Source organism: Argopecten irradians, chromosome 2, assembly GCF_041381155.1.
Source record: "Argopecten irradians isolate NY chromosome 2, Ai_NY, whole genome shotgun sequence".
Lineage (NCBI taxonomy): Eukaryota > Metazoa > Mollusca > Bivalvia > Pectinida > Pectinidae > Argopecten > Argopecten irradians.
In genome coordinates this window covers 12,452,626-12,684,773 of record NC_091135.1, presented here as the reverse complement: position 1 = coordinate 12,684,773, position 232,148 = coordinate 12,452,626, and the positions used below count along the sequence as shown (strand labels likewise).

Below are 232,148 nucleotides of genomic sequence, written 5' to 3'. Positions count from 1 at the left end.
TTAATTCTAAGGCTAATAATAAATGAAGTTATCAATTCGGAGATGATTTGGGTCCGAATCAATGTGCTACCCTCCCATCATAGTACTGATGTCCTGACCGAATTATATCCACGGCCGTACAATGTAATTAACTAAAATATTGTCAAGCTTTCCAAAATAACATCCAAACCACCGCGTTCGGCGTCTTATGTGAAGGTGGTGCGAATAAACCTTGCCACATTTTCGGCATCTATGTTTATGTATTTCAGAAACTGAAGGCTAAAAATACGTTGATGAAGAGAGCATTTATTTACATACATCATTGCATAGCAAATTCTAATGCAGAAACTCGTAGATCTACACAAGAAAAATCTTTATAACTCTAAAGTGGACTTAGATGAAACCATCTAAAGACTACATGTAGACGTGAATGTAATATCACTGAATGAGGCAGGTGATCCCTTTCTCTGTTGATTTAGGGAATACATCTCTTATAAGTTCATACTAATCTAACAGCCTGGAAAGTCGTGATTGGGTTTTGGCTTTCAAACATTAAAATGATCAAGATAAACTTCTAAATTTGGCAAATCATTACAAGCCTGAACTGCTGTACGCTTTGCATATTTTGGCAAATGCACGGCGTTTGAACTGATTCATCAAATACGAATTGATAAAAATGATAGTCATTTTGGCATTTATCGACTACATGTACATTATACTCAACTCACTGCGGAAGTGATTTATCTCTAGTATCACATAGTCGATAAATTTGTAAGCGGTAAGTGCGATATATATATATATGTATGACATATATATTTATAAAACATTTTACAGTTCCTGCTCTATGCATTGAATCCCTTCACCCCTGAAATTTCATAATAAACTGTCCTAGACTTAGAACTGGAAGATTTCAAATGTCTTCATAGGTAAACGAAGTAAAGACATTTTCACCAATATTCATGAATGAATTTCAAATATCTTATATTGCATATAAAACCAAATTTTTCATAAATATTTTAATCTTTGAAAAAGTCCGAGCCAAAATGTGTATGACAATGAACAATATGAACGATTTATAGCGAGTGCTGTACTTTCATGTCAGTTTTGATATTTGGACGCTCTAATTGGGACAAAAGGACGGTCACTGAGATACTTTATAATTACCTTATTGCTTTTTGTATTGCCATCATAAATATTGACACAGCAACATTGATGAGAAAAATACATTGTCCACGAAAAACATGGCGCTATATATGCAAAAATGTCTTACTCGTTCTGAACAATTTACTTTCAACTTTTACATTAAAAATCTATTTTGGTTATACGCCAAATAGTAGAGAAGTAAAGGATGCAGAATATATGCATATAAATCACGTGATTACAAAGTGGAATGTGGGGCGTTTCCATGGAAACTAAATGAAGGTAAGAATAAATTCAACAGTAACCATGGCAACCATATACATTTAATCAAAGAAAAGGTCACCATCTGTAAGTAATACTTATCGGTCAAACTGTTAAAGCAATATGCACAAAATGTAAACCATTTTGTTTTATGCAAAAAAAAAACTAAAATCGGAAAACAAATTTATTCTGAGATTCTTACACGTCACTGAAATCCTGAAATAAAAAGTTTATTCTTAAATTGTAAAATAACCACAACCACAGCTTTCGTTGTTATGTTTAAGAATAAAAAACGCTACTTAACCCAAGAGATCGCGTTTGATCAATCGAATCAGCTGAGCATATCACCGTAGTGATTATTATCTAATCATTCTATAGAACCTTTTACATTTAAGACTATTCATATTGATATTTCCAATACAAATGAGATGATCTGCCACAAATTATACATTATTTGTATGGCTGTAGAGTTAGATAATAACCTATGACATATACTTATAATTGAATAATTACACTTCTCTATACCTGTACTTTAATATTAATAAGTCGGTATTGTGTTTATGAAAATGAGGTCGATGTCATATTTCTAACAGATCTATACATTTTCGATTTTAAGGAATTCTGAAACACTGTATGATTGAAAGTCTTCAGTAATAAACATATATACGTTGTGTAGAAAAAAAATCATTTTAAGATCAATCCTAACATAATTTGAAATGAAATCACAAGCGTAATTTGTGTTTCCATGAACATATATGGTAAGAAGATATTTCACATTGTCTCACATTCTCGTTAATATCTACATTAGCTAAGATAACATATATCGAAAGTTTACTCTGCAGTGACTGTACCGTGCAAGTGTGTCGTTCTATGTAGAAAGGATTGAAATTATACAGCTTAAACTACGGATTGAAGTCCTGGCGATATCCCATATGAAAATAGTGTTGGACTTGAACGTGAAATTAACACTGGAATATATAACATGTAATAATATCACTTATTATCTAACGGCCATCTACCAGCTAACCAATCAGCAGAGACGTTATAGATGAGCTGTAGTAACAGAGCTGGTGAATGGCCGGAAGGCTAACATTCATCATCACATAACAATTTAGGCCGGTTGTTTAAACACAATATATCAATGTATGTACAGAGTTTCACTTACTTCATATGAAAACAATCAACGCAAGATATACTACAAACAAATTACTTTGTATTTCTCTCCACTTTTGATTTTCAAAATTTAAAATCTATTTTCTTTTAAACGTTATCATGATTCCCATTATGTTTTTGGAACCGCAATGTTTTCCAATCAACTACGGTATATCTTTATATATCCACGTTTGTAGAAACATCATGCAGATTTCGTAACGATCATTCTGGATAGATAACATATAATAGTCAAAAATCACTTGTACTGGCTTAAATAATACTGCAATCTTTCTCCCAGACATAATGTCATTTCAACATCCCTCCCTAGGCACCTGGTCCCAATTTCTCGAAACACACTTATGGCAATCGTTTTGAGAAATCGTGGCCAAGAACCACTGAAAATGCAACACTTTGCATAACGTTTCCTGAGATACACTACAACACAGCTGTGAGCCAGACTCTACACACGAGACAACCTAGACCCAGGTCATCACCAGACCCTACACACGAGACAACCTAGACCCAGGTCATCACCAGACCCTATACACGAGACAACCTAGACCCAGGTCATCACCAGACCCTACACACGAGACAACCTAGAGTCAGGTCATCACCAGACCCTACACACGAGACAACCTAGAGTCAGGTCATCACCAGACCCTACACACGAGACAACCTAGAGTCAGGTCATCACCAGATCCTACACACGAGACAACCTAGAGTCCGGTCATCTCCAAACTTTACACACGAGACAACCTAGAGTCCAGTCATCTCCAAACTTTACACACGAGACAACCTAGAGTCAGGTCACCACCAGACTCTACACACGAGACAACCTAGAGTCAGGTCATCACCAGACCCTACACACAAGACAACCTAGAGTCAGGTCATCACCAGACCCTACACACGAGACAACCTAGACCCAGGTCATCACCAGACCCTACACACGAGACAACCTAGACCCAGGTCATCACCAGACCCTACACACGAGACAACCTAGACCCAGGTCATCACCAGACCCTACACACGAGACAACCTAGACCCAGGTCATCGCCAGACCCTACACACGAGACAACCTAGAGTCAGGTCATCACCAGATCCTACACACACAGAGACAACCTAGAGTCAGGTCATCTCCAAACTTTACACACGAGACAACCTAGAGTACGGTCATCTCCAAACTTTACACACACGAGACAACCTAGAGTCAGGTCATCACCAGACCCTACACACGAGACAACCTAGAGTCAGGTCATCACCAGACCCTACACACGAGACAACCTAGAGTCAGGTCATCACCAGACCCTACACACGAGACAACCTAGAGTCAGGTCATCACCAGACCCTACACACGAGACAACCTAGACCCAGGTCATCACCAGACCCTACACACGAGACAACCTAGAGTCAGGTCATCTCCAGACCCTACACACGAGACAACCTAGAGTCAGGTCATCACCAGACTCTTCACACGAGACAACCTAGACCCAGGTCATCACCAGACCCTACACACGAGACAACCTAGACCCAGGTCATCACCAGACTCTACACACGAGACAACCTAGACCCAGGTCATCACCAGACCCTACACACGAGACAACCTAGACCCAGGTCATCACCAGACTCTACACACGAGACAACCTAGACCCAGGTCATCACCAGACCCTACACACGAGACAACCTAGACCCAGTCCATCACCAGACCCTACACACGAGACAACCTAGAGTCCGGTCATCACCAGATCCTACACACAAGACAACCTAGAGTCAGGTCATCTCCAAACTTTACACACGAGACAACCTAGAGTCCGGTCATCTCCAAACTTTACACACGAGACAACCTAGAGTCCAGTCATCTCCAAACTTTACACACAAGACAACCTAGAGTCAGGTCATCACCAGACTCTACAACACGAGACAACCTAGAGTCAGGTCATCACCAGACCCTACACACGAGACAACCTAGAGTCAGGTCATCACCAGACCCTACACACGAGACAACCTAGAGTCAGGTCATCACCAGACTCTACACACAAGACAACCTAGAGTCAGGTCATCACCAGACCCTACACACGAGACAACCTAGAGTCAGGTCATCACCAGACCCTACACACGAGACAACCTAGAGTCCGGTCATCACCAGACCCTACACACGAGACAACCTAGAGTCCGGTCATCACCAGACCCTACACACGAGACAACCTAGAGTCAGGTCATCACCAGACCCTACACACAAGACAACCTAGAGTCAGGTCATCACCAGACCCTACACACGAGACAACCTAGAGTCAGGTCATCACCAGATCCTACACACGAGACAACCTAGAGTCAGGTCATCACCAGGGCCTATAAACAATACAACCTAGAGTCAGGTCATCTCCAAACTTTACACACGAGACAACCTAGAGTCAGGTCATCACCAGACCCTACACACGAGACAACCTAGAGTCAGGTCATCACCAGACCCTACACACGAGACAACCTAGAGTCAGGTCATCACCAGACCCTACACACGAGACAACCTAGAGTCAGGTCATCACCAGACCCTACACACGAGACAACCTAGAGTCAGGTCATCACCAGACCCTACACATGAGACAACCTAGACCCAGGCCATCACCAGACCCTACACATGAGACAACCTAGACCCAGGCCATCACCAGACCCTACACACAAGACAACCTAAAGGCAAGTCATCTTGTTTCTGTTATTCATATTTCGGATGATTTTAGGGTTTTAATTTAGGTTTTTTTTCAAACGTTCATATTTTCTGCATAGAGATTTGTCGATGGAAACTGTTAATATTTAAAGTATATAATGGAATAAAAGGTATTTCAAAAGGTTCTCGATTCCATTTAGGAAATTGTTTCTTTTGCTTCATTAAAATCGGATTTTTCAACAACCACGGAATATCTTAATCAAGGTGCTGAAGAAAGCAGGGCATTTTCAAGAGGCGGAAAGAGTCTGGCTCACAACTATATATAATAACAAATAACCAAATTTAATGTGAAGCACAACACTGTGAACTTTGAACTGTAAATCATTGAACACAACAATATAACAAGATGGCAATGACAACAAAGTTATTCTTATCCAAATAGTCATCGTTATCGCTAGCATCCCTCGCTCATAGTGGCCTTAAGTAAGTTTGAGTACGCAACCATTTTCTGTTCTAAGCACTTTTCTGTGAAAACCAAACCAAGTTCCTACAAATACCCAATAATTGTTCGCTAAGTGGTTTTTAATATCAAATTTCCCCCAATTTTGTGGCAAGCATCTGTTTCCAGAGCAAACATCTCCGGCAAATTGAAGACAAACCAGAATTACTGGAAAACATCAACATACATATTTTAATAGAAAATTCTAAAACACAAAAATCGTCATTATTTTTGCCAAGGACCTGAAAAGAATACTTTTATTCTTCGATATTTGCTCTATAGTACAAAACACTGCGTTAGACTAACAGGGTAACACTGGAATATGATTACAATCTCTGATCAACTACCGGCTACCTGTTTGTACAAATATCACACCGTCAAGGACGTACAGACTATCTAAGTGAAGACAACAAACATCCACTCGCCACTACTGTTGCATTGTATTTGCTATAAAATCTGGAATAGAGATTTCTTTAACAACTGTGAATACTTCTCTTTAATTTTCAGAGGATAATAATGCTAAATTGCATTGTTTTATCTACCATTTCATTGTATTATACATCATAACAATCTCTCCTTATACCGTTTATGTGTACCTAGACAATTTTAGACGATTTTAGACATTTTCACACTAAAGAATTGACGCTGTAAACATTTTGAGTTTTGAAATTTGAACATCCCTAAATTCAAGATGAGTACTCACTTCAGTATTCATTTCGAGTCATTTTGGCTGACGTCTGGATAAGAACAATCGTAAAGATGTTGGAGTGCCATTTAATAAATATTAAACTAAAAATAACAACAACATAACTAAACAATAGTATTTCTCATGTCTACTCCATCTGGTATACCGAGACGACGACGTGTCGTCGGAGACAGAGTGGACGATTGTGATTGGCTGAATTGAGATTGAGCTGGATCTTCTGATTGGCTGATTGGAGAAACTGCCTCAGACAGAGGAGACACAGTCTGTGATTGGCTGAATGAAGATGAATGTGTACTGTCTGTTGGATCACAAGAAATGGAATTGTCACTAGTGGGAATAGTTGATAAGGGGGAAACAATATCACAATCAGTTCTGGGTTTCCATGGCCCATCCTCACTCTCATCGGTATCGCTGACCTGTAAAACAACGGAAGGTGCCTATAAAACAACGTGACAGAAAACGAACATAGGTTATGTTTTCATAGTTAGATAATAAAATACTACTGTAATCTCGAGAAGAATATGAAAATTACTCGCAAAATATTGACAAATACAGATTTTGACACCCCTGACAAATACAAATAAAATAGGAAGAATCTGAGAATAAGTTTTACCGTCTTGTTTTACATATGAAACCGGTCATATTAAAGCGAAGTCGAGCCCCTTCACACTTCAGATCATTCGGGCATATCAAGAGCATTATATACTTTGACTTCAAATCACAGATGGAAACAAACGATCCTTATGACAAAAGCACACTCGCCCTTTATCATCTGGAGGAGGAAAATATTGATAAGAAAAAAGACAAATGTCACCATCTGATGACCGCTTATATATCATCACAATAGAAATCAAAGGAAGACGACTTATCCCAACAGATACTCAATACAGTTCAAGTTTGTAAACAAAGTATTGAACAGTAGATAAAATGATTTTTCCTTTCCACACAATGGAAACAAACATACCATTTTGGATTGTTTTGCAGAATCCTGTGACTTCCCTGATTTGTCAGCCGTGTCCTGATATCCAAAGGTGTCATCGTCCTCCTGGATCTGGTTGTAGTCTGGGGGAGGAGGGAGGTTACCATCAGGCGGTGTCACTCGCGGGTCAGAGGAGATCTGTGTCGTGTGCGATGCCTCAACAGTCTGGGAGCGTAGGATGTTCAAGATCATGGCAATATCACAACCCATTTTCCTTTCCAGTCGTGTCAGCTGCCTGAAGAACATTGTATTGGCAACTGTGTCAAGAGTTTTATGTACCAGATACAACGTAGCTTGAATGTCAAATATGACATCTTTCATCAATAACATCAATATATCATATAATCCCTGAAAAGAATATAACATCACGAAGAAATTTAATTAACAAAAGCAGCTAGCTAGAGCAGTTTGTTTGATAGTAGTTACAACAGTGTTAATCCCGTCGTTTTCTGTAATAATCACCTTGCTAATTCATCAAGCCGTTTCTCTACATCCTGGGGACTAGAATGGCCATCATTTTGCTCCTCTTGGCAAGTCGGAATGAACGTTGTCTGGCCCTGAGCCTCCTCAAACTGCGACTGGGTAGATGGACTGGACACAGGGAGTGTCATGGACGAGGTGGACTTGGGCATACTGGAACTGGACATCCCTTTGGGCTAGAACGCCAACAAAAAGAACAATTAAATTGATCTGTCCTCTTAACTTCTAAGAAATGGGCGAGAATATTAATGTTAGTTGACATTTGGCTCGAGAAGCCAATCTGAATTTACGATAAAATATCTTATTAATTTTCTCTCCTCAAATGCCCATTCGGATTGAATAACAACAGTAGTAATAATCAAATGGGTCCTTTATGAAAAATGCCTATTGAGTTAAAATAAGCACAACAGCATAGCCCAATTACATCCTTTATAAATTATGAAGAATAGATTGGAACAGCCATCGACTGAAAACCAATGTTTATTCTCAATATTAATGCTGGACACAGATTCCATCATTTCTTGTGGCCTGATGTCCCTTGCTTTAGAACACACTGTCGTACCTGTGTGTCAGAACTATGGCTGTGGTCCTGTAGAAGTGGTGCTGTGTCTTGGTCCATTTTCTTGCCCTGGTGATCGTAGCGTCCAGTCACAGCATTCACCAGGTTGTTGACGTTAGCTAGGGCACCGGCTAGGAGAAATACACAGCATTCACCAGGTTGTTGACGTTAGCTAGGGCACCGGCTAGGAGAAATACAGCTTACATTTTACTCCAAATCTAACCGACTAGGAGAAATATAGCATACATTTTACTCAAAATCTTACCTGCTAGGAGAAATATAGCATAGCACTTCAAATCTCACCGGTTTGGGAAAATATACCATACCATTTAATCTATTAGTCCCATCGTTGTTGCAACCATTATTACAAAAATGCAACATCCTAAAAGAATCTAAACCGTTTGTGTCAACTACCCTAAGACCTATACTATTTTTTTCTGTACATTTGGTCTTTAATCCAAATACGCTGGTAGTCATTTGTCATGGAAATTAACTTATTAACCACTAAAGACAGCCTACATATAGAATCGTTTTAGCACTTTATCTTTCAATTTCAAGTGACCAAGAAGGTCTTAAAATATCAAATCACCTTGACAAAGAATTGGAGTATACGGCCCTTTAAATGCAACCAAATTCTCTTTTCATTTCCTTTTAATGCAGAAAAATAATTATTTTCGAAAAAAAGTCTTTCTAACAAGTAAATTGAAGACTACAAAAATATCTCATTGGTATCACTTGGCACTAGTGTGATTATTGACGAACAAGGTGAAGGTCACATAAATATGTTACCTGCGATTGAAGAGAAGCCTGGCCTCTTTTTGTCATCCTTGGAGTCGAACTCAAAGTTGGCTGGAGTGATATCCTGGCCGGCCTTATTTGGAGAAAACTCGAGGATTCCTGCTCCACTTTCCTGGATTTCATCCTCACTCGAGTCAAACGACGTAGACATCATCTGGCCTTCAGATTGATTCACCTGCCGTCGTAAACGGCGAGCTCGTGATGGGCGGAACTTGTATTCTTTATTTCCTTCATCTGAAAAAACCTCATGATTTTTATTGGTGGTTATAAAGGAATATCTATACAACTATGGAAGATTGTGGTGCAGAACGTAACTTAATGTTTAACAAAACATATAAAACAATCTTCTAAAAATATGCAATGAGGCAGCAGGTATAACTCTAGCGATTTGTAAATCTAGAGGATGTCTAAATTTTACTAGTTTTGTCAAAATGACACATGTTTGTTGACCAGTTGATTACTACATGTTTTATCTGTTCCTAGGGAAAATGGTCTAGGTACCCTTCTAACATAAGGAGACATTAATTTCTGTTCAATAGTATTCGTCCATCGTGAGGTAGACTCGAGTATTTTGCAGACCTGCCAGGAGACGCTAACTTCCATCCTGTTGATCTTACCTGGGGAGGCTGATCCAGAGGAGTGGTCAGACTTGACTGACCGTCTCTTCCTCAACATCTGTCTAGCACCAAAGCTATTGTTCTCATTGTCCGCCCGCTTGATCACCAGGTCCTCCTGTAAATAGCGTGGATGCTGGTTGATGGCATTTCTAGTGCTTAAGTGATTTACTCTGTTCATGAATTCATTTTTATCTTCTACAATTGACAGTACATATTGAAACACAATAACAAACCCACTTCCTCCCTTTCATGCTATGGTTATTTTATTCAATATAATTTTTACTTTTATAAATAAGAACTGTGGACTACCGCTTAAGAGTCAACCACATTCAAACTTAAATTTTCTTTTGATATCAATTTCGTTTAACATCTAAAGGAGATTAATTTTAGTTTTTGAAGGTTTGCTATAAAAGATGTGACTTCTTTTAAACTACCCGTAATACATCACTTGTACACTTACGTCTCTAAGGTCAAATGTCACCTCCAGGTTCCTGGTAAAGTGTTCAGAAAACTCTGGATACATATCCAGTATTTCCAAGAGATCCTCCCGGTGAATCTTGTGCAGATCACAGTATGTCAGAGCTCGTACATTGCAACTTGACTTTCCTATAGTTTCATGCTTACATATATTTTCTCCAAACACATCGTCTTTACCTAAGGGAGATACAACAGACCATGTGACATCTGACCAATGATAATAGCAGTATGACCTTTTACTTCAAAGTTAAAATGATACTAAAAGGATTAAAAGACCATGCAAAGCCATCAATATCACATTTCAACCCTGAAGGATGTAGAAGATTTAGAGAAGCTCTATCATTTGCATGGTCACGTAAATGATTTGATAAGAAAACTCACATACCCAGAATTGCCACAACGATGTCTTCCTTCAGTATTTCTATAGAACCACGTGAGATGAAGTACAGCCCTGTTAGGACGTCCCCACGGTGTTGTAGAGTGTCCCCGGGTGGGACATGTGTGGTCTTAAACTTCATAGAGAACGCTCTCAGACAACCCGGACTGGCTCCTATAACAAATATGTTAGCAGGGTTTATCAGAAATCAGGAAGAACACACAATACAATCAAAACATAAACTTTATATAACAGTTATATCATTATCTCCCTTCAGATGTAATTTACTTGAATAGCTTGTGCTCAATTTCATGTGCAATTTATCATTACGTACTTTTACAGTAAACAATTGGAACTTCTGAAGATATAATTCCTACTGAACTCCTTAAGCTGCAAACAAATACTTTGGGACCACTTCATTCAAAACAACCACTTGAAAACCCTGGTAAAATCAAGCTAAGCAACACTCTCTTATTCGGGAATAAACACACGCACAGAATTCCAATCAAATAGAATACAGGAGTTCATCAATTGATTAACCTTTTCAGAATAATGTGTAAAAATTCCTGAATTTCTATTCTATGCTACAATTGCCGAACGGTCCTGGTACTGTCTGTCTACCATCTGGTGTTTAAAGGTCCAAGGATGACATGGGGGAATGTTTAAACTCAACAGTCACTTTGTGACGTTTATGGACATATCATAAACAAAACTTGGCACATTCTTCAATGACCATAATCTCCTGATAAAATGTAAAACGTGTCACAAGCCTGAGCTTAGCTGTTGTTAAAGCAGCAACTGGAGCCATTCAGTAGCCATTAAATTGAATCTATATGGTTTTGGAGCCATTCAGTGGACATTGAATTAGATCTATACAGTTTTTGAGCAATTTGGTGGACATTGAATTAGATCAATATGGTTTTGGAGTCATTTAGTGGACATTGAATGAGATCTATATGGTTTTGAAGCCATTCAGTAGCTTCTAAATTAGATCTATATGGTTTCAAAGCCATTCGACTGTTATCAAACTGAACCTATTTGGTTTCAAAGCCATTCGGCTGTCATCAAACTGAATCTATATGATTTTGGAGCCATTCAGCCTCAGCTAAGCATGCAATCTTCAGTATCCTACAATACACTAGAGGATCTATGTAGTTCTGCAGTATACCTATACAAACTTCCTATGGATCACACAAACCTTCTTAAATTATCCGGGCTGAAGGCTAAAGTATACCCTTTATTTAGTGAGGATTTGTGACTACAAAGGTTAAGTCTATATCCAATGCTCTCACTACCATGACGATCCAACATGTCACACTATTTCAAATAATCTAACTACTTAAATTCTTATTTTAAGTTTTCAGTTCCGTGCAGCTGGCTGTACAAATGGGTGAGCCACAATATTAACCTCCTCTAGTGAAATTTGTTGAGAGGTATGTCTATCTGGTGTCAAGACTCGACTAATAGTGAAACATCTGTGAGTTATCTAAATATTTTCTATCTACATGTGTAGTCAAGTTATTTTCTTCAGTGTAAACATTATAAAAGGGAGGTACAGGGATTGTCTTCTCTCGTTATCTTGTGAGTGTGTTGTCTAGTCCTGATGTGTAGGTGATCAGGTCCTGACTACAGTCAGTCACAATCATGTGTAGTCGCTGTCATTAACATGCCTATCCTGGGGTGATGTTGGAAAGGTATCAGGCATCTTAAATCTAGCTTCAAGCGTACAACCACACCAGTTACCTCCCCTTATACATAACCTGTTAGAAACTGAACATAATAACTTTTACCTCCCCTTTAAATACAAGAATATGTTGCAATTTCAGAAACTACATCACATTAGTAACCTCCCCTTACGTGTTTATAAACTTGTTGTGACTACCGAAAATTTAACATCAAATTGGTTACCCTTCTCCCCTCTTACATAACCTGTTCTAATTACTGAAAATTTAACATCACAGCTGTTACCTCCCATTAGATACAACCAACTAAAACAAAAGAAACTGAATGACAACAGTCACCTGCCCTTAGATAGAACATGTTTAAACTATAGAAACTAAATGACAATCGCAGTTACCCCATTACATTAAATTGCTTCAAATATAAAAAAAGCAACAAGTTACCTCATCATTGATTCATTCTTACACTACCTTAGTTGTAGAACATTATATAAGAAGCAAAAAACAATAGCAGTTACCTCCCACTAATTAGTTTCCCTTCCCTTCAGTCCTTATTACTATGAGTGGCTGTAGCTGGAGAGCTATATTTAAGTCATGCTTGAGAAGTTTAGGGTAATGTTACGATGTCTTCCAGCATGCATGTCCCAAGTTATACAGTTACCTGACTCCGGAGAAAACAGCACTTTGAAAGTCAAAAGTAATTTCTAGAATGTTTCTATAACTATATATATCTCAAATTGAAAAGTCTATTGCTTTGTTGCTGTGACACACACAAAAAGATCATGTAGTCAATGAAATACATATGGGTTTTTTTTTGTTTTTTTGTTTCCAAAGCTTATCTACATGTCTATTATAAAAATAGATTTAAATAGACCTTTCATATTATAGGAAGATGATAAGATAAATATTTCCATATGTTTATTTTTGATAAAAATTATAAAATAAATAATTGAAAAACAAATAATAAATACTGCATATTAATTTGAGCACATTTTCAAGATCATTTAAAACAATAACTGTATGAAATGATAAATATACCCACCTAGAAATGAATTATATGATGAGGTTTTATATATTATATAAGACAGTGGGTGATGGACAGATAAGGGGGGAAAAATGGAAAGGAAACGGTGGTTCAAATTAAATCAAATTCTTTTTATTACTTTTGGCTTTTCAGCCAATCACTTTTAGTTTATTAGACAACTTTATTTCTATTTGACAATTAAAACAAAAGAACAATCTTTCTTTCCAATAAAACCAAAAACAAAACAAATCTAAAACATGAAAAAAGATACACTGAAAAAAATTAGATTTTCCTTGAAACATTGAAAATTGTAACTAACAACAAAATGTATTTTACTGATATTCCTTTGGATAAATTTAAACTTTCCTTAATCTAAGCGTGGAAGGGTTCATTATGGGAGTTTCAGGGGTGATTTCAGAGTGTCAATCTTAAAGAGTTGATTTGCTAACTGTTATTCTGGACAATGAGTGCAAGGTAATGCTTGCATTACTAAACCATACATACCTTTAAAAGCCTGGCAGTTGTTGATGAGCGTTTTATTCAAATGCAGACATATATCAGCTTGCAAACATTCTGGAAAACTTTTCAGGACCTGCAGAAAAAAAATTTGTGTTAAAAATATTAATTAAAATTTAAAAATAATAACATTTTTTTTTTTTTCTTCATCACTCATCCTGTAGCAGTTTCTACAGACGTTTATAGACACATATTATGTACACAATCATGTACAGAGTACACATTATATATAACGACTGAAAAATGCTCAATACAATATAAGAAATCATCTTTTGATAGTTTTAAAAATAACCTAGAATCTCACCAATTTTTAGCAGTATTATAAAGTTGATAAACCCACCATATTCATGTCAATGCCGTTTGTATATGACCACGCATGCTGGAAGTATTCCTCTAGTCTCTGTCGTAGTGGGTTCGGGATTTGATGGAATCGAATGAATTCTTTTATTCGTAACATCTGGGTATGGTATCGAGCTGTGCCACTATATAATCTTTGAATAATTGCTGATACATTACCAAAGATACTGGCGTACATCAACGCTGTAAGATAAAAATTCTCAGATCAGGTCAAATTATCATGGTGAAGTCTAACATGAAATTTTAAATAATAATTAATAGATAGATAATTCAGATATTGTTGCTTACATTTTAACTCAAACATACTTTGCTGCATACTGGTGTTCTTATCAATTGTTTTCCTCCTTAGAGTTAGATCCATTTTACCAAACCAAAATTACACAAATTATTTCCCTTTACAAAAGTTATCTCCCCTTACACTAAATTAAAGTTATCTCCCCTGATAATATTATTCCTTGCAGTTAACCTCCTTAAAATAACCTAATAAAAATCAGGTATTCTGCAAAAGAGTATACACATTGAGAATTATGATAATCAGATATTCCATGAATCAAAGTTATCTCCCTTCATCAAAACGATATTTATAAGTTATCAGATTACCTCCTTTTACCATTTCAACAGTTAGAGAGGCAATACTTACATCCAATCAGCATAATGAGTATGGAGAATATCTTCTCTGAGTTGGTGTTTGGGGACACGTTACCAAAGCCCACGGAGGTCAGACTGCTGAAGGTGAAATAGAGGGCCGTCACATATTTTGATTTAATCGTGGGTCCACCTGTACCGTTTACATATTGCTGGTGAGTTTGTTCCGCTAGCTGGTCCAGCCAACCGATCTTTGGCGGAGGAAGATGAGGTCTCTCAACGTTACCTATAGCGTACCATATACAGGCCAGCCAATGGGCTATCAGTGCAAAAGTTGCCATTAGCAACAACAGAACAGCTGCACCGTATTCAGAATATCTGTCCAATTTTCTAACTACTCTAACCAATCGGAGAAGACGAGCTGTTTTTAATAATCCAATCAGCGTGGCTGTCTGAAAGTACAAATATTGATAAACAGGTTATATAATGTTTGTGAAATAGTAATTAATTAAACTTAATTAATAAACCAATGGTATAAAGTGACATCATCGTTTATCTTCATGTATATGTACAATCATAAATTTTCTCCTACAACAACACTTGCATAATGTGTTAATTTTTACTCTTTCACATTTCTCTGGCATTTTTACATGACATCCATAATGTAAGTCTTGTGTTCAAAGAGTATGTCAACAGATGATTTTGATTTTTGATTTTCACTACTCTATATCTAAATATTTGTTAGGAAAACTTTATCAATTTGTCAACGAACATTACATTAAACATCACTAAATATGTTTGCAAACTTTTAACTCCAGAGAGTCTACTTAGTAACCCCCTATGAAGAAATTAAAGATTGATTTCTTCATATTTTGACCTGTTCTTTCTGATAGTAAAGACAGATTTTTGAAATTTTGAATATTAAAGAATTCGGACTTGATAAAATGGCCTAAAATGGGGGCTCAAAATCAGGAGTCTCCTTCCAAAATAGGGAGATTGGCAAGTATGTTTTTGATATGCCATTCTTTTCTGTGAATTATATTTAAATGACGTTTGGTTGTTAAAGTTTTACATTCTAATGTCTTCAATATTAATAAGCTTGTTTGATTTGATAGTATGTTCCTTTCAAAGATGGCAACCTTTTAATTAATATTTCTTTTGAACCTTTTAATTAATATTTCTTTTGATGATAAGAACACACAAAATCATGGGCCTTGCATTAAATACAATAAGGTGATCCTAAGGAGATAAGAATCATCGGTATTATCATACACCTAGGTCAGACATATAGAAATATGTTTATAAAACCCTTCCTCCTTAATTAATAATCACCATACAACCAACACACTACAGGCACTAACACCCAGATAACCAGATACAGCTGTGCTTCATACTCACCCTCAACTTTCTATAACCTAAAGTCACTTGTAAAAAAAGTCTATTTGGCCTGATTTCATAAAATATCATTTCATTGCTGATATATTGATACGTATAAAAAAAAGTATCAAATTTAAAGCTAATGTAGTAGTATAATTTTACGTTCAGGAATGTTTCTTTTTTATAAACTAGTTTCTGAAAAATAGCAATTTAATTGGCAGGAAAAAAAACTTAATGTAATATAATCGTTATTTTTTTACAAACACAAAAAAACAATAAATCCACAAGTAACACTGCACACAAGTGAGAGATTTTTACCCAGGGCTGAATAAACAATAAGAAATAGAAGTTCAAAGCTAAAATTAGTCACTAATTCAAAAACACAATTTCCAAACCACTTAGATAGAAATATAAGCACATGTAGATAGTCCACAATTATTCCTCACACACAGAATTGTTGAAATTTTTTTCCCCTCAATGATATCAATTCACATCCTTAAAATATCAGTGATATTTATACTACAGATATTGATGTATATAGATACTAGATATAATGCTATAATGAATAGCAGATATTGTCATACAGATATCACTGATGTTACTGCTAGCACCATTGATGTTGATGCTATAGTCCTGAATGTTACTGCTGGAATTGATGATATAAGAACTTAAGTCAGTAATGTTACTGCTTGCAGTCTTTGACGTTGATACCATAGTCATGAATGTTACTGCTGGAATTGATGATATAAGAACTAAAGTCACTGATGTTACAGCTAGCAGTCATTGACAAAGATACTGTAGTCTTGAATGTTACTACTGGAATTGATGATATAAGAACTAAAGTCACTGATGTTACAGCTAGCAGTCATTGACAAAGATACTGTAGTCTTGAATGTTACTACTGGAATTGATGATATAAGAACTAAAGTCACTGATGTTACAGCTAGCAGTATTGACAAAGATACTGTAGTCTTGAATGTTACTACTGGAATTGATGATATAAGAACTAAAGTCACTGATGTTACAGCTAGCAGTCATTGACAAAGATACTGTAGTCTTGAATGTTACTACTGGAATTGATGATATAAGAACTAAAGTCACTGATGTTACAGCTAGCAGTCATTGACAAAGATACTGTAGTCTTGAATGTTACTACTGGAATTGATGATATAAGAACTAAAGTCACTGATGTTACAGCTAGCAGTCATTGACAAAGATACTGTAGTCTTGAATGTACTACTGGAATTGATGATATAAGAACTAAAGTCACTGATGTTACAGCTAGCAGTCATTGACGTAAATACCATAGTCATGAATGTTACTACTGGAATTGATGATATAAGAACTAAAGTCACTGATGTTACAGCTAGCAGTCATTGACGTAAATACTGTAGTCTTGAATGTTACTACTGGAATTGATGATATAAGAACTAAAGTCACTGATGTTACAGCTAGCAGTCATTGAGTCTATGTATACTGGAATAGTCTAGAATGTGTTACTACTGGAATTACTAGTGAATGTTACTACTAATTGAACTAAAATAAAGTCACTGATGTTACAGCTAGCAGTCATTGACAATGATACTGTAGTCTTGAATGTTACTACTGGAATTGATGATATAAGAACTAAAGTCACTGATGTTACAGCTAGCAGTCATTGACAATGATACATGTATCCATAATGTGTGTCTTGTGTTCAAAGATTAACTGTCAACAGATGATTTTGATTTTTGATTTTCACTTGTACTCTATATCTAAATATTTGTTAGGAAAACTTTATCAATTTGTCAACGAACATTACATTAAACATCACTAAATATGTTTGCAAACTTTTAACTCCAGAGAGTCTACTTAGTAACCCCCTATGAAGAAATTAAAGATTGATTTTTGCACATTTTGACCTGTTCTTTCTGATAGTGAAGACAGATTTCTGACATTTTGAATATTAAAGAATTTGGACTTGCTAAAATGGCCTAAAATGGGGGCTCAAAATTTGGAGTCTCCCTCCAAAATAGGGAGGTTGGCAAGTATGTGTTTGATATGCCATTCTGTGAACTATATATAAATGATGTTTGGTTGTTAAAGTATTATACATTCTTATGCCATCAATATCAATAAGCTTGTTTGATTTGATAGTATATTCTTCTCAAAGATGGCAACCTTTTAATTAATATTTCTTTTGATGATAAGAACACACAAAATCATGGGCCTTGCATTAAATACAATAAGGTGATCCTAAGGAGATAAGAATCATCGGTATTATCATACACCTAGGTCAGACATAGAAATATGTTTATAAAACCATTCCTCCTTAATTAATGATCACCATACAACCAACACACTACAGACACTAACACCCAGATAACCAGATACAGCTGTGCTACATACTCACCCTCAACTTTCTATAACCTAAAGTCACTGGTAAAAAAAGTCTATTTGGCCTGATTTCATAAAATATCATTTCATTGCTGATATATTGATACATATAAAAAAAAAAGTATCAAATTTAAAGCTAATGTAGTAGTATTATTTTACGTTCAGGAATGTTTCTTTTTTAGAAACTAGTTTCTGAAAAATAGCAATTTAATTGGCAGGAAAAAAAACTTACGTAATATGAATCTTTATTTTTTTACAAACACAAAAAAAACAAGAAATCCACAAGTAACACTGCACACAAGTGAGAGATTTTTACCCAGGGCTGAATAAACAATAAGAAATAGAAGTTCAAAGCTAAAAATTAGTCACTAATTCAAAAACACAATTTCCAAACCACTTAGATAGAAATATAAGCACATGTAGATAGTCCACAATTATTCCTCACACACAGAATTGTTGAAACATTTTTTTTCCTCAATGATATCAATTCACATCCTTAAAATATCAGTGATATCTATACTACAGATATTGATGTATATAGATACTAGATATAGTGCTATAATGAATAGCAGATATTGTCATACAGATATCACTGATGTTACTACTAGCACCATTGATGTTGATTCTATGGTCATGAATGTTACTGCTGGAATTGATGATATAAGAACTAAAGTCAATGATGTAACAGCTAGCAGTCATTGACGAAGATACTGTAGTCTTGAATGTTACTGCTGGAATTGATGATAAAGAACTAAAGTCACTGATGTTACAGCTAGATACTATAGTAACGAATGCTACTGTATGTTACTGTTGCTCTGGTGCAGAGTGAGTAGTTTACTGTTGATTAATGTACGTGCCTAAGAAAAACTGTTTTTTTAAAAGGATTGATCAATAAGTGTGGTCACATATAGAGGGACTACTGTACTGGAGTTAATATTTCTACAATTGCTCGTAGATAGTGAGATATCACATACTACTCAAATCCTACCTGTAATGTAATGCCCCCTGGCACTCTCAACTAAACAATATAAATTTACACTTCCTTGTTATTATAAGTTACTTAATCAAAAATTCAATTTGTATTTTCTAATTATCCCGTAAAATTCTGATATTTGTAGATTATGTCCCTTGAACTGAGGTGCGTTAATTGGCCTGCACCCAGTTTAAACTTTATATTTGTTCATGTTATTTGTTTCTGTTCTATTGTTTATATATTGCCGTTGAATTACAAATGTAATAATATGTAATTGTAAAAAAGCAATAAAGAATTGAATTGAATTTAATTGAATTGTAACATTTTGAGACAGATTCTTAACGTTCTATGACATCTATACAGAAAACATTAATGGCATTCACATTTTACTTATTATGAAAATCTGTGCCATATTTTTTGATTTTTTTTTTTTAATTTTTTTTTTAAATAATGAGAAAAAGTTTTCGATAAGATACCAACCTCATCTGTCTCTGATCCAAACAGAAGAAGATCAAATGGAATAGCAGCCACAACATCTATAAGGAACCATCCTTTGAAATAATGCACAGCAATTTTGCCTGGGTGACTAACCACTTCATCGTTTTTATTTACATATGTTGTTCTAAAGTTTATCAAGATGTCAATAATGAACATGATATCAACAATCAAGTCAATGATAGTCATAGGATTCTGGTAACGCACTTCAATACTTTTGTTTCCATCGCGATTCCGGCTATTTTCTTCGCTCAATAAGAACGCCGCCGCGTAGGGTGTAAATATAGCGGTATATATAACAAGGAGAAGTATGATCCAGTCCCACACCGCTTTAAACGGAGAGTAGTGAAGTATGGTGAGGCGATGTATACGGGGAGATTGTAACTTATACTCCGGCAGCACATCCGCACCCAAAGACAGTACCTGGAAAATAATAAAACAATTTTAAAAATAACGCACATTGTTAAATGTTTCCCAAACAGAATGACTTTTTCTAAATCTTTATTAAAGGTAAACAATTTTTGGAATAATTATTTATATTTTATCTAAAGTGAAATGAAAATTGGTAATTAGAAAAAGTCATTTTCAACAATGATTAATGACAAAAAATCCTTGATATTTTGATTAATGTATTTTCAAATTTTCAATTGATTTCTTTTTTATTTTCACAATTTAGCAAGAGCTTTATGCGTTAGATAACAGGGAAAACATACTTGATATTTTATCAATTAATTGAATTATTGGTAAAAAATAACTTGCATTAAAATTCATCATCTTAAGAGAAGAGTTAAAATAAAAAAATTACGAAATATTTCAAAAAGATATTTTAAAAGTAAACAGGATACTACATATTTCAAACATCAAAAATACTGATACACTGATATAGCTGTGATATTTATTTCAATTATAATTTATATCATGTATCGAAATATATACAGAAATGGTTTTTATCAAACTTTATAATTTTTTTCTTCTTTGTTTTTTTGCTTCTCTTTTTTTGAATATTCACTCTTTTAGATTTCGTTTATGTTTTAAGGGTCAACAAAAAATGATTGATTTACACGTATACTATATACTTGTACCCACACACTGCACATACAAAGACAACACAAAATACAGCTTCACTTCACCACAGCACAAACAGATGGCAATATAGCTAAGCAGCAGGGGCAATAACTCTGGAAAAGGGAGATAATTCATCTTTGGGGAAAGGTAGAAGAGCAAGGGGTATAACTTATGGTCTTTCAAATGAAGATAATTTCACAAACTTCTTTAAATGAGAATCACAAACAACTTTCAACAATATATAGAAGGGAATGGATAAATAGTAAGGGTAAGGGAAATAACTCTATACAATTGACAAGGGAAGATAACTTCAAACAAAACACAAGGAACAGCTCCATTGAATTTATAGGAAAGATGATTAACTTTACACTTAAAAAGCTGCAAAAACAGAAATAACAAGTAGTACCTGAATTGTCAATGACGTTTCACATCATATTCTAATTGTTCATTAGATAATAAAAAAGAATGGACATCAACATGTAGAAAAAGATCACAGAATATCTAAGTAAAATAGATACTTCAGTGCAGGACTATTATTCACAGGATCACTGTAGCAATAGTTTTATGTAAACAACCACACTGATTATAGACATCTGCTTACAATTCATCATTAGTGTGTGCAGGAAAACAGTCTACATATCTATATATGTGTGCGTTATTTTTTTCTCAAACATAAATAACATAAAGACGCACAAACTATTGGTTTGACAAACTAACACCTGTTCAAAAATCCTGTAGGACAAACAAATTATGAGACATACAGAATATTATATCTTTATTTTTAAATCTGAAATCCCCCCTTCCGCCCCCCCGCCCCCAAAAAAAAAAAAAAAAACATAGTCCACATTGTAATGTGTATTGACCATTTGTTGTTGATTAAGGTAGATCCGTACCATGGGGAAACAAAATTTGTATTTCAAGGGAGCATAAAAACCAACCACTGACAAATCAGATGCAGGCACCATGCAGCCATGACGTTCCTGTGACACATATTTTATAAATAGCATCAGCATCCATAGTTCACAGTCCACAGTTACAACCACAGAAACACTGCAGATTTACATGACTGCATGCATGCATGGTTTGTAGCCCTTTTTTTCCTCAGATTTTTCAACAAGACCATTGATAATAGTATTTCTAAATATAAGTATATCATAGCTTAAAAAATATAAGAATAAAATACAGTTAAAACTGAAAATTTCTGAAATTCTGCTATGAAAAGTGCATTTATTCTTTTGAAATGGTTCAAAGATGTCAGAATGAAGCTAAAGTGAAAATACTCTGTAAATTGTGAAATTGTATAATATTCACACCAATAGACGTACTACATTGATATATTTAGGTTAACAGGATGTTTTTGAGTATCAAGTCCTAAATAGTTATAAACTCAACTAAGGTATCATTAATTACTGTAAAAAAACCATGATAGTGACAATACCCCAGTATCCGTAATAATTTGTTAAAGATTCTATAACCGTATTCGCCATAATTATAGCACCCCTCCTGCCTATAAGTGCCCCTCCCTTTTTCTGGAAAAGAATTGAAGTTATATAAATGCCCACATCCAATGGAAATAACCCTGTTTTACAACATGTGACGTCTCTAACATCAGCATTGTATCCCATATTACATGAACTTGTGAATCTTTTACATGTGAATCATGACGTAATAATGTGTCTTAAACGATAAAAGGCATATGCATGTTTACTGTAACAGATTAATATACCATGAGGACAGAAAGATTTAAAATATAGCTGACTTTTTTCGTCCACAACCTACATTAAGGTTCATCAACAAGCGTCCCCCTTTGTTCCAATTATTTAAGCGCCCTGGGTGCTACTTACGGCAAATACGGTACTGATAGGTATTACAATTTCTGTAATAATATTTATAGAATATATTATACATGATTAGAATTTCTTGATCTTCACATCAAAGACCATGCCCCTTTCAGAAATGCAATTAGTATTTTTTGCCTTAACCTAGATATCTCAAACTTAACTTTTATGACTTTCTCTAAATTGTAAATACGAAAAATCTTTGAACTATCCATCTATGAAATTGGTTGCATTTAGAATGCTAGCTGCTAGTGAAGCGGAGCTATTCTAATTAAGTCATGAGGAAACAATCTTACACGCATGGGTGATTTGTCATAAATTATCAGCAACCAATGGAGCATGAAATCTGACAGTAATGCATCTTTTACAAAAATAGTTTCCAAGTTCTTCTAATCTTAAACCTGAATTGGATAAACTACAAAGTGTATTAATTGGTATACCATGAAACCAGTGAGTGTAATTACTAACTTTAACATTTATTTCAACCAGTTCTCAAACAGAAGATTATAGCTAGCAATCAGAACATTGCTCCATAATTGCTGACTTGACCTGTATTATACTGATCGTTACATCCCCACATGAGTGGCTTAATTAAAGGTATATTATAGTAATACATGTGATCAGTAAGTTTGATAGATTCCTAATATAATATGTGCTATTTACATATTGTTGGTGCAAAGTCAATATAACTACCTTTTATTGACCATTTTTTGTTTTAATTTCATAAATTGCATATAATATTAAGATATCGCACAATACAATACCGCCGGCTATAATATATACTACTTTACTAATCACCGAGTGTCGTACCAGCATAATAAGACATATTATAGACTGCGACTCTAAAGCTTGTGATGATAATATATATATATATATAGTTAAGTGGTATGCTGTGCTGTGGCATTTTTACCTCTGCAGCTGAAGAGCTCCTGAATCCATCATGACAAGATCCCTGTAATGTTGCATATTTTACAAAACGCCATATGACATCAAGTCACAACTTTCCTCAGTGTTTGGACAGTAATACAATCAACTCATAGCCTTAAAGGTCAACATTATATATACAGGAAAAAAAAGTAATATCTGAAGGGACTACTTTTTATGTAATTACCAGGTATGCATTTGAAGCACAGATGTAATTTTCATGGTATTTTGCTTTTTGAGTCCTGGAACCTTATTAATTTCTTCCACAAATTGTGCAGTCTCTACACACTTAAAGAGATGTAAGTATATTCAATGGACATTAATAGCCTGGTGCTGAGTCCCCTATAAAGATGTAGACACTAAAGAATTGATTATTTTTCATCTTTAGTTTCAGAGGAGATAACTCCAATATTTTGTCCACTATATAGTCTATACTTGGTCTTAAATCACAAGAGATCCAATAGGCCTGTAGTCTTCATTTGCTTGTATTGAACCTTTTTGTTTAATTGTCTTTAGTACAATATAAATCATGGATGATTTTTTGTAACTTCATTGATGGAACATTAAAGTTATACATTTGTGTGTGTGTGTGTGTGTGTGTGGGGGGGGGGGGGGGGGGGGGGGGGGGAGGAATGAACAAACTTGGACACATTCCTCTGTATGTTACATTGATCAACATTAGGTTTCTGCATGGCCGGTAACCTTGGAGAGAAAAGTTGATGGAAGATTTTGTTATGACACCTTTGATCCTATACTATGTAAATCAGGTATTACCATATTCGACCCAATATTAGCGCCCAGGGCGTTTAAAAAATGGAAAATATGAAAAGGTGCTTAATAAGACAAAATTATTTCAAACCTGTAGTTTTGATAATTTTGGTATTAATGCCAGGGCTTTGAAATAAGGCATCAAAATGGGGAGCATCACTTGTCAGGACATGGGGGCTTATTGGGTCGAATACGGTAAGTAGTATCCATGTGTGTACAACCTAATAAATACACACCTATTACTTTTTATTATATACATTATATTTATAAGGAAACATATTGAGAAGTCAGTACTTCATTCTTCATCAAATCAGAACACATTTGATCTGTAATCAGTATAGAGGCACATCTCTATACTACTACATGTGTACTCAATTTACCAATATTTTCAGACAGGAATCTCCTGTATAATTCTGCTTTTCTAAGAACACAAAATTAAATCATAGGCTACATGTCCTAAACATCTAGGGTTACATAGTACTGACAGTCCTTGAAAAGGTTGGAGAGTACCGAGATCGGCACCAATTCTAATTGACAACTATGCTGAATGGATGTTTAGACAGTGTAGAATCTCTACATGTTTCATTCTCGATTCATTTGCATTATTATTTGACACATGAAACAACAATTTTAAACAAAATTATTCATATCAGTCCTGATACTAAGTTGGCAAAAGTCAATCATTTGTTTCAAGCTTGTATTATGGTCTTATACATATAAATGCTTCTCCAAGACATTAACACATGAAATGTTCGTTTTTAAGTTGTTGCGTATAAAACTATCAGCAATGTGTGGTTCCCACACGTATAAATTCAAACCATAAATAAAACAGAATAAACAAAAGAACTCACCACTAAGGTAAGGACAGCAAACATCTTAGTGTATTTACCAGGCTGAACGAGGACCTCAATCTTAGGTTTTTACTACATCACTGAGTGTAAACAAACTCCAAATAGGCGGTGACAAATCAACAAAATAGACACTTTACATTTTTGAAAAAGCAGAATTCAAAAGAATGCACCTGTGTAGTTTTTAAAAATTCACAAGTACCAGTAATTCTTTTCTATTTTGTATTTTTTTCCACAAAATTTTTATCTCAATTTTGCCTCCAGCAGCCATTTCTGATCATTATCAAGTATGAGAGGTAAACACAATCCAGATGGCAATGTTTTTACTTTTGGAACGTTTCCAGATTTATAACAAAATGTGTAAACTTTTAAAGCCCCCCTCCCCCCCCACCCCCAAACATGTAGTGACGGGTAGTGAACTTTACGAGCTAATTTGATAGGTCTTACTATCTACCTTTGATTAGGGAATGCTTTTATGAGCGGAGAAAAGTTGAAATTTGTTCCAGATGTATATGACATGGTTGGAGGTGTTGATGTAACCATTGTGAGTATTTGGAGGTGAGAATGGTTATAAGGTGTATGGCATCTGATGTTATATTTAGTCATCAACTCAACAAATACAACAGCTGTTTAAACAAATATTACTGTGCTATCGTTTTCAGAACTACTTGATATAACACAAAGATCAGTCGATCAAGATAAAAAGAGATCTATAATTACCATATTTGACCCAATAAGGGCCCCTCTCCCTTTTGAGGCCTCAAATTCAATTGCCTGGACATAAGACCAAGAATATCATTAACTGTTTAGGTTTGTAAAATTTTGTCTTATTCAGTACCTTTTCATTTTTCAATTTTTTATGCCCTGTGTACTATTGGTAGGAACCGCTAGGGTAAATCCAATGATTTGGAGCTGGAGACTTGATCAAGTCTTACAGTTTATTTGGACTCAGTCCTTAATATTACCATTTTTTTTATTTATTTATTTTTATTTATTTCTTTATTTATTTATTTATTTACTATTTATTTATTTATTTAACATATTTGACATTTTATAGGAGTGGAGACGGTGTGGAGGTTGTGGTATTCATATTTTATTTTTAAGGGGTATAGGGGGGATGGGTGTGGTAATCAGAGTTATCTGCCCTTCAGGAACAAATCAATCTAGAACCAGATTATTACCTAATGATATTGTTATATGATCTTAACTGAAATTAAAGTGCTTATTCTTTGTAAGTTTTAATATAACTCTCTTAGTAGTCTTTATCATCAGGCGTTTTGTGAATTGAGTTATGTCAGGTGATATGTACGTTTCCAAATTACCTGGTTCATTGTTTGAAAGGTATTGTCATCTCATAGATTCTGTGAAGGAATTATTGGTTCACAAAATGTAGCTAAGTGACATATGATGGGTATGGGGTTTTGTTTAGGTACATATCCCACTAGACAGGCCACTAGTCTGCAGATTGATAAATCACTTAAATTTGCCTCTACGACATTTGAAGTTTTAAATAAAAGGGAGATAATCTAGTATAGGAATTCAGCAGAAATTATGTATCAACAAAAAGGATCTGGTGGGCAGTCTGTAACTCTCGCTCCCTGTTAAAATTTGGCTGTATGTTCCATAGAACCCTCGGTGTTGTGCAACCTAAATGATTTGTGATAAGAAGTACCTTACCAATATTTCCCTGGCACAGATAGACAGGAATACCTGTCTGCAGCTGCCGGGTATTAAACATGTTTTATCAGACACCTAAAACCTGCAAATTGGTCTGCATGAGCTTAGACACTACACCAGCTCCAACTTCTGTCACAGAAAGCAGCCAGGATACACTTATAGACATACATTCTCACCTGACAGAGATAAAAGTACATTTATGAGATTCTCGTTAAGTCAACACCTGAAGTATTTCAATACATTACTAGTCTTCCTTGATCTCCTCAAACTCTGTTACACCATCCATCAACCCAACCTCTTCCCCTACATACCCTATTCCATCTAATATGCTCAATCAACCCCTTCTCCAACATATTCCATTCCGTTCAATATGCTCGCTTCTCCCTCAAATTCTATTTCTTATTAAATTAAAGTTAAATTTCCGTACACCAAAATATGTAGATGCACTTGTTAGTTTTCAAAATAATACCTGAAATATACTAGGTGATACAGGAGATTAATGGATATCTTCCAAATTTCAATAATATTTTGTTCAAAATATTGAATATAAGACATTTGCATCCCAGATGTGTTAGAATTGCAGAGATAACTAACCTGCAAATCAGAATATAAAGCACAGTCTTAGCTTCTTTCTTAGTGTATCAAGTCTAATTTTTCCAGTAATGCAACATGTTATATATATACGTATCAATGTATAATATATGGATGACTGTGGGCGTTATTTTCAGAAATACAAATTAGGATGAATATGTTTGATCATGAGATCAGACGGAAATCACAAAGAAAAAACAAAATCATGAATAATGTCTGGTAACCATCAATTGTAGAGTCATGCCTCACTTTCATCTGTAACCATGGTAACTAGATGATCATGGTAAATATATGTCTGTTCCACATTTCATCTCTCTGTGTACATCAAAATAAACTATACTTAAGCACAAACATACTTTGTAATATGTTGATTTTATATGCATGTAATGTTTTGACAGGGCGCTCACACGCAGCAACTATGAAATAATATTTATATAGCATTGGAGTACAGATACGATTAGTTAATAATATGTTTATACCAGTCTTCTGTTTCTCAAGACATGCTTTAATCCAGAAACGATTTCTACTATACTTACTATTAGAATCTAAATGTTTGATTTAAAAACTTTAAATTAATCTAGGTAAGCCACTAAAACTTCTTACATGCATCTGAATTGTAGGTGAAAGTTTTCAGAAATTAAGACATCAGACAGACAATAGCTTCGTTAGATACAATGATCGTTACCTGTAAGTGATCCTCTTGTAGATAAGCTTGTTCATTATTTACGGCAGAAGACATCAGCGCTGCATTTTTTGCATTCATTTTTTTTGTGATAAAATTTAAGTTCAACTAAGTCTTAGGACATGAAGTTGAAATTCATCCAAAAGCGAAATTTCAAAAAGTTGTTGCTCTGATGTATAGAAAGATGAACCATCCATATTTAACAGCTCCAATTTGTTTGAAAACACAATCTTTGCTCCACATCTTCCTTGTTTTGTATCAGTTCAAGGCACACAGTCTATGCACACCATGTTTGATAGCAATCTGGAGATACATTTCACTGACAAAAACCGTTAGTAATTGCATTGAAGATACAAATCCCATAATGTGTATATATATATCCCTTCATTCTGCTAGCATACAATCCACATTGAAGTTTATAGACATAAAATTGTATGAACTTTATAGTACATGAGGTGACCGTTCTCACATGCAGAATCCATTAGAAAGTTCAGAGTGTGTGGTCCTGATATGTCCTATTCTGCTATCATATCTTCACAACATTTCGGCAGTTCATGCTTCCATGAATGCACAAAGTTGATCATTTGGGCCTGTCAGTGTAGAGTATGTAATTCTGTGGGGGAGACTTGGCAGATACTGGGATCCAATTGCTTCAGATTCTCTGAACAAACACTTATACCGCCCAATTACATTGAATCCCATCAAGGCAGTGATGAAATTGTCTGTATTTATCAAACACGTAATATTCTGTAACAGTTCAAAGACAAACAGTGCAATAATGGTGCCGTTGTTGGTTGGTGCGCTACCTTGGAATCAATCCTACCTGTTGTTTTATACACTGTAGTGGTTGTATATTAACTGTTATTTACATCTTGTCTAAAAATCAATCTTAAAGTGGGTGTGTTCGGGATATTTTTATACCGAAAAGTAAAATAGACATTGTCAAAAAACGAAGAAATCAAATTTCTGATTTTCAGACTCCTTAATTGGTTGTCCCAATTAAGTCAAAAAGACACATTATCAATGAACCTGAGATTAAGCTGCGTTACAGACCCTGCATGTAACCCTACATAACAACATGCAGACTTTTATTTCTCATATCTGACCAGTAAGCAGGGGATTTCTTTTAATGTTAGCAAGAATTTTATAGAACAACTGTTTTTTATGCATGGTCAGTGATGTAATACAAAAACGTTAATAGAGAAAAGGGTATGATAAATCAACTTAGTGTTCAATAACAGTGTTTATCTGTCCATTCCGATAAAACAAACATGGATTGTATAGTCTAATCAATGACTGCTGACACAATATTTACCCTTGGTGTTCCTACCAGGAACAGGTTATTATCTGTTTATTACTTTAGAGAACATCCAGGGCTACGACTGAAGAGCTTTATTTGTCAGATAATTGAGACAAAATATGATGGCACATTGCTAAATACACATTAAAAAATTTACGTCTAATTATTCAAAGCGTACCAGCTAAGTTACCGGTATGTCCAATTATTCAAAGTGTACCAGTTTTACTACAAGATATTTACATAGAAACACAGAACTAGATCATATAAAATCTTCATTATCTAAAGAAAACTTTTGGTTTATGCTATCCCTTGTAGCCAAATCTTAACCAATGGGAGAGGATATTGTATTAAAAATCTCTTTCTATGGGAAGTCACTCCCAAATGATGAGTGCCGGCAACTGGCATGCCCACTATAACTGTCCAGAAACAGTTTGGAGGATAGATGAATATTACACACAACTATCAGGTAATTTATTCTTCTGTAGATCTTACTTTCTGTGCCGTCTTCTGGACCAGCTTCAGTCATATGTTATATATCTTCATTAAGTAGCACATGAATGAGATTTGTTTTGTGAATATCTTAAAAGGATTGGAACAAGAACATCACCTTGGAGTATACCTTTGAAAGCTTAAAACATATCTGATCACCAACCTTTCAATCAAGGTAGAATTATTATAAGTTGACAGTAATGTAACCATCTACAGTTAATTCTGATACACTCCCATTTTTTTATTTGCACAGAAAGAACATTTTAATTCTACTTTATCTTACCTTTGAGATCTAGGTTAAGTTAAGATAAATCAGACATAAGACTCTTCCTTATATGGATATGAATGATATCGGAATATTCTACCTGAGGGTCACAAAATTTTGCAAAACATGAGGCTTGCTTAAGATTTACAAATTTTTGTGATCTCAAGGGTAAAATATTGTTTTCCTTCAAGAGTCTTATATTATTTATTTATCGCAATACCACTCTTAGGTGACAATTCACAGAAAACACTTTATATAGGGCATCCAACAACAACTATTGGTCATGATATTAACAAAAATTCTATTGGAGTTAAAATTTCTAACTCAATGGACTGTAACTACCACAGCAGCACAGTCAAGTCCATTTCTCTAAGCTTAGGAGAAAAGATAGTAGACTTTATCAGCAATAGGCACTGCTTAAATGTCTAGGGTAACCTGAGAACAAAGTTTTGTGCTAAGTTACAAAAATAACAGATAAAAATGTGCTTTCTACAAAAACCACACCTATGAATTTGTCTAACACGTACACTTCACTTGTTGGTTGTCCTTAATACTATGTAATACTAAGTATGCAGTACATCTCAACATTTATTCTGGGACCATGGTAATCGTTGATATGAGTAAAGCAGAAGAATTAAAAATTAAAAAAAAAAAAAAAAAAAAAAAAAAAAATCTTTCAATTGAAAGTGATTAAAAAAACTCTATTAATGAACTACCATATAAAGTGAGAATGGAACACAAGCTCCTCTACAGGATAAAAACGTCCAAACAGACAACTAAATCTACAGATTGTCACGTACGAGTCCACTCTTCACCATTGAGGAGCGCACAGCTGTCTGTCGCTGTTTGAAGAATGACAATGCTGCTTCCATGGTTTTTTTGGCACCCTCCTGTTCATTTCAAATAAATGACATGCAAAATCAAATCATATTTCAAAATAAACAAAATGTTACAATGAAATCAATTAAAAATGAAAAGAAATTAACAATTAAATCAATTATGTTAAAAAAAAAAAGAAGAAAAAAAGATAAATCAAATGGATTTAATCAAAATAGTTATGACAGTAAAATCAGTTTTATATGACATTTAAACTTAATAAATGAAAATTTGATAAAACTTTTATTTAGAAAAAAAATAAATAATTAAAATGACTGTTTGGAATCTTGAAAAAAATTATGAATAAACTATAAAAAAAATGTAAACATATATCCACAAATGAACAATAAGAAATTAAATACAAAACAAATAAAGCAGAAAAGTAAAAGATACACATTATGCCTAAAACAATACATCAAAACAAAACAATCTCTCTCACATAGAAACATGTAAAAGGATAGAGCAGTTCTAACAATTCAAACGTTGGACTGATCTTGATCCATATTTTTCAGTTTTTGAAGTTTTTATCCCCCACATATTTGATAAACTAGCTGTAAACTAGCTGGTACGTCCTATATAGGGTAAACTTGATTGACCCATATTTCCTACAACAATATCTGACCAAGGTTATTATCCACAGGCCATCTATAAATAAACCAACCTCATGTTTGTACCTAGGTATCTAATGGTCAGATCTAGTGGTCAGCAGCCACAGAAATCCTCCAGAGGATATTTCCAGTATGAGATTTCTATCAAGCCTGATGTTCACATCCAACTCACTTAGCTGTATTGTCATACATATAACAAATAATAACAAAGGAAACTTGTCTGATATCATATAGCATTGTACTCTCATTAGAGGCTTCCACTTTTATCATCATCATCATCATCATCACCCTTTCTTTCCAATCCTCATATTCACACTCATCATCATTGTTGTTGTATTCGTTATATTCATCATCTCTCATCATCATCATCATCATCATTCTTCTCATCATATCATCATCATCATCTCATCTCTTCATTACTCATCATCATCATTCATCATCATCATCATCATCATCACCCCCCATCTCCTCCTCCCTCCTTTTCCCGTCCACATATTACCATCATTATCATTGTTGTTGTAGTCGACATCATCATCATCATCATCATCATCATCATCATCATCATCATCATCATCACATCATCATCACCCTTTCTTTCCCGTCCTCATATTACCACTCATCATCATCATCATTTGTTGTATTCCATCATCATCATCATCATCATCATCATCATCTCCTCCTCGCCCTCCTTTTTTTAACACTCATCAACACCAACATAATCCGGAATTTTTTGTATCTTTTTTATTTTTCAAAAAGTTCATATAATAATGTCATCATCATCATCATTGGATTTAATCTTTTCAAGGAACTTAGGATTGAAGAGGAAGAGCATTAAAAAGTAAGAGTGTGAGTTATAGATACCCAGTACATGTACTGTAGATGGATACAGTCCAGGTACAATGGATACACAGAGATCGTAATACAAAACAATATTAATGAGACAACCTTGACCTAGGATTGAAGACATAATGGTAAGATTCAGTGACCAGACTGCTAATGAAATGCCACAGTAAGGCAGAAGGAATGAGTTCCTCTATCCATCTATCAACCAAGTCTTCAGAAGCTTTCAAAGATAACTTTAAATGTCAAAAGTCAGAAATCTGTTGTAGATAGAAAGATGACACTTTGATGGGGCTGTCCATTAAGGTACTTCCTGGTGGCAGTGTTAGGTTCCAGTCTAATGAGACCATTTCAAGTATTTCAACAATCACAACTCAGTCCCTTGGTAAAAAAACAGTAATAAAAACATAATGTAATTTTTAAACTTTCTACATCCTTTATGAAGAGATGTCATGCATTCAGAAGAAAGTGTTTTATCCTAAAAAATAATTTTTATGAACTTGAGAATCTATTTGATTCTCTGGATCAATGAATGTGTATACCTGTGATAAATTTAACAATAGATGTCCATTTTTCATCCCACTCAGATCTTAAATCAGTAACTGTACATATAACCAGCTTCACCTCCTATCATCTCATAGCTTATTGGTTCACCTCCTATCATCTCACTTGGAACTTAAGCCATTTACTAAACATATACCCAGCTTATTGGTTCGCCTTCTAAGATCACACTCAGACCTAGCCATTTACTGTACATATATATACCCATACAGCTTATTGGTTCACCTCCTATCATCTCATAGCTTATTGGTTCACCTCCTATCATCTCACTCGGATCTTAAGCCAGTTACTAAACATATACCCAGCTTATTGGCTCACCTTCTAAGATCTCACTCAGACCTAGCCATTTACTGTACATATATATACCCATACAGCTTATTGGTTCACCTCTTATCATCTCACTCGGATCTTAAGCCAGTTACTAAACAAATACCCAGCTTATTGGTTCACCTTCTAAGATCTCACTCAGACCTTAAACCAGTAACTAAACACATACTCAGCTTATTGGTTCACCTTCTAAGATCTCACTCAGACCTTAAACCAGTAACTAAACAAATACCCAGCTTATTGGTTCACCTTCTAAGATCTCACTCAGACCTAGCCATTTACTGTACATATATATACCCATACAGCTTATTGGTTCACCTCCTATCATCTCACTCGGATCTTAAGCCAGTTACTAAACAAATACCCAGCTTATTGGTTCACCTTCTAAGATCTCACTCAGACCTAGCCATTTACTGTACATATATATACCCATAAAGCTTATTGGTTCACCTCCTATCATCTCACTCGGATCTTAAGCCAGTTACTAAACAAATACCCAGCTTATTGGTTCACCTTCTAAGATCTCACTCAGACCTAGCCATTTACTGTACATATATATACCCATAAAGCTTATTGGTTCACCTCCTATCATCTCACTCGGATCTTAAGCCAGTTACTAAACAAATACCCAGCTTATTGGTTCACCTTCTAAGATCTCACTCAGACCTAGCCATTTACTGTACATATACCCAGCTTATTGGTTCACCTCCTATCATCTCACTCGGATCTTAAGCCGGTTTCTGTACATACATCCAGCTTATTGGTTCACCATCTAAGATCTACCAGTTACTGTACATATACCCAGCTTATTGCTTCACCTTACCAGCATTTACATCAGTGAATTCCTATCGCTATAAGCAGTGTTCTGTTTACAAAGTCATCAAAAACACATTCTTTCTGTAGTTTCAGAGGAGATCGTAAACTGCCTCACTGATACAGCAGCAACCACAATAATTAATTACCTTCCACACAATCACAATGACACTGCAGGGTCTAAAAGGCCTGTATCTGTTTGGTCTGTAGGACACTTAGTTATTTACTACAAGTTACTTAAAGAGTTTAGCCTATTTGACCCCTGTGACCTTTAATAAAAGCCAAGGTCATTCAATTGAACAAACTTGATGTCCTTTACAACTACAGCCCAATAGAGTACACTTAGCCTTTCAGTTATTGAGATGTTGATTGAATGAACGGTTTACAGACAGCACACAACAGACAAAGCATTAAGGGCTTTGAGTCAGATGACCTATTAGCATATATTTCTGTTACCATAAATTCAGATATTTTGGTGTCGGGATATTTTGGCGTTGTTGAACTAAAATCGGGTGGGTAAATTTTGGTGTGTTTAAATTTGGATTCACACAGTTTGCAAGCAAAATTTCTTGAAATATAAACATCAATGGTTAAATAAATTAAAATTCATTAAAACACAAACAATAATGTAGTCCTGTATTAAATTTTCAATATTTATACACATAATAAAACGAACTCCACCACCTAACTATTTCGTAAGAAAGTGAGATTTCAGCTCTTGATGCAGACAGTGAAATTTTGGGGAAATGATTTTGGCATTTTCATGCCAAACACCAAATAAGCCAAAATATGACCACATCTAAGATATCCCAATTTATAGTATCAAGAAGACTATGATGTATCAATTCTAAAACCTATATTTCATTAATCCTTTTGGTCAAAACTTTCCAGTAACATTTTTTTCTATGACTTTGTGCTTTCGCTGAAGTAAAACTAGGAACTTATCAGATTGACAACATGATTTGACTGTGATGGAGAATTCGAGGAAATGTCAGACTTGAGTAAATCCTGACGATTTTCTCCTGAATGGTCCATCTTAAGAGTACAATAATCATTGGATCATTTGATTGAGATGAAATTGACATTGATATGCTGTTAAGGCTGAAATTGACATTGATACGCTGTTAAGGGCAAACAAGATCCAGGCCATTGGTAAGTAATCAGATAAATTTTCTCACCGGTCACCCGACACACCCTGTGATGGATTGGTCTGTTACCATAGCGACCCAACAACGGATTGATTTTAAATTGCTTTTTAGGTCTATTCCTTTGATTTTCTTTTTTCATGCTTTCTTTTGAATACTGAAACAATTTAAAGGAAAAATATATAGTTCCACTCAGCATTTTAAAATTTGTTTCATGTAACAATTTCTAGCTACCATGAACAAGAGGCTGAGGAATCACATAAACTGTCATCTGAGTTAGGATGTAATCAATTATGGAAACAAAAACTCTATAACTTACTTTTACAATATATATATGAACTTACAAAAAAAATTACTTAGAATAGAAGCAAGCTCTGGAACCAGTGAGGAAAAGTTTTTATGTGACAGTATTGATGAGCGTGAAACTGCAGGACAAATTTTACTACACCACAGGGAGAAGCTCATAACACAACAATTAATTCCTGTCAGTAGGAGATTACCGCCAATCAGCAGCCTTTATTGAATATTTAATCTACAAGTCTGGACAGTCTCATATATACAGCACTAAAATGACAACAGAATTTCCTAGTCACATAGAGCCATGTTTCTTACCAATCTGATGCTTAGTACTAAATCTGTCCGCACAATGACATGAGGCAGACCATATTTTATGATCAATTCAGATGAGAATTGCCTCCGTGAATTTTCTGCCGTTACCATGTTCTATAACTTGCGGAAATGAAAGTTATACACCATTTAGATCTTTTAATGGTGCAAATCTGAGTACCAATAATGCCATTCTCAATTAAAATTAGGCAACCCACTTTCTCTATTTCCAATATGCCAATGTCCTTTTCAAATATGCCAATTTCTCTTTCAACAGTGGCCTTTCTCAGCAATACCTGTCTCTCAAACATCTCTCATTTAAAAGTGTCTTCCTCTTTTCCAACTTGTTAATCTCCCTTTCAGTTGTTCAAATCCCTTTTTTAACAGTTTTAAATCTCTCCTTCAACTGTGATTTCTAAAACAATTTTGAACAAGAGGCCCAGAAGACCTGCATCACTAACCTGGTCACCAATATGCACAACTGACCTAAGACATTTGAACCAATATTAGCAAAAAGTACAGCATCCTCGGCATCAGAGGAATCTTGCACCAAATTTATGCCAATTAATTAATATAGGAAGCACTAAAGACTTTCCTTATGATTATGTTGAGCATGTAAAGACTAAATTTCCACAGGAGTGGAAAGAAGTTTTGGTCAAATTGCTATTGTCTTATACCAACCAAATCACAAAGAGAGAAGAGCAAATGCAACATTATCACCAAAAGCCTAAAATGTATGGTCACCATGACAGCAAATACCATCAAGCTAAGTTGTCACCAATATACCGAAGACTTAAGCTTGTCTATTAGCGAGTGTCCTGTTAAAGCTATATAATGCTATCACTACTGATGCTGTGTCACAAAGCATCACAGGGATCTCACTTAAGTGAACAATTAGGTAAATGTATCGCTGGTCTCCAGAGCCCATTGTCAGCTGATTGCACTAGCACCACCACGTGTTGGCCTAGAAATAGGCAAAGTTGAGAGTATAAATGTCTCCTTCTGGCTTGTAAAGTCAGAGTGTCCAAGTATATTACTATAGACTGTTAAGGTAAACAAAGTTTTTTTTTGAAATCTAAATTCAATGAGAAATACTGCTGTCTATTGAATTCATTCACATATCTGAGAACAGAGAAGTGATTTCCGATCTATCCTTACCCCACCCCTGATAATGTTCTGAGTAGAAGATAACATTAGTCTGGCCTATCTCACCTCAATAGTGTGTGATATGTAAATCCTAATATACAGGAACTATCTGTGTAATTTGTATCTCGATCTGGCCAGTATATGGAGGAGATGAATTCCCAGCTCCCTATCGTACCACCCACTGTACCACCCACGGCTCCCTAAGGATGTACCACCCAATACCATCTGTTTAATGTTCAATACTGTACATCACCAACATACAAACATTAAAAGTATCATAAAAACTTGTGTTACTTGTGCACCAGTGTACTTTGCAAAGGTACTTTGTGGGGGTGAAAATGCTGAAAAAAATCTACTATTGGTATATTTCGCACATCAAATTTTTGTGTGAAAAACTATGTCTAGGGAGCAACAATATTGATGTATACAGATGGTAATTTCAATGCAAAGGAAAAGGATTGAACATTTCTTGATTTCAAAATTGAAAATGAAGAAACCTATAGCTACAGTAACAATGCAGACCATTAGGTTTAAACTTCGATTGGATCTGATGAAAATTTCAGGAATTTTATTCTGCACTTGATCACTTATGAACCTACTGAGTAGATAAAACTATATAGACAATACAGCTATTATTGCTCCAGCTATGTAATCTGGCTTTACCCCATACCATGGTATATATACTATATATCACGGTAGAGCAATGTGCACAGGCTACAATGTCCTCCCACACAATCCTCATATGCATACATGTATGTATATAATACAATGGTAGAATGTAGAAATTCTACAGCAAAATCCATAATACAACCACAATAATAATACTTTGTTAGCAAAAAGTAATTTAACATGTTTCAATTATAATAATTTGCCATAATGTGAAGTTGACATATTTGTAAGCCCGTCACCTTTAGGTTTCGAGTTTGAATCCCATATGGGACAGTGGGTACTCTGGTTCTCCACCACCTAGTAACATATATAGCATGTTCTAAATTACCCTGGCTGTTGATAAGATATGTATCCCACCAATGCTAAACAGTTTACAAATTACAGTACTTTCTGTACCAATTAACAACTATTTAATTATTACTTCACTTTGATCAATAAGCATGACATAAGATCTAGACGGTACTTTGTCTGTAATTAATTAAATTTCCTCCTACATATACCATACAATGCTAAGTCCTGAAGTGGTCTGCCAACACCGTCCAGCTGATCTGTATAGGCGATGTACTCAATGCATTCAGGAAATATTTACATTGCATGCAAACCCTTCTAAGTACTCATTATACTCGATATAAACGATAATGCCATATTTTATTGACATAACAGAATTATAAAGCAATGATAATCACTTTCCGATATATTATATCAATTTCATTACAAAGCAATTATAATGCTGATGAGAGGAATTAAACACATCAATATATGTTTTGTGTGAAATAAGGAACCAAATCTCTTGAGTATGGACGACTGTCTGTACACTAAGGCCCACTTGTGTCGTGGGTCGATTGTGTCAGTCGATGTTTAATTATTGCATAAAACTGGTGAACAACTAAACTTAACTATATACTGCCCTTATAGGAAAATAACATTGATTATATCACCAGATACATGAAGTCATGTCCAAAGTTAACCTAAAGTCACCAACATTAACATCTTCACTCTCCAATTTAGAGACGTAAACTGATCCTTCTTGTTAACAAACATAATGTTTTGCTTCATACATAAAAAATATTCTTTCGGCATACCATCTTTCATCCTCTAAGTTGCACCGAACAATATAATATGAAGAGTCACAGGCAACTCTTCTCACATGAAATACATGTTAATTTCACATGAACCAGCTAGGGTAAAAAATGAATGCAATGTTTGATGTGTATTTAATTGAATAAAGAATAAATAATATATATATATCTAAATCTTCAAAGACAAACTGCATTCGATATTTAAAGGTTGATTCTCCTGAAATTTGGCTTAATTCACACAATAGAAACATTATGCATATTCCAACCTGAATGAATTATCATGAATTTCATATTTCTTCAAGGCAATTAAATATTGTATGAACAGAAATTGGGAGGAATTTGATTCTGTGTCTGTTTTTATGAAACACAGGTGTTTTTACCTTTCATTGAGAGATGATCAACACTATCTACTGCAGAAACACCCCATAAAATTTCCTTTTGATGTTCACACTAATTTATCACACCAATTAATAAATGTAAATGTTGTCCTGACAAGTAGAAAGTACATCTCTGCATAAACAGGATGCTGCAGCTGTGAAGCAATAAACATTTGAAAAATTCATCAAAGTCCACAGTAAACAAAACCATATTTTATAGATGGGTAAACTTTGATGTTTGTGATATAAATATTCTACCATGAAGAAGTAAACATCTGGAAGATATAGAAATAGTCAAGCTAGACAAATTGTAATTGTTCCAAACACAAACAGAGGGAGGTTCTTGGAAGAACAAACAAACTGTTTTGTTTCCTAACACAATACACTTGTTTTACACGAATCCAGAATTATGCTACAGAGCTAAATATTGACATTGCTAATGCAATGTATATCCAAAGCACAAAGTTCTTACTGGTATTGTGCAAAAAATGGCCTATTATTATACTCTATATATAAACTTTCCTAGCATATATCAATTTTTCACCTACAAATACCTTACTATATGTTTTTAGTCGCATTGAAATCCTACTTCTCCTCTTGTATACTATTGATCGTAATCACTTTCAGTGTAATTCAAGCACGAACTTGAAATCTTTCAGCATTTTTATTAATCAGAGCCAAAAGATCTTTTAAGACTCTTCCTGACTTCAAAGTTTTTTACTCTCTGATTTTCTTTTTTCTGTACATGATTTATGTAAGTTTTTGAGTTGCCATTTAACTGTAATGTCTAACATTTTAAGTGGTATATAACATTAATTCTAGTTTCTAAGAGAAAACAGATTTGAGAATTGCACCTGACTATAATGTCCATTAAGACAAGAAGACAGGAGCTAGCAGGAGCCTGATCAATCTACAGACCATCTTTGTTACAGCCATTACATTAGCCAAGTCCATTAATGGCAGGTAATTTGGTGGTCACTGTGGCAAAATAATAACGAAAATTAGATCATCTTCATAATTTCATCATTTTACCACTGAAGTCCAGTGATGAATTATGACATCAAATATTGGATCATCATGTCAGCATCAGACTCGATCGACCTCCAGTACCTGTGGCATATTATCTAAGATGTCAGGACAATGGAAGCAAGTTATGAATCTTCAATAGTACAATTTCCTAAAGGTTTTATTTATATCTGTTCTTCACCTAAATCCTTTTGAGTCCTAACAGACTTTGACAGTGGAAACACGCCATGACCTAGACCATGACAGCTAGTGGTGCTGCTAAATACAGTCCATGTAGAACCCTTATATATACAGTGGTCAAACACCATCCAGGTAGTTTGTCCTTTTTACATTTGTTTGTTTGAGTTTTACGGCCCATCGACAACTAAGGTCATTTAGGGCCAATCCTTTTTACATGGCACTTAACTCTGTAGTGACTTGTCCTTAATGCTATCTTCTTATCTATATCACCCAATAGATCTTAATCTTGATGAATAACATATGATCTTTGTATAACTTCACATCATTTTTTTTAATATATATTTTTTTGTAAATTCTTTGACTATTTTCCATTGAGATTTATTTTTCATACAGACATTTAGCCATGTTAAGCACACTTTCACTGTATTTTGTTGTGTATAATTATAATGCTGAATCCACCAAGTGTTATTTCAGCTTAATTCTCAATGAGATGTATTTCAGCTTCTCGATCACTGAGATTTATTTCAGCTTCTCACTGAGAGTTATTTCGATCAGCTTCTCACTGAGATGTATTTCAGCTTCTCATTGAGATGTATTTCAGCTTCTACCTGAGAGTTATTTCAGCTTCTCACTGAGATGTATTTCAACTTCTCACTGAGATGTATTTCAGCTTCTCACTGAGAGTTATTTCAGCTTCTCACTGAGATGTATTTCAGCTTCTCACTGAGATGTATTTCAGCTTCTCACTGAGATGTATTTCAGCTTCTCACTGAGATGTATTTCAGCTTCTCACTGAGAGTTATTTCAGCTTCTCACAGATGTATTTCAGCTTCTCATTGAGATGTATTTCAACTTCTCACTGAGATGTATTTCAGCTTCTCATTGAGATGTATTTCAGCTTCTCACTGAGATGTATTTCAGCTTCTCACTGAGATGTATTTCAGCTTCTCACTGAGATGTATTTCAGCTTCTCACTGAGATGTATTTCAGCTTCTCACTGAGATGTATTTCAGCTTCTCATTGATATGTATTTCAGCTTCTCATTGAGAGTTATTTCAGCTTCTCACTGAGAGTTATTTCGATCAGCTTCTCACTGAGAGTTATTTCGAGCTTCTCACTGAGAGTTATTTCAGCTTCTCACTGAGATGTATTTCAGCTTCTCACTGAGAGTTATTTCAGCTTCTCACTGAGATGTATTTCCTGCATCCATTTCGTTTTACTTAATACTCTATTAATATAAGAAGCAGATGACTTCGGCTTTGTAACTTTAAATCACATCAAAAAGCAATTAAATGTATCACTTTCACAATCAGTAGATTTTTCCTGCTTTTTTATGAATAAAACTCTGTGATTTCTGTCAGAAATGAATAATCCAATATGGCCGCAGAGAATACTGTTGATTACATTAACATGCTATACTTAAATGCCACTTTCAGGCTTTGCTTTTCAAGTTATGTTCAAAAGGAGTCCATGTTCCAGTTTTTTTTTAATCAAAAACATACCTTTCAAAAAGAGCTCATCCTGTTTGTATGGTCACATTAGAATATTGGAAATGATAAATGTAATTATATCATGTCCACACTAACAAGATCATGAGGAATATCAAAGAAGGTTTATGCAATGGAATTTTAAAAGTATATGACAAATTTAAACGTTAAACTAATTCTGGTTGACAGATGTAGCCTGAGAACTTCATTTGTAATGATGGAGGGTAGGTTTTCAAGGTTACATAAATTCCAAGGTTTTAATGTGTTGTTCGATGAGGTCTAGCCACCAGCTACTACAGCTGACTGCCTCTAGATATACATTAACCATTGGCCATGGTAAACTTTCCATGTGACAGCATTATACATGCAGCAACAGCAAAAGAGTTTAAATTTCATTATTGCAAAGAGGCAGAGTACAAATATACTGCAATCTCCCAAAACATATATGCATTTACACATGCAACCCTGCATACAGGGAAGGCGTCCTTGAAAATAATTTTTTTTCTTTTTCGATTGAAGTTATATAACTTATACAAATCACTTTTGATGGCCCAGATTTAAGTGTGCAAGGGGTCTGAAAGTGGGAGGAAACTGGAATGTCCAGTGGAAACCCATATCACCCTTGGCTTTTTCATATCTGTGGTGGGGATTGAACCAATATATATGGTCGGCTAGATGAAAGGTGAGTGGCTTAACGCCTATAGGCCGTTCTTATATGCTGTTAATAGAATATTAAGCCTAATCAACCAAATTTGTTTGCTTAACCAATCAAAATGAGTTTATTTTGTAATGCTTTAAAACATCAGTTGTGATTGGCAAGGTCAAAACAAAATTTCAGACTGAAGATTGTTTCATGTGTAGCGGGATTGAACTGGGTCGATCATCGGTGACCAGGTAGCTCAGTGGTAGAGCATTAGGCTAGTGTTCGGCGGTCCCGGGTTTGAATCCCAGTCTGGCTGCTACATTTTCTCCTCTCTGATCTACAATAATTCCTATTCTCTGTAAATCAAACACTGGCCATCATGTCTCTGTAACATTGAAATAATATTAACAAAAAAATCTGTTTACCTCCGTGATGGCAGAGCGTCGCCGACTGAATCGTATGTTGTTGACAGCATCATGAGCAAGTTTGTGGTCCTGGTCTTCCTGGATAGTCTCCGTTTGTGGGATCGTAACGAAAGTACTCTTTACCTGAAGGTCCTTCATTGGAGATAATCTCAACGAACTAAAACTTGTTGTTTTTGGACATGATTCAATGAGAGAAACTTCTAAATACATCAGGTTTTCCGACACGGAGAAGGTGAAAGCACAAATGTATCCTCAGAATCAAGAAATCACAAAGAACACATTTTTTTCCTGTCGGTTTACAACCACTTCTTTTGTCAATTCAACAAAATGAAACAAGTTGAAATCCAACATGAAGAAGGCACATGTAGAGTTCTACACATCATGGTTCGATTGTCTGACTAAAACTGATGTTCACAGATCCTACGTTATAAGAAAGGCCATGAAATTGAATCTGAAGAACCCATTAAGGCATGACCGTGTAATAAACGGTGGGATTCTGTTCAAATTATAATCGTATCTTTTTTATAAATAATAAATACAATTGTATTTTTCCAGATCAATAACAATAGACATTGAAGGTTATAAAGTTCACAAAACTATTTATATTACTGTTACTAAATAATGATATCTTTAAGTAAGTATTTACACTACCAGGCTGATTCTGCGTACAACTCCATGCCTCTACTGTGACAACATCAGATCTCCCGAGTGTACACTTGCCCTGCTCTAATGTTAGTATGTCCAATAACTTTCACGTCTACAAACCATCAGTCGTTACGATAAAGATCCTGGGAGATACACATCCAGAAACAGCCAATATAACGTCACACACTATTCTAATAGTGCCACAGGAATCATGCCACCATGAATAGCCACAAAATGTCACTGTGCAAAAACAATGTTGCCCCATGTAGATCTATACATTTCAAATCTACTTTTCTGTGTTTTAATTGCACTTTACGTCATTAGTTTGAGTTTTTTCTGATGAAACACAAAGAAAATATTTAGTGCGAGGAATCTCCTGGCAGTGTTGGCCTTGTCACCTGTTTCACCGACTGTATCATATACCTCAATGTGATCAATAACGAATTACTGAGGATGGGAGGACGGAATCAAGGCAAGCGATTTGCTCTGGTGACTCTCTGCTAGGACTAAAGTCAATGTGCGGTCACATCATTCAGCATCAACTTTACTGTCTCCTTCATATCATACATTATGTTAAGAAAACACTACATTTATAATGTACATTTTCTGGGATAAAATTCTATCTATGACTTGACATGAATTCTATTACAAAATCTCAGCACTATATAGTAACAACGTGAGATTAGCTGCATAGCTATCTCTGTAATTATTAAGTCTGGAAGAAGATACACTTATTCCATTATTAAATGCATGTTCAATAATACATAGTCAAGATACCAATCATTTAGCAAACTAATTACCTGATAAATAAACCAAGGAAACACCAATTAGTTACTGTAATAAAGAGGAGAGGAAAGAATCATACAGTCAATGTAAAGGACAATTATCAACAGGTGTTAGTAACAGGTAATTGATGATCATCACATCCAGATTTGGTAAACGATTTCCAGGTACACAAGGAGACAATAAATGATGCCACAATTGAACTGTTTATACTTAGATAATGGTCTGATGCCACTTTTTTTTAGCCACAGATAATGAGTACTGTAACGACAATCAACTGTTATAGTGCTCAGATGGCCGTGTGATGACCACTGTACACATCTGTGTGGTCAATGCTATAGTAACAACTATCTCAGGCGGCACTTCACATGACTGTATGATGACACCAGAAGTCACAACTGTCCATACTCAGGTGGCGGTCTCTGGTGGCGTCTCTGATGGCACCCTTTGATGACACTCTAGGGTTGCATGCTGATTACTTTTGAAGTCAGAACTCTTATAGCACTCTGATGACACTGAATATTAAAGCTGTATGATGACGGCAGTAATCACAACTGTTACACAGATCCCATACTTGGGTGATAAAGCTGTTGTAGTCTCATTAATAGTTTATATACAGTATGAGTGATGCTAAGAGGTGGCCCACGCACAGTTAAGTAAATAAAACACCTTTACTTGTGGTATCTCCCGAGCAGCTGGAGACACAATGTGCTAGCTCCACTATACTCTACACCAGCTACCGGACAAGCTCACAAGGAAAACATTCACACAGCACATCCAACTCCCATAATGTCACTCCTAGTTACAGACCCAGGGTGGGAAGTGACAGAGGCCGAACCAAACAGCAGAATCATCGGCAGAAAGATGGCAGAACTGAGGAGAGTTGCGCTGCTTATCTTGTAACTAGGGATTCTCTGGTTTAATTCATAACGCAACAGGCTGTCCGGTAAGTCAATTTCATACACAGAGGGGAAAAGAACTTTTAATCTCAAGGAATCAATTTTACCAATACCATAACACATGCTGAAATGCCATCATAATGTATAAATATACTTTTTTCTTAAATTACTTATTATCATACTTATGTATTGGGATTTTCTCCATATTATCTACTGAAATAGATAACATAATTTTCATCAACATGTCAGTAAACCATATGGGATGAATTCTAAATTCCACGACAAATTTTCTTACCATATATGGTCATTTTGATAATGAGAATGTGCAATATTTCAATAATATATTTTTGGGAGATGATTAATATATGATCTTCAGGGATTTATTCATAATGTCAGGCACCAATATTGCCTCTGTACTTTAAAATCTTTATAATGAAAAATCTTCAAACAGTTTTAATAATTAAAAGTCTGTGTATTACTACTTAAGACAGGGAGACAGGATTCCATCAATGATGTATCAAGGTTGTTAACACTATAAGTTTACTGAGAATCAACGGTTAAAGTTACACAGGATTTTAATGGGCAGCTGAATCCCGCATACAGATCTGTTTAAAGCTTATAATGTGTGGTACATATGTAGCAGACAACTTGCCGTCAATATAATTAACAACAGAATGAATTAACGAGATAATAACTAATTAACGAGCTAACAAGCTCCAGTAATTAAATCTGTGAATGATCTACATTGCTGATTTAAGACGGCAGGAAACCAGATTTTCTGGCTCAATGGCCCAATCATATTTTCATTTTCTTGTTTATTAAAATTTAATTACTTTAAAGTGTTTACTGGCTCAATTACCCAATCATATTTTCATTTTCTAGTTTATTTAAAATTTAATTGCTTTAAAGTGTTTACATAATTGGCTTCTAAAAGTAAGCACACAACATATGCAAATAGTTTTTCTAATGCTGTTAGCAACTTAGAATTTGGGTACATCAAAATGTGCACTTGGAACAAAAGAACGCCATGCTGTACTTTAGGTCACGTAGTTTAGTCAGACTCTACTATTCCAAAGTGAGGTAAATAATAGCCAGATTTTAATGGTTTTGTACCATTAACAAAAAATGTTTACACTAACCTCTAATCCACCTGGTAATGACAGTAGGTCCCCTGGAGCAGAACGTGGCCTGTACATGCAGACTTACACATACAAGGCATACCCTTGTTGGTCAGTGGTTTTTCTCCAAACTAGCTTGCACATTCTTAAGACTACATATGTTTATACATAGTATACATCATTTAATTGCAGATTTACATCATTTTCACAATGCAATTGACCAGAGAAATTACAAGACCCCCCCCCCTTCTCTTCTCTCGTGATAGATTGATTACCAGTGATATTTGGAGATCAGGGTGTCAGTCAACAGTTAAGGAAGGTATACTGTGGGACATTTTCAGCAATACAACATCATATATATACAGAAAATGTGTCAATAAGTTGATAAAACAGAAGACGTGGGAGGCAGAACCATATTCATTTCTGGAAAATTTATTGATTGAAAAAGGTCTCTTTATAAAAATCAATAATCTGGTGATATTTAACATTTATTGAATTTTCTGGTTCAGTTGTATATAGCTGATCTGTAAATGTCATATGTTACAGTTGTGAAGAATTATAATGACATTATTTAACACAATATCAGGTGTTCAGTCAGTAACAGCATGTCCAGTGAATAACACGACACAAAGACGGTGTCCAGTGAATCCTACTGACACAAGGACGTCACTGGGGTCTATAAACAGCGCGCATCCATGATGAGTTTGACAGCGATCATATTGCATCATCATATACGTACTTCATAACCATGGTATGGAAGTTGGCAGTGACACACATAGCTTTCAGCTGCCACGATCAGAAAATGGCCAATCACCCGCGTACCCAATTCCAGCTGATCATTCTAATTACATCTGGTCATTGGACACCGTGTATCATCATGTATGTCAGCTTTATGTAATATGTTTTGTTACACAAGCTATGAATGTTAACATTAGAATGACAAAGTACAGGCACACTCTTGATAGCAGTCATCTTGCATAATCTTGTTTTTATAAATATTCCTGAAATAATAGATGTTATGGAAGGTGTTTCTATTAAGTTTTGATAAGTAATACATAACATATACTCTTATAGTTCACCTTCATTATCTTAAATCTAAATTATAGCATAAAGCATGTTCATTTAATTTACCATTTCTAGATAGCGACATTCCTGCACTCTCACATTGTAACATTTGACCTTATTAATAGACCTCAAAGAATGTGTTATCCAAGACTCTTCTTTAAACAAGTTTCCTCTGAATATTCACTAATTATCTATATTTATTTATCATCAATTTATTTATTACTCAATGCTGAAAAATTGATTTGACGAAACAGTTAATGGATCAGATGAAAGCAAGAGTTGTTTGTTGAAGCTATATAGAACTGTGGCCCACTGCAGTCTAAATTCATGTTATCAATTTTGTAAATATCAACCCTATTGTCAAGTTCCTGAATCCACTTGATACAAAGTATTACGGAAATCTACGGCGGAATGATGGGTCAATTACACGGTGGTATCTTCACACAGAGTGAAGGACATTTTATCAAACTGACGGAATCTGATAACACTACAGTCAAACTGTCAAACCATGTTGTCCATGCTTCTCCGTGTTGGCATGATAAGATGTTTCCAATGTCAAAAGGCCAATATATTTCATTTCAAATATTATACCGAAATGATAATCATTGAGATTTCAAAATAAGAAATTAACCATCATATCAAGATGCTACACGCCTAGCTGCATCTAGTTTTTCGTTTCTGATAACAGGATGTTTCCATCTCTAATACATTCTGTGATTGTAGCCACATGTAAGTGCTCTGGTATTGTTAACTCTGAAATGTTCTCTTCAATTAAGTCTTGCAGTGAATTGGCTTTCCATTACAAATCCTGCAGAAAAAAATTGGCACAATTAACAGTTAACACACATGCATCTTTGAACGCATTGCATGGAAACATTTGTATATTATGGACTTGTATTTACTTTTGTTTGTTCTTTCCAATGTATATTGTGAGTGCTGTGAAATATATTGTTTGTATTATTCTGACTAACAGACAAGTAAATTATCCTTCTTTTTGTGATATTTTAAACATATATCTTTATATTGCATTTTATTTGTAAAACATTTACTCTTTCTTAGTGTATTTACTGTCTGATATAATTCATCTCCACTGAAGTGATTTTTTAGAGTACAGTATTACCAATAAATCCTCCTCTCTGTGAAGAAATAGTGATCCTTGCTGAAGATATCCTCAATAAGCCCCCCTCTCCTTGTGAAGAAATAGTGATGTACCTTACTGAAGATATCCTCAAATAAGCCCCCTCTCCATGTGTGAAGAAATAGTGATGTACCTTACTGAAGATATCCTCAAATAAGCCCCGCTCTCCATGTGAAGAAATAGTGATGTACCTTACTGAAGATATCCTCAAATAAGCCCCCTCTCCATGTGAAGAAATAGTGATGTACCTTCTGAAGATATCCTCAAATAAGCCCCCCTCTCCATGTGAAGAAATAGTGATGTACCTTAAAGATATCCTAAATAGCCCCCTCTCCATGTGTGAAGAAATAGTGATGTACCTTACTGAAGATATCCTCAAATAAGCCCCCTCTCCATTGAAGAAACGTGATGTACCTTACTGAAGATATCCTCAAATAAGCCCCCCTCTCCATGTGAAGAAATAGTGATGTACCTTACTGAGATATCCTCAAATAAGCCCCGCTCTCCATGTGTGAAGAAATAGTGATGTACCTTACTGAAGAGATCCTCAAATAAGCCCCGCTCTCATGTGTGAAGAAATAGTGATGTACCTTACTGAAGATATCCTCAAATAAGCCCCGCTCTCCATGTGAAGAAATAGTGATGTACCTTACTGAAGATATCCTCAAATAAGCCCCCCTCTCCATGTGAAGAAATAGTGATGTACCTTACTGAAGATATACTCAAATAAGCCCCACTCTCCTTGTGTGAATAAATAGTGGTGTACCTTACAGAAGATATCCTCAAATAAGCCCCTCTCTCCTTGTGAAGAAATAGTGATGTACCTTACTGAAGATATCCTCAAATAAGCCCCCCTCTCCATGTGAAGAAATAGTGATGTACCTTACTGAAGATATCCTCAATAAGCCCCGCTCTCCATGTGAAGAAATAATGATGTACTACCTTACTGAAGATATCCTCAAATAAGTTCCCCTCTCCTTGTGTGAAGAAATAGTGATGTACCTTACTGAAGATATCCTCAAATAAGCCCTGCTCTCCATGTGAAAAAAATAGTGATGTACCTTACTGAAGATATCCTCAAATAAGCCCCTCTCTCCTTTTGTGAAGAAATAGTGATGTACCTTACTGGAGATATCCTCAAATAAGCCCGCTCTCCATGTGAAAAATAGTGATGTATTGACTGAAAATATCCTCAAATAAGCCCCCCTCTCCATGTGAAGAAATAGTGATGTACCTTACTGGAAATATCCTCAAATAGGCCCCTCGCCTTTTGTGAAGAAATATAGTGATGTACCTTACTGAAGATATCCTCAAATAAGCCCCCTCTCCTCTGTACCTTCACAGGTTAATAAAGAATCATCTAATTTGGTGATTGTTGACAGCATCAATAACAGCATCAAAGCTACTGAATAAGCAAAAACACTCTGAATATAAATCACTAAATGCCAGCAGAAAACGTTTCATTTCCTTGTGCTAATAAATCAAGTACTGATGCCTATCTACATATCACATATTCCACCATTAGTCCAATGTTTGTAGGAACATTTTATACAGAAGCTTGGCTTCAACAACAAGAATCATGGCAAATATAATGGCATTCTCATAAAAAGCTGTTGTGTACCAATTATCTGGCTAATGGACAGTAAAGCTATCTAGTTTGTAAGGAGAACAGGAGACAGTGGCCTGCCAAGTATGATGTAAACATGTCCGCAACCACGCTTCTTATCTCCGTTCTCAAAAAACCAAGCGATACAAGTCATTGAATGTACAACACTGAAATATTGAATAGGGAAGTCCTAATTATCTTGATATCCACAGAGTGCATGGCTAAAACACATGTGAACATGGATCCATTTCTATCTCCTCTATGTATCTCCCGATCATTCGCTTGTAGACCTACATACAGTTTAATGGTTCACTCAAAACTCTTACCTACAGGTGCTGTATTGGATGTTGATATACCCTACTAAGGGTTTACTGTTTCCTGAAGGTATAACAGCCAGGGATAATTGTGGTCAAGGCCGGTAGTAGCTGGTAGCTACCTCATTAACCACCATATACAGATACATAGTAATGGTTGATGATGTATTAGAACTAAATTCTTGCACATGGATACAACATAGAAATGGTTGATGATGTGTTAGAACTAAATTCTTGCACTTGGATATAACCTACATTTAGATTAATAAAAGTAATGATAGTTCCATTAATATTGTCATTCTTTCCTGTTCAAGTATCAATTAATGACATAAGCTTACAAATTCCATCTATTTGGACCAGATGAGGGAAAGATATAATCAGCAAACACTGGCCAACAGGTCAGACAGTCTGAGATGGTCACCTGTTACAGACGATATCCCGATAAAGTATCTATCAGTAATACAAATCCATTTTACATATCATTATATACATTATTACAATATTGACAATACCCCTGGCTGATCTTTGGTATGCCCTGATTATAACACTGGGAATGGTTTCACACAGACACAGATATTGTACCTCAATTATAAACCATAGATTCATGCATTATACCATAGAACCATACCAAAAACCATTCATTCAAACCATAGAAACACTCACTCAAACCATAGAACCGTTCACTCAAACCATAGAACGTCACTCAAACCATAGAACCATTCACTCAAACCATAGAACCATTCACTCAAACCATAGAACCATTCACTCAAACCATAGAACCATTCACTCAAACCATAGAACCATTCACTCAAACCATAGAACCATTCACTCAAACCATAGAACCATTCACTCAAACCATAGAACCATTCACAAACCATAGAACCATTCACTCAAACCATAGAACCATTCATTCAAACCATAGAACCATTCATTCAAACCATAGAACCATTCACTCAAACCATAGAACCATTCACTCAAACCATAGAACCATTCACTCAAACCATAGAACCATTCACTCAAACCATAGAACCATTCATTCAAACCATACATTCAAACCATAGAACCATTCATTCATACCATAGAACCATTCACTCAAACCATAGAACCATTCACTCAAACCATAGAACCATTCATTCATACCATAGAACCATCCATTCAAACCATAGAACCATTCATTAAAACCATAGAACCATTCACTCAAACCATAATACCAATCACTCAAACAATATATATAACCGTTCAAGTTTCAATTTGTATTAAAACTGACTCTAACCAATGATAAGTTATGACTTATTCTGTAACTGATAAAGTCATTGCATGGTTGACCTTTGACTCTTTTTAAACAAAGCAATGCTGTTAATACTAACCCTTTGACCTCTAACGCCCAACCAATGATGTCAAAACAACAGCATGATTGATCTTTTAACATTTCATCAAAGTCATAGATATCAAACTTGACATGGCAGTTCATAGACATAAAACTTGACATGGCAGTTCATAACCAAACATGCAAATGAGTCATATCACCCTATACCCACTTAATGGTGTTTATGTTGACCTTTTGACCTTTAAACCATATCATCAAACTTACCTGTTTGTTTCTTGGAGAGGACTGTTCATCCAGAATAGGAGAGATATGATCTTCTTCCAAAATATCCCTAACTAAAGAGATAGTCACTGACTTCTTATTGTAAGTCATGTTTTTGTTCTTCTCCAAGGTACAGATTGATTATGAAAAGTCATGTCTTCGATTCCTGGTCATCACACCAATAAATACAGATTTATTATCATTCCAATGTAAATTATCAAGATCTCTTCAGGACACAACACTTTCACAGACTCCTATTGTGGCATACACTTTGGCAACAAACCGACATTTTCCATCACCACCAGTAAACAAATTTCACCAGAAAGTTTTAGCATGTTCGTAAAATATTTTGCTATAATTTTTAACACAATAATTTTCTTCATAAATAATTGCAATATTCAGTTGAATGAAAGACAGCAAACCTTTCATGAATTCAAAAATTTGCAAGCTAAGAAAATATTATCTGTTATTAACCTCTCTTCCGTGACAGTCGATATCAACATAAGGGTCTCTATCAATGCTTGGAAAGGGGCCTATTCCCTGCATTATCTTTAAACAGCTTTGAGGAAGCATCTCAATACAGAGTAAGCAACAAAGAGATTCTAGAATTGAAACATGTAAAGTATTTTCTTTGTTAAACCTCTTATATAAGTTATATATAGGAAATAGTTCATCACTAAAACGTACCAGCCATAATTTCACTTTGATGGATCTAGTTACCATTCCTGATAGCATGTGATACACAAACTAGTGGTTTGGACGGCATAACCATAGCAACACTGTATATTTACAGAGTTTTTTGGGTTTTTTTAATAAGAACAACTTAGGTCTTACAAGGTCAGCCACTTTAAGAAGCCAATATAATTAAATGTTTGTATTAAAAGTCATAGACAAAGAAGAGGTAGTCATCATCATGGCAAAATTTTGCAATATTATTACCATCTAATATTTGGTCTTGAAAGATATAAAGAAACGTAAAGACCAAATAAATCCTTGTTTAATATAAAGGATTTATTAACTACTTAATAGTGGATGGGTCGGAGGTCAGAGGATTTCACTCAAATCATGATCATAAATAAGTTCTTCAAATATTCAAAGATTTTCACAAGTAATTATTCAGCTCATTGCAAACCTAGGTAGATTATAGTACATATAATAAAACTTTTCAAACAAAGACAACTAATATTTTTCTTTTGTAAGGAATATTCTACCAAGACCTAGATAAGCTAGTATGAGAAATTTTCATAAATCCCTTATCATTTTTTTTTCTCCATATAAACTAATTCAATTCTTCTCAAAATGAGATAATATGTCCTGTTCCCATTGAACAATTAGTTCAAAAATACAAAATATTCAAATCTTAAAAAAACATTACAAACAGAATTTCATCATTTTATGAGTTTTCATCAGATAAATGAAATAGTCATGCAATTCATAAAATGTCTCTTGTTCACACGGAACTTGTTCTCAAGTCCAAATCCTTCACAGGGAACACCGACATGTATACTGGAAAAAAAGGTCAGATCCTGTGACACACAATCCAAAAGGACAAATATAGGAATCGTCTGGGGACAACCCAGGAGACCATTATCCAACCAAATTAATTTGGCAAACAAAGAGGAAACTGCACAGTTAGTTAAAACTCGAAATCCACCAACAGCTAGTTAGAAACTAAGTAGAACAAGTCCAAAGAGTTAGTTAGCATGAAACCCTGGAGAGTCAATGCCAGTTAGTGTGGGATGAACCTCTAGGGGGTCACTCAAAGGGTACAATATTAGTACAGTGTTTCGTTATCTCATTCCCTAGCCCAGTTAGAGTGGTAGCGTCTATTGACTTTTTAAAATTACTTTTTTTTTTAAATAACAAAATTTAATGAAATTTTTTTGAAAAGTTCTATTCTTTTACAAAATTTTAAAGATTTTTATTGATTCTGGGAAGGATTAACTAATTAAGCATGTTTTTTTTATATTTATCAAAATGTTCCTTTAATATTTTACATATATGTGAAAACAATATCAATATGTCTTACTAATGGGTAACAATTTTATCAGTTATTCATATTACCTATTTATACTTTTCTATGTAAACAGATTTTAGAAAAGAATCTTGACTTCTAACTATATACAATTTCTTTAAAAACTATTTTTTTTTTTTTTTTTTAAATATCATTAAAAATGTTTTCAAAGAATGAATCAGTATTTTTAACCATGTTTTACAATAAAAATAAAATAGATTATCAGAAGATTACATCACCATTTAGATATCTTATGGCATAAAGCTATATCATAATTTTTCACATAATCACAAAATAATAATATGTATTTTTTATGAATATATGATTAAATCAATTTTAATATATGTTTTTACTGTAATTTATTTATCATAGTATGGTACAAGAATGAAGTCAACAATTATCCATTTGTTCCTCAGAATTCATCTTTGATTATCAGTTGAGAACATGAACAAGTTTCAGTACCATATTTATTCTTGTCCTTTTAGTTTTAACATTGAAGATCAAAATTCGATTACACATCAATAAGAAAAATGGTAATTATTTCACCTTAATTAAATATTAAGATGATTGTACTAATTATTATATCAATATTAGATTTATTATATTTCTGAAATTTCAATGAAAGATCTGTTTATAATTTTTTAGCCTCGTATAGATTTATTTTTCAGAATTAGTGGAATACTGAATCTTCCATCTCTCCTTTTTGTTTCTGCATTATTGCTGTTTTTCTTCAATTTTTTTCCCCATTTATTTTTGCTTAAAATGAAAGCTAGGGTTACATTATTTAGTTTTTAAATATTTTTTTATTTCTTCAATTTATGAAATGAATTCTATATATACATATATTAACATTACATTGATATATTTTTTATTTTCAGTTGATATTTTCAAAGTTAGAAGGGGATCGTATTGAACTGATCTTACCATTTCTTCTATCTGGGCCTTGACTGAACTTGCCTGTAAGGAAATTAATACCGTATAATCTAGAATTAACCCACATGCATATTACCATAGTAACGAGATGAGGGCTGTACCACCACCACGACCTTGTACATGGATTCACTGACCCCGAAGAAGGGTCGGCTTCATTTTCAGTCTTGTAATATTGTGTACATTGCAAATTTTGTTTAATCAAAATTCTTACAAAAATTTGGGAAAAACATTCTTCTAATTTGGAATCAAGTACTGATTCAGGAATAGAATTAATAAATCATTTGTTCAAAAATTGAGTTTTATCTTTCTTTTTTGACAGTAATTTTAATGATAAATCAATTCTAATTTGATATTCTGCCAACAGGGACGTTACAATACTAATTAGAAACATAAAACTTTAGAAACAAATATTTTTTTATAATAATATGAAAGGTTTGATAGGCAATAAATGAAATAAAAATACCTTTTATATTCACTAAAATATAAAATTATTGCTTTAAACAAAGATACTAAAATAAGTTAATTTACTACATTAATGCCTATTATTCAATATTTTTAACTAATTTTTGAACAAATAGTTAATTCATAGAAAATAAGAAAATCCCCAACAAAGTCCTCTTTGCAATACACAATATTTCTTAATTTTCATCCTAATCAAGATCTAGGTGGAAATCTATCTAACAGAATTATATACAGTTAATCTACAAATGCTAAAACTCATCTTAGTCAAATACTACAAACGACCTCGCAAAATGCAAATATTATGATAGTCACATATGTTCAATCGCGTATTAATTAAAATGTCTACAGTAGTTGTTTATCAGTCATAAATATATAAACATTTCTAAAAAACACAGATATAATATAATTATTGAAGAAATATACAAATTTTGTCATTAAAAAAAATCATTAAATCAAATTTTCAGAAGTCATGCATTATCATAAATACAATAAATAAAGTTATGTATCTTGTTTTTCATCCTTAGATATTATGGATACACAGAATAACTGATGTAATAAAATATTGACCATTAATGAACATTTACATCAAATGAATTTTCAAAATCTTTTACATAACATAAAATATTTTACATAGTTTTAATTGTACTGATAATTAAGATACCAACTAATAACTGACAACAAAGAATTAAAGTCCAATTATTAATGACCAATCAAGAACAGCCAATATGTAATGTGCAGTGACTTCTACCATGCTGCATGATCATCAGTGAAAAATGGTTGCCACAGAAAGTGAGAGTTATGTCCCCTTGATCATAGTTACCAACTTTGGTAGATAAGAAACCAAAATTTGCCCATAAATACCAGAACCATACCTCCATCAGTTTAAAAAACTGAAAACTTGATACAAAGGTCAAAAGTGACTCAAGTTCAACTTGAAGCATGCAGACGTGGACCATGTTGTGATTCGTTTGAGACGAAGACCTTCACCAGCAGGATACATAATGTAACAGAATAAAGTGAATTTACGAGTAAAGGATGAAATATGATTGCTCTATCTGATGTAACAGAGCTTGCATAGATTTTTTTTAATAATTTCAGAGGTTTAATTCTCTTCCACATTTGATTCTAAACACAAATAGTTTTAGTGTTTGCTGTGATATCAAAATAATGATTACAAGGAAGTGCTTGGGAAAAAATGTTTCTTAAGTCAAGTAATTGTGATATTTGTGTTTTGCAACAAAACATAGATACCAGACCAGGCTTTTTACTGATTAAGAATATAACAAATTACTATGTAAATATAGTGTTAAAAAGACAAGCTTTAACAAAATTATCTAACAATTTTTTGTTGATTGATGGTAAAATTCATTTATAAAGTTTTACAGAATACTTTTCTGGCATGTCAGAAAACTTGGCCCTGCAATCTTTTTCATTCCAAAATTTCCCTTTATATATTTATTTGAACTTTTGAACATAATTAAAAACAACAACACTATACCAAGATGCTGAACGGCCTTCATATTGTACCTGTTCATTTTCTAGTCACTCCTAAGATATCATCTACAAATATTTCCGCACCTCTGATGCAAGGTTTTCTATGAAGCATCAATTTGATCAGAAATTAAACCTAATAAATCCATCATTCTTATGATATGAACATGTATATAATTGTTTATATATATAGCACAAAGAGAAAGTACAACATACAAGACTTTTACCAGACATTAAGTAGAAGACATTAGGATACATATGACATACAAGTAAGAGAACTCGGTTCATATTTACATAAAAAAACAAACAAAAAGAACTTTGGAGAGAAGAAAAGAGGACGGATACATCAACGAATCTTGATCACTCACATGCTTAACATGCACGGTACTGACTATAAACATGAACAGTGAAGTGACCCTGACTTACCTGAGCCACCTTCTCAGACACGTTATGTTTCATATTCTGAACGTTGGGGAGGAACACTCCTTTACCAGACCCAGGCATGGCTCCGTCCCTGTCGGGCGTCCAGCCCACCTGAAGAGAGTCCGCTAACAGGTTTCCGGAGCTATCTGTTAACTGCTTCGTTCTATGTTTGGCAAGCTCCGAGTCACTGCACGTTTGATTTATACAGTTGGACTTTACATGGTTCCCTGTCCCTAGAATATATTTATTACAATTAGGAAATTATACTGGTGCTCGGCAGTAAAAGTAGAGTTGATTGAAAACAAGTTATACCACTAAAATCAAGTAAACCTGAGTCCAGACACCTGGGGACAGTCAGACAATCAAGTATACCTGAGCCCAGACACCTGGGGACAGTCAGACAATCAAGTATACCTGAGTCCAGACACCTGGGGACTGTCAGACAATCAAGTATACCTGAGTCCAGACACCTGGGGACTGTCAGACAATCAAGTATACCTGAGTCCAGACACCTGGGGACTGTCAGACAATCAAGTATACCTGAGTCCAGACACCTGGGGACTGTCAGACAATCAAGTATACCTGAGTCCAGACACCTGGGGACTGTCAGACAATCAAGTATACCTGAGTCCAGACACCTTGGGACTGTCAGAAAATCAAGTATACCTGAGTCCAGACACCTGGGGACTGTCAGACAATCAAGTATACCTGAGCCCAGACACCAGGGGACTGTCAGACAATCAAGTATACCTGAGCCCAGACACCTGGGGACTGTCAGACAATCAAGTATACCTGAGCCCAGACACCTGGGGACAGTCAGACAATCAAGTATACCTGAGCCCAGACACCTGGGGACAGTCAGACAATCAAGTATACCTGAGCCCAGACACCTGGGGACAGTCAGACAATCAAGTATACCTGAGCCCAGACACCTGGGGACAGTCAGACAATCAAGTATACCTGAGTCCAGACACCTGGGGACAGTCAGACAATCAAGTATACCTGAGCCCAGACACCTGGGGACAGTCAGACAATCAAGTATACCTGAGTCCAGACACCTGGGGACAGTCAGACAATCAAGTATACCTGAGCCCAGACACCTGGGGACAGTCAGACAATCAAGTATACCTGAGCCCAGACACCTGGGAACTGTCAGAAAATCAAGTATACTTGTACAAGTTTATCAATCTACATATATTATCAGTCCTCTTAGTTAGTTTTGAATATTTCTTTTCATTTACATGTCCATTTGTTTCCCTGCACATTCCTATGTGCTGGGTTTGAAAAAGTTACCTCCGTGTATCACTCATGTATTGCTTTAATACAAAATAACTCATACCTGATCCTGAGGGGAGATTATATCTACATTACAAACACAGATAAATGGTAACCGCCATTTCATGTTAATTATTGGAATGGAAATTGACAAAATAATTTATTAAAATTTATCAATTTTCGGTTATATTAAAAGCAGACTGATAGTGCAGAAAAAGTTGTGAATACATATATATGTTAGAAACAGGTCCAAAAAGATCTGAATGTTAAAAAAATTCATAAGCTTTGGTAGTTACATGTAGAAAGTCAAGTTTCAGCAAGCTTTGATATATATGTTTGGACAACTCACAGGTATATGTTAAAGAGTTAATAAGTCACACAATCATTATTTCATATAGTTTATCACAACTTACCTATCAGATATCCATAGCATATCATTTAGTTAGTTCAGATGTTTTCTCTTATTTAAATATATAATCAATGTTGTAATGAAGAAATCATGCACCTTTATAACCATTAATTTATTTTAAGATAATACCAAACCTCAAATTCAAGTGTGAAGGTACAAATGTTACTGATGTAAAATGTTATATAAGACCTATTTGACAGGGTTACTTTCCCTTATAAAAATGTATTGTAAGATGACTTCCCCCTATTATAACTTATTGGATTTTCAGCGTGGCATAATGTTATAACTTATTGTAGAATGCCAGTCACTTCCCCCTATTTGACTTACTGTAGAATGCCAGAGTTACTTCCCCCTATTTGACTTACTGTAGGATGCCAGAGTTACTTCCCCCTATTTGACTTTCTGTAGGATGCCAGAGTTACTTCCCCCTATTTGACTTATTTTAGGATGTCAGAGTTACTTCCCCTTATTTGACTTATTGTAGGATGCCAGAGTTACTTCCCCCTATTTGACTTACTGTAGGATGCCAGAGTTACTTCCCCCTATTTGACTTACTGTAGGATGCCAGAGTTACTTCCCCCTATTTGACTTACTGTAGGATGCCAGAGTTACTTCCCCTTATTTGACTTACTGTAGGATGCCAGAGTTACTTCCCCCTATTTGACTTACTGTAGTTGCAGAGTTACTTCCCCTATTTGACTTACATGTAGATGCCAGAGTTACTTCCCCTATTTGATACTGTAGATGCCAGAGTTACTTCCCCTATTTGACTACTGTAGAATGCCAGAGTTACTTCCTTATTTGATAATCTTCCCCTTATTTGACTTACTGTAGATGCCAGAGTTACTTCCCCCTATTTGACTTACTGTAGGATGCCAGAGTTACTTCCCCCTATTTGACTTACTGTAGGATGCCAGAGTTACTTCCCCCTTATTTTGACTATGTAGAATGCACTTACTTCCCCTATTTGACTTGATGCCAGAGTTACTTCCCCTATTTGACTTATTTTAGTATGTCCAGAGTTTTCCCCTTATTTGACCATTGTACCAGAGTTCCCCCTTATTTGACATACCCATTCCCCTTATTTAGGATGTTACTTCCCTTACCTAGAGTTTACTGTAGGATGCCTGAATTACTTCCCCCTATTTGACTTATTTATGTTAGGATGCCGAGTATTTGACTTACTGTAGATGCCGAGTTACTTCCCCTATTTGACCCAGAGTTACTTCCCCCCTATTTGACTAACTGTATTTTATAGGTGCCAGAGATGTCAGAGTTATTTCCCCCTATTTGACTACTGTAGGATGCCAGAGTTACTTCCCCCTATTTGAACTTTATTTAGACAGAGGGTTACTTCCCCTTATTTGACTTATTGTGGGATGCCAGAGTTGCTTCCCCTATTTGACTTACTGTAGGATGCCAGAGTTACTTCCCCCTATTTGACTTACTGTAGGATGCCAGAGTTACTTCCCCTTATTTGACTTACTGTAGGATGCCAGAGTTATGTCCCCCTATTTGACTTTCTGTAGGATGCCAGAGTTACTTCCCCTATTTGACTTATTTTAGGATGCCAGAGTTACTTCCCCTATTTGACTTATTTTAGGATGTCAGAGTTACTTCCCCCTATTTGACTAACTGTAGGATGCCAGAGTTACTTCCCCCTATTTGACTTATTTTAGGATGTCAGAGTTACTTCCCCCTATTTGACTTATTGTAGGATGCCAGAGTTGCTTCCCCTATTTGACTTACTGTAGGATGCCAGAGTTACTTCCCCCTATTTGACTTACTGTAGGATGCCAGAGTTACTTCCCCTTATTTGACTTACTGTAGGATGCCAGAGATACTGTCCCCTTATTTCTGACCAGACTCTTAGAATGCCAGAGTTACTTCCCCTTATTTGACTAACTGTAGAATGCCAGAGTTACTTCCCCTTATTTGACATACTGTAGAATGCCAGAGTTACTTCCCCCTTATTGACATACTGTAGAATGCCAGAGTTACTTCCCCTTATTTGACATACTGTAGATGCCAGAGTTACTTCCCCTTATTTGACTTACTGTAGAATGCCAGAGTTACTTCCCCTATTTGACTACTGTAGATGCCAGAGTTACTTCCCCTTATTTGACATATGTAGGATGCCAGAGTTATTGACTTCGCCTTACTTGACGTACTGTAGAATGCCAGAGTTACTTCAATATATCATAACTTATTGTAGAGTGCCAGAGTTACTTCCCCTGTTGGACTTATTGTAGGACACCAGAGTTAAGCATCTCTACCATAAAATATTTCAAGATACCACAGTTACTTCCCCTCATATAATAAACAATGAAAATACCTCATTTTGAAAAGTGCTTGATAAATAAAACGTTGGGAGAGAGTTAGAAATGACGAAGAACCCTTGAATAAGAGATAAGCATTCATGCATGTAAACAAAGGTGACTTGATATTAAAGTGATGATTTGTAACTGACTGAGAGTTTTAGTGATGGTAACATTCTCACATGCCTTAAGAGAGAAGACAGTCATACATGAATGGTTCAGGAAAAATTGTGAGTATATAACCTGGAAACACCTTTAACAATCAAATATAAAACAAGGATCCATATCAAGTCATGTTCATGTCTGCAATATCTTACATAATATATAAGTATTAATTGAATTGCCATATACAAATTAATTTCCTTTCCTTCTTCATTTTTTATATATAGATTTCAAATCTTGTGACAAGTGTCAGATATATCTTCAGGGGAATTAAGAATATTTTTGTCCTTTTTAATTTTTTAAATATTCATCTATATTAAGATGGGTTTTTTTTTCTGTTTTTTTTTTCTTTCTTTTTTTTTTTTTTTTGCAGATTGCTTAAGGATATTCCAAGATGACATTCCCCAGGCTGATGCAAACGTGTAAAACGTAGAAAACGGTCGGCCTGAACAATCTATCTACTCACATGACCCTACGGTGTAAGCCCGCGCCCGACCATTGGAAATATGATATATGTCTGCAACAAAGAGTTTGAACATCTGATTGGGAAACAGAGTGACCTCCCTTATGCCCATGCAGAACTTCATATTACCTCCGATTGTTAAGGAAATCAGACTTGCTTCCCTTAGACTAAACATTTAGCTTTCTAAAACATGCACAAATATATATTATGCAGTAAAAATGTCAAGAATGTGAGAGTTGCCTCCCCTTGGACTGCTATTTCATTGTACTATATGAACTATTTGTTTGAATGCAGGAGAGGATATGTTACCTGTAATTATAAATGTATATATATAAATATTGTATTACAGGTGTGCAACACAACATCAACTGATATGTTAATTTATAGGAGGGCATTAAGGTCAAGGTCACTAAACTGAAGGGACAGTGTTGGTAGTGTATAGGCGATATATCATCAACTGTATCAACAGATCCTGTATTCAAATATGTGTGTTAGCTATATAAAAACTGTGCAGGAGTCTGTATGATATCTCCAAGAAGCATTTTGTGATTTTGCTCCATATGCCTTTATTAAAAATAACTTACCTATCAACCGTTTATCCAACAGGGTTTAATTTTTTTTTGTTACCAAATTTTAGTGTCTAGACCACTCCCTGCCCTACTTGTCACTTTATTCTTTTGTCCTAATATAATGTCAACCTATCCCCCATCCCTAAGACCTTGACCTTTATTCAAATTCCCATGACCTCCTTTCTATGAACCTGTTCCTATTGACGCAACACTTTGCTTAAATGACCTTAACCCTGTGATATTGTCTCCATGACCTTGTCCATATGACCTACCACCTATGACCTGCTCTCAGGATTTTTCCATATGATGCTCTGAGTGACCTATGAACCTGCACAGATAGTATATGATGAGATTATGATCACCTGACGTAGGCGTTAGCTGCTCAGCCTCGAGACCTTCCATGGAGGACGCTCGTCGTATATAGGCACCGGTGCGGGAGTTTGGGGCTGGAATGTCTGAACCGGTCTTTTTGTAACGGAAAATTGGCGAGTTTGGCGGAATTTCATTGTCAAGGTATGGAAGGGAATTGAGAGGGACAGCTTCCTCAGGAATGGGTGGATTCTCAGGGTCCGGACTTTTGTCCATACCACAGGATTTAAACCTGTTAAAATCTCGTCGGATCGACGGTAGGCGTAGCTTGAAGCTTCCTATTCGACCTGAGATAAATAAAGATGAAATTCATACACTTCATGGTCTAAATGGTTAATTGCTTAGTAATAACACTTCTTGAGACTTAGCTAAACTAAGTATCTTACAGAATTATCAAACTGGAATATTTCAAATTGTACCTTCATTAAGAAGAGTGCTAACATCAATATGCATCACTAAAAGGAATAGGATTGATAACTCAATAAATATTGATATACCAAATCATATAAGTGCAGTCTGAGCTAGAACAACATTATATAAATCAAGTTTGAATGATGAATGTTCAGCTTCATTGAATGTTTTCCATAACAACATTGTTGTTCTGTTTATTAAACGCTTTGCTAGTCTATTGATTTGATATAATGTTATATAATTTAATGTTTAGAACTGACATACATGTACAACAAAATTTATATTTAAATGAACTCACCAAAGTCACCCTTAAATCTAAACTGAAATAATAAAATGTTTCAATTTTTACCTTTAAGGTGATTATAGTGGGTATAGTAACCCAGTGTTTCAGTCCTCTCACCTGATTTAGTGATTTTGACATTATTTTCGGGCTTGCTGCTGATGGCAGTGGTGGCGTGTTCGGAGATATCCTCATAATTGATAATAAACATGATTACCTCCCCTTGTTCATTTTTCACTGGGGCAGTCAGGACACTACATAAAAATTTGGAGCCTGAAAAACAAAACAAAAAGAAATGAAGTATATTTCAAGTAAGGAGCACAGCTAGGTTTCTGTACATATTTGTTTATTCCATGATGACCAAATTTCATGACTTCTATCTTTTTGTTACTTCCACCATGAACTGATTACATGTACATCAATAATTGTTAATCTTTTATTGCTATGGTCAGGACATACTAGACACATTTTGTTGATGCGAGAAATCACACCAAATTATCTGAGACAAAAAGTACGTTAGCATTTTTACTAATGTTGGACCAATTCTCGATTTTAATTGATAATCGATCAGTAAGGTTTTCGATTATGAATGCTAATATTTGATTATTAAGATGGGAGATAACTCTTGCTTATTTTATACTGTTCTGAACCTTTATTATGTTATATATATATATTGGTGCAAAACCACATTTCAAAATACTTTAAAACATCTTAGATACTAAAAAATTAGAATTATTTTCTGTAGATGGTATCCGATTATAAAATCATTAATTAGTAGATAGTCCTAAACTGATCCTCAATTGTGATTTCAAAACTGGTTCCCAACACAGAAAGGAATACCACTACAACAATTTGTCTTTCAGACAACAAATTTTAAACTAGAATTATCTCCCTTCAACTGTAATGTGATGTTACAAGAACTCTTTAACTATACATGTGTAGCTGTATTGAAATTCAACAGATAACTGCATACAATCTGAATATATTGGAGTATACCGGTAACACTTTTTCAAGAAATATAAAGCAAATATAACTCCTGTCCAACTTGGCAGAAAAATATGTGTGTCTTCCAATCACTGGTGCTGACAGGTCACATTTTCCAGCAAAGAGTTTTCAAATGAATGTTTTGTCTTAAAGCCCAATTTCCAGTGTTCATTCTTTTTCAAATAATAGGAATACATTTCGGCTCCAATTCCAGCTTACCTTACAAGATTTATTGAAAGGGTTCATGCTGTCTTTATAGGATTGCAGTTGGAAATATTTCCCAACTTTAGATGAAATTTGCGAGAGCCAATAGGCTCTGCATTATAAATCTGGCTATGCATGTATTAGAGGGTAAACTAAGTAAAAGGATTTTATCACCCGTACAAACATTATCTTATCATCATGAACCTGTAGAGACATTTTTCTTTTTAAACATTATATTTTCTATTATCAACCCCGTAAGCAAATCAACAATCTATCTTTGAAAGGGTTCTGCAAACACTGCTATTACATGTCTCGAATTATAAAAAGAAAAGAAAAAAAAACTATGAATATACACAGAATCATTCAATCCTTTTTCAGAATTTTTTATCTTTTTTTCTTTGATATGAACCAGTCTTCAGTTTTTCATGAGCTCATTCTGGCATCATGCATTTTCCAATAGATATTTATTTTTACATTATACAAAGACATCAAATTTAATACTATTAGCCAACAGCAGCTCAGACAAGGAAAGACAACTCGGTGTATATTGGATCTATTAATATGTTATATGTGTCTTTATAGCCAGACGGTAGTTAGCTGGAACGGTCAGACAAATGCAGTCTAGCTTGTTTTCCTTTGTACTTTGATATAATCACATTTTTAGCTTATTAGAGACATGAAAATGAATAGGAAAGGCTGGTGATGGAGTGGGTGTGTTAATCAATGGCAGACATCAAGTGGTGAGTCTTCTATCCTCGTTATCACAGAATACACCAGACACCTGTATATACCTTTAATTACAAATACACCAGACACCTGTATATATACCTTTAAATACATATACACCAGACACCTGTATATATACCTTTAAATACATGCACCAGACACCTGTATATACCTTTAATTACAAATACACCAGACACCTGTATATATACCTTTAAATACATATACACCAGACAACTGTATATATACTTTTAATACATATACACCAGACACCTGTATATATTTAATACCTTTAACCGACCCTGACATTTAATACAAATACACCAGACACCTGTATATATACCTTTAATTACAAATACACCAGACACCTGTATATATACCTTTAAATACATATACACCAGACACCTGTATATATACCTTTAATACAACATATACACCAGACACCTGTATATATATACCTTTAATTACAAATACACCAGACACCTGTATACACCTTTAATTACAAATACACCAGACACCTGTATATACCTTTAATTACAAATACACCAGACACCTGTAAATATACCTTTAATTACAAATACACCAGACACCTGTATATACCTTTAATTACAAATACACCAGACACCTGTATATATACCTTTAAATACATATACACCAGACACCTGTATATATACCTTTAAATACATATACACCAGACACCTGTATATATACCTTTAATTACAAATACACCAGACACCTGTATACACCTTTAATTACAAATACACCAGACACCTGTATATATACCTTTAATTACAAATACACCAGACACCTGTATATACCTTTAATTACAAATACACCAGACACCTGTATATATACCTTTAAATACATAATACACCAGACACCTGTATACATTTAATTAAATACACCAGACACCTGTATATATACCTTTAATTACAAATACACCAGACACCTGTATATACCTTTAATTACAAATACACCAGACACCTGTATATACCTTTAATTACAAATACACCAGACACCTGTATATATACCTTTAATTACAAATACACCAGACACCTGTATATACCTTTAATTACAAATACACCAGACACCTGTATATATACCTTTAAATACAAATACACCAGACACCTGTATATATACCTTTAATTACAAATACACCAGACACCTGTGTATATATACCTTTAAATACATATACACCAGACACCTGTATATATACCTTTAATTACAAATACACCAGACACCTGTATATACCTTTAATTACAAATACACCAGACACCTGTATATATACCTTTAATTACAAATACACCAGACACCTGTAAATAACACCTGTATATACCTTTAATTACAAATACACCAGACACCTGTATATACCTTTAATTACAAATACACCAGACACCTGTATATATACCTTTAATTACAAATACACCAGACACCTGTATATACCTTTAATTACAAATACACCAGACACCTGTATATACCTTTAATTACCTTTACAAATACACCAGAGGCGAGATCCAGTTTTAACAAGGGCCTTTAATTACAAATACACCAGACACCTGTATATGAATGTTAAAATGCTTTTCTGGCTAAATAATTCTTATCAAAGTTTGACCCTACAAAGATTGGGCCAAATAATGTTCAAATTATATTTTTTCCTATATAAAACTAAAGAAACTTGGACCCCTCCCCAGGGGGTAACGTGGGACCCCAAGGGGTCATCGAGACAGATATTTGATTTAAAATGCTATATCTTAGGCTAATATTCTATCAAGTTTGACTTATTTTCCTAACAAAGATTGGGCAAATAATTCATGCTAAAAATATTTTTTCCTATATAAAACTATAGTAAACTTGACCCCATCCCCAAGGGGAAACAGGAGACCCCAGGGTCATGTAATTTACAATTTTTTGTAAAGGACCTTAAGACCTTTCTATTTATGAAAAGTATTTGATTCTACCATTTCAAGAATTTCAGAAGAAGATTTTTGAAGTTTTAGCCTATTTGACCCTTTTTTAGCCCCATCCCTCTGCCCCCAGGGGTCGGCCAGGACCAATGTGGAAATGATATTAAAATGCTATCTCAGGCTAATAATTCTAACCAAGTTTGACTCGTTTCCAATGAAAATTGAGCAAAACATTCTCATAAATGTGTTTTCCCTATATAAACTTTAGTAAACTTGACCCCCTCCCCAGGGGGAAACGTGAGACCCCAGGGTCATATAATTCACAATTTTTGTAAAGGACCTTAAGACCTTTCTATTTATGAAAAGTATTTGATTCTACCATTTCCAGAATTTCAAAGAAGATTTTTGAAGTTTTAGCCTATTTGACCATTTTTTAGCCCCACCCCTCTGCCCCCAGGGGGTCGGCCAGGACCAATGTGGATATGATATTAAAATGCTATCTCAGGCTAATAATTCTAACCAAGTTTGACTCGTTTCCAATGAAAATTGAGTAAAACATTCTCATAAATGTATTTTCCCTATATAAACTATAGTAAACTTGACCCCCTCCCCAGGGGGAAACGTGAGACCCCAGGGTCATATAATTCACAATTTTTGTAAAGGACCTTAAGACCTTTCTATTTATGAAAAGTATTTGATTCTACCATTTCCAGAATTTCAGAAGAAGATTTTTGAAAATTTTAGCCTATTTTACCCCTTTTGACCCCGCCCCTAAAGCCCCTGGGGGTCAGTCATAGAAAATTTGTTAATAGGATTAAATGGCCAATCTCATACTGATAATTCTGACAACATTTGACTCATTTCCTATTACAAATGACCAAATAATAAGCAAAAATGTGTTTTCCCAATATAAACTATAGTAAATTTAACCCCCTCCCCCAGGGGGAAACTAGAGACCCCAGGGTCATATAATTCACAATTTTTGTAAAGGACCTTAAAACCTTTCTATTTATGAAAAGTATTTGATTCTACCATTTCCAGAATTTCAGAAGAAGATTTTTGAAGTTTTAGCCTATATATATTTGACCCTTTTTTAGCCCCACCCCTCTGCCCCCAGGGGGTCGGCCAGGACCAATGTGGATATAATATTAAAATGCTATCTCAGGCTAATAATTCTAACCAAGTTTGACTCGTTTCCAATGAAAATTGAGCAAAAAATGCTCATAAATGTGTTTTCCCTATATAAACTATAGTAAACTTGACCCCCTCCCCAGGGGGAAACGTGAGACCCCAGGGTCATATAATTCACAATTTTTGTAAAGGACCTTAAGACCTTTCTATCTATGAAGAGTATTTGATTCTACCACATCTGTGAGTAGAGAAGAAGATTTTTGAAATTTTACTCAATTTTACCCCTTTTGGCCCCTCCCACAGCCCCCTGGGGGGTGGGGACCATATAATTCACAATTTTGATTGGCCTTATGCCTTAGAAGGTTTGTGTGCAAAATTTCATTGAAATTGCTTCAGCAGTTTTGGAGAAGAAGTCAAAAATGTAAATTGTTTACGGACATACGACGGACGACGCACACCGCACGACGCACGACGCACGACGCACGACGCACGACGGACGACGGACGACGACGGACAAAAGGCGATTAGAATAGGTCACTTGAGACTTCGTCTCAGGTGACCTAAAAACTCATCAAACTTTCACCCTTTTACTTTCTCAGGTTCTGTGGGAAACCAAGAACAACGAACCGTTATATCCCCATATGCAGAGAGGGACCACTACAATAAGAACAGAGAAAACACATTATTAAGAGAGAGACAACAATTAATGTATTGAAAACTTGATACGTAAACTCGATTTGAAACACTAGTTTATAGGAGATTTCAGAAAAGATGGCGTGACGTCACAGAAAGTTTACATCCGGGTCCTCAAAGGTACAAACACAATATGGCGACTTATAAAAACAATAACAGATACGTACATCACTGCTACAAAATCGATACTGTGACAAAAGTATACACTTTCATACTTGCAAATTCTGGCATTAAAATAGTTTCTTATTGTTTCAGAGGTTACAGACATTTATATTTTACAATTTCTTATTGCTAAATATATTTGTGTAGATTTATATATAGTGTTGAGGCCAGCTTGCGAAGCGGTGCCGGGCCGTCACATGTACCCGCTTTTTGTTCACACGTAGAAATCCATGTTGTGAAAAAGTTATGAATAAATAATTGATTTCAATGTATCATATTTCTGTAATACACGGAAAATCTGTTCATAACACTATTTAACATAAATATAACGAAATGTGAACCACCTGGTCAGACTACGGCCGCTCGTGCATGGCTTCGCCGGTAGATCACCTCGGTCGACAGCCAATAGTTGGGAAATTAAATAATATTTATACGTAATTACCAACGTATATCTCAACAAGTACTTGTAAAAGATATATATTTCGTTATTTCCTATGTATATCTGGTTTTAAATAAATGGTATAAACCACTGTTACACATAAAAAGAAGATGTATGTGTACGTACACGTACAGTATTGCTGCCGATATCTCGAAAAATAAAAATAGTGAAATCGTTCAATTTCATGAGTTTATTTTTTAATTTTTAGTCACCCTTATTCCATGTGCCGTTATGTGAAATGCCAAATTGAGGTGATATTACTTTTAAGTAATTTGAATGCATGTTAGATAGACTTCATTTAGATTTATGAATTACAACATAGCTAAATCGTAATACTATAAATGCCGACCAGGACACATTGCGCACGGCTTCGAGAATCCTAAAATACTCGAAGTTTTGTTTTAAAATATGATAAAAAGAAACTATAAAATGACTCATTTGAATGTCATAAAACTAAATTCCAAAATTTCTGACGAAAAAGTTAACCAGAATATATAACTTTGTGACTCTTAAAAAATGACGAAATTCGGGATCTCGGCAGTACTGTACGTAATGGCTGCCGTGCGCTTGGGGTAATCTACGAAGGCAAATTTTAATTTGGTCATAATCACACATCGTAAGATGTTTTTACCAAGTTAAACTTAGAAAACAGTAGTCGCTTATTAAAATGTCATTATATTATTTGGGGAAACTTGGAATTTAATATGTAGTTTCTGTTAATTTTGTAACTTCTGTCAATGTTTATACGTATGTCTAATGTCGACCGTGTTTTTACTCGTGGCGGTCGAAAATGGAGTATAAACAGAGTAAAACATATGAATACCAGATGTTTATATCTAAATATTTTTTGTTAAATATATTTATTTACCCTTTTTATAATTAAAATAACGCAATAGTTCTCGGATTGTCGCACTATTTATTACAATAAAATGTAAACAAACATCGCAAGCGGCTGTGTTCCCACTATGTTTATGTGTAGATATACAGAGTTGTACCTTTGAGCGCCCGGATGTACCTTTGTGTGACGTCATCGCCATCTTTTCTGAAATCTCCTATAATGGAAGACTATTTCAGAACTTATTGTGCGGCGCCAAGCCCATGCTAGAACATATACCATACAGTTACTTTTGTTCAAAGATACAAAACGCAGCAGTATCAATTTTGTATGAAATTTAACCAGAAGTTAGGAATTCCAATACCAATAGAATTAAATGGATAGAGGACTCATGAAAATAATCCGAGTTCCAGTGCAAAAGCCAGAGCCTTGGTCTTTACTCAAATAGCTAAGTTAAGTAGCCAGATCAAGCCGCTGTACTTATAAGTAGCACATATGTGACTTAGTAAAATCATTACTATGAAAGTTTCTAAGAAGTAGAAAATAATATGGCATTATGCTTCAGCTATGAATTTTTATATATTATAATGGAATATTGAATGTGACATTTTTATAATTGATAAAGCAGTTTTACATAAAAAGCTTGTTTACTATTATGATAGATTTTGAAAACAAAATAATTTATGTTACGATAAAGCAAGGTATGTGACATCATAATATGTATTGTACAAAAACCGGTGACATCATTGTAATGTGTTGTACAAAAAGTGATTACATCATCACAATAAAAGTTGTACAAAATCTCATAGGAAAGTAAGCATATGGCTTCATCACAGAAGTAATGACATCATCATAGTTTGTGATGTACAAAAAAAATGACATCATCAAAATTTGTGTAGTACTACAAAAAGATATAACATCATCAAAGTTTGAGTAGTACAAAAAGTAATGACATCATCACAGTATGTGTTGTATAAAAAGTTCTGAAATTACAATTACAAATATTGCGTGATTTTATCACAACCTTTTATAGAAACCAAATGAATTTGTCCCTACAACCTCTTACAATGTTTATCAATGTTTATAAATTTCTGACAGTATTTCTGTTTTACACAATACAACCTATTGTTAAGATGCTAAAAGCTGCATGGTAAATTTTTCTGCATTACCAGACATTTCATATTTTGTTAAAAACGACATATTTAATGATAACACTAGGACAATCGGCATTTGTACTTTTTGGCCATTCACAGCTTAAATTTTTAGTTACAAATCAGTGATATCACATCTTAATAAAAAAAAATCTACGATATCTCTGAACACGAACAGAAAATCTTGTTTATTATAAACAAATATTTTTTTAACTATCTTTGATTAGGTCTCAAAATGTTCTTATAATTTCAAACACACTCCCATTTTCATCTCAAATATTTCAATTTAAAATTCTAGTTTAAAGCTGTGTATATTGTCCCTGAAACCTGAATATATGTATCACAGAGAATTCGAAATGTCAAAAAGGATTCTCATCATTAAATAATTGCTCTTAATGAATTACAATTCCCCTAGAGACTAGGTTTCCTTAGTAGCAACATTTAATTACTGCATATTATTCAGAACACTTTGTTGCCTATTTCTCTGATCTTGGTATATTTACCTTTGGTTAATGGATTCTTTGGTTACATAAATCTCAATTAGATTCTTAAAATGCCTGGTACATGTATCAGTTTACTTAAAGATGCTCCACTGCTGACAGAGCATAAATGATATTCATCATTTGAACAATAATTGATGTTTAATGGTGTGTATATATATGTCTAATTAACACAAAAAGTAATTAAAAAATAATTTATTTGCCTTTGGTGCATGCACAATCTGTACATCATTCCATATAGGATATAGTGCCACGGAATTTTTTCGGGATGCAATTAATTATTTTTCATATTTTTAACTTGAAGTAAAATTAGAAGCTCAAACTTTTCAACGATGGTAGTGGTGTAAAGTAAATAACTTTTGTAACTGAAGAAAAATACTGAATCGTCTGCTCCGGTTTTGATAGAGAAAAAATACCATTTGTCAGCGGTGGAGCATCTTTAAATATTCCCGAAGTTACTATGATCTTAAAATTTCACACAAGGATGATTGGAGTTTCTATTGCCCAGGGTTGTCATGGTTATGTGATGTAATAGGTATCTTGGTTACAATGATTTTGATACAGATACAGTTTCTAATGACAATGAGACAACACAAGGTATGAAGACTATTTTCAAGGGTAACTTGCATGTAAAACTGAAGCTAAGGTGAGAAACAAAGGCACCAATGTCATTCCAGGCCATGATTTCACTTGATGGACATCATGAACACAATTTTCTTGAAGGAGATAATAAAGTTCATTTTGGGATCCATGACAATGTTTTCAAGGCACTGATGCTTCTTTCATGGCTTTAATCCATCTGAAATGACAAACAAAATTAGTCTATTTCTCTATATTTACATTTTCACTGCAAACTTACGATGTAACCTTACCAAATATAATGCAGTTGGCATTGTTCACTGCATGGTCTGCCATCTGCTTATTCTGACATCTTTATCATAATGACGTTTCAATTGTGGTGCCAAAATCTTAATCATTGTATTTGTCATTCTTCGAAACGCTTTTATTGCAATTTTCATTGACTAATCAGAAGGCTCTTATATATTTCCATAGTAACAGTTACATTTAAATATGATGTGACAAATAATAGGCATTGACATGCTTCAGCAACTGACAAAGTTTGAACAAAATTGACCCCAGGATTGCGTTAACAACCTTTTGCTGAAACCTACATATAATGATCTGGTTACCATGCCTATCAATATATTGAAATAAAAAAAAAATCCTTGCATATGGTCCATAAAATTCCTGAGTAGTTTCACTAAAATCTGCAGGATATTTGGAATTGTACGGACAAAATTTGCAGATGACAGAAAGGTTAATTCCAATTTAATATCCATATATCTTCATTTTATCAATATCTAAGAGAAAAATAAATTACAACAGCAATGAAATTGTCTCCTTATCGATTAGTTTAAGACACTTGGATGAATACCTCTCCGTGATGGAAGCGTTCTCCCCCTGGAAGACAATCTGTTCCTGGTTCTGGTTTGGTTTCTGGTTCTGATGCCTTAGTTGGAACAGCACTGACTGATGTACACCTTCGTGTATCTAAAATAAACAACAATATCCTTTTAATATACAATTTTTCATTTATAAATATATTGATGTGTGGATCCAGGGCCTGATTTCTGAAAACAAACTAAAATGTAAAATGAACAAAAATCTTTTTAGTTGTGACCTTATGTAATTTTAAAATTCAGTTCTAAATGTCTTACTTAATTCGAAGGAAACATTTGAAGGAACATTTTGAAGGAACATTTGAAGGGACCATTTGATGGAACATTTTGAAGGGACATTTGAAGGAAAAATTTTGAAGGAATATTTTGAAGTGAACATTTCAAGAAATATTTGAAGGATCTGAATGACATTTGAAGCTCACCTCTTTGAACTGTTCCACCTCATAACCAATCACAGGTTTAATCTCCTTTGCACCAACATCCTGCAAAATACAATATGATATTTTCATGCCTATAGAATACCAGAGTTTGCAGATACTGTAAATTTTTTTCGTATGCAAATTTCAAGATACAAGTATTTCTCTGCAAATTATAACATCTTTATCATTGATACTGATAGGATTTCTAAGTCAAATTTTAAAATCACAATTATTAATCTTTGCAAACTTGTTTTAAAATATAAGATTAATCACAAAATTTAGTTGCTGCGAAAGAAAGCTGGTTTACAGTAGTGAGATCACATTGTTAAAATTTGATATGTTCTAGCTGCTTTATTTAATTGAGGGCATTCTCCATTGTCAACATTTTCGTTTGAAGCATTCCTCAGAATGATTTTCCTGCCATTTGCATTAATTCAATAATCACATTATTTCTAAAATGTTTACCCGGCTAGCCCCATAATAGTACAGGACTTTGTCTTTGAGGACGAACCAATATTTCTTCCATTTGCCTTTCTCTAGCACCTTCAGATTGCCACTCATCTGTGATACTTGATCGTTGGCAGGAACCTGAAGAAAGAAATTCTGAATTTATTGCATGAAGTTGAGAAAGAAAATTCTTACTTTACTGCATGAAGCGGAAGAAGGGAATTCTGAATTTTCAGCATGAACATGAGGAGGAAAATTCTTACTTCAGGACATGAATTTGAGGTAGGAAATTCTTAATTTATGGCATGAACTTGAGGAAGAAAATTCTTACTTTAGGGCATGAATTTGAGATAGAAAATTCTTAATTGACGGCATGAATTTGAGGAAGAAAATTCTTTATTCAGGGCATGAATTTGAAGTAGCAAATTCGTAATTTATGGCGTGAATTTGACGAAGGAAATACTTAATTTACAGCATGTACCTGATAGTTTTTCTACAGGAACTCTGGGCTCACCTATCACGACCTTGAATGAGCCTGACTGTTAATAATACCTTGTACTACTCAAATCAGACCAAATTATGAGACTTACTAAACCAATCTGATTATAATACAGATGCTTATTATCATTACATTGATAAGAGGATCTGACAACATCCCATTAGGGGTCATGTCTGGATGACCTTTATACCACCTGTACATCAGATCAAATGCATTTTCTACACCTTGCTACATCAATTGGAAACGCCATTTCGTCCCAGTATATATATATATTATTAGCTTTGTTGTGCTCTTTGGGCGAGATGACTATGTACATGAAAATATTTCCAACAGCTTTTTGAACTGTTTCTGAGTGTTTCAACCCCCGAGAAGATTCTGGCAGTAGCAATCTGATTGGCCATTTCCAAAGGTCACCAGAACGTAACCCCTAATGGGATGTTGTCAGATCCTCTTATCTAACTTAGTGATTATTTGGATCTGTATTTTAATCAGACTGTATCTAAACTTACCTCCAGGAAGCGATGTGGTCGTTTGTGGTTACTTTTTCGTAAGAACGTAGGAAAGAACCATTTTGAATTCTGGGGCTCTGGTGGCTCAATGTCATCTGGATCATCATCTAAAAATGAGATTTTTAAAACCGTTTTAGGTAAGGTGATTCTCTGTCAGATAAACACATAAGGCTTGTAGCTGATCATTAGATGCTGAAAAGCCAATCAGTGACTGATACCGTATGCTGTAGATTTTGTGGGACATTGCTAGGATTGCAAAAAATTTGTTCCGCGAAATATTTAAAAATGGTTAAATGATATCTACCCTTAAATCCATATCATGAAAATTCAAAATCACTTACACATGATTTTTTTTTGTCTTTCGATCAAATCGCGAAAATTTTAGTCCAAGAAAATAACCGACTGTACAGTATACTGTATAGCTGGCTATTTATACAGGGATGATATTTTCCGCGCTTTTGCAGGTCATTGCCAAACAGTTGCAAAATTTTTATTCGCAAATTATTAATATTTCTGAATTTTTTCAATGCCAATTAATAATTTATTGGTACCATCCTTGGTTGTTTTCACCCTAAAAGTTGTTAGATATCCTTCAATAGCTTACTGTATATGCTTTTTTAACTCCAAGGAATATTTATTGAAGATAAGTTTTTCTCTTACCCTGAACAGGGATATCCACAATTTTATCAGTATGAGATTTTTCTATCTCGCCCTAGGGTAAGACAAGCAACACAAGATCGATGCTAGTTCTCAACAATTGAATGACGTCACTACAACAGTATCATCACTTCTCGGTAACAGTATTATAACGTCACGACATCAATGAAATGACATCGCAACGACAACAATTTATTGAGGTTACGTCATCCTGTTTGTTAAGTAATTAGAGACACAAAGAATCCTTTCCCCTCGAGATTTGGGATAAGATTCTTCAGCTGCGAAACCCTCAGCAAAGCCTCAAGTTTGACAACTTAGGAATCTTACCCCTTGGGCTGAGATTCTCCTGTCTCAGCTCAAAGTGGGTGAAAGAGTCTTATAATTCTATTCCATACCTGGCTTCAGTTCACTGTAACAGTCATTACAGACTCTTCTCACTTTGTTGTCTAGATACTTCAGGGGAACTTTATACATGGAACAGTAGTGACACAAAACCTGTCAAAAATAAACGATCATACATGTTTCTAAAATAAGCCACAGAGAGAGAAAGAAAACACTTTACTTCTAATGCTTGAAATCATCGTTGGCTATCTCACCCATTTTGTAATAGGAGAGGAGAAAATGAAGTGGTCAGACCGAGTTTCGAACCCAGGGCCACCAAACATTAGCCGGGTGCTCTACTGATTGAGCCACCTGGTCATTAATAGTGTCAATCAACTCTGTTGTTTCTGCTTCATTATCATTTTTATTTATTATTTATTCCTTTTTGTTTTGTTTCGTTTTTGCTTTTTAATTTTTATGATAAATTGATTACATTCATTTTTTTCATATGTATATGAAAAGTGTGTAAACCACAAGTCTGGTAAAAAAACTTCAGTGAATCTTTTAACAATTTTGCTAAATTGAGAAAAAGGAGTTATCTACCTTGCCACATGCACGACAATGGTGTCGCCGGTGTATCACAGAGAACTCGGATGTACACATCATACACATGGTGACACGTGAGTCGGGGATCCACACCGGAGCCTCCTCACCCTTCTTAAAGACACGCTCTGTTACCTGTAATAAATGTCATCAACAAATAATCCTACACAGGTAAAATATCGCAAAATTGTAAATCTGAAACATATATGTAACATATTCGGTAAAGCAGCTTATTTTTGTACATATACTTAGGAAAAAATCTTCTAAGCCTAGATCTAAATGCCTATTCTACTTGTTATAAGGTTTAGTTATGCTTTGAATGGTTCTATCAGATAAATTTCTGCCCTTTTATCATTTTACCGACCCATTTTTATCGTTTGAGTCCGGCAACATTGCCTACCAAAGAATAGCATGAGTCAAGTCCCTGTGTGACGTGTGTCGCAACAACGTCAGAAAGTCTCTGTTGCAAGCAAATAATGAAGTCGTAGCGATGATAACAAATACTAAATAACAGGCAATGAATGTTGATTTTTCTTTAATCAGTTGTTTAAGTGCTCCATAATCAATAGTGGATGACAAATGGAAATGAGATGGAGCATCAACACCAAGAATTCTGTACAATTTTCATGTTTTCTTTTTGTTTTAATTCTTTTTTTTATTCAAAGAAGTAGTAAGATTTTTAAAACCTTTCAAACCATTATGAACTTCTTTTATGAATATCTTAAATCAAATTAAATTTTCACCTACCTGCACTTTCTCAAATGTGTTCCGCTTCAGTGCATTTTCTTCGACAGCTTGTGTTAGTGCAGTAATCCAGGCATTTCGATCTTCCAATGTCCTGTTAATACAAAAGACAAACTTCTTAAAGACAAATGGATAATCTGTAATCTTAAAATTTATTTTTATCTATTTTAAATTCCTTGCAAAACAAGTTACGTACAACTTATACAAATCCCTTTTGATGGTCCAGATGAAAGCGCGCAAGGGTTCTTAGAGTGAGAGGAAACCAGAGTACCTGGAGAAAATCCACATGATTGGGTAATGAACTAATCATTGATTATCTTAATATATTTACATTTTGCCACTATGACTCCCATTACTCTAATGATAATCGTGATCTGCATTATGAGCCAATAAATGCAGCCTAGACTTGGTGTAGTAATATCTTCATAAATGAATGTGAGTTTTGTTTACTGATTCCATGTTAGTCCGCGTCGGAAAATTGACGTAATAGTTGAATGAACCATTTTGGTTATGAAACTTATGAAAAAATCTTTTAAATGTCTGGATAATTGAAAGCAAACGGAAAAGCTATTGAAAAACATTGAGATTTTGTTATCTTTCCAATGTTTTATAGGGACTGTTTTTTATCACATTGAATTTAGCTGTTGAGGTTAAATGGCTGAAGCGGGAAATTCAAATGTTTACTCGCATCTAAATTAATGTTTTACTTTGGACTAGAAATTAAAATGTAAAAAGGATTGTTAGATTGCATTTATTGGAGATATAAATTCAATCTGGGTGGCAGATAAATATTCATAGCACCCCAACAGGCACAATTATATTTATTTGCCACCCAGATTGCATTTATATCTCCAATAAATGCAATCTAACAACCCTTTAATTGTTAAATGCAGATGTAATTGTATGTATCATGTCAGAGTAAGAATTGGTCTCTTCTCGGCAACTTTTTGTATATATCAGATATTTGTCACGGTCAGGGGAGATAACCAAGAGCATTCTTCACAGAGGTAGGTGCAGAGTCCAAAAGTGAGTTTTTTCCCCATTCTTTTTACAGAATGTGTACTTACTTAGCCTCAACTGTGAAAGACTTGTGGGTACTGATGATATTAAACTCCTTACTGAATTCATCATGCGTTGACATGGATACCTAAAATACAAAACACAAAACTAAATCAATAAAGTCAGTTTTCACCCTAAACTATGTTTTTTTTTTTTTTTTTAATTTAATTTGTCTCTAACATACACTTTCAATTTTGCTAAAACTTACCACTCATAAGATGCTCCACCTTCGACAGAGCATAAACGATACACATTATTTAATCAATAACTGATGTTTAATTGTATATCTATAAATCTAATTAACACAAAAATTCATTTATTTGGTTTTTGGTACTTAATTCCATATAGGGCATAGCACCATGCTTTTTTTTCAGGACACAATTAATTACTTTTAATATCTTTAAATGAAATAAGAAGCTCAAACTTTTTAATGATGGTAATGGTGCAAGTAAGTCACTGAACTGAACTTAAGAAAAATACTAATTTGTCTGCTCCTATTTTTGATAGAGAAAAAATATCATTCATCAGTGGTGGATCGCACATCTTTCATATAAATAGCTTATTTCACTCTGTAGTCATCTTATTGGTATCATCTAGCTTATTTCACTCTGTAGTCATCTTATTGGTATTATCTAGCTTATTTCACTCTGTAGTCATCTTATTGGTATTATCTAGCTTATTTCACTCTGTAGTCATCTTATTGGTATTATCTAGCTATTTCACTCTGTAGTCATCTTATTGGTATCATCTAGCTTATTTCACTCTGTAGTCATCTTATTGGTATCATCTAGCTTATTTCACTCTGTAGTCATCTTATTGGTATCATCTAGCTTATTTCACTCTGTAGTCATCTTATTGGTATTATCTAGCTTATTTCACTCTGTAGTCATCTTATTGGTATTATCTAGCTTATTTCACTCTGTGTCGTCACCTTATTGGAAATATCTAGCTCACTTCACTCTGTAGTCACTCTGTAGTCAGTCTAGCTTATTGTAGTCATTATTGGATTATCTAGCTTATTTCACTCTGTATAGTCATCTTATTGGTATCATCTAGCTTATTTCACTCTGTAGTCATCTTATTGGTATTATCTAGCTTATTTCACTCTGTAGTCACCTTATTGGTATTATCTAGCTTATTTCACTCTGTAGTCGTCTTATTGGTATTATCTAGCTTACTTCACTTAGTCATCTTATTGGTATCATCTAGCTTATTTCACTCTGTAGTCACCTTATTGGTATCATCTACATTTTGTAGCTTATTTCACTCTGTAGTCACCTTATTGGTATCATCTAGCTTATTTCACTCTGTAGTCACCTTATTGGTATCATCTAGCTTATTTCACTCTGTAGTCATCTTATTGGTATCATCTAGCTTATTTCACTCTGTAGTCATCTTATTGGTATTATCTAGCTTATTTCACTCTGTAGTCATCTTATTGGTATTATCTAGCTTATTTCACTCTGTAGTCATCTTATTGGTATTATCTAGCTTATTTCACTCTGTAGTCATCTTATTGGTATTATCTAGCTTATTTCACTCTGTAGTCATCTTATTGGTATCATCTAGCTTATTTCACTCTGTAGTCACCTTATTGGTATCATCTACATTTTGTAGCTTATTTCACTCTGTAGTCACCTTATTGGTATCATCAGAGTCAGACTGAAAATTTTCTCCCTTCTTTATCTGCAATAAATGATGATTCATATTTGTCTACTAGAAAATCACAATCAAAATATTTCTTGTTACGTTTCATACTTTTCTGCCCAATAAAATAAAGACATAGCTGATCATTTAATTTACCTTAAGGCGAGTCAGTGTGAGGACTTGGTTTAGTCTGTAGCCACCCGTTGTTGTTGGAGTTGTGTACAATAAGACATCACTGAACTGTGAACACAAAGTAAATATCAGTTTATCACTGACAAATTATTACTGCCTGGTTTATGTAAGACATCAAATATTTGTTTTTATTTATATTTCATATAAAAAAGCTAAAAACTTTGTGACAGATGCCATTTTTGACCAGGTACTATTGTCATCCTTGATATCTTGACATTTTGGTTTGGGTCCAAAGAATGAAATACACTGCACATTCATTTTAGTTAAACATGCTATGGTTTGTGCAATCATTTAAAATTATTTAGAAATAATTTTATGAATTACCAGTTTTTTTCCTGCTGATGTATTTTGGGCCGAAATTTGGCTCCATTCCCAATTGTATTTCTTGTTATTTTTCCCCAAATCTATGTCTAATTTTCCCCAATCAGTGAGTTGACGCATATTTTGTGTGACGAAACAAAAATTCTGGAAATCCCAAGTCTGAGCGTCGTATTTTAGTATACATTCTTACACTGATTCTTAGAGAAAGACAATTGTTTATTTCTACCTTTTCAAAATTTCCATAAACACTGTTAAATTTTTTCAAAATTTTATCGCACAAAAATTCCCAATTTTCACCAGGTGGCAATTTCCCAAAATACCAAGGAAAAACACTGATTACTTAAAACCTGAATCAAGATTTAATTTTGAAATTGCAATCTGGAGCAAAGGTGCAACGAACCGCCATTTTGTTTACGATCAGAACTTCTGTTTGTTTTATCTTGTTCTCTGCCATTAAAACGATATACATGGTCAAAATAAATATTTATTTAGCATCAAGAAATTTTATTCTGTAATTAAATACTTTTCATACATTGCTGCATTGAAAAGGAGTAGATATGATAGGACCAGTATTTGGCCTTAATTTTTCAGGCCGAAAAAAATTAACTCTGATCCCCATCAATTTCATATCAATAAATACTCTCATACTTGCCATTCATCAAAACATAATTTTTTATAACCATGTACACGATGTGTCCGACCTATGATGTCATCAAATTGATGATTTTCCTCTTCTCGCCAAATTTTGCTAGAAATTCATCATCTTTAGGTTAGAAAATGCTTGAAATGGATTTGGCCGCCACCTTGGAGCAACTTTACATTTTGCATGGATATGCGTAAATACACGATACACAACGTGTGAAAATCTCTTTCTGCTCCACGAAGGCAGCCACATTCATTTTTAGAAAAAAACACTCAAAAAGTATGATTTTTCAAGGATTTTTGTGAAAAATGGCGGGAAACTGCTTGTTGATGACGTCACAGTGAACATAATTGGCACATGCGGGATATTTTCAAGATGTAATGTGTTAGCAAATGTATTCAGCTGTTATATGGCAAAATATGTTGTTCTTTACTGGAGAATTAATTTTGAGGCCATATTCGAGTCTTAACGTACCTTCTCCTTTGAATATAATAGGAGATATATTGTGACGAATAAACATCAATATCCATTATGGTTGACAACTGTAAAATCCTGTCGAACCGATAAGGAGAGAGAGAGAGTTAAATAAGGACAACTTGACTTACTAACCAGAAAGAACATTCTTTCTTGCATCTCCTTCCGAGACAACTTCATTAGAACACCCGCCTTGATAAACAACTGCAGCAAAAAATCAAACGTTATGAAATATCAGGATCTCAAAATTGTATCTTACATTAGATGTTTAACATATTAGAATTCAAACTCAGAGAAAGTTTTGACCTACAGTATACGTCGACTGTATTACATACTTTTCTTGAGCTGAATGTGTTACAGAGAAGTGGTCAGTGTCTTGTCATGTGTAGATGGACAGAGACATTGATGTTGCTTATTGATTTGGACAAAATCATCCCTTGGAATATGAATGGAATTGTATGTTTAAATTTTATTTAATCAAGCCGTCTGGAAAATGAACTATAAGCATTCATGTCACAATTTTTTTAATTTTATCGGTTATTAAGTAAATTTTGTTTTCAAACTTTTGTGTGAAAATGCGCTACATGAATTCACAGTTTGCAAAAAAATGTTTCTTTCATACCAAAATGAGATTAAGAATAGTGACATCAAAGTTTAAGTAAAAAAAAAATTTTTTTCAATTTTTTATGGGAATCCACTTCACGGATTCACACAGTTTGCAAACAAAAATTTCTTTCATAACATGATGAAATTAAATACAGTGACATCAATGCTTAAGAATACAGAAAAAAAAAATTGTTTGCAATTTTTTGTGATAATCCACTCACACAGTTTGCAAATAAAATATCTTTCATACCATGATGAAATTAAAAATAGTGACATAAATGCTTAAGAAAACAAACAAACAAAATTTTGTTTACACACTTTTGTGAGAATCCACTACACGGATTCACACAGTTTGCAAACAAAATTTCTTTCATAAAACAAAATTTCTTTCATACCATGATAAAATTAAAAATAGTGACATGAATGCTTAAACCGAGTAATTAAATAATATCTATCAGATGAATGTCATACAACATATGATTACCCGTCCTGGTTTGATGATCTCGAAGTTCCCGTCCAGTGATTTCTGTGAATCTCTAACATCCTCTGGACTTGATCGCCTTGCTTCATATTGTTGTTACATTGTTCAGCTACTTTACTCACAATCTCAAGAGCACCTAAAAGACAAAGAGAGTTATCTCCCATTTACCACAGAAAACATGATAGGTGAAACACTATTGATGGTACAGAGACACCTACTGTAGACCCAATTAGCGCCCCCGTCCCTATAAGCGCCCCTCCCCTATTTGAGTCTTCAATTTCATTTACATTGACTTAATACAGACTGAAACAAAGAAAACCGTGTAGGCTAATTTCTCTGTCTAATTTATTCTCAAAATTGATATAATTGGTTTATATACTCTTGTGCAATACACATTGGGATCTTATTGGTTTGAATATAGTAACTACAAATAAGAAACCGCTGGATATAAGAAAATATGACACACATAGAACATGTACCGTATTCATCATATATACTGTAAGCATGGGTGTAATCGTGAGTCTTTCATTTTCTGATGTTAGTATTCTTGTCTTATTAATTTTGACTATGATAAATCCTTTGCGTAATTATAGTAAATTTCCTCCTCACATACATTTTCCCATCTGCAGTGGCTTCCAGAGCAACAAAAAAGGGCTGCTTTCAAACATATAGCAAAACTGTTAAGGTTTCTGGTCCCTATTTCTTAAAAAATAATCTTAAATTTTTTTTTCCACTACAGTCACACAATTACAATGAGCTGAATAATATTAAATTCGTTTCAGCGCTAATTCTGTAGAGAAAACTAGGTCAGGCTCCGATTTCTCGAAACAAAAGTCCAGACTTAAGTTAAAACTTAAGTTTTTCTCCTTATGTAAGTTATATGAAACTTTCGACTTAAGTCAGTTTTGGACTTAAGTTTGTTTCGAGAAATCGGGGCCTGGACAATAAGTTAAATCAATAAGTATGTGTTGGAACCAAATGGTGGCAACTTCGCCAGTCAAAGGGAGAGCACTGTATGTAATAAGAAACCCTCAATGTTAGACAGTAACTGCTGTATACATTTCACTTACGTTTGGTGTCTTCATAATCTGGTGAATCTGGAGTAAGATGCTTGAAATAATCTGGAAAATAAGAAACAAAATATGACAGATTTACTGATACCTGTATTTCATATCTGTTTGAGTGATAGCGATTGCTTTTCATGTGTTTGTGAGAGCCACTCAATAAGAAAATAATGGATATCTTATATGCAATATTCGACCCAATAAACTCCCAGGGCGTTTAAAAAAATGAAAAAACGAAAAGATGCTTAATAAGACGAAATTATTCCAAACCTATAGTTTTGTGTAGTCTTGGTCTTTAATTGTGCCCAGGCGACTTAAATTGAGGCCTCAAAAAGGAGGAGGGGTGCTTATAGGGGCAATGGAGCATATTGGGTCAAATACGGTATAATCGTAAATGAAGATTTCTAAATGAAGATTTGTCACAAACTGACCGAGGTATGATATGCTGTCACAGCATACAAAAGGCAAAATGCAGTCACATGCAGTATCCCGGCTGTTTGATTGACCATAAACCAACTTGTCTTAATTCAGGGTTTTTGCTCATAACACCTCTTTAATAATTAAATTTCCGGATTGAGACATTCTTAGTTCTACTTAATCTGTGTTTGAAACATTTTTGTGATTCTTCAGTGCACACGAAATACATGAAATTTTAATGCACACTGGCTTACAATAAATCAAACATATATGTAATTGTATTACTGACCTTGGAGCAGGAGTTTGTACTGGGGTATTCTCTGTATAGGCTTTAACATATGCTGCCTTATGGACAGACAAGCACAGCGTGGACTCATCTATAAAATAAAAATATGAGTTTGGATATTAAGTGAACTTCATATATGAAGGAATTGTTTATTACCAGATACAATATTATGAAATTAATTTTTTTTGGGGTGTTCATTAGATCAATGGTTTATCACATGAAGTTAATGGTAACCCTTTCAGTCTCATATTACAGAATTACGTATTTGATAATATGTATTGTCGAATATGTATATAATGACCGTCCAAGGAACAAAGACAAAATGGTCTTTATAGCCAGGTGGTCTTTATATACAGGATGAATTGTGTTGATATTGATCATTTGGGACCCTAGAAAAGTGGTCTTATTAAGCAGGTGGTCTTTATACACAGGTTGAATTGTGTTGATATTGGTTATTTGGAACCCTAGAAAAGTGGTCTTATTAAGCAGGTGGTCTTTATACAGAGGTGGCTTCACTGTATCTATAAACCAATGAAGATTTCATCTTTACTTATTACACAATTTGTTTGAAATTCAGCAATTTTAAACAAAGAACAATCCTCCGGCGGAACTTTGTCAGGACCAACTGAAGTTAAGATACTGACCTCAAATTCCTTGACAACCGTCTGAAACTGTGGGATTTTCTTGAGGGCCTCATCCAAGATGGCCGTCATGTCACTGAAGTCTGTCATGTACGACGTATACAACTTCAGAAACGGCCCTTTCTGGACAAAGATGTCTGCTATCTTCTGGCATTCATCCCTATTCAACAGAAACATAAAAAGTTATAGATACGTATTAAAAGATGTGCATGATACTGCCAAAAGTTTGAAATACAAACAGTACAAAACAAGATACCAAAATAATGAGGGTAAAGTACAATTTTCTGTTAATTGCAGGTTACATGGTCCAGTGATTATGACATTACACCAGAAGGTAGGACCTCTAAACGGTAAATCATCCATGTCGTTTTTGTATCTCAAAATCGACATTTCAAACCTTGTTAACCCATATATGTAGAGATTTAAGTTTTTGTTTAATGAAATTTTCTACATAACAAACATTTCTTGTTTTTCTTTGCTAGTTTCTTTTTGTTTTACATCCTATGAAAAGCCACAAAACAGGTTTTAATAAGTGAAGGAAAGCAAGAGTAACAGGAGAAAAACCAGCAACCTACAGACAGTACCTGGCAACTGCCCAAGATCAGATTCAATTAGATGTCATACTATTTATCTATATTAGATTTTGTGTTTGCACATATAACATTATCAGATACTCACATTACTTTAAACTCTATTTATCGCTGAGTGTAGAGTAGCATTGTACAATCAACCGTGAGTCGTTGACAACGTAAGTATACACCTACCATTTATCTATCCAAGATTTGATGTTTATGTGTGTACCTACTATTTAGAAGACTCCATGTTCGCACATATACCAACGTTAGAGACTCACAGTACTTTAAAACTCTATTTATCGCACACGTGAAGTGTAGCATAGTGCAATTGACCATGGGTCGTCGACAACACACGTATACCATTTATCTATACCAGATTCCATGTTCATGTGTATCCCTACCATTTATCTATACGAGATTCCATATCCTTGAGAAGGACTTCATTGAAGTTTTGTAGCTGTGGAAGATGGCTGAGAATTTTGTCGATGTACTCCTTCGGAACGATGGTTTTTCCTGCCTCCTCCTCCGCCTTTGAGATGTGAAGTCGGAAATCCTAAAAAAAATTTAAATAAATACACCATGATAAGTACAATTAAATTGAAAATCAGTTTAAATAAAGTTTTCAGTGTTTATAGTAAACCATTTTCCTCTGTCTGAGAGACAAATCCTGACTCCATACTCTATAACTTTTCCCTTATTATTAACTTATACATCCCTGAAGACAAATTTAGACTCTTCTAAATCTAAGCCTGGACCAGTCCATTATGAAATCTCAGGGGTGACTGTGTTAAATATACTCATACATAAACTTGTCCAAGTCAAAATGTTCTTCACTCAATAAGATACAGAGCCAAGACAAATTTTTATGATATAGAGTCACAGTGACCTACTTTTATGAAAATACTTGCTGAACTCAATGCCTAAGCATGAGGCTTGTGATAGAGCCCAAACAACACTATGTGTGAAAAAATTTAGAAAATCAAACTAACTGACAAAAGGACAGGAAACATAAAGGAAAACTTGACACCGTAATCATCGTAATTAGCGCTCCGGACGCCTAAAAAGCAAATCAAGAAGCACTTAATAAAAACAATTTTGGACTTGTCTTTCATAAATATATCCTAAAAAGAAAGCCATAAATCCATTTTCAAAAGAAATCAGTAAGAAAACCAACAAAGTTTTCATATTTTCAGTCTGTATTTATTCTAATTCAAACTAAGTGAAATTGAAGTCTAAAAAGGGGAGGGGGGAGGGGGCTTATAGGGATGGGGACGTTTATTGGGTCAATTACAGTATATATGTTCCCAAGATAAAAAATCAGGTCTATGAAAGACGTTTTAAACACTTACAATGTTCAGAAGCTTAAGTACATCCACAAAAACTCTTTCAGATGAAGCCATTTCACGGGCAATGAAGCGTATCTTCTTTTTCCTCTTCTGTTCTTTCTGTGAAACGCAACAAGACATATTAATCTTTAGTTAAAATGAAAAGTTTTGTATTACTAGAGCAATGTAGCATTACTCATGAGTATTTTTATAAATTACTTTCCCAATTTTTTAAAACCCAATGCTAAATTGATATCACAGATTCAGACCATGCATACAATATTTCTGGAGCATTATTTAATTTGAACACAGAATTTTTACTTGGCGTAAATGACCTTTGAATGACATATCTAGAATTTCGTATAATTTTTGCTTTATGGTTTAATTTTTGCTTTATGGTTTAATTGACATCTTGTATTTACTGATTAATCTTTTTTCCTTCACTTTTCTTTTACTTGATTAGAAAGAGTAAGAAATAACTTTCAAGAGGGAATACAAATCAATTTTTTTTCTCTTACTTCATATATATCTTTTGACTTGTGAACATACTATGCTGTATCAATCTTATTTACACACACATTTTATTCTCAATTAATAAGGGCTGTTAAATATATTTACATTATTCGTAAAACATTTGTATTTGAAATCATTTGTGAATGTATGCAAAAAATTATATTGTATCTCTCGAAAATTAAGAGCTTTACAGAAGAAATGCTTGAAAGACTTTTTACATATTGACACAGCTAGCCAAATAACGTCAGAAAATAAACCCACCTCCAATGAGATTAGAGTAACCTACCCTTGTTTCCTGGTCCACACTTTCATCCTCGGAGGAACTACTGCCCTGGGCCGGACTGCCCTGGCTCATAGATCCGCTGTCGGACTGAATACTGATGATGCTGTTTGGACGATCCGATGGATCTAAAAGTCGCGAAGAAGTAGGAGAAATTCGTTGAGAGTCTTGAGAAACGGCGGACAACCTCCGAGAGGACACTTCATTTCTCGGAGGAAGTTCCGGAGGAGAGTCAATACCTCCAAAACTGTTAGTAGTTTTTAATGAAGTAGAACGAGGCCTACCCACTTTCAAAGTTTCCGGAATTTCAATATAAGCATTCTCCTGATCGTCAATAGGTGGTGCTTTTGTCCCGGGCACAGGTGGTGGAGGTGCAGGACGTTTTGGTCGACCCTTTTTACAACGAGAAGCAGGAAGACTTTTTGATCTGTCTTTTAACTTTTCACGAATAATTGCTTCCTGGTTTGCCGGAACTCTTGTGTCTGGAGTTAGAATACAACTATTCCCGCGGTTCGACGCAAACTGATGGGTGGATTTATCGCGCATTTGTGGAACAGTAGTACGATCACTCGACGTGCTTGTCACAATTGTCTGGTTCATTGTTGTTACACTTTCTTTCATCAGAACCAGCTGACGAATATCCCCGAGGTCGGATTGACTACGGTTACTTTTTCCTGATGCAAGTTTCGTGCGAATCGGTTTTGGCGGACATGGCTTTCTGCCACTAGATGATGCAGAACTAGTTTCTAAGGCATTCAGAGACTGAGTAGAGCCTTTATGATGGTCTCTCTTTAACACACTAAACTCGGAATCACTATTGTACTCCATTGAGTCTGGGTAACAACACTGACGTTTTCTCCTGGGCGGCCGCACCGGAGACGTATCTGATGAAGGTCTTGCGTTTGGTGATACATCAAAGGCTTCAGTTATGATTTTTTCAATGTCCTTCAACAGCGACGATGTATCATCATCAGATTTGTTAAGATCAACATACCTTGATTTTACTTCTTCTGTATTTTGTTTTTCGGGAATAATTGGCGGTGGGGTAGTGATGTCCATAGGGACAATAGTATCTGCATCTGACCGATCTAACTCGGTCTCAATCTGAAGTGCATTGGGGAAATCATGTGATTCATCATTTTTCACTGATGAAGTCATTGATGAAGATATTGATGATGAAGGTATTGATGAAGAAACTGGGGATAAAACTGAGGATGTAGCTGATGATGTCATTGAATTTGTCATTGATGATTCAGCTGATGATGTCATTGATGATTCGACTGATGATGTCATTGATGACATCATTGATGATGTCATTGATGACATCATTGATGATGTCATAACACAGTTAGAATCCCCATCTTCTATTAAATCCACTGCTGGTTTCCTCTCCAGGGATAACCTTTTCCTCGGAACAGGTACTGGTTTATTTCCCGGTGATACCCGAGGGGTAGGTTTAGGCCTCATTGTGACTGCCGATTTAGATCTAAGTAAGTGAGAATTGTCCTCTTTCGTGGGCGTTTCCGCCTCACTTGGTTTCACTTCACTGACATGATCTTTAGTTCTTGCTCGCGTTATCACAGATTTTTTCTCGATAGAATTCACTGTCCAACTTCTAGAAACACTAGTTGGTTGTCCGTTAACCTTCTCAGGAGATTTTTTCTCATTTTTCTGACCTGCCAAGTAATGCACAGAAGTAGATTGCTGAGAAATCTGCTCTGTAAATATGGAAACTTTTGATAAAACAGATGCGGTACTCCTTTTATCCTGAAGAGTATCGTTACATAGTTCGGTCTCCGATTTAGGAGAGATGTCCATTCCACTTTTCTCCCCATAATGTGATGACGGTTTATTCTCCGGCGTAAGAGAAACTTTTCTTGGTTTCGGTTTAACAGATGGTGGCTTTTTGGGCGTTTTTGGTGGCAATTGAGTTTGGCTATCTTTTGTTTCCTGACTAGAAACATTTAAGCTCAGCTGTAGTCTGCCTTCAAGGTCATTAGAGGTCACAAGACACACTCCATTTGTTATGGTACAGTTGGAATCACATTGTATGACAGGATCAACTTCCTGTGATTGCAATTTTTGTAATTACAAATACACTAAACACCTGTATATATACCTTTAATTACAAATACACCAGACACCTGTATACACACCTTTAAATACATATACACCAGACACCTGTATATATACCTTTAAATACATATACACCAGACACCTGTATATACCTTTAATTACAAATACACCAGACACCTGTATATACCTTTAATTACAAATACACCAGACACCTGTATATACCTTTAATTACAAATACACCAGACACCTGTATATACCTTTAATTACAAATACACCAGACACCTGTATATATAACTTCAATTACAAATACACCAGACACCTGTATATATACCTTTAATTACAAATACACCAGACACCTGTATATATACCTTTAATTACAAATACACCAGACACCTGTATATACCTTTAATTACAAATACACCAGACACCTGTATATATACCTTTAATTACAAATACACCAGACACCTGTATACAACCTTTAATTACAAATACACCAGACACCTGTATACACCTTTAATTACAAATACACCAGACACCTGTATATACCTTTAATTACAAATACACCAGACACCTGTATATACCTTTGATTACAAATACACAAGACACCTGTATATATACCTTTAATTACAAATACACCAGACACCTGTATATACATTTAATTACATATACACCAGACACCTGTATATATATATACCTTTAATTACAAATACACCAGACACCTGTATATACCTTTAATTACAAATACACCAGACACCTGTATATACATTTAATTACAAATACACTAAACACCTGTATATATACCTTTAATTACAAATACACCAGACACCTGTATACACCTTCAAATACAAATATACCAGATACCTGTATATATACCTTTAAATACATATACACCAGACACCTGTATATACCTTTAAATACAAATGCACCAGACACCTGTATATACCTTTAAATACAAATATACACCAGACACCTGTATATACCTTTAATTACAAATACACCAGACACCTGTATATACCTTTAATTACAAATACACCAGACACCTGTATATATAACTTCAATTACAAATACACCAGACACCTGTATATATACCTTTAATTACAAATATACCAGACACCTGTATTTATAACTTTAATTACAAATACACCAGACACCTGTATATATACCTTTGATTACAAAAATACCAGACACCTGTATCCATACCTTTAATTACAAATACACCAGACACCTGTATATATACCTTTAAATACAAATACACCAGACACTTGTATATATACTTTTATATACAAATACACCAGACACCTGTATATATACCTCTAATTACAAATACACCAGACACCTGTATATATACCTTTAATTACAAATATACCAGACACCTGTTTATATACCTTTAATTACAAATACACCAGACACCTATATATATACCTTTAATTACAAAAATACCAGACACCTGTATATATACCTTTATATACAAATACACCAGACACCTGTATATATACCTTTAAATACATATACACCAGACACCTGTATATATACCTTTAAATACAAATACACCAGACACCTGTATATATACCTTTAAATACAAATACACCAGACACCTGTATATATACCTTTAAATACAAATACACCAGACACCTGTATATACCTTTAATTACAAATACACCAGACACCTGTATATATACCTTTAAATACATATACACCAGACACCTGTAGATATACCTTTAAATACATATACACCAGACACCCTTTAAATACAAATTCATCAGACACCTGTATATACCCATAATTACAAATATACCAGACAACTCTATATACCTTTAATTACAAATACACCAGACACCTGGCATACCTTAAATTACAGGAGAGTGTACATATGCAACCCAAGTTTTTGAGTTAGTTACGGATGGTTGCATGATGACACCAAAAGGTAACACACTAAAATGGCGTCATAATCTTCATTCTAGTAAAAGTGGAAATAAAGGGAAGGAACTGCCTGACAAATCTACAATACATCTGTTAGTTTACTCAAGTTTCCTCCATTCTGACCTGATGAAAGTTTAGTTCAAACAAACCAAATCCATTAACACAAAAAAGTTTCTGTGATGAGAAATTGAAGTATTTATCAGAATGACTGTGTAAGCTATAGTGTTGATATGTAACAGTTCTATGATCTCTGGTTTTACCAGCTACATCAACCAGTCATGGCATGTTACCTACATGTTGTCGACATGGCCACATTAATAGCCTCACCTGATCAAACGCGCTAATTATCGTTTTATAATTCTATACCTAAACGCCTTGATGAACTCACCTTTAGCTTTTAAAGTCTCCATTGTTACTTTGAACTTCCAGAATATGATAGCCTTTCAGACATGGTCTATATGGGTTACAGGGCACATTAGCCAATTTGTATTTTAATGTCTGAGAAATATCACGAAACATGCATGATGATTACAAAACACGCTTAATGACATTGATTATTATGTAAACATCAGGACTTTGATGTCTGTTGACGGCATGAAAATGATTGAATGCAAAGTCAATAATCGTTTGATATCATCGCATGAATCAAATCATACACGCTGAATATATAACGGTACTGCTTCAGAATGTCACAAAGGACCACACACCCCCCCACCCCCCATAAAACAAGAGGCCCAGAGGGCCTGTATTGCTCACCTGGTTTGTAATGTCAAGTCATGTCAGAGCCAAAATTTATACAAGTTCTGTTCCCCTTCCCCCAAGGATGTTTGTGGCCAAATTTGGTTACAATCCATGTAGAACTCTAGGACAACTAGCGATTTATAGGATTTACCTCTATTACCCCTATTGGGCCCCGCCCCTCCTGCCCCCGGGGGGGTCAGAGCCAAAATTTATACAAGTTCTAGGATTTACCTCTATTCCCCTATTGGGCCCCGCCCCTCCTGCCCGGGGGGTCAGAGCCAAAGTTATACAAGTTCTGTTCCCCTTCCCCCAAGATGTTTGTGGCCAAATTTGTTACAATCCATGCAGAACTCTAGGACAAGTAGCGATTTATAGGATTTACCTCTTTTCCCCATTGGCCCCCCCTGCCCCGGGTCAGAGCCAAAATTTATACAAGTTCTGTTCCCCTTCCCCCAAGGATGTTTGTGGCCAAATTTGTTCAATCCATGCAGAACTTAGGATTTATAGATTACCTCTATTCCCCTATTGGCCCCCCCCTCCTGCCCCCAGGGGTCAGAGCCAAAATTATACAAGTTCTGTTCCCCTTCCCCAAGATGCTTGGTGGCCAAATTTGGTTACAATCCATGCAGAACTCTAGGACAAGTAGCGATTTATAGGATTTACCTCTATTACCCCTATTGGACCCCGCCCCTCCTGCCCTGGGGGGTCAGAGCCAAAATTTATACAAGTTCTGTTCCCCTTCCCCCAAGGATGTTTGTGGCCAAATTTGGTTACAATCCATGCAGAACTCTAGGACAAGTAGCGATTTATAGGATTTACCTCTATTTCCCCTATTGGGCCCCACCCCTCCTGCCCCCGGGGGGTCAGAGCCAAAATTTATACAAGTTCTGTTCCCCTTCCCCCAAGGATGTTTGTGGCCAAATTTGGTTACAATCCATGCAGAACTAGGACAAGTAGCGAATTATAAGATTGACCTCTATTACCCCTATTGGGCCCCACCCCTCCTGCCCTTGGGGGGTCAGAGCCAAAATTTATACAAGTTCTGTTTCCCTTCCCCAAAGGATGTTTGTGGCCAAATATGGTCACAATCCATGCAGAACTCTATGACTAGTAGCGATTTAAATTAAATGTTGACGGACGGACGGACAACGGACGCCGCGCCATGACATAAGCTCACCGGCCCTTCGGACCAGGTGAGCTAAAAAGTCTAAGAAATTGAATTTGCATTTCAAATTCCAATGCATACCACTGAAATTCAGAATTCCAATGGTATAGTTTTGGAGTTACATTCAATTTCTGTTTTCTTGAGTTTTTTGGAGTTCATTTTTTCTATAACCATGAAGTCACATGACCGCCATTTGGCACAGTACTCACTAATTAGATTGCCCGTGTACATAAGTCTTTGATCAATGTTCACAATGTGTATCCAACTCTCATAAAATTGATCCAGTACTTTAGAGGACGTCAATGAATGTCAAATAAATTTTGTTGAAGACCTACATGTAGATATACCATGCAAACCTACTGTGTTTTAATACTTTGATTCAGTTAGTGTTAATGGCCGGGTTATACCGATCAAAGTTAATGTGTACTTTTATAAATTGTTTGTGATAACTAGTACCAGTACATCAGCAATTCTTGATTAACTGACGAATGACAAATTAGATTTTTTTAAAGTCATTATGTAGGAAAATTATTTTTGAACTTGAACTCAAATATCTTGACAACAATGTCTGAAATATTTTGCTGGTCCCCATTTAAGATTTGATAAATATCCAATTACAGTAAAACTCCATGTCTTAGTTTTAGGATGACCATACCTGGACTCAGATGACCAGCCAGTTTGTCATCACGTTTGGCGCAAAATGCAAAGTCATGGATGGTACTATCAGGGGGCCGTTTCATTGACAGCTGGCGAACCATCAACAATACTTTCAAACACCTATATTCATATAATATTCACATTTTTTCTTGAATCTGACTTCGATAGTATAGAATTTCCACCTAGACTCACCATCTTTGTAATGGTACAGTATTTCCACCTAGACTCACCATCTTTTCGATAGTATAGAATTTCCACCTAAACTCACCATCTTTTCGATAGTATAGAATTTCCACCTAGACTCACCATCTTCGTAATAGTACAGTATTTCCACCTAGACTCACCATCTTTTCGATAGTACAGAATTTCCACCTAGACTCACCATCTTCGTGATAGTACAGTTTTTCGATAGTATAGAATTTCCACCTAGACTCACCATCTTTTCGATAGTATAGTATTTCCACCTAGACTCACCATCTTTGTGATAGTACAGTATTTCCACCTAGACTCACCATCTTTGTGATAGTACAGTATTTCCACCTAGACTCACCATCTTTTCGATAGTATAGAATTTCCACCTAGACTCACCATCTTTTCGATAGTACAGTATTTCCACCTAGACTCACCATCTTTGTGATAGTATAGAATTTCCACCTAGACTCACCATCTTTGTGATAGTACAGTATTTCCACCTAGACTCACCATCTTTGTGATAGTACAGTATTTCCACCTAGACTCACCATCTTTGTGATAGTACAGTATTTCCACCTAGACTCACCATCTTTGTAATAGTACAGTATTTCCACCTAGACTCACCATCTTTTCGATAGTATAGTATTTCCACCTAGACTCACCATCTTTGTGATAGTACAGTATTTCCACCTAGACTCACCATCTTTTCGATAGTATAGAATTTCCACCTAGACTCACCATCTTTTCGATAGTATAGAATTTCCACCTAGACTCACCATCTTTTCGATAGTATAGAATTTCCACCTAGACTCACCATCTTTTCGATAGTATAGTATTTCCACCTAGACTCACCATCTTTTCGATAGTAGAGTATTTCCACCTAGACTCACCGTCTTTTCGATAGTATAGAATTTCCACCTGCTTCTCTTCCGACCCTTGCAGCGCATCCTTGATCTGTAAGATCCCGAATGAACTAGTGAGAGGCCCATGAAGGAAATCGCAGATGCACGACTTTTGGATGACCTCCGCTCTAGAAGATCCTGTGAGTTCACAAAATCCATCGTTACAGAAGAGAATTGGACACGTCTCAACCTGGGCATTGGCGATCACAAATTTACGATCTGTAACATAGAAATATAAAACAAATATTATTTTTAAGGGATAAATTAACGAAGAAATCAGAAAACCTGCCTTAAAGACTACCTATATATACAAACAGATACACCTGCTTCATCAGATCATATTTGGAATTCCAAATAGTCAGTCAATTTCAACAAAATGTAACCTGCACATAAAGACCACTTGGTTATAAATACCATTTCATGCCCCTGTGATGGTCTTTATAGATAGGTTTAACTGAACAAATATGAAAGCTTTAGATACCATTTCATGCCCCTGTGGTGGTCTTTATAGATAGGTTTAACTGAACAAATATGAAAGCTATAGATACCATTTCATGCCCCTGTGGTGGTCTTTATAGATAGGTTTAACTGAACAAATATGAAAGCTATAGATACCATTTCATGCCCCTGTGGTGGTCTTTATAGATAGGTTTAACTGAACAAATATGAAAGCTATAGATACCATTTCATGACCCTGTGGTGGTCTTTATAGATAGGTTTAACTGAACAAATATGAAAGCTATAGATACCATTTCATGCCCCTGTGGTGGTCTTTATAGATAGGTTTAACTGTACAAATATGCATTTTGTCACAACTCTGAGTCTCCTTACAATATTTTAACTTCCAGAAATGTAATATGTGTGGAATGATATTGAAGCTATTGGTCTTTTGAATTGAATTGAGAGAAAACATGTAATTAGCATGAGCTTCTACAGGACAGTAAAAGTAAATTGATAATGATAAAACAATGAAGACTTGACATCTTTGTGGATACCACTACCATTCAACTTGTTGAACTAAAAATCTCCTGGCCTACAAATCACTATAAAGACCTATAACTGTCAAAACTCGACCCTATGTGGCCTTGTCGTGTCAGCCAAACCCATCATAAAACACGGAGAACTTGTATATTTGTGAGTCAGGAGATACCATTGGCTGTGCTTAGGTTGTTATCACGCTATATTAAATGGTGACATCTGGTTTTGTTGGTAAGGTATTCTCTTCGATGGGACCCATGTTTCGGGATCATTGTATAGTAATTTATGATGATAACATCAATATGCCTTTTTTTATAGCAGACAGAGTTACAGGATGATGGAACCACTCCACATGATCAGGGATTTCCACGATCCTAAAGTGGTTGTGGCTAATGCTATCCTAGTGCCTACGTGGATTGGTGTACTGGCTACAGGAGACGGGCTCTTGGGCCCTATCCATGCTTCTAGCTGTCAGTATGATAAGCACAATATGACGTTTTGATACGTATCAAATCATCATCAATAAGAATCCTGTAACATGGTACCTCTCCAACATCATAGCCAGGACTTTCACAGTCTGTATTAAAAGCTCCGACCAAATATCAAATGATGTCAAATCAAGGTGTACACAGAGTACTGGGACAACATTCTGTATGCAGGATCGTAAATAAGTGGCCAACTCTAAAATATGTATTCTAATATCTAAGTAGTAAAAATGATAACAATTGATATTTTATAATTTATAATTATAATTATAATATTTATAATTGATAATTTATAGGTGTTATTGCTATAATGCTTTATATATTTCTATAACGTTTTTTTCAGAAATCCCTCCCTAAAAGATGATTTAGACAGATATTATTTTTATTATTTTAAACAATATTATGATTATGAAGATGTTACCATTGAGGCATTTATTGCAAAGAAATGTGGTGAATTTGTCATGAAAAAAATACAGCTTGCATCGCCACATTTTGCAAGGCATCACAATATTGGAATCGTAAAGTTGTCTGGAAATAAATCTAAATTCCATCAAGGAATGGACAATCTGTCCAAGACAGCTATCAAATGTAAAATGTTATTTGTCCTCAGAATTGTAAAATTGTAAAGAAAATCAATGCCATTAAGCTGTGTCTCCTACTTCAAATGAAAACTTGGAACTATTAAGTTACAACTGTTTGTCTGTGTTCTCTTTGATGTAGTCAAAATCAGTTTTTCTTGGTAATTAAATATTCCTCATTAGAGCTAGACCTTACAAATATCATGGACCATTATGTTATATTGAAGATGATCATTGTCTAACAGTTTTAAAAAACAAACATTTCATGCGTCATACTATCAATCAATTTGTTTGAGGAATATAACCAAAAGAAAAAAATTCATTTTAAATTATATTAATCAAATTGATAATCAAACAACACTTTGAAACTGAATTATCATTCCTGAGAATTTGTATAATGTTTCTTTTTTTTATATATATTTTTATTATGTTTTTAGAATTAACGCCGATGACTCAGTTGAAGATGAAATGTTGATATTGAACAGTTGGATTTCTCCAATTCCCTTTTCTGTAAAACCAGAGATAACAGAATGATTGTTATGTTGGCGCCAACAACTGAACATTATTTATCATGCAAATAGAGGAGTGACCTTTTTTCTGTTTTTTTTTTTTTAATTTCCAATCTCGTTTTAAAACAATGAGAAAGTTCAGGGTCCTTTGCACTTTCTAACATATTGCAGTTCAAACTTTATAGATAGCCGACATACCAAAGACTTAAACTAGAACAGGAAAGTCAATGGCATACATTTGATGTCTTCAAAACTATAACCATTGTATTTTGTATCCTTTAAAATCCTTATTTTGAACTGTTCATGTAAATCAGACAATTAATATCTCAATTTTGATCAGTCAAAGCATTTGTTTTGTTTCCATGGTAACTGTAATGTCATGAATAAGGTGTTATTGGCATTCATATGTTGCATCATAAATTGACAAAGTTTGAAGAAAAAAATTATTCAAAGATTGATTCATGAGTTATTGGCATGATTTTCAATAACAAACCCTGTGTATAATAATCTGGTTACCATGGTAACCAATATTTGCACAAAATAAAGCCTGCCTGTACATCTACACATGGTTCCCAACATTTATACTGTAAAGTTTTATTGAAATTGGTCGAGTAGTTTAGGAGAACTTGTCCAGACAAGACTGGTGGATGACAGACAGATTTTAAGAGTGTTCCAATCTCCCGTTGGAATATTTCAAGATCTGAGTGAAATTTTCATAAATGGGTGATATTATAACACATTCACCCCTTTATTAACAAACATTTGAACTTAAATAATTTTAAGACCCAATATTTGATAAAGAAATCACAGGGTTCACAAAGGAGTTAAAATCATATCAATGTGAACTTATAAATTCATCATAACATTTTGTCCATGAATCATTCTCCAAAGTTGGTTGGTATTTCAATCCTTGTAAAACTACACCACAGAAACCTATTTATTGACCAAGAAACATAGTCAATCACAGCTGATTACTGTAATCAAACTCACAGCTAGTGCACTCAAACATTTCAGGGACTATGATTAGTACCGTGACTGCACTCAAACATCTTGTGGACTATGATTATGTACCAAGTAACCTGTAACTATCAAACACAAATTAACCTAAATGTTTCTGTATTAATGTATTTCTGGATATTCACTTCAGAAGGTCTCATCTATATATCAAATTATTTCTAATATTACAATATCATATGGCTTTCAAGTTCGCTGTTTGATGTATTTAACCAAATAGATTTAATAAACAGGGATATATCTGGACCTGACATTGGACCAGGTTAAACATGATTAATGTAAGTCAGCAGGAAACAAGCTATATAATTAGAGACATATTTGTAACAATATGAAATATTACTCTTGTAATATTAACCATACCAGCTATGGTAATATGAACCATACCATGGTTGCTATGGTAATATGAACCAGACATTTTATTTTCATTACACATTAAACCAATTTGTATACTTTTTTTGACCTCACAAAATTATGTCCCACACATGAAATGATCTGAAACTTCCTCTTATCTTATTTACGCTTTCAAAGACCATAGTTCATAGCAATACATGCAACATTTCTTTTGTTTTTACATCTGTATATGTTTTCTTTCTTTTCTTCCTAGATTTTGAGGTGGCTGAGTGGTTAAGGTGTCAGACATTCTTCAACCTCAATATGTTAATCCACTGCCCATCCCCCTCCCTCCCCCCCTCAACCTATAACACTTTTTTCCCCTGCCATAACTTGATGTAACGTACGTTAATTAAACCCAAAATAAACAAATTCTATGACTGATAAAGTGTCATAGAATATTTTGACCATGTCAGCAGATTGTTATCCAACACCAAAGATTCATCGGTTGTCGGTGACATAAACATCTTAAATTCCTGAGCTGTATGATCTATTGATCGGAGCCAGAAATATATCAGGATTGTTCAGTGAGCTGAACTCCTAGCACAAAATCTTGTAAATCTAATAAGATCACGGCCCAGTAGGCACCACCTCTACTCACCCAGCCTTTAATTACTTCAAATCTCAGACAAAATGGTCTCATAAATTGAAACCAGAGACTAGATCAAGGATTTGATCTTTTCATTAGCAAGTTGATATGATCTTTTCCCTAAATATAGAAATTTTATCAACTTTGCATTAAAATAGTGAGAGAGAGCATCAGACATTTTTCCTGATGCTAATCCCATTGACATCATCTGAAATTTATAGTACTGACACATTGAAATGACAGCACACAGACAGGTGCTCTAAATATCAATTTATACTAATTAGTACTAATTGCTTTGAAAATGATATTAATATCCATGACTTTCACTGACACTTTTCATAGACTTTGATAATCTTATTCTAAGGTAAATTATTTTACATCGAACTGCGCTACCTGTGGTTTGTGGTGATTTGTTTGAGGTCTATGTGGACCTAGAAGTCAGACAAAGGTAACTTCATCAATGGCTTATACAGAGGATTCCGCTTATTTGAATAAGTCATTTTCCAGAAGAAAATATGCAAATAACCTGATATTCGAATAGGCGGAGATGACATTTTGCACCTTCGTTTGACCTCACACATATGTATGTGAACAGGCAAAATTTGGTAATAGTAAGCCATTATAAATCAACTTTATTTCATGGCTCTAAATTGCACAATTTCAATTTCAAAACAAGTTGGTGAATCTGAAAATTAGCAAATTTACTGTGATAGCAAATTTCGCTAAAGTAAATCGCATGCAAAAAAAATTTGGTTTACATAATATCAAAATAATATATATCTTTAAAGAATTGCAGTTTTACAGATAATGAGCTGAATAACACTTTACATAAATAACTTTAACAGGAAACAGACAGCCATCTCTCTTTTTTATTGTAGTCCTGAGTCAGTGGCAATCCCATATGTCAGGGAAAAGAATGGAACAATGTACTCCTGGTTATTTAGCATGGCAGAAAGACATTGCTTACTGCATAAGAGTTAAGAGATAAACTGACCATGATGATCAAATGTTTACGAGGGATACTTAATCACATCATAATTAGTCTGGGCGCCAGGATCTGTGTCTGGTCCCAGCAAAAATAATGGCTAATCAGGTAGATAGAACTATAGAACTGATCTTTTACATAGATCAGCTGGACAATGGATTTACAACATGTACTATTCTATATGTACTGTATTCAACAAGTGGCCCCTTATTTTTTTCAATTGTTAAGAGGGCCCTTGGAACTTATTAGGTTGAATATGGTATATATCTTTCAGTCAACAAAGATTCACTTTCTGAAAAGGGGAGGGGGTCTTAATTGCACACAAACTGTTGGTGAAGACTAGGATTAACTCATTTTGCAATACCCTGCTGGAGGAGGTTAACTATTCCAGAGGCCTTGACAAACTCATTACAGGTAAGGTGCCAATGACCTTGACAAATTCATTAAAGTTAGGTGACTATGACCTTGACAAACTAAATACAGATAAGGCCCTAATGACCTTGACAAACTCATTACAAGTGAGGTGCCAATGACCTTGACAAACTCATTACAGATAAGGCCCTAATGACCTTGACAAACACATTACAGGTAAGGTGCCAATGACCTTGACTAAATCATGACAGGTAAGGCCCTAATGACCTTGACAAACTCATTACAGGTAAGAAAGGCCCTAATGAATGACCTTAACAAACTCATTACAGGTAAGGCCCTAATGACCTTGACAAACTCATTACAGGTAAGGCCCTAATGACCTTGACAAACTCATTACAGGTAAGGCCCTAATGACCTTGACAAACTCATTACAGGTAAGGTGCTAATGACCTTGACAAACTCATTACAGGTAAGGTGCCAATGACCTTGACAAACTCATTACAAATAAGGTCCTAATGACCTTGACAAACGCATTACAGGTAAGTAGCTAATGACCTTGACAAACTCATTACAGGTAAGGCCCTAATGACCTTGACAAAATCATTACCGGTAAGGCCCTAATGACCTTGACAAAATCATTACTGGTAAGGCCCTAATGACCATGACAAACTCATAACAGGTAAGGCCCTAATGACCTTGACAAACACATTACAGGTAAGGTGCCAATGACCTTGACAAACTCATTACAGGTAAGGCCCTAATGACCTTGACAAACTCATTACAGGTAAGGCCCTAATGACCTTGACAAACTCATTACAGGTAAGGCCCCAATGACCTTGACAAACTCATTACAGGTAAGGCCCTAATGACCTTGACAAACGCATTACATGTAAGGTGCCAATGACCTTGACTAAATCATGACAGGTAAGGCCCTAATGACCTTGACAAACTCATTACAGGTAAGGCCCTAATGACCTTGACAAACTCACTAGAGGTAAGGTCCTAATAACCTTGATAAACTCTTTACAGATAAGACTTGACTTTGACAGATTTACTACAGGTGAGGACCTAATGACCTTGATAAACTCATTACAGGTAAGAACCTAATGAACTTACATACTCATTACAGGTAAGGCCCTAATGACCTTGATAAACTCATTACAGGCAAGGCCCTAATGAACTTGATAAACTCATTACAGGTAAGGCCCTAATGACCTTGATAAACTCATTACAGGTAAGGCCCTAATGACCTTGATAAACTCATTACAGGCAAGGCCCTAATGAACTTGATACACTCATTACAGGCAAGGCCCTAATGACCTTGATAAACTCATTACAGGTAAGGCCCTAATGACCTTGAAAAACTCATTACAGGTAAGGCCTGAATGACCTTAACAGATTCATTACAGGTGAGACCTTGATGACCTTGACAAACTCATTACAGGTAAAGCCTAAAAAGAACCAGGTATGACATTAATAATAAACATTGTACAAACTCGTCTAAATGTTCCCAGTATCCTTACTTCACAAGAACCAAAGTATGATAAAGGTTTGATCCCAGCCGGCTGCTATAACAGCACCATGGAATACAGACCTCAGACATTTCCATGCTATACTGGATAAAACGACATTTAATTAACAGAAATTCCCATGTATAGACTAGACTTGATACAGAGAAAACAGCTCCTAGATCCACAATAATGATGATTTCACTGCCTGACAATACCGTAGCAGACAACTGAGATCAGACAATACAAACTTGGAGAAATTCCCCCCATGAATTGTGATGAGATCCTGCAGACGAAAGTGATCCAGTATATATCAACTATATAACACAACGTGCTGTGGACTCACTGAATTGTTACAGGATATGTAAGAGAGACCGTACATGTATATCACAATCCTAGATATATACAGATAATACATGTATTACAGTCCTACAGTTATACAGACAGAGGAAATACCCCAGTTCATCCCAGGTACCAACAACCAACTCAATGTGGCAACAACTATATTTTGTACAAACAACTATACTCAATGTGGCAACAAGTACCAACAACCATACTCAATGTGGCATCAAGTACCAACAACCATACTCAATGTGGCAACAAGTACCAACAACCAAACTCAATGTGGCAACATGTACCAACATCCATACTCAATGTGGCAACAAGTACCAACAACCGTACTCATTGTTTGTTTGTTTGATTAATTAACGTCCTATTAACAGCTAAGGTCATGTAAGGCCGGCTCCCATGTATGCGGTGTGTTGCGTGTATGTTGCTGGAGGTGCATGTTTTGGGAGACTGTGGTATATTCATGTTGTGTCTTCTTGTATAGTGGAACTGTTGCCCATTTTATAGTGCTATATCACTGAAGTATGCTGCCGAATACACCAAGCAACACACCACGTCCCACTCCATGTATGCTAAGCGCTAAGCAGGAGCAGAAACTACCACTTTTATAGACTTTGGTGTGTCTCGGCTAGGGGGCAGAACCCAGATCCTTCCTTACAGGGGCGGACACTCAAATCAAGGCCAAAAGTGAGGCCGTGCCAAGGGAGGCATTAGGAAAGGTAAAGTCGTATAGGAACAAGAGAAAAGATAAGATCCTAAAATTAGTCGCCTTTTACAATTATGCAATAGGGGCAGCAGGTACAATTCTAACTCCCTACCTGCCAAACTCATTGTGGCAACAAGTATCAACAACCAAAGTCAATGTGGCAACAAGTATCAACAACCAAAGTCAATGTGGCAACAAGTACCAACAACCAAACTCAGTGTAGCAACAAGTACCAACAACCATACTCAATGTGGCAACACATACCAACAACCATAATCAATGTGGCAACAAGTACCAAAAACCATAATTAATGTGGCAACAGGTACCAACAACCAAAGTCAATGTGGCAACAGGTACCAACAACCATACTCAATGTGGCAACAAGTACCAACAACCATACTTAATGTGGCAACAAATAAATCTTGTACAAACAACCAACTCAATGTGGCCACAAGTACAAACATCCATATTCAATGTGACATTAAGTACCAACAACCATACTCAATGTGGCAAAAAGTACCAAAAACCATACTTAATGTGGCAACAAGTACCAGCAACCAAAGTCAATGTGGCAAAAAGTACCAAAAACCATACTTAATGTGGCAACAAGTACCAGCAACCAAAGTCAATGTGGCAACAAGTACCAACAACCAAACTCAGTGTAGCAACACGTACCAACAACCATACTTAATGTGACATTAAGTACCAACAACCAAACTCAATGTGGCAAAAAGTACCAAAAACCATACTTAATGTGGCAACAAGTACCAACAACCAAACTCAATGTGGCAACAAGTACCAACAACCAAACTCAGTGTAGCAACAAGGACCAACAACCAAACTCAGTGCAGCAACATGTACCAACAACCATACTCAATGTGGCAAAAAGTACCAAAAATCATACTTGATGTGGCACAAGTACCAACAACCAAACTCAGTGTAGCAACACGTACTAACAACCATACTCAATGTGGTATTAAGTACCAACAACCAAACTCAATGTGGTAAAAAGTACCAAAAACCATACTTAATGTGGCAACAAGTACCAACAACCAAACTCAGTGTAGCAACAAGTACCAACAACCAAACTCAGTGTAGCAACAAGTACCAACAACCAAACTCAATGTGGCAAAAAGTACCAACAACCAAACTCAATGTGGCAACAAGTACCAACAACCAAAGTCAATGTGGCAACAAGTACCAACAACCAAACTCAGTGTAGCAACACGTACCAACAACCATACTCAGTGTAGCAACAAGTACCAACAACCAAACTCAATGTGGCAAAAAGTACCAAAAACCATACTTAATGTGGCAACAAGTACCAACAACCAAACTCAGTGTAGCAACACGTACCAACAACCAAACTCAATGTGGCAAAAAGTACCAAAAACCATACTTAATGTGGCACAAGGACCAACAACCAAACTCAGTGCAGCAACATGTACCAACAACCATACTCAATGTGGCAAAAAGTACCAAAAACCATACTTAATGTGGCAACAAGTACCAACAACCAAACTCAGTGTAGCAACAAGTACCAACAACCAAACTCAGTGTAGCAACATGTACCAACAACCATACTCAATGTGGCAAAAAGTACCAAAAACCATACTTAATGTGGCAACAAGTACCAACAACCAAACTCAGTGTAGCAACACGTACCAACAACCAAACTCAGTGTAGCAACACGTACTAACAACCATACTCAATGTGGTATTAAGTACCAACAACCAAACTCAACGTGGTAAAAAATATTAATCAACTATCAGGCTTGAGCAGAGTAGTTGCATATAATGCAACTCTGCATATATAGCTAATTAACAATATGTACAGCCTTTGTGAGAGATTCTATTGATCTTGCAGCGGATAAATCTCTAGCTGTGTCCAACATACGATAAAATATTTAGTCAGCAGGATTCAAAATATCTGCATTGTAAAAATGTTATCGTTGCTGGAAAACACTGAAATGAACTTTATTTTAGTTAATCTGTTCAATCTGTTTGTCAGTAGGTGGTTAAGTCAACTCATCCACTATCGTGTGCTGGGCGGGATACAAAGTCATCCTTCAAACATCTTGTCATGAAATAAACTAAAACAATAAAGTTCAGAACATGTCTTATCAATTCAGACATCCGTATAAATCTAACACCACAGGTTTAACATCTCATATTCATTTTTCAAATTGAAAGCTGCAACGCGCCAATAGTATAAAAGAGCAGTTTATTTATAAAGTTCATATCTACAACAAATTAACACATATGAAGATATATGTCATGGCTCCTTAAATGGCTCGATCTTCCTTCACAATTTTTTTAATTCTTTTCCCTGAAGCCAAAAATATGTTAACAAAGAAACATTTTTATTGTTTTTAAGTGTATATTTCCTCCCTCTTGGGGTCAATTGTTTGAAACAATTGCTTTCACACTGGATTTGAACCCTTATTTCCAGTACCCCATGTTCCCGTAGTTAAATGTGGACTAGTTTTGGTCCTTGGTGAACTGTCCAGCTCTGGGACTATAGAGCAGACAGAAGCTCTGTGAGTAAGAAACCTGAATGATGAAAAGTAAAAAGTGTCTGGCCGAGCCCATACATTGATCTCAGTAACCCGGCCAGATAACCAAAAGTCACGCACTTGTCCATCACCACAAACAATCTCTATGGAGTTTTTACATTATCACTAACATCTTGGTTGATTTTATTTTATCTCACCAACCTTCACTATGTGTACATAACATGATTGAGGGCCATGTCCCCACTGTTTCACGTGATGTGTTGATTGCCCGATTATCTCCCCTTGAGTTCTGATGTACTCCCCAGATCTCCTCAATCTTCTGTTTGTTTATTCAGCAGTGTGAAGCAAACTGTTAGTGTTTATTTAGCCTAAACTGTAAATATTATTACTTTTTATTTAACCCCTCTGTCTTAGTCCTATAAACATTTTAACAGCTATTCCTGTCATGCATGCACATTTTAGATTCAATGAATTGTTAACAGATGTAGCGGAATTGGACTGGAATCGATCATCATCGGTGACCAGGTAGCTCAGCAGTAAAGCATTCGGCTATTGTTTTGAGTTCCCGAGTTCGAATCCTGGTCTGGCCGCTACATTTTCTCCCCTCCTGACACAAAACTGGCGCCCAACTAAAATACCCATGGTGGTTGTATAAGGTCTTGTTTGTCTTCGTGGGTGAAGACTTTGAAAAAGGAGGGAGGGGAGTGTAGTGTGATTGAACTGGGTCAAATCTAGTTTGGCCGCTACATTTTCTCCTCTCCTGTTACACAGATATTACTATAATGTTGGCAGTTTTATGTACCAAATAGTGACTTAATTATTAACATCTATGATATTTAAAGAATCTGCTGGAATTTTGTAATTGATCAAAAGCTGAAGTACTCATAGAAAAACCAGTAACCTAAGCCGATACCTGACATATATCAGGCTGAAATCAGAGGGCAATTGCATTAAGTCAGACATTTCACCCACTTGTTCACTGGGGCCAATTAACCAGACTAAAATTTATAAACCAAATAACAGCTTCAGCAATCTTACTACTTCTATTAGATCTGATCAACATTGATAAAAAAATTAAAATTGAAGGAACATTAAATTCCTGTGTAAATCAAACGCAGTAGAAATCTTCAGAAGACTTGGAGTGATGGGTAAGGAAATCACTATGGTAACCAACTTCCAATGACCAGAAGTGTAACCAAGTGCAAACCTTCAAAGACAAGACATATTTATCAAACTATCTAATGTAGGCCAAATTACAAATGTACCAGAAATGCTGATGCAACCAGTTCCTTTGATCAAAACGCAAATCACATCATCCTCCTCCTCCTCTTATACCTGTATACCTGCATGTCCCAAAGGCAGCAGGAAAATACATATAAATCTCCTGAATCATATGTAGTGATACATGACGGCACTTGTTGGAACAAGTGGAAACCATATTACATTTCCTGAAATGTAAACAGCATTAAAAACTGTAATCTTTTGAAGCTAGATGTCTTGCTAATACAATATTTACTGATAACATGGAACATCAGAATTCATTTGTACTTTTCTGACGAACGAGAGGAAGAAATACACCTGCACCGATTTGTACTGTCTGCAGAATTTCAGTGAGTTAAAAAATTGATTTAATAAACATCTCATGGTTTATATATACACAAACCATATCATACAAATCTAAATTGGAGATACGACCAAGTGAACAAGTCTGATTTCACTGATATTACAGTTTGGATTTTATTCGTTTAGAAATGGTGACAGATTCTATAAACAAACTCCGCTGATCAAAGAATCACAACACTTTTGTCTTTAATGTTTAACAAGTAACACAAATCAAAGATTTGGTTTGATAACTTAAGCTTTCTATTAACAGCCAGAGTAATCTAAACATGTTAAGGTTCAGTAGGTGGGGAAAAGCCAGAGTACCTAAAGAAAACCCACAGAGCATTGGTTAGTACCAAACAACTGCCCCACATGGAATTCACACTTGTGACATGCGGTGGGGGCTTGTGGTAATATATTGAGACACCTAAACCATCCAGCGCCCCCCAAACCCACCCCCCACCCCGGACCCCCAACCTTTTTTCAAGATGAACAACAAAATCACTATCTATGGAAGTTCATATAATGTAACTGATGCCAAAATCATCTCCCACACACAAATGTACAAGTTGATTTGCATTCTCTTTTTCAAAGTTTATAAATTTCATTCTAACTTGCCTGATAATATCAAATCTAATTTCTAAACAATATGTCTTTCACTTTTAACTTGTCTGTCCAATCACAACTAATTAATGAAAAGTTACAGAAATAGGCACTTCCACATTGTGATTACAAGTTTCCCCTGTTAAATGTTATACAGATGTCAGTGAGTTGTGACAGGGGGATTGCTAAAACTATCAACAAAAAAAGTCTTTAATCACCGATTACGTGACGTTGATTCCTGCAAGCAACAACCAGCAGCCGAAAAAAATAGTTTCAGATCAGCAGTAATAATAGCACACGGAACAATAATCAGTAATAACCAGATCTGTTTCATTTAGTTTTCTTGTTTGTTTCTGCACAGATACTTCAAGGAAAGAATAATTAGCTTCACAGATAAATAGGGAGAGTTAACAGTAAATCACCAGATGTAACCATGGAACCTAAAACAGATGGTAAGACTCCCCTTGGTTACAAGAGTTTGGATGACCATGTGTAACATGTTAACCCATCAGGTGCTCGTGAATGTTTGACATTTATCTGAGAATCTCAGAGGTGTCTAAAACAAGAACTAATTACAACACAACTTTGTAATGAACATTCTGACGAGCATTTATTATTAAAAGTCTACTTGGTACAAGAAACTTCTTTTTTCATTTAAATAATCTTAAATATCAAATTTTCTAATTATTCCTGAATTAATGATTTAATGTTCATCTCAACAGTTATATTTCAATAGATTTATTATCCTGATATTTATAGTGCCAAATTTCTCAATTTAATTTTAAACATTCTATAATTGTTCCAGAATCATAAAAAACAATCAAACAACATGGTTCAGTAACTGACCTAGTCGTTTCTATGGATACAACATGGTTCAGTAACTGACCTAGTCGTTTCTATGGATACGCATCATAATTTGTATCCACACCCAGTGGTTTCTTGAATCAAAAAAGCACAGGCTGAAGTCAACACTTAAGTTTTCTCCTTATGTAACTTATGTGAATATTTCCGACCTAGGTGCATTTTAGCCTCAAGTTTGTTTGGAGAGATCGGGGCCTGCTCTGTACAGGTTACATAGGTCAAGTTCACTCTTGGTCTGATCTCTTGAGATCTCTGAACATAGTAGTTACCAGTATCCCTTGTTAGTTTACATCAGAGCTCCATTTATCTGAAGGCTTAACCATTTATCAGGGCAACCTCCTTCACAGAATCCATAAAACTGTTATAACTGTGAATACGCAGGTATAGTTAAGTCATGGAAAATTGGTGCTTGACACCTCTGTATACATATGAAGTCTGTTTTAACAAGTGTTTGTATCTCCTAAAGATAAAAACATATGACTTGATGAAATTTTACACTTATATAATACAGCAATAATCTGCATCTGGTTTTAATAAGCTGAGTTACAAGTATTTCTTATCCCTGGATATGAAATGTACAGGTAATTGGGATTACAACTGATCTACGTGATTAGGGTCTAGCTGTTCTGTAGCACTAAAGTATCCTGACAGTGTGTGTACATATCTAGGGCCTTTCAGTGCAGCATATACAGCTTCAGGGCCTGCCTGTTCTCCTAAGGTCCATCTCTCTCTCTACCTTCTCTGAGCATAGACAACCGCAAGTTCTCATGAGGTCCATCTCTTTAACTTCCCTTAGCATTATAATACAACAACTATCTATAACATAATCAGCTATTTAACAAGGTAGTACTGTGCCACTGTTCTGAGCTGTGCAGTTTGATCCATATTTCAGACATCAGTTTTCATCTGTAAAGCAGGAGGCAATTTTTGTGACCATCTTGGTTATTCATGAGAACCAACACAGCTGAATTAGGTTAGCATACAATATTTATTTAAAAGTGCTAACTCACTGAAACTTATTGTCATAGACATTGAGCAGACTAGCTTGAAGCTTAATTTCAATTTCAACATATTTCATTGACATATTTTTTACAGTCAAAAGGATAAGACAGCAGGTAAGGCCTATCTAAGTCTTCTCCTTAAAAGACTTATGTCATTGAGCAGGCTTGAAGCTTATTGCCATAGACATTGAGCAGGCTTGAAGCTAATATGCTATAGACATTGAGCAGGTTTGAAGCTTACTGTCATAGACATTGAGCAGGCTTGATGCTTACTGCAATAGATATTGAGCAGGCTTGAAGCTTATTGTCATAGACATAGAGCAGGCTTGAAGCTAACTGCCATAGACATTGAGCAGGCTTGATGCTGTAATAGACATTGAGCAGACCTGATGCTTACTGCAATAGACATTGAGCAGACCTGATGCTTACTGCAATAGACATTGAGCAGACCTGATGCTGTAATAGACATTGAGCAGACCTGATGCTTACTGCAATAGACATTGAGCAGACCTGATGCTTACTGCAATATACATTGAACAGGCTTGATGCTTACTGCAATAGACATTGAGCAGACTTGATGCTTACTGCAATAGACGTTGAACAGGCTTGATGCTTACTGTAATAGACATTGAGCAGACCTGATGCTTACTGCAATAGACATTGAACAGACTTGATGTGCTTACTGCCATAGAAATTGAGCAGGCTTAAAACTTATTGCAATAGACATTGAACAGGCTTGATGCTTACTGCAATAGACATTGAACAGGCTTGATGCTTACTGCAATAGACATTGAGCAGGCTTGATGCTTACTGCAATAGACATTGAACAGGCTTGATGCTTACTGCAATAGACATAGAGCAGACTTGATGCTTACTGCAATATACATTGAACAGGCTTGATGCTTACTGCAAGACATTGAGCAGACTTGATGCTTACTGCAAAAGACATTGAACAGACCTGATGCTTACTGCAATAGACATTGAACAGGCTTGATGCATACTGCAAAAGACATTGAACAGACTTGATGCTTACTGCAATATACATTGAACAGGCTTGATGCTTACTGCAAAAGACATTGAACAGACTTGATGCTTACTGCAATAGACATTGAACAGACTTGATGCTTACTGCAATAGACATTGAGCAGACCTGATGCTTACTGCAATAGACATTGAACAGACTTGATGCTTACTGCAATAGACATTGAACAGGCTTGATGCTTACTGCAATAGACATTGAGCAGACCTGATATTCACTGCAATAGACATTGAACAGGCTTATGCTTAGTGCAATAGACATTGAGCAGACCTGATATTCACTGCAATAGACATTGAGCAGACCTGATGCTTTATACTGCAATATACATTGAACAGGCTTGATGCTTACTGCAATAGACATTGAACAGGCTTGATGCTTACTGCCAAACATTGAGCAGGCTTGAAGCTTATTGCCATAGACATTGAGCAGGCTCTTGCCAATGGAAGTCATAAAGCAAGACATATTGTGTCGTGAGAGCTTATAGACATAAATATATAGTATTATCAGAACAAGATTTTAAAGAAAGAAATGGACATGTCCCTTGATATATAGCTGATCCTCAGACTGATAGGCTGCTACTAAATCACACTGTACAGTAGAGATCATTTATCAGGGAGTCGAAACATGAAGAACAATCCAGGAGGTTTATGTGAAGCCGAAAACCAGTAATCAAATATTCAGTTCAAAATCTCATAAGAATTATCTTCAAGAAATTTTTCAAATGTAAGAAAAAATATAACAGCTAGACCAATGCATGCAAAACTTTTTTAAAGGTTTGATTCTAAAATGAGCATGATTAATAGTTTTACAATGATGTACTGAGCCACCTCAATGTCATCAAAGTGATGTAGATCTGGGTCAACAGTGTTTATTAACTGTAGTTGATCTGTAAATATACTAGTAGTCAAGGAAACAATTAAATATATACAGCTTTGCATATTTTTGTCAAAAACAGCAAAGACACATTGACACTGACCTTGGCCTAATGGAAAACAAGACATTTTGTTAATAACAGACAATGAAGACAGATTTTCTCTAGTATATAATGATTAAATTTGGACAATTGTTGACCTTGAAGTCACCCCTGGATATAAGAGTCACCTGCCTGTTCTCATTAAACATTCAAACTTGGATGGACCATTTAGGGTTGCAAGGCATCAGATACACGAGCATGCTGTACATTTAGACACAAAGGCTCATCAATTTTTCAAATGTAACATTTCAGGTTTGAAACTTGATGGACAAGCAAATGTATCGGTCAATGAGTCCCTCTCTCAAGGGTGTCTACCCACAAGGCTACATACATTTGTAAGTCTGTTGGAACCTATTGGAAACATACAAATTATAATTAGTTTTCTGTCCTCACTTACTAATTTAAACCTACAAATTTTTAAAGTCACTCACCCCCTGTGGTTTCAGAAAGAGCTCTTCCTGTATTTCAATAAGAACAGTTCCATTCAGTGTTCAGGGGTGAGCAAGGAATAAACACCCCTGTGATTTCAAAAAGAGCTCTTCCTGTATTTCAATAAGAACAGTTCCATTCAGTGTTCAGGGGTGAGCAAGGAATAAACAAAGTGTATAATGAGTCTGAATATTGTATGGAGAGGCTCCTCATCAATGTCTAGGTAACAATGGGCATCCTATCTTTGTGAAGGTCGAGGATGAAATCACAAACTTGACATTACAGAACCTTGGCCTTTCACTACCTCTGATTAGTATTTATCATCAGGTCAGGCTAATCAAGGAAATATAAAATCCAGCCTTCATCTCCATACACAAGGCTTGTCAGGTCTATATAGGAACTGTAGCCAACAATCTCAACATGCCATTCAAACATTCCGACAGGAGATATGTCAACAGAATTAATCATAACATGGTAATTAATTCTGAACATCAATTCTAAGATGTTTATGGATTCTATCATCCAAACTCTATACAACCTTTAAATCGTTTCTGAACAGCAAAATAATAATAATTATTTAGTTGATGAACAGCAAGTTTAAGATAATAACAAGGAATTAGTTGATGAACTGCAAATATATAAAACAAGAGGCCCATGGGCCTTAATGGTCATCTGAATATTGGAGAATATAGTAGTTTTAAAAGAAGAAGTTCAATTCTTGATATATTCGATGAATTTGAACTTGAATGAAGGTCAAGTTAATTAATTTTAAAATATGAAAACATGACACAAGTCCTATAACAGGTCTCTAGGCCTTTTAGCTATACACAAGAAGTTGTTAAAATATTTTAGCTTGTTAAACCCCTGTGACCTTGAATGGCGGTCAAGGTCATTACTTTGAACAAACTTGGTAGCCTTTCATCCCAACATGTCACTGGCCCAATATCAGGTCACTAGGCCTCATAGCTATACTAAAGAAGTCTTTTAAAGATATTAGCTTATATGATTCCTGTGACCTTGAATGAAGGTCAAGGTCATTCATTTGAACAAACTTGGTAGCCCTTCATCCTAGCATGTCAAAGGTCTAATATCAGGTCTCTAAGCCCCTTAGTTATTCACAAGAAGTTGTTTGAAGATTTTAGCCATTGTGATGTTGAATGGTGGGTGAGATGACCTGATAAGGATTTAGTTGATGAACAGCAAAATATAAACAAAGATTAAATTTAGTTGAATTGATGATGTCCTGGATATTACAGGGAGAAACTTTTGCCGTCTTCTCTTTGGTACTAAAGGGAGGATTATTAACACATTTGTTAATTTTTTTACAGTTATAAGTAATACTGGTTCTCATTCTTGTTATTTTGCTTTAATTGTGGGTACTTTAGCTTGTGGAAATTAACTTGACCATAAGTAGATTGAAGTTAAGTACTTGTGAATAAAAGTCCCTGATTAATCACTGTCGTTCATTTGGATGCTAATTAATCAACAAAGAGATTATTATTGTAAAATTATAAACAATGTAAACTGACAGATAAGTTTAATTACATACGCCATGTCCAACTGCTTCCCTGTCAATAGATGCGTACTAGATGTACAGATATGTATTTCCACACACATCAATGTGCATGCTGCACTGCCGAGAAAATCAATTTTAATTCAACAGAGAATGTATAATACATTTTAAAATCGACCGAGATTGGAACTTCTGTACTGATTGAGCTGTAGGTATATGATCAATATCCTTACAAGTTTAATTAAATAGATTTTATATGTCAAACTCATCGAATTGGAAGTCTGTTGGGGGAAACCATTGTCACAGCCAGCCAACCTACATCAGCACATCTGTGGATACAGAAATGTTCAGTGACACAGACTTACTTTAGCTCTAGTATATAAGTCTGAAAATCTTCACAGAGTAGAAAAGAAACCAATCAATGATCCAGAAGCCGAAAGTACTATGACTGCACATTTCAGTTTGATTAATGCATATTCTCTTGAGTTAAACATTCAATCAAGCTTGCCTACATTAGATGGCGCAGTTGGAAATTCATTGAAATCACTCTCCCACAGAACACTGTTTGGGTATAACATTGAGTCTTGGAGACAAAAGCTATTTCCCCAGCAGACTTCCAATTCGATGGATTTGACATAGATTACTGCTATTTAATTAAACTTGTAAAGAAACCAATCATACTACCTACCCTCTAGACTGTCACAAAGTACTTCTAACCTGCATCAGCTTCATCTATAGAGTACAGTAGAGAAATTGAATTCTCTGCAATGATACAATTCTGTCAACATGTATCGCTTGAATAGTGTAGAACCTGCTAACGGTGTATAATATAACTATAATGCCTCCAGCACAAAAGGTTGCTGCTTCCTTATTGAAACTTATTGCAAGGTGTTGGCAAAGTGGTATATAGATTAAAAAGTAAGTTAGAACTTGTATCGAAACCTGTATCTTCTGGCAGAAAAATTATATACCGATACCTGCAATAAAATGTTCAGCTTCTCAATTGGCAGCCTCAGAAACATGCATGTTCATCATTATAGACATCTTATTGTATATAACTGATTATCTATATAAATCCAAATAATGTTTAAATACTAGAAAAAAAAATATTGGATGTGGACATCATGTTCTATGATTTAATAGAAAATCACATTTGTTATTAACTTTTATCAGTTATATAAAATCAAATAAGGTTCAAAAACGATTCATATCGAGCACTGGACCAGGGGATGAAATGGTACAAGATGCTACTGCAGGACTAACATGAACCACATTTAATACATGTTATCCATTTCATGACTGTGTGGCCTAAAATGGATTAATTTCCAACACAATGTAGTATGTTGAAATGCATGTAAACATTTTTACATTGGCACACATTTTTATTTCAACAAAAGTGACTTGTAACATGTTTCTTTTCATGTCACCTTTTTAAAAACTAGGCAATCCTGGCCTGATGGGTTCCTGTCGAGACTTTCCATGAATATCTTTGTTTCATCTTTTCTTTAATTAGCGTTTGCACTTCAGGATATACACTACTGAATGTTCTATAAAGGGTTATGTAGTGTGGTTATATACAAAACTCATACAATTTGTGAAAATCAATATACATGCAGAAAAAAAGTTGTTTTGTCTGGATGTGTGGATATGTATTCGTGGCCAGAAGAAATTAATTCACCAGTATACCCCAATAACAGCCAAACAAAATAGTACTACTAGTGTTTCAAAAACAGACATGAGGAAGAATATAAAGGCACCACTCAGACCAATTTATTTCTCTTTTATTAGATCATTTGTGTCAAATGTAAAAACTACAGCTATGAGCCTGATTCCAAGTCATGTGATATGGCCAATCAAGATAGAATAACAACAGTCTACAAACACTATTCAGCATTTATAATTCATTGTCTAAGTACTTTGTTATGAGTAGTTAATGTATCTAAAGTCTATCAATGTCTTGGTTTACTGTTCATGTTGTTTTTACAAATAATTTCCTTTACTTGATCCTTATAACACTATCAAAAAATAATTTCCATTATAGAAATATTTCATCTTAATCAATAGTCATTTCTTCCCCTTGTTATATAAATATTTCATTTCAATAGCTACATAATTATCTCCCCTTTAGAAGTTTATCTCCCTTTTTTTTGTATTTCACCTCAACAAGGGCAAGTTATGAATTCATTGTGATTCCTGTAATTTTCCCATTATAACACACAATATATGAACACAAAATGTTTTAATATACGTTATCAACATACCATATTTGTCCCAATAAGTGCCCATGTCCCTATAAGCACCCCTCCCCTTTTTGAGGCCTCAGTTTCAATTGCCCAAGCATAAATAAAGACCATAACTACACAAAACTATATAGATTTGCAATAATTTCGTCTTTATTTTTTTTTTTTTTTTCAATTTTTTTTAAACGCCCTGGGTGCTTATGGGTCAAATACGGTAATGCATCTTTTTCCCTGTATGAGAAATTATGTTCTGTGAAAGAATCAGAAAAGGAGAAATGGTAATCTGTTTTTTCCTGTTATATACTTTTTAAAACCAAAACCAAACTGATTGGTCTTTCCATTTACTTTTGTTTTATTGATTTACACCAGGCATGGAATTCACTGCATCAACTTGAGGAGAAAATGCAAGACTTTTGTAAAAGCTGTTTGGATTTCAAATTAAGGATTCCATCATTACTATGCCATAAACATGGAAAGCCTGGGGGTCATGTAAGCTCTGCAATATTACAGTTTGATAAAACTTGTCAGACATTTTTACCACCTTACTGAAATCACTACAAGTGTGTTTAGCTAGAGAAACACCTTCAGGCACACCGCGACAGCTTTTATATCCTCAGTATAGTTCATCTCTCACAGTTTGTCCTTTGAAATCTGTTGTCATGGTGACCAGCAGATGTATGAAGGATGTCTATTTCTACTCAAAAATATATCTGACAACCATATATATTTACAAGATAAGCATAACTTTGTGTATTATGTAGAAGCTGACGTAATGTAGGCAACACCATATCCCCGCCATTTCAGAGCAACACTAAGCATCAAAAGAGATGTATTATTAAACCCTAAAAACCATAGCAAATCACTCAGTAAAGAGAAAAACAACGGAATGAAATTTATTTGAAACTTTAAGATGAATGTTAATAGACAACATATCGAGGCATTCTAGAAGAGAAAGTAATCTCAAATATATATATATATATATAATGATCAGGTTGTAGCATTGGTACTATCAGGCATATCATAAAGAACAGGTATATATCTGAAACCTCCATATCACATGAGAAAGATGAATTCATTACCCTTATTATCATTCACATCTCAAACCCTAAAGATTTTAATTTCTCTATAACTGTCGAAATCATTTTATCAACACAAGTCTGTATATCCATGCAGATTTCTACAATCCTTAACATGATTTCTAAAATCAGCATCTCAGCATATCATACATTCTACAGTCTCACACAAGATGCTTACTCACTATCTAATTAAATTATCTGCCCTTGGATGGCCTCTTCATTAGGAAGGGGTGATTTGGTTACTTGTTTTATAACCAATCATTTAGCTCCCCTACAAACTAATATTGTCTGCTCAAAATAGAATTTCTGAACAGATATGACAGCTGTTATGGATGGGCGACAGCTTCATTATAAAATTATATGGTGCAAATGATTAACTGTGGCTATAACTAGAGGTGACATTTTACAAATACATATTAAAACTGATATGACAAGGTAACATGATGATCAAACCCCATACCACAGCCAGTTGAGACTGACAGGTTCCACCTTACAGAGAGCATGACTGAGCCAACAGTGACGTATTACAATGTCATATGATACCTGCATGTCAACTAACACGAAGTATTAGAATCATAGTCTTCAGCAGTGTAATAATTAGCCCGTTACATTTTCATTAGATTTTGTTTTATAAAGTAGCCGGGGTGCCTGACCTTCCATCCGAATTATGATGAAGCACACCGGGTACACACAATAAGTCATTGGTTTATTTCTCAAATAACCAAGGGAGCTGTGGTGGTCAAGTGGTTAAGGTGTCCCGAAATATTACAAGCCCTTCACATCTGGGTTGAATCCCAGATGGAAGTTGCCAGGCACTGACCATAGGTCGGTGGTTTTTCTCCGGTACTCCGGCTTTCCTCCACCTCATAAGCATGAGCGACACGTCTGTAAGTTGCCCTGGCTGATATTAAGACATTAAACCAATCAGACCTGTATAATATCAGTCTAATAGATCTTACACTGCTGCAATACTGTATAATATCATTAAGTTGTATCAATAGACACCACATCTATATCATTTTTAACAGTTTCCTACCAAATTCAAAAACGAAATATTGATGAAGTTAATCTGATCACCCACGGAGGTCGTAAAGTCAGTTTGTCTGCAAGATGTTACTATAGAGTCGATTTAAATCAAGAGAAGTTTTTCAACTGAAATGAAGAAAATCAATTGGATTATATAATGATAAGTTTTCCTGGGAGAATTGCTGTATTTCGTAGCCCTCATAGTGTGCTGGCCTTAACCACTCCAGATCCAATTAATCATTCTGAAATTGCACATGCAGTTTTAACTTAGCAATTTGGTATTCATTTTCATACAGGCTATCCTTAATTTGGTGTCTGGGAGTCATCACAAACATTTTATCATCTCACAGAAGTCAAAGCGAACATCAAATTGTCATTAGAAATTTGTAGTTTCTTGTCATTTTGTCACGTACATTATATAATTGAGTTTTGAAAAAGACAACATGGAGGATTACCAGATATCAACTTAAATCTGACACTTTTAAACCAAAATATCATCTGCCTCGCATACTGTTGTTGATAAAATTGTACAGCGTCTGATTGTCAACTTTTTAATGTTTGGTTACGTGTTTGTCACTCAATGAAAGCTTGCTTGTTCCACTGAGTGCCATGACCACCGCGAATCAAACCTGGGTCTCTGGTGTGAAAAACTAAGGCTCTAGCGACTGAGCCAAAGAAGCATGCCTGCCAGCTGAGTGACAGAGACCATATTTAACAAGTATATATGTACAAACCACACCGACCTGCTACCTCTACACCTGAGCAGACTGACATGCAGTCACAATTATATGAAAGGCTTAGTGAGCATAAGGGAATTGGCCAATAATCATTAAGTGCATGTAGCATACAATTGTGTTTTGATGTTTGTAACAAGTTCTCTTGTACTCCACTAAGGCCACAGCAAACTCCACAATTAGCCGATTATGAACATGTCTGGTTCAACAGTTAGATATTGGGACAGCTAGATTTTGTCAGAGGTTGATCACCAATACATCATTAGAATTATGTAATTTAATCAATTATTTTCAAACATCTAAGATATTGGCTTTAGACATCAAAAAGTTTCAACGGTCTCAGTAGTTGAATTCTTACGTCATAATTTCATTGACAGTGTTTGAATTCTGGGAAAGAAATATACTTTCATCCATACATCATATTCACAGTATTAACAGTTCCCTCATCTTGGTAAACTGATTGCCCTATATTTATCTATAAAGATCTAGATAAATAGATTCCTATAGGGTACTGGGTACACTGGACAATGCTCTTGTTGACTTACATCTCTAGAAAAAAACATTAATTTTAGAACATTTCTCAACCATCTGTCAATGTAGGCTTACAAATTCTTTGGCAGTACTACAGAGCTTAAGAGCAGAGGACGAGAGGGGGTGATTCAAGCCCCAGCTGCCAGTGACAAAAGAATACATTCAGTTGACAATGTTAGATCTAGATGAATCGAATAGACCTGTCAATACCACAAGACTTTGATATTGATGGAACAAAACATCACACCAAAATTTAACAAAAGTCTAGAACAGCTCCCAACTACTCAAATTAATTTTGGATTAAAATTTTTGATTATACATCGGTCAATATTCTCTCCTCGTGTTTCATGCGTCTCAACCTAAATAATGATTTTCAAAACCATACCTAATGCAGTGACATAATTTCCTATTTTGTTTGTCCCAATAATCCTCATTAATCAGCTTCATTTAGTGCTAACGAGACTAAAACATGTCCGGAATTAATTAACAACACAAACATTTCCCAATTTGAAATGCAATGTAAAATTGTCCTAACTAATTCTACTCAGCCCACCTTTCAGTGGCAGCTTGCCAGCTCTCAATCTAACATCCAGGTACATTATACTGCACATGCAGGACTTTAACCAGTTGATGGATTGATGTAGATCAGGTGTACAGAATTCATATGATATACACTATACATGTCACTTTTGTCCTACTTCTATTTAAATGCAACAACACATCATCATGAGCTAGATTTTAATTTCAATTCAATAAATATACATTTCATATTCGTTTGATTTTGTTTCACATACCATATTCATTGTAATTAGTGCCCTGGGTGCTTATAAATTTGAACGGAAGAGGTACTTCATTATTAGAATCTCTAACCTAATTATATATACTAGAAGGTTTATCAAAAACATATAGAAAATAGCTGTGGAATGAAAACTTATCAGTAGTGTTGTTTGGGTTTTTTTATCATATTTACAAAACTTAGTTTTTCATCCAACTGTTTCAATTGACAATGACATATCTGTCTATAATCTTTCCTGTTAGCTGATACTTCAGTTGTTTAAATCTAAAATTGTTTTCCTTGTTCCTGTACAGAAATATGTGTGAACATTCACCTTAACATTGAAAATGCATTGGATTATCTATTTGCTTAATGAGATCAATATTTATAGCTCGGCATTTAAAATGTAATGAATTGTTTGAGTAATCAGTTAATCACACAAACTTATCATTACAAACTGATAGTCAAGTATTTACCCAATATCACAAGTACTGTAGAATGAGAGGATAATGTAATTAATTGAAAATCTATTTTAGAAGGCTTATACGATAAAGTGATAGCTGAATTAAGACTGACAGACATTGAATAGTCTCTAGAGGATCCAACAAAACAGACCACAGTTCTTCGTTTCATTGTTTAGTATGACTGACCAATTCCCCCAACGAATCTTTATAAACCAGTGGATGGAATGGATTGAATCAAATTAATGTTTTCACATTGCTTTTAGCCTTATAAATAAATCTTAACTTGTTTTCAAAAAAAAATGTCTCCCATTTTTGAGACCCAGTAAATTATCTCTGCTTGCTATGATTATTTAGATACTGTGACTACAGTGACAATTTTGCTGTAATTGGTAGAAGGTTACAGTGAAAACTTTGCTATGATTGGTAGAAGGTAACAGTGAAAACTTTGCTGTGATTGGTAAAAAATAACAGAGAAAGCTTTGCTGTGATTGGTAGATCTCATTGAAAGCTTTGCTGTGATTGGTAGATCTCATTGAAAACTTTGCTGTGATTGGTAAAAAAACACAGAGAAAGCTTTGCTGTGATTGGTAGATCTCATTGAAAGCTTGCTGTAATTGGTAGAAGGTTACAGGAAAGCTTTTCTGTGATTGGTAGAAGGTTTGCAGTGAATACTGGTAGAAGGATTTAGTGAAAGTTTTGATGTGATTGGTAGAAGGTTACAAGTGAAAGCTTTGCTGATTGGTAGAAGGTTACAGTGAAAACTTTGCTGTGATTGGTAAAAAATAACAGTGAAAACTTTGCTGTGATTGGTAAAAAATAACAGAGAAAGCTTTGCTGTGATTGGTAGATCTCATTGAAAGCTTTGCTGTGATTGGTAGATCTCATTGAAAATTTTGCTGTGATTGGTAAAAAAACAGAGAAAGCTTTGCTGTGATTGGTAGATCTCATTGAAAGCTTGCTGTGATTGGTAGAAGGTTACAGGGAAAGCTTTTCTGTGATCGGTAGAAGGTTTGCTGTAACTGGTAGAAGGTTTGCTGTAACTGGTAGAAGGATTTAGTGAAAGTTTTGATGTGATTGGTAGAAGGTTACATGTGAATGATTTGTTGTAATTGGTAGAACGTTACAGGAAAGCTTTGCTGTGATTGGTAGAAGGTTTCATTGAAAGCTTTTCTGTATTTGGTAGAAAGTAACAGTGAAAGCCCTGCTGTAATTGGTAGAAGGTTTCATTGAAAGCTTTTCTGTAATTCGTAGAAGGTAACAGTGAAAGCCCTGCTGTAATTGGTAGAAGGTAACAATGAAAACTTTGCTGTAATTGATAGAAGGCACCTGATCGATGTCATTTTTTTGTAAAAGTCTCAACATCCAGAGTTTGGTTTCATGGAAGGCTCTGGACCTGAACTTTGATTGATGAAAGACAGGAGAGCCTTTATAGAGATGCAACATCATCCATCAGGAGAGTGGAAGCCCCATCAGGACAAGGTACCTTACACTGCTTCACCAGTTATAGAGATTAGTCCAGCTGTCTGACGACTGTCTCATCTTACTCATATAACTCAAAAGTCAAACCAAATTAGCAAGTTTTAGGTGAAAAACAAACAAACCTTCATCTTAGCTTGGTCATCAGAACGTTCTATTATTTGACTGTTAATATAATTATCAAGTTTTGAAGAGCTATGTCCATTGACATGTTTTGTTGTCACGGCAACAACACTGTATTCAAACATAAAATATTCAAACTTACCACATACAACATTCAAATTCAACACACACAACATTCAAACTGAACATCCCTCCTCAACAGATAAGTATCCCAAGGGTTTATTTTAAATTTAATACCCTGACCCCCTCCCCACCTGGTAAGTATCCCCAGGGTTTTATTCCATATATAATACCCTGTCCCCTCCCCACCTGATAAGTATCCCCAGGTTTTTATTCCATATATAATCAATAGACCTTAGCAACTCTCCCTAGAGGCCGTTAAATCACCAGTCCATACCGTCATCCATAACTGTCAAACATTTGGGTGATTGGGAGTTCTACATCAGCATTTGGTACCAGTATATGTCAGGGTGTCGTCCATAAACTGTCAAGCTTTTCTAGGATGCTGATTTTTACTGTCAAGTGCTCATATGATTCAGATTTTTACAGCCTGAACACACATGAAAATGGCAAGTAAAACTCTCATAACAAAACAAAGAAGATGAATTGATGAAGAAATAAAACTTGACATCTTACATGGTGTATATGATTACCAGGTTTAATTTATCTTTGTACTATAGTCACAATGAAAATACTGGGATGCCATTTTCAATTCTCTTCATCGTAGTGATGTGATGGGTCATGTAAGAGGATGTTTTCTGGTTAAACATTATCAATCTTAAATTTTGTTGCATAGATCACCAAATTTAAATGAGTTGTATTGGCTTCAGGCAATGAATGATGTACAAGCTGACATATGCAGTTGGAGTTATTTTCAAACTTTTACCGATTTTTATCCTACTTCTACTTACTACTGTATTTGCCATAATATTGGCATTCCTACCCTTATAAGATCCCTCCCCCCTTTCACCTTTCCTGAAGAAGATGTGATGCCTCTAACATCAGCATTGTATCGCATATTACATTAAATTGCGAGTCTTTTACATTTGAATCATGACATAATATTGTGTCTCAAAGGATAAAAAGTATATATACATGTTTACTGTAACAGATTAATGTACCATGAGGACAGAAAGATTTAGAATATGGTCGAATTTTTTGTGCACAACTTACATTTAGGTTTGTTAATAAGTGCCCCCTTTGATACAATTATTTAAATGCACTGGTTGCTAATTTTGGCAAATACGGTATATACTTTGCTACCTTGACATTTACATGTTACCTTGACCTTAACATTTTGATCTGACATTTCCCTATTTTTAACACTGATAAGCCACAATAACATTTACATTGCTATCTGATATGACCTTGCTATCTCACCGTGACCTTGCTGTCATGACCTTGCTATATGTCATGACCTTGAAAACTGACAATGATCTTACTATATGGCCATGACCTTACATGATTTTTCCATTTGACCATGGTATTTTCCTTCACATTTTTGACTTGACAGGTTACTAGCTTGTGTATGGGGATTAGCAGAACATCATCCTTTTGGACAGGGTATTTTGTCCTATGGTCAGTTGAGGTTGTCAGCTGTGATGGTTGTTGAAGGGTATTGACCTCAATCTCATACACAACAAAGCAACACAAGTGGCTATAATGGCTTGTTACCCTATCCCTGAAATCTTTTCTTTGAATTCGAGAACTCATGCCAATTTAGACTTTTCCAGATATGTGAACTTGTATTTTTATTACATGTTTAAAGAGGCGCCAACTATGCCATAAAATAACCTTCAAAAGTCGACATCACATCTTTTTACTAACTCCCAAAATCATACAGAGTTCTGACACAAACCATTTAAACAATATAATTAAGCCAATAATAATTAATATCTTCCAGTGATTCTTTAGATATATTTGGGGCCAAGTAAAAGTCCCTTCCCCTAAAGAAATTTTGCTGTGTTTTACCAATTTTTTGTAAATATTTTCCTAAATTAAAAAAAAAACTCTCTAAAATATACAAGTGTGAATAAAGATTTATTTGTTTTCCACATTTAGCAGGTACAGGACCCTGGAAACCATTCGCAAAAGCACCCAGGGGGCCAACCATTGGTAGAAGCACTAAGTGAAGTAAGCATTGAAAGAAGCGCTCAAGGGGTAACCATTGAAAGAAGTGCTCAATGGGCAACCATTGAAAGAAGCGCTCTGGGGGGAAATCAATTGACAGAAGCGCTTAAGGGGGTTGGCAACCATTGGCAGAATCTCAGGAGGGGCAACCCTTGGCAGAAGCGCTCCATAGGATGAAAGGACTTCCATAACAGATTCTGCTAGAACCTTGGGAGATTAGAATGTAGGATACACAAAACTGTGTTAGGGTGTTTCAAGATATTGACAGAGCATGCTGAATGTAATCATCCAAATTCTGCTGGTGCCTAACAAGGACCAGATGATACTGCCATGGCTCAAGTACGACAGCCATTGTCCACCGAATCCCGGCAACTCTCCAAATATGGCACCATCACCTTGGTAATGAATTTAGTGTCCAGCGTGGCTGTGACAGACACACAAACAGGCCTGAACAATGCTCATGTATGTCTCAATGAAACAGATCAGTGTTTGAATAAATGACGTTATGTCCAGTTCTGTGAATTGGTTGTTAAGATGAGCATTTGGAGATCTGAATGCCTGTCACCATAGTTCAAATACACACTGACATAAGATAAGTAGTTGTCACCATAACAACCTAATGACCCTTGACCCTAATATATTATTCCTATTCGCAGTTCTAGGAAATCCTTACAAAATTCTTATGGAACAAAGTCTTATAAAATATTGCCTTACTGAACAAATGACATTCAAGGATTTTCTTAACTTTTAAAATTGTTTTACTTAATTAAAACACAAAGGTGTTGGATAATGTACTCAATAAATATGTTTACATTAAATTTTCATTTGAGTTTACATTTAAAACATTTCTTCAGACACCAAAAGGTTGCTTTAACAGTGAATGGTAACACATTTTCCTTACAAAGAGGGATCAAGTAATCGTTGGATTTCCCCTCAGTAAGATTAGCTGACTTGCAAATTTTATAAATCGATAGAGAGCTTTCATTATTAAAATTTGATTAAGTGGCAGGGTCTGTTAATGAAGCAGTTAATTAAAAACAACAACCGCAAGACAATACACAACTACATTGCTTTACGACATAAATGTTTTGATATTTAACTACATTGCTTTACGACATAAATATTTTGATATATAACTACATTGCTTTACGACATAAATATTTTGATATATAACTACATTGCTATACGACATAAATATTTTGATATATAACTACATTGCTATACGACATAAATATTTTGATATACAACTACATTGCTTTACGACATAATAAATGTTTTGATATATAACTACATTGCTTTACGACATAAATATTTTGATATATAACTACATTGCTTTACGACATAAATATTTTGATATATAACTACATTGCTATACAACATAAATACATTGATATATATAAAGATATTGCTATACAATATAAATTACTTGGATAAAAAACAGCATTGCTATTCGACATAAATAATTTGATATATAACAGCATTGCTATACGACATAAATTATATTGATATATAACGACATTGCTATACCACATAAATATTTTGATGTATAACGGCATTGCTATACGATATAAATACATTGATATACAACAACATTGCTTTACAACATAAATAATTTGATATGTAACGGCATCACTAATTACGACATAAATATGTAACGGCAGTGCTATATGACATAAATACTTTGATATATATTATAAACAGCATTGCTATACCACATGAATACTTCCATATGTAACTACCTAAACACTCCATATTTCCTAGACTGGACTAACATTGAACCAGTTGAGTACACTAGCATTCATAGCAATGTCATCACATTGTGACTTGGTACAGTCTACATAACGTAGGACTTTTTATTGCCATTAACTCATCCATATGGAGTTTGAGAGACATCTACAATGTACACTACACACTCACTGATAACACAACCTTGTACAAATGGCTATTGTCTTAAAACAATGATAAAGTCCACTTGTAAAATGAATCTGGGAGAGGGTCATTTCACGCAAAATCTAATATTTCATTCTAATCTTGATGAGACGTTTTGTGAGTGTTTGTTATTCCTAGAAGTGCCATACTGATTCCCAATCATAATCTTCCCTAAATGGCTATTTACTATCTATGTCACTGTGTAGATGCATAAAGCCTTTTATTGTTATATGATAGCAACTTGGTGATGATGCTGACAGTTTTACAACAGACTTATCAATGGTATACAAACTTAGCTGGTATATCACGACTTTCATACCAGTCCAAATAATGAATTCAGACATTCATTAGATCTAGACTTAATTTTCTTTGTATATTTTTTTTTTATTTTATATGAATACTACTCCATAACAAGTCGAGTTTTAGCTTTACACAGTGTGTTCAGACTGCATCAGTAATCTCTGTTATAATTGACTGAGGGATTCTGACACTGGACCAGTAGGTATCTGTACGACTTTTTTGTAGGAAACTTTGGGAGAAGTAGACACTTTTGGAGCTGCAGGGATCATTCCTGTTCCATTTGGACTGTGATTCAAATATTCTAAACAACAATGGTAGTTAGTTTTATCAATTCAATTATCTGAATATGAAACAGTATATTTTAATTGGCTGCTAACCAACTGTCTTCCCCTTGAGCATCTTACAAGTAACCTCGACTCCTTGATCAACTGTGGTCAACACTTGCATGACCAGACTCAGTATTAAACAGTATAGACTAAGGTTTTTCAACTTTGACCATGCTTTAGTAAGACAGTAAAACACTGTTATAGTGAACCTCTGGGGATCATCAAAATCACTTTGTTATAAGCATAGTTTGTTATATATACACATTGCAGATATCTTATAATAACCTTGACAGGTATGAAAATCACTACCTTATAATCATGAATTCATTGTAAGCATGTTCGTTATAAGCAACATGTTTTACTGTATTGGCAGGAATACAATCATAGCCCCGTAAAAAAAAAAACACAAAAAAACCCAAGCTATTCCATCAACTGGCTGGTAAAAGGAAAACAAGCTTTCCATCAACTGGCTGGTAAAAAGGAAAATAAGCTTCCATCAACTGGCTTGTTAAAAGGAAAATAAGCTTCCATCAACTGGCTTGTTAAAAGGAAAACAAGCTTTTCCATCAACTGGCTGGTAAAAAGGAAAACAAGCTATTCCAAAAACAGGCTGGTAAAAAGGAAAACAAGCTTTTCCATCAACTGGCTGGTTTTATTGATCAGTAATGAAGAGATGGAGGTGAATAATTTTTGTATGAATATCGTAGAGGGTGCGATTATTTCATACAAGGCTGACTGCATTTCCTATATCCCCATGTAATAGACATGCATAAGTTATTTGCGTCTGTGCTAATCATTATCGCCATAGCAACCAAAATCTGACAATCTTGTCACTTCGCAGTAAAAATGACAGTAGGCACTTCCTGAAATCATAATTCATTCATATCGTTTATACATCGCTACCAAATTTTCCGATTGAAAAAAAAAAAAATTGTCTTCTATCATTCAAAATTGCCTGTTATTTCCACAAGGAAATTGATTAAACATTAAACTGTTTCCTGTAGCTTAAACTACAGAGTAATAAAACAGACGAACTACATTGAAAACATTTCTCACCAATCAGGTTTATTATCATATCAAAGTCTGCCCATTATATATGTACATCCTGAAACTCACTCAATTCCCAGAAATCACACAGACTTGTGATGGAGGCCTGTTAATGGTCTATCAGTGTCTGATATACCACTTTGTAGTCTGCTATTTATAGTTTATAATGGACAGGTGGTTAAGAGTATCCTAACATGTCACATCTAGTCTGTACCATCTATGACGGAGTGGTTTGGACAACTGTCACAATACCATATTCTCCCATTTATGGCTCTCCGACTCAGGTGATGATGCCTGAGTGGTTAAGGTATCTGATACCACTATAGCCGTAGCTCCATCTCTGGATCACAGTGGCTGAGTGGTTGAGGTGTGTGACATTCTACCACTTAAGTCCTCTACCTCTGGGTCACAGTGGCTGAGTGGTTGAGGTGTGTGACATTCTACCACTAGTTCTCTACCTCTTGGTCATGGTGCCTGAGTGGTTAAGGTGTGTGACATTCTACCACTAATCCTCCACCTCTGGGTCACAGTGGCTGAGTGGTTGAGGTGTGTGACATTCTACCACTAGTCCTCTACCTCTTGGTCATGGTGCCTGAGTGGTTAAGGTGTGTGACATTCTACCACTAATCCTCCACCTCTGGGTCACATTGGCTGAGTGGTTAAGGTATCCTACATTCTACCACTAGCTCTCCACCTCTGTGCCACAGTGGCAGAGTGGTTAAGGTATCTGACATTCTACCACTAATCCTCCACCTCTGGGTCACATTGGCTGAGTGGTTAAGGTATCTTACATTCTACCACTAGCTCTCCACCTCTGTGCCACAGTGGCTGAGTGGTTAAGGTATCTGACATTCTACCACTAGTCTTCCACCTCTGTGCCACAGTGGCTGAGTGGTTAAGATATCTGATAATCTACCACTCTTAAGCCCTCCACCTCTGTGTCACAGTGGCTGAGTGGTTAAGATATCTGATAATCTACCACTTTTAGCCCTCCACCTCTGTGTCACAGTGGCTGGATGGTTAAGGTGTCTGACATTCTACCACTAGCCTTCCACCTCTGGGTCACAGTGGCTGAGTGGTTAAGGTGTCTGACATTCTACCACTAGCTCTCCACCTCTGTGCCACAGTGGCTGAGTGGTTAAGATATCTGATAATCTTCCACTTTTAAGCCCTCCACCTCTGTGTCACAGTGGCTAAATAGTTAAGGTGTCTGACATTCTACCACTAGCCCTTCACCTCTTGGCCACAGCAAATGAATAGGTAAGGTGCATTACCAGAACTCCTCAATATGTGCTTCAAGGGCTGATCTGTTATATTTGTCTGCAGCTCTGCTTCTCTGATCAAAAGTGAAGGGCCACATTTAAAGCTACCATAAACTGCTTAGAGTGGATGATGTTCTCTTTATTGTTTTGCTTTCTCTCCACCATCATAACCTCAAACATATTTTTAGAAAGTACCAGAGCAATTTCATAGGATTTATAAAGCCGTCAAACAAAAAACATTGTTGAACATTGCAAAAATTGGTTAAACATGATTGATATGGGCATCAGTTTTAATAGAGTCCGGCTCTTATGTATAAGCTTACAGTAGCCTCTGTCTTCAGTGTACATGTACTTAACCAGGAGATAATCACAAAATAGCCAGACTCTGTTCCTCTCACTGACACAACATTTCACATTATAACGGATCGTCAAAGGAACTAGTCAATATTTTATTACCAATCCCTGAGCAATGAAATACGACAAACTTTTATGCTCCCTACAAATAAAAGCTACAAAACAGAAAAAGAATTACGTCTTGGGAGTGCCTGTGGAATCAAACGTCTGCTCGACTCTCAAAGACCTCAGAAACAAACTCATGAATGATCAAGTGAAAATTCAATAGGATCCTGAAATTTAATCTATGACACCAACTTCTGTAATGTTGCTTGAGTGAAGACCTCAGTATTGCCATAGAAACCAATGGATCAGGGCTATTCTATTGAGCAGCCATTTTGTTATTGTAGATTGGAAGACTGCCTGCTTAAACTTATCCATTGTAATTCAACACCATAGGCTTTTCTTTAAGCAGCACATTTACTATCAAACTCCACTAGTAATATTATATCTACTAGTGCGTAGCAACATAGCAATAAATGCTTTAAAATCTTTGGTTAATGGAGTTTTTAAATTTTCATTTTTTCTAAACGTTCTGTAGCAGGTTCTTAATTGTACATAGTGATACAATCTCCTTCTAGCTTTGCGCTAGAGGGAATTTCCTTTAGCTCAGTCAGTAAAGTGGCAGCCTAGTAAGTCCAGGGTCTTGGGTTCGAGCCCGGCTGGCGGCACCAATCTTGCCCTGTTACACTTCTATTAAAGACGTAATGTTAAATAAAATCAATGTGGAGTTAAATATGTGACAAAATTTTATACATACATATAATGGATTAGAGAAGTTACATCAGTATCATACAGAAACTACTATACAGGTCAACATCAGTGTCCAGCTTGGATTATACAATTTCCATGAAACTACGCATTTTCATGTCATGTTTGCCTAAGCACTATATGTATATGAACTTTCTTATCAATTGTCCAGAGTTCTCCACAAAATTGGTACTTAAGGGCTTATACATACATTTCATCTCGACATTCCACAATGTTGCTCTGACTTGTAGTAGTTGACATTTGAAATGTCAATATTCTCATTGATTCTGACCGTGCCTCTCCTTTGTTGTCTGTCAGCCATGTTTTCAATATTGCCTCTGTTTCTTTGTTTGTTCCTGTGTTTCATGTTTGTTTTTGTTATTTGTGAAATGTCAATATTGCTTTCGGCAGCTTGCTTTTATGAACCACTGGAGTATTGACTTCAGTCTCTTCTGAATGTCAAACAACAAACAGGAAAAATTGGTACATAGCCCTTCATCTTTACAAAATATTGGTACGTAGCCCTTCATCAGTACGAAAAATTAGTACATAGCCCTTCAACCAATTCTTATTTCAATGAGAAACATTTGCGAACTTTTAAGCTAGGTCTATAAGGCATCTCTTAGTAATAAATTGTGATACGAATCTTGTTTCATTAGAATCACTTGTGATAGAATCTTGTTTCATATGGGAATCACTTGTGATATTTATGTTGGAATCACTTGTGATATGTATGTTGTTTCATGGAAATCACTTGTGATATTTATGTTGGAATCACTTCTGATATGTATGTTGTTTCATGGGAATCATTTGTGATATGTATGTTGTTTCATGGGAATCACTTGTGATATTTATGTTGGAATCACTTGTGATATGTATGTTGTTTCATGGAAATCACTTGTGATATTTATGTTGGAATCACTTCTGATATGTATGTTGTTTCATGGGAATCATTTGTGATATGTATGTTGTTTCATGGGAATTGTCACTTGTGATATGTATGTTGGAATCACTTGTGATATGTATGTTGTTTCATGGGAATCACTTGTGATATGTATGTTGTTTCGTGGGAATAATTTGTGATATGTATGTTGTTTCATGGGAATCACTTGTGATTTGTATGTTGTTTCATGGGAATCACTTGTGATATGTATGTTGTTTCATGGAAATCATTTGTGATATGTATGTTGTTTCATGACAAAAATTTAGTGTCCTATAAAGAGCACACCCTCATCACCCATAATGAAGATCATTGTCATAGCCAAACTAGCTCTTCAGATTAGCAACATCACAAATCATTTGACAAAAATATTTATTTGTGATATGTATGTTGTTTCATGGAAATCACTTGTGATATTTATGTTGGAATCACTTCTGATATGTATGTTGTTCCATGGGAATCATTTGTGATATGTATGTTGTTTCATGGGAATTGTCACTTGTGATATGTATGTTGGAATCACTTGTGATATGTATGTTGTTTCATGGGAATCACTTGTGATATGTATGTTGTTTCGTGGGAATAATTTGTGATATGTATGTTGTTTCATTGGAATCACTTGTGATTTGTATGTTGTTTCATGGGAATCACTTGTGATATGTATGTTGTTTTATGACAAAAATTTAGTGTCCTATAAAGAGCACACCCTCATCACCCATAATGAAGATCATTGTCATAGCCAAACTAGCTCTTCAGATTAGCAACATCACAAATCATTTGACAAAAATATTTACCGGTAAATCTATCCACAACATAACACCCATTCTTTGGTTTGAAACTTTGAAGCTGGTACTCAGTAATATTTTTACGAAACAATTTGGTGAAACATGAACAAACTTTTAGATTCCAAATTTGTATCCCCTGTGTTACTTACTGTATAGTATCCAAATTTGTAACTCAACATTTGTTCAGTTCTCATCCCTTTAATTGCCAACCCAACATTTGTTAAGTTATCTGCCCATCAATTGCCAACTCAACATTTGTTAAAGATGCTCCACTGCCAACAGAGCATAAATGATATTCTTCATTTGAACAATAATTGGTGTTTAATTGTGTATATATATACCTAATTAAAGCAAAAAATAATATAAAATAATTCATTTCGTCCTTGGTGCATGCGCAATCAGTACTTCATTCCATATAGGATATAGTGCCACGGAATTTTTTCGGGATGCAATTAATTATTTTTCATATTTTTAACCTGAATCAATATTAGAAGCTCAAACTTTTTAACGATGGTAATGGTGTAAAGTAAGTAACTTTTGTAACTGAAGAAAAATACTAAATCGTCTCCTCCTGTTTTTGATAGTGAATAAATATCATTTGTCAGCAGTGGAGCATCTTTAAGCTCCTCGCTCCCCTTCAATTGCCAATCCAGCATCTGTTCAGCTCTCTGCCCTGCCTGCCCCTTCAATTGCCAACTCAAAATTTGTTAAGTTCTCTGCCCTTCGATTGCCAACTCAACTTTTGTTAAGTTATCTGCCCATCAATTGCCAACCCAAAATTTGTTAAGCTCTCTGCCCTTCAATTGCCAACCCAAAATTTGTTAAGCTCTCTGCCCTTCAATTGCCAACCCAAAATTTGTTAAGCTCTCTGCACTTCAATTGCCAACCCAACATTTGTTGCGCTCTTTGCCCTTCATCTGCAAACTAACATCTGTTAAGCTCTCTTCCTGTCATCTGCCAACACAACATTTTTCATGCTCTCTGCCCTTCAATTGCCAACTCAACATTTGTTTAGCTCTCTGCCCTTCAATTGCCAACCCAAAATTTGTTAAGCTCTCTGCCCTTCAATTGCCAAATCAACATTTGTTAAGCTCTCTGCCCTTCAATTGCCAAATCAACATTTGTTAAGCTCTCTGCCCTTCAATTGCTAAATCAACATTTGTTAAGCTCTCTCTGCTCTTTCTTAATCAGGTGTTGCTGAAATGTTATCTCCTTTCTTTAAATCAAGTATTACTCAGACCTCTTGGTCAGAAAGTATCTAAGATCAATTATCCTCCCCTAATGATTGATAAGAAGTTCAATTGATATCCCCATGTCAATAATCCAAATTAGTATTGGAAGTTTTATGTTTAACGTTGAGAAGAACCTGACTTAAACTTCCATTTCAATCTGTTTTTACATAAAAATCACTTGAAGGTGATGAATTTCTCCAACTCTATCTTGAATTACTGCAGCATGAAATTAAAATTCTCCCCCAATGGTTGGCTTGCTATGAAAGTGACAGTAAAGAATCAGGAAGAGCACAAGTAATTATCTCAAGCAATAAAGGAAATAATTTTTTATTCCAAGACAGAATGCATGTCTGTCCCTAGGACCATTATTTTGAGTTGTTCATATTAGCAATCTCAAATCTTTCTGTATATGTATTTTGCATGTTGACCTAATTAACAAACAGCTGATTATTATTAACCTTGTCATTACTACATGTTCATTATCTCGATACTACTCTAAAACCTGCTAGTATTATGTCCATACTTATCCAATTATGTTTTTACTTGTTTATATCTAGCTCATGTCAATCCGAAATATTATATAATATCATTCACATAGCTATATCCTGTAATAAATTATAATATTTTTTTTCACATTATCAATCAATATGAATGTGTTTTTATTTCTATCTTTTTTATTTCATCTCACTCCAAATAGTTTAGGTTTTTAGAACATTTTATCAGATTCCTGTGTTTGACTTTTTTTTCCATCAATAATGTTTGTGTGAGTTGTGAGGAGAACCCTCCCGGATAAAGAGAGTGATCTGGTAGATTGTTGATTCTAAAACTAATTCTTTGGGCCACACTGTAACTATACGGCCTGGGATGTTTCATTGCCTGTTTGTATCCCACATTTAAAACATTTAGATAGTGAGTTGGTGCCAAGCCTAACAAGATGTTGATATGTGTAAACCTTTGCCTTTCTTCACCTCTTTCACAAAGCATCAGCTCTCCTGCTGCGACTGTTTCATGTGGCCCGGTATACACATCCACAGGTGAAGGAGATATTACCGAAAACTGGCAAGAACAAATCTTTTTGGAACAGATGGTCTGCTTCTAACATCTATATAATCCTACTACGACTAGTAAGGTGTTTTTTTGTAAGGCTCTCTATTTCCATCTACCAGGAGGGTAGTTTGAAACATTGGACCAGTTATAGTAATATGGTATCAAAATTTACAAGGCTCTAGTTACAAAAAGCAATAAGAATATACATTAATCACTGTGAAAATATTTAGCTCTCTTTCATTCATATCAAACTTTGTGGTACATTTGCATGCTTGAGCTTGAATTTGACATTCATTTTGGCCAGAAAAGAATTGGCAAGAATTGGTAATTGTGGAAGTGAGTTGTAAGTTACAAAATGTCGCACTTGTGGGCTTGAAATTTGTGACTCAGAGGCGAGTGTAGAATGTCAAACTCCTTAAAGCCCGGGGCCAGGGTATAAAGGGAGACATCTATTTAGTTTTAACAACTAAATTATTGTTTTCCAGCACTAAAAGTATCTATGAGGGTGATTTCAAATCATGATGTAAATAAATTGTGTACTGTATTAAATAAAAGTGTTCAAGAGAATTTGAAGTGTATAGTATAGGCCTGAACATGTGGCCCTGACCGTACCCCATTAACTTATGTAACAAAACCCTTGATAGGAGTTTGTTAAATATCAACAGAAATATATCCCCTCCCCATTATTTATAAATACAAAGTAAGAAATCATCCATCACGAACAGGTACTGGCCCTTCAACTTTCACCTTTCCACACAAACTGTAAGATACCTATAACGTACAACATTATTCGCCTGCAGGAGCGTTAGAATTGTACTCCTGCCCCTATTGCTGATCGAAAAGGCACTAAATTTAGATCATCTTTCTTTTCTCTAACTGACTTATCTTTCCTATGCTCCTTGCAACAGGTACTTGCCCTGTAGAAGGCTCTGGTTCTTCCCTGCCGAACACGCCCGTTCTTCCCTTTGTGTAGTTCACACACAACTGTAACTAGATCACCTGGGTTATATACTGTACAAACATTATTTCTGTTACAGATTTGTTAGGATATGATTTTTTCAAATCTAATTATTTCATTAACTACATGATGATTTGAAATCTGATTTTTAGAAACATCATCTGAATGATTCAAATCTGATTCCTGATAAGCTTTTTGCCATGTATTGTTGTGTAAATTAAGGCCTACACAATCAGTATGTAGGAATAAAGGCTTCATGTCAAATGCCCAATAGACACAATAAATTTGTTACATTCTTGATTCCCTATTTGTGATGCATTTTAACAATTCTTGCACTCTACAGCTATATTTGCTGAAGTAGACATGTAGCTAATAATAAATATTCTTAAAATAACAGCTCTAAATGCATTTACCTTTCAAATTAAAAATTATTTGTTAAATTTTCATAAAGCTAAGCCAGTAATAGATTCCCTAATTCAATTTATGAAGCTACATGATTCTACGAAGTGTTGTTATGTTCTTAACAGATACCACAACACAAGGCTGGTGTAAAGGTATTTAATCATTTTGTAAATTGAAATTGTCGCCTACAGAACCATTAGGGAAGCAGGGAGATGTTCAGTAGGACCAGATTTATGGCCAAACTCATCAATGGAAAGTTGGCTGCCAAGTCGGTCTGTAGATTTATAGTCTGGGTATAATCCAGCATATTATTGAAGTCTCCCTTGGTAAACAATGGGGTTGTATACTCAATTGTCTGCATATTAACTAGATCTGTTAATACACAGAAAATGAACAAAATTTTTGACCTCTTTTCTGCTATAATCCTGACTGCCAATTCTCAAAACTAGACATCATTTAGGGATATAAGTACAAATAATTAAATTTAAGTCTAACTTGTATCCTTTGAGAAAACCAATTGCACCAGTATAATATTTAACTTCTAGCAGTACACTTTATAATATAATGTAATGTTAGGAAGTCATTTTTATCCCTGTAAGCTACCACTATTTGCTGCAGTATACCGATAATTTAGAGTTATCTTCCCTCAAAATCAATCAAAAGTTTGATTTCACTCAAATATAAACACCTGATTTAACTTCTTTTTGTTGTTGTTGTTTTTTTTAAATAAGAGCAGAAACCTAAACAAGAAACTAAAGACTTAAATAGGTACTGAGGCTGCATGATGGTCATGAATCAGCTAGGCACACCTAATCTCCATTAAGATAAAAATCAATATCTTATCTATCTGTGTGAGAGGACACATAGAATTTTCCTTAATAAATTTAAACGGAGGGCCTATATGACTTCTTTTCATATTGTACATAAGGTATATTCCACCCGAGGGTACAGATTTTGGAGTCAGAACCGAGGGCTTGCCGAGGTTTACAAAATTCTGTACCCCGAGGGTGGATTCTATCCTACATAGATTTAATAGAACTGAGTTATTTTCTCACATTGCTTGTCGAGTTACTCCGAAAGGTGAGGCAGACCTAATCGATTTTTGTGATCAAAATCTTAACTTCTTAAATGAAAAATTGATCAACGATTTTCACTAAGTAACCGGAAGTACACCATGACCGTCATTCGAAAGAGCTTTCGTCATCGATGCAGTACATATTAATGATGAATATAAAACAAGATGTAAATCTTAGGTTTTCAAAACGGTTTGAAATGCAATAAATTAATTATGGCAAATGACTGTATGTGAACCCATGAAAAACAAAGGTCTAATTATGAGTCCAAAATCATAAATTCACCTATAAAAAAAAAAACTATAGGCCTATAAACCAAAGTAAAATGAAACGTCAAAGATTTGCGCTCTGAATATGTTTTTCGTATTTGACCATAAAAGTAACTGAAAGTTTTGTATGTGGCCAAATGATTGGTATGACGTTCACAGCTATGAATCCATGCCGTAATTGACGGCATAGATTTATGTGAGAACCCTGAATCGTGGATCATTTAACGTACATTTTTCTTCATATGCCTTCAACAAAAGTGTTAATAAACACAATTAAATATACATTATATGATAACAGACTTAAGTTATATACACCCATTGCTATCCTTATTTAGCTTTACCGTTAATCTCCTCAATCCAATGAATCAGGAAATGCTGTTTTGAACTGTAAAGATCGAGCCAGAGAGCATTTAAAGAATTACAGATTTGACTATATTGGGTCTTCCTGCTTAATTCACAACACATAGTCACATGATTACATTAAAATCCAAGACCTGAAGGTCAAAGGTAAAAATTAGATCAATCAATCAGACGTTCTACCAAGACATTTGAATTATCACAAGGTCTTGAAGTAAGAGTATAAGAATAATGCAAACATTGATAGAGTGTTACTTTTTACAGAGAGACATACAGGCAGAGACTTTAACTCTATAATCGAACTCCATCGAAGAGAAGCAAAATCTATAAAAATGTATGAAGACTCTATATGCAAATATCAACAATAGTAAATAATAGCACTATGAGGTAATGGAATTCAAGTGGACACAAAAACTGTCAGTCTGAGAGAACCAAATACAAAACTGACATAACTTCTATGTACCAGGCATGGCTTTAATTTCAGTACTCCTGATCCATATAACATGTCTGTCCTGTACATCTTTCTGATTTATAAATGATGTTTGTCTCAGCTATGCTGTCCTGTACATCTTTCTGATTTATAAATGATGTTTGTCTCAGCTATGCTGTCCTGTACATCTTTCTGATTTATAAATGATGTATGTCTCAGCTATCACAGACTGCTATGCTACCAAACAGTTAGTTTGATTATTTTAGATGCTTAAGTCATATTCATGTACGCAATATATCAGATATGGTTTTACTTGTGGGGAAAATCTAACAATACATAGGCATTACCAGTAAAAGGCAGCATACTAAGTTGTTAAGAGGGCAAGGACTTAAGGAAGGATTTCACTTGAACTACATATGTATTTCACATTCTTCACAAGATTTCGGAAAAAAATTATTTCAATCTCTTTTTAAATATTATGTCTTCCACACTATGAAATCTGAATTGGACGGCCCCGCAGGACATTGGATGGCAACACCATTGAGTAACACTCACAAGATTAATCCCCATTTCAAGGCAAGAAAATCATCATTTGTAAGCTGCAATGAAGGGATTGAGACATTAAAATATAAAGAGTATATCGCTAGTAATGCCGCACCAGGAATGATCAAGCGCAACCACACACAAACATACATTTACTGCCATGTTTACAAGCCTCTCGGTGATAGAGATTGGCAGCTACTGCGCGCCCCAACAGACAATTATATACTACCCAGTGACAACGGCCTATAGCATTCCCTACCCGCAGTAATTATGTAAGAAAAGAGCATCTTGTTAACACTCACATGGAATCCTGCGATCAGATTCCGCCTAGACAAATACCTCGTTAATTCTTCGATGTTTACTGACGATGTTTACTGTGTGTAGAATAAAGCAGTGTGGAAATGGTATAGACATACATACAGAACAAAGGGAGGCAGAAAATTTAGCACAGGAAAGTTAGCACAGAAAAGTTACCACAGTAAAGTTGGAAAGTTAGCACACGAAAGTTAGAAAGTTAACACAGGGAAATTAGAAAGTTAACACAGTAAAGTTGGAAAGTTAGCATAGGAAAGTTAGAAAGTTAGCACAGGAAAGTTAGAAAGTTACTGTACTGGAAAGTTAACACAGGAAAGTTAGAAAGTTTGTACCAGAAAGTTAACACAAGTAAGTTAGAAAGTTAACACAGTAAGGTTAACACAAGAAAGTTAACCCAGGAAAGGCAACACATGAAAGTTAGAAAGTTAACACAGTAAAGTTTACTCAAGAAAGTTAGAAAGTTAACCCAGAAAAGTTAACACAGGAAAGGTAACACACGAAAGTAAACACACGAAAGTTAACATATGAAAGTTAGAAAGTTAGGGCTGGAAAGTTAACACAGTAAAGTTAGAAAGCTAGCTTCCACAGTAAAGTTAGAAAGTGAACACAGTAAAGTTAGAAAGTGAACACAGTAAAGTTAGAAAGTTAACACAGTAAAGTTAGAAAGTTAACACAGGAAAGTTAGAAAGTTAACACAGTAAAGTTGGAAAGTTAGCACAGGAAAGTTAGAAAGTTACTGTACTGGAAAGTTAACACAGGAAAGTTAGAAAGTTAACACAGTAAAGTTGGAAAGTTAGCACAGGAAAGTTAGAAAGTTAGCACAGGAAAGTTAGAAAGTTACTGTACTGGAAAGTTAACACAGGAAAGTTAGAAAGTTTGTACCAGAAAGTTAACACAAGTAAGTTAGAAAGTTAACACAGTAAGGTCAACACAAGAAAGTTAACCCAGGAAAGGCAACACATGAAAGTTAGAAAGTTAACACAGTAAAGTTTACTCAAGAAAGTTAGAAAGTTAACCCAGGAAAGTTAACACAGGAAAGGCAACACACTAAAGTAAACACACGAAAGTTAACATATGAAAGTTAGAAAGTTAGGGCTGGAAAGTTAACACAGTAAAGTTAGAAAGCTAGCTTCCACAGTAAAGTTAGAAAGTGAACACAGTAAAGTTTGAAAGTGAACACAGTAAAGTTAGAAAGTTAACACAGTAAAGTTAGAAAGTTAACACAGTAAAGTTAGAAAGTTAACACAGTAAAGTTAGAAAGTTAACACAGTAAAGTTAGAAAGTTAACACAGTACAGTTAGAAAGTTAACACTGTACAGTTAGAAAGTGAACAAAATAAAGTTAGAAAGTTAACACAGTAAAGTCAGAAAGTTAATTACACAGTAAAGTTAGAAAGCTAGCTTCCACAGTAAAGTTAGAAAGTTAACACAGTAAAGTCAGAAAGTTAACACAGTGCAGTTAGAAAGTGAACAAAGTAAAGTTAGAAAGTTAATACAAGAAAGCTTACACAGGAAATAAGTTAATTAACATAGGAAAGATAGAATTTTAGTTAACAATTTACAGATTTCACCACAGGCTTACAAATTATACCTGTGATTTTTAATGCTTAGAGCATCAACTTACAAACAATACCTTTGATGCTTATTTAAAAACCCAAGGATACCCTAAGTCAATCATCTGCAGTAGTCATATGTCACCTTATAAATTGTATACCTAGAATTTTTACTGCAGACGCAAAGTTTTGACTGAATGACCGACCACCAGACTACATATAACCACGCCTCATGCTCGCAGTCACAAACATGTACCTATTCAATGTCAGAGCAAACATTATAGCATATTTACAAAATGTCACAAGAAGTCTACCCGGGCATGGTTTTTTTCACAAATCAATCTGTTAAAAAACTTTTGGATGCTGATGTGTAGTAGAAACAGAAAAATGCATGGCCAGTCTGGGGCTTAAATCAAGACTTTTTTAATTTGAAATCATTTAAACAGAAGCTACCCATTGGACAGATATCATTCAATGATCTGACCAAAACTTTACCACTGACTAACACACTGGCTTGTTCTTCAATTGATTGTAGCAGTAAAACCATTCTCTCCCTGTTTCTACATTATAAATGCTCCTCCTAAACTCATTAGCGAGCAATCTGCTATGAGTGAGATATGGTATATCTATTAGAAGACTGGGCTGACACAAGCTTATATACACTGGATATTCTACACCTATACACACAGATAGGATAAAAAGTTTTTCATACCTCATCAAGCCTGTAACAACCTGTAGCAGACGAGAACAAATTTCCTTGCCTATAATAACACCATAGAGCATTATGAAACAATGTACTCCTATCATCATCAAATACTCCCACTAAGGGGGCCAAGGTGGCAGAGTGGTTAAGATGTTCGAGCATATTACCACAAGTTCTCCACCTCTGGGTTACGAATTATAAACCACTGGTCAGTGGTTTTTTCTCTGGGTACTCCGGCTTTCCTCCCCCAAAAAACCTGGCACATATCCTTAAATGACTCTGCTTGTCAATCGGACACCAACAACCCTAGCACATCCTTAAATAACTCTGCTTGTCAATCGGACACCAACAACCCAAGCACATCCTTAAATGACTCTGCTTGTCAATCGGACACCAACAACCCTAGCACATCCTTAAATGACTTTGTTTGTCAATCGGACACCAACAACTCTAGCACATCCTTAAATGACTCTGCTTGTCAATCAGACACCAACAACCCTAGCACATCCTTAAATGACTTTGTTTGTCAATCGGACACCAACAACCCAAGCACATTCATAAATGACTCTGCTTGTCAATTGGACACCAACAACCCTAGCACATCCTTAAATGACTCTGTTTGTCAATCAGACACCAACAACCCTAGCACATCCTTAAATGACTCTGCTTGTCAATCGGACACCAACAACCCAAGCACATCCTTAAATGACTGCTTGTCAATCAGACACCAACAACCCTAGCACATCCTTAAATGACTTTGTTTGTCAATCAGACACCAACAACCCTAGCACATCCTTAAATGACTCTGCTTGTCAATCGGACATAACACTAAGTAAAACTAAACCAAAGATACTGCAAACCACTTCATTTCGTACAACTTTTCGTACCTTCCTTACCTTCAACATATTTGCCAGGCAGTTTGTATGTAGTAACCACTCGTGCTTGTGCTTGCACACGCATATGTGACTCCATTCTCATGTTTGCACATGCATCTGTTTTCATTCAATGTCATTCAACTCACACAAGCAAAATGCAAAGTCACATATGTATACAGTATCTTGTTGGTTTGATTGACAACTGGCCATCTATTAAATGACTTACAGATCCCAAGGATGTGAAGAAATACAGCCCCTATAATGACATTAAAACGTATATAAACATACAACTCTAGCCCCCCCTCCAAGTCATGTATAGTATAACAATATTATGAAGGAGTTAATGTTGAAATTGTAGGTAGCTTTATTTAATCATCCAATTACTGATGAAGATTGCCAGCTAGTAAACACGCATGACCAAAAATAAAAACATTTGTAACAAATAAATCTGTCTGCAAAGCATCATTGGGAAGGTTTCACATGAGACGTTTCACCTAAATCAAGACCACTGCAGGACCTGACATTCTAAACTGGTCTCTACAGTATCCGTGTGTCATTAGAAAGCTGGAAACAGGAAATTGAAGAGAAGTCTGCTTGGAAGAAGGATTTTAAGTTTGCCCTACTATATAGCGATGGTGTTTCTCTAGTCACCATCTAATACCTTAATCTTCTTGTGTGGAGCTCTGATCGGCTATATAGTAAAACACCGGGACCATGTAGCCTCCAGGCCTTCACACAACACACCATTACATGATGACAGTTGCACTGAAGGCTCACCAACATCAATGCCACAAAGGCTTAAAGTTCAATTCGGAGAAAATTCCAATAACACCAGTAATTTGGAATTGCAGTGAGTTCCGTGAGACTGCCTGTCATTTGAGCGTTGATTTGACAACATCTGAACCCCAGGGTATTCAGTTCGTGCCGAATCAGCGATCATCATTTCATCTGTTTATCACTGTCTTCATTAAAAAATTGCCCCATCTCCATCTGATACACTAGCCAATAACTACCTCAGGGTATCAGTGCTTGCTTTTGTTTTCTTCCCCACTTTGTATACCATGTCTTCTAAACAGCCAGGAGGAACAGTTTTATGCGGGATAAGATGACACATTTTGGTGGCAAATGATAGGTCAAAGTACAACAAGAAAAACCTTTGGCCTATTGGTTTAATAATCTGAAACAGCTAGCCCAAGGAATGTACAGAGAGATAGACAGCATTTAGGAATATTTCATAAATTGTTTGTCACCTTAACCACTTGGCCATTGAAATTCCTACTGGTACTATAATCTACAGGGAATGTGTATCAGTGAACATGAAGTTGCTATGACCACAGGCATTTGGCTCTTTATAGACATTTTTCTCTCTATATATAATGTAATATTTTGTCAAGAAGAAAACTGTCTATAGAGCCAAATGCATGTGCTATGACTATACTGGACAGAGCAATACCAGATATCCCACCATGAAGATTCAGAAACACTTAAGATTTTCCCAGACCAATCACTTCCTCTGGTAAAAACACTGACACCTCCTACCGCTTGTCCTCCTGTATGTTTTTCTGATTGTATCGAAAATTTGACAGAGAAACATATAACGTGTAGTGCTGCGCTGGCCAATCCATAGTTACCAGTTATGCCATGGCCTCCCGTGACGACGACTGTAATTTTTCCTGCCTATATCTTACACAGCTTTGTGACCTAATGGCGTTTATGCTATATATTGCCAAATTATTAATATCCTGTCTGACCAAGGGAATAATTAATGTTCCTGGTCAATGACCTCTGATGTTACGGACAGTATGTTTGTCTAAATATGTTATGAAATAATAAAGATTTATCTCTACCCAGCAATACCCCTGTGTACATCCAGATTAGTTTGCACTTCTGCTGTAAGACCACAGAAAATATGTCATATCTCATTTCATAAACAGGCCAATACCAATTTGGAATACGCAGTTATATCATTCTTCTACTCTAAAGCTCTACTGACATTGGAATCATGATGACAGTATTAAGCCCAGTCACAGTGGTCATAGTAGCTCAACGGTTAAGGTGTTTCAACATATATTTCTACTATATCTCCAGGTTTTCTTTTTCAATTCCATGAGGGCCTGTTGCCAGGTACTCAATCACCCTGCATAGATCCATGGTTTTACTCTGGGAACTCTTTGTCCTTCTACATTTATCAAATTATCAAATGGCCCTGTGGCCAACAGCTCTGTATATTTAAGATACATTCATGGAGACAGTGGTACAATTTCATGGTGTGTCTTATTGTGATAGAGAGACTCTTTCCAATTTTAAACTGCTACTCATACACACATCACTGAAGCAGATCTGTCAAACACTATAACTCTGAGAACGTGCAGCTGGTGGATCATTTTAATATCCCTTAATTTTAACAGGTCAATTTATTTGTTGGAACCAACCAACTTGTGTATAACATAAGGGGTATTATGAAAGTTCATACGTTTCTTGAGAGTAAAATCATAAAGATTTGTTTTTTTTTTATTTCAAACCAAATCAAGTAAGAGCAAGTGTGTCTGTACTTGATGGGGGTCTAAATGATGGATTTCAGATCTTTAAGCTTTAGCTTTATTATTTGTATTGATAAATAGAATCCAATCCACACCAAATTGAAATCCACAGGATATGGCAGAACTTTCATCTGTCCAATAACACTTCTCCATGGCGACTGATAGATCTGAAAAGCACATGGTGAGAATATAAAGAGTTGCTTAAACCTCGAACATATCCTTCACTTTCACTGGCCATAGTCCAACCTCAAATTAGACACACAATCCCGTCATACAGAACAGAGTTGTGCTGGGTATTCTATGAATAGGGCCTTTAAATTCTCAGATGAAGTGGACTCCTTATGTATAATTACATGAAATTAACTTTCAAAGAAGGGTTCTTTTCATTTTCAGTTAAAATAGACGCATAAGAACAGCAAAAATACAAACCCAGACAGAATATATACATGGATACATACTGTAATTCTTTCTCCAGAAATGTTTATATTGGATGCAATATATTGTATCAATTAGATTTTTTATCAAACTGTATGGAGATTAACAAAGTGTATACATATACCATATGCAAAAGTATCATTCAACTACAAGGATTGATGTATAAAAAATGAAGGCTACAAAACATGGTAGTGCTCAGTTAGGTCTGAACCCAGCATTTCAGTGCAGAATAAAAGAATTAGTATTTTACTCTCCAGGATCAACTAAGTTCACTTGCCTGAGGGGAAAATAATAATTTATTTATATCATTACTGCTCTCATTACACTTGCTAATTCCTCATCAGCGTGGACCAGCCCTCCTACAACATGAATTATATACATTGAGCAGGCAAATCACAGCCTGTGCTGAGTTCACGCTGCAGTTAGCCATTGGAATGACGATATTTACATATAAAATTTAGCATATAGCACATACTAGATAGAAATGTGTAGTGTAGGGGCGGGCAAACTGCCCTTTCATTGTAATCTCTGGAAATCATTCCTGTAGCTCAGGCCTTGAAGATACTGTAGACAATGACCAGGAACACTCCCATAGATAATAGAAAGTTTGAAACATCGTAGATCAAAAATAAAGAAACACTGGTATGGATTTCTGTACATAATATTGATGCACAACTGCATGGTCTAGCATTTTTAATTGACTAATAAAAAAATATATCTTGGAGTATATATGAAAAGATAAGGTTTAATTAGATGACATTGACAGATATCCTTCAACATGCAAATTACAAGATAATTATAAGTGTATAATGATTCCATATATATACTGTCAAACAAGAAGAGTAATGAGAATAAAGCCTGTCCGTCCAGTATTTGACCCCCAAACCTGACTGGAACAATCACAGAAAAACAGAATTGGGTGTTTAATCCTGAATTAATTCTAAGAAGTGAATTGTTGCGATCAATCGTAGGAAATTGATACCAGAATATCAATGCGACCTGTAGATCATTACATAGGGTCATCTCTGCCCGTCCAACACTAAAGTCAATCACTATTTAATTTGCTTACAGACCGTCCAAACACAACTCGATATTGTATCATCGTCATCAAAATATAATCGGCTGTTACATCAACCTGTCTGTATACCCAACGTAGAATTCCTACTTGGGCCCCTAACCCACTACACTTCTACTATCTAGTACACAGAATTGATCCCGATTAAAAATGGAGATTACACCACCGGCACAGTAATCAGTAGGCCTTAGTGTTATTTGTGAAGTGACAGAGGACTCGACAGATATCTGGTTATGTGACATCAGCTTTGGGGAGTGCATGCACTTTTAAAGAAAACATTTATCACTGTGTAAAACACTTTCCATTCAAGTTAAAGTTTGTAGAATCACCATTACCAGGGCCACAAATACATATTTGCACTTACTGATAGTGTGGTAAAAATAGCAAATATCTAGAAGGAGATCTCCATTCTTTTACCAGACATTTTGTCTGGTTAAAGAGATTGGTTAGGAGTGTCTTTAAGGGGAGACAACTATAATGTCATGCCTTAAAAATGGTCAGTATAAATGCTACGTCAGTATAAATGTCAGTATAAATGGTCATTTCAATGTGTTAATTTTGGCAATAACTTATTTTTTTCAAGACAATTTGATTTCATGATCTAGAATCTTGTAACTCTACCTTACTTGTGTTTAAAACAATTTTGCAGCAATTTATTTTCATGGTTTCCTTTTGCCAACAAAATATGCAGAAATTAATATCACACGATAATAAGTAGGGGAACAGAAAAAAAAATTCAAGGAAAGCTGCTGAAAAGGTGTAAAACTATCTCAATGAACTATCTAAGATTGCCAATAGAGATACTTGATTATTTCCATGTCTTGATATCTGGCTCTACAATGATTGTGGTATAGTTTTTCTCTACTGACAGATAATAATTCTTTAAATCATAGATGTTACAAGCAGAGAAAATGCCAATGAGCTATATTGATTTCATAGTAATTAAAAGGTCTGAAACAGCAGTAAAAAAAATAAAGCCAGAAGGAACATCAACTAAGGAAAAATCGAACGTTGCTAGGGAAATCAACGGCAGTGTATGTCTTATGTATACGGATGAATCTCTGAAGCTAATGATTATAAATATCAGTTTTAATTGAAATTTATTTGACAGTCCAAGTGAAATTTACACTGCTAATTAAAATCAAGAAAGTCAATGCCAGAATGAATGTTATGGTGGAAAAAAGACAGATTAATTAGTGAAGCATGCCTCAATGATGCCAAATATCCAGTTTCGCTCTATAGAGTTTGCACCTATAGCCCGGCAAATCCCTATAACATATATTGGTCAACAGACAGACCTTTCCAAATAGGCCGTTAAACTAGTGACATATCCACCCCTTTTGGTCTGCTTTGTAACAGAAGGTAATATTTGCAATAACTAAAGTTTAATTCAGATGACTATAACATGATTTTCAAAATAAGGCGGCATTGCACTGGGTCAATCATTGATGACCTGGAGTTACTTGAGCGGTAGAGCATTCGGCTAATAGGTCCCAGGTTCGAATCCCGGTCTGGCTACTGCATTTTCTAATCTCCTGTTACAAACTTGGCGCTCAACTTAAATACTCATGGTGGAGACTCATGGTGGAGGTATAAGGGTCTCATATGTCTTTGAGGGCGGAGACTTTGAAAAAGGATTGAAGGTAAGTAACAGGATTGGACTGGGTCGAACATCATTGACCAGGTATTGCACAGCGGTAGACCATTCGGCTAGTGTTCGGATATTGAGGTCTCTGATTCAAATCCCAGTCTGGCCACTACATTTTCTCCTCTCCTGATACAAAAATAAAGAAGTTTATAGTACATCTCTTATCTAGATTAAATAAATTATTCAATTTGACTGGAATTTTTTTGATGAATCAAAAATCTCATTATTACATTCTATAATTTTCAACCATTTTTAATAGTATATATTCTACTGCAACTGTTACATGCACTCAAAATACAGTAAAATTAGTTTTGTGTAAGCAAAGACAATACTTCAATATTCATTATCTATAAGCCCAATACATACATGTACCACAGCTAAATATGTTACATTATCGCAGATGGTGAGTGATACTCACCGAATGACTACACTTTTATTCTGCTGGCAGAAATCAGCAAAACATACGCATTGATTTGCTGGAAACATGCGACGTATGTTGGCCATAAGGGGACATTTTTTTCTGCGAGTTCCTTGATTAGAAGCGGAAAGCGTCCTCGATCATTAGGCATCGAAGCTTGGTGATAAACCTAACGAGGTGTATATACTGTAGTTGATATTCCTGTAATGTGTCTCGGTATGTTCATTTTGACTCCCCTAAGATACAAGTGGCATTTGGTTTTCAAATAAGGATCTGATCAATTTTCTATTGGTTGTGTTGGCACTTTAGTCAAAGCGATGCAAATACAAGATAAGGCATAAATGAAACAGTTGTGAATTGAATTAACAGCAGTAAAATTTTCAAAGCAATTTTTTTTGTAATTTTGACCTCAAATTTTCGATGAAAATCTTTCGAATAAAAGGAACGAAACTCCAGTGAAATGGAACTCATTTTGTGTCTCATGGGAAACCATGCCATTACACAAGATGGCTTTTCCCACTTCCTGCACACCCAGAATGCACCACTCTCTGCATCAGACTCTGGTTAACCACACAAGTACGAAATGCTTGATTTTAATTAATCAATTTATCTTACAGAAGGTAGATCACGTAACGTGTCTCCCTGTGTATCAGAGCTTAATTAGACCTACCGAAGTCACCATCCACGTCAAACAATACGCAATCAATGAAATCACACGGACGACGAAAGCTCGGCGCCCCGCCATATTGGATAATCTCATACGAACACGTGCCACCTTAACCATCACTTTACTTCTGGCTAACCACACATGTGTCAAATGTAGTTGTCTAAATACTTCATCTACATATCTGATTGAAATCACAGTGTCATTGTCTACAAAGCAACTTTGTATCTATTTATAGATCTCATCAAACTCTCATGGTCTTACATGGACCTCTACAATTTCAATATCGAGATATATTGGCCAAAATGAATAGTAACATATAAGTTGTTAATTGACAGGATTCTAGTTTACAACACCTTTAGAGAATCTGCTCCTATCAGTGTCACTACTGTAGTTAAAAAGTGGTTAAGGTGTCCAACAATTTTTACGAATACTTTACAACTTTCTTCAGACTCATGTCGAGGCATAAAAGTTATTAACTTCAAGGCAAAGCCGTTTATATATAAATTCATGATTTTTAGCAAAACCAGCTAACATATGTGCTTTATAACATTTCAAGGTGAATTCCAATGTGTAAAATAATTAATCTCATTTTCAGGATTAATTAATACAGACTGTTCAAGCGAAAAAAATAAACATAAACACATTGCATAAATTACAAATATAAGTAATTCATTCAGAGTCATTCCCTTACCAAGCTACTCATCAATTCAGAGCTTGAATCCATTACAGACAAAAATGCATCAGATAAATTTTATCTCATTTCACGCACATTTATCAAGCATTCCACAAAATTACAGTAATGCAATTTTCTGATTAAGTGAAGTTTCAAATGTAAGACAGCTATTGGTTGTAGTTTTACACCATTGATTAGCCAAACTTTCTCTGTACATTGATTCTACAACAGCATTTGGTTCCATGTCAGGCGATCCCTGGAATCCTTCCACCATGGCGTTTTATAAAGGCTCAATTAACAGAAAATCACCACAATGCTACTCCAGAATAAATGATTTAAGACTTTATTAAAAGATCTGTTGCTTGTATAATGTAAAATGTAGGTAAAGACAACCAAACGCAAAAGTCGAAGTGAATCTTTCTAGATGTATACTTACTTGAGTAATTGACTGCAACTAGCAATATACTTTTGGAGTCTTCCACCCTTCTTGTACTACAGATCTTGGCACTTTTTGAAATAAATACATGCTTTTTTATTATCATGCAGTCTTTGCATTCAGTGATTTGACTGCCAAGTAAATCTCAAATACATGTAGCAACGCACTTTCCGACTTGATCCTTCTGTGATTTAGCAAAACACACGTATCTAAGCCAACCTTAGATAAGCATAGAACGGCCACATCAACCTTTTTTAATTTAGCGTTGGATTAGCTTTCAAACTCAATTCTGTTGTTTACTTCAGTTTTTATCAACATGTTGTTTGAATTTGTATGAGTACATGTAATGAACTTCATAGCAATAATCTACTTCTAGTAAACTCACTATTTACCAAAGACAGTACTGAATAAAAGTAGTTGATTCCATGTTCAGGCATTTTGGATTACAAAATACCAATAGAGATCATTCAAAGTGATTTTAAGGTGAAAGAACATCTCTTATCCAGCCCCCCTATGCCATTTGAGCAAATTAACCATCTGATTCTGTGGCATTCTTGTTTGTTCAAACAAAAACACAGAGTTAGAACACTGCAGTTTATTCTTGTCTAAAACTAATCAGAGGCATGGCAGCAATAAAGAAATGTCAGGCTGTTTTTAATAAGGTGCAAATTGTGTAGGATACAGGCCAAGACAATCTAAGTTGATAGAACCTTGTTAGTGGAGTGTCATTGGAAGCTATCATTAAGTGTGACAGTCTGTCATAGTTTGACGCAAATCAGACACCAGTTCTCCCAAATCGGAGACAAATTTGCCCAATTTCTGCACTGTATACTGAAGCAATTTATACACAAATTAGGCAAGAACAGCAGAAAATCAATGCTACTTTCCCATTTTGTGATTGGTCAGAAATATATTTTCTTTTGGTAATTGAAACTTGTAAAGACCCCATTTGTTACTTTTGCTTTTGTTGTTATTCTGTGGCAGTCACACCAATATCAGGCTGATAAATGACTGCCTTAAAAATCCAATTAAAAGCTTATGTTCATTTTCAAAGAAATTGGCAATTAGTAATGCATTGAATATTTAGCTAATAAAACCATATGACCATGAATTTGCATTTGAATGAAACTTGTGTTTTAGTTAAGGTGTACAAAGTCTGCATCTATAATTGCAAGCTCAGTAAATTTTGGGTTTCAAAGGAGGACCAAGTGAGCCAGCTATAGACCATGGTTCAAACTTCCAACCTTTGATCCAAACAGAAGCTAAACATGCACTCTCTTGATTTAGCTGCTGTGGTCACTGAAGATCAGCTGGTCCAGCACTGCTTCACTTCGTCTGCACACAAGATCACATTTCATGGGTATTTAATAAGTCGGACACCAATGTTGAAGAGAAGAAAATAACACATTTCTGATGATGGTCAACCGGGAATTAAATCAACCATCTGCAGAATACTTTTTGACTCAACCGAATAATATGAGCCAAAGGAGAATGCTCCATTAGCAAAGTGATATTATGCACAAACCACACCATCCTCTTCATTTTCCACAAGGTTGCGTCTGCTTTAGCTACCAATTGTGCTCAAGGTCAAGTTTTAATACAACTATAAACTCAAGGTCAAATCTGCTTTATAACAATGACTTCAAGGTCAATTCTAACGTGTAAAATAATTAATCATCCTTTGTTATCTAAGTTTATCTTTTTCAGTGATCCAAGTATGACAAATGGGATGTTTGTATATCACTGCACTCGCTAGATTTTTACACCAAACTCTACTTCCTCTCCAAAATAAACTGATGGGTAGTGACATAAAGCGAAAATCCCAAAGGTTGAATAATGGTGTCATCTTTCATAATTGTTCATCTGTACACCATATATGTATGACCCCTGTCAGTTACGATATCTGTTTCAGCTTCATTTTAGGCAATAAAGTCAACATTATGGTTGCCACTGGAAGGTTTATCAAATTTCTGAAGAAAGCGATGAAAATCATATAAATTGCCTGAGCCCCACTAGTGTGGCGTATTAAGATAGTGTTTTTATCGTAGTCGAACAGAGACTTGACTCTCGGTCTCTATACAGTTATTGTAGGGAATAAAATCCTTGTCAGTAGCTCAATAGGACGTTCCGCACTCCAGAAATGTATATATTTTTTATATACTCTCGTCTAGACCAATGTTAACTTGATGTGTTGGTATCTATTTCAGCTACGGGGATCATTAACTTTTCTATGCTTTATATATATATCCACTTCATAAATTGAACCAGCAGGATTCTAGTGGTCCAAACTTACAAATGATCTAAACTTTCTTTCATACGAATAAATGCATGATCTGGAACACATTTGAGACTAATATGATTGTCTTTGAACTCAATGAACAGGAGGGGGTGTTTTGATTGAAAAAAGTTATCTTTATAAATTTTTTGGATGTATACAGCTTATTTGTGGCAAAGCACATTACAGTCTGAATATATGTAATATTTATTATACAATAATTATGATAGGTGCATAATGAAAATCTAAAACTCTGCAAAATTCTGGCATAAAACCACTATCATATCTATCCTCTTAGAGATATAGTAATAACTGTTTTTAATTAGCAGAAAAAAAACAATCCATACAGTCATACAAAAAGAAAATATTGACATTTTATCACCATAAAGACAATACAAATCAGACATTCTGTTACCATAAAGACAATACCAATCAGACATTTTGTCACCATAAAGACAATACAAATCAGACATTTTGTCACCATAAAGACAATACCAATCAGACATTTTGTCATGATAAAGAATGCCTACATTATGAGATTACCACAACAGACATAATCATTAATGCACAGTTGTAAAAACCATTACACCTTTACCATAAACACATAGTTCCTAGGTATAATGTGGATTTGTAATTAGGGCTAATTAGATTGTGATATGTGATAAAGTGCAGTGATAACAGAGGTTGTATCTGTGAGGAATTTGCAAGGTTTCCACGCAGCGCTCAAACATCACCAATTACCACACAAATCTAAGCTGCATTACAGCAGGTCATAAAGAACGGTTATGGTGAATTTAAGCTAGTTAAGATTGTGAACTTGGATCCTTCACATTCATTAACATCTCATAAAACAAACATTTTGTCAGCTATTACAGGGGAGTTGTCACAACCACAAGTTCACAATTTATACCATGCTGACTCAACAAGGAATATTGCTTCATGTTTAGGTAAGGACAAGCTCTGTTTAATACCATGCTGACATAACAAGAAATACTGCTTCAAGATTTCGATGTAACAGGAGAGGAGAAAATGTAGCAGCCAGACCAGGATTCGAACTCGGGACCTCCTAACACTAGCCAAATGCTCTACCACTGAGCTACCTGGTCACAGATGAATGAACCAGTCCAATGCTGCTTCACTTCTCCCTCTCTTTTCAGTCTTCGCCTTCAAAGACATATTAGACCTTTATACTTCCCTCAACAACACCAAGCTAAGAACCAACAGACTATTCTAATTAGAGCTGTATATGCCTCTATCTCCCTAAATAATCAATGGCTAAGTTATTTGAATAAGGATGAAGATCAAGTAGAAGAGAATTTCAAAATTACAAGTTGAAGACTATAAATATATAAGACTCTTCTATATAGCTTGAATTTTACATTAGAGGCGTGAGCATCCATCCATTTTGACATTAGACAACGCTCTTCAGAACCGAATTGAATTTTGACCTTGGCCATATCTCATTCAAACATGTCTGTATAGCTGGTTAGATTTAAGCCTTTAGTATGAAATCATTCAGTGAATTTATGTTTAAATTCCAAGCCTGCATAACAGGTTTTGACATCCGAATGTGTATAAGCGATATTATTGCATGTCATAGTTATAGAACCAATTTTCTCCGAACATGTTAGGGCAACCCTCGATATATCTGCTGGCAAGCCCAGTATGATACAGCATTTCTCCTGATGTCAAGTTTCCATAGCTTAAATCATGTATCAGAACCAACCTGGATAGCATGAGATGGGTAATTGTGTTATGTCTGTAGAAAAACTGTCTGTCGATAGAGAAATATCCACCATTTTATCACAATACTTGGCAAAAACATATCATCATGTCGTATTGTGTATTTGGCTGTCAGCTTGGTATAGTATACAGGAGAGTGAGATGTTAGATTTCAGGTCCACTTTAGACAGACTGTATGAGACTAGGGAATACACTTATCACAAATCTTATAGACCTACATTTCTCAAACTTCAATCTGTTCCTGAAATGCTCTACACACTCCATCTTTAGAACTCTTATTTATTTAATTTGATTAGTAATTCAATATGTATTCAAATAATTTGTGAAAAATGATTTATTTTCTCCAGTAGTAATTAAATGACAAGTTTTCCATCACAATCAATTATTATTGTTTACTCAGTCATAATTTTGATAGAAATTTTGATTTCTTACCACGATGTCCAACACAATGAGTGGATCATGATACATTAGATGCTGCAATCATAACATGATGAATGTCATTTAATTCAGCTCTATATCAATATGATAGCTATATAGCATATTACAGAAGTGACAGCCCTAGCATACACCTATAGACAAACAAAGCCACTAGCTGTTCACACTAACCACCAGCACACTCCTGTCATTTTTATGTGATAAATCATAACAAAATCAATTGTCACACGAAAAATGCCGACAGCACGCAACATCCACAAGAATTAATGATAGTGAAATAGATGAGCTATGTTTAAACCAGAAATATTTGTAAATTATTTCCGGAAAGGCAATGTGATTCTCAATAAGGAATCCTAGTCAATTATATTATAGTGTTTATCCAAATAGTGAGGATGGAATCATATCCACAGCATGGTAGTGTCTGTAAAACATGGTGACATCAGGGAGAAATTCTCAGAATAATATAGTGGTAGGCAGCCATGAAGCCATGACATGAAGATGTTGAATTCTCAGCATCAATTTGCTTCTATCAACATTAATGCAGTGTAGAATTCAAGTCATATGAAACTTCATGGGTTTATTTATTGTTTCTAACAGACCAATTATGATAGTTAAAGAAAAGAATTGCAATTAACAATGATTTCAATATCTGTAGTCTTTAAATCATCATTATAAACGAGATGATATAGTCAATGTCTATTTAGACAGCTAAACCTAAAGTGAAAACAAACCAGTGCCCAGGTGTGTCTGTGAAAGCCTGTCTGTGAGGTCATATTAGGCTCGTTACAAAACAAAACATACTTCAAAATCAAACAAGAAATGTACATCAGGTTCACAATAGCCATGACATACTCTGGCAATATGCTCTTTTAGAGGTTCATGGACTGTTTATATCCCAGACAGTCACAGGTGAGAGAAACACCTGGGAAATATGCAGGTAATATTGGTAATCAATATTTATAACAGGTGAAGCCTCTCATCCCTATATCATGTAAATGGTACAGTCTGCCACACACAAAAAGATTCATCCATTACAATAAATGGGTTATTTAATTATTTCATTTACTAAACACATTTTGAAATGGCTAGAGAAAAACCTAGTACAGCTGCTGCAGTAGAATACCCAGCTGGCACCTCTGTGTCGATAAACAAAACACCAGTTTTGTATCCCGCTTATACACAATATACAGATCACATTGCAGCACAAAAAAAACCTCTAATATTCTAAATAATATTGCTTTCAATTGTCGGTGAGCAAACTCTACATGCATTTACAGTGATTATATATGTTTTCTTGCAAAGAAAAATATTATAAACAAAGCAGACCGATTATCATTTATTGAGATTATATTGTTAAAAACATATTTTGAGATAAGATTTTAAAATGGATTCTAATTCTCGACAAACTAAAATTTCATGATTATATTACGACATCACACAAGTCATTAGGAAAAACTCAACCAATCATATCTCAAGAAAAACTCAACCGATCAAATCTCAAGAAAAACTCAACCAATCAAATCTCAAGAAAAACTCAACCAATCAAATCTCAAGAAAAGCTCAATTAATCAAATGTCTGGAATAAGTCATTAGGCCAATCAAATGTGAACGAAAATCAACAACCAAATCTCAAGAAAAACTCAGAGAGTTGCATTTTTGGAGCTAGCCATTCTTTTCATCCTCACCAGCTGCCTCCTAGCATTACCATAACAAAATTAACCAATCAAAGCTTCATCCATCTGGAATTATTTCTTGTGCATCCAATCTATAATAAAACAATTGTTTATGCATTTAAGGCTTAAGGTGGGTGTATGACATGTACTTATATTCCATAATCACATGTATGTAAGTACACATTGTATATAGGTACACTGTATGTAGAGACATGTATGTAAGTACACATGTTTGTAAGTAACATGTATGTAAGTACACATGTATGTAAGTTATAATGTATGTAAGTACACATGATGTAAGACACATGTATGTAAGACACATGTAGTAGTACACATGTATGTAAGTACACATGTATGTAAGACACATGTATGTAAGACACATGTATGTAAGTACACATGTATGTAAGTACACATTATGTAGCACACAGTATGTAAGCACACATGTATGTAAGTACACATGTATGTAAGCACACATGTATGTAAGTACACATGTATGTAAGTACACATGTATGTAAGTACACATGTATGTAAGTACACATGTATGTAGTATGTAAGTACACATGTATGTAAGTACACATGTATGTAAGTACACATGTATGTAAGTACACATGTATGTAAGCACACATGTATGTAAGTACACATGTATGTAAGCACACATGTATGTAAGTACACATGTATGTAAGTACACACATATGTAATGTAGTAAACACTGTATGTAACATGAGTATACACATAACATGTATGTATTACACATGATGTAAGAACATGTATAATATGTATACATGTATGTATACCATGATGTATTAGTAATAATGTATGAAGTACATTATGAAACACATGCATATGTATGTAAGTACACAATGTATGTAAATGTATGTAGTAACAGTATGTAGACATGTAAGTCACATGCTATAGTAACTGTAGTAAGTAATGGTAGTAAGCACACATGTATGTAAGTACACATGTAAGTACAGAACTGTAGGTGTGCCCGATAAAGGACTAAAGATAATATAACTGTGTGAGAGAGGTCATTGTGTTGGAATGGACCAAAGTTAAAGACTCCCACAGATTCAAAGGATGTGATTGTATATATATAGCTCAATAAGCTTACTTTTAACCTCGCTTTGAGCTTCAATAGATGTCTGCAGATTTGGGGGCTTGGTATCCATGACAGCCATCTTCATTAAAGGAAATTAAAAAAGTACAATTGATCATGGTGAGATTTCCCCCAAATAATTAGTGTACCCAAAGCAGAACATCTATCTATTTTTTTCTGTTTTGAATTCAAATATATCATTTTTTATCATGTCACAAAACAAATGTTAAATGATTTTTACGAATTAAATATCCATATAGCCATACTTTTCAAAGTTATGATGATAAATGTAGTTCTACAGTCATTATCAAACACATTTGTTCAATCAGAAGTCAGCTTGATTTATGAATTTCCATTCGCATACAAAACTGTAAACACTTCAGGAAAATAATTAAAACAAGAAACAATAGAAAAGAAACTATTATAGTATGTACTAAATAGTTACATTCCGTTGGAGCATTATAATGGAGACATTGAACCCTGAGATGACAAGGCTGTGCCTGTCTATAGAGTACAGATTTGAGAGGCACCACTGGTGTAAAGGAACACAGAAAATCAATAAGCAGCCAGAAATCAGACACATGTAGCCAGGTTACAGGACCACAGCTCCATATTCAATTTGCTCATACATTCATACTTTTTTTGACATTTATGCTTTATTTTCATTCCATTAGAATTAATGAACCCATGATTTTTGTGATGCGTGTTGCTTTCATGCATGTAATTTTCTTCTTCAGTTGTTTTTTGACAAATGTCTGAACTAGTTTATTATATGATGTAGATATGCCTCCATCTATCTGTAACCAAATATGAGAAGCTGCAAAAATTCTACTGGTAAAAATGCAGTTTTGTTGACTTTTCACCAGTTTCTGGATTCACTGGAGTTGAAATGAACAGATCTAACACAACACAATGTGTATAAAAGTATCTACTTAAGCTATACTCCTAAGAATTTATATTCCTGAGATTTTCAAAATCTTATCAATCAAGGCATTCAAAACGAAACTGTCAGATAAAAAATTCTTTTTTGTGTCAGCAACATGAATTTATATATAACTCTATTTTGTTCCAATGGTCAGATCTTAAATAGATAGCATAAGAGAAATCATGTCAAAAACACACAATATGTTCAAATCTAGATTCTATACAGGTTGCTTAATAACGTTAGATATTGTTACCAATCAATAACAAATATCCAGCACCCAGCTTGTTCTGAGGAAACCCTGGAGATTTGTGGTACTGAAAGTCTCCAACCTCACATATTTAGAGGATATAGGCCTGATCATCTGCATGCTATTTCTGTTGTAGTTATTAATCAGTAAATGTCCAGTTTAGGCTACAACAAACATGATAAAATCACTTTGATGAGAGAATATAATCATGCTAATGGCATTGTACTATCAATATCTGTAAATCATTGATAATTACAACATATTAATCACAAAATACATTCATCACTGTACGGTGTTCATCCTGATTTAATTGTTTAAATTGCTGTCAAATTTTCAGCCTTTTACTTTGGTCATATCATCCCTGTTTGTATAGTTATAATTGTTTTGTTTTTTTCAAAAGACTAAAGCTCCAAATATATAGTAACTGGTAGCTGCCTCCAGTAGCCATGTGGACACAAAGCAATTTATATAACTAAATAATTTCCCATTTTTTGACAGGAGAGTAATACAGCTACAGTCAGTTTCTAAAGTAGTTAACTGAGTTTACAAGCAATGAACACTCATGAAGTTGACAAAGAAAATATTTGATTTTCTGGCCTTAATAGTCAACAAATTTAAATGGAAAACTTAAGACTAGCCTATGATGGTCTTTAAAAACAAATCCAGAATTAACCAGTGAATTAATGTTCCATCTTTGTACAAACATATTCACTCCCTCCCAACCCAGAGGTGGAGGGTTTGTGGTAATATGCTGAGACATCTTTACTACTCCAACCCTTACAACATACATATTGCTTTCATAGAAAAAGTATGATGTAACATTTGCAAACACGTGATATTTTCATTATATCTAATTCACCTACTAGTAAGAACAGATTTAACTCCGTAATATGCAAATTCAGAAAAAACACAACGCATTGATTTAGGTATAATAATACATTAGTATAATGTTTCATCCGATGATATAAATATCCCAGGTCGATACATAAACCTTTAAATAAAACTACCTGTCAATGTCAGACTTATATACCCTTGGCCCCCACATTACCAACAGATGTTGCTTGATACAAAAACGTTCTGTGGAATTTCATCTGTTACCTTGAAATGTGAACATAATCAATTTGGATTTGATAAATATCAGTTTTCATGCTCTGTTTTTCTTACCATTGCATACTGAAGATAAATTTCCACTGGGGCCAAAGGACCAAAGCTTTATAAATCAAAACATAGATCAACATGTTATCTAAATGTGAAATTCACATAACCTGTGGACAAATATATATATACATAATTAATAAATCCATATTAAACTGATTTATACATTCCTGTTTCTATATCCAATGAGAAACGAATGGTATTCCACAGTACCACCCAACACTATAGTAGGCCTCATACATACAGATCATATCTAATAAAACAAAAGACACATAATCATGTAAAGATTCAATCCCACAACAAAAGTTAGAAAAACAGAACTAATGAAACAATTAAGTTAGAAAAACAGAACTAATGAAACAATTAAGTTAAAACTATACTACTAGTAATTAAAGGCCTTTATCTACATAAAAAAATTTCAGGGCTGCCCCAGATGGAAGGTATGGACACAACAGGATGGAATGGCCAGACCAATGAAACAGTTCGGATAGTGTTGTACAAATGATCGATTATAATCGATGTCTAATCGAAAATGTAGCGACCAGACCAGGATTCGAAATGGGACCCTCCCAACACTAGCCGTCGTGCTCTACCGACTGAGCTACCTGCTCACTGATGATAAACCCAGTCCAATCCCACTACATATCCACTGTGTGAGCTAGATTCCTTCTAATTAATCACAATATCTACTGTGAACTAAGGTTTTCATTCTGTATGTTAATCACAATCCACTGTGAGCCAACTCTTCACATCTCCAATAAATTTCATGCTGTCTGACTTTCTAGATCAAGACAATCCTCTTGGGATTCTAATATAAAGGTAACAATAGTGTTCGTATGGTCTTTAATCAAAATGAAAAAACATTGACTTCAATGAACTGTCGATCAAACATCTGAACTGTAGCCCTGAAAATTTAATGGGGAAATGGAGTGAACATTGTCACACAACAAAGGGAGGTAATACCTGAAGGCTAGGTTTTTATGAATAATTTATATCTCAAATGATATGGATCAGCAGATATTCTGAATATACATTTTTTCTGTTTTTCTCGTAGAATTTCTTCCCATTCTAGAAGGTATTGACAGATATCTGGAATAGTGTAAACCATGACTGATTGGACCTGCTGGCATCATTTAGTTTTAGTTTGAGGTAGAACAAGTTTTGGCAGCCATTGATTATCAATATATATATATATATATATGGTGACCCCAGCATCAGTGACAAAGTCTAGAACAAGAAAACACCTCTATAGTGACCATAACATCAATGACAAAGTCTAGAACAACAAACACCTCTATGGTGACTGTAACATCAGTGACAAAGTCTAGAACAACAAAACACCCATACGGTGACCGTAATATCACTGACAAAGTCTAGAACAACAAAACACCTGTATGGTGACTGTAACATCACTGACAAAGTCTAGAACAACAAAACACCTGTATGGTGACCGTAACATCACTGACAAAGTCTAGTAATATCACTGACAAAGTCTAGAACAACAAAACACCTGTATGGTGACTGTAACATCACTGACAAAGTCTAGAACAACAAAACACCTGTATGGTGACCGTAACATCACTGACAAAGTCTAGAACAACAAAACACCTCTATGGTGACTGTAACATCATTGACAAAGTCTAGAACACCAAAACACCTGTGTGGTGACCCTAACATCACTGACAAAGTCTAGAACAATAAAGCACATGAATGGTGTACATGTAGTATAAACTATTTATTGTGTCTCTCAGTTTGCAGATATTCTAAGGGGTCGTAATATTTCACCACCCCAATATACGAAATGGATATCAATGCAGACTCAATAAGAATCAGTTACAGTGCTTGTAAGTTTCAGCTGTTATGGGTTCTCACAGTCTGATTATCATCAGATCCTTCAAACCACATACCAGTTAATCAGATCGTACATACCACGTTTATGTCATTGGTATGATGTGATGTTAATCAGATTCATGGGTCTTTCATTACCTCTATAGATATGTAATACCTGTGTTGTTTATTCTAGTCTCTAATTCAGTAAACTATTTCTCACCCATAGTCTGAAGATAACGTTAATAACTTCTACATCTGTTTTATATTCTGATATCATGACAAGGGTATCTCCCAAACCATCAAGTACCATGCCCTTCTGATAACCCCAAGTATCTCACATAGTCAATTGCAACCTATTGGACCTTTACAACTAGAAATTTCCTCTGAAAACAAAAAGAAGACAATTTTTTTCTCTACAAATCTTGTCCTCTCGCAGGAGGGCTTTCACATATCATTCTCCTTTCATTCTTTATTTTCAATCAATCAAAATATCTTTTTCACGCTATGTCACTTTCTTTCTGTTTGTTTATTTCTTTATATTTTCCTTAAGGCAATCAGAATAATTATTGCAAAATGTTCTGGAATATATTTGAGATATCCTACGAAATTAGTTTTTACCTGCTAGTTGGAGGGATGGCGTGCATACGTGTCGAGTTTTGCGGTGTCTTAGACAAAAACAAAAAAGTCTCATAGACTCAGAATCAGAACCGTTCCCCAAATCCAGATTTAATTACAGGACCAAACTTTCTAGATGTATTGACTAACTCACAGAGCTAAAGTGATCTCGTTCAGAATGGCCGTTGCTATATATAACCACAAAGAGACCTGCACTGATTACCAGGTGACCTTGAGATGACCTTGACTTAATGACATCCTTGACATTTTCTCCTGAACTAATTTACATGCTGTGACCTTGTCGGGTTCGATATATTACATGAATGGCTTTCCTTACGAATCATCAAATTTTCATGTCTTAAGCACTTCAAAAGAACCAATCACAATTCAGCACGAAATTACGTACCTTTTTGGCATAGTGATTAAGTGTATGGGTTTTACACCACTTCCAAGTGTCTTCTAGACAAACATTCTAACAAGCATGCAACATTTCATCTTGAAATAAACACAGGAAACTGGTAACCAGTACATTTGACACATTCGTTGATGAAACTGGTAACCATGAGTACATTTATCACATTCATTGTTTTCTTCTCTCTGATCTGGAAAGGACACTGATTGTCTTTGAAAGAAGATAAAACTTTAAGCTCCCAATTCTACTCTAGGAATTTGGCATTTGTTTTTAATCTTAATCAGCTTTAGCAATATAATTGTATGCAAATAAGCTCCAACCATATGGAATTTGTTTGTTGGTACATGTAAGAAACTGTAATTGAATATTATGTTAAAATCTACCTGTTCAAAATTATGATTTTCAAAATACTGTAATATTTTTTTCTTTTTGTTTTTGTTGTTGTTGTTTATAGCGCTGCAGTGATTATTTTTCAATGAAGGATTGCTGTACATATAAGGAACATATTACAATACATGGTGCTCAAACATCAAGAAATGTGTTTCTCATACATCAATCTGTACCACATATCACTTGGATTTCAAAACTGAAGAGGAAATGAATCATGAGAAAATGAATCCAACATAATAATTAGTAATCCTTCAACTTATCCATTATTAATTGCAATCCTAAAATTTCTAATTCGCTTAAATTTATTGATGTTTCTCGTACAAAGGTGAAATTCAATCCTATTAAAATAAATACAAGATTAATGTAATATGTCTTCTGATTAATCGTTACCAATCTGGGAACTGACAGCTCACAAAGCTTGGTAACAATTTCAGAAACTTGACTACTTCCTAAAGCAGTACACATGGACTTGAGATGTAATTGGATAGTTGACTTCGGGCAATCACTGCCAATGAAATAACACAGTCTATTTTCAGTCCTTCTCTGCAAGTTTGTGGCAAGATTTTTTTTGTACTTCACTATCATTTGTTAATTGCAGAATTGATCTACTTTGAAGTTTTTGTTTTATCAAGAAAACTCTATTATGTTTAAGTCACATTCTAACACAATTGACAGGTACCAAGTGTATAAGTATAATGCTCCAGCCTGACTTTAGTAAGATTAAAGTTGATCTGAGGTCAAACAAGAGATACTGCTCTACACTTCCCACCACTGATAACCCTTTCTGCCTGATTTCTGTATAGGCTACCTATTATGCTTAGCTTAAGATGGTATGCTATAGGTATGATACTCATTATAGATATATATTGTTACCTTACACTTTACACTTATGAATTATGCTACATTACACATTTGACTGGTTTTCAGATAAACATAATAAGGTTATCTTGCACATTATCTTAAATACATGACTCTTTAGATTTAAGGATACAAAATGTGCTACACATTGTAAATATCATTTGTGTAAAGTTAAGGCTGCAGATGCTAATTTCACGAATTACATCTATGCTAAATTTAGCCAGCGCAGGGAATTTAATTGTGTTCTTTAAGAACAACTCCATGAATACTACATGTTACAATGCCAAAATAATCAAGCAAAGGTGAAAAGTCAGATACATTTGGATCGGAATAACTACGCCTGTGAATCTGGCAACAAGTTTGGCCAAGTTTACTTTGTAATGGTTCATTCTCCTGCCACTATACAGCTGCAGTTCTAGAACATTCTCAATACAGCGCTAATTTAATTAGGTTTTCAACAGCTGGACATCATTTTTAGTCTCTCAACTGTACAAATACAATGCTCCAGAATCATTACTTAGATTGATTCCATTTGTTCAAATACAAGTCTCTTCTGCCTAGTTAAAATCTATGAAAGGCCGTTTCATAAAACCCAAAGGTAACCAAAATGATTTCGGATCAATACACCTGTAATCAGCTGCTAACAACATACCTCTCCATTCAAAGAATTAATCCCAAAACCAAATATTAATTAACTATCATTGGAAATTTCGGGAGCTATGAGGTAATTAATATTTAATCAATTATTGGAACACTATTATTAGTGGAAATAACTCGGACAGCAACAGTTTTAGTTAAGAAGGCATTTGGGATATTTTGTTAGCTTATTATTCTGAAATTTATTCATATCGGAAAACCTGACTTAGCAACTACTTCTATATGGAGATCACCTGCTTAATAAGACGACCACTTTCAGTGCCTTATTGACCTGACCTGCATGTGTATATAAAGGCTTTACAAATCAGCATTCCTCCGTTTAATGTTAGGAATCGGTTGAAATTTAATGATGGATCATTAATTTTTTGTAACCAATCCATGATTGATTAAAATCTATTATAGTTTTCTTTGATCCTACTGAAGTCCATGTAAATTTTCCAGGAAAATCATACAAACTTTCTTCTACATGTGTTGCCATGTTCTCAGGTCGCTTATATTTTCACAAATAAAATACACTACTACGTAGTGCATATGCAGCGCTCTTTAATTCGTTTAGACGCTTGATATTTGAAATGACATGAGCGACAACACAAACAAGCAATTGATTGCAACAAGTTTTCTATGATATTTCTTGCATATTTTACTGATCAGCTAATTATACACTTTCATTTATCATGATGTTGGACAATTCCAACAAAACTGGATTACACATTTCCTACCTGATTAATTGGTCAAACACCCTAAAGCAACGATACTCAACAAACTCGATTAATGGGAACACCACTACCTCTGTTGGCTTATCTTTATAAACAGGCTTCTATGTGATATCCTTTTGTCTCAAAAAATATTATGATTTCATCTTACATGTAATTATAACACAATATCTATTCCAGAGCTCCTTGTCTCACTCATATTTCACAAATTTCTTAATATATCTGAAAGATGAAACTAAAGAAGCTGAGAATTATACGAGAGATTCATTACAAATTAATCCTACAATAGATTCATTACAAATTTGTACATTTTACTAAACGCACCAAGACTTTATCAAAGTCACCTTTAGGGGCACGTAGCTTTAGGGGAAATACATTATGTCATTTACCAACTATAATCGCTCACAAAAAATCGTCAGATGAAGTTCTCAAATATTTACACAAAAAACAAATTCATTTTGTTAATTCAATTTACACTTGTGTAAAATACACTTGCATTCATGTGCATTTCCTTGTGTAAGGAGAAGTTTTGTAGTTTAATATTTTGTCTACCTTGAAACCTGCCCAATAAATATGAAACAGAATAAGTCGAAGTACCTAGCTAACAGGTGAGGCTTCACAATATACTAAGGTAATTCATATCTCATATTGCATACTGAAAGCTTTGTCATATTAGCGGCGATGAATTGTATAACAAAATCCCGATCAAGTTACGCCCCTGCATATATCTCAATATTGGTAATACATTGATCTATCTGCTTTTCACCAATAAAGGCTCAACTTTATAGGTAAATGGGGTTCGTATTGCAGCCAGGCTGACGGTAAAACTTTGTGTTCTTGTGCTGCGGCTAACCCTGAATAGCACAAAGCCGTGTTGAATGGCTCATTATGGGGCCTTTATTAAACTTTTGGGAACTGCCAGGTGGATTTGGTCCCTACAAAGACTATACAGCATGTATCAATACCATGTTTATTCCGCAATATGACGCTAATTCAATATCAATATCAAATCTATCTCATACTCACATTAAAATAATGCAGATTATTGATGTCTAAAAGGAAGTTACAATTCTCCCTGAACACACTGTGTACTGTAGTCAACCCCCAACTCTCAACAGCGATTTGGAAATTAAACCTTCTTATACAAAATTAGTACAGTTGAATTGTCATTACTACGATCATGTACATTTCAAATCCTTAAATATAATATAGAATATTTTTTTATGATATAGATGTTTTTCTTATAACCATGGCTCTATTCATGAATAAAGGTTTCTACAAATCACAAAATCATAGTTATGTAAAAATAACAAATCTTACATGAAGTTAAAGATTTCAGAATGCATATATGTTTCGGTTGAAATATCTGTTAAAAAATTGCAACAAAAAGCATTTGATTTTCATATTTATACATTTGTTTCCATTTTGATTTCAAAATGTAATCCAGTATTTTTTACAATTTTTTTAGTACAAAGTTAGTAATATGTTACTTTTCCATATATATTTTATTTATACTTTTTGGTAAGGTTATAATCATTGTAATTTATTTTTAAAACATTAATAGTTTACAACATTTGATGTGTACTTTTCAAAATTTGTTTTACCCTTCAAAAGAATAGTTCATGTTTAAATAGTTTTATGCTGAAAATTATAAATAGTTAATTTTTGCTGAAGATATTCATATTTAAAGTATGTAATAGTAATACTATACTATGTATATTATTTAAAAGACCCTACTTTTTTCTTGGTTTATTTAAAAGATATACATTGTTATCTGACAGATAAAACAAATACAATGTATGTAGAAGTTACATATAGCTGTCATTGAAATACACAATATTGATCTAAACACTGTTTGAAATCATGTATTTTTAGATGCAATATTATGATAATGTATTAAGAAGATCAGTTGTTTTAAAAAATATACCACCATCTGTGGGCTAAAAACTTATTAAAACTGTGTGAAAATGTTTAACATTTTAACCATTTTTGTAGTATATGATCATTCAACTATATTGTATAATTTATGATAGAAAACTGCTCCATACACATAAATAGTAATACCTTCAATGACTTAATTCATAAAAATGGTAAATTCCTCCGATTTGTAAATCAATAATCAGTTAAATTTGGTATTATCAATAAATATTAATGAAGGTTTTAATTACCTACATAAAATTCTGTTGCATGGGTCTCTAATTATTGATTTTTTGAGTGTTGGAATTTATGGCGAGAGTAAACCAATGTTAGTTTTAAATGGTACCATCAACATTGCCCCCAACTATACACCTACATACTCAGTGTCAGGTAATAAATTCATTGCCTGTGAAATATTGATAAGTTGCTTCTTACAAGTTGGTAATAAGCCAATGTATTGAATAGATGGATCGGTATTATTTACACTGACTTTAGTATGCATCAACAGTCAGGGCCAGTTTTTGTGCATACGTTAGATTTTATTTTCGTATAAATAATTAACTTTAAATATTACAAGGAAATTTACCTGTAAGTAGGTTTTTTAGGTAATAAAGTAAACTGGTAAAAGACGCGTGGAATTTTATCTTTTTTTCCCTTTCTGGTTTGTAATATATATCTCTATCAAACTCTTGAATATCATTATGTCGTATTTATTACTTATAAACATTTGATTTGATCCCTAACAGGGCAGCTGAAACAAAAACATAAACAAACAATGATTCTGCCATGTGCTCGGCAGACGGGCTCTCCCACACATGAGAGAACACGTTCATCTTTGTAAACAATTCATAGCTATTACAAACTGGTGCTGGACAGAATATGAATAAAATGAAAGGTGACTAATAATTAAAACATCGTACTTACTTTGTTCGTCGAATTTCCTGATGATAGTATCAATAAAAATATTAGGTGGCGCAACGTGTCCTCGCCTGACCGGCATTTTGTAACATCCCCGCCAAAATACTCCGGTTTTGAAGCACTACCCCATCGAATAGGTGATCATATTTACACCAGTCTGTCGATCTCTTAATTTCTTCCTCACAAATTAAATATGTATAATACGTATCCTATGTGATATACACACAACGATTTGTCAGCAGCCTGGACCAAAACACGATGTCCAAACCCGGATGTCGGAACACCTTTTCGGAACACTCCCTGTCTCCGGGGGTGAATCTTGGACACGGGTGTATGTAGGCAGGGATCTACGGATTAAGCTGAATACTGCTTTCCCTCCATCGCCAGCACATTTCGCTTCGTCTCATTCAAATAAACTCCCTATGCAATGACAAAGATCGCGGCAGTGGAGCCGCTGGTAGTTGTATCGACTGCCTGCCGCTGTAACACCGTGCTGGCACACGACACTCGCTGCCTATACAACACACACACACGTACACACTGGTGCTGGTACGAACACCAAGTCTCTATAACAAAACACAGGATTTCGAAATTCGTCTGCCTAAACGCTCGTGCACCGCATCACAAACATAGGTACACCATCTTCATCCGCATGGCCTTATACTGCAACCGAGAGAGGAAAATTAATACGCATCTTGTTCAGTCGATAGATCGTAGATGAAGTTGTCATAGTCATTAGACGCTATGGGGACGCTCCACTGTCGGGGAGTCGTTCTCTAGCTATCTACTTCACCATAATACGGACGCTACTGCATGGAGTCTGTCCACAATCGCGGCAGATGGCGCGCGCTTTGGTATACATTTCTTGTTATCACAATGTTTTATCTATAAAGATGTAAATCGTTCGTACAGAATCATCATCTAACACAAGGGGTATTAAGATATCTCTGACATCAAGTAGGAAGATTTATGTTAGATTTAAGCGGAACACTTACGATCAAATGATTCAAGCAGAAAAAGACCAGCAATAGGTATGTGTGTATAAAAGGGGTCAAATCTAGGCCCCTGGAGGTAATTGATTTGTTGGCTAATCGTTACCATCAGATGGAAAAGATGGCCATACTTACACCGGATCACGTGGCACTGTGAATAGATTGCTCTCATTTCTTCATTATCATCAGAAAAGTGCTCCAAACCCAAAATATCTAATGTATAACATCTGTCTCAAGTTTCATAAACGTTCCCAAAAAGTTCGAAATCACCCAGCTTTTTGGTCTGTAACACAACCCAGTTTTGCTTGCGAAGCTATTTTCCATTTCTGTATTTCATGGTTATCAAATTCGGCGAATTAACACATTTCAAATATCTGTAGTTCTGTAAATCGCAAAAAATACAATTAGATATATATATGTTCATACGAAATAAGGTTCATGTGAAAATAAACGGTATACTAAGATCCTCATTCAAACCAAATAGAACGCAATCTTTATGGATATTCTTTTATTATATTGGAGTCGTATTTATATGCACCTATTTAATTAGTATGGCTGGAGCCCAACTAGAAACCAAGAAGAACAGATAAATCAAATCTGTACTATCTGAAAAAATAGATGTAATAAACTATAAACTAAAAACATCACTGTCTGTATGTCATCATGTTGTAATAATTCCAAAATGCAACATCCACACCCAAGAAAAGTCTATATGTACTATGTACTTTAAGAGGTACTATTTGAGAAATAACTGTTAAATTTGAAACACAATAACAAAGCTGGTCACTTGTTGGTCATCTTGTTGTTGTAGTGTTCCCAAAATACAATATATTCATTTAAGACCAAAGGAGGACCTATACATACTTCGCTATACTTCGCTAGCCAAGGGTACATGTATTTAGTACGATACTCTTCCTAACGTTGTTTAGGTCATAAATACTATTGGCTAGCGGATTTGGTCTTAAATATTCATTAATTGATTTACTAATGGATAACAAAAAGATGCACGTATTAATAAGTTAAAGATGCTCCACCGCCGACAAAGCATAAATGATATTAATCAGTTGAACAATAATTGGTGTTTGATCATGAATATGTATGTCTAATTAACACAAAAAAATAATATAAAATTATTTATTTTGCCTTTGGTACATGCGCAATCAGTACGTCCTTCCATATAGGATACAGTGACACGGATTTTTTTTCGGGATGCAATTAATTATTTTTATATTTTTAACTTGAAGTAAAATCAGAAGCTCAAACTTTTCAATGGTGGTAATGGTGTAAAGTAAGTAACTTTTGTAACTGAAGAAAAATACTAAATCGTCTGCTCCTGTTTTTGATAGTGAAAAAATACCATTTGTCAGCGGTGGAGCATCTTTAAATATTTTGTATTCATGTATATACGACATAGATGTTTTGTAGAAATTAATCAACCAATGACTGAAAAATTGACCTTGAAATGAAAAACTTCCCGGTTTCCGAATGTTTTTACTTAAGTCACGTCTTATTATGTATTTTGCAAATACAAAAATGTGAAGGTGTACAAGCACCAGAAGTCGGCGACTCGTATGAATAAAATTAGAAAAAGGGGGAAAAAGACCCATAAAATTTCCTTGTATTTCAAGATAGACATCCGAAATCTGTTATTTCACTGCATCTACCAATACAAATTGTTTTGAACTTTAGATAAAAGTTCGCTATTACCGACATATTACCACAAGCCCTCCACCTCTGGGATGCGGGTTCGAATCCTATGTGGGGCAGTTGCCAGGTACTGACCGCTGGCCGGTGGTTTTTCTCCGGGTACTCCGGCTTTCCTCCACCAACAAACCTGGCACGTCCTTACATGACCCTGGCTGTTAATAGGACGTAAAACTAAACAAACCAAACCAAACCAAATAATGAAAAGGTTTGAAAATATTTTTTCCTAATAATTTTTTAATTGCGAGCAAATTAATTTGTTGCATCTCCGTGCTGTTTCTACAATAGAACTTCCAATTTATTGATATTAAGCAACTTTTTTTTTATAAATTTAACGGTTTCGAACTTTTTTTCTATCATACGTTGTTGACATATTGTTCCAAATAGCTTCAAAATATATTTGGTGTTCATGAACCGAACATGGATGTATCAACTCGGTAAAAAATGACATTGCCAACAAAAGAAACTTACAAATTTGGTCATTTTTTGGGACTAAGACTCATTTTAAATGTTTAAATTACTTAATTTCTGTTCAGTCAAATGCAGAAATATATATTTTTGAGATTATGGTATCGTTTTACGAAATTGAACATTAATTTGATATAGTTTTGAATTAAAAGATGAACCCCGGTGTAAACTTCGGGAGGGCAACATTAAATCATCTCTAACACAGGACCCTTGGACCTTTTGAATTTTTTAAATGTTTCTTACTCATCCTCTGTCATAGCACTACAAAATGCGCGTGGGGTTTGTTAATTGTTCCATAGACAAAATTCAACGGTAGTTGTAATTGTCACACCTCACGTTTGGTCCTCAGTTGAGCGCTCGCCATTGTGAGGTAGACTCAAGGTTCTGTCCCCTGGCCGAAACACACCACAATTCAGAGGTAGTTTCTGCTCATGCTTATCGCTCAGCGTAACTTTAGTGGGACGACTGGGTAGTCGCTGTCATTATAATGTGACCGGGTGGGGTGTGTTGCTCGGTATCCTAGACAACACGTTATCAGTGCATTCTCGGTCCCAGGTGGACGTCGCACTATCTCTTACTATCATCTTGGACAAAGAACTCATTTGCTATGGTTCTTTATTGATATTCACAAAACTAATGAACAAGTGTATTCAAGTTATCGACACCCCTGTGTAAATGAAACAAAACAAAAACCAACAAGATTTCGGTCTTAGCATGCACATGCTTTACCTCCGAGAGGCAAGTCAGCCTTCACGGAGACAGGACAGTGCTGTAGCAGACGACTACTTTGAATTGAGAAACAAGTACATGTAAATTACATCAAACACGTGTAAAAAACAAACTTAAATAATGGCTACCATAAACAAAATTGGATATAAACACACATTTTAAGTTATGTAGAAGTTTCGACTATTTTTATCACAAAATATAAAGAACGTATATACATCTATCATCTACGTAATGCCAGGTCCCACTGAACAGCGGATTAATTACGGATGAATTTAGTTTAGAAATTTTTGCCGTTCGTTGCCATTCGCAACAAAATTGGCTAAAAATAACAAATTTTAAAGTAAAAATTACGGATATAATAATAACATTCTGCGAATTTATGACGATAAAAGGGGGATATTTCACGAATAAAAGCGATTACGATAACGGATGATCTCCCTTGAGTAGTACAATCGGTAAGATTAATATTATCCAACAATGCGGATACGCATATATTGAGGATACAGATCGGAAGTATTGCGATTGTTACGGAAATAATACGAATCTAATTAATAATGCATTGCGCAGATGTAGCGGAAAGAACGGTTGTATTGCGCATGTAGGGCATCTGAATTACGGTGATAAAAAAGACCGATGGGCCTTTCGGTATCGCTTTTCACAACAACACGACTGCAACACAGATAAGCAAGCTGCAACACAGATAAGCAAGCTGCAACTTTCATCCTACCTCCTCCAGATACAAAGAAGGTCCAGTCTAGTTTAAATTCAAATCAAAGCACTTTTCGACGAACTGGAAATAATAGACGAATATTTCGATTTTTGCCATATTTATACAGTAGTTTTGGTTCACGCAACACGTTTGTAATATGCAAAACAGACGCAATACAAACGCTGAAAACAACATGCATTCGCTATAAATTATTTTGATTCGTGATGTCAACGTCATAGGTACACTATATATTCGTTTAACACACTGTCCCAGTTCGCCATAATGCCGCAAAATCATGTCAGCTGCGAATATCAACGAATAACAGCGGATATACAGCGCATATAATAAGAATGTATTCAGTATATTGCGTACGAATAGCGTATCTAATGCGAATGATTTCCACAATCAAAATTTTGTGCAGTTCAAAAATCCTGGGAACGGAAAAACACGCTATTGCGGATAATTGCGGACGTGTGCGGATGTTGGGCGACGGATACAAGTACGATTTACGAATATTGCGTATGTTCAGCGAATTTCAGTCAATTTTGTGCGCAATGCATTCGCAAATCTTCCTAAGCGCAAGTAGGACCGGGCTTAAGCAAGCCTCGGGTTGACAAGCCAAAATCTTTCACTTGGGTTGAAATATCCCTGTCCACTTGACAGACCAATGTAAGATTTTATTTATCTTTTCCCTAGCAACCACGGGATATCCTTGTGAAGTATGGGAGAAAATTAAATCCCTTGATTTTGCTTTATTTCCCCTAAGGCTCCTGGAAGACCAGATCCACTTTTTAAACAAAATTGGTTCCTCTTCACCAAAGGAAGCTGCACACCAAATTTGGTCACAACCCATTATGCTATTGAAAAATAATGGACGACGGAAGGACGACGGATGCCGCGCCATGACAGCAGCAAGTGGTCAATGCAAGTCTAAAAGTGAGGCGGTGTCAAGGGAGATTTTAGTAACAATTAAGTCAAGATCCCAAATTTAGTCGCCTTTTAAAATCATACGGGAACAACAAGCTACATTGCTAACTTATCTGCGGGGCAAATGGGTAAACATTATACATGTAAATAAGGTAATCAATTGCGTAAATAGATGCAACGATGTATTGAACTATCAAGATGCTCACAGAGCACCAGCAGTTTGGCGAAAATATAGTTAATACTTTTTAATGTAAAACATATCAAAAGTACGATTCATCAACAGAGAACTGAGACAGTGAATTTAAGTTTCATAAGTTTACTGGTTACACCATGTAACGACCGGTAATTATTTCTGTTATCTCTAAAGTTACACAACTTATTGGCCATGATGAGAAGATTTGCTAAAGACAACCAAAAATGACTAAGTCCATAATACTGAACATAAAAAATAAAGTTTTATCAGTTTTATAACGTGTATTGTTTTTGAAAAGTTTCTTGATAACGATTGCTCGATTTATTAAGTGTAGTCAAGCATTCATGAAATTTAATAACTGTTTAGAAATTCGAAACAATTATCACTTTTACCATAATTGATGGATGAAACCAATTATGTCAATACAGACATATAACCAAGTTCTGTATATATAGAAATTGTTGAAGATACAAATTTAACCTAATTAGGTCTTTATTTTAAAATTTCCGGAAAATAATCATACCGAATCTATCATTTTCCGAAAGCATTGTAGATTCATAACAAGAGGCCTTGAAAGTCACCTGAGTGCTGATACAGAAAGAGCATTGCAATGTTGGTTCAAATCTGTAAACAGAATTTACGAATTAAAACAAACTTTAAAGTTGAACCTTCGTATTAGAATTTTTTTTCTTTTTTTTTCTTTTTGCTAGTTAGTGTATTTTGTTACCAAACCTTATGCTTAAAGTTCCAATTTGCCTTGCCAATGTTAAACAACAAAACCAAACTAGAAGTCAGTCAGTGTCAGTGAAATAATGTTCATAAATGTGTTTTTCCTATATAAACTATTGTAAAGAACTAGATATGGTAATGACTTTTTTTGTCCCCTAATCTACCAAATCAAATTATGTATTTAGAAATTAAGTTGCTGCGTTTGAAATATTGAATACGCCCCTGTTAAAAACTTAATGATATTTTTATTGACAGAAAGTATGTTTTTGCTATATAACCATTGTAACTTTGCATAAATTATGCAAATTTCAAAAACTGGTCATTTTTTGGCATATTTTTCGGTAGTTTTTCTTTTATAAGCAATAGAGCACAACCAGGGTCATGAAATTCATACATTTTTTAAAGGGCCTTAAGACCTTTCAATCAATGAAGAGTATTTAGTTCCATCGAATCTGTGAATTCAGAAGAAAGATTTTTGAAAAATTAGCCAATTTGACCCCTATTGGCCCCGCCCCTCTGGCCCCTTGGGTCGGCTAGGACCAATATGGATATGATGTTAAATGCTTTCTCAGGCTAATACTTCTAACCCAGTTTGACTTATGAAAACAAAGCAAATAATATTCATAAATTTGTTTTTCCTTTATAAACTATAGTAAATTTGACCCCCTCCCTAGGTAAAAATCTGAGATCCCAGGGCTATGAAATTTACCATTTTTGTAAAGGGCATTACGACCTTCCAATCTATTTAGAGTATCTGGTTTCATCAAATCTGTGAATTCAGAAGAAGACTTTTGAAGATTTAGCCTATTTGACCCATTTTGACCCCGCCCCTAAGGCCCCTGGGTTTGGCCAGGACCAATATGGATATGACAATAAAATGCTATCTCAGGCTAACAATTTTAACCCAGTTTGACTAATTTCCTCTGAAAAATAAGCAAATAATGTTCATAAATGTTTTTTTTTCCTATATAAACTATTGTAGACTTGACCCCCCTCCTCAGGCGGAAACCTGAGACCCCAGGGTCATATTTTTTGTAAAGGACCGTAAGACCTTTCCATCTATGAAGAGTATATGATTCTACCAGTATGAGAATTTCAGAAGAAGTTTTTTTAAATTTGACCCCTTTTGGCCCCGCCCCTAAGTTTGTTTGTTTGTTTGTTTGATTAATTAACGTCCTATTAACAGCCATTGTCATGTAAGGACGGCCTCCCATGTATGAGTGTGTTGTTTGTATGTTGTGCGAGGTGCGTGTTTCGGGAGACTGCAGTATATTCATGTTGTGTCTTCTTGTATAATGGAACTTTTGCCCTTTTTATAGTGTATATCACTGGAGCATGCCACCGAAGACACCAAGCAACACACCCCACCCCGGTCACATTATACTGACAACGGGCGAACCAGTCGTCCCACTCCCTTTTTGCTGAGCGCTAAGCAGGAGCAGAAACTACTACTTTTATAGACTTTGGTGTGTCTCGGCCAGGGGACAGAACCCAGAGCCTTCCTCACAGGGGCGAACGCTCAACTAAAGGCCAAAAGTGAGGCGGTGCCAAGAGAGGCATTAGGAAGGATAAAGTCAGTTAGGAAGAATAGAAAAGATAAGATCCTAAATTTAGTCGCCTTTTACGATCATGCAATAGGGGCAGCAGGTACAATTCTAACGCCCTTGTGGGTCAGTCATGGAAAATTTGTTAATAACATTCAATGACCATCTCATACTGATAATTCTGACAACATTTGACTATCTTTCTATGATAAATGATAAAAAAATGCTCCAAAATGTGTTTTCAATATATAAACTATGGTACACTTAACCCCCTCCCTAGGGGGAAACCTTAGACCCCAGGGTCATATAATTCACAGTTTTCGTATAAGGCCTTAAGACATTTCTATCTATGAAGAGTATTTGATTCTATCACATCTGTGAGTGAAGAAGATTTTTAGTCATTTTTACCCCTGTTGGCCCCTCACACAGCCCTCCTGGGTGGTGGGGTCATAAAATTCACAATTTTGATTGGCCTTATGCCTAAGAAGGTTTGTGCAAAAATTCATTGAAATTGCTTCAGCGGTTTTGGAGAAGAAGTCGAAAATGTTAATTGTTCACGAACACACGACGGACGACGCACGACGCAAGACGACAGACAAAGGGCGTTTAGAATAGGTCACTTGAGACTTCGTCTCAGGTGACTTAAAAACAATACAAATACAGGTTATACAACAAGTGACTGTTGGATACGAAATTCATTTTATACGAGTGTTATTTTTCAAAGAATTTACTTTACTTTTATAAAACTTACAAGGCACTCGATAAAGATCTTGTCTTTAGTAATTTAAAAGAAAATCACTCACTAGTTTGAAATAAATTCAATGTCCAACAACCACTCGTTGTGTAACCTCTATTCATTTCATCTTTAATACTTTCATAATCATATATATAAACTTTCCCAAGGAACATGTTGGACAAAGCTTATTTCCACAGGGTTGGCTCGGTTAGTGATTTTAAGGTACAAAGATTCCTATATGTTGTCAACTATGTGTTTGTAAACATTAAGATGTGGTAAAGAGGTGTGAGTAAATGATCGCATTGAATGATATTTAGTTGCAAAATTCAGAAACAATTCTTATTTTTCTACAAAATCATAATGAAAATTAAAAGACTGTAAAAGGTACATGTTGTTAGTGGGTTTTTTTTCATTTTTGAAATTTACAACAGGAAAACGAATGTAATCATGATGAATTAACCTCTAATCATTTGACTGATCTATATATCGACAATGCTCGTTGAGGCCATCTTGAATATTCTTTATATAATTATCCCCAAAGCATACAAGGTATCATTCAGATTTTGTTTTAACATTCGCTAATGTAACAAAATGAGCGAATACATTTTGTGCGCATTGTGAATTCATGGTTTTCCGAATGGCATTCAGACAATATTGTAGTAATTTCCGTGTATTTAAAATATTATCAATAAACTTATATATATATGCATGAACATGTTATTAAGATTAGTAGTAACATACGATTCCATTTGTTTATTAAAACGTGTTAAATAAAAAACGTAGATGAATAAAAAGAAATATATATATCTCCTTTCAGGTATTTTATGAAATATGTGATTATAGAAAATTAAATGTAACTATATGTAGCTGCACGGATTTTTGACACTTACCGATTGGCATAGACACTGTCATCAATAACAACACATATATAATGATATTACTAGTGTACTGTGATTTTATATGACATTGTCCTTACAATGGGGTAGCATTAGCAACTAAATGTTTTATAAACGCAAATATGTTTGTCCAGTTTTGTTCGTTCTGATTTGAGATAGAACTAGGTGATACTGCTATTGAATTATAGCCTCATTAAACAACTATCAAAATGTATTATTTCAGATGTTGTTGTTGCCATTTAGGACATGATAAGAAATGAAATGCAAAATGTAGTTTTATTACCAAGAAATGTGTATGCATATATGCTTAATTGCGCAAAAAGAACATTTATTATGAACAGAACGCGAGAAAACGACGTAATAAAGAAACATAATCCGTATCTCGAAGGTCCGTAAATCAACAAAAGTCAACACCATGTCCTCTATGGATTAAACTACTGATTGTGCATGCACTAAAAGCAAAATTAATTATTTTATTTTACTTTTTGTGTATATTCATACATGATAAAACACAAATTATTGTTCAAATGATGAACATCGTTTATGGTAAGTTGGCGGTGGAGCATCTTTAAATATAACTGTTATTGATGGGAAATGTAATATTAATTTCCATACACTCTATGAAATTTTCCGAAATTGTTTAACATATAAATGATAAAAACATGCATACATGTACATTCACAAGTTGAAAATTCTTTCATTTAGTGAAGAGTATAGTGCCATATACGATGTGGAGATTTAGCAAATACTAATGATTTCACAGCCGTCACTTACTATGATGTGTTTTGCAAATAAAAAGGTGTACGTGTACAGCGCAAACCTTTGGAAAACAAAACGCGAAAAAGTATTTTAAAAAACCATAATAATAAATAAATAAATAAATAAAAATAGATTTGTGCATATTTATGATGAAAGCATCCAGAGCTTGCCATTTCACTACAACTATCGATAAAATTGTGTTGAACTTTAGATGAAACTTCACTATGTTCTTTTAGCTTGTTTTCTAGTGTGTAACGTCTTATTAACAGTCAGGGTCGTTAAAGGACGGTCTGTGTACAATGTGTTGTGGTGTGAATGTCTGAGGCTGCGGTACATTGTACACTGTATCTGCCAGTAATAGAGAAACTATTGCCCTTTTTATAACGCTATCTCACTGAAGCTTCTTGAGGGAATATGGTCGAATATATTTCAGTTAATTAAGGACCTTTTTTAAACATTCGAAAGAGAGTTTGTCTATCAGAAATATTAATTTGTAGCTTATATGTGACACATGCTATTTGTCTTCAGACCTATGTGACCCCATAATCTTAAGTACATCTTTCATATACGCAGATAAACATCAGTTTCAAGCTATCAAAATGTAGGTAGCAGACCATCATTATGGAATAATTTATCAGATTTTTTTTAATTCGCAACTTTCAACATTCAAGTATAAATGCGAAAACGTCTCCTATCTCAGTAATCACTGTTTCATTTGTATCTTTATTACATCTATTCTAATAATCTCTTCGTCTTTTTTCAGTAGTTACTGCCAATTATTGTTCCCGTTCGTTTATGTTTCGTTCGACCGTTTTTGGTCCGTATTCATTCACCGCTTACCTTGGGAAAATTTATGTTCTACACTGAAACCAATGTACGTGTAACCTTCAAATAGGGTAAGCGAGACTTATCCGCACAGACTGTTACTAGGAAAATCTCAAAAGAATGTCATTTTGAAAATGTGTGCTTCTAAAAGGAGATACTCAGCCAGGGGTATTAAGAATGGCCTCACATGTGTCCAACATGATGTGGTATCCCAAATCACAATGGTAAAAACTTATATCATTCAATAGATGTTAACAAGGCCCAGTTTAACCAACATTCCTTAACTTTAATGAATTCATTAACTAAAACTTTCCCAATAGAAAAGTGTTGCAGAAATTTTGGAAACAATCTTATGTTAAGGAGCCTTCCTTAAATTCTGTAATGCTTTCCTATGAAGAATTCTAAGTTAAGAGATTCTTTAAACTTAAGGAATGTTCATGAAACTTGGCCCAGATTGTCAACGGAAGGAGGTAAACGGTGGACCATATCCTATTTTGATTTTATACTTCCTTTTATGATGGGCTATGCCAAATACATGTTATTTTGGACTTTAAAATAAAAATCAACACACAACATCAAAGCAGTGCCACCTAACATGATTTCTGTACCATTGTACCACCTCTATTAAACTCAATATATTTCTTAAAATGAAGATCAGGTTAAAAGCGCAAAAAGAAAAACAAAAAATGTAGATTTTCGCAAAAAAAAAAAAAAAAAAAAAAAAATCCCAGTTTATGAAAACCTAACTTTTTCCAGTCAAGTAAGTAAAGTACATGTATATTAGTCGTAAGGGTACATGTATACTATCAAATTTTATTGTTTTAAAAGCATGTTCGAAAATTAAACTTAACTTATACACAAAAAGTACATAAAAAGAACTGGATATTGAAAGATTTCTACTTGAATTGCTTAACTGGAATTCTACTTTTTAAATTACTAGACATTGCTATATTAATCTTTATTTTACAAACTGCTGGTGTTGTATTTTTGTTGGTATTCTATACATTGTTGACTCCCATAACTACATATATTCATTATTTAACAGAGTCATATGTTTCTCGATAGTATTTACCAAAAGGTGATCTGAAATGGAAGATTGTCATCAGTTTGTGTCCATACGATTGAGAATTATGTTATTTACATGCACTTGGAAGTTTATACTGGTCATTTAAATTGCATGGTAGATTATACATTAGTTACATGACCTGGTAAATCTTAATAACATAAGCACACAGCATACACGTAATTAGTAATAAACGAATGATTGAACATAGATATTCATTTTAACACTTGAATGTCATTTTTGAAACATCTACCTCAATTTTCAGTACTTTCTTATGTTGCCTAAAGCAGGGGTTTGTATGTAATCGACATGAACAATCTTGCCATATCTAGTAATTCACAGAATACATTTGATTCATTTTATCTTTATGAATATGGAATTTGTGGCATCCGGTTTTGAGGTGAAAAGTTAAATTTTGGTGATTGAACATGATAATGCATATATAAAATAAAACTTCTAACAAATGCGATTAATTTATTTCAAAACTTTAAATTCCAAAAAAAGTGTTTTATAAGAAATTGTGATCCAAAACATAGCTTCGAATACTGTTTCGCAGCAAAATTAGACCGTCAACATTGAAAACAAAGGCTAAAAAATGGAAAATGAGTCCACATGCAACCGGAACAAAATAGCGTTGGCTGATTATTTAATATATAAAGTTGTTGTTTCCAAGTTAGCTATGTAATATACTATGATGCGCGTGAGTGTATCTTCAGTGGATATTCGTTTTAAATCAGTACATCCTTGTCGCTGGAATACTTGTTTCCTTTCCAACAGAACTCAGTTGGCATGTGGAAGACATCTAACATGGTACCTGTTACATGTGGTGGCCAACGAGGCTAGTCCCTGGTCCATACTCTTTCTTGATTCATTACATTATAGAATGTGGTAGAAGACGTGAAATATAGTTCTTTTCGTTTCTTATATATGACAGTGCCATTTATCATGATATACAAAACACTAGCGATGTCGATATCTCCGAACTGGTCATCTCAATGCAGACTGAGAAAAGAACTGACCACTGTTTCACCTTGAAAAGAACATGTACACGAGTCAAATCCCTGCAACACCACCAGGTTTTTCACCAGATGTGTTAAAAGAACTTAATCTATTCTATGTTTTCTATTTTTTAATGCTTAGCAAAAACGTTTATCAAAGCTCATATATATATACATGTAAATCTTTGGCTTTGTGTTGAGCGTTCGCCCTTCCTCGAGGGAGACTCTTGGTTTAGTCCCCTGGCGGAGGTCTATAAAAGTGGTAGTTTCTGCTCCTACCTAACTCTCAGAATGCGATGGGACGATGAACTTAATCGTTGTATAGTGTGACTGGGTATGGAGTGATGTGCGATGTCATTGGCTTCAGTGAGATAACAATATAAAAAAGGGCAATAGTTTCTTTGATTAAATTAACGTTGTATTAAAAGCCAGGGTCATCAAAAGTTATATTTGCCGTAATTTTCATACTTAAGAAGTCGTGTTTTTGTAAGAGAAATTCTTTTGTCACTGCAGCATGCAGTCGAAGAAACGAAAAAAAAAAAAAACCTGGTCTCATGATACTGACAACGGAGAAAACATTCGTGTCACTTCCTTTATGCTGAGCGCCTAGGAGGGGCAGAAACTACTAACGGTCCGTTATGGTGCCAGGGCACATAATCCCTGGCCACCCTCACAGGGGCGAGAGATCAACCGAGGTCCAAAAGTGTTGTCAAAGGAGACGTTAGGAACAAGGGAAAAAATTCCTAAATTTAGTCGCCATTTGCGATCATGAAATAGGACAGCAAGCACAATTCTAACGTCATATCTGCAGTGCTGATAGAAGTACGTTAAGCCCAATTAGCCTACCAACGAATCACTACATGTGTCCCACAGGGTGCTGCTTTTTAACCTACACAATGTATGTTACAGTGTATTATATATAATATTCAAAATGTTCAAGGTAGACAGACTGCCTCTTACTCAAAACACACATAAACCAAACACGTTTACATGGCTAAGAATTAACAATGAAAAGAAATAAATATTATTGTTAAATTGAACGCAATAAACCGTTCGTCGAGCGGAGGCCGTAGGCGGAATACAGCCATTATGTTCAAATGAACGCTATTATGGAAACCGTTGAAATGGCCGAAAACAAATTACGCGCATGAGGTAATAAAAAGTAGATTTGCTTCAGTTATCGACATGTAGTTATGTTTTACGTTATGTACTTTTTCATCACATTTTAAACAGAACATATTCATTATTCATTTTACCATGAAAAATGGAAAAACTTTTTTTCGCATAATTTATTTGAGAAAATATGCATATCCAATTTTGTATGACGCATTTATTATACTAGACCCACATATTTTCGTAAAATGAAACATCAAAGAGGACTATGATATGTTGATACATGTATAAAGAACATCATGTACAGAAATATATTAATTTTAACAGTGATGGTAACTGTTTTTGCGGAAATCTTGTAAAGGGGCAGCGCTTTGAAGGTGTCAACCACTATTAATTTAGTGATGACTTTTTGTTTATTTGTTTGATTAATTAACTTTCTATTAACAGCCAGGGTCATGTAAGGAGTGATGACGTGTATCTGGTACATGTATGAGTCCTGTATAGTATAACACATACAATCATAATCAGATGCGGAACATCAGTCAATATTATCAAACTAGCAGTGGAGTATTTCAGTATTTTGATTTCTCTAACGAGTTTCCACTTTTATAAGGGGACACAACACTTCCATAGGACAGTCTCTCCAGACACAAAAGCAATACATCCAGGGGAAGCAAAAAAAACCAAAAGAAAATTAAAATAAAACAAGTAGGCCACATGGGCCTTAAAAGTTACAGGAATGAAACTAAAAGGACATGCATAAACACTTAGATATATTGCCCATCAGGCCCTTGAAGTCAGATCAGTGCTAGTTTTAGTAAAAATGAATGATTCTATTCTGGTTCCATCTAATCTGTGAACATCAGAGACAAAGATTTTTGAAATGTTATCATTTTTGACCCTTTTTGAGCCTCCACCCATCTGGCCCCTGGGGGTCGGCTCATATGGGTAATGTTAAATGATGCTATCTCAGACTATTTATTCTAAACCATGTTTGACTAATTTCCTATGAAAAAGTAGGGCAAATAATGAAAATTAAAATAAAAAACTTGTACCCTCGCCACCAGAGGGGGTGATACATGGGACACCAGGGCCATGACAAATTACAATTGTTGTAAAGGTCTGTAAGTATCCTTTGCATCTATTGCTCGTAGTATTGGGATTCTACCTGTTTCCTTGAATTTGTCAGATATTTCAGGTAAGGAAGCAATTTCTTGAAGTTTTAGCCTATTGTGACCCCGTTCGTTGGCCATCCCGACCACTATAGGCCCCCTTGGGATTCTGTCTATAGATAATTTGGTAATAAGATTCAATGGTCATCACATAGGGATGAGATTCTGACTACAAGTGGACCTAAGTTTACTATACGATCTCATGAATAAATTAATTGCTCAAAAAGTGTCTTCTTTTCCACATTATAAACTTACAGAAAACATTCCCCCGTCTGCACCAGGGGGTAAACCTGAGACCCAAGGGTCATATGTAATTCATACTAAGTTTGTCATAATAGCAAGCATTAATGACTATGACCTTTTTGGTATGACCGAGTATTTTATTTCTTACAATGTTCCAGTAATTAAAAAGAAGGATTTTTAAAGTGTTAGCCTATTTGCGGCTTTTGTGGCCCCGCTCCTCTGTCGCTCCGTGAGGGGGTTTGTACCCAGTGACGTCGTCAATATGTAGGAGCTAAGATATATTTTTTAAATGTGTTAGCGTGCAGGCTGAATAATTCGTATACAAATTTGAGCTCGTTCTGCTATCATGAGAATTGAGAATAAAATTGATCATAATATCGTGTTTTGCCTATTACTGTGTATTTTATACTATAGTATTTACTTGGTACAACCTTCCCATGTGGTGGGAGTTAAGCGGGGGTTTGGGTCATGATAATTCACAATTTGTCAATGAAATCTCACTTATGTCACGTGTCAATCTAATGAAGAGTTTTTGGTTCTACACATTGTCCTGTATTAAGAGATAAATTTTTAAAGAGTTTTAGCCTTTTTGCTCCTTTTGTGCCCCGCACCTCTGCTTCGAGGGGGGTTGCACCAGGACCAATATAGATATGAGTATTAAATTGTTTATCTCGGTGGCTAATTGATTTCTATCAAGTTCGACTCAATTTCCTATGATAAATTGAGCAAGAAAAAATGCTCATAAATGTGTTTTCCTAGGTAACTTGACCCCATCCCCAGGGGGAAACGTGAGGACCCCAGGGTCATATAATTCACTCCAATTTTTGTCTAAGGACATCAAGTCCTTTCCATCTAAATGAGTATGTGATTCTACTCATTCTCCTAGGGATTTCAGAAGAAGATTTTCGTTAGTGATAGCCTATTTGACCCCTTTTGACCCCGCCCCTAAGGCCCCTGGGGGTCAGTTATGGAAAATTGGTTAATAGGATTCAATGGCCATCTCATACGGATAATTCTGACAATATTTGACTCATTTCCTATTACAAATGATCAAATAATACTCAAAAATGTGTTTTCCCTATATAAACTATAGTAAACTTAACCCCCTCCCCAGGGGGAAACCTGAGACCCCAGGGTCATATAATTCACAATTTTTGTAAAGGACCTCAAGACCTTTCCATCTACGAAGAGTATGTGATTCTACCATTTCCAGGATTTCAGAAGAAGATTTTTGAAGTTATAGCCTATTTGACCCCTTTTGACCCCGCCCCTAAGGCCCCTGGGGGTCAGTTATGGAAAATTGGTTAATAGGATTCAATGGCCATCTCATACGGATAATTCTGACAATATTTGACTCATTTCCTATTACAAATGATCAAATAATACTCAAAAATGTGTTTTCCCTATATAAACTATAGTAAACTTAACCCCCTCCCCAGGGGGAAACCTGAGACCCCAGGGTCATATAATTCACAATTTTTGTAAAGGACCTCAAGACCTTTCCATCTACGAAGAGTATGTGATTCTACCATTTCCAGGATTTCAGAAGAAGATTTTTGAAGTTATAGCCTATTTGACCCCTTTTGACCCCGCCCCTAAGGCCACTGGGGGTCAGTTATGGAAAATTGGTTAATAGGATTCAATGGCCATCTCATACGGATAATTCTGACAATATTTGACTCATTTCCTATTACAAATGATCAAATAATACTCAAAAATGTGTTTTCCCTATATAAACTATAGTAAACTTAACCCCCTCCCCAGGGGGAAACCTGAGACCCCAGGGTCATATAATTCACAATTTTTGTAAAGGACCTTAGGACCTTTCTATCTATGAAGAGTATTTAATTCCATCACATCTGTGAGTGGAGAAGAAGATTTTTGAAATTTTAGTCAATTTTACCCCTTTTAGCCCCTCCCAAAAGAAAATTAAAATAAAAAAACAAAAACAAACAAGTGAAACTTCTTTGTAATAGACATGGCCCAAAAACAGAACCCTGCTATACACAAGCCAATATCTTTCGCATGAAGTACTAATTTATTTCAAAGTTGCATCGGCTGGACAATGATGCTGTTGATTCGAAAGTATCTTTAAACTTTCATTTGGACCTTATCGAAAGTCAGTTATCAGCAGTATCTTTCTACCTGCGTCAGTCATTGGCAGTTTTCTTGCTGTTTTCATTGATCAGGTAAAGGATAAATCTCTACCTGAGGATGAGGTTCACGATTTGCTGAAGGTTAGATCTAGACTGTCGTGAATCTCCTATCATGGTAGAGATTGCTTTTAAAATGTTAAAAACTATTAATACAGATACGCGATTCCTTTTTTAAGTCAATGGAAGATTAAAGATGCTCCACCGCTGACAAATGGTATTTTTTCACTGTCAAAAAGGACCAGACGATTTAGTTTTTTTCTTAGTTACAAAAGTTACTTACTTTACACCATTACCACCATTGAAAAGTTTGAGCTTCAAATTTTACTTCAAGATAAAATTATAATAAATATTTAATTGCATCCCGAAAAAAATCCGTGGCACTATGTTCTATATAGAATGAAATTCTGCACAAAATGCAAAATAATTATTTTATATTATTTTTTGTGTTAATTAGACATATATATACACGATTAAACACCAATTGTTGTTCAAAGGATGAGTATCATTTATGGTCTGTCGGCGGTGGAGCATCTTTAACATATACTGTGTTGATGGTTTAATTACATTAAGTCCTATTTAAAGCCATGGTCATGTGAGGATGGTCTTGACGGGTTTGATAATCCTTATCGTCTTATCTACAACTAGGCCCAGCTAGGACCTGTTCAGAACGACCTTTCCTTATGTGATGTGAGAATATATCCGAGAGAATACATGTGTTTAATCGTAAAAGTGATCCCCTTACCCACCTTTCACCCGTCACAGCGCAGACTGCCGTTGCAGTGTTTGAAATATATAAGCTGACCGGAACAAATTATGGATGCATTCAAGTTTCTATCCCATGGTAGGATTTCTCTGTCTTACCCAGGAACACAGCCTGCACACGTAGAACATATTTGCGTGATAAACCGGAAGTTGTACAATCACAGTCGTATTATCGTAATGGCGACTTAATTTAGTATCTCATCTTTTCCTTGTCCTAATTTTCTTCTTCCTAACGCCTCTCTTCACACCACACCATTTTTTGCCTTCGGTTAAGCGTTCGGTCCTGTGAAGAAGGCTCTGGTTTTCGTTCCCTTGCAGAGTCACGACGAGTTCGTCCGTGGTCAGTATGCTACCGGGTGTTGCCTGGTGTCTTCGGCAGCATGCTTCAGTGATGTAACACTATTAAAAGACATGGTGTATCTCGTCCTTGGGATAGAACCCAGAGCCTACCATAAACTAGAGGTGGTGTCAAGGGTAACATTAAGAGAAGATATAAGATCCTAAATTTAGTCGTCGTTTGCGATCAGGCGATGTGGGCAGCAGGTACAATTCTAATGACCTACCAGCTGCAGAACATTGTTTGGACATCATAAAACTCATTATGACATTGTATGAGAACACTTACTTAACGAAGGAAGCAAAACGTGATGTAATCAATGAGTTGCTAGGCAGGTACAATGGATAACAATCATGTAAAAATAGCCCCGTTTTAGATCTGATTTAGGCTTGTCCCTTTCCTGTCGACGTTGGGATTTATTTATCATTTAACATTTAAAACTGTCTCTGATTGGTCTAAAACTATCATCAAGAGAGAACCTGAACCAACAGGTGAGGTTTGTTTGTTTGTTTGATTCAATTAACGTCTTATTAACAGCTAGGGTCATGTAAGGACTGCCTCCCATGTATGCTGTGGATTGCTTGTATGTAGTGCGAGGTGCGTGTTTTGGGAGACTGCGATATATTTGTCTGTGATGTCTTCTTTATAGTGGAACTATTGTCCTTTTTATAGTGCTATATCACTGAAGCATGCCGCCGAAGACACCAAGCAACACACTCCACCCGGTCACATTATGCTGACAACGGGCGAACCAGTCGTCCCACTCCCGGTTTGCTGAGTGCTAAACAGGAGCAGAAACTACCACTTTCATGGAATTTGATGTGTCTCGGCCAGGGGACAGAACCCAGAGCCTTCCTCACATGGGCGAACGCTCAACTCAAGGCCAAAAGTGAGGTGGTGTCAAATGAGTCATTAGGAAAGATAGTCAGTTAGGAAGAAGAGAAAAGACAAGATCCTAAATTTAGTCGCCTCTTACGATCATGCAATAGGGACAGCAGGTATAATTCTAACGCCCTACCTGCAGGGCCGAACAGGTGAGGATTAAGTTGCTGCTTTGGTGTGTCATTAGGTTGCAAGTAAAACTATAAGCACAACACTGGGTCTAGGATAGTAAATGGTTTTTCAATACATAAGACAAATACTATCACTTTTAATATTTTAAGTCATAATGAAATAAGAGATATCAAATTGTCATATGTGTGTTTTGCGTCACTGTGCGTCTCGGGATCAGCGACCTGAACAATACATTTGTCCTCATGCATAAGACTCAAGAAACAATACATAGTTCTAACAAGTCAATACTCTTTATTCTTCCCGGGTTTTGTTTATCTCCGGCAGAGTTTTTAGCGAACCTAGCAATTACAAGTAACAATGCGTTTAGCATTTTTAGAGTAATTCATGTATGAAGTCATTGCTTAAGTCAAGGTTAGTCCTGTACATGTTTGCAAGGTTTTTGGTGCCTGTTGCATAGTCATTTATTAAACATACAACATATATGAAATTTCAGAAATATTGGCATATCATTAATCAATTAAGCATTGATGTCACTATCTTTTAATTTCACGGATGTTTAACAAATATATGTTTGCAAATTGTGAATTTGCGTAGCGGCCGGATTTCCCCCAAAAAAGTTTGCAAACGAATGTTTTTTCATAGCCCCATGAAATTAAATTATTGTGACATCGATGCTTATATATGTTTCAGATTTCTTGGTAAGATGAATTACATTTAAACGCACGATTACATTAAATTTCCAAGAAATTATCTTCTCAAATCAATACGCAACGTCAATATTTATTGTGACGTCACGAGGTCGTGTTTTTGTGCCATTTTAGGAAAATAGTTCATTTTAACGTTGGTAATTTGATGTTGTTTCACCATGTAAGTGTAAGATATCACAAACCGGTGTATATTCATTGAACGTAAATCTCGTCTGTCTAGGTTCCGATATGATGTTTTATGTCTAGACCGAATCTGACCACTGTATGAACCATATGACCTCAAAATCATTTGTGTTGATTCTTGCCGCACCCAAACATCAAAGTCAACCGAAGATAAAAGTGATACCAGATTTACATATGGAACCGATGTGAAATTCGGACTTACCGGGTTCTTCCGGGAATTCTACGGATGTAATCCGTGTGTGCACTTGTAAAATAAATATACAAATACATATTATGATTATCATATGGATAGCGAATATATATAATTTAACACACGGCCTGTCAAACGCTGTTACACTTGCATTTTTATTAATGTAATTGTCTTAGAGGTAGGGCTTAAGTATTGTAACTGCTGCCCGTATCGCATTATCGTAAAGAGTGACTAAGTTTAGGCCTTTGGTCAGTGCTTGCCCCTGTGATGAAGGCTTTAACCTAAGTGATAGTTTCTACTTCTTATTAGAGCTCAGCATAAAGGGAATGGGACGACTGGTTTTTCTCGGTGTCAGTATAATGTGACCGCGTAGGTGTGTTGTTTGGTGTCTTCGGCGGCATTCTTCAGTAATATAGCACAATAAAAAGGGCAAGAGTTCCACTATACAAGAAATACTCCATTTGAAGGCAAAACTCATAACTTTATAAAGTTGATGAAATACAAAAACTCGGCCAGTGGACAGATTCCAGAGCCTTCCTCACAGGGGCGATCGCGCAACCGAAGGCAAAAAGTGAGTGGTGTCAAAGGAGACGTTAGGAAGAAGAAACTAAAGTAGGAAGAAAGAAAAGATAACAGTATTAAATCAAATCATGCAATAGGGGCAGCAGGTACTATTCTTACTCTCTACCTGCAGGGCAGAACAGAAGCCAATGTCATTTTTGAAGAAAATACTAATATGGAATGTACATGATATGTGTACACGAAGACCACAAACGCCTTTGATGTATCTCACTTTGACCCCTGATAACCACAACATGGCAATGACCACACAAACACGGGATGTATAAAACATCTTTATGGGGTTTAACTTAAGTGATTAACTCATGGTGCATGGGTTTGACGAGGCAGGGAGAAACGCGACACAAAATGTCCGCCTGCGCTCGGCAAAACAATTGTAATATAAGTAACTCAGGAGACCGACCATATCACGTGACATGCTTTGTGTAAGCGAGATACAATGAGTTTAAATGTAAAGTACATGCATGTATCATGTTATATAGAACCACATGTCACAGATGCGATATGTATCAATAATTCATCTAATTTCAATTATCTGAAAATAATCCGAAAGATTAAACGTGCGAGTTGATGAGAGTATTCCCGTTTGTGAGATCCGTCATCCCGAGGTAGCAACATGCTATTCCTCCATTTGCTTCCCATCTATCTTTATCGGCATTAGTGAAATAAGTTATTCCACTTCCACACGACAAATAGCACAAGGACACCAGGAAATATATCTAGAATGCGGCAACACATGTGTGGTCAGCTTACTGCGACAAAAAGGAAATCATCTGTCAATAAATCTATTGTCAGTTCATTATGACCATATTTGTCAATGAATAGATTGTCAGTTCATTATGACCATATCTGTCAATATATCTATTGTCATTTTTCTATGACCATGTCTGTCAATAAATCGATTGTCAGTTCACTAAGGTCATGTCTGTCAATAAATCTATTGTAAGTACACTATGACCCTGTCTGTCAATAAATCTATTGTCAGTTCACTATGACCATGGAGTCAATAAATCTATTGTCAGTTCACTTTGACCATGTCTGTCAATAAATCTATGATCAGTTCACTATGACCATGGAGTCAATAAATCTATTGTAAGTTCACTTTGACCCACCTGTCAATAAATCTATTGTCAGTTCACTATGACCATGGAGTCAATAAATCTATTGTAAGTTCACTTTGACCCACCTGTCAATAAATCTATTGTCAGTTCACTATAACCATGGAGTCAATAAATCTATTGTAAGGTCACTAAAACCATGGAGTCAATAAATCTATTGTCAGTTCACTTTGACCATGGAGTCAATAAATCTATTGTAAGTTCACTTTGACCATTTCTGTCAATACATTAATTGTCAGGTCACTATGACCATGAAAAAGAAAATGTGTGGACTGTCAACGCAAGTTGTCATGCGGATGGGCTATATAGATTTTTAAAATCGTTTCGCCATGCACCTGATTTGCGGTCATACTTCCACTAAACAAAAATTTTGCTCTTTTGTATTGTAGCATTTCTTTCATGCTCTGGAACGTTGAATTAACAACAACGATACGGAAAAAAAATGTGATGAATAATTGTGCGGATTTGTTTAAGTTTAACGACCTAATGACAACATTAGGGTCAAACTTAAGACAACAATCAATGTAAGTCAAATACTAACTACCCAAGACAATAACACATTTAAGAAGAATTGGGGACCATTTAGGTTGAAGTATTACTAGAAATATGACAGGTGTTATGACAGGTGTTAATATCATTGCTAAATATTCAGGTACATGTATTTATGTCCTCCCTCAGTAGAAGATAAAAAAAGTAAAGATAAATATTTCAATAAGACAATTCTACCAGCTTAGGACATTTCAAATTAGTTCTGTCATTTTTACCAATAACTTGTTTAATTTGCTTTGTGCATTGGCCTAGTTAAAGTCACACGAATGCCAAACAAATTACATTTGCATATTCAGAAAATCTCCATGATTACGCGCCATGCGCACCACACATGTCACGTGTCACAGAAGGATACAACGTCAATATTACGTCACGCTCTGATGCACCAGTGTCAGTTGTAATCCACAAATTTATCATTTCACTGCAAACACACCAATGCTTTTGATGATCCGAGTTACTGAATGAGATGACGACAGTTTGTCGGAATTACAGAACCTCCCTCAAGCTACACTTCGGCTCTAGATAATAATGTCGAACATCGTGTTCAAGAATATTGGAATAATTGCGTGGCTAACATTTTGTGATAATTCACACATTAACCTAGCGCGTTGCTCGCCTTTCTAACCAGCAGCTAAGTCGACAAGTGAGAAAATGAGAGAGAAAGGAAGTGATTTTCACGGACTATTTGTGTCTCTTCATGTACCAAACTGACTGAAATGATACCTTTATCCTGTTGCACATGAGGCGTACGGAAATATTATCGACTGTTATTTCACAACGGAAGTGCTTCCACGAGGGGCCTATTTTTTTTATTGATCTCGAGTTTTACGTGACCGGTGCATAAGCGTTCTAACTATATTGGTTTACGCCTTGTGATCACGGAAATCGAGTCTGATTATGTAAATTGTGAGAATACGATTGAATTCATAAGGTTGAGCCACGCTAGGATTATTCAAAGCCGCAGTATTAGATAATTTATACCCGTCCAGAATATCAATGGAATTGATGTTTGTTTCCATTCGACTTTTTAGGAAAAACGAAACTCCCTGGTGGAAAGACGATGAGGTCATAAACTGTTAGTTTCTGTCTTAACAGTAAAATGTACAACTGAGACACTACTTCATTAATGTGAGATATAGCATGCTTTAATTAGTCTGGCCATACAAGGAACTGTCACGTGGTCACCTGATTTAGAAACAACAACAGCAGATTCTATTGTGTAATGCACAATTGTCTTGGCGGAAGTTAAATATTATATGAATATTCCACTGATTGTAGTAAACATGAAACTAACCAAATCGCAGTAAATAAGTAGAAAAGGATAACATTTCTAAGGCATTCCATGAGAATATGCGTCCTTTTAGATAACTGACTTCAGGACAGAACAGAATGTTCATTATCATTATATATTAAAACACGGAAACCTATATTTTAACAATTTATAGCACAATGCTAAAGCGTTATTTAAAGTTAGTTACAAGATATTAAAGAGTTACTCAAATTGATACGCAAGACTAATCCTTAGCAGTTATATAAATATAATACAATATAAGTAACTGTTTGTCTTAGTTTTAGATCATGTTTGTTGGGTTGTTTGTTCTATTAATGGACGTCCTATTAAAAGCCAGGGTCATGTAAGGAAGGCCTCCCGTGTATGTATAGTGTGTATGAAGTGCGTGGTGTGTGCCTTGGGAGACTGTGGTTGGTATATTCATATTATGTCTTCTTTTATACTGTAGACAGAGGTTAGAATTATACCTGCTACCCCCATTGCATGATCGTAAAGGCGACTATATTTAGGATCTTATCAATGCTCTTCTTCCTAACTTAATTTCTTTTTTCCAACGTCTCTCTTGACACCGCCTCACTTCGTTCGCCCCTGTGAGTAGGGCTCTGGGTTCTGTCCCCTGGCCGAGACACACCAACGTCATTAAAAGTGGTAGTTTCTGCTCCTACTTTGCGCTTAGCATATTGAGAGTAGGACGACTGGTTCGCCCGTTGTCATTGTAATGTGATCGGGTGAGGTAGGTGCTTTATATCTTCGGCGGCATACATTAGTGATATAGCACTATAAACAGGACAAGAGTTCCACTATACAAGACTGTGTTAGTTTACATGACGCGGGCTGTTATAAGGACGTCAATTAATCACACAAACAAACTAATGAGATAACCAATCCTTGATACACATACTTAGAAATAATGTTGACCCCGGGATATCTAATTCTATACCGCCCATTGTTCCTGGTCTAATATTTATAGAAACACAAATATAGATAGGGCTACACTTCCAGGGCCCATATATCTTTTCAACGCGCCCCAACATTGTAAATATATAATGTATCAACATGTTTGTTTGATATATTGCATGTCTTGGCGCCACCAAATAGGATAATGGAGCATGTCATCACTTGATTCAGTCCGGCCGTCTGGCTCTTGCACTAATGTGGAAAACTGGATTAGCGGACATTGAAGTGCGGTGTCAAACTTGTATATATAATGCAACCCCAACTCGCCATTTCTTTTTAAAGACAAAATGTGTAAATATCCCTAAGCGATTGGTATAAGGTTGCTCAGTTTGATATGTTTCGTTCTTATATCCATTCAAAGTCTTTAGACTTATTAAGATCTTTTTTCGACATAATATGTGTAAGATATGTAAATGTTATCATATACTTGTGAGAAAAACTTCGCATATTATATATATTCACAAAATAAATAATATAACAAATGATAATAGTAAAATTTTGATTTAAATACGCTAAATTACAGCGTTATATTTTGGTTTATTATTTTTTCATCTATCAACTGACAGGCTCATGTATGGACGGCCTCCCGTGTGTGTTGTGTCTTTCGTGTGTGAAGTGCAAGGTGCGTGTTTTTTGGTGACTTATATATTGGAACTCTTGCCCTTTTATAGTGCTATATCAACTGAAGCATACCGCCGAAGACACCGACATGTTTTAGAGTGAAATCTAAATTTTTATAGTGAAAATATGTTCATATTCTTTTTAATGTTTGCACTCAATATTGACCAATCAGAAACAGTTTATACAGTGAAAATATAGTTTTCTAGAAAAGTTAAACAAAGAATATTATATTAAGTGCATCTTTCCAATTGTTGGAACAGTAATATGTTGCATTAGATTCTTTTATGTTTACTTTTTTTCGAAATCTGCGTCCTGTCTTTGGAAAAGTTAGTAAGCGGGGAATTATTGAAAGCGGTGGAGTAAGCGAGTATAGAAATTAGTTCTAGTAATAGTACTTAGTCTAGACCTAGGACAGAGACATAAAATGTAATAAAGAGAACATCCAAAGTTTCTTGATGAATTCATTTCATTTCGTGAGGAGGAAACTCGTATATTTTTAATTTCAACCTTCCCACCTAACTTTGAAATATAACTTACTCCTCATCAAGTTAAACAAAGAATATTATATTAAGTGCATCTTTCCAATTGTTGGAACAGTAATATGTTGCATTAGATTCTTTTATGTTTACTTACTTCGAAATCTGCGTCCTGTCTTTGGAAAAGTTAGTAAGCGTGGAATAATTGAAAGCGGTGGAGTAAGCGAGTATAGAAATTAGTACTAGTAATAGTACTTAGTCTAGACCTAGGACAGAGACATAAAATGTAATAAAGAGAACATCCAATGTTTCTGGATGAATTTATTTCATTTCGTGGGGAGGAAAGTCGTATATTTTTAATTTCAACCTTCCCACCTAACTTTGAAATATAACTTACTCCTCATCAAACAAGGACTAGTATTCATACATATCGGGTTAAATCAGTGCATGTTGATAATAAAATACGACAACATCATTATATTCGAACACCGAATCATATGACACATGCGGTCGACAAAGCAACAGCCTAGTGAAAGAAACAAAAATCACAAGCCTTACATTGCAAATTCGTAAATGGCGTTGTGAATGCTTTGTTGGGTAGAGAAAGCCCAGTGGCATCACACGCCTGGTCGTGAGGTGCTATACCAGAGGAAATCAATGCCCGCCAGAAAGGGGAAGTAAGGGAATAAATAAATCCCGAGTTTAATCCGAGAGTGACCGGAATGACCCGAGTTGCCAATTGACTTAGGGCATAGATCATAGCTAGGAGAGAAACGAATGAAAGTAATGAAAGTAGGTCCACATCAGCGCAGGTCCTTTTATGCTTGATAAATTGGAAAACTCTATTTATAAACAATTTCATTTCTTAAGATTGTATTGATACAAAGATCAATCGAGAGTGAACAGCAGACATTGCCTATATAAGCCCTCTCCGTATTTATATCATAGTCCTCCATCTATACACAAATAGAGAACTAGAGGTTTACTAGATGTCCTTGCATTGATGACTTTCCTCTTGCTAACGTCTTCCTTGGACGTTATCTCACTTCTGTTTCGGTATAGTTGAGCGCTTCCCCTTGAGAAACGTTGGTATGGTTTATTTGGTCTGTTCCCAGCCAGAGTTATAAACTCGAAGACGGCGTAGGAAAAGTACTTGAATCTTATTCGCCAAAATCTATAACGGCGGTAGTATCCGGTTTGACGTTCAAAGAGAAGTTGGTGAATGTATAACGCTTTATTTCCACCTTATATATATGTATAAATACATCTACATACACCTGGTTGTGACGGCAACCAAGATATAAACAAACCGATGTTGGAATCATATTAACGTTAGATTGTATTGTCTAAATGGAGAAAACACTGTTAGGGACTTTCATTTTCGTTATTGGAACATTTAAAAATAACATATTTACATTTCCCAATACAAACCGGACTACTGTTTTCCTTCTTTTTTTTTCTTTTTTTTCTTTTTTTTAATTGTTGGGCATCCTTTTGTTTCTATATATGGTTTCAACATTCATCTTTATTACCTTTGTCTGTGATAAGCCAGTATGGATGAGAATTCCACACCAATGTGAGGTTCAATATAAGGCTTTAACAATCCTATATATTGTACTCACGTACTTCTGTATTCGAATCCCTTCACATGGAATTCACTTTACAGACATATTAAAATTTATATTGCTTTTTACTCTCGCTTTGTCTCATAAAACGAGTTTTTCTTTCACAACCCGCCAAATTCACTCCAAAAGGGACACGTAATTACTTAAAACACTCCCGCAATATTGATTTATATGGAACTATATGCGCCAAGGAACACGCATTCTAAAAGTCTACATTTTATTTACAGGCGGCTTCGATTAATTACGGAGGCGCGTTCGTATTGTCGCAGAATTTAATGTTGTTTTAATACCCGAGGTACATTTTGTATATAACATTGTGTTAGTAGCTCAGGCTGGCTGGCGTGTTGAGGGTGATCGGCTTTCTACCTATTAAATACATACACTGCACCACCACAACATCGATCAGGAGACAAGAAATTAGAAGTGTGTGCCATAGCGCCATGTCACACACACGCCCCATCCATCAGGGGGATTCCCAATGTGTCAATTTGGGCTGAGGTGCTCGGTAACATTGCTGGTAAGGCTGGATCAACTGCAGTATGACTTAATTAGCTGCCTAATTCGAAAACAGAATTTTGTTTACTTTATTCTCTTTTCATAAAATTATCTCATGGTGGAATTTTAGTCACTAAATATAAGGAATAACTTCTTTTTTATGTTATAAATGTACAAACTTTTATATAGATCAATTGCAATACATCTACAGAAAAATATACTAACGCTTCTATAAATAAACTAGACTAAAAATAGACACGACTACAGAATGATATCGAGACTCTAATATAAATACACTTAAGTATAATGTGACCGGGTGGGGTGTGTTGTTTGGTGTCTTCGGCGGCATGCTTCAGTGATATAGCACTATAAAAAGGGCAATAGTTCCACTATACAAGACGACATAACATGAATTTACCGCAGTCTCCCAAAACACGCACCTCGCACAACATACACGCAACACACCGCATACATGGGAGGCCGTCCTTACATGACCATAGCTGTTAATAGGACGTTAATTAATCAAACAAACAAACAAACACTTAAATACACTGCAACTACAGAACACAAATAGCATTACTGATATTCATAATGATGATGATAAGAGCATCTTGTTGATCATGCAGGTAGCACGTTAGCATTGTACCTGCTGTCCCTAGCACATGATCGTAAAAGGCGATTACATTTAGGATCTTTTTTCTTTTCGCTTCTTCCAATCTAATTTTGTTTTTCCTAACGTCTTCCATGACACCACCTCATTTTTTGGCCTTCTGTTGAGCGCTCGCCCCTGTGAGGAAGGCTCTTGGTTTTGTCCCGTGGCCGAGACACACCGGCCCGACAACCAAAGTCTATGAAAGTGGTGATTCTGCTCCTGCTTAGCGCTCAGCATAATGGGAGGGGGACGACTGGTTCGCCAGTTTTCGGTATAACGTGACCGGGTGGAGTGTGTTGCTTGGTGTCATCGGTAGTTGATGCTTCAGTGATTTAGCACTATAAAAAGAGCAAGAACTCCACTACCATACAAGCAGATACTACACGAACAAACCATAGTCTCCAAATAGACGCACCTCACTCTACATACACTCTACATGCTGGGCGGCCGTCCTAATACAAACAACATATTGTAAATCAAATCAAATGCGATATCCAAATATCTAAAAAAGGGAAAAGAAACAAGAGGCTCATGGACATGAAAGGTCGCCTGTTAAAGACAATTGATACAAGGTCATCAGAACTGTTTCATCGAAATTTTATCGACAAAGAAATCCCTTTTTCAAACACTTCCGAGATGTGATAAATGTTAGGAAGCATAGTCTCATTGAACATTGGTGGAAGTCTACTCAAGTTATTGTGTTGACAATGTTAAACTAATTCATCATTACATAGGGCAATAACTCTTACAAGATATCGGACTGCCTAGTTTCATAACGCTCGGTAGACATCTTTTAAAGTTAGGCTCCATAAAGCTCAGTAAATATTTACACATATTCACACACCGGACGGGTTATTGGAATGTCAGTAGTGACACTACTACCATACGGGGATACTGATACACCAGACGGGGTATTGGAATGTCAGTAGTGACACTACTACCATACGGGGATACTGATACACCAGACGGGGTATTGGAATGTCAGTAGTGACACTACTACCATACGGGGATACTGATACACCAGACGGGGTATTGGAATGTCAGTAGTGACACTACTACCATACGGGGATACTGATACACCAGACGGGGTATTGGAATGTCAGTAATGACACTACTACCATACGGGGATACTGATACACCAGACGGGTATTGGAATGTCAGTAGTGACACTACTACCATACGGGGATACTGATACACCAGACGGGGTATTGGAATGTCAGTAGTGACACTACTACCATACGGGGATACTGATACACCAGACGGGGTATTGGAATGTCAGTAATGACACTACATACTAATACACCAGACGGGGTATTGGAAAGTCAGTAGTGACACTACTACCATACGAGGTCTTGATACTGATACACCAGACGGGGATACTAATACACCAGACGGAGGAATATTGGGATGTCAGTTGTGACACTACTACCATACGGGGATACTAATACACCAGAGGATTATTGGAATGTCAGTAATGACACTACTACCATACGGGGATACTAATACACCAGACGGGATATTGGGATGTCAGTTGTAACACACCAGACGGGATATTGGGATGTCAGTTGTGACACTACTACCATACGAGGTCTTGATACGGATACACTACACATTATATTGGTACATGTATCGTCTTTTCTGGTGATTCGTTGTAATAAAACACCACATTTATAGTTTCTCTCTGTCGTACAAGTTCGATAGTATGATATGAAAACGAATCAAAGATTGAAATTAATGTTTCCTCGCATGCGACTTACTTAGCCTGTGACCGACATTTTGCTTCAATATAACGCCACGCAATTCTACAATAGGGTAAGGCATGTATGATATACAAAAGTGTAACATTTATTCTCACTTCTTTTCTTTTCACTCTGAAGATTTGACTGGATAATACCAGACTAAATGGCAAAACAAAAGGGTCATGGAATTGCACTTGATCTGAAGGAAAATAAATACAAGTAGTGGTGTTCCGCTACCACGATAACGCGAAGGAATGTCCCGTGCTAAGCACGTGCGTGACAAAGTTGTATTTGGCTCATTCGGTTAACTCGTCCCATGAAATGCGTTCTATAGTAGACCTATACTGATACCCGGAGAATGGTAATGTGAGCATGCCATGTTTAGGATCGGCGCGATTGTACCGGTTGTAAACGGTCAAACCTGCTGCATTGATTCGAGCAAACCATTACTAGAACAAAAAGGATGTCGGCTTAACACTGTCTTACTCTTTCACTTATGCACAATATTTTGTCACGAACTACATTAATCTCCAAATCAAAAAGCTCAGCCAAAAATCAAAGCTGTTGTAATTCTGCAGTCATGAGTAAGTGCACAGTATACAAATTGTGAAACCTTTGTTTATGAGTATGGATGCCAAATTTAGAAAATCTCTCGTTTCAATCATAATGTTTTTAAAGGAAAAGTTGCATATATAACGCTATCACGTCAGTTTTTAGCAATCATCTGATAGTTCCTCAAGTTGGTTTTCATGTGGCAGGGACGATTGTGCGTGTTATTGTGCTACAAACAGACCTATACATGCAAATTCCGGTGGCGAATTTCAGCAATTTTCTCTTTCTTTTACATTGATATATTTAAAGCAGAACACTATTTTATGTGATGGTGATAGTATTAAGGCGCCGTCTGCGGTGCTGGCGCTATACTTTTTGTCTAACAACACGAAACTGCCACCAATAGACATGGATTACAATAGGAAATTGTCGGCTTCACCTTCATCTACTCAAAAACTTCGCATTTAAAGCACTGGTTTTACAATGACACTGATCGCTTACATCGGCTAATGGCCCATTACATTTCTGAATATTCAAATAGAACACGGCCAATGTTTATTGACTTCAGGTACAAAGATGGCACTAACAAGAGATAAAGCTTCTGGCAGAGTGCGCATGTGTAAAGACAGCAGAACCAGGAGACAGATCTTCTGGGAGAGTGCGCATGTGTAAAGATGGCACTAACCAGGAGACAGATCTTCTGGGAGAGTGCGCATGTGTAAAGATGGCACTAACCAGGAGACAGATCTTCTGGGAGAGTGCGCATGTGTAAAGATGGCACTATCCAGGGACAAGATTTTGGGAGAGTACGCATTATAAAAACGGCACTAACCAGGTGTCAGAGCTTCTGTGAGAGTGCGTATGTATAAAGACGGCACTAATCAGGGGACAGAGCTTCTGGGAGAGTATGCATGTATGGTAGGATGTGTTGCTTGGTGCCTTCGGCGGCATGCTTCAGTGATATAGCACTATAACAAGAAGTCACAACATGAACATACCGTAGTATTCCAAAACGCTCACCTCGCATTTCACTTATGCTACACACGGGCCCTGTAGGTAGGGTGTTAGAATTGTACTTGTAGCCCCTATTGCATGATCGTTAAAAGCGACTAAATTTAGGATATTATCTTTTCTCTTCTTCCTACTGATTTTATCCATCCTAATGCCTCCCTTGGCACCGCCTCACTTTTGATTTTGAGTTAAGCGTTCGCCACTGTGAAGAAGGCGATGGGTTCTGTCCCCTGGCCGAGACACACCAAAGTCTATAAAAGTGGTAGTTTCTACTTCTGCTTAACGCCCAACAAACATGAATAACACCATTTTTTGCAGAAGTTTAATTCGAATGCAGTTACGATTTCGAATTGTTGGGCCCCCATTGCATGATCCGTAAAAGGCAACTAAATTTAGGACCTTGTCTTTTCTCTTCGTTCTAACTGACTATCTTCCTAATGTCTCCCTTGACACCGCCTCACTTTTGACCTTTGTGGAACGCTCGCCCCTGTGAGGTAGGCTCTGGGTTCTGTCCCCTGGCCAAGACTTGGTGTCTTCGGCGGCATGCTTCAGTGATATATCACTATAAAAAGGGCAACAGTTCCACTATACAAGACACAACACGAACATACCGCAGTATTCCAAAACACGCATCTCGCACTTCATACACGCTACACTCCACATACATGGGAGGCCTTCCTTACATGACCTTGGCTGTTAACAGGACGTTAATTAAGCAAATGTTTATCGATTTAATTTGCATCCATATACAAATATATGAAACTATTTTATATAACATATTTGGAAGATTTGCAGTTATTAAGAACTAGCTTCTTCGCTCTTACTTCCCGTTACCATTTTGATTTTTGACATACCGGACAGTCACGATAGTTTTGTAATTAAAAATGGGCTTCCTACATTAAGACCACAGGGACTAGTTCTGTATTAGCATATTACAGTGTTATCTTCCCTTGTGGATATGCAAGTTCAATGTCATACCTACCCGCAAAGGCTAAAACGGAATAAGAAGTGAGGGGTAAATTTAACCCCCTCTCCTGGGGGAAACGAGAAACCCCAGGGTCATAGAATTCATGGTTTTTGTAAAGGATCTTAAGACTTTTCTATCTTTGTAGAGTATTTGATTTTACCACATCTGTGAGTGGAGAAGATTTTTGAAATTTTAGTCAATTTTACCCCTTTTGGCCCCTCCCACGGCACCCTGGGGGTGGAGACCATATAATTCACAAGTATGCCTTAGAAGGTTTGTGCAAAATTTCATTGAATTTGCCTCAGCAGTTTTGGAGAAGATGTCGACTCACGACGACGGACAAATGGCGATTAGAATAGACTAATTGAAACTTCGTATTATCAAATTTCCTGGTTTGCAATCGGACGTCACAATTGATAATAATACAAATGAGCATAACCCAGCACCCTGATGCACACCGTCTACATATCAAATATATTTCACACAATGATATGAAAGCGGGTGTGCAGCGAATGGACTGATTTTTTTTTTGCTACATTTTGTTACTTGGTTGATTGGTGTTAAGGTCCTATTAACAGGATAACCTCCCAGAGCAGACAATACCACTATTACTAAATATGGTATGTTTCGACAAGAGCCCTGAACCCATTGATACTTCCTCAAAGAGACGAGACCTCAACTTAAACGCAAAGAGTAGTATCACAAAGGTGGTGTAGGTCATCCTTTGTAAATAGTCTAGTTTATTACTCATAAAACATTTGAGTAGATAGAATACTTTGTATACGAGTCATTTTTTCAGGTTTTGAACGGAAAATTTTGTTTTAAATCATTATATTAACAACAACAAAAAATACACTTTGAAAACCAAATATTGCTCTTTGTCATCTCATTTCACCCTTTAATAGGAGACGTCCATAATTCTGCCGTGGATTGAAAATACTTTCAGGACATTCTCTATCTGTGTAAATTAGTTTCAAAATAAAATTCCGAGAAAACAGTTTTTTGACGATTAATTATAGTTGTAACAGAACTTTAATATACCTAGCCAAACATTTCCCGATAAGATTCCAGAGTCCAATTAAAGTTAAAATAAGTGTAGAGTAATACTTTTGAATGCTAAATATTATGGAAACAGTTTCGAAAAAAATGGTTGCTATGGTAACAAAATGGCATGCTAAATAACAAAGGAATACTTTCGAAATGCTTTGTTTCCATGGCAATACAATGAGCGACTCTGATTCGTTGAAATTTAGATATACATTGTAAGTGAAAAATGGTACATATGGGTTATAAGGTATGCCGAATAAGATAGTAACAGTTTTGAAATACTTTGTTGTTTTTGTAACAAAATAAACGGCTCTCAAAGTAGCCTTTGTGATATCGGTATTCTTTTTTGTTCAAACATATTTTATTTGAAAATCAAATGTAATTATGTTTCGCAATTTATTCTACATAAATTAAATTTCATTTTTTTTTTTAAATTTCTATTTACCGAAAAGGGAAGGATAATCTTAATTTGTAGGTTTGAGTTTAAGTTACTATGTTTCTTTCTAATTATTATTTGATTTCTGATATTCTGATTTTTTCAGGTGACCTAAAAAGTCGGAGCGCGGGCAGATTTTGCAACCCCGCCTTTCGATGTGGAACACTTCGAATACAAAAGACTGTATTCACAAACCTTTGTTCCATTTTGATGGTGACAAAATCCAACGTTTCTTCACTGTAGCTAAGCCTTTCAGCTTAATTAGCACCTTCTAACTTTGTGCATTCTAACCTTTTGGGCCATGCAGACAAGGCGTTAGAATCGACCTACTGCCCTTATTGCATGGTAGTAAAAAGCGACTTAATTTAGGATCTTATCTTTTCTCTTCTTCCTAACTAATTTCCTCCTTTCTAACATCTCCCTTTACACCGCCTCACTTGTGGCATTCTGTTGAGCGTTCGCCCCTGTGTGGTAGGCTTTTGGTTCTGTCCCCTGGCCTAGACACACCAAAGTCTATAAAAGTGGTAGTTTCTGCTCCTGGTTAGCGTTCACCATACGGTGAGTAGGACGACTGGTTCGCTCGTTGTCAGCGTAATGTGACCGATACCGCAGTCTCCAAAAACACGCACCTCACTTTACACACGCTACACACTGTATACATGGGAGACCGTCTTTACATGACCCTTGCTGTAAAGAGGACGTTCAAATAATCAAACAAGCAAAGTAATGTGACCGTTTGCGGAGTGTTGCTTGGTGTCTTCGACAGCATACTTCAGTGATACAGCACTATAAATGGCAACAGTTCCGCTATACGAGAAGACACAGCACGAACATACCGCAGTTTCCAAACACACCTTGCACTTCACGTACGCTGCAAAGCACGAGAGGCCAGCCTTTTTCTCGCCTGTTGTCAGTATAATGTGACCGGGTGGGGTGTGTTGCTTGGTGTCTTCGGCGGCATGCTTCAGTGATATAGCACTATAAAAAGGTCAAAAGTTCCACTATACAAGAAGACACAACATGAATATACCGCAGTCTCCAAAAACACACACCTCGCACAACATACACGCAGCACACCGCATGCATGGGGGGCCGTCCTTACATGACCATAGCTGTTAATAGGACGTTAATTAATCAAACAAACAAAATCACGAATGCGAAGCACGAGTCAAAAAAAAAGTTTCCATCTCACGAAATGAAATATTATTTGTGTTCATCAAGAAACAAGGAATATTTTATTTATTACATTTTTTTCTCGCTTCTACTTATAGGAGACCAATCGCCGAAGGTTATTCTGCCATGGTATTGTACCGAGTTATTTGCCCTTGCGATAATTACGTCGTATTTTTGTGAGAATAATTTCATATTTATATATGGATACTTTCACTGCCATGCTTCATTCCGTTTGGTCCAAAGCTAGTGAAATTATCAAAATTTATATCTTCAACGTAGTGAAGTCTATCGCTTTTATGTTCATCCTAAAACCTTACATTGCACTGCGAAAATGCATTGACCGATCAGCAAGTTGCACAACAACTGGATTGAGTAAAGGAGATGCATACTGAACAATGATAGCTGTGTCATCGATGCTAGCTGTAGACCTATAACTCATATGGAAGTCTGCTATAAGAATTAAACCACAACTCAGTGAACAACCTGTCCTAATACTGATGTAACCTTAGCTGTAGTAATTGAAAATATATGGGTCAGTGCTAGAAAGATTAATACGTGACCCAGACAACTAGCGTCCCGACGACGGTGATGTGGTAGGGTTGTCACCAACGTTAACATAGCATGTCGGGAAACCCCAAGCAACACGTGCTAGTCTGCACGCGATGGGGTCGGACTTGTGTCACAGCAATTGCCTGTCTCCTGGTCAACCACGAAATTCCATATTTTGATCCGTTCATTTTATTTATTTAATATTTATTGAAATAAAACGTACAATATTTGACCGTGATGGAAGCGCACGAAGGGTCTTATAATAAATGCGGAAACCATAATACCGGAAGAAAGCCCACGTGGACAAACATGTGACCTAATCCTTTTCACGTTTGAAAAGTGAAAGCGGCGGTATTGCATTAGAGAAAAGCAACATGCACGTGCACGACAGCCTATGCGTTTACATGGCCATATAGCATGTGCTAAATAATAAACATATTAGTGTACAGTGGTATTAAGTTAAGACAAATTCTCTTTATGTAAAAGGTATTTCCCAATGAAACGATTCGATGGTTATACTCATTGAAGTCTTTTACTAGTGACTTTTACAGATAATCTGTATCATGATGTTGTTTTGCGTTTCGTTTGAAACTTCCCCAAAGGTTTCGTGCCACTTTAGTTGTGCGTTTACAGGCTATCCAAAAGAATGATAAAGCTTCTATCCTAGTTCTTTTCTTTTTGATCGAATTGAATCCTACCTATGTTATTTTCCGTGTAACGTTTTTGTAGCTCGGTCTCCAAATTTTTTTCTCTGCAAACCAAACCAACTGGTTTGTGTCGATAAGCAGATAAAACACAATACAAATATCACAAGCATTTAAGCATGTTCAATCTTCTGTGTCATGCAGAAGGGAATGCATCATAGGTGACACGTGTTTAAGAAAACATGGTGCACGGGCTGATTAAAAAAGGTGCACGCGTTTCAAAAAAAATCTACAGAAGAAACTTCAGAACCAAATGAAGCTTTGGTGTATTGCGTCATATGATTACACTTAACTTGTGACTTTCTCTTGCATTTTCTTTTGCTACTTTCCAGTCTTGGTCTTACCTTACGCCTCGTGAGGATGTGTTTGTTTGGTTAAATTACCGTCTTATTAACAGCCAGGATCACAGGATCATATAAGGACGGTCTCCCATGCATGGGGTAAGAATCAAAAGCCTTCCTTACAAGATTTGTTTGTTTGTTTGTTTGATTATTTCAACGTCCTATTAACAGCCAGGGTCATGTTCGGACGGCCTCCCATGTATGCAGTGTGTAGCTTGTGTGAAGTGCGAGGTGCATGTTTGGGTGACTGCGGTATGTTCGTGTAATGTCTTCTTGTATAATGGAACTGTTTTCCTTTTTATAGTGCCATATCACTGACGCATGCCGCCGAAGACACCAAGCAACACCCCCACCCGGTCACATTATACTGACAACGGGCGAACCAGTCCCATTCCCGCTTTACTGAGCGCTAAGCAGGAGTAGAAACTACCATTATTATAGACTTTGGTGTGTCTCGGCCAGGGGACAGAACCCAGAGCCTTCCTAACAGGAGCGGACGCACAACTCAAGGCCAAAAGTGAGGCGGTGCCAAGGTAGGCATTAGGAAAGATAAAGTCAGTAAGGAAGAAGAGAAAAGATAAGATCCTAAATTAGTCGCCTTTTACGATCATGCAATAGGGGCAGCAGGTACAATTCTGACGCCCTACCTGCAGGGCCATCCTTACAAGAAGTCTACAGTTCCAGTATGTTGCAACAATATCGTGAAGAACAAAGAAGCAGAGGAGGTCTACTTTTGCGGAATGGAAAGAAGTACAAATATAATTTAGGATCATACGGAAAGCTGATAACGTCGGACTGAAATAAGCATGGCAAGAAGATAAAGGTAAAAGTGCATTCACCACAGCCACACATGAGAAGTCATTCTATCAGCGATAACGGCGTATGTTCGGTCACAAAACTTGACACGGTTACGACAGATGTTGTTACGACAAGGGCTGTCGATGAAACAATAACTGCTTCTATTTATGGAAACCTGTCATAATGTCGATATTTGTCTATTTATAAAAAACGATCCATGTGCCCATCAACATGTTTATTTCATAAACGTATTTTAATTTCCTTTCTTTTCTTAAAGATGCTCCACCGCTGACAAATGGTATTTTTACACTATCAAAAACAGGAGCAGACGATTTTGTATTTTTCTTCAGTTAAAACAGTTACTTACTTTACACCATTACCACCATTGAAAAGTTTGAGCTTCTAATTTTACTTCAAGTTAAAAATATGAAAAATAATTAATTGCATCCCGAAAAAATTCCGTGGCACTATATCTTATATAGAATGAAGTAATGATTGCGCATGCACCAAAGGCAAAACAAATTATTTTATGTTAGTTTTTGTGTTAATTAGGCATATATATACACGATTAAACACCAATTATTGTTCAAATGATGAATATCATTTATGCTCTGTCGGCGGTGGAGCATCTTTAATAATTTAAAACTTCCTTAAGTGTAGACTTTTACGTATGATCGTCTGAAATTGGTCTAGGTTCCTCAACATATGCTTGCTATAGTTGAGCCGCCCGCCAAATATGACGCGGTGACATTTTGTACTATTTGGTTGTTTGTCGTGTTAAAGCAACTCGATCTTATTAGAGATGTACGGCCTATATTTATACACCGTTCACACGGCCTTAATGAGATTTCTCTCAGCATCTCTCCCAAATCACATTCGATTTCGTCTGTTCAATAAATTGCATTAGTTGTGTCTTCTGATCAATAGAAACTGTCGCCCATTCGCTTCCTTTGAAGAGATACAAAAAAAATATTGGAATCAGTTAGGAAAACGCCGTCCCTATGTACCGCTTGTTTGTATACAGTAAACAAGACTGAGGTTTAACAGATAAGTCGGAAAAGACGTTGGTCGATATACCTTATCGCAATCAGAGAAAAAAATCGATTGAGCAGACGACAGAAAGCATTCAAAAGACATGGCATAAGTTTTTGTATGTTACGTAAGAACATAGCTACAGGCGAACGTCTCTTCAGCGCGGGCTAATTAGCTGCACGGATCACATCGAATGCCATCGTATTGTATAACGGCAACGACCGAGGCACTTCCGAGTAAAGAAGACACAACAATCGGATGTCTGCATAACCCGGATGTGGTGTTGTAATTTATCCGGTTATATACAAGACATCCTACAACCATTTCTGTTCATTAAGTTTATGGCATAAAGGAAGTTACTTTTTGTGTATGGTATTAGCACGAAACATCGTTATTGCTCGAAGTTAGCGCGCGCTTAAAACTGGCAAACCCACCGTACATGCAAGAGTATCTCGGCAAAATTATAATCAATGAAAAATACGTGCGAAAGGGTTGATTTAGTTGTCCATTGTTATCATTTTTGTATTTTCAATTGTTAATGTAACAGGGTGCAGGAATTTTAGTAAATTTAATCACTACCTATGCCAGGGATCGAACTCTGGACCTCTGGATTACTAGTCTAATGCCCAACCGATCGAGCTAAAGAGAAATTCTCTCGCCGAGCGTTGCGGCTAGTATTGACCAGGGTTATATTAAATCTATGCATATTATATTTGGCCGTAGTTACACATGTGTTTTGATAAAGGGGAAGACTCCTTGAAAATTCGACAATATTTTAGTGTACAATATAGTACTTACTGTCGTTTCTAACTTTCTAAATTCATGTTTTGTAATGAAGGGACGTACATGTACATGGGGCCGGAAAGTGGATATCACTTACCCATTGCGAGTGGTCGTCTTCAATTATATTATATTTACGTTATAACAAATTAATTCATTTACCGTACTTAAATACCAATGGGAATAATTAAGATCAAAACTTATAGGGAACTATTTACAACATGTATAGTTCATTGGTAAAGAAAGCATCCATGAGAAAAAAAATGAAAAAAAGTCTGCGTTCTTCTTACTTCAAGCCTTTTTAATAGTTAAATGTATTGTTAAGATATGGATCTTTTATATAGAGAACAAATGATAAGCATCTTACAGTAAAAGGGGTTTGTTTGGGGCGAGATATAGACTGCGTTGTGGCGATTGATCTTGGCATTCTGTGTGTATCACTAAAAGTTGTAGTATACTAGCTATATATTCTGTTAATCCCACTAACACATACATGTAAGAAAAGCGAATTGCAGACTGTTTGCCTTCTTTTACGGGATACGGGGGACAGAAAAATATTAATTTGCAAAGACTTAAATACAAGCTTATTTACTTCCGTAGAAAATATAAATGCGGCATTTCAAAACAGTAAAGAAAAAACGATACCGCAAAGAGATTGTTTCTAGTTATAGAAAATGACGTCATTATTGTGTAAATGAGGTTAACATTCACTGGAAAACCCCTAATCATTCATAAATTTGTGTCCTTTGCTAAACCTGCAGGTAAGTCGTTATAATTGTACCCGCTGCCGCTTTTGCTTGATCGGAAAAGTTGATTACTTGAAAATGCTCCATCGCTGACGAATGGTATTTTTTCACTATCAAAAACAGCAGCAAACGATTTAGTGGGTTTTTTTCCCAGTGCAAAAGTTACTTTATACTATTTCCATCGTTGAAAAGTTTGAGATTCTAATTTTACTTCAAGTGAAAAATATCAAAATTATATTAATTGCATCCCGAAAAAAATTCCGTGGTACTATAACCTATATGGGAATGATGTACTGATTGCACATCCACCAAAGGCAAAATAATTTGTTTTATATTATTTTTTGTGTTAATTAGACATATATATACACGATCAAACACCAATTATTGTTCAAATTATGAATCTGTCGGCGGTGGAGTATCTTTAGAGAATCTTATCTTTTGACTTTTCTGTGAGGATGGCTCTTGGTTCTGTCTTCTAACCGAGGCACACCATAGTCTATAAAAGAGTTAGTTTATTTTCCATGCTAAGCGCTCAGCATACAGCATAATGGGAGTGGGACGACTGGTTTGCCTGTTGTAAGTAAAATATGACCGGATTTGCTTTGTTTGCTCGACGGCCCTGCAGGAAGGGGGTAGAATTGTACCTGCTGCCCCTATTGCATGATCGTAAAAGGCGTCTAAAGGACCTCTTTCACGAACAATGGAAATTTGCCCACGAACCAATTTTATTGAAATTAAATGTTATATGTAGCAACATAAATGCAAACCCTTGAAATACGTGTAAAAAATTCAAAAGGTCCCAGGGGCCTGTGCTATGGCCAAATTAATGTTGCCCAGTAGAGGTGTATGACAAGGTTCCCTTTTTGATCCAAAATGGTATCAACATAATGTTTTATGCCATAAAACTGTATTATTTTCTGAAGAGTATAAATAATTACATATTATGATCACAAATATGTAGGCAAAATGTGACAAATAAAATTTTGGCTACATTTTAAAGACAGAAAATATCGAAATTTTGGGTGTTATTTTCGGCCATGTCAATTATTAACAATGGTGATTCACCCACTTCCAGTTTGAGTGCACCAAAAATATTTTCTAAAACGTTGGCTCATTACCTGAAGTTAATATTTTGAAAATTTCAGAAAACTTGTGGACCGGTAAATTTGTCGTTTAAAGGTCTTAGTGAGACAAGGTCTGTTTTTAGCAGTATTACACCGTGGTCGCACCACGGCCCTTTTCAATCATAAAATTGAGTAAACAAAGAAACTGATTTCTTAATCTTATTTAATACTCATTAGTTACATTAAATGTAAAGTGACATATGATTTTATAACCTATATATTGTAGAATAATCAAAATATTGAATCACAATAACAAAGTATTTCGGAATTTTTAGGGCATTATCGTTCACTTTTCAAGCTAGACGATGATTACAACTGCATTCTCAGAAATATTCTTTTTATTTACAGCTGAAATGCATATAAAGTAAAATAATAACAAAATCTAGAAATCAAATGGGTGGGAGTAGATTATTATGTAAGAGAATCAAGTTTTTACCAATTTTCATACATCCAGTATATTAGTAAATATATGTATAATGTTGTTGTTTTTCAAAATATTGTGCTTTCAAAGTGTTGGCAATGGCATCAAATCACAACATTACAAGTTGTTGTTTAAAAAAAATGATTTTTTTTTCGTTCAAAATTGTATTAATTTTACTATATTAAGTATTTCTTAGCAGTTTAATATTTAGATTGTTCAAAACATTTTGTGATCAATCAACTGAAGTTTGATTTTGAGTTTTTGAATTTTCTTCAGAATTTTCATGAATTCCATAAAGGTTAACTAAGATTTTTTTTTCAGTTAAAAAATAACAGCATCTTTTATGGTTAATGAAACAGTCAAAGTTTTTGAGGTCCACAGTTTTATTTTTCATAATTAGCTTTGTGTATCATAAACACATCATACTATCAATCAAAATGGCATAAGGTTTATCATTTCAGGTAATGAATTTTGATTTTATAAGAAATTTGGTTATCACAACATGAATTAAACATGTCAGGGGGATCCAAATAAATTAATTTATACGCGACACAAAGCTAAGTAACATACAGTATAATGTAATACACTGCATTTAAATGATTTCCAGTTTGATCAGACACTCTCATTTCCTGTTTGGCTGTTTCTCCATTATCTCTGTACGATTAATACCATATCCACCAACTAACATTTTTAGAGATCTTTTTGTCCATAAGGATTACTTCAGAATTACTTATAAAACTCATATAATTCTAAACTAAGTCAGTTTATATAGTATGGAATAAAACGGTTTCATCGCCACACACTCTTTACCAAGGAGATATGCACCATGTACATGTACTGTGATCGAAGCCTTTCTTTTGTGTCTAATACTCAGTAAAGCTGTTTAATTTTCTAATTATATAATAATACTAACATGGAATTCAAATATGATTATTGACAATAAAGATAAATCAAGTTTTGATGAACTTACATATAACGTCTATTTTCATTATTAAAACTGCTACATTCAGTTAGTTATTTTGCAAGATTAAAAAAGTATTTGCCATTAATGTATCTAAATATGAAATGATACATAAATGAGTTTCCCGACCAAATTAAACTTAAAATCTAAAACAATATAATATGTAAAAGTGATGAGATTTACATTTGTTAGCATGAATCAACATAAATGTTAATCAGAAGTGTTAGCCCTGCAAATAATTGAACTACTGTAGGTTTGTAACATGACCCATGTAACCTGGTAACTCTTCCCTCTCAAACAACACAGCTACAGAATCCCATTTTAATCACTCTCTTCACTGTAAATATGCTCTATAATTACAAAATAAATCATTAGAACAGGACATATTAGTGAAGCTACTTCAAATGCTAAACAGCTTATTGTGGTCATAAAACACCCAAATGTTTTGTAATTTTGGTTATGTAAAACTTAATTTTTCTACAAAGTATCACTAAATAAATCAATTTGAAATCATATCAAGCGTTACAGATGAGCATTGGATTATACATTAATGTTGACACCGTTAGATTCGTGATTAATGATTCAAAATAAGCATATTCATAGCATTATGTAACGTTACTAAAAATAGACCTTGCTATATTATAACTTTTAAACGACAAATTTACCGGTCCACAATTTTTCTGAAATTTTCACAATATTTACTTCAGGTAATGGGCCAACTTTTAAGAAAATATTTTTGGTGCACTCAAACTGGAAGTGGGTGAACCACCATTGTTAATAATTGACATGGCCGAAAATAACACCCAAAATTTCGATATTTTCTGTCTTTAAAATGTAGCCAAAATTTTATTTGTCACATTTTGCCTACATATTTGTGATCATAATATGTAATTATTTATACTCTTCAGAAAATAATACAGTTTTATGACATAAAACATTATGTTGATACCATTTTGGATCAAAAAGGGAACCCTGTCATACACCTCTACTGGGCAACATTAATTCGGCCATAGCACAGGCCCCTGGGACCTTTTGAATTTTTTAAACGTATTTCAAGGGTTTGCATTTATGTTGCTACATGTAACATTTAATTTCATTAAAATTGGTTCGTGGGCAAATTTCCATTGTTCGTGAAAGAGGTCCTTTAGGATATTTTCTTTTCGTCATAACTAACTTTATGTTTCCTAATGCCTACCTTGGCATGGCCTCATTTTTGGCCTTGGGTTGAGCGTTCGCCACTGTGATGAAGGCTCTGGGTTCTGTCCCCTGGCCGAGACAGACCAAAGTCTATAAAAGTGGTAGTTTCTGCTCCTGCTTAGCGCTCAGCATACAGGGAGTGGGACGACTCGTCGCCCGTTTTCAGTATAATGTGATCGGATGGGGTGTGTTGCTTGGTGTCTTCGGCGGCATACTTCAGTGATAGAGCACAATAAAAAAGGGCAACAGTTCCACTATACAAGACGACACAACATGGATATACCGCAGTCTTCTAAAAAAACTCACCTCCCACAACATACACGCAACACACTGCATACATGGGAGGCCGTCCTAACATGACTCTGGCTGTTAATAGGACGTGAATTAATCAAACAAACGAACAAATGTTTGCTAGGTGTCTTCGCGTTAGAATTGTAACTGCTGCCCCTATTGCATGATCGTAAAAGGTGACTAAATTTAGGATCTTTTCTCTTTCCTAGTGCCTCCCTTGGCACCGCCTCACTTTTTGCCTTGAGTTGAGCGTTGGCCCCTGTGAGGAAGGCTCTGAGTTCTGTTGTCGGTATAATGTGACCGAGTGGGGTGTGTTGCTTGGTGTCTTCGGCGGCATGCTTCGGTGATATAGCACGATAAAAATGGCAACAGTTCCACTATACAAGAAGACACAATACGAACATACCGCAGTCTCCCAAAAAACACACCTCGCACTTCACACACGCTTCACACTGCATTCATGGGAGGCCGTCCTTACATGACCCTAGCTGTTAACAGGACATAAACTTATCAAACAAACAATCGGTGTCTTCGATGGCACGTTTCAGTGAGATAACACTTTACAGGGGTCAGAGTTCAACTATTAAAAGCAGACGCTATGCAAACAATCAATAAGTAAAGCTTGTAAATGTAACTTAAACAGAAAGCCCATGTTTACTGCGTGGACGCCAATATAGCTTTAAGTTCGCTGTTATCAGCGAAAGATCGTCGGGCGAGTTTCTCAATAAGTTCCGATAGGGGATAAGATGTCTACTTTGTCTTTAAAAGCAACTTTCTCCAATCTGATGAGGTCAGGAGACTGTACATACGATAGTGAGTCAGATATGGAACGGACTGGTAACATGGGGGGCTTAACTCTAGTAGACATTTACTTCATCAAGATCGAAGTTATCGAAACGATTTAAAACTCAAGAAGTCCTGATTTGTTGTGGCTATCACTTAAAAGTATGCATTGAATAGGACGATTTGATTTATACTATTTACTTTTGAATACCCCAACAACAAAAACACTTTTAAATATGGCAAGTATATCGGTCGAGAACATACCAGGCTTCTCACATCACAGCAACGCTAGGCAAGTATAAAACTGAAAAGGTGTCAATGGTATAGAAAGGAAGGTTATTAGAGAGAAAAGAGAAAAGTTAAGTTGACAATGGAATAAAAAATGATATGATTTGTGCTTGATTTTGAGCTATTGTAAATCAAACATAGCTCTTCGACGCCAGTTGTGATTTAACTGGAATTTCACTGTTTTGACCACACACTCAAGACACTATTGCAATATTCCCATATTGATTGTCTGATAAGTATGAATATTCACAAAATTGACAAATCAATGTGTTCTTTAAGAAAATAATGTCACAGTCAACCATGAAGAAAAAAAATTAATTATTTCTAAAAAAAAAAATCAATTATTTCATCTTCACTAAAATGCAATAATAATAAAAAATAAAAAGGTTATAATTTCACACTTAAAGTTTCACAACAAAGCGAACCTTTAAATGTTCACGACAGATATGAGCTTGATCTAGCTTAAAATGTTGCGAAGGCGATTTAAGTTAGAAAAGGTTCAACTCTCTACAAAGTGTAAAAAATGCACTTTTTCAAAATCGCCGCCAACTTGGTCTGTGTATCATTTATTCTACAAACAATAGAAGTGTAATCTTTGACATATTTTCTATATGACAACTACAATTAGAGACAACTATTTTTTAAATATCACAATACCACTTTGATTAATGTTGAAACGAGACTGAAAGCTCACCAGAGTTGATGCTTAACATCGGCTTTACTAGTATCAGGCAGCTAAGATTACTGGGTTGGTGTCGTAAGGGGGTTGGTATCGCCCTTACATGACCCTGACTGTTAATAGGACGTTAACTTAATCAAACAAACAATCAAGGTAAAGCTTGAAAGCTACGGTCATATAAGGATGACCTTGTGAGGATATATGTATGATTAAATAGTCTTTCGTAGAGTATTTCACTGAAGCCAACAATGACATTGTAGTATCCAAACGTAGACATCCACACAATATCATATAAAGCAAACAGTCTCCAATTATACAGACATCCACACAATATCATATACAGCAGACAGTCTCCAAACATACAGACATCCACACAATGTCATATACAGCAGACAGTCTCCAAACATACAGACATCGCCACAATGTCATATACAGCAGACAGTCTCCAAACATACAGACATCGCCACAATATCATATACATCAGTCTCCAAACATACAGACATCCACACAATGTCATATACAGCAGACAGTCTCCAAACATAGACATCCACACAATGTCATATACAGCAGACAGTCTCCAAACATACAGACATCCACACAATGTCATATACAGCAGACAGTCTCCAAACATAGACATCCACACAATATCATATACAGCAGACAGTCTCCAAACATACAGACATCCACACAATGTCATATACAGCAGACAGTCTCCAAACATACAGACATCGCCACAATATCATATACATCAGACAGTCTCCAAACATACAGACATCCACACAATGTCATATACAGCAGACAGTCTCCAAACATAGACATCCACACAATGTCATATACAGCAGACAGTCTCCAAACATACAGACATCCACACAATATCATATACAGTAGACAGTTTCCAAAAATACAGACATCGCCACAATGTCATATACAGCAGACAGTCTCCAAACATAGACATCCACACAATGTCATATACAGCAGACAGTCTCCAAACATACAGACATCGCCACAATGTCATATACAGCAGACAGTCTCCAAACATACAGACATCGCCACAATATCATATACATCAGTCTCCAAACATACAGACATCCACACAATGTCATATACAGCAGACAGTCTCCAAACATAGACATCCACACAATGTCATATACAGCAGACAGTCTCCAAACATACAGACATCCACACAATGTCATATACAGCAGACAGTCTCCAAACATAGACATCGCCACAATGTCATATACAGCAGACAGTCTCCAAACATACAATACATCAGTCTCCAAACATACAGACATCCACACAATGTCATATACAGCAGACAGTCTCCAAACATACAGACATCCACACAATGTCATATACAGCAGACAGTCTCCAAACATACAGACATCCACACAATGTCATATACAGCAGACAGTCTCCAAACATACAGACATCCACACAATGTCATATACAGCAGACAGTCTCCAAACATACAGACATCCACACAATGTCATATACAGCAGACAGTCTCCAAACATACAGACATCCACACAATGTCATATACAGCACATCCAGTCACATTTTATTGACAACAAGCTAACCAGCCATCCTACTACCGTAATGTTTGACGTTATGCAGGTGGGGATACTTTAAAAATAATTTTGTGTCCATATGTGATCTTTTGTGAACACATGGACTATATATTTATTTACCATTATTCGTCCAGATCAAATGTTTTGTTACTATAATTACCGTAATCTATATGAATGGTGCGGCGATTTCTTATGTTAAATATTGATGGCGTATAAATGAAGTATGCATAATTTTCACGTTTTTTATATTAGCGCTTTTATCTCGGTTGCCCTGTAAATCCACACACCTGTTTTGCTGATGACGTCATCACTCTGCGGCCATGCCAAAACTCCATACCAAACAACAAGGGCATTATCTACACAAACCTGTGATCTGAGTCTATAAATGAAGATATTCCTATACCTTAATGTCCGAACGGCGGCAACAGTCATCAGTTATTCATAAATCCATTAAGTCCAAGCGCACGTGCAATGTCGGTACCTGCTCCTCGTGATCAACACGTCTGTTTCCATGGTTACAATGCATCATCTATGATTGGCCTGTCTAGGCAAGAAGAGGTTTTCAGGAGTCTAACGTCTAATAGAGGACAGCAAACCAAGTTGGTGTCCCAAGAACTAGTATCGCTATCCATTTGACGCTCCAATGTCCCATTCGTATCACTAGAAGGGAGACCCTATATGAGTGTTCAAAAAAGATTGAAATATTGGTGTCTGAATTGGCTGGACCTTCAAATGGTACACAAGACTTGAATACTATTCTCTCGTATGACGTTAGATTTGTACCTGCAGGCCCATTGCATGATCGTAAATAGCGTCTAAATATGCAAAGAAATGAAAGCAAAATTATATTTCTGACTATGTGTTGTCTTAATTGAGCATCTTTGACATAAACTGATTCGTGGGAAGTTTGTTTTATACACAACAAACCAGAGCAATATTGTCCGAAATCGTTCTCCAATATATGAAAATCGCAGATTATAGTGTTTTTTTGGCGCATTGTATTTACTCAAAATATTAATATTTGTTACCAATCATAAATTTAAAAACAAGATGCAGTTTTTTGTGTGAATATGCCAGATTTAACACTAGGTAATAGTTTTTTACTTTATTTCATTTTTGTCCCATATGAATATTTTTAATTTTTCATAATTATAGATTAAAATTGCATTGTGCTCAAATTGCATTTCAATAAAGCATTACCAACTTTCCTGTTTGCTTCGGTTTGGTTTTTATATTAACGTCCTATTAACAGCCAGGGTCATGTAAGGACATATCTCAAATAAAATATACAACAAAACACGACACAATTGTACTTTTATAATGTGCTGTTTGGCATTATAAAATAAAAATCTCAGATCTTTAACACAAGGTCAGACTTCAACAATAGGAGGAAACATCCTTAGTGAGGGGTTAGGCCTAATAAACCAACCCGAACCATACAATAGTTGTGTTACACGAGTGTCTACCAAAACAACATCGCAGACGAAGGCGACTAAATCAACGATATTTCGGAATCTACAGTTAAGAGGGTAAATTGAATTAGAAGAAAAATCCAGGAAGATCTTTGTCGACTTTTACCATAAAAAACTGCCGGAGTTGTAACATGCATCTTAATCAAGTAATTAGGAACAAATGTGTGACATCTTGTAGAAAGGTCATTCACCTTTACCAAGCGTTGTAAAAGCACATTTAAACCTCTACCATAGTGGCTGATTTAAGTACTTTCGCCAGCCCTGCAGTCAATGTGTTAGAATTTTTCCTGCTATTCCAACATTGGCCGCTATCCCATATCTTTTCCCTTTCGTATTAAGTACTTTGGGAGACTGTTCGTGTTGTGTCTCTATTTGTGTGACGTAAACACTATCAGCTACAAAACTATTTGTCTTTGTAACTTAAACACTACGAACTACAAAACTCTACGTGTTCCTGTAACTTAAACTCTACTTGTCCCTGTACCCAGTTACAAAACTATATTTTTGCCTGTAACGTAAACATTACCAGCTACAAAACTCTAAGCCCAAAATAAAACAATAATTTAAATATCAGTTTTTAACAATGTTCTTATGGTTAAAATGCCAGGACGTTGCAAACAATCATCCAATAATGTTTAAATACATATACATGTACCTATAATAGCTGAAAAGAGATCATGGTACTTGTGCTAAATGTGCTATGTGTAGTTTAAATACAATGTTTTGTATTGTATTCGGTTAACGGGAAGAATAAACAATTTTAATATAAACTTACACGACTGTATTTTCTACGATTTTGAATATTTACTGTTTTATTTCACAGACAAAATTAACAATTGTACCATGTTTTCACTCAGTCAATCACGTGACATTCCCACCGACCCGTGACCTGACCAGCGGACCATCTACATTCTACAGGCACGCCTCACCTTCATGTGTCCGGGGCGCCACCTAGGAAGCAGTTGAAAGATTTCCTGGTGGAAACCCATTGCGATTTGTCTGAATTAAATCGTAGATGGATTCCGTGTTTTGGCCCATACCGACTCTGGATCAAAGCTTAAGAGAGCCACAAAATTGCGGCACGGACTGCAAGAACGGAAACAGGACATAAATCGGAGAGCGGTTTAAGTCACGTGGGACTCTCGACATGTGCAGTTGTACATGGCATCGCCGCATTAGTCTCACAGGAAGTACGAGATCACGTGCGCTAGGCACGAGTGCATTGTAGATTAGGCTTGTATAACCAACGCAGGGAATGAGCCTAAGCAAAATTTGGGGACAAACCTTGATATCTGCACCGATAAAATACATATCATTCAAACATGCAAGGATCGAGTGATACATTGAACATTACATAAATTGGCATTTCTATTCTTTCCTTGGGAAAGTAATATATGAATTCTATGAAGAGTGATTCTGTAGATGTTTGAAGACCTGGCATCAGGTCATAATAACGTTATACATGACAGCATGGCGACGTTCTTGCTGGTAGGGTGTTAGTAATTGTACATGCTGCCCCTATGGCATGGTTGTAAAAGATGAAAAAAATATGATAACTCTTGGGCCTTAACGGTAATCTGACTCATGGCACAAAACAACAGTCACAGTATAATGAAGTGGTTAACAATTAATATAAGCAATACAAGGAACTCCTTTTTTTAATATGTAAGTTTCTGAAATAGGTCATTTGTTGAACAAACTTGGTAGCCCTTCATCCATACATGATTTTAACCCATTCAAGGATTAAAGGAGTCAAATTTTAAAGCCAAATTTCAGCAAAGCAAACAATTTGGACCCTTGACGTTCTCTCCATGGGTCTTACATAGTCCTTTATAAAATATGTTCCCCCTTCTGAGCCCCGCCCCTCTGTCTTTTACACAAAATATGGATGAAATCCATGCAAGGATGAAGGAAGAGTAGGATTTTAAAGCTAAAATTAAGAAAATTTGCCCTTTTGGGGTCCCACCCCTCAGCCCCTAGGGGTCGGACCAAGCTCATTTATATAAAATATGATTGCCTTCCCCAATAATGTTCCACACCAAATATGGATGAAATCCGCTTTGCGGTTAAGGAGGAGTAGCGTTTTAAAGTAAAAAGTTTACGCACGACGGACGGCGGACGACGACGGACAAATCACGATGACTATAGGTCATCCTGACCCTCCGGGTCAATTGACCTAGAAAGGAAGAGTTCCACTATAACACCAGGTCAAAACACAAATAAACCACAGCCTCTAAAACAAAAAAGCAACGAAACATACATCAGACAATGACTGGCTGTTGGTTGGACGTTAAACATGATAAACCAAAAGTCACTAAAACGTCACAACAAACCATGAATGTGATGTGATATATTACAATTTTGGAACTCGACAGTTAAACGTAAGTATATGCAGAAGATGGAAATTTCACAACTTTCTATTGGCTAACCAAGATTGACATGGGTACATGGTGATCACATAGTCACCACTATGTATGATATCTTCTAGACAAAGTTGATGAAAATTTGGCACATAAATCAAATACATGGGTCATTTTTCTATAGCAAGAGGAATAGACGGCATTACTATGTTAACAAAACCCCGCAAACATGCTTTGTCTGGCATTGATTGTAGGCATCGAACGCGCTCGACTAGCGACTTTTCTTTCTCAAGTCGTCAACGAATGCACCAACTTCTTTCGCATGGCCGCTTTGAATAAAGTAAGCGCTTTCGTGACGTAACTATTAAAACCGCCAGCATCTCACCGGATAACGAGGTTATGACCACCATCCAACCTTGTCAGTAACCATTGTTGCAGTTTAATATAATCACCTATTGACTTAAATATAAAGTCCCCCGGGGTAAAAGAAAACCCCTAAATTCGATTGTAAAAGTATGCATTTACTTAGCATTGCAATGGCCATTGTATGAATTTATCCGACAAGCCGGAAGATCCTTTCTGACGGGAGCATTCACGAGACATCGGACTAATCGCTAGCACACACGCTAAGTATATCTGTCTCGATTTTATTCAAACTTCCTTATTCTATTAGGTTGTGTTCCAATTGTTTAAGATCCTTTTTTGACCAAAGGAATCAGACAGTAATAGGAGCTTCCCAATCAGGACTTACGAACACAATAATAACATGATTTTTTTCTGACTCAAGTATACTCACAGTTTAAAACCTTTAAATGATTGAAAAGTTTACTATGGCATCAATAATTGTAGTGCTATGACACGAATATGTAGTAACAGCAGAAAGTCTCAAATAATATGATCATGATATAATTGATATGATCAGCTGCAAACTGTCTGACACCTTGACAAATTTTTGTGAGCTAGATGTACATGTCTGTATCTTGAATGACTTTCATGACTATTTTTAAGTTAATTTGATCTTGAGGTCCTAATTATAAAACACTAGGGTTAGGGTTACTAAGATCTGTCCATCAGACTCAAGATGGTGGATCGTTAAAACATATATGAAAGAACGCGACCTTGACGTCGGAGTTGGCGGGAAATCAAATATTTCCTTGTTACGACAATTGTACGGTTAATATAAGCTGTGCCCGAGGGCCAGGAAACTGAGCAATTCCAAATATCGGGTCATATAGCCACTATCTCTGTATGTCCGTATCCCTGATTCATTTAACTCTCAGTTGGTGATTTGGTCATCGATTTTAAAACATCTACTTACGTTTACAGACTTGGAGCCAATATATCGGAAGATATGTTTTGTTTTGTGAGTTTGGTCGTCAACTTGAGCATTTAATTACAATTTTAGTGCGGCGTACTGACGCGAAATCAGGTTTCGTTTGGCCTTGTTGCTTCGTAGACAAATCTAAAGCGCCGATAGCTGAATCTGTGAAAGCATAACTGATTTTGTTCCATATATTTGTGAATCTGTGTGTCACAAAACCAATTACTAAAAATCTATATTACACAGGAATATATTTTTCTGCATCGTCTGCATGTCCATAAGGCGATATATTGAAACGAACTACATGTACAAATCCGCGCGGAAATACTTTTACCAACCTCATGTAGTAAAAATGAAAATATGAATATTCATGAGAATACTTTATTTATTTGGAAACATTTATAACCTCTCTTCCCGAATTCGACTGTATATAGATTATTTCAGGAAAGTGTGTAGATATAAAATGGTAATTTCTGTGAATAATAGTCTGTGACGGAAAAATAAACTTCTTCCATATGTGCCAATCTGAAATTGATTATATGTAATATGCACGTAAGTGGCATTGCGCATGCTCAATCATGTGTGTTGCACAAAGAAAAGACGTTAATTCTAAAATTGTAAAGAATATTGCTAAATTCCAATTCATGTAGTTTACAAGGTGAACAAAATGATATCCTTTCGTGCTTTCATACATACATATGTAAAACGATAAGAGAAATCTTCACATAGCTTATTTAACGTTTGCGCACTACAGTACTACAGTACTAACACAGAATCTCTATTTTATTCTATTTTATATTTTAAAGGAGTGTACGTTTGTTTGTAGTGACAAAACTATACTTAAAATTTATTTCGAAAAAAATAACAGTGATGTATTAAATGTACCCTCGGATTCGGAGACTTTATTTATCATTTTTTGATAATTATGACGTATTTTAGCCATATTATTAAATGTTTCCTGATCGCATATGAATATGAATGACTGTAAAGTTCAACAATGGGATCAATCGCGGTATACTTTTCACTCTTCTCGTATATTATCTACGTATAGAAGTCACAATACTTTTTAACCCTAAAAGTAGTAAATTAGGGTAGGTCTAAAAAGTACAACTTGTGTAAACTAAAACCGGACCCCTATGTCTAAAACAAGTCATTTATTCTAAATGGGCGTTACTCCCCGATATATGGCTACAATCGCTTGGCAGCACTAATTACAAAATATACTTGAAATCAACATAAAGTCATTTCTTCCTCTGCAATTATCGGTCAGGGTTTGCTCAGAATGCGCGTGCGAGAGGGCCGATAACGCTCAACGGGAGAAACGAAGATTTTGGACCTGTATGGCTGGTCAACTTTGTAATTTATAAATAGAAATAAATTCGTATTGATTGAACAAAAATCATTTTCATATAATTTCAGACATAGAAAATTTAGATTTACTTCATACGAGTTTTACATAGAATTTCCTATACTCATCTATGCAGTTTTGACAAGAAACTTAATGCTTCTGGTACGTGTTACATGTAAGCTGGCGGGGCTTTGATGTCCTGTACCTGTTGAATGGATAGTCGCTATTGACTGTAACGTCATTGACGTCATGGGGGCAATAGTTCTCAAATCCTTCTTCCGCGATCTAATCAACGGTACGGTCACTACAAAGGCGGACAGCCGGTTGCGGATAGCTAAGAAAATCCAGACTGATTAAAAGGTATTGTCGGTTTGTTCCCGCCATATCGCCAGTGGTTGAGGTTAGGAGTTCAACACGAAATCATATATAACGTTCGGCTGGAGAGTAGTAAAGTAACGATACATTAAGCGATAGTTTTACTAGGGAAATTCTGTGCAAACTAATAGCTTAACATACACAGACGGAATGTGAAATATTACAACGCAAAATAATCTTCATCGAAATTGTTTTCCTTTTTTACTGAATTGCACCTGGTACATTCATTGCATGATATCGTAAGACAACTAAATATTTGGAATATTTTTTCTTCTCCTCAACTTACTTTCCCGTAACAGCGCCTCATGATTGGATCGCCACAGAGAAGTAGTCTCCAAGTTCAATCTATGATCGGCACACATCATATTATACAAAAGTGGAAGTTTCTATTCTTGCTTAGCGCTCAGCATAAAGAGAGAGGGATGATTGGTTAGCGTCAGTATGTGACTTGGTAGGGTGTGATGTTTGGTGTACTTGGCAGTATTCCATAGCATTTAATTTTAAATAAAGAAAACGTTATCATATCTTGGATACAGAAAACATTATCATATGAAAACAACAATTAAAAGAAAAACAACTTTAATCTAATAGTCATTTGAATCTATCGCCTCGAAAAATTCTGAATTATCTAGATCTAAATCATGATACCAACGTGTTTTAAGATAAAGAAATTTAACCTAATACATGTACAAATATTCAAGAACAAAACAGCTATCCCTTCTATGCATGCATTCTACATATACCTTGCAGATTTGCCAGGATAGTCCAATGCATGGAATAAGAAATGGCTGTAATCCAACGTCGAAAAGAAATCAATACTGAATCAAATTCCACGGAAGACTTTGAATATTTTAAAGAAATATTTCTGTTCATTTAAATTCATAGACGCGGTCAAATTCTAGAGCATTGATTTTCGTCATTTCAAACCACATTGCTTCAATAAAAGCACGATTTTAAAGTACAGAATATTTGCTGAAATGTTAGAAATGACGTCTTGAGAAATTATTGAGAAGTGTATTGTGAAAAGGCATGATCATCTGTCATTTGATAGCGCCAATTGCTAAATGGGTAGCAAACCTCTGAGAAACTATTATCACTGGTATGGATAGAATTGATATGAATATACGCTTTTAGAAATAATCGAATAAATCTTTACCAGTTAGTTCTTTAATATCGTTTTCATACATTATCTGATAAAACTATTTATGTTTACATTTGGAACACACCTCTACGCCACATCGTACCACAAAGCGGGGTTAAATGGATGACAGACTAAACACTCACATCATACAGCCAAGCTATAACGCCAGGATAGAGCCTTAAGCCATCCATTAGTGCAGTGACGCCATATATGACTTACGAAGGAAGTTTCGTAACTGTCCAGTAGCAAAATGACGTCATATTAGGTCCACAACGTTGTATTAACTTCCCATTACCACAATGACGTCAAATGTACAACATGTAGGCCACAAGGTTGACTTAACTGTTCATTAGCAAAATGACGCCATATATGGCTGTTGCCGTAACTGTTATAATATCACAATAAAGACATATAATTATACTGTAGGTCACAAGGTTGTCTTATCTGCAATCAGCACAATGACGCTACATATAGGTCACAAGATTTACTTTAAAATGCAACTGCCCATTAGCGACATTACGCCATATATATGTCACAAGGCTGTACTTAACTGTCCAGTAGAAAAATGACGGCACATCTGACCCATTTTCTGTAGAAAAATGACGCCATACAAGGGTCATAAAATTGTCTTAGTTGTGCATTAGCTAAGAATGTCATAACTGTCTATTATCAACACCTCGAGTTGTATTGAATTGGTACCGCACCATATAATTATACCAAATGTTTTTGGGGGTTTTTTGGTGTTTTTTTTCAAAATTTCGGCACTCATATAGATACTCTTACTTAAATTTTCCAAATGAAATACATTTATTTTATATTTCTGTCTTGATTGCAACAACAAGAACATCACGACGACAAATGGAAAATCTTTTTCTCCCATAATTCACAGGGATATCCCGTGGTTGCTAGAGAAAAGATATCTCTCTCTTACACAGGGGGGTGTTAGACAGCTCACACGTGCTAGACAATAACGTGACGTCATCAATACATGCGGCGTGCATTGTATATGACGTCATCATTTTGACGCATAACAACGTCCTGCCATAATGGCGTGATGAAAAGGCAGGAAAACAAGTGGATTTCATAATGTTTCTACTAAGTATGAGAGAAAAAGAATCAAACATGGGTCTGTGAAGTTGACAGGGATATCTCGAACCTCGTGAAAGATTTTGACCGTCAAACCTCGGGTTGACCGGCCAAAATCTTTCACTCGGGTTGAGATTTCCCTGTCAACTTCACAGACCCATGTAAGATTTTATTAATCATTCATATTCATTTGAACTGGTTATGAATAGGCATTGCCGTTTTATACCTGGATCTCGGCTTTATGTCTAACAGATCTACAAGGTTTTCATGCGGGGCCATTATCTTAAACATGTGTTCTCGACAAAGTTTAAGCTTGGTAAGAAATTAACGATTTGGACTTGATAGGTAAATTAGCTACGCCTGTCTTAGTAAGCCATGACTCCTTAATTGTCTGGATATTAATGGTATATGCCAAACCAAACCTGTTGTATACGTGTTCCCAACTGTTAAGAACTCGCCTTTCATACAAGTATTTTCATGAAAGTCATTTTGGATGTCATTCTGAAAAATCTCCTTTTTTGTACGGACAAAAATGTTATGAATAAAGTGTTTCGAATTGAAATATGTTGAGATCGAGCGCTCAAAGTAATGTTCTCATCACAAGATTCAATGACAAGGCGAGCGATTTAACGAAAATATACACAGATAGGCACGACAGCGACATTTGCGATCTGAATATTTACAGAAAAAATCAATGCAGTGGGAGAGTTATAACAGGCACAATCTCAGTTTGGCATAATGTCCTGTCTGACAGGGGAGGATATTCGTTTAAATAAGTCCGACCAGACCAGTAGAGGAGGGCACTCGTTCCTAGGTTCGACTAGACACACAACAGACAGTACAGGCCCGATTTCTCGAAACAAACCTAAGTCAAAATCTAACTTAAGTCATAAATTGCAATAGAAGTTACATAAGGAAAAAAAAACTTAAGGTTTGACTTAAGTCTGCACTTTTGTTTCGAGAAATTGGGGCCAGGATGGCACTCGTTCCTAGGATTGACTAGACACATCAGACGTGTACAGGAGAGCACTCGTTCCTAGGATCAACTAGACACATCAGACCAGCACACGAGGGCACTCCTTCCTAGATTCTACTAGACACACAACAGATAGTACAGGAGGGCACTCGTTCCTAGGATTGATTTGACAAATCAGGCGTGTACAGGAGAGCAAACGTTCAGACAGTACAGGTGAGCACACGTTCCTAGGATCGACTAGACACAAAACAGACAGTTCAGGAGGTCACTCGTTCCTAGGATCGACTAGACACAAAACAGACAGATCAGGAGGGCATCCGGGCCTAGGATCAACCAGACCAGCACAGGGGGCACTCGTTCCTAGGATCGACTAGACCCACCAGACCAGTACAGGAGGACACTCGTTCCTAGGATTGACTAGAGACACCAGACCAGCACAGGAGGACACTTTTTCGTGCTTAGGATCGAAATGACACACCAGACAAGTGCAGGAGTCACAACTTCCTAGGATCGACCAGAGACAACAGACAGTACAGGAGAGCAATCGTTCCTAGGATTGACTAGACACATCAGACCAGTACAGGAGGTCACCCGTGCCTTGGATAGACAAGACACAACAGATCAGTACAGATGACACTTGTTCCTAGGATCGAACATACACACAAGACCAGTACAGGAGGGCCTAGGATCGACCAGACACACCAGAGCAGTACAGGAGGACACCCGTGCCTAGGATCGCCTAGACATACCAGAGCAGTACAGGAGGACACCCGTGCCTAGGATCGACCAGACACACCAGAGCAGTACAAGAGGTCACTCGTTCCTTTGATCGACAAGACTCACCAGACCAGTACAGGAGGGCAATCGTGCCTAGGATTGACTAAACACACCAGACAAGTACAGGAGGGCACTCGTTCCTAGGATCGACCAGAGCAGTACAGGAGGACACCCGTGTCTAGGATCGACCAGACACACCAGAGCAGTACAGGACACCCGTACCTAGGATCGCCTAGACACACCAGGGCAGTACAGGACACCCGTGCCTAGGATCGCCTAGACACACCAGAGCAGTACAGGAGGACGCCCGTGCCTGGGATCGACCAGACACACCAGAACAGTACAGGAGGGCAGACCTTTCTAAGATCGACAAGACCAGTATAAGAGGGCACTCGTTGCTATGATCGACAAGACACACCAGACCAGTACAGGAGGGCAATCGTGCCTAGGATTGACTAAACACACCAGACAAGTACAGGAGGGCACTCGTTGTCTAGGATCGACCAGACACACCATACCAGTACAGGAGGGCACATCGTTCCTAGGATCGACCAGACACACCAGAGCAGTACAAGAGGGCACTCGTTCCTTTGATCGACATGACACACAAGACCAGTACAAGAGGGCACTCGTTCCTTTGATCGACATGACACACAAGACCAGTATAAGAGGGCACTCGTTCCTTTGATCGACATGACACACAAGACCAGTATAAGAGGGCACTCGTTCCTTTGATCGACATGACACACAAGACCAGTACAAGAGGGCACTCGTTCCTTTGATCGACATGACACACAAGACCAGTATAAGAGGGCACTCGTTCCTATGATCGACAAGACTCATTAGACCAGTACAAGAGGGCAATCGTGCCTAGGATTGACTAAACACACAAGACAAGTACAGGAGGACACTCTTGTCTAGGATCGACCAGACACCATACCAGTACAGGAGGACACATCTTTCTGGGATCGACAAGACCAGTACAAGAGGGCACTCGTTCCTTTGATCGACATGACACACAAGACCAGTACAAGAGGGCACTCGTTCCTAGGATTGATCAGACACACCAGACCTGTACAGGAGGGCAATCGTTCCTATGATCGACAAAACACACCAGACCAGTACAGGAGGGAACTCGTTCCTTTGATCGACATGACACACAAGACCAGTACAGGAGGGCAATCGTTCCTATGATCGACAAGAAACACCAGACCAGTACAGTAAGGCACTCGTGCCTAGTATCGACCAAACACACCAGACCAGTTTAGGAGGAACTGTTGCTTTTTTGTATATTATATTGCTATATTACTGAAGTATGCCAAGCCACGAAACCCATCCGGTCGGTCACATTATACTGACACCTGGTGAACTAGTCGTCACGATGATGAGCGGTAAACAGGAGAAGCAAGAGCTGTTGGAGAGCAGCAAAGCTCGCCTATTCAGAAGAAGATGATGTTCAAGTATTTACTATTTAAACATGGAAATATGACAAATTAACAGACTCAAAAAACCCTAAAGGGCCCCAAATTGGTTGTATTATCACGTTCAGCATCTATACACATTAGGAAAATAAAATCATAAACATTTATGATGACTGAAGCTTAAACAATTGACGAAACAGAAACTTGCTCAAAAACTTTAATGTGAAATGGGACGCCGACGCCGGGGTGACAACATTAGCTCCCCCTATTCTTCGAATAGGCGAGCTAAAAACTACCACTTTGATAGACTCGTCGAGGGGACAGAACCCAGAGCCTACCTCATGGGGGCGAGCACTCAATCGAAGGCCAAAAGTCAGGTGGTGTCAAGGCAGGCGATAGGAAGAAGAGTAAGCTAGGAATAAAGAAAAGATTGGATCCTAAATTTAGTCGTTTTTTACAATCATGCAATAGGTGCAACAGATACAATTCTAACGTCCTACCTTCAGGGTTCTTTCTTAACATCCCTACCAACTTTAAAATAGCTCAATCGCATCAGTGAAACTAGATAATTTCAAAAGTTAGGACTCTGAAAATAACAAATGACCGTTATTAAGTGTGAACTATCTCAGGTTCATTCCATATAAATTTTCAACTCAAAGGTATTGGTGGATGTATGAAAAATGTCTCTTGAAAACTCTTAATCATGTTACAAATTTGTTGCCGTTGCTGCTTTGGAAACAATTTCTTAACAAAACAAAATTAACAAAATTGACCGTCCTTTTACGTCAGCTCAAAAACACGTACCAGTGCAAATTCTAACATGATATTTCAGGATGGCAACTAACTTGGGCTAATGGAAATGTTAAAAGTTCACGTACGACGATTTACGGCCATGAAGTGTCAGATGACCACGACGTGCGACGAATGATTGTTTGATTGATTCAGTTAACGTCCTATCAACAGCCAGTAATGTAAGGGACGGCCTGTCATGTATGTTGTGTGTTTTTGGAGACTGCAGTATCTTCTTGTTGTGTCTTCTTGTGTAGTGGAACTTTTGCACCTTTATGTAATGCTAAATCACTGATGCATGCCGCCGAATACACCAAGCAACACACCCGACCCGGTCACTTTATACTGACAAGGGGCAAACCAGTCGTCCCGCTCCCTTAATGCTGACCGCTATGCAGGAGTAGAAACCTCTATTATACACTATGATGGATTTCGGCCAGGGGACAGAATCCAGAGCGTACCTCATAGGGGCGAGCATTCAACTAAGGAATAACAAAGCCAGTAAGGAAGAAGAGGAAAGATAAGATCCTAACTTTAGTCGCCTTTTACTATCATACATTAGGGGCAGCAGGTACATGACAATGTGTTAGATCATATATAATGATTGCATATTAAATAGTTGAAAGTGGGCGTAATGTAACATAAGACAGAAATCATAACCACAATTATTTGAATGCCTAGTGATTAATATAATCAAAGCGTTCATAGGATATGAATAACGGCACAATAAACATATGTCTGGATAGTCAAGAATTTGTTATTGAGTTAAATCCCTTGGTTTCACTCTAATCTTGAAATCATTTTCGGGTCCAGGAATATCCTGAAATCGGATGAAATTTTCAGGGGCAGTTAAGTTTACGTTTACATGCTGGTTGAAATATCTTGTATCACATCAGTGGAATGCGTGATGAATGAGTTTATCATCAATACAAAATGTCTCCTGTGATTACCAGGA

At 35.6% G+C, this 232,148-nt stretch overlaps 2 protein-coding genes across 6 annotated transcripts; both read right to left on the bottom strand.

The window, feature by feature from the left end:
• Window positions 1–5,867: 5,867 nt before the first annotated feature.
• On the bottom strand, window positions 5,868–170,213 carry LOC138314488 (voltage-gated inwardly rectifying potassium channel KCNH6-like). Of its 5 annotated transcripts, XM_069254845.1 has the most exons (20): window positions 169,435–170,213; window positions 96,605–96,835; window positions 64,175–64,327; window positions 63,357–63,650; window positions 62,429–62,479; window positions 57,802–58,031; window positions 55,414–55,446; window positions 20,050–20,487; window positions 14,899–15,295; window positions 14,242–14,441; window positions 13,890–13,977; window positions 13,023–13,043; window positions 10,692–10,856; window positions 10,290–10,483; window positions 9,830–9,944; window positions 9,204–9,446; window positions 8,418–8,545; window positions 7,838–8,031; window positions 7,361–7,610; window positions 5,868–6,812 (listed from the first exon to the last, which is right to left on the bottom strand). In XM_069254845.1, the coding sequence occupies exons 1-20, from the start codon at window positions 169,508–169,510 to the stop codon at window positions 6,501–6,503; spliced, it is 3,813 nt and encodes a 1,270-aa protein (XP_069110946.1). In that variant the 5' UTR covers window positions 169,511–170,213; the 3' UTR covers window positions 5,868–6,500. The 5 variants fall into 5 exon arrangements, with proteins under 5 accessions (XP_069110946.1, XP_069110947.1, XP_069110948.1 ...); XM_069254846.1 differs by lacking the exon at window positions 13,023–13,043; XM_069254847.1 differs by lacking the exon at window positions 55,414–55,446.
• LOC138314489 (FYVE, RhoGEF and PH domain-containing protein 6-like) lies at window positions 73,049–91,042 on the bottom strand. Its single transcript, XM_069254851.1, is given in 19 exon segments — window positions 73,049–73,579; window positions 74,216–74,331; window positions 74,663–74,722; window positions 75,125–75,247; window positions 76,115–76,221; window positions 77,167–77,266; window positions 77,696–77,830; window positions 78,443–78,533; window positions 79,507–79,586; window positions 81,302–81,385; window positions 82,911–82,979; window positions 83,866–83,910; window positions 83,913–83,998; window positions 84,933–84,983; window positions 85,633–85,720; window positions 86,274–86,430; window positions 87,247–87,398; window positions 88,195–88,290; window positions 88,970–91,042. Coding segments are annotated over 19 exon segments (3,489 nt in total). The 5' UTR covers window positions 90,782–91,042; the 3' UTR covers window positions 73,049–73,542.
• Window positions 170,214–232,148: the final 61,935 nt, after the last annotated feature.

Bases quoted from the DNA above. Each gene is read 5' to 3' on its own strand.
- LOC138314488 (XM_069254845.1), bottom strand. From the start codon at position 169,510: ATGCCGGTCAGGCGAGGACACGTTGCGCCACCTAATATTTTTATTGAT. The intron at 55,447-57,801 runs GTAAGTCAGGGT...ATTTCCTTACAG, and splicing joins TGTCTGAGAAGGTGGCTCAG to GCAAGTTCAGTCAAGGCCCA. The intron at 9,447-9,829 runs GTAAGATCAACA...AGGTTTTTTCAG, and splicing joins CTCTGGATCAGCCTCCCCAG to ATGAAGGAAATAAAGAATAC.